The sequence below is a fragment of the Anabrus simplex genome, chromosome 12 (assembly GCF_040414725.1).
Source record: "Anabrus simplex isolate iqAnaSimp1 chromosome 12, ASM4041472v1, whole genome shotgun sequence".
Taxonomy (NCBI): Eukaryota; Metazoa; Arthropoda; class Insecta; order Orthoptera; family Tettigoniidae; genus Anabrus; species Anabrus simplex.
The window spans coordinates 46,178,146-46,466,503 of record NC_090276.1 but is presented as its reverse complement, the minus strand read 5'-3'; the positions used below and the strand labels follow the sequence as shown (position 1 = coordinate 46,466,503).

General features: G+C 40.7%; 3 protein-coding genes across 4 annotated transcripts; 2 read left to right on the top strand and 1 right to left on the bottom strand.

The window, feature by feature from the left end:
- The first annotated feature begins 27,248 nt into the window (after window positions 1–27,248).
- LOC136884257 (galactosylceramide sulfotransferase) lies at window positions 27,249–43,131 on the top strand. Its single transcript, XM_067156322.2, has 2 exons — window positions 27,249–27,355; window positions 41,826–43,131. Exons 1-2 carry the CDS (start codon window positions 27,255–27,257, stop codon window positions 42,865–42,867), a joined length of 1,143 nt encoding a protein of 380 aa, XP_067012423.2. The 5' UTR covers window positions 27,249–27,254; the 3' UTR covers window positions 42,868–43,131.
- A 17,873-nt stretch (window positions 43,132–61,004) lies between these two features.
- LOC136884431 (uncharacterized) lies at window positions 61,005–240,685 on the bottom strand. Of its 2 annotated transcripts, none has more exons than XM_067156592.2 (10): window positions 240,638–240,685; window positions 151,671–151,818; window positions 106,284–106,485; window positions 88,458–89,036; window positions 85,709–86,178; window positions 82,156–82,397; window positions 78,050–78,174; window positions 75,157–75,243; window positions 73,016–73,192; window positions 61,005–64,453 (listed from the first exon to the last, which is right to left on the bottom strand). In XM_067156592.2, the coding sequence occupies exons 1-10, from the start codon at window positions 240,650–240,652 to the stop codon at window positions 64,219–64,221; spliced, it is 2,280 nt and encodes a 759-aa protein (XP_067012693.2). In that variant the 5' UTR covers window positions 240,653–240,685; the 3' UTR covers window positions 61,005–64,218. The 2 variants fall into 2 exon arrangements, with proteins under 2 accessions (XP_067012693.2, XP_067012692.2); XM_067156591.2 differs by lacking the exon at window positions 240,638–240,685 and adding an exon at window positions 239,267–239,438.
- Window positions 240,686–241,927: 1,242 nt separating this feature from the next.
- Window positions 241,928–285,968, top strand: LOC136884519 (interleukin enhancer-binding factor 2 homolog). Its single transcript, XM_067156748.2, has 9 exons — window positions 241,928–242,085; window positions 255,647–255,833; window positions 257,685–257,813; window positions 259,937–260,105; window positions 264,987–265,149; window positions 265,234–265,354; window positions 273,005–273,116; window positions 275,074–275,226; window positions 285,570–285,968. Coding segments are annotated over exons 1-9 (1,185 nt in total). The 5' UTR covers window positions 241,928–242,083; the 3' UTR covers window positions 285,719–285,968.
- Window positions 285,969–288,358: the final 2,390 nt, after the last annotated feature.

The following is a 288,358-nucleotide window of genomic DNA, read 5'->3' as shown; positions in this document are numbered from 1 at the left end:
AGCTGAGAATGTTGAAATGCCTTAACTTAGAGTCATTAGTTTCCAGTACGTTAAAGAATTCCTGCAGGACATAATTCTGACCAACAGCATCTTGTTCCTAGTAACTGACGGGCCGTTTACAGCAGGAATGACGCTAATTATACAGTGAGAATATTGATTTACAGCAAATGAAAAGTTAACTGTAATGTTAACAAAGTTATCTGAAGCAGGTAGAAGGTGAAAAGCAAGGATAAAAATTGTATTCCTAGTAATAAATTCCAAGATTAGCAAAATAATTTATAGCAGGTAGAAAATGGAATTACATGGATAACAAATTGATTATAGCAGGTATAAATGAAATTCCGCCTCAGTGGTGTAGTGGTTGCTGTGATTAGTTGCCAACCCCGGAGGCCCGGGTTCGATTCCCAGTTCTACCACAAAATTTCAGAGGTGGTACGAGGGCTGGAAAGGGGTCCACACAGCCTAGGGAGGTCAACTGAGTAGAGGTGGGTTCGATTCCCACCTCATCCGTCCTCGAAGTGGTTTCCTGTGGTTTCCCAATTCTCCTCCAGAAAAATGCCGAGAGGGTACCTAACTTCAGACCACGTCCACTTCCTTCCCTCTTCCTTGTCTATCCCTTCCAATCTTCCCATCCCCATCCCTACAAGGCCCCTGTTCAGCATAGCAGGTGAGGCCGCCTAGGTGAGGTACTGGTCCTCCTTCCTAGTTGTATCCTCGACCCAAAGTCTCTAGCTCCAGTACAATGCCTTTGAGGCGGTACAAGTGGGATCCTTGGAGGGTAAACGGATTAAAAAAGAAAGAAAGAAATAAAGAAAGATGGAATTTCGTGGATAACAAATTGATCTATATCAAGAAGAAGCGCGTTTACAAGGTTAATGAAGTGTTCTCTAGCAGGTATAAATGGAATTAGAAAGCTAACAATGTGACATACAACAGGTATAGTTGGGCCCTCGAGAGATGAAGTCTGACATTTGAGCGGCGAAAGCAGTAACTACGAAGTATGCTGCGTTGTCATAGTTACCTCACTCTGCGGCACATCACCCTTCCATACAGGCTGAATATTTAATTAACTATGTTGGCCAAATGCAATTCAATAAACTATGACCCGTTCCTAAGATCGTGCTAATAATTCCGGCATTGAAGATGGAACACGTCATTCCCGATAACTATGAGATTTCGTATTCACTAAACTGACAATAACCTCAACCAATGCATATGTTAAATAGAGAACAGAACTGTACAACTAGCCACTGATAAAAAAAAATAATTAACTAACAGCGAAAATAATATTCAGGAAACAAGCATTTAAATTATTACATAAACCAGCAACAACTAACACAGTACTACTCCTAATAATATCACAAAAGCGACTGAGAAGATAGCCAACCTACGTGGCGATAGCTTCTTTAAATGTGGCATCTCTGTTGTCGTTGCCATAGCAACAGACTATTTTCGACCAGCGTCAGTCAACTTTTTCTCGCCGGTGGCGCTAAACGTCCGACTTCAACTCTCGTGAGCCCAACTATAAGAAACACACAACAAACTTAATAAGCTCAATCGTATTAGGCAAAACAGATTAGAAGGTTGACGAAATTATTTCCAGAAGGTGAACAGTAAATTGTAAGGTTTATAAAATATTATACTTCAGGTAAAAGCTAATGACAAGGTAAACTAAATTATTTACAGCTGGTAAAAAAATAATAATAATAATAATAAGATCAATAAATTGACTTACAGCGGAAATAAGGCGAATTTTAAGGTTAACAAGTGTATTTACAATAGTTACAAAGCGAATTACAATGAATATTGAATTTTCACGACGTCATTGTAATCGAAACAGACTTTCAACGTATTAGGTCGTGTTGCGTACATGTAGTACGTGTTGAAGAGATGTTAAGTACAGAACAAAAATGGCCAGCCGGACACCAGTGGGATCCGAACCCACAACCTCCCAACGCTAGCAGCAGTGTCACATCTGTAGCTCAGATCCTTTCAAACAGAACAAAGATGGCCTAGACCACCATAGCTCAATTGGGATCCGAACCCACAACCTCCCGACGTGAAATCGGGAGGTTGTGGGTTCGGATCCCACTGGTGTCTGGCTGGCCATTTTTGTTCTGTACTTAACATCTCTTCAACACGTACTACATGTACGCAACACGACCTAATACGTTGAAAGTCTGTTTCGATTACAATGCGGTCGTGAAAATTCAATATTCATTGACATGCTCCCCAACGGGCGACTTAAACGCACTCTACAGTGTGCTAGCAGCAGTGCCAGACCTGTAACTCAGATCCTTTCAAACAGAACAAAGATGGCCTAGGCCACCATAGCTCAATTGGTAGAGCAACCGACGCGAAATCGGGAGGTTGTGGGTTCGGATCCCACTGGTGTCCGGCTGGCCATTTTTGTTCTGTACTTAACATCTCTTCAACACGTACTACATGTACGCAACACGACCTAATACGTTGAAAGTCTGTTTCGAATTACAATGGTTAACGAATTAATTGATGCAAGTAAAAGCTAATTATAAGATTGACAAAATAATTTACAGTATGTACGATTTGAATATCAGACAATGCATGTATGATTTAAGTTAATTTTTTCCTTGAATTTCAGTCTCTACGAAACACATGAGTTTAGAAGGGTAGAAAATCGAATTACAGTTTAGTGAACCGTATTAGAAGGAGTCCGCCTCTGTAGTGTAGTGGTTAGTGTGATTAGCTGCCACCCCCGGAGGTCCGGGTTCGATTCCCGGCTCTGCCACGAAATTTGAAAAGTGGTACGAGGGCTGGAACGGGGTCCACTCAGCCTCGGGAGGTTAACTGAGTAGCGGTGGGTTCGATTCCCACCTCACCCATCCTAGAAGTGGTTTTCCGTGGTTTCCCACTTCTCCTCCAGACAAATGCCAGGATGGTACCTAACTTAAGACCACGGCCACTTCCTTCCCTCTTCCTCGTCTATCCCTTCCAATGTTCCCATCCCCCGCAAGGCCCCTGTTCAGCATAGCAGGTGAGGCCGCCTGGGCGCGGTACTGGTCCTCCTCCCCACTTGTATCCCCCGGCCCAGAGTCTGAGGCTCCGGGACACTGCCCTTGAGGCGGTAGAGGTGGGATCCCTCGCTGAGTCCGAGGGAAAAACCAACCCTGGAGGGTAAGCAGTTTAAGAAAGCAAGACTAGAAGGAAATCAAAGTAAATTTAAAAATTCGCTCTTGTTCTGAATAGCAAGATACGCAGAAAAATAGCCTATTTGTTAGAGAGGACATAGCAGCGCCTGAGAACCAGAGAAGATTGATGGAGTGGTCATATGACAAGCCGCTAAGCTTGACCTGTTGCCGACCAGACGTGAAGATAGCGTATCATTTCAGTTAGAGCTCATAGAATCCTAAGGATGCGTGATAAAGTTACTGAGCAGATAACAAAAAAATATGAAGAAAATTCTACACTTCCAAACACTGTTCTTATCCAGAATGGCTTAGAATGAATAAAAGTGCCATCATAGACAGAAAATAAAGGACCACGTTTCATCACTCCTTTCTGATGTGCTACAATTCCCTCCTCTTGTACGTCGACGACCTGAAAATCCTACGCCTGATGATTGTGATGGATTACAGACTGTTCTCACTTCGTATGGTGTTTGATTTAAGAAATGGGATAATTCTCCCAATGTTAAGAAGTGCAATACAATCTCCTTTACATTGCTAAAGCAAGGAATGAACACTGCCTATACTATCCAGGGAAATACATTGCAATCGGCTTCTCAGGTACGAGACCTAGGTGTTATAATAGACTGTAAACTAACCTTGTCTGCTCATATTGTCTATAAAATCCCTTGCTATGTGTACCCTAGGCATTTTTTACAGGTTCACTGAAATTAATGATCTTAACGCCTTAAAATTATACTTTGTCTCGTATGTTCTCCCCATTATTGACTTTTGTTCCCCTATTTGGTCCTCATCTGCTATCACAAACATATCTCAACTAAATATTATTTTTAGCTTTTTTTGTTTTGACTCGCAATCCTGTTTTTAAGAACAAAACTAAATCTGACATTTTGAACTATCTTGGTATACTTAACCTGAGTAGCCGTATACAGTTCTTCGATCTATGTTACCTGCATAAAATAACCAATGGCTACACCAAATGTAATACTCTTCCGACGTGCTTCCCTATTCACGTTCCTCCGCGCTCTACACGCAACCGGCGCACTCATATGCGTCCCGTCCCCGCCTAACGTTACAACGACGCACTCTCTATCTTCCACCGTCTCCCTACTCTTGGTAACTCACTACTTGATATCGACATGTTCACACCTTTCGCATCCTTCAAACAAAAAAAAATTAAAAGATTCCTTCGAAGTCCTCTCCAAGTTTCCATTTTCTTCCGTCCATCCAACCCTCGACCTTTCTTCTTCCTAATTAGAGATGGCTGGAAAATAACGTAGCAGTTACTTTATCACAGTTACATGACTGTCACTGTTACAAATGTAACGAGGACCAAAAATAACAGGTTACCGAGTAACGACAACAGAATAACGTACTAGTGAAGACAGTAACTGGGAAGTGGGAACTGTCACTTGTAGCAGCTTACAGACACAGAATGTGACCTTCAGCGTTCAGATAGTCTTCCAAGTGAGAGCGCTTTCGTAGGAGATTGCTTTAAGTCAAATACCCTATAGTGCATTTGTTTAAGTTTCTGCTGTCATCTGATAACTGAAGTGTAAACTGTTATGACATATTCAACTGATCAGGGATAATCGTTGACTCAGACATCGCGCAGGGCTACCTACATTATAATATTATTATAAGTTTAACCTGTATAATTTTTTTGTACCACAAATAAATTAGTATGCTAACTTTCCATATTGACATTACAGATAACATAACATTACTTCATTTTACTTAGTCGATCCTCTTGTACCGGTTTGTGTCGAGGTTTGGCAGACAGATCATCATTTTTTCTTGTGTTCTATCCTTGATCGGGACATTGTCAAACTCACTCTTCTAGATTTCAAAAAAGATGCTGTGTTGTCTTTTCATTTTATCCGTTGTCTGCATCTCGTTAACTTTATAGCAAATAGGAATGCGTGTTTGCACAGTGTAGTGCTGCGTGTGCGCATGTGCGAGTGAATGAATGGGACTTCGCAACACAGCTGTAAGGAGACAAGCTTGAAGCCGTGACCAGGCTGTGACCAATAGAACGTGTGTAATGTTGGACGTTATTTTTAACCGTTACTTTACACAGTTACTTTACTGTAGCAGTGACAGATATAGCAGTGACACAAAAATAACCGTTAGTCACACCTCTATTCCTAATTCTGTAACCGACACTTGCAGTTATCGTTGCCATTGGTATAACATTGTTATTGTTAATAATTGTTAATTTATAGTTGATATTTAATATTGTTGTTTATACTTTTTTATCTTTCATACTTATTTAAACTTATTACTATTAGCGTAAAATGGCCCTCAGTAAGCTGTATCTAATGATTTTAATTTTAATTTTAATTTTAATTTTAATTTTAATTTTAATTAATTAACCCAAGATGACAACCACAAATGCATGGACGGAGGAACGGAAGAAAAAACACAGCGAGACGATGAAGAGATTCTGGGAAAAGAAGAAAGCAAATTCATCTGCTAAATAAGTTCAATCGCGCTCCTTGGTAGGGCATAACGTTGTGAAGTAATAATAATAATAATAATAATAATAATAATAATAATAATAATAATAATAATAATAATAATAATAATAATAATATAAGAAGAAAGGAAATAGAACTGGCAGAGTCAGCACAGAGGATGCATTCTGGATGTGCAAGGAGTAAATTATATTCGGAAGACATAGATTATAAAGTGTACTTGACGGGTGTTAAAAAAAAAGAAAAAAGGGGAAGGGCCGGGCTGAGTGGCTCAGACGGTTAAGGCGCTGGCCTTCTGACCCCAACTTGGCAGGTTCGATCCTGGCTCAGTCCGGTGGTATTTGAAGGTGCTCAAATACGTCAGCCTCGTGTCGGTAGATTTACTGGCACGTAAAAGAACTCCTGCGGGACTGAATTCCGGCACCTCGGCGTCTCCGAAAACCGTAAAAGAGTAGTTAGTGGGACGTAAAACAAATAACATTATAAAAAGGGAAGGGCAGAGTGCGGGGTTGGACTGTTCATCAGGAATACTATATCACGCAGCATAGTTTCTGTTAGGCACGTAAATGAGCGAATGATGTGGGTAGATTTGGCAGTTGGATGAATTAGGACGAGAATTGTCTCGGTGTATTCACCATGTGAGGCTGCAGATGAGAAAGTTGACAAGTTTTATGAAGCATTGAGTGACATCGAGGGTCAACAGCAAGGATATAATAGTGCTAATGGGTGATTTCAATGCGAGAGTTGGAAATAGAACTGAAGGATACGAAAGGGTGATTGGTAAATGTAGGGAAGATATGGAAGCTAATGGAAATGGGAAGCGTTCGTTGGACTTCAGTGCTAGTATGGGTTTAGCAGTTACGAATAAATTCTTCAAGCATAAGGCTAGTCACCACTACACATAGAAGAGTAGGGGTACCAGATTCATAACGTACTATATCTTAACCGACTTCAAATTCAGGAAATCTGTTAGGAATGTACGGGTTTCTCGGTGATTTTTCGATGAAACAGACCACTATCTGATCTGTAGTGAACTATCTCTAGACCTGCGATAGAGAAAGTGAAATCTGTCTGCAGACGAATAAGGGTAGAAAATCTCCAGGACGAGGAAATTCGACAGAAGTACATGGATATGATTAGTGAGAAGTTTAGAACAGTGGGCAGTAAGCAGGTTCAGAATATAGAAAGAGAATGGGTGGCATACAGGGATGCTGTAGTAGAAACAGCAAGTGGATGTCTAGGAACAACTACGTGTAAAGATGGGAAAAAGCGAAAACATCTTGGTGGAACGATGAAGTGAGAGCAGCTTGTAAACGTAAAAAGAAGGCTTATCAAAAATGGCTCCAAACAAGGACCGAGACAGACAGGAAATTGTACGTAGATGAAAGAAAGAGAGCGAAACAAATAGTTGTTGAATCCAAAAAAGAAGTCGTGGGAAAATTTTGGTAATAACTTGGAAAGGCAAGGTTAAACAGCAGGGGAACCTTTCTGGACCGTAATAAAGAATCTTAGGAAGGGAGGGAAAAAGGATTTTTTATTTATTTTTTATTACAGGTTGCTTTACCTCACACCGACACTGACAGGTCTTATGGCGACAATTGGACAGGAAGGGACTAGGACTGGGAAGGAAGCGCCCGTGGCCTTAATTAAGGTACAACCCCAGCATTTGCCTGGTGTGAAAATGGGAAACCAAGGAAAATCGTATTTAGGGCTGCCGACAGGGGGAGGGGGGGGGGGTTGAACCCACTATCTCCCGAATACTGGATATTGGCCGCACTTAAGCGATTGCAGCTATCGAACTCGGTAAAGAAAAGGAAATGAACAGTGTTTTGGGTAATTCAGATGAACTCATAATAGATCCTAGGGAATCACTCGAGAGGAGGAGGGAATATTTTGAACATCTTCTTAACGTAAAGGAAAAACTTCCTGGTGGTGTTGCGAACAGCCAAGCTCATGGGGAGGAGGAAAATGATGTTGGTGAAATTACGCTTGAGGAAGTGGAAAGGGTGGTAAATAAACTCCATTGTCATAAAGCAGCGGGAATAGATGAAATTAGACCTGAAATGGTGAAGCATAGTGGGAAGGCAGAATGAAATGGCTTCATAAAGCAGTAAGATTAGTATGGAGTGTTGGTAAGGTACCTTCATATTGGACAAAAGCAGTAACTGCACCTATCTATAAGCAAGGGAACAGGAAGGATTGCAACAACTATCGAATCTTATGGATTAGTATACCAGGCAAAGTATTCACAGGCATCTTGGAAGGGAGGGTGCGATCAGTGGTTGAGAGGAAGTTGGATGAAAACCAGTGTGGTTTCAGACCACAGAGGGGCTGTCAGGATCAGATTTTCAGTATGCGCCAGGTAATTAAAAAATGTTACGAGAGGAGTAGACAGTTGTGTTCATGTTTCGTAGATCTAGAGAAAGCATATGACAGGGTACCGAAGGAAAAGATGTTCGCCATACTGGCGGACTATGGAATTAAGGACAGATTATTAAAATCAATCAAAGGCATTTATGTTGACAATTGGGCTGCAGTGAGAATTGATAGTAGAATGAGTTCTTGGTTTAAGGTAGTTCGCAGTTTACATGGAACACATACTGAAAGGTATAAAGTGGTAGGGAGGGATTCAGTTAGGTTGAAATATAGTAATCAGTCTGGTATATGCTGACTACGTGGTCTTAATAGCAGATTGTGCCGAAAGCCCGCAGTCTAATAGCTTGGAACGTGAAAATAGGTGCAATGAGTATGGTATTAAATTAGCCTTTCGAAGATTAAATTGATCTCAGTAGGTAATACATTCAACAGAAGTGAATGTCAGATTGGTGATACAAAGCTGGAACACGTAGATAATTTTAAGCATTTAGGTTGTGTCATCTTGTGTACAACTTTGAAGGTCTCCAACTCCTGTTCAATAATATTAGTGCAGTAAGTGAGGACATGGGACTAACTTCTGCAGCAACTTCTCCGCTATTTCGTATAGATATCCGTTCAAACTGTCGCGAAGGTAATAATTTACTACATAAAAAAAAAACACGATACGCCTGTAAACCTCCATTTAAAAAGAAGTTAAAGAGATTACACGGTAATAGTTAACAGTCGTTGTATTGTTATTGATTATTGTCGGTCCTCATATTCAAATATTGCATTGTTGGCTAAGTTGTGAACAAAGGGTGTAGTGTAGTCAAGTAAATATAAATAAAAATCAGCTGATCTTGTATTCCATTCATTGGTACTTCTAAGTAGGTAGTTAAAGTATCCGTAATTTATATTTCGCTCCCTCGATCTTTCAATATTTATGAGCGGTTAGCTAATAATAATAAAGTTCATATATCCCAGTAATTGCAGTTCAAGTCCCTGGAGTAGTAGTAGTAGTAGTAGTTTTTATAGAAATATTTGAGAAATTACTGTAGACAACCTCGTATTTTTCAGTAGGCCTAATTAAGGACACTTTTATTTTCCGTCCCGTGGAGTAGGGAAAATAATAGTAATCCACCAGCTGTAATAATCACATAACCACATTTCAGTAGAATTGTAGTGAAGATAAGGTATAATATATTAGATAGTATCTTGCCAGTTATATTCGTGTTTTTCTTCGTGTACGGCAATCTTTTCGATACTTAAGCATTTAACCAAACGCAGGGTAGTGTAGTGTAGATACATTGTAGTATAGATACAGTACATTTAGATAGTGCCGTATCTTGCCTGCTATATTCGTGTGTTATTTTTCGTGTGTATCTATTAGACCGTAATACTACTAATAATTTGTCTAAGCATTTAGCTTCGTTGGTAATCTTTGAGTACAGTAGTTCTTGCAAATTTCATTTCTGTTGTGCTTAGTTTAGTGACATACGGTACGGTTCCGTAATTAGGATACGTCTGAAAGTAGTTTAACATTACTGTAGTGTACTGTACAGTAGTATACGAGTAATATCCTATTAGAATTTAGTGTGATTATTTTATTATTGTAAAATATTTGTGTAGTACTGGTGTAGTAGAGGTATCCGTAGAAACTCGTACTAAAATACTGTTGTTGCAATTAGAATAGGCTTAATTGCAGTTTGGAATTGTGTAGTTCTTGTGTAGGCTATTACTTTCGATATTCAGTAATTAACAGCAGTTTTTATCCTCTCAGGGTTTGTAGGATAAAAAAAATAGAGCACGACTAAGTAGTATTGTAGTGTAGTCGTATATTAATTACCTTATTGTTGTGTACTATCCCAGACAATATATCCCTCCGTTCATTTATTTTTTGCAAATAAGTTATTTTATTTTTAATTTCATTTTCCCCCCGTAAAGAATGGCTAAGGAGCGCGAGTGTAGTTTCTGTGGGTGTGGCGAGGCATTGAGGGGTATGAGGGAGGAGTTGGAAAGTTTGAGGGAGATAATTAGGATTCTCACAGAAGACAGGAGGGAAGATAGGACTCCCTCAAACAATGTACAGGTTACAGTAGGTGTACAAGAGGGAGGAGAAGGAAAGGGAGGAGTTGTAGAAGACAGGTGGTCTAATGTTCTAAGGGGAAGGAGATTGCAGGCTAAGAGCTCTATTCAGGATCAGAATTCAGGACAGGTGTCTGTGCAAAATCGGTACGAGTCACTACAGGTAGAACAACAGAGGGAAGATGAGGGACAGGGAACTGTTGCTGAGATGTGTGGGAGTAGGAGGAAGGGAAAAGGTAGGAAAGGAAAATGTAGAGTAGATGATAGGAAAAGACAGGTGGAACAGGGTCATGGGAAGGAGAAAAGGGAGGAGGAAATAGCTTCTGCAGTTATCAGGAAAGATAGGGCTGATCAGGAGGGGAGGGGATCAAACGAGGTGGGTAGGGTTGAGGCTCTGGTCATGGGAGATTCCATCGTTAGACACGTGGGGAAAGTGTGTGGAGGAAAGGGTACCAGGGTAGAGTGTTATCCAGGAATTAGGTTGAGGCAGATGTTGAGGAAAGTAGAAGAGAGGGAGGAGGGGAAGGAGAAGGTGGTAGTGTTTCACGTTGGTACCAACAACGTAAGGCAAGCTGATATAAGTACCAACATAGTTGGGGATGTGTGGGATCTGGTAAATGCAGCACGGGTGAAGTTTAAGAAAGCGGAGATTGTTATTAGTGGAATACTGTGTAGAAGGGATACTGACTGGAGGGTGATTGGGGATTTAAATGAGACTATGGAGTGGGTATGTGGGAAACTGGGAGTGAAATTTCTAGATCCAAATGGGTGGGTAGGAGATAGGGATCTGCGCTCAGATGGCCTTCATTTAAACCGCAGTTGTACGTATAAGTTAGGAAATTTGTTTGGAAGGGTAATAGGGAGGTACATTCAGGGAAACGGGATGGCCTAGGGAGCGGTGATAAGGGAACAGGGAACTGGAAATCAAGTAGGGATGACATAAAATTGTTAGTGTTGAACTGTAGAAGTATTGTAAGGAAAGGAATAGAATTAAGTAATTTAATAGATATATATTCACCAGATATTGTAATAGGTGTTGAATCATGGCTGAGAAATGATATAATGGATGCAGAAATTTTCCCACGGCACTAGAGTGTGTATCGTAGAGATAGGATAGGAAGGGTGGGAGGCGGAGTGTTCATTCTGGTGAAAGAAGAATTTGTAAGCTACGAAAAAGTTAAAGATGAGACACATGAAATTCTAGGTGTAAGGCTCATTTCTAAAGATAATAGGCAACTTGATATATTTGGAGCGTACAGATCGGGAAAGGGTAGCACTGACGCGGATTCGGAATTATTTGATAAAATAGTCAGCTATGTGGGAAACGACATGGAAAGAAATGTGATTGTAGCGGGAGATCTGAATTTGCCAGATGTCAATTGGGAAGGAAATGCGAACGACAGAAAGCATGACCAACAAATGGCAAATAAGTTAATATGGGAAGGACAGCTGATTCAGAAAGTGATGGAACCAACCAGAGGGAAAAATATCCTGGATGTGGTGCTGATAAAACCAGATGAGCTCTATAGGGAAACTGAAATAATAGATGGTATTAGTGATCATGAAGCTGTTTTTGTGGTAGTTAAAAATAAATGTGATAGAAAGGAAGGTCTTAAAAGTAGGACTGTTAGGCAGTACCACATGGCTGATAAAGCAGGCATGAGGCAGTTTCTAAAAAGTAGCTATGATCGGTGGAAAACGGTAAATATAAATGTAAACAGACTCTGGGATGGGTTTAAAGAAATTGTTGAGGAATGCGAAAACAGGTTTGTACCATTAAGGGTGGTAAGGAATCGTAAAGACCCACCTTATTATAATAGAGAAGTGAAGAGAATAAGAAGGAGGTGCAGACTGGAAAGAAATAGAGTTAGAAATGGCTGTGGAAGTAAGGAGAAATTGAAGGAACTTACTAGAAAATTGAATCAAGCAAAGAAGGCAGCTAAGGATAATATGATGGCAAGCATAATTGGCAGTCATACGAATTTTAGTAAAAAATGGAAGGGTATGTATAGGTATTTTAAGGCAGAAACAGGTTCCAAGAAGGACATTCCAGGAATAATTAATGAACAAGGGGAGTGTGTATGTGAGGATCTTCAAAAGGCAGAAGTATTCAGTCAGCAGTATGTAAAGATTGTTGGTTACAAGGATAATGTCGAGATAGAGGAGGAGACTAAGGCCGAGGAAGAAATAAAATTTACATATGATAGCAATGACATTTACAATAAGATACAAAAGTTAAAAACTAGAAAAGCGACTGGAATTGACCAGATTTCTGGGGATATACTAAAGACAATGGGTTGGGATATAGTACCATATCTGAAGTACTTATTTGATTATTGTTTGGTCGGAGGAGCTATACCAGATGAATGGAGAGTTGCTATAGTAGCCCCTGTGTATAAAGGAAAGGGTGATAGACATAAAGCTGAAAATTACAGGCCAGTAAGTTTGACATGCATTGTATGTAAGCTTTGGGAAGGCATTCTTTCTGATTATATTAGACATGTTTGTGAAATTAATAACTGGTTCGATAGAAGGCAATTCGGTTTTAGGAAAGGTTATTCCACTGAAGCTCAACTTGTAGGATTCCAGCAAGATATAGCAGATATCTTGGATTCAGGAGGTCAAATGGACTGTATCGCGACTGACCTGTCTAAAGCATTTGATAGGGTGGATCATGGGAGACTACTGGCAAAAATGAGTGCAATTGGACTAGACAAAAGAGTGACTGAATGGGTTGCTATATTTCTAGAAAATAGATCTCAGAGAATTAGAGTAGGTGAAGCTTTATCTGACCCTGTAATAATTAAGAGGGGAATTCCTCAAGGCAGTATTATCGGACCTTTATGTTTTCTTATATATATAAATGATATGAGTAAAGGAGTGGAATCGGAGGTAAGGCTTTTTGCGGATGATGTTATTCTCTATAGAGTGATAAATAAGTTACAAGATTGTGAGCAACTGCAACATGACCTCGAAAATGTTGTGAGATGGACAGCAGGCAATGGTATGTTGATAAACGGGGTTAAAAGTCAGGTTGTGAGTTTTACAAGTAGGAAAAGTCCTCTCAGTTTTAATTACTGCGTTGATGGGGTGAAAGTTCCTTTTGGGGATCATTGTAAGTATCTAGGTGTTAATATAAGGAAAGATCTTCATTGGGGTAATCACATAAATGGGATTGTAAATAAAGGGTACAGATCTCTGCACATGGTTATGAGGGTGTTTAGGGGTTGTAGTAAGGATGTTAAGGAGAGGGCATATAAGTCTCTGGTAAGACCCCAACTAGAGTATGGTTCCAGTGTATGGGACCCTCACCAGGATTACCTGATTCAAGAACTGGAAAAAATCCAAAGAAAAGCAGCTCGATTTGTTCTGGGCGATTTCCGACAAAAGAGTAGCGTTACCAAAATGTTGCAATGTTTGGGTTGGGAAGAATTGAGAGAAAGAAGAAGAGCTGCTCGACTAAGTGGTATGTTCCGGGCTGTCAGCGGAGAGATGGCGTGGAATGACATTAGTAGACGAATAAGTTTGAATGGCGTTTATAAAAGTAGGAAAGATCACAATATGAAGATAAAGTTGGAATTCAAGAGGACAAACTGGGGCAAATATTCATTTATAGGAAGGGGAGTTAGGGATTGGAATAACTTACCAAGGGGGATGTTCAATAAATTTCCAGTTTCTTTGAAATCATTTAGGAAAAGGCTAGGAAAACAACAAATAGGGAATCTGCCACCTGGGCGACTGCCCTAAATGCAGATCAGTACTGATTGATTGATTGATTGATTGAAAAATATATGTAAACAAGACCTAGTTCATGACCTTCAGCAGACGTGCCAATGCTGAGGCAATCTTACAACTAAACAACCGACAGATTGAGAGAGTAACCACTTTTAAATATCTGGGTGCCATTGCCACTGAACAACTTGATCCTGAGAAAGAAGTGAAACAGAGGATAACAATAGCACGAAAAATGTTTACAAATATTAAATCTTTCTTTTGCAACGACTACTTAAATTTAAAACTTAGACGGAGGATGGTCAAGTGCTATATATGGTCAGCCTTGCTGTATGGTGTGGAAACATGGACTCTCAAGAACTTATCAGTGAAACGCTTGGAAGCCTTGGAAATGTGGATCCACCGTAGGATGCTCAGGATTTCATGGGTTGCACGACTAACGAACCAAGAAGTACTCAGAAGGGAAAGAGCAAGGCGGGAACTCGTTCAAACAATAAAACTCCGGAAGATCTCTTACCTTGGCCACATCCTTAGAAATGACCGTTACCTCATCTTACAGCAGATTGTACAAGGCAAAATACAGGGTCGAAGAGGTGTCGGGAGGAGGCGAACATCATGGCTTGGAAACATCAAAGAATGGACTGGAATTCACAGTGTTGAAAGACTTTTCCACCTAGCAAGAGATCGTACTGCATTCGCCACAGTGATCGCCAACGTCAGGGGGACCTGATACGGTACTGTGAAGAAGAAGAAGAAGAAGTTCTCCCAGGATGGTAATATAGTAAGTGAGATTGAATTGTGTAGTAAAGCTAATGCAGTGACCTCGCAGTTGCGATCAACAGTGTTCTGTAAGAAGGAAGTCAGCTCCCGGACGAAACTATCCTTACCTCGATCTGTTTTCAGACCAACTTAGCTTTACGGGAGCGAAAGCTGGGTGAACTCAGGATATCTTATTTATAAGTTAGAAGTAACGGACATGAAAACAGCGAGAATGATTACTGGTACAAACAGGTGGGAACAATGGCAGGCGTGTAATCGGAATGAGGAGGTAAAGGCTAATTTAGGAATGAACTCGATGGATGAAGCTGTACGCATAAACCGGCTTCGGTAGAGGGGTCATGTGAGGCGAATGGAGGAGGATAGGTTACCTAGGAGAATAATTTTCTGTTGTGGAGGGTAAGAGAAGTAGAGAGAGACCAAAACTACGATGGTTAGACTCTGTTTCTAACGATTTAAAGATAAAAGCTATAGAACTAAATGTGGCCACAGTACTAGTTGCAAATAGAGGATTGTGGCGACGTATAGTAAATTCACAGAGGCTTGCAGACTGAACGCTGAAAGTCATAACGTTGTATAATGATAATGTATGTATGTACATGTGTAATAACAATAATAATAATAACCTATGGCGTCAACTACCCTGCGCGGGTACTTTGATTTGATACTATCCTGGCAGACTCCGTGTCAATTTCAAGGTTACGTTTTGCTCTACCAGATGGCAGGAAAAAGGAGCGATGTATTGGGCGATCTGTCATTGAGTTTTAATTAATTTCGTCTGGAAACCACCAAACCTCTGACCAGAGATATTTTACGTACGCCAAATGAGCTTCTCTCTGATGTTCAAAAATCCGACTACCCTTGCCTGATTCGAACACACGATCTTAGGATACAGAGTCTGACAGGTGGTGGTGGTGGTGATTATTGTTTTAAGAGGAAGTACAACTGGGCAACCATCCTCTATATAACACTAATCAGAGAGAAAAAATGGAAGGGATTCGACACTTCGAAAAATGAAGGTATCGGGCAAAGAAAGACAAGGGCCACGAAGGGCGTGAAAATGAAAGACTCCCCAGGCCTCTCTACTTAATACCGCCGGGGTTGGAAAAGAACAAGATTTGACATGGGGAGGTCGGATAGGGTAGATGAAAGCGAGGAGCCTGGCACAAGTAAGTGGAAGCAATGCCAGGACTCAGCTAAAGGCCCCTTGGTCGCCAACCCAGACTCCAAAGTTAAGAACCCCTGGGGCCCCTTTTAGTCGCCTCTTACGACAGGCAGGGGGTTACCATTGGTTAGGTCTCGTAACCTAATACCGCCGGGGTCAGAAAGGAAGAATTAACCAAGGCAGGTTGGATAGTAAAGATGAATGTGAGGAGCGTGACAGAAGTAAGTGTATGCAATGTCAGACTCATCTGGGGGGCCCCGCGGTTACTGATCCACGCTCCCAAGTTGAAACTCCCAGCTCCGCCCTTTTAGTCGCCTCTTACTAAAGGCAGGGAAAACCGTGGGCGTTATTCTTCCGCTCCCACCCACAGGACAGTGGCCGAGATAAAATTAAGCTCACCTGAAAATACAAACTTCCTCTAATCTAAAACTCTACTGTAGTTCCAGCAGGATTAGCACACTCATTAAATCAAAGGGATATCCTCCACAGTATGCAAAGGCGGAAACCAAATACATCCTTTAGTTAAACTAAGCTTAGTCGGATGTGGTTAGTCAAAATATGTTTAAGTTCTACATTTCAGTGTTCTGTGGCAGGAAATGAGATGTGTGGTCTATTCTCCACACAGAGCAAAACATTGTTAATCAGCTTCGTTGTAGGGCGCGAGACAATCATAAACATTATTCATGATGTATAATGCCGTCTAATGAACTATACAAACATACTTAGGAGAAAGGTGAGAGAGGAAATAAGACACACCTTCTTGCGTCTTCTTTCATTACACGGCATAAACCCAAAATATACATCATGAATAGTTACAGGACCGTGAAAGTCTAAATAGAAACCTCTATGGGGAAGGTTACTTTTCGATCAATGCCTAAATTTAGTAAACGACGAAATCATAAACATTGTAATGTATAATGTTATTTATTTAGTGCATGATGCTTACAAGACAACGTTCAGAATTACAAAATAACAATAACTAAAATACTGTCTCTGTCTGTTAGGTCATCAGCCCAGAGGCTGGTTGGATCCTCAAATAGCACCACCAAAGGTTATGCGGTTATAAGGAAACCGCGAAAACCAATGTCAGCACCGAAATGAGGCGTACTAGGCAAGACCAGGAGTGAGGTAGTTTTCCATTGCTTTCCTCACTGGGTCAGAAAGTGTTATTGCAGCACGACTGACCCTATGAGCAGCACCTTTCATAACACTCGGATGCACTAGTCGTGCTCTGAATGTCATTACTCAGCACCACCCATACCCAAGCAGCTTCCATATTGTCACAGCCATGGATGAGACTGGGACTTCGGTGGAAGCTACACTTTACTCTGGCCTATGCCAAGAGAGGGATACAAAAGCACTGTATCCACCATGAAATGGCAGCAGGCAAACTTAAATACTAGTAGACTATAAATATAATTGACTAACCAAAGTAATAGAAAGTAACTAATTATGAAGAAAAATGAAGAAATTGTTACAGTAAATGCTGCACTTAGAGGGGAAAAATCGTAACACTTTTAGATTAACTGTATAGGCTATGTATACACAGCAACAGAAGATACGAATAACTTCTCATTACTGTCAACATTTACATCATTTAGTTTATTTTCCGGGTTGAACCGTGTTGTTGTTTTCTGTACATTAAGTACAGTTTGCCGACGTTTCAAATACATTGCAGTATTCTTTGTCAATCACGGTGTACTGCCTGGGAGTAGAGGCGGAAAACTATCGATAGTGCTATCGATAGTTATCGATGGTGACCAGTATCGTCATACATCGACAGTCAGTTGCCCATTATCGATAGTCAACGATAGTATTTTTTCCCTCATTGGCTTATTTTTCACGCTAACAGAAATTGTTCAGCTGTTTGCAGTTAAATGGTGAGGAGTTTGTTTCGATTCATAGGTATGCATTTAAGTATCTCTGCGTACCTGTGACTTCTGTGCCAGCCGAAAGACTATTTAGCATTATGGAAGGTGGAATTCTCCATTCAACCTAACCTTAGTTCAGTTGATGCCAATACGGGACAAACGAGATTTATATGTTGTCAGTGACTGTATGTAGGCGAGAGAAGATAAGGCACATTTTAGGTCAAAGACTTCATGAACGCAACTGAAAATTCTCCTGTCGTCTGTTGAGAATGCTGTATTATTATACCCGAGAAAATGTCGGGCGATCGCAAAATGAACACTGCAGCTGGACAAGTATTTCTCGGGCGGTCACGTTATGGGCAAGCGCGTGCAGCCCGAGAATGTCTCGGACGTGCCACTGAAGAGATTTATGAGTGGTTCCGATTTGAATAGTATGAAATAGTTGTGCTTTCTACCGATTTTTGTGAATTGTGTTCGATAAATGTTCTATTTTCGGGCATAATGATATGATTCGTTCCACTTTTTGAAAACTATCGATTACTATCGATAGTAGAGCTCATAATATCGGAAAATATCGATGGCGATTACCTTGGATCGAGTAGGGGTACTTCAGACGCCTTGACAAAGAATACTGCAATGTATTCGAAACGTCGGCAAACTGTACGGAATATACAGAAAACAACAACACGGTTCAACCCGAAAAATAAACTAAATAATTCTACACACCGTGGAAGCCTAACCTCTAAGATACGCTAGCATTTACATCACTTCGGACTGGACTATAGAAGGAGAACTGCACTTCTTCAGACGTTGCTGAATGAAGGTCTTCCGCGCTTCCAGGGAAGGAACGAAGTGGAAAATCGAGAACAATGTGTTTTATTGTTTGCTGGACTTCTTCGCAGTCACAGAAAGAGGAAGTTGACCATCCCAGCTGTATAGAGTAGCAGTAGTTCTTCCCAACTCTACAGCTTTAAACTACACCAGGTTCGGCGCGACAGATTGAATCCTGCAGATTTTAAGGGGGGATTATTAATTCCCACTATGCCACGAGGAGGACAAGATGTCCATTCTGTTAACCAGCTGACGTTGGGGTAGCAATTGCTAGTTTTTAACTTCACAGCAGTTTTTCAGGCATGTTGGCGAGACTTAAGGCGTGTGATTCTTCGTTGTACAACATCCTCATGAATAGGGAGTGCCTCATTCAACAGCATCCCAGACCAAAGATTGTAGAGGGCCTTCTAATGTGTGAAGGTTGTATGTATAATTAGTGTCAGTTAACGTCGTTTCCCAAGAGGGAAAGTTTACCATTTCTAAGCTATTCCTAATGGCACTATACTTGAGCCCATGAGAACTGGTCTCCTGTGGGTGGAGGCGGTAGAATAACACACACGGTATCCCCTGCCTGTCTTAAGAGGCGAGCAATAGGGGCCCCAGCGGCTCTCAAGTTGGGAGCGTGGGTTGGCGAACACGAGGCCCTTAGCAGGGTCCTAGCATTGCATCCATTTATTTGTGCCAGGATCTTCACTTTCATTTATCCTACCGACCTCCCTTAGTCAACTCTTGTTCTTTTCCGACCCCGACGCTATTAGGTTAAGGAGTATTATTTTCATTTTCACGTCCTTCGTTGCCCTGGTATTTCTTTGGCCGATACCTTCATTTTTCGAAGTGGCGGAACCTCTTCCATATTTTTCACTGTGATTAGTGTTAATAGAGGATGGTTACCCGGTTGTAGTTCCTGTTAGAACAATAATCACCACCACTTCTTAGAACAGTAATTACCACCACTATTTACCTCCATAATTGTTCGTATATTAGCTCTCTTTTTGTGGATCGGCCAGCTTCTGAATCCCGAGACCGCGTGTTCAACGCAGGCAAAGGTAGTCGGCATTCTTATGGTCGGAAGGAAGTCCATTTGGCGCATGTAAAAGATCTTTGGTGATAGGTTTGGTGTTTCGGGAAATAGTTGAGTTATTCATATAACTAAGAATAAACTACGAGCCACTTGCTTCAGTGTTCTATGTGCTCAACATCTTGCTTAGAGGATGATCTCCTACAATCACTCCAAGTGCATTGGACATTGCGAAATACTGGGCATGTGTGATATGATCTCACATGTTATGTTTTGTGAACTTCAAACTGACTTTAACATACATTAACTGTAAATTTATATGTTTTCGCCTCGATAATAATAATAATAATAATCCATAAAATACGTTCACTCGAATGGCAGGTGGTGGTAGGGGGCGGTCTTACAAGACTGTGACCAAAGTGTACCACAATTCGTGGCGGCGGGGGGTCTGTTCGAAAATACTCAGGTTTTTTTTTACCCGATTTCCCAAATCCACATAAACTTTCTTTTTGGTACTTTCCATATACGATTTTATTTCGGCTAAACATAAACAAGTCTGCCTTCTTCTTTTTCTTTTACTTCTTCTTTAGTTGTTCGTGTACCACTCTCTTAAACAAAACATTACGACCAGTTTTGACAGAAGTCTGCCAAATACAAATTCTAATATTAATAAATTATGAGGAATAAAATAGATGTACATTTATCCGAAAAATTTCGTTACTAGGAAATTTGCATTATGTTTAGTTATACATTGTATATAATGCCTGTATGAAAGTTCACAGTTACAAGTAACTTCATAACTTCGCAGTTCGGTAAGAAGTTTTCCGAACGCATTAAACTTACGTGCCTAGAATTTCCTCATTAGTTTTCGTTGTGAAGTGGGTACATTAACCACTGATCATTTTGCTGAAATTTGCAAGACGACGTTGTTTATATATATATATATATATATATATATATATATATATACATACACAAGTTTCTTTTACGTCGTACCGACGCAGATATGTCTTATGGCGACAATGGGAGAGGAACGGGCTAGGAATGGGAAGGAAGCAGCCGTGGCCTTAATTAAGGTACAGCCCCAGCATGTGCCTGTTTTGAAAATGGGAAATCACGGAAAACCATCTTCAGGGCTGCCGACAGTGGGGTTCAAACCCACTATCTCACGAATACTGGATCCTGGCCGCACCTAACCCACTCCATCTATCGAGCTCGGTCAAGACGATTTTTACAGAGATGTTCAGATGCATTGAACGAAGTGTACTGTAATCATTAAAAACAAACTTGGCCCTCACTTCATAAATGAGTTGAAAAATGTATATGTGACAGACTTTATAGCATCATCATTGACGAATCAACAGATGTTGGGGTCTTAAAATTCCGCGGAGCATTTAATAGCATCCTAATGACTGGTGATTGCAATACCATATTTATTTTGCATTGATTAAGAGGGTAGGGCTTTTCAGTAAGCGGTAAGCAGTTAAAAACTAGATTATATTAAATTTAATAAACCAAATTCTCTTTTAACTAAGTGATGCTACTGCAACCATTCCCTACTATATGCCCTATTAAGCTTCGTTCCAACTCGGGAAACAAATATGCAAGATTGCAGTTCTTTTGCATGCATTTATTTATTATTAAATGAAAATTAATGTTGAGTAATCTAGCGAATTTGTAGCGGAATTGCTACTGTCAGTTCGCGGATTTCACTCTCACAGTGTTGGCAACACTGCCAACAACCTATATTATACCGGTAGGTCGTTTGATATTACGGACTGAGATATTGTAGTGTGTTCGATTGTAGTCGGTCTTGACTCTGCCTATCTATGGGTGATAGTATAGACATATCATTCCTTGCAAAAGCATTACTGAAATTGGACCAGATCAAATATCTAGAGATGTGTGTTATCTCTTGTCAAGACAAATCATGGCTAATACTAATGTTATTGTTGAATAAATATTATGTCTCTCATGACGTATTTCCCCACGTTTTATTATTCTCTTTGTAAGAAAAATATCATTCAAGATGGCGTTGAAAATGAAAATAAGTCTTGCGGCTATATTAATTCTCGCAATTAATATTTTCCTGTATATAACATGCAGTAAGAATTTACCAAAAGTTGGGTGAGTTGTCTTCATAAGATACGTTACCTTTCTTACAAATGTACAGTTAGCTGCATTATCTAAATGTATGAATAGAGATGACGATACACTTCTTGTTGTCCAGATGTTCGTTAAACTTACGAATATGTCTTGAGTTTCATTCAAATTTTGGACCGAAATTAATATAATGAAAGTATGAATCGTTAATAATAATAATAATAATAATAATAATAATAATAATAATAATAATCGTATGGCCTCAGCTACCGTGTGCAGACATTTCAATTTGACGCCATCTGGCTGTCTGCTCGTCAATTTAGACGTTCCGTTTTACTCTAGGCCCCCACTAGATGGCAGACCGAGTAAACCGAAACTCTCTTGGGCGTCTATGGCTGAGATTTAATGAATTTTGTCGGGTAAACACATGCCGACATCGTACGACATGGAGTGTCGAATGGACTTTTTTCCGCCCTTCAAAAATCCGACTACCTCTGCCGGGTTTGAACCCGCTATCTTGGGATCCGGAGGCCGACACTCTACCGCTGATCCACAGAGGCAGCTTATGAATCGTTTATCTTCACAAAACATGTCATCTTCTGTCGTCTCCCCACAGAAGGTTAAGTTCGTTTGTTTCACATATTAGATTTATCTTCTATGATCACTTGTGTTTTTCATTTCTGAAAATGTGACCGAAATACTCTGTTTCCCTGCGTTTTGTGAGGATTAAGCCCTTCCGCATGTCACCCGGTGGCCCCGGGTTCGATTCCCGGCTGGGTCAGGGGATTTTAATTGTAAATGATCAATATCCCTGGCCTGGGGACTGGGTGTGTGTATCGTCCCCAACGTTCCTTTCCTCACATTCAACACTCTTCACTTCCTCCATTTCAAGTACACGCAGGTTCAAATCACATGGTGCAAGTAGGGGCAAAAGATCTCTATAAATAAATAAGGGCCTTCCGCATACGGAGCTTCACGCAACGGAGCTTCACGCAAACTGCGCGACACGGGAGCGAACTGCTAGTTGTATGAAGGTAGGCTACAGACGAGTTACTTCTACGGCGGGCATCTGCCAACGGAGTAACACTACCTGGGAAGACATCGGTGAATTTGTGTATTTCCGTGTTGTCTTTTGTGTAACTTCTACAGTGTTGCTCCGGATTCTTGATCATGTCCCGTACATCAAGTGATGAAGAAGATAAATATGTTTTTCCTACTATAATTATATTATTACGCTGCACAACGACGGAGGCAAATCAAGAAAATACTGGATTGACACCTACCTGTGCTTAGAATTGAATGTACATCGTAGGCTATTCGCAGCAGCAAAAGAACTGCCATTAGTAAGCATGATACTTTTTTTTTTTAATTTGCTATACGTCGCACTAGGCCTTTGCTATCCCATCGTTGCCATAAGACCTATGTGTCGGTGCGACGTAAAGCCACTAGCAAAAAAATAAAAAAATAATAATAACTTATTAATAATACAACTCTCACTAATCCACCATAAACAACTGCCCCTCTAGTTATGTTATACAATTAAAAAAAGATAATCTTCTAAATGGTAAGATTACCTCAAACTAAATTATTAAACATTTTCAATAAGAAAAATATTTTTTAAAATATGGTTAGGTTATCTAAAACATCCCAATGTACCAGTTAGTGTTAATACTCATCATCATCATCATCATCTGTTTACCCTCCAGGTTCGGTTTTTCCCTCGGACGCAGCGAGGGATCCCACCTCTACCACCTCAAGGGCAGTGTCCTGGAGCTTCAGACTCTTGGTCGTGGGATACAACTGGGGAGTATGACCAGTACCTCGCCCAGGTGGCCTCACCTGCTATGGTGAACAGGGGCCTTGTAGGGGGATGGGAAGATTGGAAGGGATAGGCAAGGATGAGGGAAGGAAGCGGCCGTGGCCTTAAGTTAGGGACCATCCCGGCATTCGCCTGGAGGTGAAGTGGGAAACCACGGAAAACCACTTCCAGGATGGCTGAGGTGGGAATCGAACCCACCTCTACTCAGTTGACCTCCCGAGGCTGAGTGGACCCCGTTCCAGCCCTCGTACCACTTTTCAAATTTCGTGGCAGAGCCGGGAATCGAACCCGGACCTCCAGGGGTGGCAGCTAATCACGCTAACCACTACACCACAGAGGCGGACTAATGTTAATACTACTAGAACAAAAATTACATACGAGACTGTTTTGAAAATTGTATCTGTTTTATGTTCTCACGTCAACACTAATCTCTTGTTCGCAATCAAGACACAGCCGAATATACTACTCGCTCTCGGCAACCTCCTCCCAAGCATCAAGGGCTGAATCCAAAAGGTCATCTTGAGATCTGGGGAAGGTGGGGTCAGGCGAGTTCTCCCCCCGTGACGCGCTTTGTCTTATGGTTATATGAATATATATGAATATGGATATATAAACAAAGCTAAAGAATCGATTCATACAATCGAACATAATAAATCAATTTTACTATCTTACTAATTACATATCCTTTCCTCTTTCAGCTTTAACGTGAGCCACACAGTAAGCTGAATTACATGTCAGTCTCGAGACCTTATTCAGCTGCCAACCACAGAGAACACCACTGGTTTAACCAATTCGGTAAGTTTTGTTACATAATTGTCAATACAGTAGGTATTCCAGGTACAAATAATGATGTTCCCTGAGTATTGAGAAAAGTAGGCCTAGTTTTGTTGGACTTGTTTGCAAGCAGAGTGTAACATATTCTAAACCAGAGCAGGTTAATCATTGTAATCACTTCCGTGTTTTAAGAACTCATCAAACATAAACAATGTCATTGAAAAAATAGTAGATATTAAACTAAATCAAGGAAATTGACGTTCACAGCTGATAACAGTACAATCAGTATGTCGTCACTGAAAGAGATATTATACATGGTCAAGTGAGAAAACAAGTGATGCAATATGGATATTCCCCGATATTAACAATATATTTGAAACTGTCAGAAACAATGACATCACTTCGACAATCAAAGCTACTGATCTTCTTTATGAACCTCCTAGTGGTGAAACCCTACCCACAGTTGCAGTCTCCGTTTCGGTAGCATGAACGTAAATACGTACCGTACTCTACAAAATCCACGGGTGAAGGCAACGAGCTAGAAAGAAGACTAGGCTACAAAGGCTACAAAAGTTGAAAACTAGAAAAGCGGCTGGAATTGATCAGATTTCTGGGGATATACTAAAGACAATGGGTTGGGATATAGTACCATATCTGAAGTACTTATTTGATTATTGTTTGACCGAAGGAGCTATACCAGATGAATGGAGAGTTGCTATAGTAGCTCCTGTGTATAAAGGAAAGGGTGATAGACATAAAGCTGAAAATTACAGGCCAGTAAGTTTGACATGCATTGTATGTAAGCTTTTGGAAGGCATTCTTTCTGATTATATTAGACATGTTTGTGAAATTAATAACTGGTTCGATAGAAGGCAATTCGGTTTTAGGAAAGGTTATTCCAGTAGCGTAGCCAGGATCGGCCAATGGGGGGGGTTGCAGTTACAAAATTAAGATATAACATAATGAAAGTGCTTGTGCGTGTCTGGTACGCGCATGCATGACTGTCATAAGGATACTGATACAAGAGTGAATTACTGTATGTGATATTCAGATTGCAATACACTACAAAATTCTTACTTTAAAATACAGAACAAGAACAATATGATCGAGGTCAGCAGTTTTATCTCAAACGGTATGTTCAGTTTACAATCTAAAATCTAATTTTCGAGGCTTCCTAGAAAATAAATTTAACACATCTGTTGGTTTTACAACTATGTCTCTGTGAATGTTCAAGGGAGCCAACCCGTTGAGTCGACTTTCACTTGTGGTATTTCTGAGGTAGGTTTTAAGGCGTTTTAATGTTGAAAATGATCTCTCACTGGCTGCAGTGGTGACAGGTAGGGTGGCAAACACTCTCAACAAGCAGTAGATTGCAGGGAGTTTATCTTGATCACATAAAAGAAGTTTATTGTTTACTGTCAGTTTCTATTTATTTTCTTTTTGTGAAAGTTCAATGGGGGGGGTTCTAACCCCCAGTAACCCCCCCCTGGCTACGCCCCTGGGTTATTCCACTGAAGCTCAACTTGTAGGATTCCAGCAAGATATAGCAGATATCTTGGATTCTGGAGGTCAAATGGACTGTATCGCGATTGACATGTCTAAAGCATTTGATAGGGTGGATCATGGGAGACTACTGGCAAAAATGAGTGCAATTGGACTAGACAAAAGAGTGACTGAATGGGTTGCTATATTTCTAGAAAATAGATCTCAGAGAGTTAGAGTAGGTGAAGCTTTGTCTGACCCTGTAATAGTTGAGAGGGGAGTTCCTCAGGGCAGTGTTATCGGACCTTTATGTTTTCTTATATATATAAATGATATGAGTAAAGGAGTGGAATCGGAGGTAAGGGTTTTTGCGGATGATGTTATTCTCTATAGAGTGATAAATAAGTTACAAGATTGTGAGCAACTGCAACGTGACCTCGAAAATGTAGTGAGATGGACAGCAGGCAATGGTATGTTGATAAACGGGGCTAAAAGTCAGGTTGTGAGTTTCACAAATAGGAAAAGTCCTCTCAGTTTTAATTACTGCGTTGATGGGGTGAAAGTTCCTTTTGGGGATCATTGTAAGTATCTAGGTGTTAATATAAGGAAAGATCTTCACTGGGGTAATCACATAAATGGGATTGTAAATAAAGGGTACCGATCTCTGCACATGGTTATGAGGGTGTTTAGGGGTTGTAGTAAGGATGTAAAGGAGAGTGCATATAAGTCTCTGGTAAGACCCCAACTAGAGTATGGTTCCAGTGTATGGGACCCTCACCAGGATTACCTGATTCAAGAACTGGAAAAAATCCAAAGAAAAGCAGCTCGATTTGTTCTGGGTGATTTCCGACAAAAGAGTAGCGTTACAAAAATGTTGCAATGTTTGGGTTGGGAAGAATTGAGAGAAAGAAGAAGAGCTGCTAGACTAAGTGGTATATTCCGAGCTGTCAGCGGAGAGATGGCGTGGAATGACATTAGTAGACGAATAGGTTTGAATGGCGTCTATAAAAGTAGGAAAGATCACAATATGAAGATAAAGTTGGAATTCAAGAGGACAAACTGGGGCAAATATTCATTTATAGGAAGGGGAGTTAGGGATTGGAATAACTTACCAAGGGAGATGTTCAATAAATTTCCAATTTCTTTGAAATCATTTCGGATAAGGCTAGGAAAGCAACAGATAGGGAATCTGTCACCTGGGCGACTGCCCTAAATGCAGATCAGCATTGATTGAAAAAAAAAAAATTTAGCGCTCTCTTCAGAAGACTTAACCTACCAGAATTGTTGACGAAGAATGTGGTCCTCAAAGTCTCGAAAGATTCGCTATCAATAATGAGACATCATCTATAGTATATAGTCATGAATGTAACCTATTGTGCATACTTTATTTTCATGGGAGAAGTGAATGAATTTATAAACATTTGTGTATTACACCAGAACCAGCTCGAATATCCAGAGTTGTGTGTTATCTCTTGTCAAAACAACCATAAATATAACTGGATGGCGTAATGTTAATGTTATTGTTGAGTAAATATTATGTCTCTCATGACGTACTTCCACAAGTCTTTATTATTCTCCTTGAAAGAAAACTCTCATTCAAGATGGTGTGGTTGAAAGTTAAAGTATGTCTCGTGCTTGCATTATTTCTAACTTTTAATACTTTGGTGTATATAGTGTGCAATAAGCATGTACCAGAAGAGAGGTGAGTTATCTTCATAAGATTCTTTAATTTACACTGACTGACAGAGCAAATGCAACACCAAGAAGGAGTGGTTCGAAAGGGATGAAAGTTGGGGAAAAAACAGAGACGGCACGGACGAATAATTGATGTTTATTTCAAACCGATATGCAGGTTACACAATGCGCACGGCATCGACTCAGTAGGATGTAGGACCACCGCGAGCGGCGATGCACGCAGAAACACGTCGAGGTACAGAGTCAATAAGAGTGCGGATGGTGTCCTGAGTGATGGTTCTTCATTCTCTGTCAACCATTTGCCACAGTTGGTCGTCCGTACGAGGCTGGGGCAGAGTTTGCAAACGGCGTCCAATGAGATCCCACACGTGTTCGATTGCTGAGAGATCCGGAGAGTACGCTGGCCACGGAAGCATCTGTACACCTCGTAGAGCCTGTTGGGAGATGCGAGCAGTGTGTGGGCGGGCATTATCCTGCTGAAACAGAGCATTGGGCAGCCCCTGAAGGTACGGGAGTGCCACCGGCCGCAGCACATGCTGCACGTAGCGGTGGGCATTTAACGTGCCTTGAATACGCACTAGAGGTGACGTGGAATTATACGCAATAGCGCCCCAAACCATGATGCCGCGTTGTCTAGCGGTAGGGCGCTCCACAGTTACTGCCGGATTTGACCTTTCTCCACGCCGACGCCACACTCGTCTGCGGTGACTATCACTGACAGAACAGAAGCGTGACTCATCGGAGAACACGACGTTCCGCCATTCCCTCATCCAAGTCGCTCTAGCCCGGCACCATGCCAGGCGTGCACGTCTATGCTGTGGAGTCAATGGTAGTCTTCTGAGCGGACGCCGGGAGTGCAGGCCTCCTTCAACCAATCGACGGGAAATTGTTCTGGTCGATATTGGAACAGCCAGGGTGTCTTGCACATGCTGAAGAATGGCGGTTGACGTGGCGTGCGGGGCTGCCACCGCTTGGGGGCGGATGCGCCGATCCTCGCGTGCTGACGTCACTTGGGCTGCGCCTGGACCCCTCGCACGTGCTACATGTCCCTGCGCCAACCATCTTCGCCACAGGCGCTGCACCGTGGACACATTCCTATGGGTATCGGCTGCGATTTGACGAAGCGACCAACCTGCCCTTCTCAGCCCGATCACCATACCCCTCGTAACGTCGTCTGTCTGCTGGAAATGCCTCCGTTGACGGCGGCCTGGCATTCTTAGCTATACACGTGTCCTGTGGCACACGACAACACGTTCTACAATGACTGTCGGCTGAGAAATCACGGTACGAAGTGGGCCATTCGCCAACGCCGTGTCCCATTTATCGTTCGCTACGTGCGCAGCACAGCGGCGCATTTCACATCATGAGCATACCTCAGTGACGTCAGTCTACCCTGCAATTGGCATAAAGTTCTGACCACTCCTTCTTGGTGTTGCATTTGCTCTGTCAGTCAGTGTATTTAAAGTGTGTAGTTCGCTGCATTATCCAAATGTTTGAATGGAGATGACGATGTACTTCTTCTTGTCCAGATTTTTATCTAAAACTTCCAAAGATGTCATGAGTTGTGTTGAAATTTTGGATCATAATTAATATTTTTTTAATGTGATTCGTTTATTTTCACGTATCATGTAATCTGCTGCCGTGAGTCTACTCACTGAAGTTACGCGACCATTAAGGATTAAGTTTTCTTTGTTGTGTTAATCCATATCGGAGTTGGCGTATCTACTTTTCCTTTCTAGTTTGTCTTATATGATCAGTTGTATCAGACTGCATTTTGAATTTCTGAAGACGTGTCTGAAATAAGCTGTTTTCCTGCGTTTTGGACGAGTTCTCGCTCGCCTCGACGGAGTTCCTCCTTGATGGCGACATGGTCTACCCATCGAATCTTCAACATTCTGAAATACATCCAGGGCTGTAGTCGAGGCTACACGCTGTTTTAAGCCCTATGGCCTCTGGTTAACTCCACTAATTAGAGTACCGGTATGCCTTTTGATTTCTTGCGTGTACATTTTACTTTGGTCCTTTCCTTTTTAATTTCGCCATTCTCTCCAAGAGTTTTAACTCTCCAGCTACGCTCGTAATCGTGAACATCGAAGGTTCAGATTAATGAACATTATCACTTATTTAAGGTCACCACAGTAGCGATGGGTCGAACCAGTTCATTCATATGAACTACTTGACTCATCCACACTCTTTACTGTGAATAGTTCAAATGAAGTAGTTCGTTCGTGAAGAAATGAAACTGACGAAGCTGCTCACTACGTCAATCAATCAATCAATCAATCAATCAATCAATCAATCAATCAATCAATCAATCAATCAATCAATCAATCAATCAATCAATCAATCAATCAATCATTATTGATCTGCATTTAGGGCAGTCACCCAGGTGGCAGATTCCCTATCTGTTGTTTTCCTAGCCTTTTCTTAAATGATTGTAAATAAATTGGAAATTTATTGAACGTCTCCCTTGGTAAGTTATTCCAGTCCCTAACTCCCCTTCCTATAAATTAATATTTGCCCAAATTCTCTTGAATTCCAGCTTTATCTTCATATTATGATATTTCCTACTTTTAAAGACACCACTCAAACTTATTTGTCTACTGATATCATTCCACACCATCTCTCCACTGACAGCTTGGAACATCACTTAGTCGAGCAGCTCGTCTCCTTTCTCCCAAGTCTTCCCAGCCCAAACTTTGCAACATTTTTGTAACGCTACTCTTTTGTCGGAAATCACCCAGAACAAATCGAGCTGCTTTTCTTTGGACTTTTTCCAGTTCTTGAATCAAGCAATCATGGTGAGGGTCCCATACGCTGGAACCATACTCTAGTTGGGTCTTACCAGAGACATATATGCCCTCTCCTTTACATCCTTACTACAACCTCTAAATACCCTCAGCCATGTGCAGAGATCTGTACCCTTTATTTACAATCACATTTATGTGATTACCCCAATGAAGATCTCTCCTGATATTGAGACCTAGGTACTTACAATGATCCCCAAAGTGTACGCACTTTCACACCATCAATGCAGTAATTAAAACTGAGAGGACTTTTCCTATTTGTGAAACTCACAACCTGACTTTTAACCCCATTTATCATCACACCATTGCCTACTGTCCATCTCACAACATTATCAAGGTCATTTTGCAGTTGCTCACAATCATGTACCGCATCTTATTTATTACTCTGTACAGAATAACATCATCTGCGCACAGCCTTATCTCTGATTCCACTTCTTTACACATATCACTGATATATAAAAGAAAACATAAAGGTCCAATAATACTGCTTTGAGGAATTCCCCCTCTTAATTATTACAGGGACAGATAAAGCTTCGCCTACTCTAATTCTCTGAGTTCTATTTTCTAGAAACATAGCCACCCATTCAGTCACTCTTTTTTCTAGTCCAATTGCACTCATTTTTGCCAGTAGTCTCTCATGATGTACCCTATCAAATGCCTTAGATAGGTCAGTTGGGATACAGTCCATTCGACCTCTTGAATCCAGGATATCTGCTATATCTTGCTAGAATCCTACAAGATGAGCTTCAGTGGAATAACCTTTCCTAAACCCGAACTGGTTTTTATCGAACCAGTTATTCATTTTGCAAAGATGTCTAATATAATCAGAAAGAATGCTTTCCAAAAGCTACATGCTATGCATGTCAAACTGACTGGCCTGTAATATTCATCTTTACATCTACCAACCTTTCCTACCATCATTCAGCAGCGACTTCTTTCACAGAAAGAAAAGAAATTAAAACAAATGATACACATGGAAACAAATAAATGCACATAGCGAGGTCGCGGACCTTTTAGTCTACAAAATTTTGGTTTTATAACAATATGCAATCTCATCCTGTTTTGAATTTTTTTTCTTTTTTTGAATTTTTTGAATTTCTTTTCTTCTTAGGTTAACACAGTTTTTAGATTCAATTAGGTTTTGTATTAACCCCTGTTTTAATTGAATTTTATTGCAGTGAGTTATTTATTCCTCCATATGATGATGTAAATATTATATATTGTGCTGTTTTTATTTCCGTCTCCGTCATGTCTCTCTTTTGCTTTTTCATTTGTTCCTTCATTATGTTTTTTGGCACATTTTTAGCTTGTATTATGTTATTACTTCAACCCCCCACCCTTTTTCACTGAAGATGGGTCAAACAAGTCGAAACATGTTTGAATTTGATTACTCCATCTAATGATGAAATTATAATGTATTGAATTAGGAGGATACACTTTACCTTTGTAAAGTGAAGTAGCTGAATGTATACAGGGTCCAATATTTTGCAGAGGCAGCACATAACAAATAACAAATGATGGCATAAAGGTCCTATAAACATTGGTCACAAACCCAATATCTTCGGAGTTACGGTCCGCTACTTCTACCATCAATGATCACCGTGTCTTTGATCTACTCTTCACAACATGTGTGACCGCCATCCATTGCAAAGCAGCCTTTCATCCACCATCGCATGGAACCATGCATTTGTTGGAACACCCCCGGCTGTTGCCGGATTGTATCACAGACATGGAACACATGTTCTCACAGTGAATCCTCACCATTTATGGGAACCGTGTACACCATGGTCTTTACATGTCCCCGAGGCCAGAAATCTAAAGGGTTAAGGTCAGGCAAATGGGCTGGCCAAGGTATTAGCCTTCTCTGACCAATCCATCGCTCATAGAAGACGTGTTAGGTGCTGCCTAACCCTTTGATGAAAATGGGCAGGTGCCCCATCATGCATGTACCACATTTGTAGTCATACCTGTAGTGGCACATTCTCCAAAAACACAGGTAATTGGTGCCAAAAGAAAATACGATATGTAGGACCATTCAATCTGGTGTGCCGAACAAAGGGATCTATCAGTCTGTCCCCGTGAATGCCTGCCCATACATTGACACTACATTTGTGCTGGTGTTGTCTCTCTACTACTGCGTGCAGATTTGAATCGGCCCATACATGGGTATTACAAAAATTTATGAAACCGTCTCTCATAAAACCCACCTTATCTGTACACATAACCTTTACTGTGGAATACAGATCATGGGCACATGTTTGGAGAAACCACTGGCAGAAATTCAATCTGGTGACCTGATTGTGTGGCATCATAGCTTCAAGATATGCTGCACATGGTACAGATAGAGCTACTGTTCATGGACAACTGTCCAGATAACACTTTTACTAATACCTTCAGTTGCAGCTATTCTTTGGACATTCATTCCAGAATTGGCCTCCATATGTTCTAATACCCATTGCTCCATATCAGCTGTGGGAATTGTTCAAGTTCTGTCACGATTGCTTGTTCATGGTGCAAAGAATCCTGTTTCCAAACGGCGCTGGAACAGGGTATCAAACATATTTACAGATGGTGTACAGAGTGCTGGATATTTGTCAGCATACAGATTACGTGCCTGTAGGTTGCTTCCATTTACTTGCCCATAACAGAAGATCATATTGGCCATTTCCCCTGTTGAGTAACAGGCCTCAGTTATGTGCTGTAAGGCCAGAGAAGAAAGACAAGAAAGCAAATTACAGTAACTCAGTGTCACAACAAATCATGCGCCATTTGAGCACTCCTGTAAACATGACGAAATCAACCTATCTGACTGCAAGAGCAATAATGTAATGTGTTTCATTCTTGCTTGACACATGCACACACGCACGCACACACACACATAATGTACTGCATCAATTGTCTACGAACAATGGTTTCGCATTTGTTTTGTGACAAAGTGCTTAGAGTGCAAGATATGCCTCTCCTACATAATAAGACCATAACAGAACACTCTGGTAGGTTTATGGCAAGACCGACTACAATAATATCAGACCTTAATGTTACTATCGATTAGGAGGAAAATGGCGACTTCGTGGGCGAGCGTTTGAGACATGTGGTTGGTTCATATCTGTGTTTACATTCTGTTAAAGAGTGTTATTTTGATCGAGTTATTGAAGTATAAAGTATATGTTTGGTAAAATAGTAATCTATAACGGTTTATCACTATGGTGTTTTGTTAGAAATTTATATGATGGTATTTTTGATGTATAATAGTGTTTATATTGTCGTCCTGTAACATAGCACAAAATGGGTCGTTCCTGCTGCGTTCGTGGTTGTAGATCTAATTATACCGTTGCTGAAGCTTTTAAATTCCCTGAAGATAGATCTCTACAGGAGAAATGGATAAGGAATATTCACCGGGAAAATTTGGAAGTCAAAGACCAAACTATCGTACTAGGCTATGTGTGTAACCAAAATTTGTGGTTAGGGAAGATCTCTTTCCAACCGATAACGGTGAGCCTATTCGTTTTAGTTTTCTCATTCAATCGGAGTAATTTCATGTAAGTTGACGATAAGTATTAGTTTGTATGTAGAATATAAGTGTGTGAGTGTATTTATATGGGTCACTGGTCACTAGGATCAGGAATTATACGCAGTCATGTGAGAATATATTAGTTTCGATCGTGTTGTGAACCGGATTTAAATCGAACTATGGCAATGCCTCTCATACATCTATTCATAAGTTCTCTAAGGAATAAAACATTAAGAGAGAAGTGGATTAGGAACATACATCGTGAATATTTCTACAAAACAGTAGTATGCATATGTCATCTGAGAGTAAGTCTGAGATTAGGAAAGACTATTTTTTTCTAATTCTAAATGGTTGACCTATTCGTATTCCTCGAAAAAACAATTCATTTAGATAATGATAATTGATATGGTGATGTTCCTTCAGTGTCTATGTGCTTCAAAGTGTCGTGTGATTTAGATGCAATTGTATTTTGAAAGAAACAGGGCTTGCCTGCGGGAACATTTGGCTAGATCTTGGTGTATGACAAAACTTATAGTGTGATAGATGGGGCAATCTGAACACTGTTACACAGAAGAAATAGTGACTTGCAGGGATGGTGGTGGTGGTGATTATTGTTTTAAGAGGAAATACAACTAGGCAACCATACTCTATATAACATTAATCACAGAGAAAGAATGGAAGGGGTCCGACACTTCGAAAAATGAAGGTATCGGCCGAAGGAAGACAAGGGTCACGAAGGGCATGGAAATGAAAGACTCCCTAGGCAGCCATACGTAATACCATCGGGGTCAGAAAAGAACAAGTGTTGACCAAGGGATGCCGGATATGATAGACGAAAGTGAGGAGCCTGGCACAAGTAAGTGGAAGCAATGACAGGACTCAGCTGAGGGGCCCGTGGTCGCTCCAGAGTTCAGAGCCCCTGGGGCCCCTTTTAGTCACCTCTTACGACAGGCAGGGGATATCGTGGGTGTTATTCTACCGCCCCTACTCACAGGGGGTATTTGCAGGGATTAGCTTTGTTTGTAACTCAGGTGTTTTATTGTACCAATACCTTCCGATTCATGCTGTGGATATCTGTTATCAAGCAGTCTACACAAAATTGTAGCTCGTCCAGAGTTGTTTTACTCATGTTCTTCAATGGGGAAAATCCTATTATATATTTCGTGTCTGAACGCTTCATTGCCAAGTTTACCACCATAGTTGGAAGTGCTACTCTCAAGAGTTTCCAGTAAGGAAGGCTTAACATCACCGGAGCTGTTCATTGGGCTGGCACAATCATTTCGGATGTACATCATTTTCATCATTTTCATTTTCTTCATTTTCATCGAGTACTGAACATTAGAAATTGTCCACCACTGCGAAACTAAAACAACACGTTATGTTTCATAGTTCTTATGAGAGTGAATAAATCGAGGAATTTCGCACCTTAAATTCTTTTTAAACATTCAAAATGATGTTATAAATATCATTTTAACAGTTTTATAATGTATTTCCATCTATCCAGCGAAGTGTAATCTAAGAGAAAACGTTATTTGACTAAGTGACATTTCGAAATAATCAGCTTGTTGTTCTCTTTTGCTGTGGGGCTGTCCATCTATTCTAGCAGAATATGCGTGATTCTAGTTGATCATATGTGATGAGTACTTGTTCGCGAAGTGTTTTCATAGGTGCAACAGTGATTTTCCTTATGATGTTACATTTATCATGTTAAATTACTTACCACCGTTTGCAAAATATGTACGCGATCTTTTCTTAGTTTCTGGCGGATTGAACCAGATATTGTGTAGCTCTTTCAGTGGTATCAACACAAGTAATTTAATGTGACGCCGGGCTGAGTGGCTCAGGAGGTTGAAGCTCTGGCCTTCTGACCCCAACTTAGCGTGTTTGATCCCGGCTCAGTCCGGTAGTATTTGAAAGTGCTCAAATACGTCAGCCTCGTGTCGGTAAATTTACTGGCAGGTAAAAGAACTTATTTGGGACGAAATTCCGACATCTCCGAAAATCGTGAGTTGGTTTATCGTCGAAATGAAGTTATTGCGTGCTACCCTAACCTTCATCAGTCGGCAGCTACTGCGCCCACGACGTCCACCATCTTGGTTTTGATATTACGGTCTGATATATTGTATAGTAGGGCCCACGAGAGTTGAAGTCTGACAGGTGAGCGGCGAAAGCTGTAACTACGAAGTACGCTGCGTTGTCATAGTTACCTCCATTTGCAGCCTACCACCCTTTCAGACAGGCTGAGTGTTTAATAAAACATGTAGGCCTAGGCCTAATATAATTCGTTTACCTTAACCGGTTCCTAAGCTCGTGTTAATAATTCCAGCATTTAAGACAGAACACGACATTATCGATATATATCAAAGATTTCATAATCACTAACAAAATCATCAGTTTCTTACAATAACCACAACAAATGCACATGTTAATCACAGAATAGAACAACACTACCCACATTGATAGTTTTTTATTATTTAACTCCGATTGTTAACGGTACCTGTAAAATTCAAAAATAATCTACGGCATAATAAACACAATAGGAAGACGATACTTCATCGAGAAAAGAAATCAGTCAGAATATGAATGACAAAAGTGACTGAGAGCAAGCCAACCCACGTGGTGATGGCGTCCTAAAATGTTGCAACTCTGTTATCGTTGCCATAGCAACAGGCCATTTTCGAGCAGCGTTAGTCAACCTTTTTTCGCCGGTGGCGCTAAACGTCAGACTTCAACTCTCGTGGGCCCTACTTTAGTCGGTCTTGTTTATGGCCAATGTTTAGGTAGGAAAGTTTTTAATGTTAAACATTGCAGTTAATTGTAAAGTTGGCAGTCTCCATGTTGGCCAATCACAAATGAGCTAGATGTCACATGATTGATTTAATGTTAGCAAGCATTTTGTTATAACAAGAGCAAAAACAAATCTAATGAACAATGTGCTAGTGCGAGGAGAGTCTCATTATCGAAGTGACATAGGGGTGGCTAAAAGTGTTTGTAAAACTGGCAAAAATATAAGAATGATTAATTCCACTGTAATTGAAAGAGGCGTTAAAAGTGAATGCTTTGTTGAGACTGACGAATTGTTGACTAAACATTATGGCAATCAGTGGAAAACGTTTGGCAGCCTCCAGTTTTACACAAATTTGCTGGAAGCAGTGAGGAATGATGTGCAAGAGAATGAGGAAAAAGTCATTGAGGGAGGAGTTTTTTAGAAACAGATGATTTTTGGTTTGGATATTCCATTTATATGGTTAAACACTGTTAATATGCACTGAATTCTTATTTGATAATGATTTTCTGTTATTTCACTTGCAATTATGGCAATCTCTTAAGAATATTGGATGCAGAAGTGGAAATCTCCACCTGTTAGTTGCAAATCTGTCAATCATCATCTTCTTCTTAGCGTTTGTCCCGCTGCTGTTTTGCAAGCCAATCTCCACTTGGTTCTAGTAAGGGCATCATTTGAAACAAGATGCACATAGCACATGTCTTCTTGAAGGCAATCAAGCCAGAGTTTCTTGGGCCGACCACGAGGCCTATTTCCAGATGACATGATACAAAGTGCTGGAACCTTCTCTGCGCATAACGTGGCCACACCACCAAAGTCGGGTCTCACGCATCTTGTCTACGATCGGTGCAACTCCCATGATTTCCCGCATATCTAAGTTGGTTATTATTATTATCGTATGGCATTTACAAGCATAATGTGTAAAAATATACAATGAACATATAAATTAAAATATAGAATTAAACTAGAATGCCCAGCTTTGACAACCAGTCCACTGCACTTGGTATCAATTTCTTGCGGAGCCCATAAACCATCCTTAAATGCTGACAGTGGACAGCTCTCAACAACATGAAGCAATGTCTGCTTCTCAGCACCACTCTCACACGCAGCACTTTCATAATATCCCCAATTTTCCATCATATATCGGCACCTGCCGTGGCCTGTTCTGAAACGGTTCAGTTTTGACCACTCATGTCGAGGAAAATCGAAACCTGGCACTTTCTTCGTTGGGTCTTTAATCAGAAAGGCCTTGGTGGGTGGACATTGTTCCCATCGCTGTCTCCATTCTGCTGTTACACTGAATTTTTCACAGGAGTCCAGAGTGGATTCCGGGATTTTAACCTCATCACAGGTGGATCTTGTAAGGCATTGAACAAGAGTGAGTTCCTGTGCACAAGGGTCTTCTTGAGCAACTGTACTTTCACTGTTTTTCTCCTCAGACCTAGAGGAGCAATATTTGCTAAAACAGGCAGCCACTGAGTAGGAGTGGACCTCACTGTACCAGTAACAACTCTCATGGTTTCTTTGAGCTGTACGTCAACCTTGCTCAAATGTATGCTGTTTGCCCACACAAGAGCGCAGTACTCACCAGTCGAGTATGCTAGAGAAAGTGAAGCAGTGCGATGAGTGTTTGCATCTGCACCCCAGTTGCTGCCCGCTAATTTATGCAGCAGATTTACTCTTGTACTCAGCTTCTTTGACAGATTCAAGCAATGCTGTTTGAACAACAAGGATCGATCCAGTGTGACACCCAGATATTTTGGAAAGAAGTTGTGGGAGACTTCTGTTTTGTTAAAAACCACATGTAGCTTCTGATTAGCTTCCATGTTATGCAAGTGGAATGCTGTTACTTCTGTTTTACTAGGATTTGGCTGGAGTCTCCATTTGCAGAAATAGTCACACATGGTAGCTAGGTCCTCTGTAAGTACATCCTCACAGGTTGGTGACATGATCTCGCCGGGTCAGTCCAAGTGACCAGCGAAGCATGCACATCTCCATGACATGAAGCGCTTGCTCATGCTTGACTGTTGCTGGCCAGCATTCACAGCCATACAAAGCGATTGGGCGAACAACAGTCCTGTAAACCTTAAACTTCAGGTGGATTGGTATCGGACGATCGCAGAGAACACCAGTAGTTTGCCGCCACTTTATCCAGGGCGCATTTACTCGTGCACGGGTGTCTGAAATAGTGTCACACTCAGCGTTGACCAAAGAACTAAGGTACTTACAGGGTTCTAATTTATTGAGATCTTGGCCGTCTATCTGAATGGTTCCATTTGTCTGCAAACCGCACTCCATTTACTCAGTTTTCTTGGTATTGACTGGAAGTCCATGTGCTCTTAGTTTTTTGTTCCACTTCTTAACCTGCTCTTGAATCTGTTGACCCTCCTCAGCAGTTAGTAGGACATCGTCAGCATACAGGAGTGACCATCGGGGTGATGACTGGATATCAGAGGTGACTGTGTCCATACACAAAATGAAGAGAAGCGCAAACTTGTCAATCTCCATTTTTTATAACATCAGTGCTCAAAGTTTATCATAGATATTATGTTACGCTGCATTTTAAAATGTTTAAGAGTAGAAGGGTCATATTCTGTAAAAAAATTCATGCATGTATCTCCTCTAGTTACAGAGTTCTAATAAATCAGTCTCTCCTGTAAACTTGGATCGATTGGACATTGCCTGTTAAAAAAAAACACACACACGCACGCACGCACACACACACACACACACAGAGTGGGACCTCGATATTTCGAATCACCGTGGGAGCTAAATTTTAATTCGAGTTATCAAAATTTGGAGAGAGAGAGAGAGAGAACACCGTTTTTTAGCATGTATAGCACATAATTGAATCATATGTACTGCATACATTATTTTTAACAGTATTTAAAAATATACAAACAAACTCTATTTTTATGGCATCACTTTCATTATAATACCCTTATTATAGTAACTTTTTAGAAGACAGGATACAGTACATACCATAGTGAAACAAGAAACATACCTCAGTTAACACCTTTGGAAAAAATCTGTCTCTTCTGTTTGTTACTGATAACCTTTCCTCCCTTCATGTTGAAACTTCTCGTCAATTTTTCACAGCCAAGATTCCTAAATGGAGCTTGTCATCCATAATTCTGGAGTTTGCTTTCGTATGTGACCGGTAATTAATTCACACCCAAGATACAACGAGGTTTTGCCAATTTCCCTACCATTATAAGTTCCCGTCATATTAGCTCCCAGCATCACTGTAAACCTTTCTTTACTTGTTAACTGTTCCTCACAATCCACAAATGCCATATTGCACAGTTAATGTTGTACAAAATTCAAGTTACAGAGTATTTTTTGTTTCAAGGGAGGAAATGTTTGCTTTGGGAAATCACAAAATTCGTGTAAGCAAATTTTGAGAAATAGAGAAATAAATACACATGAAGAATATGGCAAACGCCCGGGAAATTTCAGTTACTTCAAGATACTGAAAATTTGAGTAATGGAGGTTCAAGATATCAAGGTTCAACTGTACATACATATATGCCGTTATGCCTTTCAGCGTTCAGTCTGCAAGCCTCTATGAATTTACTAAACATCGCCACAATCCTCTATTTGCAATTAGTGCTGTGGCCTCATTTAGTTTTATACCACTTATCAGTAAATCATTAGAAACTGAGTCTAACCATCGTCTCCCTCTACTTCTCAATCGCAGAGTCCATTATTCTCCTAGGTAACCTATCCTCTTCCATTTGCCTCACATGACTCCACCACCAAAGCCAGTTTATGCCTACAGCTTCATCCATCGAGTTCATTCCTAACTTAGCCTTTATCTCCTCATTCTGAGTACCCTCCTGCTATTGTTCCCACCTGTTTGTACCAGCAATTATTCTCGCTACTTTCTTGTCTGTTACTTATGAATAAGGTATCCAGCCAGCTTTCACTCCCTTAAGCAAAGTTGATTTGAAAACAGACCAATGTAAAGATAGTTTTGTCCGGGGGCTGACTTCCTCCTTACAGAATTCTGTTGATCACAACTACGAGCTCACTGCATTAACTTTACTGTACCTTGATTCCATCTCACTTAGAATACTGGAATCCTAGAAGAATAAACATTGTAAATACTTGAAATTACAGTGGAACCTCGGATTGCGAGTAACTTGGTCTACGAGTGTTTTGCAAGACAAGCAAATATTTTAAATAAATTGTGACTTGATAAGCGAGTGAGGTTTTGCAATACGAGCGTCATGATTACGTACGTTTCCACCTCCCCTGTGCCTTTGTTTCCCCTTCCCCCTGCCACTCTTTTTCCTGGGAAAGTGTGTGTAATCATTTCCCGCGCTGGTCTTCAGTTGGCGTGCCTCGCTCGCATAGTCAACACCGTACGAGTGTACATGTTTTGTTTCTGTCATCTGTGATATAACTGTTCTGCAATGATGGGCCCTGTGAATGAAAAGAAGGCTAAACAGGAATTCGGTTGGAAGAAGGAGATGATTACAGTGGATGAATTTGTTCAATGACAATGCAATGTCACTTTTTCGTGAAATCCTCAAAAAGAGGCAAAAGCAACAGTCATTGGACAGGTTCTTCGTTAAAATTGCACGAAAAGAAAATACTTCCAATGAGCCAACCGATAGCATTGATTCCGTTAGTGAAATTCGTGCTACACAGTAACTCTTCTCATGTCATCTCTTGTCTCCCTCACACCAACAATGATTCTATTGTGAGGTAAAGTGCAGTTTAATTGTTTTACATTATATTTTGTTTTAGAAATTTTATGCCAATAAATGTTTTTGTGTTGTGGACGAATCATCCGAGTTTCAATAGTTTCTTATGGGAAAATTTGCTTTGATATACGAGTGATTTGGATTACGAGCATGTTGCCGGAACGAATTTTGCTCGCAATCCAAGGTTCCACTGTATCTACCTGTTCCAGCTTTGTATCACCAATCTGACATTCAATTCTCTTGGATTTCTTACCTATTGACATCAATTTAGTCTTCATACCATACTCATTTCACCTATTTTCAAGTTCCAAGATATTAGACTGCAGACTTTTGGCACAATCTACTATTATGACCAAGATCTATGTAAATACTGAAATGTTTTTCAAGGACATCTTGTATAGAATTAGATGAAGTTGCCCAAAAATATTCAGTAGTTTTTATTTTATGACAAAATAATAGCCCTTGCACTTCTGTTATTTTTATTGTCTTCCTATATTATCCTGTCATCTGCAAACAATCCCACTATAAATGCATAATGTTTGGTGGTACATTTTAAGGATCCAAACAGCCTCTGGGCTGAAGACTTTTCTATATGACTTGCTTTGCCACTTGTTTCTTCTCCCTTGCAGTACTCAAATTTAATGATAATGTTTACATTTCAGGTTTGGAGATTATGATGAAGAGAAAAGAGAAACATGCATTGCCCGAGAATCCATTGTATTTCGCAAGACTCACCAGTGTGCAGGTGAAGCCGTGCAGAACATTCTTCTGCGCTATGGCTTAAACCACCATCTGGACTTTCTACTTCCAAACCGGGAGAACTATCTTGGCATGCCAGAACTCGCCTTTTCGCAGCAGATTTCACATAACCTTCAAAACACGACTGGACTGTATCACATATTGGCTCATTATACACGTTTAGATACTGATACTATACGGCCTGTTATGAGATATGATGCAGCTTTCATAACAATTCTTCGAGATCCTGTCTCCCTTTACAAAACTCTATATGATTATTATGACCTGGAGAAGGAATATAATCAAACATTATCTGAATACATCAAAAGACCTACTGCTGAATTATACGGACAAGGAAGATTTGCCTCTGTGGTAGGCTTCAACCAAATGTCCTGGGATTTAGGGCTAGACCCTAAATATTTTGACAGTGACTCAGACATTTACAACTTCATTCGTGATACTGAAGCAGAATTTGATTTGGTGTTGTTTGCAGAATATTTAGAGGCATCATTAGTTTTACTTTCAATCACAATGTGTTGGCCTCTGGAAGAAGTGGCTTCCATACCATTCAATATTCACTATTTTTCAAAGGAAATAACACTTCAGAAGCCAGAAATAAATAGGATCTCTTTATTGAATAAGGCAGATAGTGCCTTATATTCCTTTTTCTTACGGCGTTTTAAAGCGTTAATTAGAGACGTTGGTGAAGCGTTAGTCATGGACAAAGTTTCACAATTAATTGATATAAACCTAAATCTGTACATGAGGTGCATTATGAAGGTGACAGTTCCACGGAAAGGTGAACGAAAGTATGCTCACATAAAATATGTGTTAAATCCAGGAGCTGAGAATGACATTTTTTGTAAATATGCAACCATGGAAGAAAGTGAATTTACAGACAAAGTAAGACACATTCAAACAATACGCTGGAAGACACTGCATAAATTACAAAAACTGCTTGCATAAATACTATAGAAAAACATGTGATATTATTTATGTGGAGTGATTCAAAATAACACCCATCAACAACTCTTAGTATGTTGTGTGGGATGGCTGTCAAGCAGGGAGCCCAAGGTTTGGGCGCCATGGGGCGTCAATATTTAACAATATTTTGGATATCATGAAGGACATGCATTCCATATTTTGTTGTGAAACCTCCATGAACCCAAAAAGAACATCATGTAGTGTATTAGGCTACAAAAGGGATTCAAAATGCCCACCTCCAACATTATCACAGACGTTACATCGATGTTTTCACGGCCCGTACTTGTAGACACAAAATGGGCTTTTGGGCTTATGGCATGTCAAGAAAACAAGGTCAAACTCTTTACGTTTCGTAGAGAACTTTGCTCAGATGTAAGGCTTTTCAGGCGTTTTGCTCTATTAACCAGCGTTTCGTCTTAGGTCTGACACTAGACTCATCAGAGTGTGACATGTCAGACCCTACCCACTGACGCTGGGGTGTATGCAGGTGAACTTATCAGAAGCCCTTATAAGAGGCACTGTCTGATAACTGCATACGGGAGATAAATCTCCACAATGGAATTATTGCCTGCCTAGCAATTCCGAACGGAAAATTCTAAATTCCCATGGAGGGAATTAGAGAATTATCCGTTGAGAACTTTGCTCTGAGTCTTCAGAAGAAAATCTCTTTGTTGTCACCGATAGCATGAATGGATACCAGATGTGACTATTTAGCAGGCTAGAGTCTCGTTCGTTATCGGAATTAACCAGACAAATCGCTCCACCAACTAAGAACGGCCATTCACCACCGCCCACCAAATAAAGAAAGAGCTCTCCATCTGTCAATACTTCCGGTGTCCAGGCCTGATGAGGTTTCCCACATTACTAAATAGTTGCATCCGGTATTCGTTCGTGCTACCGGCGACAACACAGAGATTTTCTTCTGAAAACGCAGAGCAAACTTCTCTGCAAAACTTAAAGAGTTTTACCTTGTTTTCCATTTCATTATCACAGATCCTACATCAACTAAGGTTGAAACAAGAATCCCACCTTCCAATACTTCATGTTTTTATAGCTAGTTCATGAAAATACAAACATAATCCCCTCCGCTTGCCTTCTTACCCCTCTCATAGATCAACCGCACGACAGAAACATTCAGTCAGCTGACGGCACAAGGAAAGTAAGCACAGTGGAATCTGCGGGGAGGTAAGTGGTTTGAATTTCTTTTTCGATATTCATCATGCATTGCAAGAGACTATCCTCATTTTATTTTTTCCATCTATTAAAAGGAGAATAATAAAATTTAGATTTCCACCTATTCAATACTTTAAAAGCAAATACAAATTTAGGATCTCATCCTTATTTTATTGCTGGATTGTTAAAACATAGAACATGTTTTCTGAACATCTTCAGCCATAAATATTTTTACAAGGTTGACTGGTAACATTGTTCCAGAACTTACATATATGGTTTGCCGTTAACAAACTTATCAATAACAAACTTTAAGAAGGCCTATTAAATAAAAATCGTTTATACATTATGTCGTCTAATTAAGAATGATATGACAATTTGTTGAGTTTGAAATTAAAACTTTTCTAATACTCAAAATACAATGCCTATTAGTTGGTCTCAGTATAACTACATTTACAATCTATTAAACTGCTGAATGTCTTAAAATTTTTGTTGTTTGAACATAAAAACATTTTGTTAAAATCTGCCGTAAACTTTTTCACATGTTATACCATATAGAAATGAAATCTTAATACCAAACCAAACCAAACCCCATGGCACTACAGCCCTTGAAAGGCCTTGGCCTACCAAGCGACCACTGCTCAGCCCGAAGGCCTGCAGATTACGAGGTGTCATGTGGTCAGCAGGACGAATCCTCTCGGCCGTTATTTTTGGCTTTCTAACCGGGGCCGCTATCTCACCGTCAGATAGCTCCTCAGTTCTAATCACGTAAGCTGAGTGGATCTCGAACCAGCCCTCAGGTCCAGGTAAAAATCCCTGACCTGGCCGGGAATCGAACCCGGGGCCTCCGGGTAAGAGGCAGGCACGCTACCCCTACACCACGGGGGCCGGCTCAATGAAATCTTAATACACTCTCAAAACAGCTGAGTTTAGGTGTATTATTCTGTTCATCCACAAAACGTCTAAACTGATGCGCCATGTTGATTATAGGTTATGAATATTGTAACACTTTAAAATATTTAACATCAGAACTTGTTGAATTCACAATTTCCCTGTAGTCTTAACCAGTGTATGACAATCTTATGAACGTAAGCAGGGTCTAAGTCAGATGGGGACACTCAAGCTTTGGTGACAGATGAGCAGTGATTTCTTCCAAGCTATGTAAGTAAGCCTGTTGACATTTCTGTAACAGGGAATACGTAAGAATTTATGCTAAATGGTGTGATGTCGGAAAACTAACGTTGAAGGATCAGCACTTACCCTTTCTACTCCTGCCTGTGTTTACGCTAGTTCTCTCAGCTGTTTGATGAATGCTTGTCGTTCTACTTGCACTCCTTGCGTTGTAGATGTGTCTTATGTAATTGCAGGGCATTGGGAGGGGAGGTAGCAGAGGGCGGCGTCCTCATGAATGGCGTGATTCGTGGAGGGGAATGTTCAGAAGTAGTGTAGGAGACCCGTAGAATGACTCTTATTATTCTCTGGAATAAAAATGTTTGCAAATTTTGTGCTATCGAGTTTGAATGTTTGTATTAACTTTGGTATTTGTTGAATTAATGGATTTTTTATTTCTATTCCGTCATTCAAGTTTTTATCTCTGTTGAAGTGTTTGTCTAGGTGGATATATAAGATCTCCAGTTCATTCATCAAGATTCCTTTATTGATCTTTCTGATTATTTTTAAATCGTTTTCTGTAGTAGTAAAATGGTGTCCTTTTTCTTGCACCATAGTGGAAGAAAGGCTCCGATCATCTTCCTCAGAAGCACATCCTCTCTATGGATACCTCCCAGCCCCATAGAGGCTAAAATCTAGAAAGAGTTTTCTCTGCACATCAGTTAACCTTAAGGGGAAAGCAGAGAATGCTCAGGTCAAAATGTGGAAAGAAAGAATCAACCACCTTTCCAATTGGATAGAGCCAAAGGAAAGTCTTCCGTGTGGACACAAGGAAAAGTGGACAGTATGGAAAGCCCTTAACAGACTCGCTACAGAAGTCGGCAGAACAAAAGTAAATTTGCAGAAGTGGGGTTTCTCACGTGATTCATCACTTGAGATTGCGGAGAGCAGCAGACGATCCAGCATCTATGTCAGTGTGTTTTATGTCCTTCAATGTGCACTATGAAGACTTAATACCAGTCTCCCCCAACGCTATTGACATCGCCCAACACTGGCTAGCTCTCAAATTGTTGTTTAATAGACCTGTATATTTGTATAGTACGAAAGTAATTATCATGTTTTTTTAAATTTATTTTTAATATCTGTAAGTAAAGTTGATACTTCTGACATGAATAAAGAATAAAGAAAGCTCATACTCTATCAAGCATATCCCTGATTCTTCTTTTTTTCTTCAGCGTTTGTCCCTCCTGGTGGCAGGGTCCACTATATGGATTCGTTGTCTCCATTTAGTTCTGTCCTGGGCCATGTCAGAGTGGAGACTGATACTCTTCAGATCTTTGTGAAGGGTATCGGTCCACTGCTGTTTTGGTAATCCTTTTGGTCTCCTACCAGCGACTTCTAACATGTAATCTGTATTTGTGATAGTGTTGCCTTTGCCCTTAGTACATGTCCAAACCATCGTAGACAACTGTCACGCATTTTTTCTTGAATCTTTACAACGCCAAATCTCTTCCTGATCGATTCATTGGAGATGCGATCCAGTTTAGTGATGCCAGCTGTCCATATCAGCATCTTAGTCTCAATGACAACCAGTCTGTCTCAGTTGTAGTCGGCCAACATTTGCAACCATACAGTGCAACAGGTTGGATGACAGTTCGATAGATTTTTGATTTAAGATTATCTTTCATTCTCCGGTTGCAAGTGACACTGGTTGTTGTTCTCCATTTCATCCATGCTGCAGATATCCTTGCATTTACCTCTCCAACAAGTCGGCCATCATCAGAGATCATGGAGCCAAGATACTTGAATCTTGCCACTCACGACAGGTCCTCACCGTCTACCCGAATGGTTCCGATTGCTTATGGATCTGACGTCATACATTCAGTCTTCTTTTTATTTAGGTGCAGGCTGTACTGTGCTAGCTGATCGCTCCATTCTTGAGTTTGGAATTGCAGATCAACCTCGGTCTCAGAGGCCAACGTGACATCGTCTGCGTAGGGAAGCGTTCATGGCAAAGCAAAGTGCAGGTCTGCTGTTACAGAGTCCATCACCAGAATGATCAAGAAAGCTTTTCTCCAATTGAGAGAAATAAACCAGTGATTGCACCTAATCAATACTATTTATTTGCCTTAGGCAAACTAAAAATATAACCTCATAACTAACACAAACAAGTTAGAACACACTACTTCTCAGCCAGAATCTCCCTCCTCTCAAGAAACAGCGAACAACGAAAGAGCTGAAGACACACCTTCTTCCCCTACTTCCCTGCCACACTTCAACAACGAGCATGTTCCCACATGTACATACCAGTACAACACCAGATGAAGGCCAAGGCAACAACCAGGAGACTACTGCCCAGAAATGTAAAGGAAAATAACAATTTGGATGTTGAGGAGTAAACTTTCTCACAGCAGTTAAAATTAGCAAACTTTCTCACAATAGTTTCTCACACACACAATTTATTTTAATCCTCACATTTTCTTCCCAATTACAGATTGAGTTGCAAGCCACCAGCTGACTAATAAATGCAGTCAAATGCAAAAAGAACCCTTAAGATTCTCCTATGGAATGCTGACTCCAATGTTGTTATAATTTTTGTCAACACATGCATAATATAACTGAAAACTTTTTAAAAAAATTTCAAACAAGATCCATTGTCATAAGAAGATAACAACTCATCACATTCCCAGAACATCTGAGACACAATTTTGACCTTCCTCATAATACACACAACAAAGAGTTAACAAGCAAATCATCCAGAAAAAACAAATATGGGCTGTCATCTAGATATATGGTACTATACAGTGGATACTAAAAGATTTACCTGATATAATTTTTTTTTTTGCTAGGGGCTTTACGTCGCGCCGACACATATAGGTCTTATGGCGACGATGGGATAGGAAAGGCCTAGGAGTTGGAAGGAAGCGGCCGTGGCCTTAATTAAGGTACAGCCCCAGCATTTGCCTGGTGTGAAAATGGAAAACCACGGAAAACCATTTTCAGGGCTGCCGATAGTGGGATTCGAACCTACTATCTCCCGGATGCAAGCTCACAGCCGCGCGCCTCTACGCGCACGGCCAACTCGCCCGGTACCTGATATAAAAAATGTTAATGAACCAGAAAAAGATTTTCCACAAAAAAAACCCTGATAATTCTGAGATAAGTTTAGAAAACAGAGTGAAGATCTGGACAAGAATTGGCAGGAAAATAAGTCAGTTTTAACAGCAGTATCAGTGCAGCCCACTTGTGAAAAGATAAACAAAATTACTACTATATTTACACTCTGATGCATAAAAATAACAAATAGTAGAAAATCATTCCTATTCAACCCCGCATTCCTATTAACCCATTCTACGGTACCTCACTTTTATTCAAATTGCAGCATGCCACACTTCTGTGCCACATGATATTGTATCTCAAAGTGAAAATTAAAAGCTAAAAAAGGTTCCACCTATTCAATACTTTATTAGTAATGTACAAGCTAAAACATTCTGGGACAAGTTTCAACCTCCGCTGAGTTAAACTTCAACCAAGAAAACTAAAATTGGCAGGTTAAGACATGAATATATACAATGAAGGAGTGTTAAAATAAAGTTCTGTTATACAACATGAAGATTAAAATTCACAGTCTTGGTTGCTACACATAGTCAAGTTTAAAATCACGTCAAGGTTCTGTTCTAAAATGTTAGATAAAGTTTCAATACTAATAAAGTACTAGCTTTTTTAATTGTAATTATCTTTCAATATGGGTCACCATGAAAATTATTGCTTATGATCTCAAAATGACAGTGAGGCAAGTAATTATGATTTGTAAGAAGTTTCAAGGTGTTGAAAGAATTATAGGAACCCTCACCAGATGATGTCAACACGCATATCAGTAACAAGATGGTATTTTATAGCATCAATCTTCATAAGGAAATGCTATGTAGTGTTACATACACCCGCTATAATGCTATTGAAATTTAAGTCTATATGCTCTCAAGCGGAAAGAGGTCGGACTATTTCAAACTCTTAAAAAGAAACTCTGATTTTGGCTAATTCATATATACAAAGAAGGGAGAGACCTTCGCCTTCAAAGATATACCATTTCCATATCGATAATTTTAAAACTTTACCAGCCTGAACAAAATGAAGTTAGGCCTACAGGGGTATATACCATTCATGGAGATCGGGAACAAGTGAAGAGGAGGAGGAGGACTATATGACGTTTGGAGGTCAGCATCAAGGAGTTAATGTTATTTCTGGTCTATTGTGTGGAATTGTTTTACCTGTTTGTATTGTTCGATCCCAGTAGAGTTTAAAATTGTTAGTCTCCTAGTAAGGCACCCTGTTGTAGAACAGGACAATTTCTTTATGTATAACTTTGGTTACATCATTAAGTCTGCCAGTGAATGATGTTGGCACTAGGAATCTGCAGTTCCTGAAGATGTGCTCAATGGTTTCCGGACTGCTGTTGCACTCTTCAGTTTTAGTATAGAGGGATCTTTAAGGATATGTTTCCTCTAGTGCTTTTCTCGAGATAGAGGAACATGGAATGAAAATAAGTGTGGGTGGGGAGGCGGTTAAATAACACCCACGGTATCCCCTGTCTGTCATAAGAGGCAACTAAATGGGGCCCCAGGGACTTGCTCTCAACTTGGGAGCGTGGGTTGGTCACCACAGGACCCTAACCTGAGTCCTAACATCGCTTCCACTTTCTTGTGCCAGGCTCCTCACTTTCTTCTATCCTATCTGACCTCCCTTGGTCAACTCTCGTCCTTTTCCAACCCCGATGGTAGTATGTATGGAGGCCTAGGGAGTCTTTCATTTTCACGCCCTTCATGGCCTTTGTCTTTCTTTGCCTGATATCTTCATTTTTTGAAGTGTCAAACCCCTTCCATTTTTCTCTCTGATTAGTGTTATATAGAGGATGGTTGCCTAGTTGTACTTCCTCTTAATACAGTAATCAACAGGCAAGTTGGCCATGCGGTTAGGGGCACACAGCTGTGAGGTTGCATCCGGAAGATAGTGGGTTTGAACCCCACTGTCGGCAGCCCTGAAGATGATTTTCTGTGGTTTCCCATTTTTACACAAGGCAAATGCTGAGGCTGTACCTTAATTAAAGCCATGGCTGCTTCCTTCATACTCCTAGGCCTTTCCTATCACATTGTCGCCATAAGACCCAGCGTCAGTGGGTAGGGCCTGACGCATCCCACTCTCATGAGTCTAGTGTCAGACGTAAGACGAAATGCTGGTTAATAGAGCAAACGCCTGAAAAGCCTTACACCGATCTGTTTTAAGACCTATCTGTGTCGGTGCGGCGTAAAGCACATTGTAAAAAAAAAATGATCACTAAGGTTAGGAAGTTTATGACCTAAAAAGTACAAAATATGCAAGCAAATATGCCCTAAAAACTAGCTGAATATGACCAAAGAAAGGTAAAATATGACTTAAGCATTTTAGGGATGGTTAGCAAGAATTAGAATATTAACAACATTAAACGTGTCAATAATAAGCGATAATACAGCAGACACATTCAATGATGCAGACTGACAGAGCTATAATAGGTAAATTAAAAAATACTTCACTCAGTATCATAACCCTGAGGTGCAGCTCTCACTCTGTTTTCCTAAGAAATAACCAAAAATGAAGCATTAGCATTCCTTTTGGTATCTGTCTGGTGTACACTCTATTTCTCAGAATCATATCTTCTAAACCTGCCACCTATCTCTTTTGATTAAAGAAAAAAAATACATCTACTATGGCACAGTATTTTGAAATCCTGTGTTTGAAAATTGATGCAGACACCAGGTATATGCATTAGTGTTTGCCAGATTTTGTGATAAAGAAAACACATAATTTTCATGGGAAATTCATTCTTTGCTTATTCAAAATATTAGCCATCGCATCTACACACTTCACCCATCTTTCAGGTAAGTTATGAATACCATACCAGAAAAACTGCTTGTCTTTCGTGGCAAACCATTCGTCGAGCCATTTTCCAACTTCCTCGAAATTGCTGAAGTGCTGCTCTGCAAGCGCGTGCCCCATTGATGCGAAGAGGTGATAGATGGCGCCAGGTCGGGGCAGTACGGCAGGTGCGGAAGGATGTCCCATCCAAGCGATTTCAAGGTGTCTTTCACTGGTTTTGCTGTGTGAGACGGAGCATTGTCATGTAACAAGATCACTTTGCCATGTCTTCTGGCCCATTCCGGTCATCTTTTGATCAATACATGATTTAAATTAACCATTTGTTGGTGATAGCATTGAGTTTGAATTGGGTCATCATCGAGTAATGCCTGCAATTGCTTGTCTTTGCACTTTTGTAGTCTACCAGAGGGCGCACTGTCTTTCACATTGAAATAACCGCAGTTAAACTGTTGAAACCATGTGTCACATGTCTAATCGATGAAGCATGTTCAGCATATGTTTCTACCAGCAAACGATGACTTTCCGCAGCCTTTTTTCTTTTGAATAAATAAGAAAAGCAATGCACGCCACAAATGTTCTTTTTCAGGCACAAACGTCGACATGATCACTGAACAATACAACACAAATGCTAGTGTTTGGTGGACTCAACTTGAGTGTGTTAACTTTACAAATAAAAGTATTTATAAAATCCTCCTTATCAATACAAATCAACTCATCTGTTAGACAGAACAAAGTATATACAAGTTTCACCCTATTCTCAAGGCCACCTTCAATAGCAGAACAATTATTACATATTTGACAGACTGCCTGGCCAACATAACGTAGGTATGTGCAAATTACATCATACTAAATTTGAGTCATTGGGTGTTCTAAATTGAAACGTAAATACTGTAAATGATAAATCTTCATTATTGTCACCATAATTGTGTCTATTACATCAAAGTTTAAATGTTTAGCCTGACTATCATGCAGTGTCGCATGCGAGCGGTGTCTGTGTTCGCGTGGAATCATGTGTGAGCATTCGATTCCGTATAACGTCGCAAACCAGTGAAGCACTGTACAGCAACCGAATGGTTCCTGGTGTTGCATGATTATGAACAAGCAGCAGAACTTTGGAAGTTCAAATTACTCCGTTATGTCTTATTCCTGATAATAACATTAAAATAGTTCAATTTTGCTGTAAATGTTTACCTGTCTGATATTTTTAATGCCCTGAAGGGAATACATCGACATTTTGTCATACTCAGTTTTTACATAGTATTCCCCACCCAGCTGACGAAAATTTCTGGGGAGAACACTGAATAAGACAAAGACAATGGGGAAGATCCAGAAAGAGGTGGATAGACATGATGAAGGAGAGTATAGAGAAGAGAGGAGGAGAAATGAAAGAAGTATTGGAGGAAAGAAGGGAGTGTTGGAGAGATAGAAAACTGTGGAGGTCCTTGATTCACAACCTGACCGAGAAGAATGGAAATAGGATATCAAGAATACTATTGCATTCGTATTGTCCAATATGAATGATGCAGAGGGTCAGCGGGAACAAGTTGAATCCCAGCTATCAAAGAAATCCAAAGCCGTAGATATACATAGTTTTTTAATAAACCTTAATAGTAACAATGCATGTTAGGTAAAGAAGATTTTTGTGCTTTTACAATTGGCTTTAAATTCCACCAACACAGATAGGTCTTATGGTGACGATGGGACAGGAAAGGGCTAGGAGAGGGAAGGATGCTCCCGTGGCCTTAATTAAAGTACAGCCTGAGCATTTACCTGGTATGAAAATGGGAAATCACAGAAAACCATCTTCAAGGCTGTTGACAGCAGGGTTTGAACCCACTATCTCCCGAATGCAAACTAACAGCTGCACGCCCCTAACCGCATGGCCAACTAGCTCGGTCGGTAATGAAGACTTTGTTTTACAATCAACATGGAGAAAGGAACTCAGTGCTATATCAATATACTCAGGCAACTGTGATGGACGATCAAAGCAAAACACCTGGACTACTCTCAGAATGTTCAGCTCCCCTCCACAATAATACCTGATTGCCAATGCTATCCAAGATACAATGCAGTAAATCACAGATCATCCCCATAGTTCTTAAAACAAAGAGCAAAAATGCTAACTGATCTACTCGTAAGTTCTCTTGGTTGAAGTGATCTATGTGGCAGCACCAATGCAATGCCATATGATCTACATTCCAGTTCTTTCCCTGGTAGTTCTAATAAGCATCAAAAAAATGGCTGAACCTGTATGACCAGAGCTCCAGTTGTGCTACTTGATTTGAATGCCAGCATTGTGTCTGTTGCAAACGATAAACATGGGGCTACTCATAACTTACAAAAGGAATTTATTTTTTATGGAGTGACAATTGTGCAGGACAGATAAAAAATATGATGCTTCTGTTTTTATACATTTTTCTTGTAGCTTTAGGGATCTTCACCACAGTTGAACACAAATTCCTTTCGTCTGCCCACAGCTTTTCTTTGTCAGAGAGATTTAGCTCTCATTGGAAAACGTGCAAAACGTTTGAAAATACAGACGCTAAATGATGCTAAGAGTTACATAATATAAACTTCATTATAAAGCCCGTATTGCCGTAAGTATACGTTGAAGGTTGAGTCAAATGTTCCACCTTTACAATACCAAGATTCTTTATTAACTAATTATTTACATAAATTTTTAAATATATCAGGACATGTTTCGTCTAACTTGTAGACATCATCAGCCATAAAAACCTTTGAGAAAAAGCTACAATGACAAGGACAAAGTAACACATTAAAATAATTCGGATGACCGAATATGTCATTTTAAATGGTTTTTATGGCTGATGATGTCTACAAGTTAGACGAAACATGTCCCGATATATTTAAAAATTTATGTAAATAATTAGTTAATAAAGAATCTTGGTATTGTAAAGGTGGAACATTTGACTCAACCTTCAACGTGATGCTAAGAGGGTTATATCTACAGCAAGACCTACCAGACCATACCAGGTATTAGATATGAATGAAATTTTTTTAGATATTGACAAAGCATCAACTACATATATCAACACAGCAAAGTTACGTATTACTTCAAGTGTCGTGCTTGCTAGTGACCAAAGATAATCCTTGTTTGGTTATGTACAAGAACACCTTCAGTTACCTAGTGGAATGGGAGAAATGCTGTGTGTTAAAATGAGGATGATGTGTCAGCTCAACTTGACAGCTTACCTGAAAACAAAAAGTAAGACATTTGCGCTATGCTTGAATTCATGAATGAGGAAAATAGGGGTCTTCACAAAGATATTTTGAATGATTAATGATCAGCACCCCCTGCTTTGCCAGAAAATAATTGAATGGACTTAGATCAATTCCATTTTTTTTGTTTTTATAATTTATTTTCCTGTTTTGTTTATTGAATTGGAACTATAATGCTTTGGATAATATCAATGCACAGGTGTTACAATCCTATTAATCCTCTTTTTACTCAAAATGTGCTTTTTCGCACTTAGATCAATTAGCACTGTTGCATCACAAAGAAAGAGGAGAATCAAACCAATGACACAAGAAAATATTAAGAAATGAAAATCTTTATGTATTGTCTATACATATATTTTTATGTTACACTTATAAATGTAATACAAAATAGATTAGTTACAATATAAACATTAAATGTGATTTTTTTTTTGTACACATCACGAAGGTGTTAGTAAATCTTATGCTGAGACCAGACTGCATAATGCTGACAGAGCACTAAACCTAAATGTAGTGATTGATATATACAGAACTTAACATATACAACAAAGCCTGAAGAAACCCATTAATATAGCATCCTGCAATTCTGTGAAAAACAGGAAACAAATTTGTACATGTCAGATTTTACCCCGATAGTGGAATATGAAAATTACTAGATATGATAATCTTTTAGGATTTTCAAATAAATAAACAGGAGAAATTCTTTTTAGTTTTTCTAACATTTTGCTCTCTGTCTTCAAAAGAGAAACACATCCCACTCTTGACTGTGACTTCTCTAATAGTGACAGTTTGAATCACTTGGTTGGTTGTCGGTATATCGTAAATGATACTCTCGTTTGTCACTAAATGCTTCACTATGCACTATAGTATTCCAAGTAGGGAGCGGGCCTTGAAAGTATAAAAAATACTGTATACAGTCACAGTAACTCATACCTTATTTCCAAAAATTCAAGTTTAAAAATCAAAATGTGAGATAAGTGGGGAATTAGGAAAATGAACTTGATTAAAATTTACATGCTTTTTAACCCATTCTGGTCTGGGGATAAAGATCCCTAACAAACTTTCTGGACTGGACATTTTTAAGGATTGAAAAAGAATTATATCTCTGCACCTACAGGAGATTCCTGGCTGAGGCGGTAAAGGCGTGCTCGGTTCACCCGGAAGGACGTGGGTTCAATTCCCCATCAAGAAGTCGACAAATTTAAGAAACGAGATTTCCACTTTTGGAGGTGCATAGGGTCCTGAGGATCACTCAGCCTACACCAAAAACGAATACCAGGATAATTCCTGGGGGCAAAGGTGGTCAGGTGTAAAGCAAATCACATTACCCCACCAAGTGCTGACGTTAGGGTTAGTGGAAGCTTTTACCTTCCACCCCTCCAAGGGCCTTCATGGCCTGTACGGAGATGACTTCACTTTGCTTTGCTTTTACCCATAGGAGATATTTAGATGATTTCATTTTTGTGCTTGTTTGAGCATCCAGTTTTAAAAAAATGTTGTTTGTTTTACGTCAGCTGTCACCTGACATTTAAAACTTGTTTATATACTACACCAAGTTTTGCAAACGGGAAAAAGAAAAAAAGTGACGGATTATTGATTAATTGATTAATACCACTTCCCTCATGAGGAGCTGCCACAAGGATAAACTATGTCAACTACACTGTACAGTTTTCTGAAATACTGTTATATTTAACCTATTTTGATAATGTAAAATGTGCATTGCAATTACAAAAACAACAACAGTAGGGTAATGTAAATTATATAAAATCATAATTGTTCAATAATTAAAAAAATGCCTCTTATGAAATTTTATTTATATATTTTTATCCGACGATAATGGCTCAGAAGATGACGTTAGTGAAGATACTCAGACTGAAGATGATATTTTGTATGACATCTACCACTTTGTAAATAATGTCCACTTTAGATTCTACCTTTTCTTCCTCCACCCTGTAAATAAATATGGATTTCTTCTTACGCGCCTGTCTGCAGATTGCTATTTCTTTCTTCAGGTTTACCACCTCCTCTTCTATATTTTTTATTTTCTCCCTTAGTGACACCAGTTCTTTCTCGCTGTCTTCCATCATTGCCTTTGTATTTTTCATGTAATCCTGGATCCACTATCTTGTCTTTTCGTGCTCCTGGACATGCTCCTGAAGCATCTTTTTTAATTGCTCAAACAGACATAACTCCTGTACTACCTCTTTTACCACTTTCCTCATAACTTCTATGTCTACCCAGCTCATCCTATCTATCTCCTTGCCATTCACTTGACCCTACCGCTTCTCCACTCCTACTCCACTCCACTGAACAGGCGCACGCCACACGACACATCTGTCCTCCTTACTGGAAGATGATATTGAAGGTATGTAATTATAATTTTGTGCACAAATAGAAATGATTGACATCCAAATATGAATTCAAACGAACATCTTGCATTTCATTATACCGGAATTCATTTCACAGCCTACCACATGTTCTCACACGTTTCATAATTGTGTGAACATGCAAGAATATCTACATATTAGTTAAGGTTTTTTTTCTAGATATGAGGAAATATGATTACATAAAAGATAAAAAATATAATTTTCATCAAGAATTTGTTTGCCGTGAGAATCCATGACATATACTAATGACATATACTAATGCACACTCACCAACAATATTGTAAGTTCTCTGACTTAGACAGATAACATTGCCATCTGTTGAAATACTCTCGTAACTAGTACATGAAGAAACACAATGTAGCCGCCAGAATATGTGCACAGCTCGTTCTCGATTTTTGGTGAATTGTCAAACCTTACTACAAGCTATGCTTGCAGTGCAGCATGAACGTAAGTTTATCCACTGTTAACATTGCAACTTCATTTTTAGTGGTTTTGAGGGGCAATGATTAATGACTGACAAATGACATGAAATGATATTGGAAAGTGTGCTGGAATTAAAGATGAGAGGAAAAACCGGAGTACCTGGAGGAAAACCTGACCTGCCTCCACTTTGTCCAGCACAAAAAAGGAGGAATAAAGAGGTAAATATAAAAAATATTCTATGCTCTAGTAATAAGAGTCCTTTGAAATGTTTTTCTCCTCTCCTGAAATGTATGAGAATTGTCAGTTATGTCTCTTGACTCCTTACATTTGTTACAGTCTGTCCTTTAAAAATGTATAAAACTAGGCAGGTTTCCTTTCTCAGTTGAATATGTTCCCCTGCCCTTCCATTTACACCCCCTGTGGGTGGAGGCAGTAGAATAACACCTTCGGTATCTCCTGCTAGTCCCACAGGAGTTCTTTTACATGCCAATAAATCTACAGACACAGGGCTGACGTATTTGAGCACCTTCAAATACCACCGGACTGAGCCAGGATCAAACTTGCCAAATCTGAGCCACTCAGCCCAGCGAAAAAAGTTTTCAAGTTCACTTAAGCATCACAAAACATTGACTGTATTTACTTTGCCCAGATTTCAGTCTTAAAATGTTCGATATGGCAGTTGGTGCCGCACACGCCGTAGGGATAAGCAGTGTACGGTACTTGATCAGAACTCCTAACAAAGAAATCCAGTAGACCCTCGCTAATCCAGACCCCATTAATCTGGATCTCGCTTAATCCAGACAGCTCAGTCCGGTGGTATTTGAAGGTGCTCAAATATGTCAGCCTCGTGTCGGTAGATTTACTGGCACGTAAAAGAACTCCTGTGGGACAAAATTCCGGCACCTCAGAGTCTCCGAAAACCGTAAAAGAGTAGTTAGTGGGACGTAAAACAAATAACATTATTATTATTATTATTATTATTATTATTATTATTATTATACATAAATGCAATTACAGTATAAAGCTGAGTTAAGAGCGCAATGTTTTAAACTACACAGGAGGAGACCGTTGAAAGTGTGATCACTGCAGAAAGCTCTGAAGCGGATGGCCAGGATGAAACAGGTGATATTATTAACCTTAAGCCAAAACTTAGTGAAATTACAGACCATCTGAAAGTTGTCATTAAATACATTGAAGATAACAACAATGAAAACATATCTGCATGTTACAAACATTTCAGGTATCTGCATGAGTTAATTATTAAAGAAATTATGGCAAAGGAAGACAATAAAAGATCAACAGTTTCTTCGAACCAATAAGCGTGTCAAGTGTGGTCAATGAAGGTGTGCCTTGATTACCATGTTCTAATTCTGTACTGCACTAGTTATTCTGTATTTTGTACGGCCTAATACTGTATTGCATTATATCTTGTATACTAGATAACATTTGCATTTCTTGAATTAAAATACTGTACTGTACTTGTTCGTTTTTACTAAACAGAGTGTTTAAATATGTACCTTGGCTCATTTCGTAAGTTATTTTGTTTAATCCGCACTTTCAGTAATTTGGTCAACCTAGAGCCCCAATTCATCTGGATTAATGCTGTATGTCAATGTTACGTTGTCATCAGTCAGAGGAAGAAGGGCAATGGTGGTTGTTATTGTTTTGGAGATAACAACATAGTAATCAATTCAATCAATCTACATTTAGCCCAGACACCCAGGTGGCAGAGTCTCTATCTGTTGTTTACCTTGTCTTTTCTCAAATAATTGCTACGAAGTCAAAAATTTAATGAACATCTCCCTTGATAAATTATTACACTCCCCTTCCTTTTAAGGCAGTAATGAGTTACACTAGATATACAGGGTGCACACAAATGATTTGAGCAGTTTTATCAATTATTTCTAGCCATATTATTAGACATATGGTGATGGTGTTTGATGTTGTAAGGCAAGTATCCCTCAAAGTCTTGTTTTGTTTTGTTTGAATAGCCCTCCATACATTGTGCTTCCCCCAACGCCTGCGAGAGCGCAACGGTTGTAACATCTGGCAGACATGATGCGTCCTCTATGTAAGGACTGACTCCAACAGCTGCAAAGATGGCGACTAACAGTGAAAAAGCATATGCTGTTCTGGAATTTCATTCGAGCCAATCTGTAACAACTGTGCAACGTAGCTTTAGAACAAAGTATTGGAAAGATCCACCCAGTGCCAACTCCATTTGCCGATGGTATGAACAGTTCAAAACCACGGGATGTCTGTGCAAGGAAAAATCAACAGGCCGGTGTAGTGTGCCTGAAGAAACAGTTGAGCGCGTGCAACACAGTTTTGAACGTAGCCTGCAAAAGTCAACTTGTCGAGCGAGCAGGGAAATGAACATGCCTCGTTCTACCGTTTGGAAAGTCGTAAGGAAAAGATTGCTGTTGCACCCTTACTATTTGCATCTGCTCCAAGCATTGTTGCCGGCTGACAAAGTCAACCATTTTGAGTTTTGTACAAATTTTCAGGAGCATATGGAAGAGATGAATTTTGTGACAACCTTGTCTTCGATGATGAGGCAGGATTTTTTCTGAGTGGTTAAGTTAAAAGGCATAATGTACGAATTTGGAGGACTGAAAATCCCCATAGCTGTGTGCAGCACGTCCGTGACTCTCCCAAGCTCAATGTTTTCTATGCCATCTCAAAATTTAAAGTTTACGATGCCTTCTTCTTTACTGAAAAAATCCATTACAGGGCACATCTACCTGGATATGCTGGAGAATTGGCTCATGCCACAATTGGAGACCAATAGCATGAAGAACCTCATCTACCAACAGGATGGTGCTCCACCTCATTTCCATGTTGATGTTCGTGACTTTCTGAACAGCAGACTTCCAGAAAGATGGATCGGTCATATCAGGAATGAAGATCACACACTCATGTCATGGCCTCCATGCTCTCCTCTCCTCAACCCTTGTGACTTCTTCGTATGGGGTTATGTGAAAGATGCAGTTTTTATGCCACCATTACTGGCTGATCTAACAGAACTGCGGGCCCGCATCATGCCTTTGGTCAAATTGACAGCGACATGCTACATCGGGTGTGGAACGAACTTGACTATAGAGTTGATCTGTGTAGAGTCACTCATGAAGCATATATCAAGCACTTATAGGCTCATAAAAAACTTTGTGAGTTTTTCTGCCTGTCTATATAATTTTGTAATGTTACAACAAATAATAAACAAACAGGAATTTTTTGAAACCGCTCAAATCAATTGTGTGCACCCTGTAGGAGAGAGCAATGAAAAATAGGAAAAATGAAACAACTCCAAGGACTTGCCAACCTAATATTGTTACAGTCTGTTGAGAACAAGAGAGTTGATCACGGAGGGTTAGACAGGAAATAGAAATGGACCAGTCAGAGATAACTGAGGTGCAATGTGAGCTGATACTAATGACTCGCAAGTACCCTACACGGAAGAAGTGGTAGTGAAAAACGGAGTGGTATAAAGAAGTTGTAGTGAAAAACAGAGTGGTATAAAGAAGTGGCAGAAAACACCCTAAACACAGTATTCATCCTCTCTAAAATTTTCTTATCCAATCAGATTTATTACCTGTATGATGATTGACAAGATATGAATGAAATTGAAAGAAAGAAAGAAGTAATAGGACATACTGTAGTATAAATTACTGAATCTAATAAACAGAGAGAAGGGATAAAATGGATTCCTTTGCTTTTTTTTTTGTTGCTATTTTGCTTTACGTTGCACCGACACAGATATGTCTTATGGCGACTATGGGATAGGAAAGGCCTAGGAAGTGGAAGGAAGCGGCCGTGGCCTTAATTAAGGTACAGCCCCAGCATTTGCCTGGTGTGAAAATGTGAAATCACGGAAAACTACCTTCAGTGGGGCTCGAACCCACTATCTCCCGATTACTGGATACTGGCCGCACTTAAGTGACTGCAGCTATCGAGCTCGGTAGGAAGAATGGATTCAGAGAAATAACTTTCCTTAATACTTGCTCTTCAAAATGCTATAATGCTTTGTGAATTTGAGTATGGTATCTTTTGAACCATTTTGAATAAATTCCTGAATTATTCCACATCCATTCGAACCCTTTTCTACATTATTCACAATTCTACGTGTATGCACTTCAACAAGAATTTCAATGCTCTAATTTGTGATTTCTAATTCACTGCAAGTTTTATATTGAATCCTGTGCCTGACAGAGCCTGTGTCTTTCAGTGCAGCCACTCATGTTCCATTCTTTCCTATTCTAATGCGTATCTGGGATATTTCTTCCCAATCTGATGATCTAAACCCTCTTTAAACTACTGTCTTATACTTTTTCTGGTGTCATCTCTTTGCAGAAGGTTCGCAACCATCGCAAAGTATTTTCCCGTATCAGAGTTGCAGTATCGTGGATATTGAAAAACTCTCCGAAATTTGTGCCCAGAATAACCATCTCTGTCCAAGATTCCCTTGATCAGTTGATTCAGGCTGTTCCTGTCATTTCGGAAGATGTGACCAAAATAGGATGTTTTACCGATTTTCCAAGCATTACGACTCTGCACTATATTCTGGCATGACAGAGTATCTCCTCATTGGTGACTATGTTACTATTTAACACCCCAATGCAGGTGTGCTTTATTGATGATTTAAAAAAAAGTTAGTTTGCATCCAATGGAGTAATCTTTGGAAAGTGCTGATTGAGATGGAAGTCCCTAAGCATCCCTTGTACACCTGGTTCAAAAACTTTATAGTGCAGAAAGGGGAATCGGGTAGAAAGTAACATATCAGAACCCTTCACCATCAAAACGGGCATACAAGGCTGCACTCTGCTGCTAAGGTAGTTCAATGCCTATGGTAAATTTATATTAAGATGAGCTTTGGAGAACTTCACAGGGGAGATGTGCTGATAAATCAGAAGTAAACTAATCCATGATATCCTGATGATACCACCAGTGGCGGTTCGTGACATTTTACTCTGGCAGGGCTGTGCCGTCATCTCTTTCCCCTCCCCAATCAATCGAATTTTCACTGACCAGCACCATGATACTTTTTAGATTAATAATAATAATAATAATAATAATAATAATAATAATAATAATAATAATAATAATCCAATGGCAGTAGCTGAATAGAAATATGCTTGCATTACAACATTACTTAATTAATTAACTATACTACAATGGTATTTATGCACACACATGAATAAGCTAATAGCTAATTGCAATCCCGACTATTATGGAACTGCACTGTTTCACTGATCACAATCACACGTGATAATAACAACATTCATGAAAACAAATAAGCAGTACACTCCCGAATTTCTCTTTCCTTCCTCAAATTTCAAAGCATGACAACGTATTTAACAATTTGATCACACTACAAATAGTGCCATCACGTTATAGTTACATTTTGAATCTTTATTTTAGTTTCTTTATAGAACTGAATTGTTTAAATAGTCACTATAATGGAATTCATTGTTTTGTAAAATGTTTTGGAATTAATCTTTAACAAAAGTTAATATAAGACGTGGGGGAAAAGCCTAGGTACACTGCAAAGTGTTGGCGATGTGCTGAGGGCTCCGCAGTTCAGCACTTACACCCACCTGCGCTCTTCCTTCCCCTGACAAGCCTACATCATTCTTCCAGGCTCCTCCCACACCCTACACACTTGCAAAGTGTGGGACCTGCTCAGGGCTCCACTGCCACAGTCCGAACGCCTCACGACTAAAGAGAAAACATCGAGCGTGCTGGACAGCAGCCAAGGTCTGAAAGCCGTTGCCATTTTCTTGAAAATAGAAAAGCACAATGTTTACAGCCAAAATAATAAAGATAACATTGTATAACTGAACAGCACACCACACAAGTTCGACTTCACTACATTTGTCCATCTCTTTATGTAATCAATTACAGAGTGAGGTAACATTAAATGTTTTCGAAAAGGCGGTAGGGCGGCGCCCAAAAGCCCTTCATGCACGAACCGCCACTGGATACCACTGTATTCACCAAGGATGCTGCTGAACTTCGAGAAAATCTCTAGCTGATCAGTGCTGAAACTGATAATTTTGGACTGGAGATAAATATGAAAAGAAAACAACACAAAGCTAATGATTGTCCTTCCAGTGTGAACATAACTGTCCATTACTGTCTTGTAAGACATGCGTTCATCACCTATTGCTTAGCAACATTGCCAAACACAGGACTAATTGCAGAAAACTTAATGAAATACACCTGACCCGGTCAAGATGGATATTTATCTGACTGCAAGTGGTCATAGTTAGTGCCATAATACCAAAGCCAAGGGCAACAGCAACTTTGTTTGCCATTGCCATGATACGTTTCCAAGAGGTTCCTTTGTTGTCATTGGGTTTGATTATGCAGAGAAGCAACTGACACGTAAGGTGGGGAAAAAATGTGAAGGTGAATGCTGCCTATTTTCAAGCATATATTATGACCCCCATCTATCCTACAGATATCCCTTCTCTAAATGGGGAGACCAATCTACAAGAATGCATTCACATGGATAAGGTGTCGATCCATATGCCAGAACATCTCTCCCCTCACTATCAGCAGAAAAAGTAGCAAACAGAGATCCACGTTAGTCCATTTCAGGACATTCTAGTTAAAAGTCCTGACGCCAGTCCTATGGATTCGTGTTTATTCAGATTCTTAGAAGATCATCTGAAACATTACCATATTGGCCTTTGGAAATCCTGTTGTGAGAGTGGGATAGGATACCCAGGCCTGTTTTTAAACACATTTTACTAGAAACTATAGTGCTGGCTGATAGTCCATAGTGTTGGCGGCCCAAAAGAACACAACCGGTGGTGGTGACGTGACACTTCACGAGATAAGAACACTTTTCAAATTGTTTGCATGTATCCCAAACAACCTTGTGTACTGTAAATCACTAAAAAATCAGCTAAAACAACTGTAATATCTTAAAGAAATTCTGTTCCAATTATAAATGTCTTAAGTACAACACAATGTGAGTGACAATGAACGAAATTAATGATGCGGTGGTATTCTATTGAACAAAAGTTCAAGTTCCTCTATAAAACATCTAGGAATATAAATGCATGCCATACTGCACAACTTATTTCTACTGCTATGGGTCTTCAGGTATGTCCAGAGGATCCACATCCTCCGTAGAACTGTGCTCCTCAAAGCCTGGGTCCGTCCTCCCGGATGGAGATGCTACGTGGAGTTCCCTCGGCCTGATCTTCATCTGCGTAGATTTGAGAGAACTGTCTCCCAGCCAGTACTGCCATATTAGTCCTCTGAAATCTTCACGCGGTTGTCCATCTCGGAAAAATACACCATTAAGATTCGCCTCAAAGCAACTGTAACAGGATACAGTAAGGCAGAAAGATATAAATCATTCAATAAAGATCTGTTTCCAAATGCATGTACATTTTTTATTTTTTACACAAGATTGTCAATTCAATTTCTTATAATTGGCTTTACTCTGACACAGATAAGTCTTATGGTAACAATGTGATAGAAAATGGCTAGGAATGGGAAGGAAGCTGCCATGGCCTTAGTTACGGTACAGCCCCAGCATTTTCATGGTTCAAAAATGGGAAATGATGGAAAACCATCTTCTGGGTTGCTGACAGTGGGGTTTGAACCCACTGACACCCGAATGCAAGCTGACAGGTATGCAACCCAAACTGCGCAGCCACTTGTTTGGTAATTAAATTTCTGATCTCAGGTAAGAAAGCTAGCAGGAGTAAAATACAACCTGTGACAATAAAGTTTGGTGAATGAAGTCAGAACGGTCGATCCAGCAACACTGGTGATGCACAATGCTGCAAATGTGTAGCAGCAAGTTTTGACCACCTGCTCCCAACGTTGTTCAGCTGAGCATTGTGTGTGTGTGCCGTGTAAGACGTGTTTGACACAGTGCGTGTTTAGTGTGTTGGTTCTGAACTGCAAACAGGAACATAAACGACCAAAAGATCAATGTACAGTTTTGTTTTAAGCTTGGCAAGACACCGAAAGAAACACATGTGATGCTGGTACGTGTTTATGAAGATTAAGCACTGTCATTGAAGTGTGTGTATGAGTGGTTCACCTGTTTTCGAGGAGGCTGGGAAAGTGTTTCTGACAATCCCTGTAGCAGAAGACCGGCGACCGCCTTCAGTGACAAAAACACAAACGATCGGCGATTAACTGTGTGTATGATAACGGATGAACTGCCAATTAACCATGAATCCGTGTGACAAATCATTACCCAGAAGTTAGGGAAGAGGAAAACAGTTCATGGCAAAAAACGGGGTGGAGCAACTTGAACATCCCCCATACTCGCCAGATCTCAATCCTTCAGACTTCTTCCTATTCCCACGACTCAAACTCGCTTTGAAAGGAAAGAGATTTGATGATATTCCTGACATCTAACAAAATGTGACGGGGCTTTTGAACACCATCCCAAAGGAAGCCTTCTTGCAAAATTTCTAGGACATGTATCGCCGATCTCAGCAGTGCATAGTTATGGGAGGGGATTATTTCGAAGGACAGTAAGGTCACTGTCATGCATTGCTCATCTATGTTGATAGTACAGGACTATTCACCAAACTTTACTGTCACAAGTTGTGTATGTATGTCTAGGAAACCGATGAAGAGCAGTGACTTACCTTGTAAGACCGTGTGGAGGGAGTACACATAAAAGAAAACTATGGGTACAAAATTTTCAGCTGCAGCCTTTATCAGTGGAAGATAGAATGATAATGGTCACTGTTGGCAAGTAGATGCTGTGTGAAGTATGGGGCAGAGGGGAACAGACAGGCAAGAGAAAGGAACAAAATGAGCAGCTGTCTAAATTCTGTCTAATGTTACGGCACCTGTTGATGTCCAACTTCAGAATCTATAAGGGCAAGAGGGTGGGTAGTTGAGGATAAATATTTTAACTTTCACCTCCACATTTTTTCCCACCTTATGTATCAGTTACTTCTCTGCATAATCAAACCCAACGACAACAAAGAAACCCCTGATCTCATCATTTGCTTTATGTCTGAGGGTGAATGAATCAAGGGTATGTAAATTTGAAGTGTTCTGTAACTCAGGGAACTTGAATTCCCTTTAAATGTGTTCATAACCTTTTTGGCTTAATATAATAATTTTTTTATTTTTAAATTCCCCCGTTGAATTTTTTTTTTTTTTGTTTTATTCCAAATTCCTTTTCCACTTTGTTGGAACCGTGAAGGCAGATTTGTGGCTTGTTGTGGTGTGGTTTGAATGCCGCATACTGTGTGCAGTTATTCCAGAACATCTCAGCCAGATCCAGCCAGCCAGCCAGCTCAGTACGTGAGTCAGCAGACACGTCACTGCTTCGCTTGGGTGTATAAGAAAGCTCTCGCCGAAAGAGGATCAGAGTGCCACAAGCTGGCGAACGCTGCAACCTGGGCATGCAATGGACAATAAGAGCACCGGGGGATTTAAAGGTTACTTAGGACACCGTGACTTCATCAGTTCTTTCATGATGTCATATTAGGTGTGTGTAAAGTTAGGATCTAAATTAGATTCCCTCACACAAGTCGGCTAGTGTTCATATGGATTTATACATTTTTGCTGATATTTTCAAGTCTCCTTGTACATATTGTGAATAAGTAGTGTTCTTATAGACTTGTATTTTATTGTGGTTATCTTTCACGTGGTACATACTGTGAATAGTTTTGTTCAGACGGACTTGTAATTTATCACTGCAATCTTCAAGTTTTCATATTGTAAATATCCAAAGTTCTATTGTAATGTATTTCCTTCAGTTTACATGTCTGTCATTCTATGAAAGTCATCAACATTATTTTTGTAACGTAAGTGTGGACAGACTTGCTTTCTGTAATAAAGTTATGTGTCGTCTAGTTCTGAAAACTGATTCTTTAGGATACAACATGGCTTCATGAACCAGTTCTTGAAGTTCAGTGATATTTTTAACCTTTAATACCACATTCTTGATCTAAGTGTGAGAATAGCCCACTACAGCAGAAATTATGTTCCAGTTGTGCTGTGACCATACCACACAGTTGGCTTGGACAAGATATTAAAAATCGAGAACGAACTTCGCACACCATCAGAGTGTTGCTTATGATACCATGAAGATTCACTTAGGTTTATATGTTGCTAGATCAGGCTTGCTCACGCTGGGCTTTTTGTCCCGTGCGCACATTCCATATAAGTGGAAAGACGGGTGACCAGGGTGTGTGCGTACTTGCGGTTATGTTTCAGGCCATGAAGGTCAACGCTGGGCGAAGGACTGCCAATCAGACTGTCATTACAGCAATACCCAAGTTTGAAATAGAGGCAGAAACTACCGTATAATCTCAAATACCACCTCCCACCCTTATTTTGAAAGAACAAAATTTTTAAAAAATGTGAAGTCAAAATTATTTACAATCTTTACAAACACACACCAAATGATTAGAAAATACAAATAAAAGTGAACAAACATTTCCAGAATGATATCCAACAAGTTCATTCATCATCATTAGTACCAACTTCGGAACTTTCATCATCACCTTCCCACAAAATGTCGTCATCGCTGCCATCCATAGCAATAAAAATGCTACATTTTCTGAAGCTCTTCCATATGAGGTCTCCAGCGATCGCGATTACATGACACGTCAATATCATATTTCCTACCGGCGGCACGATTTCCAATAATTCAGCTTCCCGACCTACTTTCAGTTTCTCACTCACAGTAAAAGATTGCGAACGTTTTGTGGAATTCATGTTGATACTCCGAGAACGTGCTTGAGACTGATGCCAAGTGCGGAAGTAGCATATACGGAGAGCAGAGAGAGCATTGTTACCAAGCCGCGCTGGTGGTGATGCCCGATTCACGCGCATTCGGAAAGATAAATTTCCAAACATTTTAAATAAGACCCGCACCCAATTTTGGAAGCGATATTTTCGAAAACACAGTATGGGTGGTATTCGATTTTATACGGTAATTAAAAAGAAAGGGCCTCACCGAATCTAACTACAGAAAGCCAGTGGGAAGAAGAATAGTTTTCTTGTACCAGCAGTGGATCGTGAACAATGCTTACTATGTGGTCAGTCTAACATTTCGAAAAGGTATACTGTAGAATGTTACTACAAAATGAACATACTTATTTGCATTATACTGTTGTAAGGGATGACCTAATAAAAATGGTTGAAGACAGGTGACAAATACAATTTTTGGAAACTCAATAAACAGAGAAAGTCATAAAACACTAGAACTGTGAAAAATCAAGCGTAGAACTTTTTGAATTATGCATTACTGAATGGATTTCAGGAATTTTACTTTCCTTAGTTGAAATTCTGCCATTCCCATCCAAGAAATTGTAAATCACAGCTTGCACGCTTCAACCATGTATCTTTATACAGTCACTCAAAAAAAGAGAATGTGCTTATAGTAGTTCCGTAGTGAACGGAGTGAAATGGGAATTTCTGAAAATAAAAACCACATAATTTTTCTACCATGATCATGTAAAAGTATTCCATCACCAATAAGTTTCCGTATTTTTTTTAAAAGTATGGAATATGCAGTTGTGTCAACAGCTGCTCATCACTTTGGAGGTGGCGACTGAGAGCAAACTGTTGACACTACAGTAATGGGACAATTCGGCAAGCTACACATAGTGCTGGTCTATGCACGCATTGCTGTAGTATGTTGCACATTATAAATTTCATATTTGAGCCCGTATTCTCAAAGTATCAACTTGTGAAAATTTAAATTTATATTCCACCTTTACAATACTGTAATTGTCTTTATTGAAAAGACTATATTAGACTATATTCATGATACATGTTTCGTCCTCTTATGAGACATCTTCAGTCACACATACAAACATTGAAAATAAGGTGGAGACATGCTGAAATAAGTACAGTAAATGAAAAGTCTTTGAATCTTGTGACGCAGCGTGTTGGCGTCTTGTCAATCTGAATGATAAAATAGTGCAGCATTAACATAATTTAAATTTTCACAAGTTGCTAGTATGTTGTAATAACCACTTGCAAGGTGTGCCCTTGGTTTGTAATATACACTTGTCTCTGTGAAAAGTATTTTTACAAACATAAGAGAACAGTGGCTAGCAATAGATAAGAAAGAGTTATAATCTACAATTGAAATTAACTGTGACCATGTTTGCAGCAGGAATCATGCCACTGTACATGAGTTTTGCATAGGGCCATCACCTTTATGCTGCTGGCATAAACAAAAAGAATAGCTGTGGTCTGCTAAGTGCCAGACAGACAGTCTTATCCCTTTGGGAACAAAAATCAGGCCAGTATTCAGAAACCGAAAAACAATGGTCAAAATGTGTAACTGGATTAAGAAATGATGACTCTTCAGTTTTGCATGAAATGCAGTAGTTAAAGGAGATTGCAAAGAAAAGTAATATAGAAACGCACGCTAGTACAAGGTAGCTGTGTAGACTGATGAAGAGGAACACTCTTCGCAGGAGGACATCTTTATGCCAGTGATTTCTGGAGGACCATACTGACTAGATGGTAGAATTACACCAGTAATTTAAAGTCAAATTTGCATTATTCTCGTTCCTCCCCATTACTTGAGGTCAAATAAAGCTAAAAGAGCTGAAAAATGATGAGAAAAAGTAGCGGCGATTGGAGGGAGCAGTTGCCCCCACCCCACCCCCCACTTTGTGGATGATGATGATGATGATGCTTGGTGTTCAAAGGGGGGAAAACATCGAGGTCATCAGTCCCTAATGGTATGAAATGAGATGAAATGTAAGGACAATTAAAAATCTGTAATCCTCCATTGACCAGAATTCAAAACATGAGGATGAAGAATGAATGGATGGATATGAAGTTAAAACAATCAGTGGATCCGACCCGCAATGCCCCACATTCCCAGAAACTAGCGTTAAACAATAGTATTAATGACCAAAGAACTACTTCTAAAGCACAATACTGAATCAATGATGCTGGTAGTCTGAAGGGGTCCAAAATCTAGGTCATCAGCCCCTCATAATGGTATTTATCGCTAGGAAGTAGAACCATAGTATATGTCATGTTGCGGTACTAATCAAAAGTAGCGTAGACTCGCGGTATTCCACATATTATGGCACTACTCACAGGTACTGTAACGCGCATGTGTAACATAGACCTATGGTGTTTCTTACATTGCGGCACCATTTACAGGGAACGCAAACCTATGGTGTTCATCACAGAAGTGCACTAACCACAGGGACTCATACTATCCCGTGGTGTTCCTCACATAGTGGGTACTAATTATAGGCAAGGCCAAACTATGGTGTTGCTCATATAGTGGTACTAATCACAGGTACTGTAAAAGCCGAAAGCACACTCTGTTGCTACTAATCACAAACCTATTTTGTACCTAACATAGTGGTACTACGTGCAAGTAAAAGCGACCCATGGTGTTCCCCGCATGGTGGTAATAATTAAAAGTGATCTCATGGTTTTAATTCGATCATCCCTTGGTCGCCCCTTTTACTCGCATCTTACGACAAGCAGGGGATACCATGGGTGTATTCTTCATCTGCGTCCCCCACCCACAAGGGGTAGACAGGGAGAAAGAAGAAAAAAAAGAATGGAGCCATCACTTCAAAAAATGAAGTAACGGACGAAGAAAGGCAAGGGCCACGAAGGGCATTAAAATGAAAGACTCCCTAGCCCTCGGAAACCTAATAGCGTCGGGGTCAGAAAAGAACAAGATTTGACCAAGGGAGGTCGGATAGGATAGATGAAAGTGAGGAGCCTGGCACAAGTAAGTGGAAGCAATGCCAGGACTCAGCTAAGGGCCCCGTGTTCGCCAAACCACACTCCCAAGTTGAGAGCTCCTGGGGCCCCTTTTAGTCGCCTCTTATGACAGACAGGGGATACTATGGGTGTATTCTTCATTTGCGTCCCCCAACCACAGGGGGTTGTGTGTTTGGTCTGCAAGAGGTATTTTATTTCCCTCAAGTCTGCCGGCAAGCTGGTTAGGACCCCCCTATCCGCCACCTGGGACACGCCACGTGGGAGTATCACCTCTCCCACTGCTATGCCTACTACTACTACCAGCGTAGTAGGTTCGTGGCCACTTTGTGGAGAAAACATTGTATTTTTATTCTATTTTAACCGGTTGAAACTAGGAATTAAAAAAGTAATTTGTAATTAGCTAATTCTTTACTTTATTTTCTTTAATTATTAACAAAATTGTTAGTGGAAATACTCACAAAATGCCGTTCATCACAGCTAACTGATTTATACAGCGCCACATCAAGTAGTGGAGACTTTGCATGTGCTGTGAGGAAGGGTAGCAGAGGTATATCTCTTAGCCATGGTCACGGACGCTTGAGGTATGATTCACCCGCTTGCTGGACGCACTGTCAACTTTTACCTCTCTGTCAAAATTCGCTCAGTGACCATCATAAAACTTCCCACTTAGTAGCTATTTTTCAGTTTTGATGTGTATATCCCACAACCCCAGGTACTTTTGCCCTCCCCCCCAAACATTTATAATTTCCAATCGCCCCTGCTGTGAGGAAATATAGTAAAACAATTTCCAGAGAAGATGGTTACACTACCTTGTGATAGGATGACATCGGTAATCTTACCAATCTAAAAGAAAGGGCTACAAACACTAATACTGATGGAAAGAGAAATATTAGTTTCAAATTACACTATGTGATCAAAAGTATCTGGACACCTCCAAAAACATACCTTTTTCATCTTAGATGCGTTGTGCTGCCACCTACTGCCAGGTAATCCATAGCAGCGACCTCAGTAGTCATTCGACATCATGAGAGAGCAGAATGGGGCGCTCCACGGAACTCACGGACTTCAAACGTGGTCTGGTGATTGGGTGTCACTTGTGTCAGAAGTTTGTACGCGAGATTTCCACACTCCTAAACATCCCTAGGTCCACTGTTTCTGATGTGATAGTGAAGTGGAAACATGAAGGGACATGAACAGCATGAAAGCGTACAGACCAACGTTGTCTGTTGACTGACAGAGACCGCCAACAGTTGAAGAGGGTCGTCAAGTGTAATAAGCAAGCATCTATCCAGACCGTCACACAGGAATTCAAAACTGCAACAGGATCTACTCCAAGTACTATGATAGTTCGGCAGGAGGTGAGAAAACTTGGATTTCATGGTCGAGCAGATGCCCATAAGCCACACATCACGCAGGTCAATGACAAACGATGCCTCGCTTGGTGTAAGGAGCATAAACATTGGATGACTGAACAGTGGAAAAATGTTGTGTGGAGTGACGAATCACAGTACACAATGTGGCGATCTGATGGCAGGGTGTGGATTTGGCGAATGCCCGGTGAGCGTCATCTGCCAGCGTGTGTAGTGCCAACAGTAAAATTCGGAGGCAGTAGTATTATTGTATGGTTGTGCTTTTCATGGAGGGGGTAGGCACAGGCCTACATTGATGTTTTAAACACCTTCTTGCTTCCCAGTGTTGAAGAGCACTTCGGGGATGGCGATTGCATCTTTCAACACGATCAAGCACCTGTTCATAATGTACGGCCTGTGGCACAGTGGTTACACGACAATAACATCCCTGTAATGGACTGGCCTGCACAGAGTCCCAACTGAATCCTATAGAACACCTTTGGGATGTTTTGAAACCCCGACTTCATCCCAGGCCTCGCCGACCAAGACCACTACCTTTCCTCAGTGCAGCACTCCATGAAGAATGGACTGCCATTCCCCAACATCACTCCAGCACCTGAGTGAACGTATGCCTGCAAGAGTGGAAGCTGTCATCAAGGCTACGGATGGGCCAACACCATATTGAATTCCTGCATTACCTATGGAGGGCACCACAAACGTGTACGTCATGTTCAGTCAGGTGTCCAGATACTTTTGATCACATAGTGTATCTAGCTTCTCCAAACTAACACCATTTTACTGTTTACACAACATATTAAACATATTTACCTGTAGAACCACCATCCACCACCATAAGACTGTGCACAGGGACAGCACGAGGGAGCATCATCATTGTTCCTGTCCACGGTGCTAAAGTAGACACCATTGTGGGCAGAAAAGGAGTCGCTGGCATTACCAGAGTATCCCCCCACCGTCAGCCGATAGAGATTGTCACCAGAGGCTACCCTGAAGAACCATGTACCACATGCAAATAGAGCGAAAATGTGAAAGGACGTCATACTCTACAGTGCAAACATACAGAAAAGAAATAGGCAGAAATAGTGTAGCATGCACTAGAAGTAAGACTGACTAATCAAATTATAAAGACATTAGCATTAACATGATTACTTTTAAATGATAATAACAACCCTGGAGATTTTATGGTGCTTTATGAGGGGAAGAAAATGCACCTACCATCTGAACCACTAACTGTTTTTTTTTTAATTTTTTAAATAATAATAATAATAATAATAATAATAATAATAATAATAATAATAATAATAATAATAATAATACGGGAGATGGGCTGTCACCTCTTTTAATGTTGAATATCAAAGAAGATACGGCACAACTAAACACCAAATATGGAACGATAAACCATGTTAGTAAATTTAAATACCTTGGAAAATGGATTCAGAAAAATGGACTTGACAAAGAGGCCATAGCAGCAAGAATCAAGAAAATGGAAGTCATTTACCAAACCACCCGCAACATACACAACATTAAGTGCTTTTTCCTGAACACAAACATTCGTCACTACAACACTGCCATCAAACCAGTATTGATGTATGCATCTACATGCCTTATCCTGTCCGAGAAATGTTTGCTTGCGGATTTAGATAGGAAAGAAAGAAAGATTGTACACACCATACTTGGCCCAAACTACAAAAATGGCATCTACATTAGAAAATCCAGGCAAGAAGTATAGTCTAAGACAGAGGAGATCACAGACACAATGCTTAAAGGCAGAGTTCGCTTCTACAGTCATATACGATGGATGATCGACTCTCGATGGACGAAACGTATCTTTAATATATTTGACTCAAAACCAAAAATGGCCGTGCCATGGTACGTTAATGTCAAGAAAGAGAAAGATCTTAAAGAACTGGGCCTACAAGGAGGAGATGCACATGACCAAAATCTTTTCAGAGCAGCCATCAAGACTTTTGGGACTTTCCAGGACGAAAAACAGGCAACTGGTGCTAAATGGGCAGAAGAACGTCGTGCTAAACGCAGTGAGCTAATAAGACGATGTGGATCAAGCGAAAAATGAACAAATGTCAGAATGTAAAGTGAGGCTTATCGTGGTCCCTAGCTGGCCGATTAGCGAAGTTGAATGAATGGATAATAATAATAGGAGAAATTATAACATACAACTTGGACGAAAAACTTACCTGGCAAGAAAGAACTAATAAAATGATAAAAGCTCAAAAATTAACATGGTCTATATAAAAAAAAAATGTCTATCGATTAAAACACTACAAGGTGGTGGTTAATGATGCTTGTTGTTTAAAGGGGCCTAACATCGTAGGTCATCGGCCCAGGTGGTGGTTAAACCAGAGGTGACATACAGAAGCGAAACTCTTTTTTAAAGGCACTTGGAGAAACAGAATCAACAAAATCCTAAAAGTAGAGAGAAGAATAGCTAGAACATGCATAAATAAAAATTATTAAGGATGGACAATGGTGGATAGTGCCAAATGAAGTGGTGTACAGAGAACTGGAACCCATCACAGATACTATACAGAAGAAGTGGATTTTTTTTTTTTTTTTGTCACATTACAAGGACACCAGAAACCAGATTACCAAGAAAAAATATAAAGAAACTCTGGAATCAGAAAAACAAGTAGGATGGATTAAAGAAATTAGAGAGGATATGGAAGAACTAGAAATAACTCTGGATGATTTGGCAAAACAAAACAGAACATTTAAAGAAAGTGAAAAAACTTTAAAATTAAATTTAAACCAAAAATGGACAAATGGCATGCAATGAAAAGGATATTTATAGATGAGGAACAGTACAAAAGATTAGAACAAATGAAAAGCTACTGGACAATTTGGAAACGAAAATTATCGAAGAAGATGACCAGAAAATGAGGCTGTAAAACCAGCAGCAGAAGAAGAACCAATAGGTAATGACTAAGCCTCACCTGAAGTTTGAATACTCTGCCCAAGCCATCTTGCCATCAAATGACTCCAACTCTATCCTCAGAATCATGTCCTTCTGAGTTGTTAACCTGTAACCAAGAAACATACATGAGAATGTTACATTCCAGTTTAGAGACAATCATTTATTACTTAATGTTCATGGCAAGTAAAGTTACATAATATCGTACTCATATGTTGTGGTATTTTGAAAAAAATATCCCTAAATATATTTGTTTTACAATTGTGGTCATCATAGTGAAAAATATTGACATTTTGAGCCTCTACGAAGAGTTTGTGCTTACTCTTCTGCCTACTAGTAGTGAGCTTGCCTTCTACCCAGAAGTGCTAGTTCAATTCCCAGCTGGGTTACATTGGGATTGTAGGAAATGAACTTGTGGATGAAGCTACAAAAGAAGCAGTACTTTTACCACCTCAACCTACGAACGTACCTGCTACAGATATTTGTTCTCAGCTACATCGAATCATCTTGGCGTCCTGGGAATTGGAATGGCTAGTTATCCAAACTCCCAACAAGCTGAGAGCAATTACGAAGACAACTGCCGTGTGGCGGTCCTCTTTCTGGCCTTCACAGAGAGTAGCTATAGTTTTGTGTAGACTGAGGAAAGGTCATGGAAGATCTACGCAATCTTATCTCCTGGAGAGGGAAGACCCCCGAGTGTGTTCTTGTGGTGCTGAATTCATCCTCACAGATTGTGCTATCTCTCTGGCCTAAGACGGAATCTCGGTCTGCAGGAGACACTTGAACTCATACTAGCCAATGACGCAACTACCGCTGATCTCATTCGCTTTATAGGTGAGAGTGAATTAATCAAGGATTTCTAAATTATTTTCAGTGTCCTTTTTGGCTTAATAAAATCATATTCTAAAATGATTATTTTTTAAACTCATCTTCAAATTCCTCCATTTAACCCCTCAGCGCCAACCTCTATACGTGGTATAGACCCATACATGGTTTCGCATTCACAGCTATAGAGTGAAGAGTTTTGCTCTTATGGATATGCAAATTGTTTTGTTTCCAAGAAGACATTTTCTGGTTTATCAGTGCTGTAAAAAAGAATTGAAAATCGTTAAAATGTAATTGATTTTACAATAATAAATATTTGTCAAGTACGGTAAGTCTGATCACTAATCTCTGCTTCTTTTAAAGTCAGTTTGCTTCATCCTTTCCCACGTAATAAAATAAAGAAATGATGATCTGAGAAGTTTTTCCTTTTCAAGTGATGTTCTTTGCTCTATTTGTGCATTGAGAGTGCGAATTATTTATTATATCTGTCTTTATTTCTTGGCTTGTAATATTTTCGTAAGTCTCCACGAGCGCTCCATGTAGACATGAGTTAGTGCTGCTTTCTGTCGTATGATACAAGAGCCAGTTGTTCATGGTATATATCTCGTTTGAAAAAAGATGTCTCGACCTTTTATCTGAAATACGTATAGAGTTGATTTATTTCGTCATAAATGTTATTCCCCTCATTCAGTTTCGTCCTGCTGCTTTCGGTCTCACTGCAGCTTCATGAGTCCGTGTGACGCGCCGCGCTCAGCCGTGGTTTGACTGACAGTAACATGCTTGAAATATTGTATAATTCAGATGAGAGTTTAGTCGGAAGTAGTAGTGACAGTACTAGCAGCAATGATAATGAAATAAATGATGTGGCTGTAGCGGATGCAGTGGTAAATGATGAGAGTGACGATGAGGAGGATCTAGTACTTGGAAATTTTGTGTGGGAGACTATTGATAATTATACAGGTCAAAGGGACGGTTTCAACAGTGAGTTCGGATTCCTAAATTCTATAATAATATTCAGACAAGTCACAGGGACAAACACTGAGCCGTTATCTTATCGGGTTTAGCTGATGGAAGGTTTGTTTACAAAATACGCTCGCTCGAGCGGGGAACAATATATTCAAGGCCGGCGCGCATCAGATAATACAGTTCCAAGGTCGCACGAAACACATTTTATCAGGAAATTAGCACCCAAGAGTGAGAAACCAAACCTCAGAGACGTTGTATCGTGTGTTCAAAACACGGCAAAAAAAGACGTCGGTGTACTGCTGCCAGGAGTGTGACTTGGGTCTCTATCTCGAAGAGTGCTTCGAACTCTGTCACACGAAACTAAATTACTAAGGAAATGTGAAACAATTATGTAATTATAAAAGTACATAGTTCTATCATAATGAATTCCACATTTCGTGAATATTGGGCTACTCTTATACTTGTAGTAACGCTTTAAGTGAATCAACGTATTTCAGTCGCGCGTAGTTGAAATCTCATCCGGCCGCTGGGTAGGAAGCTATTTAAATGGCTGCGATGCTGAGGGGTTAATAAATAAAATTTATTTTCATTTTTGTTTCCACTTAATTTGTTCAGAGTGGATGGTTACCTAGTTGTACTTCCTTGTAAAACAACAATACCACCACTTCCCAGGCAGGTCAAGGATTTTTACTTAGATTTTCGGGCTGGTTCGAGATCCACTCAGTCAATGTGACAACAATTATTGAGCAGGTCCCTGACAGTGAGATAGTGGCCCTGGTCTAGAAAGCCAAGAAGAACAGACAAGGTGATTCACCATGCCGACCATGTATGACCTTGTAATCTGCAGGCCTTCCAGCTGAACAGCAGTTAGTTGGTTGGCCAATCCCTATTTGGGCACTAGGACCATGGGATAGGGGATAAAAGTTCATGAAGATGACGATAATGATTGTCATGGTTCCTCTCCATTTCTATGCTTATTCTATTCTAAACTCATCTATCACTTGATTCCGCAAATTTACCTTCTTTTTTATACTTCCATTTCATTTTCTCCCCATATCATTCATGTCTCCATAGAATAGCATTGTAAATATTCTAAGTACACAAAGAAATAATTTGTTTGTTACCTGTGGATGAAGTCATTGCCAAACCAGAACTCCTTGTCTAGATCTCCAAAGCCATGTTTATAATTATTCCATGAAAGTGTGAAGTTCTGCTGTGACCCAGGGAACTGGCCTCTCCTCTGTATTACCTGCAACTCACACATACAATATTATAAAACTATTATTATTACAAAATAAAATACAATAAACATATTAAAATCAATACATCCAAAATTAGTTCACAAAAACTAAACGAGCATGGAATTAGGAATCTGCCTAATTCATGGATAAATTCATAATTGTGGGACTGGAAACAAGTTGCCGAGTTAATATTTATGCAATAGTCACAAAAAGTGATCTTTTATATAATAAAAGTCTTCCAGGCTATTCTGTGGTGATCTACTTCTCTCATTCCTACCAGACTTTTCGACTACTGCTGCGGTAGTCATCTTCTGTGGCATTGTCGAAGTACTCTCTGCATGGCATGACCCAATTGGATGCTGCACACTCAGATATAAACACAGCCACTTCCCCCAGCAACCATCACAGTCGCCAGCGGGACACAGCAGAGAATACTTCGACAACGCCACAGAAGCTGACTACCTCAGCAGGAGTCAAAATGTCTGGCAGAAATGAGAGAAGTGGACCACGGCAGAATAGCCCGTAAAACTTTTATTATATTGATCCTGGCCATTAAAGCCTTTATACTTCGATGATCTTTTATGTTATAAGTGAGATGTTGACATCCAAGCCAGAATTTTGAAACGAGTAACGTAAACTAATTATCAATTTAGTGGCTGTTGTGTAAAATATTTTATTTCATATCATGGTGAAATTACTTATTTTAAAGTAAATATTAATTATAAATAATTTTCATAATTCAACATTCAAATCATCCATGCACTGAATGATGCAGTGAAGTGTTTTCTTGTGGGTATGTTGTTAAGGAAGATATAAGAGATGTACACAAGAAGCTATGTGGTGTCAAAACATTCAAAATTAGTTTTAATTGAAGCACTGAACAGTCCACTAAATTCCAGAGTCGTAAACATGGTCCACCAGTCCTGGATTAATTAAGATAATAGGAACTTCAAGATATAGAGTGATATTAACTGATACACTAGAGGAGGAGAATAGGTATGAGGTTATGCACCTTTCAATACACTAAAAGTAAACTGACTAAGAGATTTTTAGACCATATTACAATTTAAGGAACTGGTTTCAATCCAACCAGGGGTCATCCTCAGCCTTATAATTCTAAACATCGACAAGTTATACAATGTACATACAATCATTAAAATCCCTTACAGTATGCATTATTACAAGATATAAAGCACATACATAACAACAATATAAAAGACACTTAAAACACCGGATGTTGAATTCAAATAAAAGTTTTGGTAAATTGACCACTTGTAAACAAGTTCTGTTGGACTGGAAGTCTGAAGTGTGACACTCAGTTCACATTTGTTCCTAGTGTGTGTCCCATTTGTTGATAGTACCAGTTTACACAATGTTAACATTTTATCTTCTTAAACTATATTAAGAATTGTTGGCCGAAGTTATATGGTTGATTAGAAGTCATCAGCAGTTATAAATGAAGACCATATTATAATATTTTGACACGGTCAGGAGGATACTTTTGAGCTTAATCCACCGGTTGGCCTACAATTTACATTTTTAAGAAGCTTTGTCACAGGACAATACCTATCAATCGAAAAAACAAAACCGTTGCCAGGGGAGGAATTTGAACATGAAGCTCTGAGCTGACACGACTGCACCGTAGCAAGTATGCTACAGTGACACCATCTAAAACTCACGGTGTGTTTGTGTTTGATGCTGATTTCTCGGCATGGCTCTCAAGCTGGTCTTGAGCTGAGAGCAGATTTAGTAACATCACCTTACATAGCTCATTTTAATTTGCCCACAAACTGATCTCATTGGCTAATTTCTGCAGCTGGTGAAATAACGACGACACGAGATTTTGAATTAATTTTTTGAAATTCTTTATCAGTACAACCAACCCTCTAACAATTGTGTACCCAGTTCACATATACCAATTTTCATTCCATGATGTTGCTCGTATACAACAGAGAAAGTTCATTTCATTTGGAGGGCGCTAAAACAGTAACATGTGAAATGACAGAGACAATTTTGGATTGTAAAATCAGTGGAAATCAGAAATGAGCTGATCGAGGACCGACAGGAAATGGATGTAGAAGATAGTGGTGGTGGTGATTCTTGTTTTAAAAGAAAGTACAACTAGGTAACCATCCTTATAGATGTAGAATAAGTAGAGAGCCTGTCTATTTGAAGATGTGGAGATCATCCTCGTCTCTTCTTTCCGATGCTGCCTCTTTCCACACTGAAATGTCAATGTGTTTGTGCTCCATCAGATGAGTATCACAATGGAGCGAGACAGAAAATGTGGCAGTGACTGATGACTGGCAGTGCTATTTCAACAAAAGTACAGACTGCACAGTGCACCCCAAATATCCCTGACTTAGCAGATCCAATCACACTCAGGCTTAATTATTGTATTGATGAGGTATTGAGGAGGGCATCATTGTTAATGGAATCACAATAAATAATCTTATTCAGCCTCCATCCTTGCAATATGTAGATGATACCGTTCTGCCTGCAACAAGTGCTGAAGATCTTCAGACATTACTAAACTGTGTGGTCGAACACAGTGCTGCAGGAGGTCTGCTTTTTAACACGAAAAAGACCAAAGTAATAAGTCATAAGCAAACATGTCCTTCATCCTGTTAAACTGACAGTAGCTGGCTCATCACTGGAGCAAGTCCAATGCTTTAAGTGTCTTGGCAGCATTCTTGATCACATCTGGAAAAATGCTGTTGAAATTAAATCCCAGATTTTTTAATTCGTGTGGCTCTTTCTAGCCGGGTGCAGCCCTTGTAAGGCAGACCCTCCGATGAGGGTGGGCGGCATCTGCCATGTGTAGGTAACAGCGTGCTATTGTGGTGGAGGATAGTGTTATGCGTGGTGTGTGAGTTGCAGGGATGTTGGGGGACAGTACTAACACCCAGCCCCCGAGCCAATGGAATTAACCAATGAAGGTTAAAATCCCCGACCCGGCTGGGAATCGAACCTGGGACCCTCTGAACCGAAGGCCAGTACGCTGACCATTCAGCCAACGAGTCGGATAATTTCAGATTGAACAGGCAAGGACTGTATACAAGAGAATGAGCAAACTTCTCTGTAACAGGCAGTTTAAGATCAATCTTTGTCTCCGTTTGTTTCGGTGTTATATATTTTCTATCTTACTTTATGGTGCCGAGACTTGGACCCCAACACAGAACACCACCAAAACACTTTGATCCTTTGAGATGTGGTGCTACCTGCTCAGAATATCATGGGTCGACAGAATATCTAACACTGAAGTACACATTTAAGTATTTATTTATTTTCCACCTAGTCGATACAATGATTGCTTAAGGCAATTTTTGGTCAAAAGTGGTACATGTTTCATATATTATCAACATCTTCAGCCACATAACACTGTTTTAATTTTAAGGACACTTCCTCTAAAGCCTTACTTTGTCAATTTATATATATATAATTATATTATTTTTATATATTATTTATATATTATTTTATATTTATATATTTTTCATCTAAATAGTGTTATGTGGCTGAAGATGCTGATAATATACGAAACATGTACCACTTTTGACCATTAAAAATTGCCTTAAGCAATCATTGTATCGAGGCTAGGTGGAAAATAAATAAATACTTAATTGTGAATTTATTGAAGTGCGATACGGACCATGAAGCTGATTCTATGTAACACTGAAGTACTCGAACACCTGAGCAAAACGCTACAGGCCATACACAACATCAAAAAAGAAGAAACTTAAAAGGTAAAATTGAAGAAAGGAGAAGTAGGGGAAAGAAGGAGAATATCTTGGCTACGGAATCTACGAGAATAGTATGGGTTCAGTACTCCCACTCTTCTGAGAACAAGAACCATATTGTCCTGATGACAGCCGACATCCAATGAGGATACTGTACAATCAGAAGAATAAGAATAGGTGTTGTAGGGTGTAATAAGGTATAGTAGAGTAGAGTGAGAAAACACATCATATATTACAGCACATTGAATATACCGTCCAACCTCCGCCGGCAGTGTGCATGTCGCAAAAGCGCTTGTAGAAATCTCGTCCAGCAGCGTTCAGTTCACTCGGACCCAGTCTGTAGACTCTACTTTCATGGGCGTGCCTTGTGTCTAGGAGTTCCTCACAGCTGTGAGCGCTCGATACCACAGGGATGAACGGAGGTTCCACTGTCTCACTGCTATTTCCATCTTGATCCTCATCACCACTGCCTTCTCGATCATGATCACCAGCGACTGCCATGGAACACAATAAAAATTACAAAAAAAATAATCTATCTTAACAAGAGCAGAAGAAGACAAAAATTGGTATCTTTCAAATAAACTCATCCTAACATACATACAGGATAAAAGATGTTCAAATAATCAAGCAGAACAGTTGGCAATTCTGAAAGCACTTGAAACAACTGAAATATTGGTATTATAGGGAAATATCTCATGGAAAGCCAAGGTATTCTCTGACAGTAAAACAACAATAGACTCATTAAAATGTAACAATTACAACTACCTTATTTACAAAATCAAAATGAAAGTGAAATTTTTTGAAAGGAACAAGTGGAAAATCGAGTTCACCTGGATTAAGGCCCACGTTGGGAACTGCAGTAATGAACTCACTGATCATCTGGCCAAGGAAGCAGCACGACAATGAAATTAGCGAGTGTTACAGCAAAGTTTCTAAGAGTGTTTTGATGAAGGGATTGAGAGTTTATGAAAATGGCAAAGTAACAAATTATTTTTTCCCAGCGTAACAGACAGACAAGGATGTTCTTCTAAGGGAATTCAACAAAATATTGAACAATCCAGAACTGCCGATACGTGATGATATCAGTGATGCAAATACTAATCGCCTGCGTACAAGAAAACCACCAACAAGAGATGCCATGAACTTGAGGAATGACAAATACCAAAGTTCTATTGAATGGCAGAAGAGACTCGACGACAAATATTACCCAATAATGCCTCCTGTGAAGGAGACACCACCACTTTCAACCTCCCTCATAGACTATGGTCCACACCGAACAGGATTCGAACTAACCACGGGAACTGTGCGGCCTTCTACTACAAGTGGAACAGAATTTCAATGCCTGAATGTGACTGTGATAATACATAACAGTCGATCCAGCACATCATCACCAATAGTAAGACAAGAAAATATAATGGCAGTACTTTGCTCTTGTGACCCCAGAAATTATGGACTACATCCAAATTTTACATATACATATATAAAAGTGTAGATCCTACATAAGACACACCCTGTATCTCTAGGCATACTCTAAATAAATAACCCAGGTTTGATTCTCGATACTGCCAGAAATTTAAGTATGGCAGGAGGACTGGCATGTGGTTCAAAAGTTATAACTTGATAAAAAATAACTACACCATGCACAGAAACCAAAAATGATACTTCTCCATCGACAGGCAAACTTTACAGATGTCCCCAGTTGCAAAACTCTTAGTTACAATATTTCATTCTCATGCTGGCAGGCGCAATGTCAACATGTCCTTGAAGTAGCGGGTGAGGTTGAGCTTTCTCCAGGGCTTGACACACGTCCAGCACCCTTGCTGGACAGGGAAGGAACAAGTGACAAAAGAAATTGCAGCTGCGTGAAGCACCATTATCAATTCCCTACTACCGATTACAAGAGACCATTTCACCTATTTTGTTAGTGTTGTAAAGGTCTGAAGTAGACTGAAAAATATAGCAAGATTTTCTCAAGCACCTCCCCAGTTTAGGAGAATTTTCCCAATAAACCAAAAACTTCAAAGCTCAAATCGTTCAGTTTGGGATGCTGGATGTTACGAGTGAAGGGATGTTTCTGGAAACTATAGTACAAGCAAGAGTAGACTTACCCTCCTGCGCACTGCTCAATGCATTTATTTGGAGTAAGGTTTACGTGAAGTTTCTTACCATCGGGGTGTGTTGCTGAAAGAAGCTGTACCACCTTGGAAAATGTGACGACATGAGTTAGTTTACTTTACCATCACCTCTGTGACATAGGATGTCCACTCTGTGGCAGTTCAACAGTTGCTACACACCTACGTTTGGAGAGCTCTACAAACTGATATGGCTCTATCACCCATCCTTTTTTCCTCTCTGATAGATGCTAAGAGAGTATGGTTGGTTAGTTGTACTTCTTCTTGAAGCAATAATCACCACCACCACCACTATCATCCATCACATTCCTTACCTCTGCATGACACTGACATGAATTTTAGCCATGGAGAACTGCAATTTTCATGTATGACTGCTGTTCAGCTTCACTTACATCCATCTTGGAGCACGGTGGATAGAACACTAACTTAATCGTGCATTGTTGACAATACAGAGAAATGCCATCGTTCAGTGGCATTCAGTAAAATGGGACACATATTTTCAAATGTATCTACTAAACTTGCTGTGTTTCCATATGTTTGGAAGTATAACAAAGTTGCCATGACTTACAAAGTTACCTCAGTGTATATAAGAAACATTTCTCCCTGTGGATGAGGGCAGTAGAATACCACCCACAGCATCCATCCCCTGCTTGTCGTAAGAGGCAACTAAAAGGGACCCCAGTGGCTCTCGGCTTGGGTGCGTGGGTTAGTAACCACAGGTCCTGAGCTGAGTCCTGGCATTGCTTCCGATTACTTCTATCAGGCTCCCAAATTTCATTCATCCTATCTGACCACCCTTGGTCAACACTTGTCCTTTTCTGACCCTAACAGTATTACTGGGTTTCTTTTTTCACAATTTGCTTTATGTCACATCGACACAGCTAGGTCTTATGGTAATGATGGGATAGGAAAGGCCTAGGAAAGACTTGGGAGTGGTAAGGAAGCGGCCGTGGCCTTAATTAAGGTGCAGCCCAAGCATTTGCCTGGAATGAAAATGGGGAAACTATGGAAAACCACTTTTTTTTGTTGTTGCTAGTGGCTTTATGTCGCACCGACACAGATAGGTCTTATGGCGACGATGGGATAGGAAAGGCCTAGGAGTTGGAAAGAAGCAGCCGTGGCCTTAATTAAGGTACTGCCCCAGCATTTGCCTGGTGTGAAAATGGGAAACTACGGAAAACCATCTTCAGGGCTGCCAACAATGGGGTTTGGACCAACTATCTCCCGAATACAAGCTCACAGCCGCACGCCCCTAACCACACGGCCACTTGCTCAGCTCAGTATTACATTTGGAAGCCTAGGGAGTTTTTCAATTTTCAAGCCCTTTGTGGCATTTTGTCTTTCATTGGCCGGTACCTTCATGTTTTGAAGTGTAGGACCCCTTCGAATTTTTCTCTCTGATTAGTGTTAATGGAGGATGATTGCTCCATTGTCACATTGTAATTCCTCTTAAAACAATAATCATCACCATCACTATAAGAAACATTCTTGGTTGGAAATCAGGTGGTAGACCCAGAAAGAGAAATTTGGATGATATGATCAGTTATTATTCAACACTGAAACTAGGAAGATTTTAAAAGAACAGCACCCTGTGACAAGACATGGACTTTAAATAGACATAGACTGGAGAATTTTACAACCAATAGTAATCTAAAAACGGTAAATCAACTTACCACCTCCTCCTCTGGCACCAGAACTATCAATTCCACTGCTGGTCCAAATCTCTTCATCGACAGTTCCACTTCCTCTCCTAGTCCCAGGACCGAAGACACCGTCATCTGGAGGAGGTCCATTCCACCTGGTTGTCTCAAACTGTACACGTCTTGTGCCTTCACCTTTAACAGTAGCATTGGAAGAGCATGCTGCATGGAGCTGTCGGAAATGTTCCTCCATCTTACTATCACAAGTGCTTGCATCATCTATCACAGCTTTCTCGATCTTCAACAGTCGTTCCTTGTTTTCCGTCGTGAATTCACGGACATGTTTGCTCGTGTCCATGCAGCAGGACAAGAGCTGATCCGACATTGCCACTTGGTCGTCCCACAGGGCTGAAGAAGCATTGACGGCCGAGCGGATTGTAGCTTCCAGAGCCTCTAGTGCTCGGGCTGTCTTCTTGTATGGAGAAGTCATCCTCTTCCACAGTCTGCACATGATACATATCATCTATAAGAGGAATTATCAAGTACTGGCTCAATATTTTCATTAGACAAATGAATGGATTTAATCCTTTAAAGGATAGTGGTCACAAGGTGTAACCACCATTTTAGTGTCAGTTTTTTGGCAACCTGCATAGTGATTTCACTTCATTGCCATTTTGCTGCATTCACTGATCATTGGCAATAGTAGGAAAACTTTTTGTTCTTTTTTTCTTTAAGAAATATGTTATTGGCAGCCTGCACAAACTAATAAGGCAGTTAAGCTCTTGAAGTCTTTAGGTTTTTCAATCGTGAAATTACCAGCGTTTCACCCCAGTGTAGCAATGGTCTCGTCAGTTGGAATGCTACACCTTTCCAAGACGCTGGCGCTAGTGCGCCGTTGAGACACCACTGCAGGCCTCCTATGCAGGACAATGCAGTGATGGTGCAGTACTGGAAGCATGTGCCTCCACTTGTATAAATGCCTGTAAGCTCTTTAGGGGAACCAGGTAGTGTAGTTTAGCCAACAATGCAACTGTTTAATAAAAGCTTTGTTATTAGATAACCATGACAACTAGAAACTTGAGATTTTTACAAGTTATCAACAACATCCATGGCAGTGTTTTGATACAGAATTATAGAAATTGAAAAAATATTTAAAAAATAATGAACATTTGAAAATTCTGAAAATTTTAGAAGAGTATTTGTATTTTGGTACCTTTTTCTCTGGCGTTAAAATAGATAATTGGGTGAAATCTATAATTCTTAATCTAATATTATTGATACAGCTTGTGAAGCAAAGTTATTGTTGTCAGTTATTTGGTTTCGATTTTATGAATTTTTGATTTTGACAATAACTTTTAAACTTTATTTGAACTCTTTTTTTAATTTTTTTTTTTTCAATTACTTCCATTTTGCTTCGCAGCTTTTGGTTTGTAAGCATCTATAACTTCAGAAATTTTCAACTTGATCAGGCACGTGGTTCCTGAGAAAAGGGTCCAAAATGTCGAAAATTTTAAATCTTGAGAAAAATAAGGTTAGAGATTCAGTCAAAATTTATAAATGTTTACCTAGCACTCTAAAACTTTCCAGGGCCATATTCGTCATCCTCCACTTCTTTTCTACATTTTTCTTGTCTTCGTTTGGTCCTTTCTTCTTTTGTTCCTACTTCAACTGCTTTATTTGCAAATAATATGCGCTCCTTGTCAATGCGTTGAAGATTCGCCTGGCAGTTTCTTCCCGGACTGAAACCCATTTCCCATAACACCAGTGTCCTAGCCAAAGCTCTGTCACTGAAAGTAATTACAGCATCCTTTACTCCGATATTCAGTAGCCTACCTGCTGACCCACAAAAACAGATTTTGAAACTCTCTCCCAGATGCAGTTGTTGAGACTTTCACTGGGGTTTTCAGTCTTCCCGTGCAAACATTTCTTCAGGAGTTCAGGTTTGCTCAAGTCCCTGTAAATAGGTTTCATGACTTCCATTACTGCATAGGGGAGAGTGTGTTTATGGCTGTACGATTCCCCAGTAATTTGAGATCGCTGGTACTAACATCAAGAGTCTGGACCTTTAGGGCAGAGAGCATGCTGTGGCGTTTCGTCAGTGGAGCACTTGTGTAGAAATGACGCCCACACAACCTCACACAAGGCCTTCAAGTTGTTGGTCTTTCTTCTTATTGCTAAACTAAAGTAAGTCTCCAGTAAGTCTATTTCACAGTCTCTCAGTCGACCAGGACCTCCAAATGCCTTACCATCAGTAAGCTTCTCTCCCTTCATCTCCCTCTTCAACTTTCGCAGACAAATAAAACAAAGCACACTGAGAGGCGGGAAAGCAAATGAAAATCGTAAATGCGTACACAGGCTAGTCAACGTGACAAACAGAAGAATCTCCCAAGATAACAAACTTTCCCGCTTTCAGTTACACGAAGTAGAACAAGAAATAAATATTGCCGGAATACAAAAAAGAGGACGTGTCGTTTCATGTAATTGACGTATGCATGGTTACATTCCATTATCAATATAGACCCCAAATATGTTTTCTATACCCATGTTTTATAATATATTGGTGTAATCGGGAAAGAATAGATAATTTTTTGAACCTAAAAAATATTATATTTTCGGTCATTCCACACTACCTGTTTCCCTTTAGTCTTATAGAGCTTAAAGGTTTCTAACATTTGCAAACAATGAAATTAAATTACGGTTTCCTTCTAGGAACGTTATTTTTTATATAGGCCAAAGGCAGGCAATGAATTAAAATGTCTAGTACACTTGTATAAACACTAACCTATCTAGAAGTTTGTTCTCTGACAGCTCCCGCAGTTCGTTGGTGTGTTGGCCTCCATGGTGGTCCTCCAGATGTTCGGCACCTTCCTTATCCTGCCCAGCCACCATCTTGTCAAACATTACATCCACCTTAGACGCCACATCCCTCAGCAGTTCTTCTATCACCACGGGGGCGTTACATCTGATGATCAGCTTCCCTCTGCCAGCAGAGTGGATACTTGAAGTGCTCTCGTCTCCCTCTGGAGTCAGGATGTCTTCTCTTCGGATACCCGGTTTCCAGTGAGAGCCCCTGCCTCCCGATGGAATCCTTGAGTGACTGTTTATGTGATTATTAAACTGATTAAAGCCTAGATGAAGTCTATCTAATTTGCGCTCAATAATTCTAAGTGTACTCACAACACCTCTAGTGGCAACATCGCCAAACAGCGGACTGCCCTCACGATGATTCTCCATGGACTTTCCAAGATTAGCTAGCTTGTTATCAGATTCTATGATCTTATTAACAATGCGCTCAATTTTGTAGTCCAAGTTGAGCAACGAATTCAACTTTCCATCCATTAGTTCCATCTTTTCGTGACCCCTGAAAAAGAAAAAAAGAGATCAGTTTAAAGTTTGATAGCAGTCTCATCAACTAAAAGGTACAACTCTCTTATACAGGGGATTTAATGATGACACATTCTATAGTGAAAATGAAAACCTACAACCTGTTTTCCAGTCAATGACCGGGTCAGGGATGTAATGAATGAAACACATATAGGCTGTTATTACAATGGGGTTGCCACTTCTTCTTGAGACGCCTTCTCCTAGCGGAGGTTGGCGGTCCACATAGCCAGCTCTGGACGTGATGTTGCAGCATGGAAAGCATCTTCTGAAGTGCAGTTGTGCCATCTTCGGATGCCCTTCAGCCATGAGGTCGCCACTCCCAAAGTGATTTATTAATGAGTGATAAATGCTATGAAATGATAATGGAGAGTGTTGCTGGAATGAAAGATGACAGGGAAAACCGGAATACCCGGAGAAAAACCTGTCCCGCCTCTGCTTTGTCCAGCACAAATCTCACATGGAGTCACCAGGATTTGAACCACGGTATCTAGCGGTGAGAGGCCGACGCACTGCCGTCTGAGCCACGGAGGATCTACATTCTATAGTATGGTTCTTAAATATTTGATGTTCCAGATTCCGCGTAAAAATTCCAACGTCAATTGGGAATGTATAGTAGGGGCCTACTGGGGTTCATGTTGAATAGTTTCTGAGAAATGTCACTGAGAGTGAAGGATGTTTGTTTCAGTATTTGTTTTAAATTCTTTTGAATATTATTAGTGGATCTTTTGTAACCAATTTGAATAAACAAATTTTCCAAAAAAAAAGTTTTTTTGCAATAGGTCTCTTTGTTCATAATTACTGTAGCACCTAATGATGACATTTAAAATGGTTAATATACAGTTAAAAAGGTGAAGGACGAAATATTCTCCTTTCTGTGTGGGTGGGGATGATAGAATAACATCCACAGGATCCCCTGCCTGTCGTAAGAGGCGACTGAAAGGGGCCCAAGGGCTCTTAAATTTAAGTTGACGACCACGGGGCCCTTCACTGAGCCGTGGCATTGCTTCCACTTACTTGGGCTAGGCTTCTCACTTTCATCTACCCCATCGGACTTACCTTGGTCAACTCTTGTTCTTTTCCTACCCCGATGGTATTAGAGCATACGAGGCCTAGGGAGTCTTTCATTTCCAGCCCTTCCTTGCCCTTTATTTGGCCGATACCTTCATTTTTCGAAGTGTCGGATACCTTCCATTTTCTTTCTCTCGGATTAGTGTTATATAGAAGATGGTTACCTAGTTGCACTTCCTGTTAAAACATTAATCACCACCACCATCGAAATATTCTTTGAAATTAATTTCAATTACCGGTGACTCTTGGCGAGCGGTGGGAGCGTCCGCCATTTTCTGTTACAATCGAAATTGTAGGCGGCGGGCAATAGAACACACCCGCGGCACCGCTGCCTGTCGTAAGAGGCGACTAAAACTCGCCCCAAGGGTTCTCAGCTTGACCCCCTGTTGGTGGAGGCGATAGAATAACACCTAAGGTATCCCCTGCCTGCCGTAAGAGGCGACTAAAAGGGGCCCCAGAGCCCTGAAACTCGGAGCGTGGGTTGGCGACCATGGGGCCCTTAGCTGAGTCCTGGCATTGCTTCCACTTACTTGTGCCGGGCTCCTCACGTTCATCTATCCTGCCCGGCCTCTCTTGGTCAACTCTTGTTCTTTTCCGACCCCAACGCTATTAGGTTTGCGAGGGCTAGGGAGTCTTTCATTTTCACGCCCTTCGTGGCCCTTGTCTTTCTTCGGCCGATATCTTCGTTTTTCGAAGTGTCGGATCCTTTACGTTTTTTTTAGTGTTATATAGAGGATGGTTGCCTAGTTGTGCTTTGTCTTAAAAACAATAATCACCACCACCACCTGTGAAAATGGGAAACCACAGAAAACCATCTTCGGGGCTGCCGACAGTACGGTTTCGAACCCATCTCCCGACTGCAAGCTGGCAGCTATGTACCCCAAACCATGCGGCTGCTCGCTCGGTAAACGCGTTAAGGATGGAGTGTAATCTAAGGAATCTAGTAAGCCCAAGAGGAGTACAGCAGAACGTGTGAGATAATACCGATGGTGCAAAGAATAATTGCAGGCTTCTGCGCAGCGGGACGTATAGTCCAGCACCGCTACCGCACCTGCGGAGCCTGTAGCCTGGGAGTCGGCTGTAGATGACAAAACAGTCGCTGGGAACATCTCACAGACCACCAGCAGCTCGTGAGGAATGACCAGGTCCGAGTGGAGGAGCCGCATCTGGCGGTCGAGTTTGACAGGACTTAGCAAGCAGCCAATACACACTTGGGTGTTCTGTTTGGTTACGGTTGTGATATGTGCGGTAGGCTGTGGTACAGGAAGCAAGAAGCCTGAGTTTGTATTCGAAGATGTAGTACCTATAAACACCTCGCGAAAGGGAAATTAACTCTGTCTTGTAGATCCACTTCATCGTTTGCCAACCTCTGTGGGTGGGGGCGGTAGAATAATACCCACGGTATCCCCTGCCTGTCGTAAGAGGTGACTAAAAGGGATCCCAGGGGCTCTCAAATTGGGAGTGTAGATTGGAGACCACGGGGTCCTCAGCTGAGTCCTGACATTGTTTCCACTTACTTGTGCCAGGCTCCTCGCTTTCATCTATCCTATCCGATCTCCCTTCGTCATCACTTTTTCTTTTCTACCCCGAAGGTATTGGAGTACTCGAGGCCTAGGGAGTCTTTAATTTCCACGCCCTTCGTGGACCTTGTCTTTCTTTGGCCGATACCTTCATTTTTCGAAGTGTCGCATCCCTTCCATATTTTGTCTCCGACTAGTGTTAATAGAGAATGGTTGCCCAGTTGTAGTTCCTCTTAGAACAATAATCACCATCACCACCACTACCTTCTACGTCCAAAGAACGGTGTATTTTTTTAAACATATTGCCTACTTATTTTCTTGAGACTTGTTTAACTTGGAAGCCTACGGGTAATACGCAAATATAAATTAGAGTTCAATTCATTCTTTACTGCATTTCAGGGAGTTGATTGAATGCCCGTTTTTCGATTTCAAAAGGCATAAATATTCAAGGTTCTCTCCATCTGATCCCCCGGTGGGTGGGGGTGGTAGAATAACACCCACGGTACCCCCTGCCTGTCGTAAAAGGCGACTAAAAGGGGCCCCAGGGGCTCTTTACATGGGAGTTTGGGTTGGCAACCACGGGGCCTTTAGCTCAGTCCTGGCATTGTTTCCACTTACTTGTACCAGGCTCCTCACTTTCATCTATCCTGTCCGACCTCCCTTGGGCAATTGTTGTTCTTTTCCGACCCCGACAGTATTGGGTTGCGAATCCCTGGGAGTCTTCCATTTTCACACCCCAGGGGTTCTGTACTTTGGAGCGTGGGTTGGCGACCACGGGGCCCTTAGCTGAGTCCTGGCATTGCTTCCACTTACTTGTACCAGGCTCCTCACATATTCATCTATCTATCTATCCGACCTCCCTTGGTCAACTCTTGTTCTTTTTCGACCCCGACGCTATTAGGTTTGCGAGGACTAGGGAGTCTTTCATTTTCACGCCCTTCGTGGCCCTTGTCTTCCTTTGGCCGATATCTTCATTTTTCGAAGTGTCGGATCCCTTCCATATTTTCACTCTGATTAGTGTTATATAGAGGATGGTTGCCTAGTTGTACTTCCTCTTAAAACAATAATCACCACCACCATCACGCCCTTCGTGGCCCTTGTCTTTCTTTGACCGATATCTTCATTCTTCGAAGTGTCAGGTTCCTTCCATATTTTCTCTCTGATTACTGTTATATAGAGGATGGTTGCCCAGTTGTACTTTCTCTTAAAACAATAATCACCACTACCACCACCTACGTCCAAAGAACAATAAATTTTTGAAAATATTCGCCTACTTATTTTCTTCGGACTTGTTTAACTTGGGAGCCTACAGATAATACGAAAATATATATTAGAATTCAATTATCTTTTTACTGCATTTCAAGATAAATCCCTTACACTGTACTTACATATCAACATTGCGATGAATTTTAGTTTATATGCCTATACTTTATTTCAAGGAGTAGATTGAATGACCGATTTTCAATTTTTAAGGGCATAAACATTCAAGGCTCCCTCCATCTAAGAAATATCCAATACTGTGATACTGATAGGTACGATAATAAATGTACTTGCGTAATTATTACATTGCATTTCACCGTATTATTACATAAACTAGAATGGTTAGTACACATAATCACGACATTTCTAGCCGCAAAATGATAGCTTAATTTACAATAACAGTCATTGCTATCAGCAACATACAGTTTCTTTGTCAGCTGTTTGTTTCAGGAAGACCTCCATCAAGATTTGACCTCACCATTACCACCAAGGCCACCTGGAGTATTTCTAGGAGGCCATGAACTGTAAGAATATAGCTAAGGCCTCTGCGCGCCCTGGATAACCGTTTTTGGAGTGAACTGGTAAAAGGTATGCAAGGACATTTCTAAGTGTCTTCCTTTGTCTTAACCTGCAAATAAATATTACAAGATTGATAACCGGGAAATAACTGGTCCATTCTGCTGTTGTACACATACTTAGGACTAATATGGAAACTCAAAAGATTTCAGATATGCCGATGACATAGATGTTAGGCCCCTTTAACCAATAAGCAAGCAAGCGGGATCGGAAAAGGACAAGAGTAATCTTGGGCCCCACCCGGCGGCCCCGGGTTCGATTCTCGGCCGGATCAGGGTTTTTTGATTGTAAATGATTAATATCCCTGGCCTAGGGACTGGGTGTTTGTGTCGTCCTTAACGTTCCTTTCCTCACATTCAACATCCTACACTTCCGCAATTCCATTTACACCCAGGTTCATATCATAAAGTTAAAGTTGTGGCAAAAGACTTATAGAGGTCGACGCCACGAACAAATATAATTTAAAAAACAATATTGGGCCGATCCACATCAATTACCGATACTAATAAATTGGGTATGGGCCGGGAAGAAGAAGAAGAAGAAGAAGAAGAAGAAGAAGAAGAAGAAGAAGAGTTTTAACTATCGAAATATACAATCATGGGAAAAAGTATACGTACACCTTAAACACTAAGCAATATTGTCGTTTGTAGTTGACGCATTGTCCATAGGCCGCTAGAAATGTCACTACTTTTCTATATTTCGGTATTTAGCGAAATATGAATATGAATACGAACGGGAAATAAGAATAGTACTTTAGAAATGTTTGTTTCAACAAGCGTATCATCCAGTAAGTTCGAAATATAGATGCATAAAATGTATTCGTACAGGTGGTTTATCTTCACATCAAAGTCCTTGATGACATCCCTTGCAACGCAGGTAACCAGTAAAGGTTACGTCTTTTACCAAGTCAGTTGTGCTTCAGTCGATCTAAACAACAAAGATACAGTCAACCAGTAAGATAGACCACGAAATGAAAGAAACAACAGAAGAAGAGAGAATAAATATAATCCGGGCTCATAATTCCTGTAAATCGCTCTCGGAAATATCGAAACTTGTGAAGACACTAAGAACTACAATTCAGGGAATTAGTGACAAGCATGGTGAGTGAAAATCTTTCAAACATGTACGTAGAAGTGGACGACCATGCAAACTAAACGATGGGACTAAACGACTAATCCTCAGGAAAGTTAAGAAAAAATCCTAGAATCAGTACTGCAAACTTGAGATCTGAACTAGAAAATGATTTAAAACATATCTGTTTTTCCACAATTCAAAAGTTTTTTATATACGTTTATAGACGAATGAGTGTCATTGTAGAAATGCCAGGCGAAAACCTTTAATTACCTCAGCAAATAGGAAGAAAAGACTACAATATTTTACAGACTATACACATGCTTCTCTAGAATTCTTGTATCGAGTTATATTTACGGATGAAAGAAAAATTCACTATTTTTCAAGAACATGACAAAAAGGCGTGGAGGAAAAAGAACACAGAACTCGAAGAAGAAACATCTGTCTTCTTCAATGAAGCATGGTGGAGGTTCTTTAATGGTTTAGGGGTGCATGAGCTCAGCTGGAGTTGGTTCCTTAGAATTCATAGATGGAAAGATGGACCGTAAATACTATATATTCAAATTTATAAGAAACATCAGCACCTAGCGCCGAAAAATGGGACTTCTGGATAATTATGTATTCATGCAGGATAATGATCTAAAACATACATTCGCTGGGGCTGTACCTTAATTAAGGCCACGGCCGCTTCCTTCCAACTCCTAGGCCTTTCCCATCCCATCGTCGCCATAATACCTATCTGTGTCGGTGCGACGTAAAGCAAGTAGCAAAAAAATAAAAAAAATAAAAAAATAAAGCATACATTCCTTGATACACAATTGTGGATTTCATACAACACACCCAAATATACGGTAACACCCTCCCGAAACCCCTGATCTGAATCCGATTGAATATGTGTGGGCTTATCTTAAAGAGAGACTGAGCACAAGAAATAGTTCATCAAAGCCAGCTTTGAAAATGGCTCTTTTGGAAGAATGGGGTAAGACTGAGCCCGCCTTTACCCTCAAGCTAGTTCATGGGTATAGTGCGCATTGGTATCACCCAAATATCACTATAAAATTTGTCACAAATGGAACATAATAATTGCTTTTACACATATCAAGTGAAAAATCCCTGGCAAATTAAGAAATATTTGATGTTTGATGTATACGTACTTAACAACTTTACAAGTACATTTGGTGGTGCGCTCTCAGTGACACACGTGTGTCTTTTGTCTTACACTTTCAACGATTTCGTGTGTGATATCTGTGTTTACTGAAGTTCTTTGCTTTCGTTTCATTGCTTCACTTGTCAAACATCATCATTTCATGAATTGTATCGCGATATGCAATATTTAATAGGCGACAAAATGGTATGGCCAATGTACATAAGAAAAATTCAGTGGACTAGTGATTTATTGGTCCAGGGGTAGAGCTACTTTCGTTCGAACAGAAATAAAAATAATTATAGGTCCAGGGATCATGCTATTTTTCTGTTGACCTCCATTTTGCTGTTTTAACTGGCCGCTCTAGTCATATGGACAAAGATAATGAGAATCCACAGACATAGCCCTCCCATTCCACGGTGCTAGCCCTGGACCTGAGGAAAGTAACAAAAGACGGCACCAGCAGCGAATGGACAAAGATAATGAGAATCCACAGACATAGCACTCGCATTCCACGGTGCTAGCCCTGGACCTGAAGAAAGTAACAAAAGACGGCACCAGCAGCGCAGTACGTCATAAACCAGTCCTGTCTACAAGCCTTAAGTATGTTTTCATATTTCTCAAATAACGACGGTATTTCTTAATTTGCCAGGGATTTTTCACTTGATATGTGTAAAAGCAATTATTATGTTCCATTTGTGACAAATTTTACAGTGATATTTGGGTGATACCAATGCGCATCGTACCCCTAGTTCATTCAATGCCTAGGCGGCTTGAGGCCATTGTAAAATCAAAAGAATTGCCAACAAAATACTAACCGTGCACTAACATAAGTGGGGAATGGAAGTAAAACTGGACTGTACGAATGCATTTTATGAGTATGAAATCATGGTATTTTCATTTATTTGTGCATTAATGATAGAGACGTCTATCAATTTTATGTTTTATGATGTATAAGTTATATCTTCACATAGTGTACATAAAGTTAACCTATTTATGTTATACAACGTACATGATAATAAGTGTACTAAATAAAGTTTTTTTTTTGTTTTAGTATTAAGTGTATGAATACTGTAGGCTAATTCACAACCGCCCTCCGGCCCCCTATGTAGATACATCCCCCTGTGGGTGGGGGCGGTAGAATAACACCCACGGTATCCGCTGCCTGTCGTAAGAGGCTACTAAAAGGGGTCCAGGTGCTCTAAACTTTGGAGCGTGGGTTGGCGACCACGGGCACTTAGCTGAGTCCTGACATTGCTTCCACTTGTACCAGGCTCCTCACTTTCATGTATCCTATTGGACCTCTCTTGGTCAACTCTTGTTCTTTTCCGACCGCGACGCTATTAGGTTTGCGAGGGCTAGGGAGTCTTTCATTTTCACGCCCTTCGTGGCCCTTGTCTTCCTTTGGCCGATATCTTCATTTTTCGAAGTGTCGGATCCCTTCCATTTTTCCCTCTGATTAGTGTTATATAGAGGATGGTTGCTTAGTTGTACTTCCTCTTAAAACAATAATCACCACCACCACCACCACCACCACCACCACCACCACCACCACCACCATCTTTCCTCAACTGTGCCGAAAGTTGAAGGGCTAAAAGAGCCCGGAAAGGTTTCAAATTGTGAGTCTTGAATAGCTCTATCAAACTAAAGAGGGAAAAAAACGAGCTCGATAGCTGCAGTCGCTTAAGTTCGGCCAGTATCCAGTATACGGCAGATAGTGAGTTCAAACCCCCACTGTTGGCAGCCTTGAAGATGTTTTTCCGTGGTTTCCCATTTTCACACCAAGTAAATTCTGGGGCCACTGCCACTTCCTGTCCCATCGTCGGCATAAGATCTATCTGTGTCGGTGCGACGTAAAATAACTTCTAAAAAACTAAAAAATACATTTCGAAAAATCACCTGCGGCCTAAATGCAATTCCGGAAAAATAGCCTAAAATAGCGTCTTCCTTTACTCGTTTTTTAAAAATTCAAATTCTAGTCAAATTAACTTATTTACATAATTATTTCCGTAATGTACTCCTTGGTGCAATACTCTCAGGAGATTTTTGATTTCTTGAAAAATGTCCACACAGAATGTAGCTTTAAGAGCTTAAATGAATCTCTGCATTCGCTCACATTAGCGCTCGTAGTGGCAAGAAAAGGCAAACTGCTAATCTAATCGACCGGATAACGATGATTAAGAAAAGGATCGTAATTTTTAGGAATAAATAAAGAATATATTCCCATACTGTATTATATTTTATTTACCTAAAATTCGTAGCTATCCCTAGTATGTTTTCAACATTGCGTTGCTTACCTGGAGGGCTAGAACTGTGGAATTTTGGGTATGTTGGTTATTTTGACTTGCGCTTGTGATGACCTTCCAATCAGTGAATACTTATTCCCTTTATTTCAGTGCGACAGAAAGCAGAAAATATAAAGAAAATCTAATGAAAGCCTCCAAAATAAAAATCTTGTTCCACAAGTGAAACATTGAGGTGGGAATGCTCTTGTCTGGGTTTGTATATCTGGTGCTGATGTAGACAATTTATTGTTTATTGAACAAAAAATGGATATATTAGAAGGAAATCTCTGTTGAAAAACTGGGACTAAGAAAAGACAGGGTCATGCAACAAGACAACGATCTTAAACATACCCTTGCAATAGTGAGAAAATGGCTGCTTTAAAATATTCCCAGGCAACTTCATTCACCTCCCGACATCCGACATTAACCCTATTGAAAACCTTTTGGAAGAACTCCGTAGGTGGATTAGGAACTATTCCATCGAGAAGAAGGACAATTTGAAACTTGTCTTAAGAACATAATGGAACAAAATTTCACCAGAAATCACCAAAAGACCCAGTGGAACCGGTACGAGTGCATTTGGAAGCTGTGATAACTGCAAAATATAGAAACAAAATGAGAGTGAAAATATTGTGAGAGTATGCTGATATTTGTTCCTGATTTCGTTTCAGAAATGAAAGATATATTGCCTTAGTTATTAATGCCATAAAATATCTACAAGTCTATCATTTCATTCTGTAAGTGCAGATAAGTAAGACGTCTGGTTTTGATTACAATCACAAATTGTTGAAGTATTTATCAGTATTTACCAGCGTTAACCTACGGGCTTGAGATCACAGGAGAATTTCTGAGTGTGAAGCAATTATAAGTTCTGGAAAAGATAAAATCTAGATACCTGGAGCGAGTCCTGAGTGTGTCAAAGACGCCAAGATCTCGACTTGTGTATGAGCTAGTGAGATAAATTTTCCTCATTAAGGACCTGATACACAATCTCATTTTACCAGGAGGTGCAGCATATAATAAACTGATGCATAAACTAAGAGAGGAAAAAAAAGGGACATTTGGGACGACTTCTACGCAACGAAGGCCGATCGGAAATGGATGGAAACGGGCTACCAACTGAGACATATAGTCACGAGATTGGCTGTTCGCGGATTATATTTCAAGATGTGTAAAAACAAAATGTTTCATGAACCAAACATAAAATGTGTGTGTAGACTATGTAACCAAGTATGTGAACGATACCGTATCCAGAAGTGTTCCTCGAGGTCCTGTTCAATTATTGAGTTTATAAAGGACTAACAATTACGCAGAGCGCATTAGTCGTCACGATATTATAAATAATGTGTGAAGTTAGACACCATATGGAACCACTTGCAGAATTTTGTACTGGTGACTAACGATAGGCTTCCTCTATGCACATTGTGCGCAATAAAAATGATTATTATAATAAAATTTTGAAGTGTACGTACACTTGTCTGAGCCTCCGTGGCTCAGAGGGCAGCGCGCCGGCCTCTCACCAATGGCTTCCGTGGTTCAAATCTCGGTCACTCCATGTGAGATTTGTGCTGGACAAAGCGTAGGCGGGACAGGTTTTTCTCCGGATACTCCGGTTTTCTCTGTCATAGTTCATTCCAACAACACTCTCCAATATCATTTCATTTCATCTGTCATTCATTAATCATTGCCCCAAAGGAGTGCGACAGGCTTTGGCAGCCGGTACAATTCCTATCCTCGCCGCTAGATGAGGGCTTCATTCATTCGTTTCCTGACCCGGTCAGATGAATGGAAACAGACTGTGGATTTTCATGTACACTTTTATTTCCGACGTATGTACCACAGGCTCGATTTTTTCTGAAAAAACTGAACCACCGAAGAACTTATACACCACCAATCTTTAATTGAGCGATGTATGATTCCCGGCTCACGAATATGACAGCTTGTTATTAATATTTTTCATGGTTTTGAGCTTTATAAAGCTGCGGTCCTAGCGCTGAGTCGAGCGACCACTCAGTATTTATTTTCATTCCACAAGAAGCCCTGTCATTTGGTGTATCCTTGAGCGTTGCTGTTCTCTTCAGCGAACATTACTTCATCATTGTTTTTGCTGTCCTCCCCCGCCCATTTCAATCTGGCTGCTGTCTGTAACCATCCTCGCTCGACTGCCAGCCTCATTCAAACCAGCACTAATGTGCTTTACACCGGCCGGCCACTGACACGCAAATCTTCAAGTGTTATAAATTCTGATTGCTTCGGAACATGACGTACTGGTAGCGTAATCCTGTCCATGTTATTCCAGAACTAAGATACATACGGAAGACCGTGTAATTTGTATCATCTAACTTTGAAACTTCCATAACTCTACTGACCGTAATAAAAATTTCTCAACATTTATACACGATAATTAGTACAAATACTTCAAATTACTAGATGAAAAATGTTAATAATGCCTTTAGAATTTGTTTAAAAGTAATATTTATTCTAAAACTTGTTGTCGTGGAATTTGGACTGGTAAATATAAACACTAGTCCGCCTCTGTGGTGTAGTGGTTAGCGTGATTAGCTGCCACTCCCGGAGGCCCAGGTTCGATTCCCGTCCCCCTGTGGGTCGGGGTGGTAGAATAACACCCACGGTATCCCCTGCCTGTCGTAAGAGGCGACTAAAAGGGGCCCCAGGGGCTCTGAACTTTGGAGGGTGGGTTGGCGACCACGGGGCCCTTAGCTGAGTCCTGGTATTGTTTCCACTTACTTGTGCCATGCTCCTCACTTTCATCTGTCCTATCCGACCTCTCTTGGTCAACTCTTGTTCTTTTCCGACCCCGACGGTATTAGAGCCCTCGAGGCCTAGGAAGTCTTTCATGTTCACGCCCTTCATGGCCCTTGCCTTTCTTTGTCCGATATCTTCATTTTTCGAAGTGTCGGTTCCCTTCCATTTTCCCCTCTGATTAGTGTTATATAGAGGATGGTTGCCTAGTTGTACTTCCTCTTAAAACAATAATCATCACCACCACCGTTCGATTCCCGGTTCTACCACAAAATTAGAAAAGTGGTACGAGAGCTGGAACGGGGTCCAGTCAGCCTCGTGAGGTCAACTGAGTAGAAGGGGTTCGATCCCCCCACTCAATAATCCTAGAAGTGGTTTTCCGTGGTTTCCCCCTTCTCCTCCAGGCAAATGCCGCGATGGTACCTAAATTAAGGCCACGGCCGCTTCCTTCCATCTTCCTTGTCTATCCCTTCAAATCTTCCCATCCCCATACAAGGCCTCTGTTCAGCATAGCAGGTGAGCCCACTTGGGCGAGGCACTGGTCCTTCTTCCCAGTTGTATCCCCGACCCAAAGGCTCACGCTCCAAGACACTGCCCTTGAGGCGGTAGAGGTGGGGTCCCTGGCTGAGTCCGAGGGAGAAACCAACCCTGGAGGGTAAACAGATTAAGAAGGAAAAGAAAGAAAGAAAGAAAGAAAGAAAGAAAGGAAGGAAGGAAGGAAGGAAGGAAGGAAGGAAGGAAGGAAGGAAGGAAGGAAGGAAGACTTAGATATTTAATGAATTTATTATGTATTACTAGCCTAAGCAATAAAGTACGACACTGTGAATTGTGGTCGTCACTTTTCGAAGGTACGACATCCTGAATATTGGCGGTTTTCATGAGCCCGCTTTTTGCAACTATTGCACTGAATATCATCATAATACTTTTCAGTTTTTCACACACAATGCCGTCATATAGCTCCTCAGTTGTAATCACGTAGGCTGAGTGGACCTCGAACCAGCCCTCAGATCCAGCCCCCTTGTGGGTGGGGATGGTAGAATAACACCCACGGTATCCCCTGCCTGTCGTAAGAGGCGACTAAAAGGGGCCCCAGGGGCTCTGAACTTTGGAGCGTGGGTTGGCGACAACGGGGCCCTTAGCTGAGTCCTGGCATTGCTTCCACTTACTTGTACCTGGTTTCTCACTTTCATCTATCCTTATCGACCTCCCTTGGTCAACTCTTGTTCTTTTCCGACCCCTAGAATACGCCCTTCGTGGCCTTTGTCTTCCTTTGGCCGATACCTTCAATTTTCGAAGTGTTTGATCCCTTCCATTTTTTCTCTCTGATTAGTGTTATATAGAGGAAGGTTGCCCTGTTGTACTTCCTCTTAAAACAATAAACACCACCGCCACCTTCGATCCAGGCAAATATCACTGACCTGGCCGAGAATCGAACCCGGAGCTTTCGGGTAAAAGAGAGGCATGCTACCCCTACACCGCGGCCCCAGCTTCAAATCATAAAAAAAGTTCTTTTAGAATCACCAGTAAAACTAGGAAGAAATGTAATTATTACAATTGTTGCAACGGTCCAAATTACACGACATGCAAAGATTTAATCAAAAACTAAATAATATGCATTGTACAGTATTAATTTTAAATAAAACTGTGTCAACACTTACCTAGATATTTCATCAGTACTTTTAAAAGCTAAACACCCTCTTGGCTGAAATAACTACTTCACAGTACACTCAATTGTCACCGTATAAGCTTACAAGGAATGTATTAAGATTGCTTTCCTCTTCCCCCTTCAACCTTAAGTCCATTAGCAACACAACTTCCAGGAAGGAAGCTGGTGAGCGCCTGCATTCCACCTGCCTGCGGCGTCAACACACTGGACCTACACCGGCAGTTGTGGTCAGGGGAGCAATTTCCTATGACAGCAGGAGCACTCTCATGGTTATCCCACGCACTCTGACTGCAGATATGTACGTCCGTCTGGTGATTAAACCTGTTGTGCTGCCATTCATGAACAGCATTCCCGGGGGTGTTTTCCAACAGGATAATGCACGCCCCCATGTCGCTGTTGTAACCCATCGTGCTCTACAGAGTGTGGACATGTTCCCTTGGCCTGCTCGATCCCCCGATCTGTCCCCAGTTTTGCACGTATGGGATATCATTGGACGACAGCTCCAGCGCATCCACAACCGGCATTAACTATTCCTGTATTGACCGACCAAGTGCAACAGGCATGGGACTCTATCCCACAAGCTGACATCCGGCACCTGTACGATACAATGCATGCACGTTTGCATGCCTGCATTCAACAGTCAGGCGTTCATGCACACACAGAGACTAAAGTCTTTTTTACTGTTCTGTGAACTGCGTTAGAGGTAAGGCTTTTATTTTAGGCCGTACCTCAATCCAGAGATGTGCTGGGCGGAATGGTAAGAAGTAGTACAGGAAAATGGATGGATAAGATTTACGCGGACAGAGCGAAAGGATAGGGATAGGCGGAGAAACGGGTCATGGTTAATGGAGCCGACGAGGGATTTTCGAAGGAACGTCAAGTCGGTTCTTTTGAGAATGGTTTGTATTGAGGATAGGGTAGCCGAATGAAGATGGGAGCGGTAAGTAATTAGTCTCTCCGCCCGACTCTGTATTTTCTAAAGCTTATTTATATTTAGGACTGCGGTGGGACTCCTGGCAGGAAAACCATAGGTTAGAATAGATCTTAATAGACAGACTGTTCGTAGGACCCCGGCTTTGAAGCCTTTTAAGTTCCTACTAAGAAACCCCATGATTTTCTCGCTTTTCGCCCCCGTCACCAGGTTCCATTTCAAATCCTTAGGAACAATTATACCGAGCTCGATAGCTGCAGTCGCTTAAGTGCGGCCAGTATCCAGTATTCGGGAGATACTGTAGTAGGGTCGAACCCCACTGTCGGTAGCCCTGAAAATGGTTTTCCGTGGTTTCCCATTTTTACACCAGGCAAATGCCGGGGCTGTACCTTAATTAAGGCCACGGCCGCTTCCTTCCCACTCCTAGCCTTTTCCTGTCCCATCGTCGCCATAAGAGCTATCTGTGTCGGTGCGACGTAAAGCAATGAGCGAAAAAAAAGAACAATTATTTCTAAAAGTTTAATATTAGCACACTGCGGTGTTAAATTCTTATTTAATTCACCACCTGTTTTCTAGGCCTTTCTTGATCTCCTTATCCTAATATATTTACGTTTATTTACATTCATGTTTAGTCAATTCATACCGAGTTCGATAGCTGCCGACGCTTAAGTGCGGGCCAGTGTCCAGTACTCGGGAGATAATGGGTTCGAACCCCACCGTCGGCAGCCCTGAAGATGATTTTTCGTGGTTTCCAATTTTCACACCAGGTAAATGCCGGGGCTGTACCTTAATTAAGGCCACGGCCGCTTCCTTCCCACTCCTAGCCCTTTCCTGTCCTCCCCCTGTGGGTGGGGGCGGTAGAATAACACCAACGGTATCCCCTGCCTGTCGTAAGAGGCGACTAAAAGGGGCCCTAGGGACTCTGAACTTTGGAGCGTGGGTTGGCGACCACGGGGCCCTTAGCTGAGTCCTGGCATTGCTTCCACTTACTTGTGCCAGGCTCCTAACTTTCAACTATCCTATCCGACCTCTCTTGGTCAACTCTTGTTCTTTTCCGACCCCGAAGCTATTAGGTTTGCGAGGGCTAGGTAGTCTCATTTTTACGGCCCCAGGGGCTCCGAACTTTGGAGCGTGGGTTGGCGTCCACGGGGCACTTAGCTGAGTCCTGGCATTGCTTCCACTTACTTGTGCCAGGCTCCTAACTTTCAACTATCCTATCCGACCTCTCTTGGTCAACTCTTGTTCTTTTCCGACCCCGACTCTATTAGGTTTGCGAGGGCTAGGGAGTCCTTCATTTTCACGCCCTTCGTGGCCCTTGTCTTCCTTTGGCCGATATCTTCATTTTTCGAAGTGTCGGATCCCTTCCATTTTTCCCTCTGATTAGTGTTATATAGAGGATGGTTGCCTAGTTGTACTTTCTCTCAAAACAATAATCACCACCACCAGTCTCATTTTTACGCCCTTCGTGGCCCTTGTCTTTCTTTGGCCGATATCTTCATTTTTCGAAGTGTCGGACCCCTTCCATTTTTCCCTCTGATTAGTGTTATATAGAGGATGGTTGCCTAGTTGTACTTCCTCTTAAAACAATAATCACCACCACCACCACCTGACTGAGAGGGATCAGAGACGCGTTTCAGGGCTTGTGAATCAAAATCCCTTCCAAACCCGAAATGCTGCAGTCAGTGAATGAAGATGAATGCCAACCTGTTAGCGAGAGAACGTTGCGACGGGAATCGCATGCAATGAACATTTGAAGCCGACCACCTCGCAAGAGGCCATTGCTCACACACACAAAGCTGCGCATCTTCAATGGGCTAGAAATAATCGAACGTGGACAGTAGCTGACTGGTGGAACGTAATGTGGTCTGATTAATCACGTTTTTGCCTGTAATTCTAATGACGCACGTCGTCGAGTCCACTGGAAGCCAAATGAAGCATTTCATCCTGGATGTGTGTAAGGTCAGGTTCCAGAGGTGGGTCTGTGATGTTTTAGGGGTGTTTTTCGTATCATGGATTAGGCTTGCTCACTGAGGTCACCACTAACACGAACCAGCATGTGCTAGTGGCTTTACGTCGCACCGACACAATGGGATAGGAAAGGCCTAGGAATTGGAAGAAAGCGACCGTGACGTTAATTAAGGTACAGCCCCAGCATGTGCCTGGTGTGAAAATAGGAAACCACAGAAAACCATCTTCAGGGCTGCCGACAGTAGGATTCCAACCCATTATCTCCCGGATGCAAGCTCACAGCCGTGCGCCTCTAAACTCACGGTCAACTCGCCCGGTGGTGTTGCCTTTAAGTCAACATCTGCATGATGAATATGTTATTGATACCCCGATTTTCCAAGATGACAACAGCAAAGTTCATCGGGCTGAACGCATATGTGACTAGTTTTATGAACGCTCCCCCACCCTCTTACATCTCGATTGGCCTGCAAAATCACCTGACTTGAACCCTACTGAACATGTGTGCAACATGTTGAAACAGTGGGTAAAACGCTGACATCAGCATCTCCACAATTTGGTGGAATTGCGCTATCAGTTCCTCAGCGAGTGGCTTCAACTGGATGCGACGTATCTGCACAACCTTGTGGACTCGCTTCCTAACCAAATCCAGGATGTTATCAAGTGCATAGGCGGAGTTACAAGGTATTAAATGATGCTTGGAATGATTTCTCCAGGGGTGACTCATTTTTTGCCCGGTGATCTTACTTTTAGCCTGAAAACATACTGAATCGAGAAACAAGTATTCTCTAGCCTACCCAAAGGTTATGCTATGAGTTTTGCATAAACATTAGGGGCACAGCCCATCAGAAACCCTATGACGTTTCTCTCGCTACGTTACGGAACAACGGGCTAGACTGCATTTCCTAATAACCAATTAGTTTGCATTCTAACCAATTACTCCCTAAAAATACGGAGTGTAGACATCAGTCTCACCTGCTAAGAATGTCCACTTTCTTGTCCAGTGTCTTGATCTGGTCGTTCCAGGCGGCCACATGTAACTGGAAGGTATCCCACACGTGAGCCCTCTCCTGCAGGTTCTTCACGTTACTGTCCACACTACTGAGGGCTGTCGCTATGGATACCATCCTGTGCTCCAGTTTGCCCAGGTATAGAGTGTTGAACCTGCCAAGCTCATCTGAAATGTAAACCAAACAATAATTACAAGAGGACGTCCATGTGGTTCCTCGGGAGATAATTTTTACAGCATAAAATCACGAGGAACGTTCGCGAAGAGCCTGACAGATATTGATATTGCTCAATGGTTTGGTTAAGAAGTACAAGATGTAAATAAATAAATAAACTAGCAGTTTCCCGCTGGCTCCGCCCGCAATGTACAAAGTATGGTGTTGTTCGTTACTATCCTCACGGATGTATTTGCAAAGTTTCGAATTAATGAAATAAAAGCACATGATCTGCTGTGGTAATATAATGTAATATTATGTCAACACAACTCCTTGAAAATACATCACACAAAGAAATTGAATTAAACGTTCCTTGGAACAACACTACGCGCCGAACTGTTAAAAAGTCCTTCAAAGATCTTCGTCATGGAGACAAATGTACTCATAACTTTTCTCAGAATCTACCAATTTACGTAGTTATTACCTCAAAAGAAAGCGCTTGATCCAATGAGAGTTTTTAGACCAAAACAAACTGCGTACCTCAATCATAACGAAAGATATGGTTGCTTCAATGAGAAAAAATGTTGAAGAAATGAGACGTCAAATTGAATGTGCACTCATAACTTTCCTCAGAATCAACCAATTTGAACAGTTAAAAGCTGAAATGAAAAAGATTGATCCACTGAGTGTTCTTAGGCCAAAACGAACTCCGTACCTCAATTATAACTAAAGATATGATTGCTTCAAAGATACAAAAAAATTGAAAAATATAAAATAATTTGAGGAAGGCGGAAGTTAAGTGATTTATAGTACCTGATGACAAATCTGTGCATGAATACCTTTCAGTTAAAAGAAGAATGAAGGAAATCGACTGGATAGAATGGCCGGACTGATTGAATTTAGTTTTCATAATTTTAAAATATATAGATAAATAAATAAATAAATAAATAAATAAATGCTAATAAGTTATTTGCTATTTTACTTTTACGTCGCACCGACACAGATAGGTCTTATGGCAACGATGGAACGGGAAAGGCCTAGGAATAGGAAGAAAGCGACCGTGGCCTTAATTAAGGTACAGCCCCAGCATTTGCCTGGTGTGAAAATGGGAAACCATGGAAAACCATCTTCAAGGCTGCCGACAGTGTGATTCGAACCCACTCTATCCCGGATGCGAGCTCACAGCTGCGCGCTCCTAACCGCACGGTCTACTCACCCGGTAATGCTAGAAAGTAATGCAATGCAGTCCAATAGTCATGTGGTGCAGGAAATCATACCGTCGCTGGCTGTGTCAAAACCGCGAATGTGACAATCCTCGTATCCATTATTTCCCTTAAGACTGGTCACGGCTTCCCAACCACATATTCATATGCACTCCATCAGAACAATTTTCGTTAAGTATACAGGATGTATCATAACTATACCGACCACTCTTCGTCTTATGTCAAGAACGAAGGCGCAATCGGATTGACGGAGAACATGTTTATTTTCGAGAAAATGAGGCTACTTTTTTCACTTCAGCCACGGTATCCCCTGCCTGTTGTAAGAGGCGACTAAAAGGGGCCCCAGGGGCTCTGAACTTTGGAGCGTGGGTTGGCAACCATGGGGCCCTCAGCTGAGTCCTGGCATTGCTTCCACTTACTTGTGCCAGGCTCCTCACTTTCATCTATCCTATCCGACCTCCCTTGGTCAACTCTTGTTCTTTTCCGACCCCGACGCTATTAGGTTTGCGAGGGCTAGGGAGTCTTTCATTTTCACGCCCTTCGTGGCCCTTGTCTTTCTTTGACCGATATCTTCATTTTTCGAAGTGTCGGATCCCTTCCCTTTTATTCCTCTGATTAGTGTTATATAGAGGATGGTTGCCTAGTTGTACTTCCTCTTAAAACAATAATCACCACCACCACGCCCCAGGGGCTCTGAACTATGGAGCGTGGGTTGGCGACCACGGGGCCCTCAGCTGAGTCCTGGCATTTCTTCCACTTACTTGTGCCAGGTTCCTCACTTTCATCTATCCTATCCGACCTCCCTTGGTCAACTCTTGTTCTTTTCCGACCCCGACGCTATTAGGTTTGCGAGGGCTAGGGAGTCTTTCATTTTCACGCCCTTCGTGGCCCTTGTCTTCCTTTGGCCGATACCTTCATTTTTCGAAGTGTCGGACCCCTTCCATTTTTCTCTCTGATTAGTGTTATATAGAGGATGGTTGCCTAGTTGTACTTCCTCTTAAAACAATAATCACCACCACCACCACCACCGTTTTCACTTCCGGACGCGCGGTTCAAATTGACAAATTGGCCGTGTTGGTTGTGCCAGAGCACAAGAGAGTGTCTGGAATGATGTGTCACATGTAGGTATTGAGGACCTGAATTCCAGATCTTGCTAACTCCAAAGTTTAACAAATTCAGGAGGGGATAGACATTGATGCAAGTGCGATAACAGGTGGAACTTGAAAACAATATTCTCTCACCCATGGGTAACTAATGTAGATATCGAGCTCGAATATTATGATTATGTATAACTATGAAGTGTTTACATCCATTTAGTATTAGTATTATTTACGTAGTTAAGTTATATCTACGGACGGATATAGTCGCGCTATTTTTGAGGTTATGTCATGAAAGAGGCACTGTATAGTTTGTAGACATTCATATCAGTTAATGTAAATACCTGTAAATTAATATTGCAATTTATTCTTACCTGTATATATAAATTGTAATCCGTAATTGTGAAACACACTGTAACTTCCAGAATGGTAATAAGGCACTAGAACGTTTGAGAATATTCTATACATAGTACTCTATGTGTTACGTACTCTAGAATATTCAAGAGGGTAGTTTTTTTTGTAATGTATCTTTCTGGAAACCTGGCCAGGATAGATGTAAATAGGCGATCTTGACAGTGAGGTCAGTTATTGTTTGGAAGTTATTGGTTGACGAGTTATGGTGTAGCAAGGTGATACTTGTAATTGCGTGACATGCGGTAAACGCAGTCTCCATATTGAAGTGACATGCTGGTACGCAGTCAACTGTTTTATTTGTGTTCCAAGGTTGTAACCTCTATGTGCTGCATTATTCAGTTGTTTTTAACAATTGTTGATATCCTCGAAGTAAAGTGTTTGTTGTGATACTGTGATTAAGGGGTGTGTGTGTGTGTGTTAATTTGTGTATATTATGCGAATAAAATTAATCGTACCAACTGACAGCATCTCGTGTGCGTCTGTGTGGATACGTTAACATAATATTTATGTTTAATTTATTTATTTTTTATTGAGTTTTATTTTACATAAGGTATCAACAATACATTAATTTAAGGTAAAATACTTTTTGTATCAATTATTTCATCCCTAAAAAGATAAAGAATAGAGTTAGCATGGTTTAGTAGCAGACGCTTACAAAAACAAGTAAGTTATGTTACAGGTATTATCATTAAAAAAAACCTCTTGGGAAAGAAAAAAAATATATGAGCTGTGTATTTGTTATATATACTTATTTATTGTATATTTACTATAATCCAAAGTACTTGTCTCTGTTGGTCTCTACAAAAACAATACTACCTTCTCACTTCATGAAAATCTGTCAAACTCCTGTTCAGATCATGCAACTTATATAGTGAGACATAATGTCTTTCTATACCTTTGTTAGTGAGATGTAGTGTTTACATTCCACTATGCCTTCTGGTATGGGCTAGAAGAGATTTGTTACTTTCACTGACCTGACTCACTCAGTATCATCCCTGGCTTTGACAGTATGAAAGTGACTGAGGTACGAATGACGCTGGTGGTACTTTTCCTTATGCAGCCAGTCCCTGTTATGAATGGTGTGAAAATGTATCACGCAGGGTCGGTTGGTGTATGCATTTCAGACCTAGACTATCTATGACAGCTGTTGGCAGAGCTGTGGAGGATCAAACCAGCCTTCGGGATGAATATCCAACATTCATACAATGTTCTTTTACTCATAATAATTTCCTTACTTTGATTCATTACCACCACCATCATTAGCTGGTTTCGATTTTAGGGATTCGTAGAACTTTCTGTCCTCTTCTGGAATTTACTTAATGAGATTTTTAATATCATCATGATTTGCTGATTGCCCCTGCCTGGAATATATATATATACACACATATGCATTTATTGTTCAGTTTCTCAATCGTAAAGGAGGTGAAGACACCTGCACTTCATTCTTATGTCTTCTGCTGTACTTCATTATTTTGTAATTTGAAATAATGAATTTTTCCACTTCCTTGTAACAAGAAACCTTGAAGTACCTATTTAATCTATCTATGTTTCTATCTACTTATAGCCATGCTAACTCTGAATTCCAAATCATGCTACTCCTTGGACATGGCATAGTTTAGAAATCAGATGAAGTTTCAAGATTACATTTTACGTAGTACTGAGCAGGAGTAGGACTGTTTTCATGGTAAAGTATCATGTCTTATCACGTGTCTATTCCGAAGTTGTTCATTACTCAATTTAGACTTTTTGGAGTTAGCATGTTTTAGAATTCAGGTCCCCAATTGCTCAGTGCATAGACGTGGACACAAGGTGGACATTGCATGAGTTACAATTTAGGGGACTACTTTGAGGGTTTACCGTAAGATTACTCTACTCTCCGAGAATAAATATTATGAAGCACCAGGATTTTATGGCTGGCAGTTTTCTAGCATTATATCCAGCGGCGTTTTCTCAGGGTATGTAAGTTGTGTGTCAACGTCCAAATAAAATCTCAGATCCCTTTGAGATTAAGACAGGAGTCAGGCAAGGTGACGGATTGTCACCTATTATTGTCTTGGAAAAGGTAATGAGAACTTGAAGGAAAACTACAAAAGTAGAAGGGATAGAAAGAATCTGTTTAGTTACAAAGAAACAAAATGTGAAGGTGGATTGCTTAGCATTCGCTGATGACATGGTATTGCTAGCAGGAGATAAAGAAGCAGCCTAAATAATGCTTGAAAAATCACATGAAATCGAAGAGAAAGCAGGACTCCAGATCTCATATGAAAAGACAGAGTACATAAAATACAAACATAATAAAGAAAAGAATCTGAAATTGTGAATGGAGCAAGCCGAATGGACTTGATAAAGAGACAAACATGGGAAGGGCCGTAAAGATGGAGTTAGCCTATAAATATAGTACAGAATAAATACAATAAAAGAACGATGTCTTACAGAGCAAAGATCAGACATTATACAACGGTTATCAAAAGAGAGGGACTTTAGAGTTTAGAATGTCTGATAATGAATAAGAAAGGGAAAATGGATGAGCTAGAGAAGAACGAAAGAAAAATCTTCTGAAAGATCTTAGGGCCCGAAAATGGAAATTATGGCACATGGAGGAATAGGAGAAATGAAGATCTATACAGACAAACAGAGAAGATCACAGACACCATAGGTAAGAGGAAACTGAAGTTTTATGGGAACCTCATAAGAATGAACGAGAGTCGACAAACAAAGAAACTCTTTAACTACATCATCAAATTAAAAACAACTACTGAACGGGTAGAAGAAACAAGAAAAGACATGAAGGAAGTTATTATCAACCCAGAATAAATCTTTAGTAGAGATATGTTTCGAGCTAAAATAGATACAACAAGGGGTTCCAGGAAAAACAAAATGAAAAGTCCAAGAACACGTGGTCAGAGAAGAGGAACCACAGCGAGATGATGAAGATCTGGGAGATGAAAAAAGAACTAACCAACAAGTGAACTGTTTACCGTGGGCCAAAGTAGGCCAAAATCGAAAAAAGACTAAGAAGAAATTATTTTATTCGCTTAATTATAATGTTCACTAATCACTAATCAATCACTACTGATCTGCATTTAGAGCAGTCGCCCAGGTGGCAGATTCCCCATCTGTTATTTTCCTAGCCTTTTCTTAAGTGATTGCAAAGAAATTGGAAATTTATTGAACATCTCACTCGGTAAGTTACTTCAATCCCTAACTTCCCTTCTTATAAACGAATATTTGGCCCAATTCGTCCTCTTGAATTCCAACTTTATGTTCATATTGTGATCTTTCCTACGTCTACTGATGTCCTCCCACGCCATCTCTCCACTGACAGCTCGGAACATACCACTTAGTCAAGGAGCTCGTCTCCTTTCGCCCAAGTGTTCCCAGCCCAAACTTTGCAACATTTTTCTAACGCTACTCTTTTGTCGGAAATAGCTCAGAACAAATCGAGGTGCTTTTCTTTGGTTTTTCTCCAGTTCCTGAATCAAGTAATCCTGGTGAGGGTCCCATACACTGAAACCATTTTCTAGTTGGGGTCTCACCAGAGAAAAATATGCTCTCTCCTTTACATCGTTACTACAACCCATAAATACCCTCATAACTATGTGCCCTTTATTTACAATCATATTTATGTGATTACCCCAATGAAGATCTTTCCTTATATTAATACCTAGGTATTTACAATGATCCCCAAAGGGAACTTTTACCCCATCAACGCAGTGATTAAAACTGAGAGGACTTTTCCTATTTGTGAAACTCATAACCTGACTTTTATCCCCGTTTATCATCATACCATTGCCTAGTGTCCATCTCACAGCATTGTCGAGGTCACTTTGCAGTTGCTCACAATCTTGTAACTTATTTATTACTCTGTACAGAATAACATCATCTACAAAAAACCTTATCTCTGATTCCACTTCTTTCCACATATCATTTATATATATAAGAAAACATAAAGGTCCAATAATAGTGCCTTGAGGAATTCCCCTCTTAATTATTACAGGGACAGATAAAGCTTTGCCTACACTAATTCTCTGAGTTCTATTTTCTAGAAACAGAGCCAGCCATTCAGTCACTCTTTTGTCAAGTCCAATTGCACTCATTACATTACAGTGTGTTTTTCTTTCGTTACCGTGCGTTGCTCCGCTCCATATACAGAGTGCGCACAAAGTCCGTATGCCCCCAACTAATTATTTATCTATTTCTATTGTCAGATACCCATTGTTATCGGCTCCGATTGTTGGCAGCGGTTGGTGGCAAGATATTGAAAGAATGGCTGATACAAGTGATCATACGATTGAGGAATATTTGCTGGCCGCTGTGTGGATTCACGAGCGTAAAAGTAGTGACAAATCAACTAAAAATGCGAGGGACGATTTCATTGCGCGGTTTGTGAAAGCAACGCCGAAAAAGACGTTATTAGCGTGGGGGAAAGAAAGCCTCTTTAACGGCTAGTGTTCGCGACGCGCCGAGAAGTGGAAAACCATCCACCAGACTTGAACTTCGAGCTGACGTAGAAAAATCTATCGAACAATCTCCGGTCAAATCCGTACGGAAACTTGCGTCAGAGATGGGATACCGGAATCAACCATGAGGAAACACATCAAAGTGGATCTGAAAATGAGGTGTTGGTTTGAATTATCAGATGATGATTTGAAGAGATGTGTTTATGCTTGTGGTCGGATGCTGCAACAATTCCAAGTCATGTTCACTGACGAATGTGCGTAGTCACGTATTCAGCTATGCAGAGACCACGGAGGGGCACATACGGATGTTTTAGATTCCTAAGATGTAAGGTAAGGTAAGGTAAGGGTGTACAGTATTCTGCCCGAAGGCAGGCCCGAACCTCCGCAGGGGTGTGCATGAGCCGGAGTTTACGTACGGTAGGGTGACCAGCTCCTAACGCTCCTCCATTCCATTAACCTCCACCAACAGCGCGTGGCAGCCATCCAAATCCTGACCACGCCCAATGTTGCTTAACTTCGGAGATCTCACGGGATCCGGTGTTTCAACACGGCCACGATCGTTGGCCCTAAGATGTAAGTAGAAATAAATAAATAATGAGTAGGCCTATATGCACTTTTATATCAGGTCAGTTTGAGTTTAATTTAATACAGGGGCATACGAACTTTGTACGCACCCTGTACTATAGTTACTCTCAGTACCATCCGGAACCGTCTACCAATCTGCCACGTCGCCAAAGTAGCTTGACTCCCTGGAATCGCGCATGCGTATATACACTCTCAGTACACTTGCCTCATGGTTGCTAAACCTGACCAAGGCGTTGTTTCACTTTACAACGCTTTGTGTTGAATGTTGTTTCCGAGTTCCTCGCGAACAATCAAGTCGGAGGTTTAAATGTTGTAATATGGGTAGTCAAAGCATAGTAAAACAATTAGTAAACACTAGTTTTTCAACACTTGTGAAACGAAAAAGTGATTGACGGTGGCGGACCATGCCCAGCCATTTTCAGGGCTGCCTACCGTGGTTTGTTAATTTTCTGTACTTTTGTTTTGCAATATTATATTGTTACAATATATACAATGTTACAATAATGAAGTGATTGAAATGTCCAAAGTACATACTTCACATTTGAAGGAAAAACGTAATTCTCTGCAGACTTTCTCTTTTCTCTATGCCTTTCTATTACATTAATTCATTTCGTGATCTGAATAATCTGATAAAAAATGGTGAGGGGGGTCGAAGTGTGCGGGCTTATATTATCTAATACATTAAATTCATCTACAACAACGCCTGGACTTCTGGCCCAGGAAACGCCACTGATGATTATGATGCTTTCTTTAAGGAGCCTAACAGCTAGGTCAACGGGCCCTAATGGTACGAGGTGCAATGATATGAAACGATAATTAAAACTTCAAAATGTATCCACTGGCTAAAATATAAAATGAATGATGATCAAGAAATGACCACGAATCCAAAGCAATCAGTGGTTCAAATTCATAATGCCTTCTTTCCTGAGATGATGCTTGTTACAAAAAGGGGTCGAAAATCCAAGTCACCGGCGTCTCATAATAGCACTAATCGCTGGTAAAGCAGATCCATGGTGTTCCTCCTATAGTGGTACTAATCAAGGGTAATGTAGACCCATGGTATGTCATACATAATGGGACCACTCGCAGACAACACAGACCCATGGTGTTCCTCACATAAGGGCACCACTCGCAAGCAACACAGACCCATGGTGTTCCTCACATAAGGCCACCACTCGCAAGCAACAAAGACCCATGGTGTTCCTCACATAAGGCCACCACTCGCAAGCAACAAAGACCCATGGTGTTCCTCACATACGGGCACCACTCGCAAGCAACACAGACCCATGGTGTTCCTCACATAAGGGCACCACTCGCAGGCAACACGGACCCATGGTGTTCCTCATATAAGAACACCACCCGCAGGCAACACAGACCCATGGTGCTCTTCACATAGGGCATCACTCGCCAGCAACGCACCACATAGTGTTCCTCACATAAGGACACCACTCGCAGGCAACACAGACCCATGGTGTTCCTCACATAAGGGCACCATTCGCAAGCAACACAGACCCATGGTGTTCCTCACATAAGGGCACCACTCGCAGGCAACACAGACCCATGGTGTTCCTCACATAAGGACACCACCCGCAGGCAACACAGACCCATGGTGTTCCTCACATAAGGGCACCATTCGCAAGCAACACAGACCCATGGTGTTCCTCACATAAGGGCACCACTCGCAGGCAACACAGACCCATGGTGTTCCTCACATAAGGACACCACCCGCAGGCAACACAGACCCATGGTGTTCCTCACATAGGGCATCACTCGCCAGCAACACACCACATGGTGTTCCTCACATAGTGGGACTAATCTCGGGCGCCGGTATTCCCGTGGTGGAACAAATCACAGGCCACGTATATTCTTGGAACCGCTTTCGAGTTCTGGTGGTACTAATCATAGGCAATGCAAACTCACGCCGTATCACACATCATGTTACTACTCGCAGACAACACAGACCCTATGGTGTTCCTCAGTTAGTGGTACTAATTATGGTCAACAGCCAAACCCATGGTGTTTCTCACGTAGAGGTAGAGGTACTAATCAGAGACCACGTAGACTGGTGGTGTTCTTCAAATATTGGTACTACTTATAGGTAACGCAGACCCATTCTGAACCCAGGTGAACCGATACATTCCGGCGCAACGTGCGGCACCTCTTCTCGCTTGGACATTAGCCCCCGCAGCCAGCGTGCCCCCACCCCCCAACCCCCGCCTTGATGGAATGCACGTGATGGTACTATCTAGACACGTGGTGTTCCTCACATAAGGGTTCTACTCCTGGGTAACGTAGATCCATGATATTCCTCACATGGTGATACTAATCACAAATAGTCTCACGGTTCTAATTTCATCATCCCTTGGTCGCCCCTTTTAATCGCCTCTTACGACAGGCAGGGGATACCGTGGGTGTATTCTTCGTCTGCGTCCCCCTTGAGGTAAAACTAATCGGCATCATTCTAACATTCCACCGAGCCTTATGGTCCCCACTCCCATCACCCATCAGTATATTAGCATTAGTCTGGCAGAACCCGCGTTCATCTAATTCATTCAATCTAGTTGCCATGACTAATGCCACAATCCTCGTATGTAAACTGCTATAAAATTATCGAGGCTACTGCAGTTCCCTCTAACAATATATTGGATAATGTCAACAACAACGACATGAGTTGATATGCTGCTACGTCAAGCTGACTAATGCCGAACAATACTAGCAGTATATAGGTCGACATACCTCCATTATTCTTAAAACACAAACGTTCCACGCCGTGCCTGAGCTAAACTACAATGATAATAATTGCTGTCTATCTTCGAATGTCAGTCAACTCCCCGATTGATGAACGGTATTAGACAGGATGTACGCCAGAAACTGTTGGTCCGTGAATATTAAAGAAAAGAAGAATACTCCAGCCATTTAGTGCAATCAACTACTCCCACAGCAAAAATATGATAGGATACGGGCCTAATAGATACACGGGATGTTTCTTCGTAATTTTCTGGTGGGGTAGAGAACATGTAGAGGATGATTGTCCAGTTGTACTTCCTGTTAAAACAATAATCACCGAGCTCGATAGCTGCAGTCGCTTAAGTGCGGCCAGTATCCAGTATTCGGGAGATAGTAGGTTCGAGCCCCACTGTCGGCAGCCCTGAAAAATGGTTTTCCGTGGTTTCACATTTTCACACCAGGCAAATGCTGGGGCTGTACCTTAATTAAGGCTACGGCCGCTTCCTTCCCACTCCTAGTCCTTCCCTGTCCCATCGTCGCCATAAGACCTATCTGTGCCGGTGCGATGTTAAGCAATTAGCAAAAAAAAAAAAAAAAAAAATTCATCATCACCACCACCAGAGGTCACGCAAATAAACAATGTGTTTCTTAATGAAGTTGCTTTGTTCTTTGCTGAGTTCTTGCAGATGTTTCTTGCTTCTTATACATCCTAATAGAACTCTATACGTAAGTACTGGACGAAATAAGACCGTAATTAAGAGCTTGCTGCGTTCGTCATTTAACACCAACGACGTTATTAAATACATTATTCTAAAATGCCACATTTCTATTTACCTAGTATTACCCAAACAGATTTACAATCCCATATAGAAAAGGAAAATATGCTTTAATTATACCGGCAAATATAACACTAGTGATTTTAACAATATGGCAGTGTCAGTCCGTAATTCTCGCATATCACGAAATAAACCATGATTGTATAGTGCCAACGTGCCAGATTAACAGTAACTGTAAGACGGCGTACCGGCAAGTAGGATCCCTCAACTGTATGGTTAGCAACACTGAAGCGAACCCAACAGATAGAAAATAACTAAAATTCTCTACCTTCAGTATTAACAGGAGAGAAAGACTAAGATTGTACCCTTAGTGTATAGGTTTACAATAGTCCGGCCCCGCGATGTAGGAGGCAACGCGTCCGCCTGTCACCCGGCGGCCCCGAGTTCGATTCCCGGCTGGATCAGGGATTTTAAATTGTAATTATTAATATCCCTAGCCTGGGATTTTACTTTCCTCACACACAACATTCCACACTACCGCCATTCCAATTACACGCAGGTTCATACAGTATGGTGCCAGTAGGGGCAAAAGATATGTCTTACGGCGACGATGGGATAGGAAAGGCCTAGGAATTGGAAGGAAGCGGCCGTGGCCTTAGTTAAGGTGCAGCCCCGGCATTTGCCTGGTGTGAAAATGGGAAACCACGGAAAACCATCTTCAGGGCTGCCGACAGTGGGGCTCGAACCCACGATCTCCCGATTACTGGATACTGGCCGCACTTAAGCGACTGCAGCTATCGAGCTCGGTGTATAGCATTTTTAAAAACGTTTTAATTGTATTTCGTTGTTATATAACTTACTGTAAATAAGCATTACCACCAGAATATCTCCCTATTAAAATGTATTTGTTCATAATAAGAATGAATAAAACTTTCGAAATAGAAAGGTTCCCCTTGCCGCTTAGTATGTACGTTTTAGAAAGAATCCCGTCACACTTGCTTCAGCGAGAGTAAAAGAGAGAGAAGTAATACACCTCGCAGTAACCGCAGGAATCTGCAACGAGTTTCGGTTCAAATTACTTTCGGCAAAAGACTTCTCCACGCTATACAGCAAACGATGCTGACGTAAGCCCCGTTCAAACAAAAAGGAAAATCTTTTTATGACGGTTGTTGACTCTCCAGAGATAACTACAGACGTGTGCAATTAGGTCCTCCCAAATCAAAGACCTCCATTACATCCAGTCAGGGCTGAGAGATACAATGTTCAAGGTTCTAAGCATAGGCTTCCCATGGTATCACCATATAAGAGCAGTTCAATCATTCATGTTCTAAAGGCCGTTTTGTCACTGCAATCACGGTTCTGTCTTGAACAGTTCCTTCGATCTCTCCAGTTTATAAGAGCTGCAGGGTAGTCAAATTTTTAAAACAGGACTCGCCTGATCATCATCTCCTCCACCTTTCTAACAACTTTACCTTAACTGATGTGCCCGATGGCCGCTTCTTTCTCAGTTCAAGCCCTGCCTATTTTTTTTTTTTTTTTTTGCTAGGGGCTTTACGTCGCACCGACACAGATAGGTCTTATGGCGACGATGTCGGAATTTAACGTTACCGAAAACCTACCTGCCTTTAAACTACTATCGAATAATAATAATAATATTATTATTGATGATGATGATGCTTGTAGTTTAAAGGGGCCTAACATCGAGGTCATCGGCCCCTAATGGTACGAAATGCAATAACAAAAAATTCAAATTAATCCACTGACTAAAATAAAATAAAAAATGTCATGAAGAATGAATGGATGGACATGAACCCTACAAAAAAAAACAGTGGATCAGTCTCAAAAAGAAGGTAGTTAATTCAAGCACAATGATGCTTGATGTCTGAAAGGGTGCTAAATTCACGTCTAAGAACCCACAGAATGGTACATGTCGCGAGTAAAGTCGAACCATGGTATTTGTCATTTTGGGGTACTGATCAAAAGTAGCGAAGACTTACGGTGGTCCACACAAGATGGTACTACTCACAAGTATTGCAATTCGTACAGGGAACGCAGACCTATGGTGTTTCTCACACAATGGCGCCACTCATAGCCAACGCAAACCGGCAAGGGTCCTCACCTAGGTGTACTAGTCACAGGCGCCGGTATTCCCGTGGTGTTCCTCACATAGTGGGTACCAATCACAGGCAACGCTGACCAACGGTGCCGCTCATATAGCGGTACAACTCACAGGCTACGCCCAGACCCGCGGTGTTGCTCACATGGGTATAACGCACGGGTACTGGAATCCACCAGGCCAGGCTTTTTACTGCAACTAATCACAAACCTATTTCGTACAAATTTAGTGATACTACTCGCAAGTACATGCAACCCATGGTGTTCCTTGCATGATGGTACGAATCAAGAGTAATTTCATGGTTCTAATTCAATCATCCCTTGGTCGCCCCTTGTAGTCGCCTCTTACGACAGGCATGGGATACCGCGGGTGTATTCTACATGTGCGTCCCCCACCCGCAGGGGGTAGTGTGTTTGGTCCGCGAGAGGTATTTTATTTCCCTCAAGTCCGCCGACAAGCCGGCTAGGACCCCTCTATCCGCCACCTGGGACGCGCCACGTGGGAGTATCACTTCTCCCCCTGCTACGCCTGCGTAGCAGGTCCGTGGAATATTATTATTAATAATAAGAATAGTAATAACTAGAGGATCCGTTCTGATCCGCTTATAAATAGGTCAGATAACTCGTCTTGATATGCCTATCGTACTCACATTGTTTTGCCTGCCCTCTTCAATGGTTTTATGAACATTTAATAGCAGCATTTCGTAGTCAAAATTCATCCATTCTGACGTAATCATGCCATCTACTTGGTAAAAATCTATCCATATATTTGCTTTCTTTAATTCTGCAGTTCTTGATGTAAAGCTTGGTATTGTGTCGCAGAAAGCAATGGTATTTTTATTCACAGTTCTTCTATATAGAACGGTTGACTTGTTAGCTCATAGGTTACTCTCGAAGGAGCGTATTTTGCTAGGCAGAAAACATTTTTACGACACACGACCTTCACTCTTTCTAGTGTAGCTAGGTTATCCTTCGGTAGGTGTTACCAGATAATGTCTAAGGTGTATGTCATGATGGGGTCTGTTTGTACGTAGACTTTTTCTCTTAGCAGCATGTAAGTTATTAGGAACGCTCTGCCATCTGTTGAATATATTTGGAAGCTGGGAAAGGTAAGATAATCAAAGAGTATCTACAAATACAGTAGAGACAATACGCGACACTGAGCGAGATATCGAGGGACAGCTATTGGGGCTCTCTCTAGCGAGTAGACCTGAAAACTACTGATTCTGTCATAAGAGCACGTGTATTTTTGTGTGAAGTTTTTGGTGTTATTTATGCGTTTTCAGTGAGTTGACATAATTAAATAGTAGCGTGTGTCATTCCTTGATATCTCCTCTAAACATGAGGGGAAAGGTATTTGCTGTGTTTGGCTGCAGTAACTATGAAGTAGAGAAGAATGCGCGGTCGTTCTTCAGGTTCCCTCGTGACAAGAAAATGTAAGTAATATTGTGTTTGCATATATATTCTTCCAGTGACAGAGATCTTTATAGTACTTCATAATTTTCTGACTTACTCGACCCATATTTTAACTGGATTAAAATGTAATACGCATATTTTATTGTATAGTGCAGCAGTTAACCTTCAATACCGATGTGTTGTTGTAGGTGTGATCTGTTGTGGGTTTTGAAATGTCGCAGAAGTGATTTGGATAAGGTGTACAAGAAAGAAGGAACGTTAAGCTTATATAAGAATTATAAGATCTGTTCAGATCATTTCCAGGCCTGCGACGTTAAAAATCCTCGACTATAAAGCCAAGGGTATGTTACATTTTTTACTCTAATTGTACGTAAATATTCCTCAAAGCATCACTATCGACAACATTTTCATACTTTTCTTTCTTTTATCCCTCTTCTTAGATTAAAGCCGGGATTTTACAGATTTTCTTTCTGTTTGTAGGCTTCATGTTAAGAGGAAAATTGTCCAGCTATCAAATGTTAATTAATTTCATCATATGTGTAAGAAATGTGCCGATATTTTTATTGACGAGTGTCTTAATGTGATGATACAATGTTTTAAATGAGAAAAAGACAAATCCAACCATAAGAGTTCAAGCAGGAATGCTAAAGCAAAAAAAAGTAATGCATAAATGAAAGATCAAACCATTTCACAACAGTCCATTTTACATCGTGTTTATATGTCTAATTTCCGTCTTTGAATAACAATCTTTTAAATAATTCTTCATTAATTTATCCAGAATTGCTTTAGCAACTTCGAAGTTAATATCTCAATAACACTTTCTTTCTAGACGTAATTTATTTATCCATTTCCGTATATACTTTTCCATTGATATTTGAATTTAGCGCGATTTTTCAGGTCAAGTCACTAGGAGCGCCACCGTCGAATTGTCTCCCATTTTAACAAGGCTAAATTCGTAAGTGTCGCGTATTGTCCCTACTGTATTTGGTATCTAGCAGGGAATAGTATTCTTCCATAATCAGAGTACAGGTAGAGGCTTGACAGGTAGTAATCCAACATGGCTGCATGCAATGGCATTACTAAGGATGAAAATCATGCATCAGAATATGAATGAAAGTTTTAGTCGCTTGGCAACGCACTAAAGTACAGAATGTATTGCGGGTTAGAGTAAGCATTCGCCTGCAATTATTGGAGTGATCATTTAATGATTTGATTTTATGATTACTCAAAGTTGGCAGAACTTAGAGACCTATCAGTGTCTCATGATTCATCGGCAGGTAATCCCGGAGAGAATAAAGCAAAAACGAAGCAAATCCGTCCAGTAGAACGGAGGGGCGGATTTGTCAAATCTGTTTTTAGTAAACTCTTTGAAGCTGAGTACTGATGGCAGATCACAATGTAACACATAATAGTTTAGTTTAGTAGCGGTGTTTATGATACGCATTTAAGGGGGAACTTAGCCTATAAGGATACAAATTTGTCAATTTTCAATTTATTTTTTTCTACCTTTATTGATCCTTCCTCTTCGAATCACTGCAACAATTTCTTTGATATGGATCATACTTTTGAAGTTATGACCAAAAACGTGCAGGATTGTCAGCGACGTTTTCCTACACATTGGTAACTTCGTTGCTCCTTTCCCGAAACTTTGGATTTTCAAATCCGTTTCCTTAGTAACTGCCAGAGTTTTCAAGATAATGAAGTGAAATTTAGTATACCTGTGTATCTTATAGGGAAGAACAATATGACCTAGAACTGTTGCTGTACATGTCATAGTTTCGGTTTAAAAAATTAATCTGTGAAAAAACTTGCAAAAAAGTTACACTTTAATGTAAGCCTTTAAAAAAATTTCTTTATAGATTCCAATTATTCTAGGTCAATCTCTAGCTACTGCATTAGTAAATACAATGAAAAAAAGAATTTTAGAAACACATTGGTATTTGTGTAAAATATTACGGAAACGGTGGAACAGTGTACAATTTGCAGCCGCCATTTTAAGTGCCTAATTTCATGACATGCATTCGCCATATGACTTGTAAATACACGAACATATTGGCAAAGCGTAGTAGCGTGATTGGCAAACCAAATTACAATTCTTTAGTACTTTCTGTTGCTGAGGAATAAAAAAGTGAAATATACATGAGTTTTTGTTGTTATAGGTGTAGGTCCCCCTTAAGGATTTCTCTTAACCAATTGTTAAATTGTTAAATTACCCCATAAGATAGGCACTATATTTGGTCGATGTAACAGAGTTGGAACGAACAGGCGCGTCTTTCGACAAGGTTCCTTCTGGAGCTATTTAGTGGTCTAAAATCTTTACCGTTAATGACCAAATTGTTTCACTTACAATTTCCCAAAGTTTACTACGGCGGTTTCGTTACCAACTCTTCTTAAATTATACTTTTTATTAGAAAAAGTAGTCCGACACATCCATGCACCTTCTACACGTGCGGGTGACGTAATATTTTTAGCGTGAGAATGAGAACCACCACCTGTTCCTCCGCCCCAGGGTCTCTGAACTTTGGAGCATGGGTTGGCGACCACTGTGCCCTCAGCTGAGTCCTGGCATTGCTTCCACTTACTTGTGCCAGGCTCCTTACTTTCATCTATCCTATCCGACCTCTCTTGGTCAACTCTTATTCTTTTCCGACCCCGACGCTGTTAGATTTGCGAGGGCTAGGGAGTCTTTCACGCCCTTCGTGGCCCTTGTCTTTCTTTGACCGATATCTTCATTTTTCGAAGTGTCCGATCCCTTCCATTTTTCCCTCTGATTAGTGTTATATAGAGGATGGTTGCCTAGTTGTACTTCCTCTTAAAACAATAATCACCACCACCTGTTCCTCCACATGCCGTCTCTGGTCAGAGATAAAAAATGTAGCTAGAGCTCATGGCTTGTAATTCATATGGGATCTCATGTAATGATTTTAGGATTCTGGCTCCTTATGACACAAATGTCATGGGTTCAATACAACTTTTTCACTTTTAATATTGGTTCTTTTCTATCTTTTTAATATTTCACCCCCCTTATTTTCCAAACAGTAAGTCATATGAGTATCATGTTTGGTTGAGAGCTATGCTGGAATATGCACACGAACATCCATGATCTCGGTATGAAATGTCGTATGGCTTTTAGCGCCGGGATATCCCAGGATGGGTTCGGCTCGCCGGGTGCAGGTCTTTCTATATGACTCCTGTAGGTGACCTGCGCGTCGTGATGAGGATGAAATGATGATGAAGACAACACACACACCCAGCCTCCGGGCCATTGGAATTAACCAATTAAGGTTAAAATCCCCGACCCGGCCGGGAATCGAACCCGGGACCCTCTGAATCGAAGGCCAGTACGCTGACCGTTCAGCCAACGAATCGGACCATGATCTCGGTCATTTTGGACATTCCTTTCACCCCTTCTAACCCCCATTCCGATTGCGAATGAACTTTGGCTCAAACTGCATCCAGAATGTCACGGTTCATATCAGCTACCTCAAAAGTCTATGAAGTCACCACTGATATCGGTCATTTTTCGGATTTTTACATTTCACCCCTTCCTTTAGGGGTGCTAGGGGTTTCTTTCCCCTACAGTAATTTCTCCAGATATTAAGTTATGTGCATCTAGTTTGGTTTAGAGCTATGCTGAAACATACACACACATTCACCCATAATCTCTGTTATTTTCGACACATTATTTCTTCACTCCTTCTCACCCCTTTTCGCGTGGGGACTGAACGTGGATTTTTCATTTTTACATACCGTTTATAGAAGATAAAGGAGAAGAAGAAGAAAAGTTTTAAGAAACACACCATAATCTTTACATACTGTTGGTTAGGCAACCCGCAGATCAGACTTGTCATGCGGTTTACTTACCTTCCCCTATTTTTCCCCCCCTTCTCACCCCCTATGTCGAACTACCCATCAGATTTCGTTCAAACCACTTCCTAAACCCTCCCAGGGGTAATAACAACAATTTGTGAAATTTTCAGCTAAATCGGTCCAATAGTTTCTGAGTTCATTCAAGACATACATAGAATGAAACATTCAGAAAATGGAATTTGCTTATCAATTAACAAAGACGTTTACAATAAACATCACTCTCAATTAAACTAAAATCCAACATTACGACACTATCGTACAACTGGAATGTCCTTATGTAGCAGAATGATAAGTCCTCGGCCTGTTTCCAGTAATTCAACCGGATCAGGAAAGGAATGAATGAAGCCCCCAGCTAGCGGCGAGGATAGGAATTGTGTCGGCTGCCGAAGCCTGTCGCACTCCTCTAGGGCAATGTTTAATGACTGACAGAGTTGCGCCGAGTAAAAGTTGCGCCATGTTAAAATCAGTAAAACTTGCGCCGTGGTCGTTAATCATTCTAGGAACTAGAGGTCTTGTTTGGGAATTCCACAGGGAAGTTTCGTGTTTCAGAATGTGACAGTTTGTTAAATAATGTCAAATCATTCAAGTAATACTTAAGCGGCTGTTTTAAGTTCAATGGAGATCGTCTCAATAAGACATAATGAAACAACGCTGATAGAATGAACATTTGCGACGGAAAACTGTAAATTTCAGTTATTGTTAAGATTATAAACGCTTCTTCATGACGCTGATGGAACGTAGGCTTCCCATCACTGCTCCAGGGGTTAAATCTACGATCACTTTAGATAGCGTTTGTGCTGGACAAAGCTGGCGTTCAAAATATTATTTCTGATTTCTTCATATTTATATCAGCATCACTGTTTGAAACAATTTCATTTGTCATTTATTAATCTGTTATACCCAGGGGAATGCGACAGGCCTCGCCAGGGCACACAATTTCCTTTCTTTGGCAGTAGCTAAGGTTTATTCTTGAGCCCTATCACTTCATAAGAGGTGCATGTCGGGGAAACGTAGGGTGAGAAAGTTTTTTTTTTCTGTTTTCACTGGTCATTCTTTATTCAACAAATTCGCTACATTTCATTTGCCATCCATTAATCTTTGTCCGTAAAAGCACGTCAGATCTCGTATTCGGCAGCATTTTCTTCCTTTAGCGGTATTTCATTCTTCATTCATTCTATTCCTGACCCTGTCAGCCAGCTACAAACAGGCTGTGGATATTCTTCATAAGACTGAAAGGCTGATTCCATGTTCCACACTTGGTTTGTAAATTAAGTCAAACTACGTAGTTATACACATTTCACCCACTGATATAAATACGATGCAGGTTTTCTAAATGTGCAAGAAACCAACATTGATAGAGTGAATACCGAGCTCGATAGCTGCAGTGGAGGCGGTAGAATAACACCCACGATATCCCCTGCCTGTCGTAAGAGGCGATAAAAGAGTCCCCAGGGGTTCTGAACATTGGAGCGCGGACTGCTGACCACGGGGCCCATAGCTGCGTCCTGGCATTGCCCCTATGTACTTGTGCCAGGATCCTCACTTCATCTATCTAACCAACCTCCTTTGGTCAACTCTTGTTCTTTTTCCGACCTCGACGGTATTAAAGCAGTCGAAACCTAGGGAGTCATTTTCACGCCCTTCGTGGCTCTTGTCTTTCTTTGATCGATACCTTCATTTTTGAATTGTCGGATCCCTTCCATTTTTTCCTTCTGATTAATGATAATACAGGATGGTGGCCTAATTGTACTTCCTCTTAAAACAATAATCACCGGGCGAGTTGGCCGTGCGGTTAGGAGCACGCAGCTGTGAGCTCGCATCCGGGAGATAGTGGATTCGATTCGAGCCCCACTGTCGGCAGCCCTGAAGATGGTTTTCTGCGGTTTCCCATTTTCGCATCAGGCAAATGCTGGGGCTGTACCTTAATCTAGGCCACGGCTGCTTCCTTCCCATTCCTAGGCCTTTCCTGTCCCATCGTCGCCATAAGACAAATCTGTGTCGGTGCGACGTAAAGCAACTAGCAAATATATCGTCGTTGCCGGGACGAAACCTCCTATGTGTTAATATTTTTGGAGATATACTGACCCGCAGCACATACATTATGAAGAGCGAGAATGCCTTGACAACTGTCACACAATATTGCACCTTAGATGAGAGAACCTTACCGGCCTAAGTTCTAAGCTAAAATATTTCACATAGGAGGTTTTGTCCCGGCAAGGACGATATATATATATAATTAATAACCACCACCACCACCAATCACCCATCCTTGAAGTGGTTTCATGTGGTTGCCAAATTCTCCTCCAGGTAAATGCCGGGGTGGTACGTAACTGAAGGCCACGGCCGCTTTCTTCTGTCTTCCTTGTCTATCCCTTCCAATCTTACCATGCCCCCACAAGACCCCTGTTCAGCAAAACCGGCGAGGCCGCCTGGACGAGGTACTAGTCCTCCTTCCCAGCCGTATCCCCCCGACCTAAAGTCTCACGCTCCAGGACACTGCCCTTCAGGCGATAGAGGTGGGATCCCACGCTGAGCCCGAGGGAAAAACGAGCCATGCACGGTAAATGGATCAAGAAAGAAAGAGAACAACGTAGACGTTTAACATCTTGCCGGAAAAACAAGCAAACAAACAAATAAAAAAACAGAAAATTTGCAAGGATCTAACAAGTATAACAAGAGAAGATCCAGACTGTTATAAGGAAAAAGGGAGCACACACACTAATACCAAAAGGTATCAATGTAGTATAATTATAAAAAATAAATTTCAAAACCAAATGAATATCAAGTAATCTTCCTTATTCTAACAATTGGCACAGGTCTAAAGGCTAGCGAACATACCCGTTCACTGACGGGTTGGACTAATGAGATGTGGAATCAGTTATGTCCCAAGAATGATGCAAAAATAAGAACAGTAACTTATAAATCGATCTGTTTGAGTGACTGGTTCCCTCGTCGGCACTGTACTTGATCAAGGAGCTGTAATAAATTGACCAGGTGAACGATGTCATTTTCTCCCACCCGAAGATCAGAGGTGGAATGTGCGACAGATGTTTTGGTGGAGAGACGGTCCATTTCACATTCGAATTACACGAACAGTCGTATACATCGGTGTTATTATGTCTTGAGTAGGTAAAGACCGTCGCCGATTGGTGAGTATATTTTAGAGGCTACTGAGCTCTCACGCGGGTGCTGGTTAGTGTATAATTGAACAGGAGGAGCTCAGTGTTTCGACTGAAGACCAAAGGTGGCATGGATATGGATTTATTCATGGTTTTGCCCCTCATGATGAAGATACCTCACCACTGGATAGCCAAATAAAACATGTTTATTTGATGTGAGTCTCGCGTATCGACAACCAGTTGGGAAGTGTCACTGGTTGCGTGTTGCAGTCACTTTGGCAGATGATCGTCGATTCATGAGGAAGAAGGTTCAGTCGTAGCTGAAGTCAGTATCATCTGAGGATGTTGAAATACGACATCTCCGAAACGTTGGCTACCGGCATGTTTGAACACAAAACTCCTATGGGACAAAATTCTGACACTCTGTAGTATCTTAACAATTCCGATAATTGAAGTGATGTTAAATAAGACAATTGAAAGGGGTTGTATCTGGGTTAAGCCACAAGTTTTGACGCAGAATATGTGATACACGATACCTTTTGTCAAAATTAAATATCTATTCAGTATTCTTCTTCTTCAGCTTTATTATTCTTACACTAAGTGTGGCCGCTGGTGCAGATTAACTTCCTCCAATTGATACAGTCATTTTTCAATGGTCCTGTCTTCGAGCAGCTTTTAATGTAGGTTCATCTTTATCCTACGCTCGTTTATACAGTCCAACGATCTTCTTTTTGGTCTTCCCTTTCTCCTCCTATCGGCCAGAACCATCTCCATTACGCTCCTTCCTTTCTACATAATCATCCGTGCTCCTCTTAACATGGTCAAAACACCTCACTCTTGCTTCCCTTACTTTTGCGCTTAATTCCTCCACACCTAATGTTCCTTTAATTGTCTCATTACTTATTCCATCCATACGAATATCTCAGCCCCTTCATCTCTGGAACACGTATATTTTACGGTATAATTTAATAACAGGCCAGGTTTCCGTTCCATACACGAATGCTAGTCTCACAACTACCTTCTGTATTTCCCCCTTGAATTTAGCTAGAATCCTGTCATCACACGAGACGCTGGAAACTCTTCTCCAAGCATACCACCCAGACGTCGTACTTATCTGTTCCTAAGTCTTTCGTTTGAAATAAAACATGTCTTACAAAAAGGGCACTAGGAAAGTTTTGCAATACGCAAAAACGGTTGGCTGGCCGCCCCAGTTATGGTGAGGGATGAAAAGAGGGGTGAAAACCGATCTAGCAGACAGCAAGATGCGACCTTCACACCAGTTGTTACCAAGCAGTGGGATTGAAAGCAAGTTAAGATGTCAATGTGGTCTCAAGGTGAATATCGCGCAATTATGCGCTACAATTTTGCTCGTGGATAAACTGTTGACCAGTGCCTGGAGGAAATGACTCCTGTGCTGGGGAAAGACTGTCCACATCGGACAACAATTTTCCGCTGGTACAAAGAGTTCCAGAGGGGAAATGTTGGGGTTGAAGACGATCCTCGTTCTGGGCGACCGTCTGAATCAGTGACTGAGGAAAACATTGAAGCTGTGAGGAACATGTTGCAGCAAGAGAGGCGGTTGACATATCGGTGTGTAGAAGAGACCCTCCACATTCCTGCGCCAGCTATCCATTCAATTCTACACGGCCATCTCCATGTTAGAAAGGTTTGTTCCCTTCGGGTGCCCCATTCACTTTCAAAGGAACGAAGGGCACATCGAGTGAAGTGGTGCCGAAAATGCTAAAACAGTTTGAAAATGGGACTTCGCGTAACGTCAATAGCATCGTTACAGGTGACGAAATTTGGCTTTATTATTACGATGTCCCAACAAAATCCCAGAACAAGGTGTGGCTGTTTGAAGATGAGGGTACTCCTGTGACTGTGCAAAAGTCAAGGTCAGTGAAGAAAACGATGATTGCAGTATTCTTCACTAAACGGGCCATCCTGACTCGGGTTGTGCTAGAAACACAAAGGACAGTTACTGCAAAGTGGTACAGTGAGACTTGTCTGCCTCAGGTCATCCAGGCCCCCAAGCAGCTCCGTCCAAGGTCACGGCTCAACACTTGGCTCTTGCATCACGACACTGCTCCAGCACATCGTGCTAATGTAACAATGCATTTTCTTGCCAGATCAGGGTTGACTGTGCATGATCACCCTCTATACAGTCCTGATGTTGCCCTCATGTGACTTCGCACTCTTCCCAGAAGTGAATATGAAGCTGAAGCTAAAAGGGCGGCGTTTTGCATCCGACGAGGAGCTTCTGGCAGCATGGGATCAAGAGTGTGAAAATGTAACCGAAGAAAAGTGGCAGAGTTGGTTCAGTAATTGGTTTCGACGTATGGAGAAGTGTATTGAGTGTGGTGGAAATTATTTTGAAAAAGACTAAAGCGTTCACTCACATTGCAAAACTTTCCTAATGCCCTTTGTATATGAGGGTCATCCGAAAAGTTTCTGTAACGTGACGCGACAAAATGTGTGACGGTAGTGTAACCATAGCAACCGTACAGGCTGTGATGTAAATTATGGATGGATTGTCCATACAATGTTACCTAGCAACCGTGCTAAATTCAATATTACCCTCCCGTTTCCTCTCTTTAATATTAACCGAGGTTTATTACCTTTTCAGCTATCTGCTTGCATACTTTCACATAGAACTCAAACTCCACTATTAGTTGTACATTCTGGTAGCCCCATTAATATTTTTCAGAACTTGACTACCAAATTTCTGATTAAATGTCACTATTTCTCAAAACAAAATAAAAGAAAGCTTTATATAGCAAACGAAATCCGTTTATTGCAGCATCATCTAAGTCGGACAATACGTGTAATCACAGTGTTTTTGTTTTTTTGAAGTTCACTGTACAGCTAGGTATCCGCCACTCTCAGCCCTGTGCGCGACACCGCTCCCAATCAGCACACCTACTAGAGTGGAGGCTATACCGCGCACGTCATACCTAAATGAACGAAGTCCATCTGTAACCTACGAAGACTTTAAACTCCTACCGAATGTTGTTATGCCAATATTTCAAGTCTGCACTCCTAAAGGCATTTCTGATTTTAACAAGGTGAGCTCACAGAAGTAGTTTAACCATGGTCTCCCGCAAGGAGCTGCTCTCGGCCCAGTCCTTTTCCTGTGTAACCTCTACATAGCATATACGAGGGCAAATCAGTAAGTAACTGCAATTTTGCTCTAATTATCTTTAAGTTGGCACTATGGCGTTGCGTTTTCACCAGCCGCTAGACGGCACCGCTGTCTACGTCTGTAGTAGATCTCAGCGTTATCAGATCATTGCAGTTTGCCCTGTAGCGACGTCAATGTGGACGTGCCACTCTCTGTTTGCACCAAGGAAGAACAGCGTTGTGGTCTGAGGGTGTACCAGGAGCGGAAATTCATAGAAGACTTTGAGCACAATACGGGGACAATGTTTTGCCACAGCGAAGTGTTTACCAGTGGATTGAACAATTCAAAAGGGGAAATGTGAAAATGGAAAACCACCGAAAACCATCTTCAGAGCTGCCGACAGTGGGATTCGAAACCACTATCTCCCGAATACTGGATACTGGCCGCACTTAAGCGACTGCAGCTATCAAGTTCAGTATTATTATTATTATTATTATTATTATTATTATTATTATTATTATTATTATTATTATTAGACTGGCACAACATAGCAGATATGTCCGAAACCATTCTTCGGAAGAGTTGGATATGCTGATCACTGGGTATTTGCTGTAAATCACGGAGATCAAGAGGTTTCTGAGTCAATATTGATTAACAAGTACTTCCGCAAACGGAATGGAGATTGCAGGTTAATGCTAGTAAAGAACTCAGGATCTACCTTGAGGTGGTGGTGATTATTGTTTCAAGAGGAAGTACAACTGGGCTACCATCAGCTCTTAATGCTAATCAGAGGAAAATACCGAAAAGGTCCGATCCTTACAAATGATATAATATAAATGATATCAATAAAGAACAGGAATTGCAGATGGTGTTATACTGTATGGAGTAATGAATAAGTTACAGTACCTATGGTGAGCGATTACAAAAAGACCTCGACAATGTTGTGAGCTGGATAGCGGACGATGGCATGATAGTAAACGGGGTGAAAAGTCAGGTTGTTAAGTTTCACAACGATGAAATGTCCTCTCCGTTTTAATTACTGTGTTGATGGGGTGATAGTATCTCATGGGAAACACCATGTACCTAGGTGTTATTATAAGTAATGATCTTCATTGTGGTCATCACATTAATGGGATTACAAGCCTCTGCACATAGTTATGAGGGTATTTAAAGGTTGTAGTAAGGATGTAGAAGCCTCCGTGGCTCAGGCGGCAGCGCGTCGGCCTCTCAATGCTGGGTTCCGCGGTTCAAATCCCGGTCACTCTACGTGAGATTTGTGCTGGACAAAACGGAGGCGGGACAGATTATTCTCCGGGTACTCCGGTTTTCCCTGTCATTATTCATTCCAGCAACACTCTCCAATATCATTTCATTTCATCTGTCAGTCATTAATCATTGCCCTAGAGGAATGCGACAGACCTCGGCAGCCGGCACAATTCCTATCCTCACCGCAAGTTGGGGGCTTCATTCATTCCATCCCTGACCCGGTCATGGACTGGAAAACAGTTTGTAGGTTTTCATTTCATCCAATAAAGTAAAGTTAAAACATAACAACATAGCAACAACACCAACAAAACAAGAGTACAACAAGCAATTCCATAGGAAGAAAATATTACAAGCAATACTACTAGTTAAACATTCTAAATCCAGCATCATCATATACAATTTCACACACAACTTAAGTACTAGTGTATATTTTGTAAACGAAACTCATCAGGGTGGTTGGGGTCACGTGTTCCTGTAGTAACATCCCAGTTTGTGAACCATGGGCAACCGCTTATTGGTCGTGAGTGTGTATATAAATAAATAAATAAATAAATAAATAAATAAATAAATAAATAAATAAATAAATAAATAAATAAATAAATAAATAAATAAATCAATCAATCAATCATCCTTTAATTCCCAGAAGAACGCAGGGCCTCCATCGGTCTCAATTCAGGGCTAACTCTTTTGCCTCCTGCCATGTCATGCTGACTGCTACCAGTTCTTTGGTCCGTGCTTCTCTTCCAGGTCAATCGCCGTCTATTGCGCTTCCTCCAGCCCTGCGCATTCCATTCAAGAACCTGCTTCGCAATTGATCCTGCGTCTTGCCTCAGGATGTGCCCAGTTCACTCCCATTTCCTCATCTTCGTCTGTTCTCCCTATTGGTCTTTGGTTGACTAATTTGCAGAGCTGTATTTTTGTATGTTCCTGAAATATCTGTTCAAGAACGTATGGAGTTTTTGGTCAACCCTTTGGTCACTATCCCCGATCCATTCCCATAGGCAGCACTAATTTAACATTTGTGTTAAAGATATATATTTTGGTGCTTCGGCGAAGTTCTTTAGATCTCAAGACGGGCCTTAATTGCGCTGTTCTGAATGTCCAATGCGGCCCGACCATCTGCGTCATCAATCATTTAACACAACTGATCTACATTTAGGACAGTCGGCCAGTAGGCAGATAACCTACTCTTTTCTTAAATGATTTCAAACAAGTTGGAAATTTACTGAACATCTCTCTTGGTAAACTATTCCAATCCCTAACTCCCCTTCCTATAAACGAATATTTGCTCCAATTTGTCCTCTTGAATTCCAACTCCATCTCCATATTGTGATCTTTCCTACCTTTAAAGACACCACTGAAACTTATTCGTCTACTTATGCCAATCCATGCCATCTCTACACTGACAGCTCGGAACATACCACTTAATCGAGCAGCTCGTCTCCTTTCCCCCAAGTCTTCCTAGCCCAAACTTTGCAACATTTTCGTAACGCTATTCTTTTGTCTCACCCAGAACAAATCAATCTGCTTTTCTCTGGATTTTTTCCAGTTCTCGAATCAAGTAATCCTGCTGAGGGTTCTGCACACTGGAACCATACTCTAGCTGGCTTCTTACCAGAGACTTATATGCCCTCACCCCCTAAATACCCTCATATCAATGTGCAGAAAGGTGTACCCTCCTTTTACAATCCCATTTATGTGATTAATCCAATTCTTTCCTCATAGTAACACTTAGGCAATTATAGTGATTCCCATAAGGAAATTACAGCCAATGAACACAGTAATGAAAACTGAGAGGACTTTTCCTATTAGTGAAACTCACAACCTGACTTTTAACTCCGTTTATCACCTTACCATTCCCTACTGCCCATCTCACAACATTATCGAGGTCTTTTTGCAGTTGCTCACAATCTTGTAACTTATTTATTACTCTGTACAGTATGACATCATCCGCAAAAAGCCTTATCTCTGATTCAGGTTCTTTATTCATATCATTTATATAAATTAGAAAATGTATAGGTCGAATAATACTGCCTTGAGGAATTCCCCTCTTAATGATTGCAAGATCAGATAATGCTTCTCGTACTTTAACTTCTCTGAGGTCTATTTTCTAGAAATATAGCCACCCATTCAGTCAATATTTTGTCTAGTCCAATTGCACTCATTTTTGTCTGTAATCTCCCATGATCTACTCTATCAAACGATTTAGATTGGTCAATCGTGACACAATCCATTTGTCCTCCCGAATCTAGGACATCTGTTATATCTTGCTGGAATCCTACAAGTTGAGCTTCAGTGGAATAACCTTCCTAAACCCGAACTGCCGTTACTAATTTCGCGAACATGCCAAATATTATCAGAAATAATGGTTTCCCAAAGCTTAGATGTAACACAAACTGACTGGTTTGAAATGTTTGCTTTATATTTATCACCCTTTCCTTATACACAGGGGCTACTATAGTAACTCTTCTTTCACTGGGTATAGCTCCTTCATGCAAACAATAATCAAATAAGTACTTCAGATTTGTTACTATATCCCAACCAATTGTATTTAGTATATCCCCCGAAACCTTATCAATTCCAACTGCTTTTCTAGTTTTCAACTTTTGTATCTTGCTGTAAATGTCCTCGTTGTTGTAGGTAAATTTTAATACTTCTTTAGTATTAGTCACCTCCTCTATCTGGACATTATCCTTGTAACCAACAATCTTTACATACTGCTACTGAATACTTCTACCTTTTGAACATCCTCGCATACACCATTCCCCTTGTTCATTAATTTATTCCTGGAATGTCCTTCTTGGAACTGTTTCTGTCTTAAAGTACCTATACATACCCTTCCATTTTTCACTAAAATTTGTATGACCGCCAATTATGCTTGCCATCATGTTATCCTTAGCTGACTTCCTTGCTAGATGCAATTTCCTAGTAAGTTCCTTCAATTTCTCCGTACTTCCACAGCCAATTCTATCTCTCTATCTCTCCAATCTGGACCTCCTTAGTCTCTTTATTTCTCTCTTATAATAATGTGGGTCTTTGCTATTCCTTGCCACCTTTAAAGGTATAAAGCTCGGAAATTGAGGAAAATTGCTTTTTTTTTCTTCTCAAGTGTCCGAAGATGAGCCCAACATAATAAATGTTCATCCTGGGTCATTGTAGGCCAGAAATTGGTGGGTTTTATTTGTAATTTTTTTGCCTTTTTCGGCGTCATTTGCCTTATTGCTCCTTTCTTAGGTCTTAAAGGTTTTTCTTTGCAACTTTACTTATCTTCGACTACATTTTTACTGCCAATTCTCAATTCCTATCATCATTAATTCACCCATTACCTCTTAAACATCTTTTCTTTAGTAAATACATATATTTAAACCATATCTGAGGGAGAGAATGAAATAAAAAAACAGGGGATCAAATTGTCTGCAACATAAGTGAAATACTGAAAGTAGAAAAATTTGACGTGAGTGGTTTTGAAGAGGAAGATCTCACTTGATTCAAGTATGAACCTTTAACGTCTGTTGATCTGGAGAGAAGTTTTGCAACGTGCTGTCTGACAATCGAGCACCAGGGGCTCTGAACTTTGGAGCGTCCTGGCATTGCTTCCACTTACTTGTGACAGGCTCCTCACTTTCATCTATCCTATCCGACCTACCTTGGTCAACTCTTGTTATTTTCCGACCCCGACGGAATTAGAGCGCTCGAGGCCTAGGGAGTCTTATTATCGCGCCCTTTGTGGCCCTTGTCTTTCACTGGCCGATACCTTCATTTTTGAAGTATCGGACCCTTCCAGTTTTTATCTCTGATTGGTATTATATAGAGGATGGTTGCCTAGATGTACTTCCTTTTAAAACAATAATCACCTCTGACAATCGACGATTATTTACATCTAAGAACCTGGAGATGACTACTCCGATATTCTGCAAAGCCAACGGAGGTAAGGTTTCCGAATTCCAATTCCCGTAACCTTAGTGTGGTTAAACCACAAATATGATTCGATTTATACTAATCTCAATTTATTTCTCCACGATGTCCATTGCGGGTTCGCTGAATTTATTCTAGGTGGAATAAATTATTTCACTCTAAATTCTGCAAGTAATCTTTGTTTTATTTTTGCAAAGACTTTACAGTACGTCGCGCCGATACGGATAGGTCTTATGGCGACGATGGGATAGGAAAGGGCTAGGAGTGGGAAGGAAGCGGCCCTGGTCGTAATTCAGGTACAACCCCAGCATTTGCCATGTGTGAAAATGGGAAAACACGGAAAACCATCTCCAGGGCTGCCGGAAGTGGAATCTGAACCCACTATCTCCCGGATGCAAGCTCAGAGCCGCGCGCCTCCTCTAACCGCACGACCAACTCGCCCGGTGGGAAGGAAGCGGCCCTAGCTGTAATTAAGGTACAGCCCCAGCATTTGCCTGGTGTGAAAATAGGAAACCATGAAAAACCATCATCAGGGTTGCCGACTGTGGAGTACTTTATTTTAACAAACACAAATTTTAAAAAATAGATGTTAAACTAAACATATACAGTATACTGTCCGAAAGGAGAAGTATTTAATTCGCATATTTTTGCACTCTATGTTGCATACCACCAGAACTGTCCAAACATTATATTTCTTCATTAAATCTTTCTTGATTCTTTCTTAATCTGCTTAACATCCAGGGTTGGTTTTTTCCTCGGACTCAGCGAGGGTTCCCATATCTAACGCCTCAAGGGCAGTGTCTTGGAGCGTGAGACTTGGGACCAGGGGATACAATTGGGTGCAGGACCATTACCTCACCCAAGTGGCTTCACCTGCTATGCTGAACAGGGGCCTTTGTGGGGAGGAGGGATGGGAAGAATTGAAGGGATAGACAAGGAAGAGGGAAGTAAGCGGCCGTGGCCTTCATCCCGGCACTGGCGTGGAGGAGAAGTGGGAAACCACGGAAAACCACTTCGAAGATGGCTTAGGTCTGTTTTTTTGCCAGTTTGATGTCATTTTTGTTATTATAATTCTTTTGGCGAATTTATAGTTCTTCATCTTCCGAGCCCTAGTAATCAGTATTCAAAATCGTCGGTGGTGGAGGGACCCTCAGCCCCCCCCCCCACTTCCCGCGATTTTACACCCTGCTTCCCCCTCTACCCCAATAACACAACACTGTATTACGGAATGGCTCACCTTGACTACAGTGACCTGTTTGAAGTATACAGTGCTAACGACACGCCTATTTACTTAAACATCTGCAGCTTGTTATCGCTACAGTGAGAAGTATATATTCTGTGTGTGTTTTGTTGGTGGCGTATATTTAGCCCGCGATCTTGACAGGAAACGAGCGAAGGAACTGATTCTTAAGCTTCCCTTTGATGTGGAACATACAACACACCCACACATGCTAGCACATGGTGATCCGGTCCGCTTTGGGCAGCTCTGTCGGAGGTCTTCGGCTTCATGGCTTGCCAAAGATTACACTTAAGACCCGAGTGAATCACAACAGGGGACCAAGTCACAAGATCGAATTTCGTCATGACTTTTTTTTTCTTCCTTTCATCCTTCCCTTGCCTCTGATTTCAACTCACGAAGAGGACGGGATAAAACATACTGGACCGATCTAAGTGAGCGCTAGCCTTCTGCTTCCAAGTTAGTGGACTCTCAATGATGACCTTCCAATAATAATAATAATAATAATAATAATAATAATAATAATAATAATAATAATAATAATAATAATAATAATAACCTTCTTCTTTATCCGTTTACCCTTCAGGGTTGGCTTTTCCCTCGGACTCAGAGAGGGATCCCATCTTTACCAGCTCAAGTGTCGGGGATACAACTGTGGAGGAGAACCAGTACCTCTCCCAGGCTGCCCAGCTAATAATAATAATAATAATAATAATAATAATAATAATAATAATAATAATAATAATAAGGATTTACAAGACTTGGGGATCTTACGTGATGACTTCTTGCAACGAGACCTTTTAAAGAAGAAATTTGAAGATCTACAACCCAAGACTGCCCTGTAAAATACCTTGCCTGGCCAGGCTTCCAGAAAAGTATGACACAACATGCATTCTCGTATCTTCTCGAGTATCCCATAACGTATGTACAAATGAATAGAACATTCTGTAAAACTCAAGTGACATCAGGACAAAGGTGCAGTCGCTTAAGTGCGGCCAGTATCCAGTATTCGGGAGATAGTGGGTTCGAACCCCACTGTCGGCAGCCTGAAGATGGTTTTCCGTGGTTTCCCATTTTCCCACCAGGAAAATATTGGGGCTGTACTTTAATTAAGGTCACGGTCACTTCCTTCCCACTCCTGGGCCTTTCCTATCCCATCGTCGCCATAATATGTGTCGGTGCGACGTAAGGCAAGGTGCAAAAAGTAAAAACCATAAAAAACGAACAGTCGAAATTTACGAAAACAGGAATAAGGACAAAACAGACAAAGCGAAATCGATTGCCAAAATGAAAACGGATTTGAAACAGGCAGGTATAAGAGCAGCAAATGTTCAAAATCGGGTAATCTTCAGATCCAAAATTACAAATTATGGCAAGTTGACCAAGGGAGAGAGGAAAGACCAAAGAAGGTAACCGTTCCCGATCATCCTACCCTTTGTTGTTATCATCATTATTAAAGAAGGGCTATCCCTCAACAACGTGGTCAAGTTTTCTCAGAGAGAGAGAGAATTTTTTTTTTTTTTTCATGTAGGCTACGGCTGTATGATGCAGTCACCAGAACGAAAAAGAACTATAAACTTTTTTTTTAATAGAAGACATTATATACACTCATTCTCAGGGCCTCTCATGCTGTTCTACAAATCGGGTGACGAAATCTCTCCATTGCAAGCGCTTCAGTCTCGTTCCAGGTTAAGCCAACAAGCTTCTGGTCGACGGTGAAAGTTCGCCGCCAGGTGTTCCAGAGGTGGCCTCTTGTCCGTCTTGCTTCTGGATGGGTCCAGTCCACAGCCTCTCGAGGTATCAGATGTCGACAAAAGTGTAGCGACTAAGTGGTATGTTCCGAGCTATCAGTGGAGAGATGCCGTGGGAGGACATCCGTCGACGAATAAGTTTGAGTGGTATCTTTAAAAGTAGGAAAGATCACAACATGAAGATAAAGTTGGAATTCAAGAGGACAAATCTGGGCAAATATTCGTTTATAGGAAGGGGGGTTAGGGAGTGGAATAACTTACCAAGGGAGATGTTCAATAAATTTCCAATTTCTTTGCAATAATTTAAGAAAAGGCTAGGAGAATAACAGACAGGAAATCTGCCATCTGGGCGACTGCCCTAAATGCAGATCAGTATTGATTGATTGATTGATTGATTGATTAATTGATCGTGGCTTACCCGAAACATGACCAGCTAACTGGGGTCTATTGTGACATGGAGGCTAGGCAAGCCACTGCACCGCAGCACATCACTAGTACTCTATGATGGAAAACATTTACCTTTCCAGGGGCGTAAAGTTAGGGCCTGCAATGCGATCCGGCCCGGACCTTCAGCGGGCCCGGGGACTCATAGTAAAAATATGTATATTCCCTTTTGCGAAAGTCAAAAGATTATAAGATCTAAATATGTCTCCCGGTCATGGCCATCCATCAACGGCTGCTAATTTCAGATGACCACCAGCCATAAGACACAGCCTGCACGGTTGCTAGGTAACACTGTCTGACCATCCATCCATACCTTACATCACAGCCTGTACGGTTGCTAGGTAACACTGTCTCACCATCCATCCATACCTTACATCACAGCCTGCACGGCTGTTAGGTAACACTGTCTGACCATCTATCCATACCTTACATCACAGTCTGCAAGGCTGCTAGGCAACACTGTCTGACCATCTATCCATACCTTACATCACAGCCTGCACGGCTGCTAGGCAACACTTCCGTCACACATTTGTCGCGTCACGTTACACAAATTTTTGGACGATCCCAGCCATAAAACATATAGGGCCGATTGCAGAAACGATGGCTAGTTTTAAGCATTAGACATCATCTACCTAAACAACGTCTAAATCATTCACGATCTTCCATTGCATAAACAATGTTCAGTCGATGTTTAACTAGACATCCCTTAAACTTTCAATTTTGGTTTGAAAATGGAGACAGAAGTATCTTTCATGCAACTCTTTGCTTGTCGCAGCCAATGAAATTCGTCGGTGCGCGCGTCGAACGCCAGTCGGCTGTTTGTCTTCCTACACATTACTCAAATATGGCTGAGCATGACTTGCCCACAGATAAGAGTATCGCTTTGGGTGCAAATTAAATCTCATAATATTATCGACACAAAAGCGACACGGCACCGTACGGGGAAATGTAGCTTACGCTTTCATTATAGCGTTGTTTCAGTGAGTGTAATTTACTCATAAATACAGTAGCTTCAACGAAGAGAAGATGAAGCAATAGTAATGTGTAACCGAGTGTGTTGTAGGGGCCATATAGATGTAGCTTGCATTCTGGAGATCGTAGATTCGAAACGCATCATCGGCAGCCGTGAAGATTGTTTTCCATGGTTTCCCTATTTTTTCACCAGGCAAATACTAGGGCTTTTATTATGGCCACGGCTCTTCTTCCCCAGTCCTCTTTAAACGATAATCACCACCACTTGCCTTTTCCTATCTGATAGTTGCCGAAAACTTATGCGATTATATATATAAAAATCCCATACAACCTACATTTTAGTTTTTACCATTATGTGTGTTTACTTGGCAGTAAAAATAAGTGAATCTCTCCCGGTTGATGTATGTGACAGCCCTTGGACAATCGGGATACGTAATTGTGATATGAATGTTGTCGAAGTGACCTATAATTCCATGGAAATTACCCCATGTATATAATAAAATACGGTATATCGATTGCCAAGAATTTATTCAAGTTGACAGTTACTGGACTGTCACTTAGTCAGTCTCAAGAAACAAGTCTCTCGTAAAGCGAAACCTTATTTTATGATTATCTCCCCGTGCCTGTCAAACGAATTGCTGTGATTTAGCAGCGGGCGACCCACAGAGAGGCCGTCGGACTAACCTTTCTTCCCGGAATCGTCTCAATATGATAATACAAATAACATATTTCACGGTACATAACCTCTGATTGTGAATTCACTCCTGTCATTTGAGGTTAAACAGTGCTCTCGGCAGTGTTTAAACATGACCGGTTGAACATCGGTTTTAGACAGTGTCTAAGTGATAAATAACGTCTCTGCAATGCGGCAGCCATACTTAGGCATTGTTTAACCGTAGACATCGTCTAAATGCCGTTTCTGCAATCGGCCCATACTGTATATGTTAAAACTAAGGAAATAATGAACATTTGAGGAAATTATGGTCCGAAAAGATGCAATATATGTCTTTCTTTCGTACAATGTCAGGACACATGGACAAACCATGGCTTCAACATGATCGAAAACGCATCTAAGAGGATAGACTGGCTTGTTTGTCAGAATTACAATTAAATTTATCAGTGTCGAGAATCATGAGACTTATCGAGAGCGTCTCAAATTTAAGGCGGCCTAACGCCTTGAGGTGCGTTCCCCAGAACTGGAAACCCCTCTGAGCACCATCTACTGCCCCAGTGGTAAAATGATTCGGAATTCAAGGATGTGAATACTGATCATCTGGTTTGATGGACTCTTTCATCAATATGTGCATATCTGCTTACAATTAAGAAATAACATGTCCAAAATAAAATTTCAAACTCAGTACATTTATAGGCCTACATGGTGTTTGGGAGATGTACACATAACTTTACGGAAGGTAGGGATGAATGTCCGTAGTTCGTTAAGTATGATGTTTTTATAATTGAGCTAGTTGTTCGTTCTAGAGAGGATCTTGAAGTAGTGTGTGATGTTTGTGAGGTAGTAGCTTCGTTTGCCTCCGGGCTTATACCACCCGCCGTACCATGCTTCAGGCAGTGAAAATCCACAGCCTGTTCCCAGTCATTCTACCGGATCAGGAATGGAATGAATGAAGCCCTATCTAGCGGCGAGGATAGGATTTGTGCCGGCTGCCGAAGCCTGTCGCACTCCTCTAAGGCAGTTATTGATGAAAGATATTGGAGAGTGTTGCTGAAATGAATTATGACAGGGAAAACCGGAGTAGCCGGAGAAAAACTTGTGTAGCCTCCGCTTTATCCAGCACAAATCATACATGGAGTGACCGGGATTTGAACCACGGAACCCAGCGGTGAGAGGCAGACGCGCTGCCGCCTAAGCCACGGAGGCTCGCTTCAGGCAGTATCTATGCGCAATGTGTAAGAAGCAATTCTAAAGTACATCACGCACTGCAGTTATGTAGATCTCTTCACGACGGCTTCAGGACGTATTCTTCATGCGTAACACGCTCATGTTCATAAAAAAATAGAACACCTTTAACGACTACAGATAGGAAGTTCATATTCACAGCATATGTTCATTAGTATGTTCTGCAGAAACGATTAGCATTTCAGACACCAGCATGTGTCATGTTGCCTAGTAGGCACTGGGTCCTCCATGGGCACTGATGACTGGTTCCATGCGAGATGGCGTCGACGCGTATAAGGCGCGATACCGTCCTGGGTTATCGCCACCCATGCTGCATTCACCTGGTTCCACAGTTCATCTTTGGTGGTTGGCATTGGGTCACAGCGCCGCACTCGTCGTTTCACCATATCCCACACATATTCGATTGGAGACAAGTCCGGTGATCGGGCGGACCAGGGCAACATCCTGATATCCTGTGACAACAAGAAGGTACGTGTTCGTGCAGCAACATTGTCCTGCTGAAATATGGCGTCTGGGGTGTCGTGCAGAAAGTGTATGGCTACGGGTCGCAGGATGGCATTCGCGTAGGTCAAACTGGCCACAGTGCCCTGCACATACACCAAATGTAATTTGTGGTTGTACCCAATAGCACTCCACGCCAAGGCCTTGAGTTGGCGCTGTATGTCTTGTGCGAATGCAGTCAGTATGATGCCTCTCCCCCTGTCTGCGGCGAACCAAAATGTGGCCATCATTTTCAAACAAAAAAAAAAAACAGAACCTGGATTCGTCCGAAAACACTATCGGCTGACATTCCTGTCCCCAGTGACGTCGCTACATACCCTATTGCAGTCTAGCATGTTTACCTATGCACATTAGTCAAAGATAGAAGTTGCGACGTTGCGCCAGAGCCGAGGAGGAAGCAGATCTCTCCTGCAATGCCATTCGGATGAGGTGTCGATCTTCTCTGAAGGTGGTCTGGGTGATGCGACCAGGCCCATCTCGTCGTGTTCTACGGCCTTCTGTGAAACATTCTGTACACGCCCGTTGCACTGCCGGCACACTTCGTCCCACACAAGCAGCAATTTCCCGGATGGATGCATCACGTTCTCTCATGTCAATAATGCGCCCTCTTTCAAACTCACTCATTTGACGGTACGGTTCTCGCATACGTCTGCGAGACATCCTGCACGTCTGCTCAAGTCACACTGATCCATTAGCTTCGGTTTATAGCGACGACGAGACCCGCAGGCACATTTTACCAATCGGTGGTGGTGCGCCGAGATATCGATGAAGACCTTGAACCTGAAGGCCAACATGGTTTAAATGCTAATCATTTCTTCAGAACATACTACTGCACATGTCCTGTGAATATGAACATATCTCTAGTCTTTCAAGGTGTTCTGGTTTTCATGAACATGAGTGTATGTAAGAAGCAACTCTAAGTACATCACTTCACAGCAGCTTCAGGTAGTTTGCATAAGTAAATAGTATGAAAGCGCTCAACGTGCAAGAATTGGAAGTTTTGACACAGGAAAATATTGTAATGTCTGTCAGCAAAACCCTAAATCGTTCATCATTACCGAGCGAGTTGGCCGTGCGGTTAGGGTCGCGCAGCTATGAGCTTACATTCGTGCAATAGTGAGTTCGATTGTTTTAAATGGTTGCCCATTTTCAGACCAGACAAATGCTGGGGCTATAACTTAATTAAAGCCACGGGCCCTTCCTTCCCATTCCTAGCCCTTTCCAATACCATTGTTGCCATAAAACCTATCTGTGCCGGTGCTACGAAAAGCAATTTTTTTTAAAAAAATCATCAAATACTACCTGAGCTACAAACATTAAATTTTCACTTTATTTTTTGTTTTTGAAATGAGACATTTATGTGTCGTCATGTGTGCTCAAGACCCTGCCTATAACTAGCAAAATATGCATATTTGCACTTATGTCCGACGTAGCCTCCGTGGCTCAGGTGGCAGCGCATCGGCCTCTCACCGCTGGGTTCCGTGGTTCAAGTCCCGGTCTCTCCATGTGAGATTTATGCTGAACAAAGCGGAGGCGGGACACGTTTTTCTCTGGGTGCTCCGGTTTTCCCTGCCACCTTTCATTCCAGCAACACTCTCCACTATCATTTCATTTCTTCTCCCCCCTGTGGGTGGGGGCGGTAGAATAACACCCACGGTATCCCCTGCCTGTCGTAAGAGGCGACTGAAAGGGGCCCCAGGGGCTCTGAACTTTGGAGCGTGGTTTGGCGAACACGGGGCCCTTAGCTGAGTCCCGGCATTGCTTCCACTTACTTGTGCCTGGCTCCTCACTTTCATCTATCCTATCCGACCTCTCTTGGTCAACTCTTATTCTTTTCCGACCCCGACGCTATTAGGTTTGCGAGGGCTAGGGAGTCTTTCATTTTCACGCCCTTCGTGGCCTTTGTCTTTCTTTGGCCGATATCTTCATTTTTCGAAGTGTCGGATCCCTTCCAATTTTCCGTCTGGTTAGTGTTATATAGAGGATGGTTGCCAAGTTGTACTTCCTCTTAAAACAATAATCACCACCACCACCACTATAATTTCATCTGTCATTCATTAATAATTGTCCCAGAGGAGTGCGACAGGCTTCGGCAGCCGGCACAATTCATATTCTTGCCGCTAGATGGGGACTTCATTCATTTCCATTCCTGACCCGGTCGAATGACTGGAAACAGTCTGTGGATTTTCATTTTTCATTTATCTTCGACACACTATGTCTACTTTATTTCGAAAATACCAATCACGCGATGAGTGTCCGGCTCCATGGCTAAATGGTTAGCGTGCTGGCCTTTGGTCACAGGGGTTCCGGGTTCGATTCCCGGCAGGGTTGGGAATTTTAACCTTAATTGGTTAATTTCGCTGGCACGGGGGCTGGGTGTATGTGTCGTCTTCATCATCATTTCATCCTCATCACGACGCGCAGGTCACCTACGGGTGTCAAATCAAAAGACCTGCACCTGGCGAGCCGAACATGTCCTCGGACACTCCCGGCACTAAAAGCCATACGCCATTTCATTTCACGCGATGAGTGGCTTTTTTCTTCAATTCAAAACGCGCGACTGTCACCCCGACACAACTCTGGTCAACTTCTTGGAGAGGAACGGTTCAATATCAGGAGGAGGTGGGGTGGGAGAGAACTAATATTCTCTTTGACTGATATGTGTGTTGTGATACACTCACGTGCATCTCCGAAGTCTAAATCGAGACCAGCATGGCCTACAAATAGTCCTGGAAATACCCAGTACCATTGGCCGGATACTAAGAACAGTCATAAAGGCATAAAAAAAAGAGAGCTAAAACGGAAATAGAAATGACATCCACATTTAGCTCCAACACACACAAATAATATATTCCCAGCCGCAGAATGCTCTTCTGAAGTAATAAAACTGTCAGAATTTGGAACAGATTGGAGCAGCTCACAGAGAGACGAAAAGGACATTTTAAAATGAACATACAGTATCTTGGGAGAGGGGTTCTTTCTAGAATTATCGTCATCAATTTCCGAACACCATTGTAACCATGGCAACCAGTGTTAGTCCATGTACACGAGGTAAGTAGCGTCATCTTCTCACAGTGCGCTTTCTTCCTGTAACTAAGAGCTTGAGAAAATCTCGTATCAAGTGAACCCTGTTTTCTCCTCAGTTCCTGAATCTAGAATTAAAATCCTTGAACTGGCCGGAAAACGAACCCAGGGCCTTGGAATAGGAGACAGAGTCGTTATATCTACACCACAGAACTGGCTAATACTAATACTAATAATAATAATAATAAAATAATAATAATAATAAAACTATATAAAGTTGACCCGTCAATCATTCACTTCCTGAAGACGGTAATGGCAGACTGGAACATCTCATCCCCTGTGGGTGGGGGCAGTAGAATAACACCCACGGTATCCCCTGCCTGTCGTAAGAGGCGACTAAAAGGGGCCCCAGGGGCTCTGAACTTTCGAGCGTGGGTTGGCGACCACGGGGTCCTCAGCTGAGTCCTGGCATTGCTTCCACTTACTTGTGCCAGGCTCCTCACTTTCATCTATCCTATCCGACCTCCCTAGGTCAATTCTTGTTCTTTTCCGACCCCGACGCCATTAGGTTTGCGAGGGCTAGGGAGTCTTTCATTTTCACGCCCTTCGTGGCCCTTGTCTTTCTTTGGCCGATATCTTCATTTTTTCGAAGTGTCGGATCACTTCCATTTTTCTCTCTGATTAGTGTTATATAGAGGATGGTTGCCTAGTTGTACTTCCTCTCAAAACAATAATCACCACTACCACCTGTAACACCTCACTTCACGTTTCTCTAAGAAACTGCAGTGTTGCAACAAGACCCATACCAATACGACGAGGGATCTTCCAAGGGGACTCACTGAGTCCATTATGGTTCTGCATGGCATTAAATCCACTATCCTACCTACTGAACACAAGCGGATATGGATTTAACATTAAGAATAAGCGAGAAGAGCTATTCAAAATCAGCCACTTACTCTATATGGATGACATTAAGCTGTATGCCTCTGCCAAACCCCATCTCCAACATCTCTTCTCAATTACCAAGACGTTTTCTTCAGATATAGGCATGCGGTTTGGATTGGACAAATGCAGAACCCAAACTGTCATCAGAGGATCCTACTCAGCACAAGGGACACCTTCTTGTTTAAGCGACGAATCCATACAACAGCTGGAGGAAGAAGAAATGTACAAATACCTCGGTTTTCATCAGAGCGCTCGTATGAAACATGCCGACATCAAGAGAAATGTCACGCAGCAATATATAACACGCCTCAACAAGGTACTATAATCAAAACTGACATCTAAACATCTTACCAAAGCAGTCAATACGTACGCCGTACCACTGCTCACATACTCCTTTGGCATCATAAAATGGACTCAAACAGAACTTCAGCAGTTACAAACGAAAACAGCAGTTTCACTCACCCGGTACCATATGCACCATCTCAAATCTGCAACCGAACGTCTTACACTCCCGAGATCAGAAGGTGGTAGGGGCTTCTTATCCATTGTCAATTTACACAGCAATCTGATATCAAGTCTAAGAGAATATTTCCACTCGAAAGCTGATACATCGTGTCTTCATCATGCTGTTTGCAGAGCTGATATAAACTATACACCTCTCAATCTGTCGTCGCCAGAAATGCTTGTTTCTACCCCACCTACAAAAGAGATGAATATGGCCACGTGGAAGCAAAAACCTCTTCACGGGAAATACCCCCAAGAACTGGATCAGCTTCATATCGACAAACCTGCGTCGCACGCTTGGCTGACTTACTCCGGTCTTTTTCCAGAAACAGAAGGATTTGTTCTGGCCATCTAGATCAAGTAATTGCTACACGGAACTACCGTAGATTCATCTTGAATGATCCAACAGTTGTCACAGTCAACTGCCGCCGCTATTCCAGAACTACAGAGAGCATACAGCAAGTCATCTCTGGTTGCCCACACTTGGCCAACACTGATTATAAGCACCGACATGATCAGGTAGCTAAAATCATTCACCTGAAACTTTCTGTAAAATGTGGATTTCTTCAGTCATCAACTGCATATTGGAAATATACACCTCCACCCATTCTCGAAAACTCTTCATACAAACTACTATGGGACCGAGAAGTCATAACCGATGTCACGCTCAGCAACAATAGGCCAGATATTATTCTAATCGATAAATCAAAAAAGATCCGCATCCCTTATAGAAATTGCTTGTCCAAATACCTCCAATCTGCAAACAACAATAGCCACAAACATATCAAAATACACAGAACTGGCAATAGAAATACAACGCCTGTGGAAACTAGAATCAGTCACCACAGTTCCAATAGTAATATCATGTACTGGTGTTATTCCAAAAAGCTTGCACAGCTCTCTGGCAGCATTAAACCTGCATCATCACACATACGTAGAACTACAGAAAGCCACCCTCCTGGGCACTTGCCACATTGTGAGAAAATTCCTAGGAACGACTTTTCCTCTGACTCACGCCATACAGCATGAAGTTCCAGGCCGCAGTTCCAGTAATACTGAAGAACAGATTCCCAAAACGGGGACATAAGAAGTTGTCTGAAGTTGTTTGTATTTATTGTATAAATGTACAGTATATGTTGTAATTATTTCTGTTGTAAATATTTGTAGATATATGTACCTGTAGTTTCATAATCAAGAGGGTGACTCCTTGCTTAGGCCGAGTCAGCCCATTATGTTACCGGCACAAGCCGAGCCTTCCTAAATTGATACTAATAATAATAATAATAATAATAATAATAATAATAATAATAATAATAATAATAATAATAATAATAATAATAATTTGACTCTGTTGATAGGGAAACTCTAGATAAAGTAAACCGAGAGCTCGGAGTTAAAACCAAATTGGCAAACCTAATTCGTGAAACCCTCACAGGCACCATGTCAAAAGTAATATTTATGGGTGAAACATCTAAACCATTGAGAACAAATACAGGTGTAAGGCAAGGTGATGGTTTATCTCCACTCCTTTTGAGTTGCTTCCTGCAGAAAATAGTAAGAATTTGGAATGAAAAACTGAAAGAACACAAGATATCACCAACAACACTGGGAAAAAGGAACGGAAGTGTTTAAATAAACAGTCTAGCATTTGCAGATGATTTCTCCATACTTTCAGAAAACCTAAAAATAAAAATAAAAACTGCTTTACAAGTCAATCTCTTAGAAAAAATAGCCAACAGAACAGGTTTAAAAATTTCCGCAGAAAAAAACCAATTTATGACAAACATAACAAAAGTCCTCCAGAATTTATAATAACAGAAATTGGTCGAATAAGGAAGGTAAAGAAATTCAGATATTTGGGAGAAAAATTGAAGAAAATGGTTTCTAAAAGTCCGCTGTCGAAGAAAAGATACACAAGATGGAATGATCATTCGCTATACCTAGGATCTTCTTCTTCTTCTTTTTCCAAACGCTTTTCCCACACCTGTGTGGTCGCTCGTGCGAACTGTGTCGCACATGTGGATTTGGCTCTGTTTTACTGCCGGATGCCCTTCCTGACGGCAACCCTATATGGAGGGATTTAATCACTATTGCATGTATCGTCGCCATAAGACCTATCTGTGTCGGTGCGACGTAGAACCAACTGTAGAAAAAAAACTATTGCGTGTTTCTGTGGTGGTTGGTAGTGTAGTACGTTGTATGAATCTGAAGAGGAAAGTGTTGTTAAAAACACAAACACCCAGCCCCCGAGCCCGAAGAATTAACCAGACGCGATTAAAATCCTCGACCCGGCTGGGAATCGAACCCGGGACTCTCTGAACCGAAGGTCTTAACGCTAACCATTCAGCCAAGAAGGCGGACTCGGTATAACTAGGAATATCTACAACAGTGTTTATTTTAAAAACTCAAAATACAACACTACAACACAGTAGTCAAACCGGAATGCTTATACGCCGGGGTGTATGTCTAGTACTGAATAAATTAGAAGAACTGGAAAGAAAAATTATACGGAAAATACTCGGCCCGCTAAGAGCAACAGAACTCTTGATATCAAGAAGTAATGATGAAATACACCGGAACATAGAAAACAAAGTCAAGATTGCTCCACGTGTTCCTACATTTTTTCTAAAACCAAATTGATCTTGAAAATTTTGAAAAATTGAAAGTAAAAGTGATTAACAAAATACTGACGGGTTCGACTGAAATCCAGCAAAGAAGTATACAGCAAGACGGAACCGATAGAAAGAGAAGATTGCTGTTTTATGGGCATATCTCCCGCATGAATAATGACCGGCTCACAAAGAAAATTTGGAATTTTCTAAAACCAAAGGCATCTAAGTTGAGATGGTTCCAAGAGTGTAAGAAAGCTCTGACAAGGGATCATCGGCAATGGGCAAGTCGCCGATCGCGATGAAACTTGGAAAACACATTGAGGTACACGTAAAAACGATGTCGGCATCAATTTTGGGTGCCAACATTCATTAGGGCTTTAACTACGGGGCCTAAAAGTTGCGACATTTCAAATTCCGCGCTATCAGCGATGAATACCTGCTGGCCAATGCTAAGCTGGCACACTGCGTACTTGGAGACACGCCTCTGTACCTCCTCCTCTCCACGCTCCAATTGGTTCCCCACAGCAAGTTTCCCTTCACCCCGCAATAGCTGGCTACGGTGGCGAACCAATTGGAGCGGGGAGGGGAGGAGGTGCAGAGGCGTGTCTCCAAGTACGTAGTGTGCCAGCTTAGCATTGGCCAGCAGGTATTCATCGCTGATAGCGCGGAATTTGAAATGTCGCAAATTTTAGGCCCTGTAGTTAACGCTCTAATGAATATTGGCACCCAAAATTGATGCCGACATCATTTTTTACGTGTACCTCAATGTGTTTTCCAAGTTTCATCGCGATCGGCGACTAGCCCGTTGCCGATGTTTCCTTGTGAGAGAAGTGGGCACTACGGATGATGAAATCAATTACAGGGTTAGTCTCAGAAGGATAGTGAATAGCTATCAGGATTTTGGTGGAGACAGATGGAGAGGCCCTTTATCAGAGGAGCAGAAGAGACCGTTGATCGATAGCCTCGAGAGATACTGACAGGATGTCAAAGCCGGCAGACGAACAAGACATAAGACACTGAAAATGAGATTGGTTGTTAACACGCAGTCCATAGAGGTTCAGTTCGAAAAACAACACACTGACGGCAAAATGTAGTCAGTTTTTGATCACTTGCTTTGAAGTACACAACCGAAGTATACTTAAAACTAGGAATTATTAGAGAGTAATTGAGGCTCAGTACGGACCCACCTGAGATGCCAGCCATCATCGTCTTGACACTCCCAATCTCCTCCCACAGGCGCTCCAGCGAACTTGAGGACGGTAATCCCTCGTGTGCTGCACTGACTGTAGAACAGCATGTTGCCAAGAGCAAGAGGAACACGAGCGGCAACATTGGCTGCAACACAACAAAGAGAAAACACCGATGAGCACAACACTTTCGTATTTAACTTCAATCAATCAATGATCTGCACTTAGGGCGGTCGCCCTGGTAGCAGATTCCCTATCAATTGTTTACCTAGCTTTTTCTTAAATATTTTCAACGAACTTGAACATTTATCGAACATTTCCCTTGATAATTTATTCCAATCCCTTATTCCTCGTCCTACAAATGAATATTTGCCCCAATCTGTCCTCTTCAATTCAAACTTTATGTTCACAACATCATTCTTCCTGCTTTTAACAGTTCCACTCAATATTATTCTTCTACTCATGTCATTTCACGCCAGTTCACCACTGTCAGGCCGAAACATACCGCATAATTGAGCGGATCGTCTCCTTACTCCAAAGTCTTCCCTCCCCAAAGTTTGCAACATTTTAGTAACACTACTCCTTTGTCGGAAATCTCCACGAACAAATCATGCTGCTTCCCTTTGAATGTTTTCTACTTCTCGTATCAAATAGTCCTGGTGAGGATCCCATACACTGGATTCATACTCTTACCACAGACTTACACACCCTCTCTTTTACATCCTTACTACAACACCTAAATACTCTCATAACCATGTGAAGAGATCTGTAACCTTTCTTAATAACCTCGTTAATATGGTTACTTCATTCCTTATATTAACACCTAGGTACTTATATTCTTCCCCACGATATACTATCATCCCATCAATACAATAATTACAACTGAGAGGATTTTTCCTTTGTTGAAACTCACAACTTGAGTTTTCATCCCATTTATAATCATACTATTGTCTGCTGTCCATCTCAGTACATTGTTTAAGCCTCCTGCAGTCGCTCACAATACTGCAACTCATTTACTACTCTGTACAGTATAACATCAATCCGCAAATATCCTTATCTGTAATTCCAGTTCTTTACTCACATCATTTATAAACGGTATATAAGAAAATATAATGGTCCAATGACAGTGCCCTGCGGGACCCCCTCTTAATCATTACAGGATCAAATAACGCTTCACCCACTCTAATTCTCTGAGTTTTAATTTCTAGAAATATAGCCACCCATTCAGTCACTCGTTTTTTCTTTTTTGTCAGTAATCTGCCATGATGTACCCTATCAAAAGCCTTGGATAGATCAATAGCGATACTGTTCATTTGATCTCCTGAATCTCCCTGCTATATCTTGCTGGAATCCTACAAATTGACCTTTTCTAAAAGCGTGTCACAATATCCTTGAGAAAATTCACTACTCTAAACATTGTCTCTTGACGATGCTATGGTTACAATCTTCTAATGTACACTCTTTGCCATGTAAGTGCATAAACTAAGGGTACAACCTTATGCTAGGCAATCGCATGCGCGATTTCACCCTGCGTAATTGCGTGAAATCTCGCGTTAAAAATACACAACAGAAATTTGGACGGGACTGGTCACACACACAGCGTGATTTCCCGCCGCGAGACACGAGACAAGGCTCGTCTTCAAGGTCGCCCGCTGGAGTCCATTTAGTTTGCGTGTATTCCCGTTCAGTGCCTAGCCAATGAGGACGCTGTGGTTTAGTGAATATTGCACGTGGTCGACCTACGTCCGTTTTGTACTTTCACTTTACAAAATGGAATTAGACATTGAATTAATCATTTTGGAGGTACAAAAGTATCTGTGCCTATACGATACAAAGGACCAAGAATTAAAAAACAGACACATGAAGAGAGATTCGTGGTTATCAGTAACGGGCGCAGTGTTGCGGGAGACGTTGTGTTTCTTTTGCTGATAGCATTTTCCAACAAACAGAAAACCATTTCAAATGAGTTCACAGACATTCTTTAATACTAAATAATTTCCCTTTGTTGGCGTTTAGTTTATTTTGTCGAAGCACAAATTGTTCACTTGGTGACCTATCATCTGAATCCAATATTTTCCTTGAATATGGCGATGACGACGACGACAAACAAACAACGCAGCACATTACGCAAATATGGTGCTATTATTTAATGGAATTCCTTTCATTTGTAGAGCAATGACGATGCTTTGCTACTTTACAAATTACAACACACTAATACAATCACGCCGTGCAAACACTCAAATGTGGCCCCAGCCTTGCTCTTTCTCCCCTGTTAATAGTGAAGGTACTGATTTATACTTATTTTCTAACTGTAGAGTTCGATTCAGTGTCGCTAACCATACAGTTTAGGGACCCTACTTGCCGATACAGTTATTAATCGTGATTTTATCGTGACTTGTGAGATTATGCGCACTTCCACTGCTGTATTATGCTTTTTGCTTTACGTCTCGGTGGTGGTGGTGATTATTGTTTTAAGAGGAAGTACAACTGGGCAACCATCCTCTATTTAACACTAATCAGAGGGAAAAATGGGGGAGGGGTCCGACACTTCGAAAAATGAAGATATCGGCCAAAGGAAGACAAGGGCCACGAAGGGCGTGAAAATGAAAGACTCCCTAGCCCTCGCAAACCTAATAGCGTCGGGGTCGGAAAAGAACAAGAGTTGACCAAGGGAGGTCGGAGAGGATAGATGAAAGTGAGGAGCCTGGCACAACTAAGTGGAAGCAATGCTAGGACTCAGCTAAGGGCCCCGTGGTCACCAACCCACGCTCTAAAGTTCAGAGCCCCTGGGGCCTTTACGTCTCACCGACACAAATATGTCTTATGGCGACGATGGGAGAGGAAAGGCCTAGGAAGTGGAAGGAAGCGGCCGTGGCCTTAATTAAGGCACAGCCCCGGAATTTGCCTGGTGTGGAAATGGGAAACCACGGAAAACCATCTTCAGAGCTGCCGAGAGTGGGGCTCGAACCCACTATCTCCCGATTACTGGATACTGGCCGCACTTAAGCGACTGCAGCTATCGAGCCGTATTGTGAAAATCACTAGTGTTACATTTGTGGGTATAAATAAAGCATATTTTCTTTTTCTGTAGGATTATAAATCTGTTTGGATAATACCAGGTAAGTAAGTAACTAATTTATTGAACATTCCTTGCATTTAGACCAGATACATGTTCACAATGTCATTACATAAAACAAAGAACCATTAAACCCCGTGAAAGTGAACAATTATAGACACAACTAAAAACAGACCAATTAATTTACTAAGCGGGCCCTTACACAGGCGGATGACCAGTCCACATGTAAGGCCAACCCTACAACCCTCTAATCTTACAACTAATTTTGTGGCCCTCCACACGGGCGGGATACCAGACACCATGCAAGGCGCCACCCCTAACTAAATCTACTAAGCTGACTCCAACATGGGCGGATGGCCAGTCCACATATTAGAGCACCCCCTACATCTAAACTGACCCTATAACTAACTACTTAACTATATTAAATCTATACTAATTCCATCCTAAATCTGTCTGGCAGCGACATATCCCTGGTGAGGGACACCAGGTAAGTAGAATTGTGGCATGTTCGAATAATGCATTTAATAACGTAGTTGGTGTTAAATGACGAACGCAGCATTTTCTTAATACGGTCTTACTTCGTCCAATTCGTATGTACAGAGTTCGGTTAGGATGTATAAGCAGCAAGAAAAATTTGCAAGAACTCCTCCGAAAAGGTAAGCAACGTTACCTCCTCTATAAAGATCAGTTCAGTTGAAATGGAAGGAAATTTCGTTGTCAACCTAACCTAACCTAACCTAACTTAACATAACCTAACCTAACCTAACCTAACCTAACCTTGTCCTGTCACGACTTTGGTACGGTTTGCAGACTTAGCCTTTGTGTAATCTTATTGACTTACGACATACGTACATGTAATATATGTGCTTGTGTCTATTATTACAGCGTGGTTTCACTTCAGTCCGACAAACTTTCGGTATCGACACGAGGTTGACGTATCTGAGCATCTTCAAATACCACCGGACTGAGCCAGGATTTTTTTTTTTGCTATGGGTTTTACGTCGCACCGACACAGATAGGTCTTATGGCGACGATGGGATAGGAAAGGCCTAGGAGTTGGAAGGAAGCGGCCGTGGCCTTAATTAAAGTACAGCTCCAGCATTTGCCTGGTGTGAAAATGGGAAACCACGGAAAACCATTTTCGGGGCTGCCGATAGTGGGATTTGAACCTACTATCTCCCGGATGCAAGCTCACAGCCGCGCGCCTCTACGCGCACGGCCAACTCGCCCGGTGAGCCAGGATTGAACCTGCCAAGTTGGGGTCAGAAGGCAAGCGCCTCAACCGTCTGAGCCACTCAGCCCGGCATTTTTATTATTATTATTATTATTATTATTATTATTATTATTATTATTATTATTATTATTATTATTATTATTATTATTATTATCTATATATTAAATTTTTTATGAAAAATAAAGTCAGTCGGTCCGACCATTCTATCCGGTCGATTTCCTTCATTTTTTAAAACTGAAAGGTATTCATGCACATATTTGTCATCGGGTACTATAAATCACTTAACTTCCGCCTTCCTCACAATTTTTTTCAATTTTTTGTCTCTTTCAAGCAATCATATCTTTGGTTATAATTGAGGTACGAAGTTCGTTTTGGCCTAAGAACACTCAGTGGATCAAGCTCTTTCATTTCAGGCCTTAACTATTCAAATTGGTTGTTTCTGAGGAAAGTTATGAGTGCACATTCAATTTGACGTCTCATTTCTTCAACATTTTTTCTTATTGAAGCAATCATATATTTCGTTCTAATTAAGGTAGGCAGTTCGTTTTGGTCTAAAAACACTCAGAGGATCAAACGCTTTCTTTTGAGGTAATTACTACTTAAATTGATAGATTTTGAGAAAAGTTATGAGTACATTTGTCTCCGTGATGAAGTTCTTTGAAGGACTTTTTAACAGTTCAGCGCGTAATGTTGTTCCAAGGAACGTTTAATTCAATTTCTTTGTGTGATGTATTTTCAAGTGTTTTGTTGACATAATATTACATTCTATTACCACAGCAGATCATGTGCTTTATTTCATTAACTCAAAACTTTGTAAATACATCCGTGAGGATAGTAGCGAACAACAACATACTTTGTACATTGCGGGCGGGGCCAACGGGAAACTGCTAGTTGTTATTATTGTTATTATTATTATTATTATTATTATTATTATTATTATTATTATTATTATTATTATTTGGGAACGAAGTGGAAACAATACCCCACTCATGTTTGCTAACATGTTATTAACACTTGCGTGTTGAATTATAATTGCTATAAATAAACCGTTCCTTGGACTGATTTCTCTTTTCGCACACGGGATATTGACACCACTTCACGCGACCACCTCACATCGCCCCTCCACATGCTACAGTGAACTGATAACCCAGAGACCAAATGATAAATGAAGTGCGCGAACCGCACGCTGCTATCTCTTCATGCTTGGAAGCAGAAGACAGGCGACCCTATAAATCACTTCCTCGTGTATGCGCTGTACAGCACTCCGGCTGTGTACTAGCTTCCACTGGAGCGCAATTAGTCCTCCCAGAACTCGTGTCTGGGGGAACTGGAAAGAAACATTAGATATAGTGGACGTATGCCATCTTACTGTCAACGTTGTGGTGGTGATAGTAGATTTTAAGCTGAAAAAATTATGGATTTTATGAGGTCCTCTTAACGTAAATCACGCCATAAAGAAGAAGAAGAAGAAGAAGAAGAAGAATAAGAAGACAGCCTTGTAGCGTAGGGGTAGCGTACCTACCTCTTATCAAAGGATTTATTTACGGGGTATGAATTGTGTAGCTGTAAGCTTACAATCGGAAGAAAGTGAGTTCGATGTTGTCTAGATTTACAAAGCTTGCATAAAATTAGGGAAGGATCTGAAATTATATATAGGTATTTATTTTTACCATTTGCTTCATGTCGTACCAACACAGATAGGTCTTATGGCAACGATGGGAGAGGAAAGGCTTAGGAATGGGAAGGAAGCGGCCGCGGCCTTAATTAAGGTACAGCCAGTAGCGGCGATTGGGAAATAGAAGTAGGGGGGCAAAAATGTAAAGACAACAAAGTACCCGAGTTTGTGGGATATAACGGGGGGGGGTATATATACGTTAAAACTGGAAAAGAAAGCTTCTAAATGGATTTTCGACAGAGAGGTAGAGATTCTCAGCCTAACTGAACGGTCAGCGTACTGGCCTTCGGTTCAGAGGGTCCCGGGTTCGATTCCCGGCCGGGTCGGGGATTTTAACCTTAATTGGTTAATTCCAATGGCACGGGGGCTGGGTGTATGTGCTGTCTTCATCATCATTTCATCCTCATCACGACGCGCAGGTCACCTACGGGTGTCGAATAGAAAGACCTGCACCTGGCGAGCCGAACTTGTCTTCGGACACTCCCGGCACTAAAAGCCATACGCCATTTCCATTTCATTTCTCAGCCTAACAACTTAACTGTGTTGATAATATTTATTTGAGATTTTGATTCAGTACTATACAATAAAACTTTCACGAGAGGAACAATATTGCACATGTATTACAATTAAATAGACGTACCGGTACGGCGTGATTATATAATTAAAAATCATTTAGTATTTGACTAAAAACTAAAAAAACTAACAGACACTAAAGAGACTACGCGCTTACCCTTCCTCACAGCACATAAAAAGTCTCCACTGGCGCTATACAAATCGGTTAACCGCGTGAACGACTTTGTTGCATATTTCCGCTAATAATTTCGTTAATAATAAATTAAAGCAAATAATTAGCTGATAAAACAACAGGGCTTGTTCAAATTGCTTGGTTTAATAATTCCTATAATTCCTTGTTTCATCCAGCAACAATGGAATACAAATGCAAAGTTTTCTCCACAAAGTAGGGGGACGACTGCCCCCCTTGCCCCCCTAATCGCCGCTACTGGGTACAGCCCCACCATTTGCCTAGTGTGATAATAAGAAACCACGGAAAACCATCTTAAGGGCTGCCGACAGTGGGACTCGAACCCACTATCTCCCGGATGCAAGCTCATAGATGCGCGCCCCTAACCGCACATCCCCCTGTGGGTGGGGGCGGTAGAATAACACCCACGGTTTCCCCTGCCTGTCGTAAGAGGCGACTAGTAGGGGCCCCAGGGGCTCTGAACTTTGGAGCGTGGGTTGGCGACCACAGGGCCCTTAGCTGAGTCCTGGCATTGCTTCCACTTACTTGTGGCTGACTCCTCACTTTCATCTATCCTTATCGACCTCTCTTGGTCAACTCTTGTTCTTTTCAGACCCCGACGATATTACATATGGAGGCCTAGGGAGTCTTTCATTTTCGCGCCGTTCGTGGCCCTTGTCTTTCTCAGGCCGAATTCCTTCATTTTTCGAAGATTCGTGTCCCTTCCATTTTTTCTCTCTCATTAGTGTTATATAGAGGATGGTTGCCTAGTTGTACTTCCTCTTAAAACAACAATCACCACCACCAACACTAACCGCACAATCAACTCACCCGGTGAAATTGTATTTTACAAGCAACTAAAAATAATGAGCTTAAAACATAATTAATTTATTCAGATAGTAACAAAATTACTACAATAAATTCATTTAAATTGCATTTGTAGACTAAGATCCCCAGGAATTATTTTGTACCCTATGTTTGAGAGTATGGCTCCAACAAACAAAGCAAAACTTGCTGCTTTAGCTGCACTTATATGTTGTACAGTGGTAAAAATGAAGAAATGAAATGCCAGGAAATGCTGGACTCATGATTGGATCAAAAGAAGAGAAGAAGGTAGATGATTGCTGTCCTTGGTCGAAAATTAGTTGAGGTTAGAAGACCAGCATTCATATAGGGATTCGGCGATTGTGTTTTCTGCCTCTCTTCTTGCATTTCTGTTGTGGTAAAGTGGTGTTTTAACTTCGTGCAAACAAGGATATTTCTGGTATTCGTCAGTAAAACACTAACAGCTTCCTTAGTCCACCCGGATCCTACCATTTTATAAAGAAGTGTTTGTTTACAATCGAGCTTCACAATCTTCTCACGACGTAGCGCCAACATCATCGTGATGCCAGCTTCGCTGATTGGTTCGTTTCGTAAAATTAATTTTACGGAATAGAACATGTCCTATTTTATGAAAAGTTTTATCAAATGTTTTATAAAACTTGTTTTTGACCGTGAGCAACAGAAATTTTATAAAATTAAATTATTGTACAATATGTTTGACACAAAATTTACCTTGAGCAACAGGCATTTTTATTTTTATTATTATTATTATTATTATTATTATTATTATTATTATTATTATTATTATTATTATTATTATTACCGTATATGTTACCTTAGTAAGGAGCATATTGGAATATTCTGTAATAATTTGGAGCCCGTATACAAAGCAACAAGTGAATGCTATTCCAATTGTGCAAAACAAGTTCCTACGTTATCTTTATTTCAAAACGTTCAATAATTTTTGGCCTTTCTACACATCGACCCAGTTATTGAGGAATATATTTCAATTTCCTTCATTGAAAACTAGACGGTATTTAATTACTATACAAATACTAAGAAAAATTATAATAGGACGATTTGATTATTTGGACCAGTTAAACCGCATTTCATTTCATGTTCCGCAAATAAAATCCCGTCAGTACCAATTATTTCACGTTCAAAGGTCAAAAACATTGCATCAGCCAATTTATAAAACTGTAACAAAAGAAGTCGATATATTCACCGAATCGGATAATGAATTCCGTAAGAAACTAGAAACTTGCCGTTACAATTTGTAATGTTTCGATAATTCTTTCTTTCTGGTATTCGTCATATTTCCCAGTGTACTCATTTGTGTTTTTAAGTTTGTTTGTTTTGTATTACCGTATGATTTCTTAGTGCATTGTTCGTTTCATTAAAATTGTAAGTGGCGTCATATTTAATGCTAATTTTCATTTTGTTTTATTTTGGTTTCTGTTGATTTAAACTGTGTTTTTTCGTTAAATTTTAACTTCATAGACATAGCGTGATAATGAATTATAAGAAGGTACTTAATTGGGTGTAAAACCTGTGTACTTTCAAATAATAATAAAAATATTATTCACTCTCACTAAATGTGTGGTATTTCTGATCATAATGTCCCAGACCTCATCCATGAAGCTCCCAAACTCAGGTATTACGTAGCATCACAAATATTTTGCAAGCAATTAATTAATACCTATGAATCTTCGCTATAGACTGCATACGGTTATCAATGAGTTCCCAAGATTTAACCACGTTCTGTTCCTTGCCGTTCTGTCGTTGTTTCACGGTAGCCGCCTGAAAATGCATCATGATTACCACAAAAAGCGAGGAGACTTGAAATACAGTTGTATGTTCTCGTTTGCTGTGTCGCTTGTAATTGCCTAATATATCGCACAATGCCAGGTTTGGCTCCATCAACGGAACGGGAATGTGGCCTTCCAGGACATAAAAGGACTGATCCACGGCTTGGAAACGAACAATAAGACAAAACAGAAAATAAAAGGCCTCCTGTCGAAAATAACTGACGTACTGGAATCCGCAACATATATGGATGACAGGAGTATGAATAACACTCCGCCAGATGTCAGGATTTATCGTCGTGCACGTCAGAAACTGAATTATTACCAGGAAGCGGTAATATTTCCTTTTGTTCTCTTATATATATTAAACAGTTTATATTTGAGAATGGCTCGGTGGGCCTAATAATTGCAAACATGTTGGCTTTTCTGGTAATAATTTAGATAGGCTACTGCTTTATACAATTGGCCTAATGTGCATACGCCCAGTGCCGTATTAAACCATATAAGGCAACTACTCACAGAAAGCTAAAATAAGCTACGCTAAGCTAAGCAATGCCAAGCTACGTTGTGCTATGTCACGAATAAAAACCTAAGCTAAACTAAGCTAGGCAACAGTTTAAAGATGGCGAATTAGATGAAGAGGAGGCTTTTTCATTGGCCACTGTCGTGGAAGATGAACGAAGAGGAAAAGATTCTATATACGTGAAAATGGAAGGAGAATAATGCTTGGTGAATTCCAACATTTGATGTAACATTCAAAGCTTCTCCAACTACTGCGGTCATGCCATTATTAACAATACACAATGCCTTCAGGCAAGCAACTCAATGTTGCAAACATCCTAGGGATCTGTCTGTCTGTTAGGTCATCATCCCAGAGGCTGGTTGGATCCTCAAATAGCACCACCAAAGGTTATGCGGTTATAAGGAAACCCCAAAGACCAATGGCAGCACCAAAATGAGGCGTACTAGGCAAGATGAGGAGTGAGGTAGTTTGCCATTGCTTTCCTCACTGGGTCAGAAAGTACTATTGCAGCACGACTGACCCTATGAGCAGCACCTTTCATAACACTCAGAGGCACTAGTCATGCTCTGAATGTCATTACTCAGCACTACCCATACCCCAGCAACTTCCATATTGTCACAGCCATGGATGTTGACTGGGACTTCGGTGGAAGCTACACTTTACTCTGGCCTGTGCCAAGAGATGGATGCAAAAGTACTGTATCCGTCAAGAAATGACAGCAAACAGATCCTCTTCTTAATTATCATTATCCGGTCGATTAGATTATCAGTTTGCCTTGCCCTATCACTGCGAGTGCTAATGTGAGTCAATGTAGACTTTCACTTAAGCTTTTATAACTATATTCGGTGTGGATATTTTTCAAAAAATCGAAGAAACGCCTGAGGGTAATGAACCAAGGAATACATTACAGAAAGAATTAGGTAAATAAGTTAATTCGGGTAGGATTTGATTAAAAAAGAACACATGGGCGCCCGCAGGATCTTTTCCAGGGGGGGGGCACATTAACAATTTTCTTGAATATAAAAACCAATATAACGTCAGCAACATTAAATTGTTTACAGAAACTTCCAGTTATAACATATGCTAGATGACTGTCAGTAATTTCAGTTTATGATATTAAACAATTGAACATCAACATCTTTAGAATTCCAGGGGGGGCAAGTGCCCCCCTTGCCCCCCCCCTTGCCCCCCCCTTGCGGGCGCCCATGATAAGAACACGAGTAAAGAAACAAGCGATTTTAAGCAGTTTTTTTCCGGAACTGCATTTAAGCGTAAGTGATTTTCGAATTTTTTTTTTTTTTTGATAGAGCTATTCAAGACTCACAACTTGAAACCTTTCTGGGCCCTTTAGCCCTTCAACTTTCGGCACAAATTTAGGGAAATGCTTAATTTTACGTTTTTCGTAGTATGGGGACCGCCACTTTGTTTGCTAATAAATGTTTTTAACGTTAAAAGTGTCAACAAGGGACCAGAATGAGTAAAGAAAGAAGGAAAATTTAGCGTCTCATTTGCGTTTCATGTGGACAAAGGGACGACAGTCGAAGAAAAAAGAGACATTCCCGTTAAAAACGGCACGTCTGGTACCCTACCTAATTTTAAGAACATCTATAGCAGGGCCTCTCAGGGTGCATGCGCGTGGTGCATGCACTGTGCACGGTGCAAAAGACGACTTGGCTTGGTTGACCAGAGTGCAGACCCCCCACTCCTCGATTTGGAGCAATAGCGCTAACTCTCTCTTTCCTCACGCCTCTCTCGCTCGCTCCGCCTGTCTCCCTCTTCCCCACTTGCGCCGTAGCGCTCCAAATCCGGGCTGAGTTGAGCCGAGTATAGCCGAGTAGAGCCGAGTAGCCCAGAGACGAAGCGTTGATCCGAGCCATACCGAGCGGCACCGAGCGGCACCGATGCACAGTGCACGGAGCTCTTGCGCCTCGCTCTGCACGCGTGAGATTTTGGGCGTTTGAGAGGCCCTGATCTATAGCAATGGTGCATAATTCCGGATAAGTTTCAAGTCTTTGGAAGGAGTGGAGAGGTATGAAATGGCGTATGCCTTTTAGTGCCGGGAGTGGCCGAGGACAAGTTCGGCTCGCCAGATGCAGATCTTTTGATTTGACCCCCTTTAGGCGACCTGCGCCTCGTGATGAGGATGAAATGATGATGAAGACGACACATACACCCAGCAGCCTTCGTGCCAGCAAAATTAAGCAATTATGGTTAAAATTCCCGACCCTTCCGGGAACCGAACTCGGGACTCTGTGACCAGCACGCTAACCATTTAGCCATGGAGCCGGACACTGGAGAGGTAAGCTACTGGTTCTGATGTAATAGAACTGTAAACGTTATCTCCATCTAAGTCTTTTCCCGTTTCTTTTGCCATGCGATGTATATCGATTACGACTATTACAATGTAACGATTGCAATTTTATTTCAAGAACTAAATTACAAGTAAAATTAGCTTTAAAATATATTATTTAGAAGTAATTTATTTTTATTAATCTACTTCCCTGTTCTGGCTATGATACACTCAGGAACGTAATGGATGTGATACGGACCCGCCTGCCAAACTAAAAATTCGGGCCCCTCAAAAAAAATTATACATTTAATTAAGTATACGTGTAATTACAGCAGGTAGAAATAATGCAATACATTGTCAATGTATATGATCAAGAATTACGAATTAATTAAGAATTAATCGGATGCGATTAAAATCCCCGACCCGGCCGGGAATTGAAGCCGGGACCCCCTGAACCGAAAGCCTCAATGCTGATCATTCAGCCAATGAGTCGGACAACTAAAAATATTGTATGGTATCAATTATCAATAATAATAATAATAAAATCACATGGAACAGATACAAAACAAAAGATGTATATCAAAAATTACGACACTACAATACAGTCATCAAACCAGAGGCACTTTATGCATCTGAAACACTGATCATTGGCGGCAGGTCACAAATGAAAAGCATTGAGAAAAATCCTAGGACCAAAGTTCGAAAATGGAATTTGGATGAAAAAGAAACCACACAAAATTTTTCAATTCACAGATACCATCAGAAAGAGACGACTAAAATTCTACGGACACCTACACAGAATGGATAACAACAGGCTGACAAAGAAAATTCTAAATCTAGCTGTAACCCTGAAAATCCGCAACAATTGGTTAGCAGAAATTCATCAAGATCTACAAGAAATGGGTATTGAGGACGAAACCATTCAAGATAGAATGAAATTTAGAAGCTTAGTAAACAAACATAAATTTGCAGAGAAACCAACAAGAAAAAATACAGGTTGGACAGAAACACGCAGAAAGGAACACAGTGAAAAAAATGAAAAGATATTGGGAAGAAAAGAAGAAGAAACATTGTGCAAAATAAGTTCAAACGCGCTCCACAGTTGGGCACAACGAATCATAAAAAATATATAATAATAATAATAATAATAATAATAATAATAATAATAATAATAATAATAATAATAATACACACCTATTTTGACTGATTCTGCAAAATCGCCCTGTTCATTACCGTGCAGTTTTTTTTTTTTTTTTTTTTTGCGAGGAGTCTGTGGGGCCCCTTAGAGACCCGGGCCCGCATACATTGTAGGCCATGCAGGCCCTAACGTTACGGCCATGTACATTAATTAAATTATCACATGTCAACCCTCCTCCTTTATCCGGGCTTGGGACCGGCAACAACAGTTAATGAGATACTGGATCTGCGTTCCGCTAAATTAACTGCTGCATTAATGAAGACACCATTCAAGTAAGAATACAATTCAGAATCTTGCTATTTGCTTTACGTCGCACGAACACAGATAGGTTTTATGGCGACGATGGGATAGGAAAGGCCTAGGAATGGGAAGGAAGCGGCCGTGGCTTTAATGAAGGTACAGCTCCAGCATTTGCCTGGTGTGAAAATGGGAAATCGCGGAAAACCATCTTCAGGGCTGCCGACGGTGGGGTTCGAACCCACTATCTCCATGATGCAAGCTCACAGACACGCGCCCCTAACCGCACGGCCAACTCGCCAGATTTTCTCAATGTTGAAAGCACACGGGTCCGCCTCTGTGGTGTAGTGGTTAGTGTGATTAGCTGCCACCCCCAGAGGCCCGGGTTCCATTCCCACCTCAGCCATCCTGGAAGTGGTTTACCGTGGTTTCCCACTTCTCCAGGCAAATGCCGGGATGGTAACTAAAGGCCACGGCCGCTTCCTTCCCTCATCCTTGTTTATCCATTCCAATCTTCCCATCCCCCCGCAAGGCCCCTGTTCAGCATAGCAGGTAAGGCTCCCTGGGCGAGGTACTGGTCATCCTCCCAAGTTGTATCCTCCAACCCAGAGTCTGAAGCTCCAGGACACTACCCTTGAGGCGGTAGAGGTGGGATCCCTCGCTGAGTCCGAGGGAAAAACCGACCCTGGAGGATAAACAGATAAAGAAGAAGTAGAAAAAAGCACAAGTAGTTATAGAGCATGATGTCCTTAACATCCAAGTTAAAAGCACCAACTCGATAAAATGATAAAATGCACGCCGTAATAATTCAGTCGAGTTATTTCTCGCAATCAACTTCATTAGTACGTACCATTGTACGCTATAAACTGTCTGCACACACAATCACGCGATAAGTAAATATATATATATAGGTTCATTAAACACAACTAGACTGTCACGATATTTGCAAGCTATTTCTCGAGCAGTAACCGCATTCAGCTTTTTTGTCGACTTAGGAGGTAAAAGTGAGGTCGCTAAATTTGAAGATCATCGTCTCTTAAATTTCCAGGAAAAATTCAAATTAAGCCTCAGTGACTTAAGTAATTGACCCCAGAAATTACAGCTCTAAGCTCAAGATAGATTAAGAGGAGTGTATGTTCAAAATCTGCTATTTCCACTTCAGAAAAAAAATTGCGGTACGTTGTCACTATTGTACAATTACACATTTTTTCTTACATCGCACCGACAAAGATAGGTCTTATATTGACGATAGGATAGGAAAGGGCTAGGAGTAGGAAGAAAGCAGCTGTGGCCTTAATTAAGGTACAGCCCCAGCATTTACCTGCTGTGAAAATTGGAAACCACGGAAAACCATCTTCAGGGCTCCCGAAAGTGGGGCTCGAACCCACTATCCCCCGGATGCAATGTCACTATTATAACTGCCGCAGGGCATTGAGAGTTTCGTAGAATTGCTTATTAAACTGTTTTCTCTGTTTCTGTTTCTCAAAGTAGCTTACATATGTTGCTCTCTTTTCGTTTTATTTATTTTATTCCTCCACCATTCTCTTTTCTCGTTTCAACTCTTACAAGTTTTTGCAGAATCCTAATCAAATCTTTCTTTTCCATTAATAAATGTGTTATTTTATACAACAGATCACGATGTGTCCGACTCGTTGGCTGAATGGTCAGCGTACTGACCTTCGGTTCAGAGGGTCCCGGGTTCGATTCCCGGCCGGGTCGGGGATTTTAATCGCGTCCGATTAATTCTGTTGGCTCGGGGACTGGGTGTATGTGTCCAACACTCTCCTCACCATATTCAGACAACATACCACACTACCAACCACCACAGAAACATGCAATAGTGATTACACCCCTCCATATAGGGTTGGCGTCAGGAAGGGCATTCGGCTGGAAAACAGGGCCAAATCCACACGTGCGACGCAGTTCGCACCCGTGACCCCACAGCTGTGGGAAAAAGTGGTAGCAAAAGAAGAATAAGAATACTTTCCTTTTTTGCTATTTGCTTTACGTCGCACCGACATAGGTCTTATGGCGACGATGGGATAGGAAAGGCTTAGGAATGGAAAAGACGCGGTCGTGGCCTTAATTATGGTACAGCCCCAGCATTTGCCTGGTGTGAAAATGAGAAACCACGGAAAACAATCTTCAGGGCTGCCGACAGTGGGGTTCGAACCCACTTTCTCCCGGATGCAAGCTCACAGCCGCGCGCCCCCTAACCGCACGGCCAACTCGCCCGGTGTTGAAGAAGACAACAGATCACGATGTATTCACGACAGCTAACCTCCAACTGAGCGCGCGAACCTGAACCTCGCCGACTCCTTAAACTTGAAGAGTGAAAGCGATTGAAACGCTTGGAATTGCTGACTGAACGAGTCCTTCATTCCATTTTAACATGTAGCTCTTAGAGCGTGCAACATATGGCAATTTTCGTACAATATCCATAATGAATTCTAATAGGTTATGTGCTTTCCTGGAGACCAGGAGTGTCGTGTTTCTTATCTTCTATATGTACAAGCTAACCCCCCCCCCCCCCATGGCACTACAGCCCTTGAAGGGCCTTGGCCTACCAAGCGACCGCTCCTCAGCCCGAAGGCTTGCAGATTGCGAGGTGCTGTGTGGTCAGCACGACGAATCCTCTCGACCGTTATTCTTGACTTTCGAGACTGGGGCCGCTATCTCACCGTCAGATAGCTCCTCAATTCTAATCACGTAGGCTGAGTGGACCTCGAACCAGCCCTCAGGTCCAGGAATCGAACATGGGGTCTCCGGGTAAGAGGCAGGCATGCTACCCCTACACCACGGGGCCAGCACAGTACAAGCTAATACTAATCGATTTATATACATAATCTTATTTACAGTGTATATACAGGTCTGTTCCACTCGCTGATGTTTTCGGGTGCTTGTATGTGTAGTCCACATCGTGGATTTGTCGTATTGTCGTGGTAGCATGATCATGTCCCGGTCTATAGAAGTGGTTTACTGCCCTCACAAACTCCTCTTTAATTGTGAGGATTCCGAGCTGTTTGTGGACTTTTCGGTTACCCAGGTGGTAAGGTGTGTTAACGACTGTCTGGAGGACATTACTCTGGTATTTTTGGAGCTTCTTTATATAGCACTCCTTACCTGTGCCCCACACTGTTGAGGCGTATAGGGTGACGGATCTAAGGAGTGTCTTACTTATCAGATGCTTATTCCTTGTATCGAATTGTGATTTTCTGTTTATCAGGCATTCTATTGCCTTGAGCGCGCGAGTCAACACAGCGCCATATTATAACAGAGTATGCTGTATTAGAGCAAATACAGTGGAACCTCGGATTGCGAGTAACTTTGTCCACGAGTGTTTTGCAAGACGAGCAAACATTTTAAATAAATTGTGACTTGATAAGCGAGTGAGGTTTCGCAATACGAGCGTCACGATTACGTACGTTTTCACCTCCCCTGTGCCTTTGTTTTCCCCTTCCCCTGCCACTCTCTTTCCTGGGAAAGTGTGTGTAATCATTTCCCGCGCTGGACTTCAGTTGGCGTGCCTCGCTCGCATAGTCAACACCGTACGATTGTACATGTTTTGTTTCCGTCATATGTGATATAACTGTTCTGCAACGATGGGCCCTGTGAACGAAAAGAAGGCTAAAAAAGGAATTCGGTCGGAAGAAGGAGAGAATTACAGTGGATGAATCTGTTCAATGACAATGCAATGTCACTTTTTCGTGAAATCCCCAAAAGAGGCAAAAGCAACAGTCATCGGACAAGTTCTTCGTTAAAGTCGCACGAAAAGAAAACACTTCCAATGAGCCAATCGATAGCAGTGATTCCGTTAGTGAAATTCGTGCTACACAGTAACTCTTCTCATGTCATCTCTCGTCTCCCTCACACCAACAATGATTCTATTGTAGGATAAAGCGCAGTTTAATTGTTTTACGTTATATTTTGTTTTAGAAATGTTATGCGAATAAATGTGTTTGTCTTGTGGACGAATCCTCCGAGTTTCAATAGTTTCTTATGGGAAAATTTGCTTTGATATACGAACGATTTGGATTACGAGCATGTTGCCGGAACGAATTATGCTCGCAATCCAAGGTTCCTCTGAATTCGTTTATAGGAAGGGGAGTTAGGGAGTGGAATAATTTACCAAGGAACATGTTCAATGAATATCCAAATTCTTTGCAAGCATTTAAGTAAAGGCTAGGAAAACAACAGATAGGGAATCTGCCGCTTGGGCGACTGCCTTAAATGCATATCAGTAGTGATTGATGGTTGATATGAACTAAGAAATAAAATTCTAAATTCACGAATATATTATCATAAATATATAATATACAATATGATGGTATAATAAAATGTATCAGAAATAAATGATCGAAAATGATATTTTCTATAACTTGTGTTATGTAGTGTTTATCGATAGGACCATTAATAACATAGATACTTGAGAACTAAATTTTAGGTCTTCCCCTAAGCTACCATTTCAGCCATTGTAAATATGCGCGTGACGTCACATATTTAGCACAAATTTTGCCTTGGTTTCAATTTCTATTTCATGAAAACTACGTTTCCGATTTTTATATAATTATTTGCAACTGGTAACCTCCTTTCGCATCTGTCACTTGAGACATTAAAAATCGTAAATTAAATATACTCGGTGACATTCGCGTTCTACCCACAAATCAAAAGCGTCTGAAAGTTTTTATTTTCATGTGCCAGTTGCCGAGGAAGGTAAGTCTACGTTAATAATAATAAGTAGAAGAAGAAGAAGAAGAAGGAGGAGGAGATGGACTCCGCCCTTACTTTTCAACTGCCTCCTGAAAAAAGTGATACAAAAACGGCGCAAACAGAAATTGGTCCTAAAAATTCACCAACCAATCATTTTAGGCAGAGGAAAACAAGCGATAGATTTCTTAACATGTGCGGACGACCTAGCAATACTAACCCGATACATTTCAACAGCCCAAAATCAGATTGAACTCCTGAAAGAAATTGCGGAAAAAGTCGGCCGTCAGATATTTTTTGAAAAGACAGAATACATGACCTATAACAAACATGCGCCAAAATTCATGGGAACAAAATATGGGAACATTAAACGAGTATCACAATTTAAGTACCTTGGTGAAACAATTCAGGAAAATGGACTCGAAACAAAAGCCAATGAAATTAGATGGCAAAAGATGGAAACTGCACATCGACTAACCCAAAATATCTATAACAAAAATGTATCTCCAAGCACACAAAACTGAGACACTACAATACAGTCATTAAACCAGAATGTCTTTATATATCAGAGACTCTAATTTTGAACAGGAAAGCAGACATTGAAAACGTTAAGAAAAAGGAACGCAATACCATAAGAAAAATTCCAGGCTTGAAACTCACCTACGGACAATACTAACTTAGAGGCAGACAGGAAAAGAAACAATACACAAATATTCACTGTAATATTAGAAATCTCAAGCTAAGATTCTATGGTCATATTAAAAGAATGCATCCAGACAGACTTACCAAACAAATAGTAGAATTGTATGAAAATAGTAGTAAGGCTAAAACAGACACAATGAAATGGATTGGCGAAATTAAAACCGATTTGAAACAGGCAGGAATTACACCAACAGATGTCCAAAACAAGGTAATCTTCAGATCCAAATTTCTTATATGGCAAGTTGACCAAGAGGAAAGACCGAAACAGCCTGGTCTGAAGACAGAAAGGAAGCCCACAGTAAAAGAATGAAAGAAATATGGGCATGGAGGAAGGCAAATGCACGCCTATAAGTACTTTGCGTAGTCTTAATGGGCTTACATTCGCATATATAATGTAATGTCTCCACAAAGACGCACACGAAATGCTGTCATTTGGTAAAGTTATTTGTTCATATCTATTTACAAATTAAATGCACACATAACCTTAATCAAAATATCACAAAGCCGCTATCTTGACAATTGCCTATCACAGCCCACTGAGATTACAACCTTGAAACACAGTTGAAACAGTTGGCTACCGACTGCCTACTTCGGCACGCCAGTTAACCACAACAGGTGTTCACCAGTGAAATTTCTACTTAACAACAACTCTTCTTTCCGTCAAGATCGCTTCCTTATGTGTGTGCCTGGCCAGGTTTCTAGAAAGCTACATTACAAAAAAAAAAATACCTTCTCGAAAATTCTGGAGTGCCTAATACATAGATTATAATGTACAGAATATTCTACGATTATTACAGTGTGTTTCAAAATATCGTAGTGGATTACACATTGCATATACTGGTAAGAATAAATGATATAATATTAATTTACAGGTATTTACATTAAATGAACTCATATAAATGTTTATGTTCAGCACATGTTTCATGACATAACCTCACACACAATACGATCATTCGACTACACAAATAATAATAATACTAAATGGATGTATATCACAAGTCATAATAATAATATAATCATAATCGTAAAATAATAATAATTCGAGCTCGATACTTGTATTATTTACCCATGGGTGAGATAATTGTTTCCAAGTTATATCTGTTTATCACACTTGCGTCAAATGTAATAATATTTATAATTTATTGTTTTACGTCCCACTAACTACTTTTTGATTTTTTCGGAGACGCCGAGGTGCCAGAATTTTGTCCCTCAGTCAGGAGTTGTTTTGCGTGCCCGTAAATCTACCGACAGGAGGCTGACGTATTTGAGCACCTTCAAATACCACTGGACTGAGCCAGGATCGAACCTGCCAAGCCTCAGCCTCAATCGTCTGAGTCACTCAGACAGGCAAGAAACAAGTCATTATTTCGTCCCCATGCATTACAGTAGTTGAATATTATCGACTGCCACGAGCAACCCAGACCAGGAAGATAGAACTCCTTAAAAATTTTGCCGAACCCAATTATGGGTACGTTTCATGCGTCTTTTATTTTACGTTTTTTGAGCTTTTTGCACAACTTTCTTAAGGTGGAAATAGCACCTTTTGAACAGACAATCCTCATGTACATGATGTTACAAACTTTCAAGGATGATGAAGGACGACAAATGGATCAATTTGAGATAAGAAACCGTAGTCCGGAAACGTTCGATTTGTTAATAATCCAAGTTGTTTAACGTTCGTCCGTTCTTATACACGCCGGGGTGCCGGAATTTCGTCGCGCAGTAATTATTTAACGACATGGCGTTGTGTATGAGACACCTGTCGAGACTGAAGAGGATCTCTTGACAAGATCCCCCTATGGGTGGGGGCGGTAGAATAACACCCACGGTATACCCTGCCTGTCGTAAGAGGCGACTAAAAGGGGCCTCAGGGGCTCTGAACTTTGGAGCGTGGGTTGGCAACCACGGAGCCCTCAGCTGAGTCCTGGCATTGCTTCCACTTACTTGTGCCAGGCTCCTCACTTTCATCTATCCTATCCGACCTCCCATGGTCAACTCTTGTTCTTTTCCGACCCCGACGGTATTACGTATGAAGGCCTAGGGAGTTTTTCGTTTTCATGCCCTTCGTGGCCATTGTCTTCCTTTGGCCGATACCTTCATTTTTCGAAGTGTCGGACCCCTTCCATTTTTTCTCTCTGATTAGTGTTATATAGAAGATGGTTGCCTAGTTGTAATCCCTCTTAAAACGATAATCACCACCACCACCACTCTTGACAAGAGTTCCCGCAGCCTGCGACACTGTTCAGACGACACCGGGGATATTCCAACGGGTACAAACAGAACCTTATACGACGATGCCATGCCTGCATTAACGAAGGGGAACGCCATTTCGAACATTTGTTGTAAATGCAGCAGCTTGGGAAACTTGTTTCATACAATATTCAACGGGTGATTGTTTGGTCCGCCCTGTCAATATACTATGAGTATCAGATTTTATATAATGATTCACACGTACATGTTTCGGGAGCCCTAATGCCTATTGCTCACGGTAAAATGTTTCGTAAAATATTTGTTGTACAATTAATTTTATAAACACTGGGTGAAAACAAGTTGTGTTGCTCACGGTAAAATTATTCTATAAAATCCGTGGAAGCATCAGGGTGGCCATCTATGAACTCACTTCTGAACTAAGATGTGTATGTGTTGCCATCTGTCGATAAACTTTTAAACCAAGAATCAACTGTTCAACTTACAGTGTGTTTGAGAGTATGGCTCCAACAAACAAAGCAAATCTTGCTGCTTTAGCTGCAATTATGTGTTGTACAGTGGTAAAAAGGAAGAAAAGAAATGCCAGGAAATGCTGGACTCGGGATTGGATCAAAAGAAGAGAAGAAGGTAGAGGATTGCTGTCCTTGGTCGAAAATTAGTTGAGGTTAGAAGACCAGCATTCATATAGGAATTCGGCGATTGTGTTTTCTGCCTCTCTTCTTGCATTTCTGTTACGGTAAAGTGGGGTTTTAACTTCATACAAACAAGGATATTTCTGGTATCCGTCCAATAAAACACTAACAGCTTCCTTAGTCCACCCGGATCCTGCCATTTCAGAAAGAAGTGTTTGTTTACAATCGAGCTTCACAATCTTCTCACGAAGTAGCGCCAGAATCATCGTGATGTCAGCTTCGCTGATTGGTTCGTTTCGTAAAAATAATTTTACGGAATAGAACATGTCCTATTTTATGAAAAGTTTTAGCAAAGGTTTTATAAAACCTGAATTTGACCGTGAGCAACAGAAATTTTATAAAATTAAATTATTGTACAATAAATTTGACAGAAAATTTTACCGTAAGCAACAGGCATAACTCCCTTCATCAGCGATTTCTACATCAATATCAACATCCCCCATATTTAAAGATCTAACATTATTCTATTTTACATAAAACATCATCATATATAACACTATCTTTAACCCATATACACACACACTGTCCATTTCTTGATAATGTTTGTTGTAACGGAACACATTAAAAAACACTTTAAAACACTGTGTTTTCTCATATTGTACAACACTTTAAAATACGTATTAAAACTTCAGATGGATTTCTTGATGATGATGATGATGATGATGATGATGATGATGATGATGATGATTGTTGTTTAAAGGGGCCTAACATCGAAAGTCATCGGTCCGATGGATTTCTTATAATGTTCGGCCAATTTCTTCTTATTATTATTGTTATTTCATTCTCCAACTATGGGAGCGGGCCACCAGTCCAACTAGGGACTCTTTGGCCGGTGATTGCGGAAGTTTTTGTGTTTTACTTATTTAATGTTGTGAGTGTGCCATGGCACACTTATTTTTAGGTTTTGGTGTGATATGGGTACTGGCGTGTGGGTTGTCACAACAAGGCGTCACCCAGCGTGAGTCCCGCATCGCACCCACCTGGCTTTAACCCTGCTATCCCCCGTTTATTGAAATATTTGAATATATACATTATATTTATTTGGTCTTCTTTTAGAGTTTTTGATCATTGTAAATTCATCATTATTCGTACTTTAAATTCACATAATTAATTTCACATTTTCACATATGAATTTCACTTTTAATTTCATTCAATGCACTTTGCATTGTGAGTCTATCTTGATGTTATTATTACATTTTTAATATTTGTTCGTGTAGTTGTTACATTTTGAAGGGGTGTAATGTGTTGTATTGTGTGTATCATATATATACCAATGAGAATCACTGTAATATTATCATTCATTTTCAGTTTTTGAGTTCTTTTGCTGTTGTTTTGGTATAGTACAATTTTGTAGTTGTGTTTTGTGCTGTTGTTACATTTTTATTCGTGTAATGTGTTGTTTGTGTGTATGTATAGGGATATCATTTTTGGACTTTTTTGTGGACTGTATGTTTGAGTGTTCAGATTAATTGGTGTATTTGTATTTGGTTGATGGCGGTGGTATCGCCTTCAAGTCAGTACTGTGTTTGCCAATGGTGGAATTATTTGTGAGGCCTTTGCACTATTTTTGCGCCATCTGCAGTGGTTTATTGTAATATTTAATCATTGATTATTTTCGGGCAGTGGCTGGAGTTGGGAATAGGTAGGTGGTAGCGGGTATTGGCTGTTGGTTTAGGATCGACTGAGCAAGCCGGGATAGGTTGATGGCTTCTAAAGGTTGTGGTAGGTTGCGGGAATTAGCAGTTTTGAGGTATTGTAATCTAAGAGAGTGGAGGTAGGGGCGGATGGTAGGGAATGTGTATAAATAATGAATTCTAGTTTTAGGATCGAGTCTGTATGTGAATCTAACAGCGTGTCGGTTTAATTTTAGAATGTCTAAGTAGTGGATGGGATGGGCTGAGATCCAGGTTAGGAGGCATAGGTAATAATAGGTGTTTATTATTTGGGTGGCTTTTAATCCCCAGGTTTGACATTTTAACCAGCGTAAGAGGTTAAACCTGCTGTATGCCTTTTTATAAATATTGTTAAAGTGTACATTCCATTTTAGGTTGTTCTATAAAATGTTTCTTGTTATTGTTTGTTCTGTTGTATTCCACTTAAGCGTAGACCCATTTAAAAATCAACTGTCATACTACCATATTTAAAATCTTCGTCTTGTTATTGTTAAAAACCCTTTCTAGGATAAACCGATTTATCATTAAATTATATGACACCTTAGGATTTAATTGTGAAATTGATAAGGCTAGATGAAGTCGTGCTTTGATGGACTGGATTTTAAAGCATTCCGAAACATGTACGCGTGAAACATTGTATAAAATCAGATATTGATACTATATTGACAGAGCGGAGCAAACAATCACCCGTTGTATATTATATGAAACCAGTCAAGGGACTAAGGGACCGAAAATGCTTAAATTTGTCGAACTGTGAAACGCTCAGGTAAACGGAATTAAATGAGTAGAATTTTGCTTAACTTTTGACTCGATCGTTTCCGGAATATGATTTCTTATCTCAAAGTGATCCATTTGCCGTCCTTCACAATCCCTGAAAGTTTGTAACATAATCACGGATACAGCCTGTATAATGGATATTCTAATGTGTAATTACATCATCATTTTCAGAACAGTGGCCGTTCATGACTGCGACTACTGAACTGAATGTATTGTATGGCGTGTGACCTCCCAAGAGGCCTGGTTCAGGTCTTTCGAGCTGACAGCGTATAGGCGACCTGCACGTCAGTGAGGATGCCCCCCACCCGACCTGTGATTAATTCTAATGTTAAAAACGGCACACACACCAAGCCCTCGGCCATCGAAATTAATCAATTAATCAGTAAGTCTGACAATTAATAAAAAGGGAGAGCTTCAAGATCTCAAAAAAATAAAAGTAGAGGAGTGTCTTAAGGAAAATTTTAGGACCACAGAAAAGTGCTGATGGGGAGTGGAGGAATAGAAAAAATTATCTCTACAAATACACCGAAAAAATCACCGTCACCGTGCGAAAGCGAAGGCTAAAATTCTATGGGCGTCTAGAAAGAATGGATGAGAAGCGGCTAAGAAAATATTCAAGCACATCATTGGACTGAAAGCTTCGACGAAGTGGGTCGAAGAGGTAAAAAGAGATGCAATAGAAAGTGGACTTACAATGATCATGATTCACAAGAGAAAAGAATTTAGAAGCCGAGTGGACAGCATCAAAACATTCCAGGAGAAACCAACAAAATATAGACCCAAATTAGTCATATCTGAGAAAGAAAGGAAGATCAGAAGTGAAAGGATGAAGAGGTTCTTGAAGAAGAAGAAGAGAAAGCCTTAGGTTCAATGCGGTCCATAGGTAGCCAAATTCCGAAACAAGAGGAAAGTTTAAAATCCCGACCCGGCCAAGAATTGAACCCGAGAAGCCCTGGACCAAGAGCCAGCACGCTAACCATTTTAGCCATCGAGCCGGACAACAACTAGGATGAGAGAAGGTATTGCTATTATCCAACACAGAGAGTGTGGATCTCCAGCCAAGACAGTAAAGGAGTGCTCGGTTTACACGGAATAACAGGGTTCGATTCCTCGTTAGGAGGTCAAAACTTAGAAATGAGGTTTCCACTTCTGAAAAGAGCAATTGCTGCAAGTATTAGCAGTGACAACATCTACTGTATGTGCCGAATCTAGTGAATATGGTGGTATTGGTGAAAACATGTCAGCGTAGAACATACTGAATGTTTTTGATGTGTATGCTGATTATTCATTTCATTGTCTTCCTATCGAGGAATTCAACATATACTGGCAATTATCAGTCAAGTTATAATATTTATATTGGGGCTGCCCTTTTCGCGCAGAAGGATGTGGGTTCGATTCCACGTCAAGATGTCGAAAAATTTAAGAAAATATGTTTCACTTTCGGAGGAGCACATGGTCCTGAGGTTCAAAAATGAGTCGCAGGTTATTTCCTGCAAAATGGTAAAAATGACAAAAATTACCTAATAAATTAGCATTCCTATAATGTGGCAACTATGGTCAGGATTTCTGTACAAATTAGCAATATCTGTTGTGAACCAATTAAAAGATGGCATGTCATCAAAATCCTAGCTCTGCTACTCATTTAATGTAATGATTATATCGCATTGCCTTTGCATTTGACATTATTAACTGTTAGATTCACTTTCAACTTTTTCTCTTATCTTTGGTTACTTGTTTTGTTAATCCTGTTTCAATTGTAAACAGTGTGTTATAATGCAATGGTCCATCTATTGTAATTGGAGCTAGTCTCTGTTATAGACCTACGAATAAATAAATAAATAAAATACTTAGTAAATAAATAAATTTCGTTGTTAAATACAGGCAAATGTTCAACAGCAACATTGCATTGTTCTACGGGTAGATTTTGCTAAAATAATAACCCAACTGACAACACTGCGTCTGTACTGAGTAGTTCCAAGAATAGAAAACTGTGCTGCAAAGAGATAGAAAAACACAACGTTCAATGCGTTGCAAAAAGCCTGTAATATGCCTCATCTCTGTCATTCAAATCTCTCGCAGACGTTCCAGCCTATCCTTAATTTTTCCTGGTTTATAATTTCTTCTCCAATGCACAGATTTTGTTACTCTTTGATTTGCCGCTCTCTCTCTGTCTATCTCGCGCGCGCGTGTTCCGTCATGGTTCTAAAATAAAAAACAAAACAGAAAAAAAGGAACAACTGTTTGGGGGCCATGAGTGATGCTCTTGACCTGACTGGGACGAGCAACAGATGGCTTAGCATCTCGGGATTCAAGGATTATCTTTCCCATTACCAAGGTCTTTGTTATTTAGGTCTTGTATAAACCAGGTGACGGCGTATCTCATATTTCAATAGACCCAGCTAAGCTAGCCCAGTATGGATCATATTAAGAGGCACTAACTTTCGCATTAACTAATGTACGAGCTGTTGTTGTCCCCATCGTGAGCTATAACAGTAATACCATATAAGGGAGATGAGTGGCAACAGAAGAATAGAATAGAATACTCCCGTCCCCTAGTTCAGGATAGCCAGAAACTGCAGAGAGAGTAATCATCTACTGCAATACAAATTATTTTTGAGACATGTATGATTTTCTTGTTACAATTAATTTATCGAATACTACATTTGCCCTCTCTGCTTTTCAATGTGGAACAGGTTATAAAGGAAATCAAAGAGGAATTTAGAAAAGGAATCACAATCCTAGGAGAGAAAATCACAGTTTTGAGATATGCCGATGATATTGTTATTCTATATTAGTCTGCAGATCTGGAGAAATTGCTGGAAGGGGTACTAATCGAACCAAGTCTGGTGATGCAGGAAATATCTACATATTAAAAGAGTTTGCTAAAAATAGCTTTGGCAAATCCGTACGTCCGTTCTCCTTAGCCGATTTCTTCATGTCTGTTTTATTCTCTCCGAAATTACCTGGGAGTGAATCATGAGACATTGATAGGTCTATAAATTCGTCCAACTTTGAGTAATCATAAAATCAAATCATTAAATCACTCCAATAACTGCAGGCGAAGGCTTACCCTAACCCGCAATACATTCGGTACTTATAATAGCAGGTTGTTAAGCGACTAACACTTTCATTAATATTCTGATATATGCGATTTTCATCCTTAGTAATAGCATTGCATGCAGCCCTGCAGCCTGTAAAGCCAGAGAATATGCATTTCATCTGATGATGGACGATTACTCTTCTCTGGAGATACGCTTTGATTCTCTGACCTTCCCCAGCTTCTGAATATAATCAACAGATTGTGGAACGTTCCTATTATTACTTACATGATGCTAAGAGAAAACAATTACTTACTTACAGACGGGAAGGTATCAAATTGACAAGCCTTCTGTATGACCATTAATAAAGCGCACGGATAAACTCTTGAAAAAGCGGGTAGTCTATTTATCCGAACCAGTATTCAGCCATGGCTAATTGTATATTGCATTATCTCGGGCAAGATCGTTTAAAAATGTTAAGATCCAGATACGGCAGAATGGTTGAAGAAAGAAAAGAAGAAAAGAAAGAAAGAAATGGCGTATGGCTTTTAGTACCCGGAGAGTCCGAGGATATGTTCGGCTCGCCAGGTGTAGGTCTTTCGATTTGAAACCCGTAGGCGACCTGCGCGTCACGATGACGATGAAATGATGATGCAGACGACATATACAGCCAGCCGCCGTGCCAGAGAAATTAGCCAATAGCGGTTAAAATCCCCGACACTACCAGGAATCGATCCCGGGACCTCTGTGACCAAATCAATCAACCACTACTGATCTGCATTTAGGGCAGTCGCCCAGATGGCAGATTCCCTATCTGTTGTTTTCCTAGCCTTTTCTTAAATGATTTCAAAGAAATTGGAAATTTATTGAACATCTCCCTTGGTAAGTTATTCCAATCCCTAACTCCCCTACCTATAAACGAATATTTGCCCCAATTTGTCCTCTTGTATTCCAGCTTTATCTTCATATTGTGATCTTTCCTACTTTTAAAGACATCACTCAAACATATTCGTCTACTGATGTCACTCCACGCCATCTCTCCACTGACAGCTCGGAACATACCACTTAATCGAGCAGCTCGTCTCCTTTCTCCCAAGTCTTCCCAGCCCAAACTTTGCAACATTTTTGTAACGCTACTCTTTTGTCGAAAATCACCCAGAACAAATCGAGCTCCTTTTCTTAGTCTTTTAGCCATGGAGCCGGACGTCGAAGCACGGAGAAAATTGTATGGAAAGAAGTGTTATAAACTACGTAAGCTGTATTAAATATTTATAAAACTACTCTTATTAAAAAAGGGCGTGCAAAACAATATAACTGCGACAGGCAGGAATGCTGTGGAGCAGAACGGGCCCACTAGTTCAATTATACATTTGTCTTAAAGGAAGTAGATAAATATTTTTACTTGTGTAGTAGAAGAACTAACGATGGCAGAAGTAAGGAGGACACAAAAAGCAGACTAGCACGAGCAAGGAAGGCCTTTCTTAAGAAAGGAAATTTGCTTACCTCGGGCATTGACATAGGAATTAGGAGGATGTTTTTGAAGACTTTCGTCTAGAGCGTGGCATTATATGGAAGTGAAACATGGATGATAACTAGGTTAATTCAAAAAGAAAGAGAATATAACCTTTTGAAATGTGGTGCTATACAAGAATGCTGAAGGTGAGTTGGGTAGATCGAATCACAAATGAAGAGATGCTGAATCAAACTGGCGAGAGGAGAATGATAGAACACATTGTAAGACATACAGGACTTGTTAAGTTAGTTTGTAAGGGAAGTGTAGGGGGTAAAAACGATACGGGTAGATCAATGTATTAATATGACAGGCAGAATAGAGTAGATGTACCTAGCATGTAGTAGTTACGTAGAAACAAAAGATTAACACGGGATAGGGTGGCTTGGACAGCTGAATCAAACCAGTCTATGGACTGATGACAGACTAGGTAGAGAACTGTTAGTAAATATGCCGCCTGGCTGCCAACCCTGAATGCAGGTAGGCCCGGGGCTTTAAGGGGACATGCATAATCAACATAAATATACGTACATAGCATGATGTCACTCAGCGGTTTTGTGGAATCAGTCGAAATAGATTTTCTTCTTCTTCTTATTTATCTGTTTACCCTCCAGGGCCTGGATTTCCCTCGGACTCAGCGAGGGATCCCACCTCTACCGCCTCAAGGGCAGTGTCCTGGAGCTTCAGACTCCGGGTCGTGGGATACAACTGGGGAGAATGACCAGTACCTCTCCCAGGGGGCCTTGGTGGGGGATGGGAGGATGGAAACGGATAGACAAGGAGGAGGGAAGGAAGCGTCCGTGGCCTTAAGTTAGGTACCATGCCGGCATTTGGCTGGAGGAGAAGTGGGGAACCACGGAAAACCATTTCCAGAATGGCTGAGGCGGGAATCGAGCCCCCCTCTACTCAGTTGACCTCCCGAGGCTGAGTGGATCCCGTTCCAGCCCTCGTACCCCTCCGTGGGTCGCAGCTAATCACACTAACCACTACACCACAGAGGCGGACGACACGCAGAATCATCACAAATATACGCATATAGCCTGGTGTCACTCTGCACGGAAATGATCAGAGCGATTTTGCAGAATCAATCGAAATAGTTTGATTTTTTTATTTATTCGTAGATGAATTGCCCATTGCCACTTAGTGGCATCTAGCAGCAGTGATAAGCACGCTCCTCACAAAATACCTGCACCAAATTATTGAAAAATTAACACAGCAATGAAAATTGATACCAAAAGATAGTTTAATTAGAATGTTATACTTTGTTGACGTATAGTGCACTTGATATCTTATTATGCACAAATGTTGCCGAACATTTCACCAGGACGAATTGAAACGTATAATGTGACTTGTGCTGGTTGATATGTTCCTTCTCTACGCGACCCTGGTATACCCGTAGATAGATGGGGATATGCTGTCTCTGAACATGTGTTTGCAAATGGGAATTGACGTCATTTACTTCGGAATTTATAACTTAAATAAATTATTTGAAACCGTATATTCATTACTGTGGTGCTTCAGAATTGTGGATTGTGTTCACTGGCTGATGACTATGTTTATGTGCTGTATATGTTTGATGCAAATTAAGATATAGTGTTTCATGTTTTAAAAGGGCATTACTTCAGAAATTCGTTCGTCAGTAACGTAATCAATATCTCAAACGTTTGTGCTTACTTGCGCTAAGTGTTCTTTCACTAATTCGCCACGAAAATGACTGCATACCAAACTCTGTAGCAATTATCATTTATAACCTTAAAAATAAAATATATTAACTGTTAAGTGTTTATGCTGTGGAATATATCTCAGTAACATATTAAAACACCTCTGCAGGCTTGCCAGAGTATTCTTATAGTAATAATAATAATAATAATAATAATAATAATAATAATAATAATAATAATAATAATAATAATAGTTATTTTGCTTTACGTCCCTGTAACTACTATTTAAGATTTTCGGAGTGCCAGAATGTAGTCTCGCAGGAGTTCGTTTACATGCCACTAAATCTACTGACACGAGGCTGACGTATTTGAACACCTTTAAACGACCGAGCTCGATAGCTGCAGTCGCTTAAGTGCGGCCAGTATCCAGTAATCGGGAGATAGTAGGTTCAAACCCCACCGTCGGCAGTCCTGAAGATGGTTTTCCGTGGTTTCCCATTTTCACACTAGGCAAATGCCGGAGCTGTACCTTAATTAAGGCCACGGCCGCTCCCTTCCCAGTCCTAGCTCTTTCCTGTCCCATCGTCGCCGTAAGACATATCTGTGTCGGTGCGACGTAAAGCTAATAGCAAATAAATAAATAAATAAATAAATAAATAAATAAATAAATAAATAAATAAATAAATACCATCGGACTGAGCCAGAATCGAACCTGCCAAGTTCGGGCCAAAAGGCCAGCGCCCATCCGTCTGAGCCACTCAGACCGGCATTATTCTTATAAATACGTATGACATACAAATGTAATTCTTACATAACTACTTTAATGTATATGTTAACATGCTCAGCTTAATCATCTGTCTTACTAGTAATTTCCTTTGGAGATGATTAATTCTCTTCTTTACGATGAATTCCTGCTGATTATCAGCACTAACTGTGTTATCACCAGCACTAGAGCTAATACCAGAGGAGTCCAGTATGGAATAATCATGAGTGGAAGGACCATCTGATTTAGTAGATTGGCGTTGATATAGACATGCTTTTACTTTGATGTCTCAGTATAAATATAATGAACATTTGGAAGAATGGGTGGGACTGCTGTGGGATCCAGTTTGGGTCTCGGTGTTGGAATTTCCACCTTTTAACCATTAAAAATGGAACTGTCACACTTTGGATAAGTTCGGCGGTAAAATGCAGATCACAGACAGGACGTTTATCACTCAAAGGTAGATCTTGTCGAAAAATAAACACCAGATATTTTGCGCGTATAAAAAAATAAAAAAAATAAAAAACACGGAAAAAGACCAGAAACTGTTTACACACTTCCGCGCCGCCAAAAAGCGCGCCTACTTGGCCTTTACATCGACAACAGCGCTGTTAACATGTGATTCATAAGGAGTCATCACAGGATTCATTTCTATTCGTCATGATTTAACTTTGTTCACGCATTTATTTCACAACAATGCAAAATGCCAATAAGAAGTTGGTGTAGTAACAATCACTCAATTCAGTTTCGAATGAGCTGTCAGTGAGCGAAGTTAATATTAGACTACGCTTATCAGATGTACGGTTTGATATTTTTCAAACTTTATTGTGAAAGCATCAATCTGAATTTATTTTAACAGTCTTGGATTGAAATGTTTGGTATTGTAATCGAATAAATTATTATAACCGACACAAGTTCGGTTACAGAGTATAATATTCTGTAGTTACTGAAAAATGAAACCAATTAAAGTACGAACATCTAATCTAAGTGGTGCACAGTTGTCAGTTGCTCAGCCGTTACCACAGAGGCAGTCAAATAACACCTATTAAAATTATTATTCTTCTAGCGTTTTTTCCACACCTGTGGGGTCGCGGGTTCGAATTGTTCCACACGTGTGGATCTGGCCTTGTTTTACCCGCCGGATGCTCTCCCTGACGCCTCCTATATCGAGGGATGCAATCACTATTGCGTGTTTCTGTACTGGTTGATACTGTGGTGTGTTGTCTGAATGTAAAGACGAAAGTGTTGAAACAAACACGAACACCCAGCCCCCGAGCCAGAAGAATTAACCATACGCAATTAATATCCCCGACCCGGTCTGGAATCGAACCCGGAGCCCTCTGAATCGAAGGCCTCAATGCTATTAAAATTATTGTTTTTAATAATCGTACAAATAGCTGCCACCCCCGGAGGCCCGGGTTCGATTCCCGGCTCTGCCACGAAATTTGAAAAGTGGTATGAGGGCTGGAACGGGGTCCACTCAGCCTCGGGAGGTCAACTGAGTAGAGGTGGGTTCGATTCCCACCTCAGCCATCCTGGAAGTTGTTTTCCGTGGTTTCCCACTTCTCCTCCAGGCGAATGCCGGGATGGTACCTAACATAAGGCCACGGCCGCTTCCTTCCCTCTTCCTTGCCTATCCCTTCCAATCTTCCCATCCCTCCACAAGGCCCCTGTTCAGCATAGCAGGTGAGGCCGCCTGGGCGAGGTACTGGTCATTCTCCCCAGTTGTATCCCCGACCAAGAGTCTGAAGCTCCAGGACACTGCCCTTGAGGCGGTAGAGGTGGGATCCCTTGCTGTGTCTGAGGGAAAAGCCGACCCTGGAGGGTAAACAGATGATGATGATGATGATGATGAATAATCGTACAAAAACGAATAATTCCTTTTTTGTATAACTTGAGAATGTTTTGCATTAGTTCTACTGCTGTAATTAAATATGTATTAGTTATTCATATGTTTTTACATTTTATTTGAGGGGGTACATTTTTTATTTTAGTCCCTAGTTGAATAAAATTAATCAATTCATAATTTTTTAACAATGCGTGATTTGATAGCATCTGATGATCTTTCAAGAAGGAAACATGTCATTTTATTATTAATTAAGTTTCTTATTTATTTGTTGAGGTATAATCTGTTGCTAAATGCATTTTTCAGGTACTTTCTAAATTGTATTTAATCATAAATCAGTTCTCACAAACTGAAGATCATAATAGTGATAGATTAGAATAAAAGATTATGATCATAGTCTAACTTAAACACAGCCGCCTCCTCGCCTGGAAACGTTAAAACATCAGTCTGTTACGAACACTAGCACAATCAAAGAACTAACATGTCGGGGTATACGCATCAGCGCTCACACTACTGAACGCAGTGATATCATAAACTCCCACTTCTTCAGAGAGGACGTTATAAATAAAGCTCTGATCTGGCATTAAAGCAAGAAAAATGTCTTGTTTATAAAAATCGAAGTAGACAAGCTAAAAGTTTACTGACAACACTTTGCAACTTACAACGGGCTTATCGGATAAAAACACAAGTACATGCAAGATAAAGTATGTGGAAATCATGGTAATTCCTGGGTCGCAGATTATGAGAACTATCAAAACATTGCTGATCTGGAATAACACAGCGCATTGATTTAACACATGAAGCCTAGAACGCAAAACCTCATCGTTTAGCTGACGACAACGCAGTTGCCAACTGCAAATTTCATTTGTCACTGCATACACTCAAAAGACCTACCAAACTTCAGTTAAAACATATTTTCAATAACTGGTCAGAAATATTATTATTATTATTATTATTATTATTATTATTATTATTATGATTGTTGTTTAAAAAGGCTTAACACAGGCAAGAAAAGAAGTCAGTAACCTGATCCAAGACACTATTGGAGACTTTAGAAACAATCACATCAGTGGACTTGAAAGCTAACTGCATACGGAACTGTCATAATCCAATCCCCCTGTGAGTGGGGGCGGTAGAATGACACCCACTGTATCCCCTGCCTGTCATAAGAGGCGACTAAAATGGGCCCCAGGGGCTTCCAACTTGGGAGCGTGGGTTGGCGACCACGAGGCCCTCAGATGAGTCCTGGCATTGCTTCCACTTACTTGTGCCAGGCTACTCACTTTCATCTATCCTATCCGACCTTCATTGGTCAACTCTTGTTTTATCCGACCCCGACGCTATTAGGTTTCCGAGGGCTAGGGAGACTTTCATTTTCACGCCCTTCGTGGCCCTTGTCTTTCTTTGGCCTATACCTTCATTTTTCGAAGTGTCGGATCCCTTCCATTTTTCTCTCTGATTTGTTTTATATAGAGGATGGTTGTCTAGTTGCACTTCCTCTTAAAAACAATAATCACCACCACTGTCATAATCCAATGGAGCTCGTGTCTGCCACCTATGAGTCTGGTTTTAATTCTGTCTGTATAAGTTCATAAACGCACAATATAAATTGTAGGCTATTTAATACAAATAATGAATAAAAACAAACTTATAATTAATAATTATATCATTTGTATGCTTAAATATATAAATTAATCTATAAAGGCAAACGAGAATGACGGATAGATTATGAAAGTTCAAACTAACGCGGCACATTTTATTCATACAACAACGGATAGACGTAGTTGCACCAAATTATGTTAACGTGAAACATACACTCTATAATATTCGCACTCTGTTAAAGCATACTAAATTGTACTTGATAATAAACTGTCAGTTGTCTGAAAATGATACAAAAATAATAATCGTACATGTTTTGAAATCATAAACAAACATTAAAATCTCATGTACTGAAGTCGTCTCTGTCAGAAATTTTTCTTATTTAGAAGAAAAGGGCACAAATTGTGCACAACCTAAGATTAAGCAGTAGTAGGAGATACATCAGTCTATGATTGACTTCACACGTATCCCGGATCTCAATGCATGGTATCGGTCACAAGTTTGTTTACAAAGTCACTGATGTGCCAAAACCGCGAAGGTGACAATGCACTTCCTATCAAATATTTCCTTTGAGACTTCTTGTGTACAGTAGGAATGAATGTTTGCGTGACATACTTACCCATTCCTAGAGTATGATGTATTTGAGGTTCATTATCCTTTACACAAGCGCAGAGGAAAATGAACACAACGAAAATTGTTCTAATAGACTGCGTATCAATATGTGGCTGGGAGGCGTGACAAGTCTTAGGGAATATAATGAATATGAAGAGCACTGCCACATTCGCGTTTTTGGCTCAACAGCGACGATATATTATGCAGTCTGTTCCTGGGTCATGGTAAAATTTCAATTTGCACAGCATTTGGTGGTAGCCGCACACCGCTATTGAGTTCACAAAATGACGGAGCACCTAATTAGTACCAGTCTAAGATATGTTCACCATTGCTTCTGTGGTGTAAAATTCAGTCTGCCTGAATCATTAAAAAAAAAACCTGTATAAATCGCCAGCTGCAGGCGATAAAATGTAGTTAAGCCAAATACAACCGCAAGCGGATAGGTACGCGCTCTGTCTTACGGGGTAAATATCCGTGACGTACTTGTGCACATCCGTTACCGCATTAGAGTATTGGAAAAGCGGTGGAGAAAGGAATACAACAATGGCTGAGGGTTTACTCGGTCTAATACGGCTCCTATTTATATTCTTTTATTCTTTTCCCTACTCTTCTTTCCTTCTTCTTCTGTTTTAGGAAAAACAGAGGAGAAAGAAAGAAATAGAGCAGTTACTGAGGGCTTACTGGATCGAATATGGCTTCTCATCTTCTTTTCTCATCCTTTTCTTCTTTCTCTTCTTTTCTTATTCTCCTGCATTAGGAAAAGCAGTAGAAAAAGAAGGTAAAATAGCAGTTGCTGAGGACTTACTTGATCAAATCTGCCTCATTCTTTTTCTTCTTTCCTTCTTATTTTCTTCCTCTTCTTTCCTTCTCCTTGAGGAAAAGCAGTGGAAAAATAAAGAAAAATAACAGTTACTGAGGGCTTACTCGGTCCTTCTTCCCTCCTTCTTCTTCTATTTTAAGAAAAGCGAGGGGAAAAGAAAAGAATAATGGCCGAGGACTTTCTTCTTCTTGTTCTTCTTCTCCTTTAAGAAAAGCGATGTAAGACAGAAGAAAAGAACAGTTGACGTAGTTGATGAGGGCTTACTCGGTATTATTTCTTCTGTCCGACTCGTTGGCTGAATGGTCAGCGTGCTGGCCTTCGGTTCAGAGGGTCCCGGGTTCGATTCCCGGTCGGGTCGGGGATTTTAACCTTCGTTGGTTAATTCCAGTGGCCCGGGGGCTGGGTCTGGGTGTTTGTACTGTCCCCAACATCCCTGCAACTCACACACCACACATAGCACTATCCTCCACCACAATAACACGCAGTTACCTACACATGACAGATGCCGCCCACCCTCGTCGGAGGGCCTGCCTTACAGGGGCTGCACTCGGCTAGAAATAGCCACACGAAATTATTATATTATTTCTTCTTTAAGAAAAGAAGTGTAGAAACAAAGAAAAAAGAAGAGTGGTTGAGGGTTAATTCGATCAAATATGGCTTATTATTATTATTATTATTATTATTATTATTATTATTAGTATTATTATTATTATTATTATTATTATACCGTATTGGTTGCAGATGAGACAATTCCAGACTTGTCTGTGGCATTTTGGAACAGCCCTGCTGAAGGCATTTTGAGTTCCAGTCTTTGACGCCAAAACTGCACACTACAAAGTTGGCGGATGCCTATCAGTGTCAGTGAACATAGCAACTGGGTGCATTTGGGTTAACAATGGTCCTGAACCGTCAGATTCAGCTACAAAACAGCTGACTTGGCAACATTCGACGGCGATTTGAGAACAATGCATTATTTATACTCACTTCGCGCTCTTTCTCGTAATCTGTTCGTTTACAAGTGAATTTTACGATCTTTTGTGTTAACATACTGCAGTTATAGAAAGGCACGCTTTGTTTTTTTTAAGAATAGTATGCTACTTATGTTTGTGACGTATGATAATGATCCACAGAGTTCTAGAGTTAAAAGCGGACCTTCTCCAGTGGAAGCTGGACCCAGTGGCATATTTAGGGAACAACTGAATACCTGTCGGCAAAAACGTTGTAACCCTCACTTTTCTAGAATGCTGGGTTTCTGTGCATAAACGATGTATGCGGTCAGAGTGAGGCATGTAGGAAGTTATGTTGGCAAACATGTACGTTAAGCGCCTTTTTTTTCTTTTGTTTAAATTTCGCCACGGGTCGTGCGAGTGCAGAAACGTTGTATCAGTGGAGGAAAGGCGTGTGTCGCTAAGTCCGAGTGTGTGCAACGATATAAATAGGGGACGAAAACGCAAAATTAAATCCAGTAAATGGAAGAGGAATGAAAAGAAATACAAGCGGAATTCGGGGCAACCATATTTGGCCCACAATAACAAATCAGTGCCTGGAAAAATCCTTGCTGAACAGGCGAGTACAGTCAACGTGTTTAATGGGAGATTCATATGTCTTATATTTTAATGCATAATCAGAGTTTTTATTCTCGACTGTATTATGTACGTATATTCATATCTGATGAAGAAAGGGCAGCCAGGTCAGCCAGAATGAAGTTTTGGGAAAGGAAGAAGATGATGCAAGCTAAATCTTCAGTTAATTCTTTGTTAACGTAAATGTATTTGGGTTTGATTTAAGTGCTCCAATGTGGGCGTAAACTATGTAAATAAATAAATATACGTATATAACGTATTATATATACTGTATATGCATATAAATATGTCTTGCTCTTTTTACAGATTACTCATTAAACGAGGTATTGCCTGTATCTGCGGAAAAGAAAGCTAATCTGCTAGACATGTGCCGATACATTCGTTAAAAAATAGAGGTTTTTATGAGAACCTAAAGACAAAGTGAAGTGACAATGTAATGTTTATCCATCATTGCAAAACATTCTCGCAACAATACTGCTGATGTTCGGTGAATTCTGTTAAACAATGGGAAGCTCTAACAATGGGTACTGCAAATTAGAAGCGTGGTTTATGTTTCATTATTTTTATACAGAATAAAAACAATAAATAATATTAAAAACTATAAATATTTTCAATAGTATGAACGTTGTGACCCGCAAAAATGTGCTACTTCCGTTACAGTTTTGCACGGACGTCGAACGATCATCTCTTATATCTTGATATTGAAATAGCACATTGTCAAAATTATGATGCATTAATAACTACTGAACTCATTTAAACCGAGCTCGATAGCTGCAGTCGCTTAAGTGCGGCCAGTATCCAGTATTCGGGAGATAGTAGGTTCGAATCCCACTGTCGGCAGCCCTGAAAATGGTTTTCCGTGGTTTCCCATTTTCACACCAGGCAAATGCTGGGGCTGTACCTTAATTAAGGCCACGGCCGCTTCCTTCCAACTCCTAGGCCTTTCCTGTCCCATCGTCGCCAAAAGACCTATCTGAGTCGGTGCGACGTAAAGCCCCTAGCAAAAAAAAAAAAAACTCATTTAAATTAATTGTCAATGGCAGAATAAGCATTCACAAACAATTCGCTTGTTTGTTCGTTTCTCTTCTCTCCTGAAAAATTGCTTTTGAGGGTTACAACGTTTTTGCCGGCAGGTATTCAATTGGCCACATTAGTCCTTCTAAGAAGAGGGGAATGACTACGTCATACGAGGGCTGAAAGTAAAGTAATGGTAACGCCCTCCAGATACTGGCAGATCAGGCATGCGCAAATTGGATATAGGAGCGGTCAGGTAGCGCTGTTCTCAATGTGTACTGTACATCTGACGGGCATCCAGTTGGGAATGTTGTTGCTGTGTGGCGTTGAAGTGAAGAAGGTTCGATTCCACCGCTCTGAAGCATGTTTTCAAAAGGTGATCAGAGTTCGTGGATTAAAAACGAGACTACCCGTGGCAAAAATGCATCAGAATGTCATCAAGGATTACGTGCAACCTATTACGGACTACGTAGCCGTGTTGAAACACTGGATCCCGTGAGATCCCCGGAGTTAAGCAACATTGGGCGTGGTCAACATTTGGATAGGTTGCCACGCGCTGTTGATGGAAGGCAAGGGAATGGAGGAGCGGAAATGAACTGACCACCCTACCGTACGTAAGCTCCGGCTCAGGCACACCTCTGCGGAGGTTCGGACCTGCTTTCAGGCAGAATACATCCTTACCTTACTACAGACTACGATTCCTTATCTCAAACTGATCCATTTGTCGTCCTCCATCACCCCTGAAAGTTTGTAACCGCATCACGGACACACCCTGTATGGAGCGTGGCGTTATAAACGAAGCTGAGACATGGACACTGAGGAAAGAGGAAGAAAGAAGACTGGAAGCATTTGAGATGTGGAGATGAAGGAGGATGGAGGGGATAACATGGACAGAGAAAGTGAGAAATGAGGAGGTGCTGACATGAGTGGAGGAAGAGAGAGAAATATTAAAGGTAATCAGAAAGAGGAAACGCAATTGGCTTGCACACTGGATGAGAAGAGATTGTTTACTGCTATAGAAGGAACGGCGAATGGAAGAAGAAGAAGAGGAAGAGGTGGACGCAATGTATAAGATAGTTGATAGTATAAGGATAGATGCCAATTATGAGAAAACGAAGAGGGTAGCAGGTACAAGATTGCATGGAGAGCTGCCATATGAAGACCTGCCCGAGTGCAGAACACTAATGATGATGATGATGATGTTCGTACTGTAGCTATTGTATAACTTTATGTTATGCATTAACATTTTGAATTCGATTATCCGGGATTTTACTTATCTGTCTCGATAGTGTAGACTGACTGAGCAAATGTCATGAGATAGCGGAGCACTGAGGCGCAGGTGTGTTGTCTGCGCACCACACGCCCCCTGTGTCAGTTGTATAGGAGACCTTGTGAGCAGTGGCTGTGCATGTGACAGGTGTAACATGGAACGTCGTCGTGAGCTGACACCGTTCGAACGGGGTATTGTAGTCGGTGCCCGACGGATGGGAAGTGCGATTTCGGAAGTGGTGCGGGAATTCGGCTCCATACGATCAACCGTGTCCAGGGTGTATCGTGGATGGTTGAATGCGGGTGTCACCGTCCACAACAGACGAACGACCGGCCGTCAAGCCACCCTCGATGACCGTGACCGGCGACATCTGAGACGGATTCTCAATAGTGACAGACGGGCAACCGTGCAACAAATCTCGGCTCAATTCAACATAGGCCGTGTTAGACACTTCTTCCAGTGGACAATCCATAGGAACATGGGTTCTATGGGGTATGGGAGCCGGCACGGCACACGGGTGCCATTGTTAACCCAACGTCATCGGGCACAACGAGGCGCATTTGTCGCCAGTCACCAGGGCTGGACACTGGAACAATGACGTGACGTGATATGGTCGGACGAATCACGATTTCAACTGCACCATGGCGATGGGAGGCACGGTGTATGGCGCAGACCACATGAAGCGATGGATCCCGCCTGCCTCGAAGGTGCGGTCTAGGGCGCTGGTGTCTCTGTTATGGTCTGGGGTGCAATTTTCTGGTATGGAATGGGCCCCCTAGTTGTTCTGGAAGAGACTTTGAATGGTACGCGGTATGTTGAGCTGCTCGGAGACCATCTCCATCCATTTTTGGCCTTCCAGCGCCCAGACGGTTCTGCGGTGTTCCAAGATGATAACGCGCCGCCACATCGCTCCTACGTCGCCCGAGAATGGTTCCAGGAACATGTAGCGGAGGTCCAACGACTGCCATAGCCACCCAGGAGCCCCGATATGAACCCTATCGAGCATATCTGGGACGTTCTGGAACGCAGACTCCGTGCCATGGATCCTGCACTACGAACAGACCAGCATTGGCGGCCGATCTGCAAACGATTTGGTGTCAGCTGCGTCCAGAGGACTACCAGGGACTTGTCGACTCACTTCCACGGCGTCTCACTGCAGTTCGCAGGGCCAGAGGAAGCCCCACACGCTATTAGGTGACTATCCCATGACATTTGCTAAGTCAGTGTATATCTTTCGAAAATCACTTTAAGAGAGATGATCGTATTTGTAGCGTGGGCATGGCACAGCAGGTACAGTATAACCTCATAAATCCGGATCCCCATTAGTCCGGACCTCGCTCAACCCGGACAGCCGTTTAATAATAATAATAATAATAATAATCACCACCATCATCATCAGGTAATTCTGTCATTTCGTGATGTGGCCTTTTTAAGTCGTGAACTCAGGTAAGTCTTTAGGAGAACTCTGCAGGTAGAACGGCCTCGAGCAGTTCTCTGCCAGGTGCACCAGCTATTCTCTTGATGTCTGTGTCCCATCTGTCTGGCGGTCTTCCTCAAGCCATTTGATGATCTCTTGGACTCCTTTCTAGCACTAGCTTAATACATAAACGCAATTACAGTATAAAGCTGAGTTACGAGCGCAATGTTGTAAACTACGCAGAGGAGAACGTTGAATGTGTGATCGCTGCAGGAAGCTCTGGAAATGAATGAATATTACCAGGATGAAGCAGGTGATATTATTAACCCTACGCCAAAACTGAGAGAAATTAAAGACCATCTAAACATTGTCATTAAATATGTTGAAGATAACAACGATGAAAACATATCTGCATATTACGAACATTTGAGGAATCTGCGAGAGTTAATTATTAAAGAAATTAATGTCAAAGGAAGGCAGCAAAAGATCAGCAGTAAGCGTGTCTAGTATGGTCAATGAGGGTGTGTTGTTGTTGTTTTGTCTTTGTTTTTTGTTTTTTTGCAAGTTGCTTTACGTCGCACAGAACAGGAAAGGGCTAGGAATGGGAAGGAAGCGGCCGTGGTCGTAGTTAAGGTACAAGCACAGCATTTGCCTGGTGTGAAAATATGAAACCACGCAAAACCAACTTCAGGGCTGCCGACTGTGGGGTTCGAACCCATTACCTCCTGAATCTGCTCGCACTTAAGCTACTGCAGCTATCGAGCTCGGTGTGTTCTAATTCTGTACTGAACTAGTTATTCTGTATTGTGTAGGGCCTAATATTGTATTGCATTATATCTTCTATACTAAATAACATTTGTATTCCTTAAATTTAAAATACTGTACTGTACTCGTCTTTTTTGTTTTTTTTTTTTTGCTAGGGGCTTTACGTCGCACCGACACAGATAGGTCTTATGGCGACGATGGGATAGGAAAGGCCTAGGAGTTGGAAGGAAGCGGCCGTGGCCTTAATTAAGGTACAGCCCCAGCATTTGCCTGGTGTGAAAATGGGAAACCACGGAAAACCATCTTCAGGGCTGCCGATAGTGGGATTCGAACCTACTATCTCCCGGATGCAAACTCGTCTTTTTACTGAATAGTGTGTTTAAATAGCCTATGTACCTTGGCTCATTTCATAAGTTATTTTCATTAATTCGGACAATCTAGAGTCTCAATTAGTCCGGAATAATGAGGTTCTACTATATTAATAAAAATGAGCGATATTTATTTCGGTCTGCCTCTCTGGTGCAGTGGTTAGTGTGATTATCTGTCACCCCCGGAGGCCCGGGTTCGATTCCCAACTCTGCCAGGAAATTTGAAAAGTGCTATGAGGGCTTGAACGGGGTCCACTCAGCCTCGGGAGATCATCTGAGTACGGGTGGGTTCGATTCCCACCTCAGCCATCCTCGAAGTGGTTTTACGTGTGTTTCCCACTTCTCCTCCAAGCAAATGCCGGGATGGTACCTAACTTAAGGCTACGGCCGCTTTCTTCCCTCTTCCTTGCTTATCCCTTCCAATCTTCCCATCCCCCACCAAGGCCTCTGTTCAGCATAGCAGGTGAGGCCGCCTGGGCTAGGTGCTGATCATTCTTCCCAGTTGTATCAGCGAGCCAGAGTCTGAAGCTCCAGGACACTGCTCTTGAGCCGGTTGAGGTGGGATCCCTCGCTGAGTCCGAGGGGAAAACCAACTCTGAAGGGTAAGCAGATTAAGAAAGAAAGAAAGAAAGAAAGAAAGAAAGAAAGACATGTCTTTCGTGGTGATTGTATATCCTGGATATACTCTTTACAATACCGTGCAAATATTTATTATCAGACGTCCCAGAATCCTTAAAAAGACAAAAAGAAAACTGCTAGCTGCAAAATAACCTTACGTAAGAATGAAATATACAGTAGCTCTGTTTACAAAGCGTGCTAAGGTTATATTTGAATGCAGCGAATAGCGGTCTAATTTTAAACTCAGACATCTTTCACGCCGAGATGAATGCACGATACACATCCGCTGCCTTATTCTTATCTACAAAGGAGCAAAAAATAAAATAAAAAATAGTGTAAACGGAACAAGTACTGTAGAACCGAGATTTAATATTACACAATGTTATCTTATCTCATGCGATGGGTGGGAAAAATTGTCATAATTGACACGTTAGGTGAGAAATGAACTTGTACGACACCTTGGCTGAATGGTCAGCGTTGAGTCAGTTGAGATCATCCGTTCAAAGGATCTCGGGTTCGATTCCCGATCGGGTCGGGGATTTTCATCTCGTCTCATGAATTCTTCTGGCTCGGAGACTGGCTATATGTGTTTGTCCCAGCCCCTTCATCTTCACATTCAGACAACACGCCGCATTACCAACCACCACAGAAACACGCAATACATCTCTCCACACAGGGTTGGCATCAGGAAGGTTGTGGTGATTATCATTCACAAGTTGCTTCATGTCGCACCGACACAGCCAGGTCTCATGGCGACGATGGAACAGCAAATGGTTAGGAGTGGGAAGGAAGCAGCCGTGGTCCTAATTAAAGTACAACACCAGCATTTGCCTGGTGAGAAAATGGGAACCCACAGGAAACAAACGTCAGGACTGCCTCCACATCTAATACAGTCGGGTTGGAAAAGAACAAGAGTTGACCAAAGGAGGTCAGATAGGATAGATGAATGTAAGGGGCCTTGCACAGTTGAGTGGAAGTAATGCCAGGACTCAGCTACTGTAATGGTCCCGTGGCCGCCAACCCACGCTCCCAAGTTAAGAGACCCTGGGGAACCATTTAGTCGCTTCTTTCTACAGGCAGGTGATGCCGAGGGTGTTATATTACCTCCCCCACCCACAGACGGGGGGCGCGTCAGAAAGTCATCCGGCCATAAATCTGGGCCAAATCCACAAGTGCGACACAGTTCGCACCCGCGACGCCACAGGCGTGGTGGTGGTGGTGATTGTTGGTGTAAGAGGAACTACAGCCAGGCAACCATCCTCTATATAACACTAATCAGAGAGAAAATTGGAAAGGCTCCAACACTTCGCAAAATGAAGATATCGACCAAAGGAAGACAAGGGCCACAAAGGGCGTGAAAATGAAAGACTCCCTAGCCTTCGGAAACCTAATAGCTTCGGGGTCGGAAAAGAACAAGATTTGACCAAGGGAGGTCGGATAGGATAGATGAAAGTGAGGAACCTGGCATAAGTAAGTGTAAGCAATGCCAGGACTCAGCTGAATGCCCCATGGTCGCCAACCTTCGCTCCAAAGTTTACAGCCCCTGGGGTCCCTTTTAGTCGCCTCTTAAGATAGGCAGGTAATACCGTGGGCGTATACTTTATCTGCGTCCCCCACCCACAGCGGGTGTTAATCTACGATCAGAAATTCGACGTGTTGAAAAGCGCCGACGATATTACTCGACAGCAACAGAAGCGCTACGATGGCAGAAGCCATAAATGTACACCATATCTGCATATTCGTAATTAGTGTAGATGTGTGGCATTTTAGCCAGCGCGTGTACAAACACAGCTAACTGATACTTCTCTCACCCTCTGTGGATGGGGGACGCATACGAAGAATACACCCACGGTATCTCCTGCCTGTCGTAAGATGCGACTAAAAGGGGCGACCAAGGGATGATTGAATTAGAACCATGAAACTACTTTTGATTAGTACCATCACGCGGGGAATACCATGGCTTGTTTGTACTTGCGTGTAGTACCAATATATTAGGTACGAAATAGGTTTGTGATTAGTAGCAGCAGAGAGTGTGTCACTGTGGGTTTCCAGTACCCGTGAGTCGTACCCTTGTGAGGAACACCACGGGATTACCCTCGCCCGTGATTAGGACACCTAGGTGAGGAAAACCATCGGTTTGAATTGCCTATGTGTGGCGCCATTATGTGAGAAACACCATAGGTCTGCGTTACCTGTACAACGTCCAATACTTGTGACTAGTACCATCATATGTGGAACAACGTGAGTCTACGCTACTTTTGATTAGTACCTCAACATGACAAATACCATGGTTCTACCTTACTAGCGATAAGTACTATTATGATGGGCCGTTGACCTGTATTTTGTACCCCTTTAGACAACAAGCATCCTTTATTCAGGATTTTGCTTTAGAAGTAGTCCCTTGGTCAGTACTACTATTATTTATGATCGTTTTTTGAGTCGGATTCACTGATTGTTTTGGGTTCATGTCCATCCATTCATTCTTCATGACATTTTTTATTTTGGCCAGTGGATGATATTGAACTTTTTGTTTGTCATTTCATTTCGTACCATTAGGGGCCGATGACCTCGATGTTAGGCCCCTTTAAACAACAAGCATCATCATCATCATCATCATCATCATCGATACTTCTCACTATCCCTCGCACTACTTCACTCACAACACACCATGGACAACTACGCGCTCAACGGGCTAGTTTAATGGCAGAAAGACATCCCGAGCAAAGAGGTTGAAAGCAACGTGGTAGGTTGGGCTAGATTAAAACGTCAGTCGCCCAGGTGGCAGATTCCCTATCTGTTGTTTTCCTACCCTTTCCTTAAATGATTGCAAAGAAATTGGAAATTTATTGAACATCTTCCTTGGTACATTATAGTATTCCAATCCCTGATTCCCTTTCCTACAAATGAATAATTGCCCCAACTTTATCTTCATATTGCGATCTTTCCTACTTTTAAAGACACCACTCAAAATTATTCGTCTACTAATGTCATTCCACGCCATCTCTCCGCTGACAGCTCCGAACATACCACTTATTCGAGGAGCTCGTCTCCTTTCTCCCAAGTCTTCCCAGCCCAAACTTTGCAACATTTTGTAACGCTACTCTTTAGTCGGAAATCACCCAGAGCAAATCGAGCTGCTTTTCTTTGGATTTTTTTCAGTTCTTGAATCAAGTAATCCTGGTGAGGATCCCATTCACTGGAACCATATTCTAGTTGGGGACTTACTAGAGACTTCTATGCCCTCTCCTTTGCCTATGCTTACCAGAACCCCTAAATACCCTCGTAACCATGTGCAGAGATCTGTACTTTTTATTTACAATCACATTTATGTGATAACCCTAATGAAGATCTTTCCTTATACAGTACTAACACCTAGGTACTTGCAATGATTCCCATCAAGAACTTTCACCGAGCTCGATAGCTGCAGTCGCTTAAGTGCGGCCAGTATCCAGTATTCGGGAGATAGTAGGTTCGGACCTCACTGTCGGCAGTCCTGAAAATGGTTTTCCGTGGTTTTCCATTTTCACACCAGGCAAATGCTGGGGCTGTACCTTAATTAAGGCCACGGCCGCTTCCTTCCCACTCCTAGCTCTTCCCTGTCCCATCGTCGCCATAAGACCTACCTGTGTCGGTGCGACGTAAAGCAAAAAAAAAAAAAAAAAAACTTTCACTCCATCAAGGCAGTAATCAAAGAGTCTGGGTGGGTGAGAGACATATGTTAGCGCCACTCGCCCAAAAACAGATGCACCTTAAATTTGTTCTATCTTGGAAAACATTCGGAATAGGCCCTATGTCCATACGGAGTTTCTTGCTTCAAATGATCGATCCTGTCATATCTCTAAATATTGAGCATTCTTCCTAGGACATCCTGTATTAAAATATCCATGGAATGTTACAGGATGATGATTGACTTTAGGAGCAAACATCGAGGTCATCGGCCCCAAAATGTAAGACTTCGGTGGTGAAAATATGCACCGCGGCAAACAAACCAGTGTTGCTATTGTCGGCTAGCTTACAATCAGGTAGTGTGAGAACAGGTGTACTGTACTTCCACTTCCTGGAAACTGTAGCCTTGAGTTTATTGATAGAGATTGTGAAGGTCGTTACAATAGGATATTGTGTTTGATTCAAGGATAGTTGTTGCGTCGAACTCTAGCGGTGCCTCTTCTAGGGTTACCTAGGATAAACTAGACGCGTGCATTTTCAAAGAAAACTGATCAATCTATTATTCAGGGTGTCTCCGTGATGATGTTACATTCAGAGATAATGGAGGATGACAAATTGATCAATTTGGGATAAGGAACCATATTCCGGAAACGATCCAGTCAAAAGTTAAGCAAAAAGTCCGTTTACCTGCACAAGTTTCACAAGCTGCTCCATTTACAAAAAAATGTTCGAAATGGCGTCCCTCAGCGTCAATGCAAGCATGCTGGCCGCAGTGGTGTAGTGGATACGGCATTGGTCTACTTATCCCAAGTTAACGGGTTCAAACCCGACTGAGGTCGGTGGCTTTTAATGGTGTTTAAAGGTGAGAACTCCATGTGTTAGTTTCCGGCACGTTAAAGAACTATAATAAGGAGCCGTGTATAGTCGCCATCTTGCGCAAGCACCCTTAAGCCGTCTTATAAGGAGCCATGTATAGCCGCCATCTTGTGTTCGCCATCTTGCGCAAGCATCCCAAGGGAGTCTCATAAGAGCCAATGTATAGCAGCCATCTTGCAGTCACCATCTTGCGCAAGCACCCTTAAGGCGTCTCTTAAGGAGCCATATATAGCCGCTATTTTGTGTAATTAGCGTCGGGAAGGGCATTCGGCCGTAAAACTGAGGTTAGGGCCCTCCATGAGGTTAGGCTTGCTGTCTTGTGCGTTAAAAGTTAGGTTAAGCCCCTCCAAGATAGTGAATGTGAGGTTAGGGACGCGCTTATAGTGCGGGACGAAGTTCCGACACGCCGGCGTCTGTTAAGAACGGACGTACTTCGAACAACTTGGATTATTAATAATTTTTGACTTGAACGTTTCCAGACTACGGTTCCTTAAAAAAGTGGCGTATGGTTTTTAGTGCCAGTAGTGTCCGAGGACAAGTTCGGCTCGCCAGGTGAAGGTCTGTTGATTTGACTTCCGTAGGCGACCTGCGCGTCATGTTGAGGATGAAATGATGATGAAGACGACACATACAGCCAGCCCCCGTGCCAGAGAAATTAACCAATGATGGTTAAAATTCCCGACCCTGCCGGGAATCGAACCCGGGACCCCTGTGACTAAAGGCCAGCACGCTAACCAGTTACCCATGGAGCCGGGCTACGGTTCCTTATCTCAAATTGATCCATTTTTCGTCCTCCATCATTCCTCAAAGTTTGTAACATCATCACAGACCCCCCCTGTATTGACTCCCTAGTATATCTGCATATTTTGTCATCTGCCATAACTTCTCTTTGCTAGCGGTATTTTTAATGTTATTGATTGTTATGTCCCAGTAACTACTTTTACGGATTACGGATCTCGCCACTGTGCCGGAATTTTACCCCGCAGGAGTTCTTTTGCGTGCCAGTAAATCTACCGACTCGAGGCTGACGTATTTGAACATCTTCAAGTACCACCGGACTGAGCCAGGATCGAACCTGCCAAGTTGGGCCCAGAAGACCAGCGCTCAACCGTCTGAGCCACTCACTCCGACTAGAGCTAACCACTCTACCCCATACGTGCCACGGTTAACAATGGTGAAAGCCTTTACCTTCCACTCCTCCAAGGGCCTTCATGGCCTGTACGGAGGTGACTTTGCTTTGTTTATTAGTATGTAACACATCCCATTACATCGTTCAACGTTTTCCTTAAAACTTTGCAATGTGAATGTTTGGCAAAAGCCAAGGGAACAGCCAGTATGCTGCTGAAAAGAAGTATTCGATTGCTCGAATTCCACTCATTATGACAATGGCTTCCACATCATACATCAGCATAGGGGGCCGTGGACGAAACGTTCTTTGTCGCGCCAGCCAACGTTCTGCTTGGAGGACGCATTAATAGTTTGCTCTGCTACACACCATTAAACAAGCGAAGAAGTCTACTCCATTCGCTGCTTAAAAATAAACCTCTTCATTCACTCCGCTGACTCAGACAACAGTTTGCGACGGTACCTGTGCCAATAGCGTAAGTTTGCAGCTGTTGATATTATGATTATAGTCACAGGACCTCGAGTTTTCTGAACGGAGACGTAAACTATAGGTTTATGCTCTTATTTATCCGAGGGTGACATTTATATGACAAACTAGGTAGCAGTAAATCTTGTGACCACCCACTTCGACACGAACATTGTGCCTGATCTCTCAGTACACTCACTCACTGTAGAGCAGACATGTGCAGCCTTGGCTCGCTAGAACAGCCCGCGAGCAGCCGCTTGCCAGTGCGCCAGCGGTGACGTGCGGGTTGGCAATAACAACAACCCGTACTTTTAAGATCTTAAGTTTGTTGATTCACAGTCCATCTTGATAGGTTTACTGATTCATATGGTTTTATCAGATTTGGACTAAATTCTTCCACCCCCATTTTTAAACAATCTTTGATCAAATCTCCATCTGATGAACTTCATAATAGTTTTGCCAATTATTGAAGATAAATTCTGTAGGAAGAGCCTCCGTGGCTCAGACGACAGCGGGTCGACCTCTCACCGCTGGATACCGTGGTTCAAATCCCGGTCACTCCATGTGAGATTTGTGCTGGACAAAGCGGAGGCGGAACAGGTTTTTCTCCGGGTACTCCGGGTTTCCCTGTCATCTTTCATTCCAGCAACACTCTCCATTCTCATTTCATAGCATCTATCAGTCATTAATATATCACTTTGGGAGTGGCGACCCCATCGTACTAACAGCCTATATATGCTTCTTGGGTTCCGGCCTTCTAAGGACCACGTTACAATTTCAATTGTTCCTCCTTAGTTGTTCTTTCCTTTTCTTCCAGTATTCTTTCATTGTTTCACTGTGTTTCTTTTTCCTGTCTTCAGTCCACTTTGTGCCTGTTTTCTTTTCCTTCCTCCCTTGGAATCCTTCCATTTGTAAGACTTTCTTCCTAAAAATCTTTCTTTCCAATAATTCTTCTTCTCGTATATTGTTCCTTTCCAGGTCTTTCTTGACTTCTTGAATCCAGGTGGTAGTTGATTTCTTTTCCCAAAGGTACTGTACTTGAAGATTCGTTTAGTTAGTCTATTGTCATCCATTCTGTAAATGTGTCCAAGAAATAGCAATCTCCTTTTTCTTATTGTTTCTGATATGTTTTCTACATTCTGGTAAATTTTATTGTTACTTCTTAATTTCCAAAACTCTGCAATTTTTAGAGGACCTAATATTTTCCTTATAATTCTTCTTTCTAATATTTCTAATTTATCAAGCTTGTAGTTCAGTGCTAGACATTCACTGGCATAAAGGCATTCTGGTTTCACTACTGTGTTGTAGTGCTTTATTTTAAGTTTTCTTGATAAACACTTTTTGTTGCAAGTATTCTTAGTTATACCGTACGCTCTTTCCATCTTTTGTATCCTCTCCTCTATAGCAGATTTTTCTAAACCATTTTCTTGAATTGTCTCACCCAAATATTTGAATTTCTTTACCTTTTCTATTTAACCAATATCCGTTACTAAAAACTTTGGGGCACTTTTTATATTCATCAAAAATGTTGTTTTCTCGGCAGAGATTCTCAAGCCTGTCATGTTGGCTGTCTTTTCAAGGAGATTGACTTGCATTGCTGCATCTGTAAGGCTTTCTGAAAGTATGGCAAAGTCATCTGCAAATGCTAGGCAATTTATTGCAACACCTTTGTTCTTCTTCCCCAGCATGAGTGGCAATATTTTAGATTCTTTCAGTTTTTCATTCCAAATTCTTACAATTTTCTCCATGACACAATTCAAAAGGAGTGGAGATACATCATCGCCCTGCCTGACACCTGTATTTATTTTGAAAGGTCGAGATACTTCACCCATAAATTTTACTTTCGAGATAGTGTCTGTAAGTGTTTCACGAATTAGGTTTGCCAATTTAGTTTTATATATGCTTCATTCATTACATCCCTGACCCGGTCAATGACTGGAAAACAGGTTGCAGGTTTTCAAATTCTGTAGGAATGGCGGACGACTAGCTCATTGTTTACACAGGATGTATCAGAACTATAGCGGGAAAAAAAAATCAGGAATGCTCTTCATGTTGTGTTAAGAATGATGGTGCAATCGGATTGGCGGAGAAAATTGTTCTTATTGAGAAAATGAGGTTACAGGTAAACCTCGTTATACGCGATAGTTACGTTCCGCGGAATTGCCGCGCATACCGAATTCGCGTAAATCGACAGTCATTTTATATGTAAAATATAGGGTTAGGTTTCCGTTCAGTCACACATTAAGTTTTAAATAGCAGAGATTCTTAGTATTTTAAAAAAATGACCATTATCGTGGTTCTGAAAGGCATTTTAAGGCAAAACTTCATACACTTAAACATGTAACACTAAAACACACAATAATTAACTATACTCTGTATACAAGCTCTTGGCTTCAGCTTGAATAGCTGATCCAGGGGGTGGCATGTGTTGTTGGTTGTGATGCTCAATCCAATCCATTCTTTCCATCGCTTCCGAGCGAGATTCGGTCACTCTAGTCACACTTAAGTTATGAGAAGTGGGGTCATAAAATTCCAAAACACGCAGAATGTCAACAATACGCCCACCTTTCTCAAGGCGATCCAAAACTTCTAACGTTGTTGTAACGAATACGATTTTGGTAAACGCTTCTTTCCTTCGACAAGCACACTTTTTTCCCTTTTACCCGGCGTTTTAAATACGAAACTTGTCAAGTGCAACTTCACAGCTCTACTTACCGAAACTGACCATTCACTTCTCGACCGATCTCTGCACATGGTTATGAGGGTGTTTAGGGGTTGTAGTAAGGATGTAAAGGAGAGTGCATATAAGTCTCTGGTAAGACCCCAACTAGAGTATGGTTCCAGTGTATGGGACCCTCACCAGGATTACCTGATTCAAGAACTGGAAAAAATCCAAAGAAAAGCAGCTCGATTTGTTCTGGGTGATTTCCGACAAAAGAGTAGCGTTACAAAAATGTTGCAATGTTTGGGTTGGGAAGAATTGAGAGAAAGAAGAAGAGCTGCTCGACTAAGTGGTATGTTCCGAGCTGTCAGCGGAGAGATGGCGTGGAATGACATTAGTAGACGAATAGGTTTGAATGGCGTCTATAAAAGTAGGAAAGATCACAATATGAAGATAAAGTTGGAATTCAAGAGGACAAACTGGGGCAAATATTCATTTATAGGAAGGGGAGTTAGGGATTGGAATAACTTACCAAGGGAGATGTTCAATAAATTTCCAATTTCTTTGAAATCATTTCGGAAAAGGCTAGGAAAGCAACAGATAGGGAATCTGCCACCTGGGCGACTGCCCTAAATGCAGATCAGTAGTGATTGATTGATTGATTGAACACGACAGAAGATGCGCGGAGAGATGCGTTTGCCCCGTCTAACCGTGGCGCGCGACGAAGTGTACGTTACAGAGCTCGGCACGCATGTCTGTACCCGGCTTAAGGCTTTACAGCTTCCACGTACTGTTAACAGATGGCAGCACTAGACTTGAAACCACAATCGCGAATATGCGAAATCGCGGGTTAATGAATCCGCGTATAACGGGGTTTACCTGTACTTTGTTACTTCCGGGCGCGCGATTCAAATTGAAGAATTCGGCGTTATTTGCTATGTCAGAGCACAAGCCACTGCCATGCTTCAAGGAAGAGAAGGGGCGGGAGGGGAAGTGGAGTGTATGATGGAGACAGAGATAATGTTCCGCGGATATGCACAAGTGACCTTGATGTTACTTGTTGTTTAAAGGGGCCTAATACCTAGGTCATCGACCCCATATGCACAAGTTTCCTCGTTCGATTCGCACAGGATTGTTCTCGTCTCTTACAGGCAATATCCACAGTTCGTTTATTAAACAACCGTAACTGCACACACAGAACAAGAACACACTGTAATTGTCAGTCAAGGAATGCACCAGATCGTTTCTCCTCTCGTCTGTTGGTTCCAGTAACGTTCTTTATTGTTTAACATGCTCCAAGTTGCAACGCTGTCGCCCCACAGTTGTGTATTCCTTCACTCGCAACATTGTAAATGGAATAAAATGCTGAACGAAGAAAACAATACAACCAATGGTTTGATTGCAGTAGATGTTCAATATCCCCTCCTCCTACGTCGATGCACAGTTCAAAACGGTGTAGTAGTGACTGAATATTGAATTTTCACGATCGCATTGTAATCGAAACCGACTTTTAAACTATTAGGTCGTGTTACGTACATTTAGTACGTGTTGAAGAGATGTTAAGTACAGAACAAAAATGGCCAACCAGACACCAGTGGGATCCGAACCCACAACCTCCCGATTTCGCGATTTCGTCGGTAGGTTGTGGGTTCGGATCCCACTGGTGTCTGGTTGGCCATTTTTGTTCTGTACTTAACATCTCTTCAACACGTACTAAATGTACGTAACACGACCTAATAGGTTGAAAGTCGGTTTCGATTAGTGTAGTAGTGACCTTTGAACTCTGTTCGGGATGCATGGTTGTCGCGAATGACCTAGAAAGCTACCTGAAATCTTCATACAAGTTCATCTTCTCTTTCTACGTGGTTCGCATAGTAGTCAATTTGTGCAGAACAGACTGTACACTCCCAACTGGGGTTGGGAAGCGACTATACAAAACGACCGAGACACTGTATATTCACACCGAGCATTACCTCTGTCTCCCACTTCCCCTACCTTCCCTTCCCTCCTCCAACGCAGAGCAACAGGCAAAATCAAAAGATAAAAATCCTCAAATATTCAAGGGATTTAATGAAGTTTTAAAAAGGTAAAGGCACTTCATAGCTTCAATCGACGAGCAACACGCTTGCGTCTAGAAACACATTATTTCATTTCAATGAGCTGGTGGTGCAAACACGAGCACGCACGCACAGTGTAAACACCCCCCCCCCCCCGGCGGGATTCCACTTCTTTACGTTTTGATCAAATTAGTTTGTTTCTTCGTGCAAGCTTGTAGAAGTCGCATCACCAGTTTACTCGCCTAAGCGAGAAAGATCACAATATGAAGATAAAGTTGGAATTCAAGGGGACAAATTGGGGCAAATTTTCGTTTATAGAAAGAGGAGTAAGGGATTGGAATAATTTACCAAGGGAAATGTTCAATAAATTTTCAGTTGCTTTGCGATCATTTAAGAAAAGGCTAGTACAAGAACAGATAGGGAAACTGCCACCTGGGCGACTGCCCTAAATGCAGATCAGTAGTGATTGATTGCGTGCATCCATTGTAAACAAATCCTAACGCATTGCTGCAGGTAGACAGCTCGCTACAAGACTTGTGATTGAAATGGGCACAGTGGCGGATGTGTAGCAATACACACAATGTGTCTTCAGCAGTATTGTACCCGTTCAATCCCTTCCCCACCTCTTCGGAAGTGGAGTGGCCTTCAACACTACCCATTCACACCCTCCCCTCCTTTTCAGTACCAGTACTGGAGTGGGGGCAGTATTGATTGTTTATGCCGGTACACCATTTCTGTGCATGCGTATACCAGGGATCCCATTTGATCCCACGTTAACAGTACTCACAACCGGCCTAAACTGTGCCCTTCTGGCAAGAGGAATCCATTGCTCCACATGGTTGACGACGCACTCGTACCAGGCAACGGCATGTACCAACTGGTACCTCGACACATCTGGCCAGGTGTCAGAAAGAGCTGCACCACCGCGGGACGAGGACATAGTTTAGTAATTATAGTATTACCTTTCAGAAATGTTCTACAGTTGAAAACAAAAGTCTACACACACTTCAAAATTACATGTTAAATGTAAATGAAACAGAACCTTTTACTTATCTGCACTTACAGAATAAAATGATAGATAGTAGATAATTTATGGCATTAAGTGTAGAAAATGAAAGGAAAATCCACAGCCTGTTTCCAGCCATTTCACCGGGTCAGGAATGGAATGAATGAAGTCCCCCATTTAGCGGAAAGGATAACAATTGTGCAGGCAGCCGAAGCCTGTCGCATTCCTCTGGGGCAATGATTAACGACTGACAGATGAAATGAAATGATATTGGAGAGTGTTGCTGGAATGAAAGATGACAGGGAAAACCGAAGTACTCAGAGGAAAACCTGTCCCGCCTCTGCTTTGTCCAGCACAAATCTCACATGTAGTGACCAGGATTTGAACCACGGAACCCAGCGGTGAGAGGCCGGTGCGCTGCCGTCTGAACCACGGAGGCTTAGTAAGTGTAGAACTAAAGGCTACCATTTCTCGAACGAAACAAATGTGCAGAAACAAAAGTGAACATACACTCACTTCTTTTTTTTCTTCTTTTTACTCTCATTTAGGTTCAGTACACTTTGTTTCCATCTTTTGCAGCTACCACAGTTCCCAAACTCATCGATTCCACTGGGTTTTTGGTGACATCTGGTGAAATTTTGTTCCATTCTGTTCTTATGGCAAGTTTCAAATCGTCCTCCTCCTTGATGGAATATTTCCTAATCCAGCTATGGAGTTCTTCCCAAAGGTGTTCAATAGGGTTAATGTCGGGGATCGGGAGGTGAATGAAATTATTTGGGAACATTTTAAAGCAGCCATTCTTTCACTATTGCAACGGTATGTTTAGGGTTGCTGTCTTGTTGAATGACACTGTCGTTTCTTAGTCCCCGTTTTTCAACAGAGATTTTCAACTAATACAGGGTCTTTATTTATGCTTGGAAGGGACTTTGTCGCTCAAACTTGGCCGCCGATCGCCGATAACAGGTCGCTACCGGCCGCTGGCGCGCGGTTTCCGGCACTCTGCAGTTATTGAGAGCTGAACTCCGAGATAGTAGGGTGTTCAATGAAGCTACTGCGTACTGTATGTCGTATTGTATAGTGTTTTATTGTGATTGTGTATAGTGCTGTAATGTATGTGAAATATTCGTTACCTGAACGTGTATATCTGCATAATACTTATATTAAGTGCAGAAAATCGTGCGCTAGAACAAGACCAAATTTTCGAGCGAAATTTCCAGGGAGACCCATTCCTGTCAATCGAACAATAAAACAACTGGCCAAGAGATTCAAACCTACAGGTTCAGTAAACAATAAAAATAGACGTAAAGGTCGTTATCTCCTTACTGAAGCGTGTTTGGTGTGAGGATCATAAGTAAAAATCTGTGGCCCCCTCGAAGCCCAGATTTAACGGCATGTGATTTTTATTCATGGGGAATGTTAAAAAATGTAGTTTATTGGAACAACCCTCACACACTAGCCCTTTCAAGGTCGGGTTTTCTAAACGCTCACATACCCCACAATTTAGGTTTTTACAGGCACATAAATAAATCTCTCTATAAATAGCAAAACACACTCATTGGACATTATATTCACAAAAATGGATAAAATACAGATGAACGAAATGAAAAACAACAATATCACACAATTTACCTGCTTAAAAGTTTTTTTGTATGATATTCCTCAAAGCACGGGGCTGAGCACAAACCAATATTCTTCCAAGGTATGTTTGTTTACATGACCCATTAATACTTATTGCTAAAACAAATACATTTCTTCGACAGTAACATCAGTCCATTTTGACGCTCAGGATGTGGGAGAAATGACCTAATTATTCTCTACATATTGCGAGTGATACAAGTTCGTTCCTATGACTATTTTTTCCACTAAGGTATGCGGAAAAATTATTTTGAAAATGTCTAGTTCTGGAGAGTTTTCATTCAAATATTGATCCTGGATTCCGGCAAGATCAGGCTTATAGCCGAAATCAGTAGGTAAAAATTTATTAATACCCGTTTCTTTTTCCCAGACCCGATGATCAGTTGATATATTTCGTTTCTGCCTCTTCGCGGTAGCTGGTTATAATTCTTCATCATTGTCACTTACACCTTCATCGTCACAAGTTGAAACTTCGGGCACAATATCGTCAACACTTTCTAAGTCAATTTCACACAAATCTGAACCCTCACTTTCATCATTCATTAATATTTCAAACATTTTTTCATCACTTTTCAAAAACTTCCGCTTGCCTGCGAGCAGCCATGTTTATCAGATCACATTGACTCGCAAGTGCGGTAGACATTCACATAAAAAATTTAAGTTAACAGCGTTCCCAAAGAGAATACAAATTAGCGCAAGCTTCCGTAATATAGCCGATAGATGGCAGATACGACAAATTCTTCAATCACTGCTGAAAGTCAAAGAGAAGCGAAGATATGATGCTTGGAAGTTCGACACGCAATATATTGCGCCTCGCGGGAAGTGCCCCAGCAGTTACGGCGCAATATATTGCGCCGTGACCCGGAAAGGGCTAGATGAACTTAAAGACAATATACGAGTTGCAATTGCATCCATCAATGCTGAAGAACTTGGTAGAGTAACCGAAAACTTCATTAGGAGATGCCGATTATTTTGGCAGCGCATGGGGAACATTTTCAGCATAAACTGTAAAAATAGTGAGTAAAATGAATGATAATGATTTTGAGCACCGTATTCTGTCGTACATACGCACGCGCGGTAGCCGGCAACTGAACCGTCACTGGCGGCCAAGGTCAAGCGAGAAAGTCCGTTCCAAGCATAAATAAAGACCCTGTATATATAGATACTTCCATTTATCAATTTTATTTTCAATAAACACTAAATGATCTGCCCCAGCACCAGACATGCAACTCCAAACAAGAATGTTCCCACCTCAATGCTTCACTAATAGAACAAGATTTTTCTTTTCGAGGCTTTCATTAGATTTTCTTCATATTTTCTGCTTTCTATCACACTGAAATAAAGGAAAGAAGTATTCACTGTTTCGGAGGACGTCACAAGCGCAAGTCAAACAATCAACATACAGCAAGGGTTGTAACGTATGAACAATACGAGTGGAAAAACATTTGTAATCACTGTGGACCAAAAATTCATTTCGTCAAATTTTTATGGACATGGCATACACCTTCGTTTGTGTAAAGGTCATCGCCGGCGATAGTGTTTTATCTGTTAAGCATTTATCGAATATATTGTATATATCACTGATGAAAACAGGTGCACTCTGGAAATAAAAATAAGAATTTCCCTGTGTAAGAAAGCCTTTGAAGAGAAGAAGCAGCTGTTAATTAATAAATCCTTAGATACTGAACAAAATAAATTGTTTATCAAAACATTCATTTGGAGTGTGCTGCTATATGGCTGTGAAGGATGGACACTCTTGAAGGAGGACGTGAAACGACTAGAGGCAGTGGGTATGTGGCTATGGAGGAAAATGACAAGAATTAGCTAGATTGAGAAGAAAACTAATGAAGCAGTGCTTAGAGAAATAAACATGCAGGGACATTTAATAACAACGATAAAAAGGAGAAAAGCGCCAGTTTTTTTGTCACATTCTACGGCATAGTGACTTCATAAAGAACTTGTTCGAAGGCAAGGTGACGGGAAAGAAAGGCAGAGGGAAATCACGGAAGAAGATCTTTGAAGAGGTAGTTGAGACGATGGGATGCCAAGGTTATGGAGAGATGAAAAAGATCGCACAGAGAAGAGATCAATGGTTGCAGCGACAAGGCAAAGCCTTTAGATAATGCTGATTGTAAAGAAAAGGGAAAAATAAGTTTGTCATAAAAATGTGCAAGTATATTTGAACAAATTGGGTTAATATTTTTTTCAAAACATAGCCCGTGAACGCTGTGAAACGTCGCGTACTAAAGCAAAAAGAGAAATGCCTATAAACAATGCAGTCGTTCAAGCAAGTCAAGACGACAATAAAAGAGTGAAAGAGGTGCCAATGGACAAAGATGTCTTGTGCTCAAATGATCATTGACGTCAGTGGCAAAGAATTGCTAGGTCAACATGCTAAGCATAGCAGATATTTTCTTAACCATAAAAATAATCCTTCGTAACACTTACAGAATAGTCAGAATCTTTTTTTAGCGTATATATAAAATCATATGTGGGACCTTGACACAGTTTTATAAATATTGGGTATATACGGACTAATATTTTAGAAACTATAAGACATACAAAAATGTTTAAATGTATTATACTATATAAAACATAAAAACTGCTAAGGTACAGATTGAAACGCTTCAAGAGATTGCTGTAAAGACAGGACTTCAGATATCGTTTGAAAAAATAGAACTACTGAGTCAGAGCAAAAATGACCCGACAAGACTATTGTCATTAAGTATGGAACAGTTAAAAGAGTGCAGAAGTTTAAATACCTAGGAGAGTGGATAACCTCCAACAGGACTACCAGGAATAGCGTTACTGAACAGGCAAGAAAGATGGAAACAGCATACCATTTATGACGAAATGTCTATAACAAAAAAATCAATCTCAATCACTGCGAAACTTAGACATTACAACATTGTGACAAAGCCAGAAAATTTGTATGCAATCGGATGCACTGCATTGCAGGAAAGGATTACTAGAAAACATTGAGAAAAACAGAGAGAAGATACTTGAGGGAGATACTAGGGCCTAGGAACAAGAATTTACACTGCGACCAAATGAAGAACTATACAAAAGGACCGAGAAAATCACAATATCCTTTAAAAAGAGAAGACTTTGCTTCTATGGACACATTAAAAGATGCCAACAGAGAGAACAGCCAAGAGAATTCTGGAGTACATGGAGAGCAGGAAGATGCAAACTAACTGGCTTATAGGAGTCAAGTAGGACCTGAAAGAAAATAACATAACACAGGAGGCAGTATGCAATAGACAAGAATACAGGATGGTCATCAACAAAATTAAGGGATTCCAAGATGGAATGCGCAGAAAACGGACCGGCAACACCTGTTCGCTAGAAAGCAAAGCAGCCCGTTCTGAAAGGATGAAGAAGTACTGGGCTGATCGGAGGATGCTTAACGTGCTCCATAGTAGACCTATTCGAAGACAAGAAGAACATAAAAATAACAAAATACATGAAAATATTTATTTACAAAATTGTAGAGCTAATCATCGACTTCCTCCTTGTTTTCAGATGGGCAAATTTATTTATCATATCGTAAATTTGATTTTCTATAATCATCAGTGCGGGAGAATTTAGCTTTTCCATGTGAATTTTACGTCGAAGTTATTATTTTCCAAAATTGGAAAAGCGAAAATTATCGACCCTGATATCGGCTTCAATTCTCGAGTAAGTGGGAAGAAAGCTTTTTTTTTTTTTTTTTTTTTTTTTTTGCTAGTTGCTTTACGTCGCACCGACAGACATGTCTTATGACGACGATGGGACAGGGAAGGGCTAGGAGTGGGAAGGAAGCGACCGTGGCCTTAATTAAGGTACAGCCCCAGCATTTGCCTGGTGTGAAAATGGCAAACCACGGAAAACCATTTTCAGGGCTGCCGACAGTGGGGTTCGGACCTACTATCTCCCGAATACTGGATACTGGCCTCACTTAAGCGACTGCAGCTATCGAGCTCGGTAGGGAAGGAAGCGACAGTGGTCTTAATTAAGGTATGGCCCCAGCATTTTCATGGTGTGAAAATAAGAAACCACGGGAAAGAGATTTCGGAACCTACATTTTGGACAAAAAATGAAATGGCGTATGACTTCTAGTGCCGGGAGTGTCCGAGGGCATGATCGGTGCGCCAGGTGCAGGTCTTTTGACCTGCGCGTCTGAGGGTCTTGATGAGGACGACACATACACCCAGCCCCCGTGCCAGCGAAATTAACCATTGATGGTTAAAATTCCCGACCCAGCACGCTAACCGTTTAACCATGGAGCCGGAGATTTTGGACAAATATCATCTGAATGTGTGGGTGTGTGTTCTAATATAGCTCTAGAACGCATGGAGGTATTTCAACCAAACATGACTTCCTTCTTCTTCCACCGCTTTTTCCCCAAATCTGTGGGGTCTCGTGTGCGAACTGCGTCGCACATGTGGATTTGGTCATGTTTTAGGCCGGATGCCCTTCCTGACATCAACCCTATATGGAGGGATGTAATTACTATTGCGTGTTTCTGTGGTGACTGGTAGTGTAGTGTGTTGTCTGAATATGGGGTCAGAAGAATTAATCGGACGCGATTAAAATCCCCGACCCGGCCGGGAATCGAACCCGGGACCCTTTGAAACGAAGGCCTCAACGCTGACTATTCAACCAATGAGTCGGACCAAACATGACTTCCTATCTGGAAACAAATACTGTGAGGGCAAGACAGTCGTAAGCACCCTAAGGGGTGGAGATAGGAAAGAGATGGCATTAAAAATAACCGAAAACAGTGTCGAATCCATAGTTTTCGGGCTCGCTAAGATGAATAGTGAAACTCCGGATGTCATTTAAGTTCAAGTTCATTCCCCATCGGCATAGGGGTGAGAAGGGGTGAGAAAGGTAATGTCCAAAAATACATAGATTATGGATGTATGTGTGTATGTTCCAGCATAGCTCTCAACCAAACTTCGAACACATATGACTTCCTATCTGGAATTAGACACCCCTAAGGGAGGGGAGTGACGTAAAAATAATTAAAAACTGAGCAATATTAGTGTCGAATCCATAGCTTTCGGGGTCGCTGAAATAAATAGTGACACTCCAGATTCGTTTTAAGTCAAAGTTCAGGCCCATTGCATGGGAGTTGAGAAGTAGGGGGAAATAGTGATCCAAATGCCCGAGAATATGGTTGTGCTGTATGTTCCAGCATAGTTCTCAACCAGACATGGTACACATAAGGTGTATGTATGTTCAGTCTGTCAGCGATGCCGCTGGTGGGATCCTCAACAGCTCTGCCATCAGCTGTCATAGATGGCCTAGGCATCACTGAAGAGGCGTAGGGCCTACTAGTGAAATGAGGAGTGAGGTAGTTTCCCGTTGCTTTCCTCACCGAGCCAGAGTTGCTATTACATATCAGTCTGCCAAGCCCACTGCAATGAATACACCAACGACCCTATGAGCAACATGTTCACACAATTCATAGCAGGGACTGGCTGCATAAGGATTGGTATTACTAGCATCACTCATACCTCAGTCACTTTCATATTGTCAAAGCCAAGGATAAAACAGAGACAGATCTATGAAAGTAACAAAATTGCTCTAGCCTATACCAGAAGACATAGTGCACTGTAAACACTAAGTCCTGCCAGCAAAGGCACACACATAAGTTATGACTTGCTATCTGAAAAGAAAAAAAAAATGTGGGGAATTAGACATCCCTGCTTGGCACTTCTATGGGAGGGATGTGACATGCAAAAATAAATAAAAAATTGACGGTAGGTCTCACTGTTGTAACACCTTGAGGGTTTTGAGTGTTTTGTAGACTACTTCTTCTTATTCTCCTTCTTAATCTGTTTACCCTCTAGGGTTGTTTTTTCCCTCGGACTCAGCGAGGGACCCCACCTCTCCCACCTCAAGGGCAGTGTCCTAGAGCGTGAGACATTGGGTCAGGGGATACAACTGGGAGAATGACCAGTACCTCGCCCAGGCAGCCTCACCTTCTATGCTGAACAGGGGAAGATTGGAAGGGATGGACAAGGAAGAGGGAAGGAAGCGTCCATGGCCTTAAATTAGGTACTATCCTGGCATTTGCCTGGAAGAGAAGTGGGAAACCACGGAAAATCACTTTCAGGATGGCTAAGGTGGGAATCGGACCCACCTCTACTCATTTGACTTCCCGAGGCTGAGTGGACCCCGTTCCAGCCCTCGTGCCACTTTTCAAATTTCGTGGCAGAGCCGAGAATCGAACCCGGGCCTCTGGGTGTGACAGCTAATCACACTAACCACTCCACCACAGTTGCGCACTTTTGTGGACTTACTTATTACAAATAAGAGACAAATATTATGTGGATAATAAATGTTATTCAACAGCACGTGGTACGCTTGAAATGTGGATAATAACTCGGTGTAGTATGGGTCTGTGATACGAGAAATAAGAGACAAAATTTAAGAGTAATATTACGAGTAAAAGTAAGATCAATAAATGAATTGCCTACTGTGCTGTGATAGTTGCTCGGCACAACATTCAAATTAAGGTGATGTTTGAGAAAATCAAATGCACATATTCCATTATTAAATTTGTTATTCTATACAACCAGTGCTGGATGAAGGTGTTTGGGGGCCCTGGGCTATTTAAAAATGTGGGGCCCCTTCTTCGTAACATCACGTAAGACTAGCATACTGAAGTCTTTATAGAACTACTTGCACTTAAATTAATGAATAGGGAAGTATTGAAATAGACTACAATTTTTTCTCTATTTTTCATGTTAATATTTCATAATGCCAAAACATATTTTACATTTGTCTCATCATCACTATCAAATCGACATACAAAACAGAACTTACGTTTTTTGGCACCACTAGGATACTTTCTATCCATTTTACAAAACCATTACAGTTGTAACTTAAGAATGGTTCAATAATCAGAGGTGAACTGGAAGTTCTCTTCCTGATGCAAGGATATAGTATAGCATGCGCATTCCACCGTGCTTCCCCTCTCCGCTCCCGCTCACTTCCTAGACCTCTTCACCCCCTTCCCCCTCTGCCCGTACTCGCAAGCTGCCAGATTTAAATTTTCGTCAACAATAACCTTTACAATAATTACATTGCGTAAGTAGCGAGGATTCGTGTCTCCGGACGGTAATTGATTCTAGCAGTGATGAAATACTGACGCGGTCATCTGATAAGAAGGAAGGAAGAGTGCGTGTTTGATATTTTGCGAGCGTAAATATTCATAAACATGCACGGAGGTGCAGCAGCAGGCCTTGTTATACAATTTTAGGTTCGGCCAAGAGTCGGGGCCACTTGGCACGTGGGGCCCGGGGCTGCAGCCCCTTTAGCCCCCCCTCTTAATCCGGCCCTGTATACAACTGACCACAATGTATTCACAACGACAGCTAACCTCCAGCTAAGCGGATGAGTCATCACAGCGTCATCTTATAACAGAGTATGAGGATACTCTCGGCGATATACGCGTTCTATCCAAACACAAAAGTGTCTTAATATTTTTCTTTCCATGTACCAGTTATCGAGTAACGTGAGTCTACGTTAAAACGATCGATATCAATGTCGAATACATAATTTTCTGGCTCGCTGAGTTTAACTGTGACTCTCTGGATATTTCTTGTTTCGTTGAGGCTCCTTGGACCACGAGGTTCCTAACTCTAGTGAGCTTCCTTCTTACCCCAGTATTCCTTCATCTTTGCGCTGTGGGCGGCTTTGCTTTCCTTAAGTGCACTTCACTTCCATTGCAGGATGCAATGTTTTAACTGTCAGGTGGTGGTGGTGGTGATTATTGTTTTAAGAGGAAGTACAACTGGGCAACCATCCTCTGCATAACACTAATCAGAGAGAAAAATGGAAGGGACCCAACACTTCGAAAAATGAAGGTGTCGGCCAAAGAAAGACAAGGGCCACGAAGGGCATGAAAATTAAAGACTCCCTATCCCTCGCAAACCTAATAGCGTCGGGGTCTGAAAAGAACAAGAGTTGACCAAGGGAGGTCGGATAGGATAGATGAAAGTGAGGAGCCTGTCATAAGTAAGTGAAAGCAATGCCAGGACTCAGCTAAGGGCCCCGTGGTCGCCACCCACGCTCCAAAGTTCAGAACCCTGGGGCCCCTTTTAGTCGCCTCTTACGACAGGCAAGAGATACCGTGGGTGTTATTATTCTGGAGAGTGTCGGATGCTCTGATCAGCATTCTCAATTTATCCCTGTTGAATACATCCTTGGGATCAATTTTTAAAAAATCGGTCTTTTCGAGCTAGTTTCGTCCATTTAGCATTTGTCCTCTTCACTCTAGAAAGGGTGTTGAAGATTCTTGAGGTCAGTCTATTGTTTTCCATTCTGACTATGCGACCGTAGAAGATAAGTCTCCTCTTTCTCATGGCTGATGTTACGATCTCTAAATGTTGGTAAAGCTCGTTGTTATGCCTGATTCTATTTTCACCTTCCTCTTTAATGGAGCCCATGATTTTTCTCAGGATCTTTCCTTCTTTCGGTTCTAAATTCCTGAATTTTCCCTTTCTGACCATTGTTCAAGCATTCTGTCAGCACCGAAGGTCTTACTACGGTTTCATAGTGTCGAAGTTTGAGGTGAAGGGAAAGGGATTTGGACTTGTAAATGTTCTTACAGAGATGAAAAGCTCTCTCCAGTTTGGTACATCTGGCTTTCATGGCTAGATTCTCACTAAAGTTCGATGTTATCAATTCTCCGAGGGGTTTGTCTTCTTTGTTAATATATCCTCGTGTGGGATTGAGTTGGGTGCCCCTATGATGTTGGATACTATTTATAAGAATTTTATATATCTTTCCTTTCGAGAGCCTCCGTGGCTCAGGCCTCTCACCGCTGGGTTTCATGGTTCAAATCCCGGTCACTCCATCTGAGATTTGTGCTGGACAAAGCGGAGGTGGGATACGTTTATCTTCGGGTACTCCGGATTTCCCTGTCATATTTCATTCCAGCAACACTCTCTAATATCATTTCATTTCATCTGTCATTCATTAATCATTGCCCCAGAGGAGTGCGACAGGCTTCGGCAGTCAGCACAACTCCTATCCTCGTCGCAAGATGGGGCTTCATTCATTCCATTCCTGGTCCGGTCGAATGACTGGAAACAGGCTGTGAATTTTTCATTTCCTTTCGACATTTTGAATGCGGCTATCCTTCCTTGATGTACACCACTTAGTCCTACTGTGGGAGAAGAGGTTTGACCTGGCCATGATCTTCCATTACAATTGGTACGGGCGCTGCTCCTTAAATGTACCTCCTGGTTACTCGTTTGATGTGCTCATTATTCCGCTGTAATAACTTTCTTTCCTGCTCTTCTCTTTGCCGCGCACGCTAATGAAAACGGTGAGACATCATGTATGTGTGTGTGGAGGTAGGACATGAATTCACGACTTCTCCTCAACTTTTGATGAATGAATGCATTACCTTCTTTCCTCCTGCCCATTTGTTATGAGAATTAGTGTCATTAACTAGTACAGTGTGGTTCGAAAATCAAATGCTAATTTCAGCTTAGGTTACTTCATATGCAAATAGTTTTACAAACCTACACAGTATGTAATCATACCCCGCCGAGATTAACAATGAAACAGAAAAAGGAACAAGTATATTTCTGGCCCCTTTTCGCTGCTGGAAGTAAGAGGTGTGGATTTTAAGAAGGATCCTAATGCGCTTCTGGCGTGACATTAAATTACAGGTAAACTTATCGCTTCGTGGGCAAGGACAATCTTGAAGAAGTATGACGATGTTAGAGTGCTCAAAAGATACAACGCACCTCCGCAAGAATACTGACAACTAAAAAAAGAACGTTTCTGTGAAAACAAGTTTAGAACACCATATCAAATCAAGAATAATATTTTATAAGACTATTTCTGCATGATAAAATTTAGCATATATTACATCGTATTTTCACGGAGATTCAATTAATTAAACCACAACTAGGAAGTGCCAATATTCTAGAGCGGGGATGGCAATCCTTTAGCGACTAGCATGTCAATTATGAATACGACTACTAAAATTTTTTCATTCCTCGCCTGAAGGGGGTGACGCCGTCTCTCCGGCCGGGAGATTTGTTACGGTGAAGGAGATGCTCGGAGAAAGTGAGGGGGTTGGCAGACGTGGCCTATACACAAGAACCTCGTTTATACGGATTAAGTGGGACCGGATCTGATCCAGATTATCGAAAATCCGGATAATCCGGGAAAACAAATACTGTACATGTTATACTGTATAATTGATTAACATAAGTTGTACGGTAATACCTTTCTTCAATTGTACAAAAAATATAAGAATACTTTTCTTACATTTACGACTCTGTTTTATGCACTAAAATAATATGTACTTTTTTTTTTCTGTTTTACATTTGTATAGCGTTTGCGCGCAGCACTAATATCAATTCTGCCGGTGTGGTTTCAGTCTAGGATTCTAAATAGGCCATCAGTTTGTCCAGCTGTACTGTTGCCTCTCCATGAGTCATTGTTTCTTCTGATATAGCGCCGGTTTCATTTTCGAATTCACCATCAGTGAATTAGTTGTGCGTTGCATTCAGAAGAGCGTGGATTCGAATCCCACCTCGGCTGTCCTGAGAATGGTTTCCCACGGTTTCTCATTCTCAATTCTAGGCGAATGTCGGGGCGGTACCTTTGATAGACCGTGGCCGAATTACTTCCAATTCCTGTCCTTAACTATCCTTGGCGGAAAAGACATTCAGGAAGAGTCGAGCCCGTAAAAGAAATACTGTACAAGTAATTTTTTTTTAAATTTTTGATCCGGATAAACCGGAAATCCGGATTAATGAGGGTCAGATAAACGAGGTTCTTGTGTACTAGGAACTGTCCCGGCATTCGCCTTAGTGCAGGAGAATGGAAAACCACGGAAAACCATTCTCAGGACAGGCCAGCCGTGAGGTCCAGCCCTGTCCCGTCTGCCATAACTAAAAAATGAGATTTTTGAGTCACAGCTATGTGCAAACCAGGCGGCCCATTGCACTTCCTCTTAAAACAATATCACCACTACCACCATCCTACACTATTCGATGAACCGAAATCTGATTCTGATTTTTGTATTTTTAATTTTTTTTTCTTTCTAGTAATTGAACTTCGGGCGGACACTATAGATTTTAGGTGACGATGGGATGGGAAACAGGTAGGACTACAAAACAAGCGGCTACGGCCTCAATTTGTGTGGTTTGAGCAGGGATGGTTAGCTCAAGTGGTAGAGCGCTGGCCTTCTGACCCCAACTTGGCAGCTTCGATCCTGGCTCAATCCAGTGGTATTTGAAGCAAATACAGTAGAGACAATACGCAACAATCTGCGAGATATCGAGGTACAGTGATTAGAGCTCTATCTAGCGGAGTGACCTGGAGTTACTGATTCTGTCATAAGAGCACGTGTATTTGTTTGTGAAGTTTTTGGCGATATTTATGCGTTTCCAGTAAGTTGTAAATAGTAGCGTGTGTTATTCCTTTATATCTCCTCTCAGCATGAGTGGAAAGATATGTGCTGTGTTTGGCCGCAATAACGGTTAAGTGCAGAAGGATTAGCGGTCTTTCTTCCATTTCCCTCGTGACAACAAAATGTAAGTAAATATTGTGTTTGCATATATACTCTTCAAGTGACACGAGATTTTTATAGTACTTCTTAAACTTATGACATGCACGACCCATATTTTAACTGACTTAAAATATAATGTGCTTATTTTATTGTATAGTGCAGCAGTTAACCTTCAATACCGATGTGTTGTTGTAGGTGCGACCTGTGGGTTTTTATTTAATTCAGGAAAATGCATATGTATATGTGTGTGCCTGCTTGTGTTCCAAGTTACCCCATTTGGAATGTCGTAATGCGTTATCAAGCACTGAAGAAAATATGGGCGACTTAAGAAATGTACGTATTTTGTTGAAACAAAATGATGCAGATTTGCCTTACCTTAATCTAATGGCAAGTATTGATTATAGGGAAATTTTGAACGTTTTTGATCGCCATAAGACCTGTCTGTGTCGGTGCGACGTAAAGCCCCTAGCAAAAAAAAAAAAAAAGGCTAAATTTATAGATTACTTTCCTGTTAGTACGCTTCAAGTTAAGGGGAAAATTGTCTAGCTCTTAAATGTCAATTCCTTGAATCATGTGTGTAAGGAATGCGCCGATATTTTTATTGACGAGTGTCTTAATGTGATACATTTTTTTAAAATGAGAAAAAAGACAAATCTAGCCGTAAACGTTCAGGCAGGAATGCTAAAGCTAAGAAAGTAATGCATAAATGAAAGATCAATCCCTTTCACAGCAGTCCATTTCACATCTTGATTATATATAATTTCAGTCTTTAAATAATAATCTGTTAAATCACTCTTCATTCGTTTATCCAGAATTGCTTTACCAACTTAAGTTAATATCTTAATAACACTTTCTTTCTAGACGTAATTTATTTATCCATTTCCGTATACATTTCAATTGATATTTGAATTTAGCGCGAATTTCCAGGTCACGCCACTAGGAGCGCTACTTGCGAATTGTCTCCCGTTTTAACAAGGCTAAATCCGGAAGTGTCGCGTATTGTATCTACTGTATTTGTTTGAAGGTACTAAGTTACGTCAGCCCCGTGTTGATAAATGTTGTAAGCCCTACCGGGCGAGATGGCCGAGCGGTTAGGGACGCGCAGCTGTGAGCTTGCATGCGGGAGATAGTGGGTTCGAACCCCATTGTTGGCTGTCCTGAAGATGGTTTTTTGAGGTTTTCCATGTTTACACTACGCAAATGTTGGGCCACGGCCACTTCCTTCCCCACTCCTTGGCCATTCCTATCCCATCGTCGCTATAAGACCTATCTGTGTCGGTGCGACGTAAAACAAAACAAAAACAGTTTTTGTTTGGGTCATAAACTGGTCTGGTGCAACTCTCCTCCATGCCACCCTATCGTGCGCTAACGTTTTCATTTCTACGTAATACTACATCCTGCATCTACTCTAAGCTGCTTGTCATATTCAGACCTTGTAAATCCCTGCCGTTTCTTACCGCCTACAGTCCCTTAAAAAATTAATTGAACAAGTCCTGGGTGTCTTAAGATGTCTCCTATCATTCTGTCTCTTCTTCTGGTCGAATTTCGCCAAATCGATCTCCTCTCACCAAATCGATTTCATGTCTCTTCATTCGTGATTTGATCTGTTCATCTCACCTTCAGCATTATCCTTTAACACCACATGTTAAAAGCTTCTATTCTCTTTCTTTCTAAGTAAGCTATTATAATTGTTCGTGTTTCACTTCCGTACAATACCACGCTCCAGATATAAGTCTTCCAAAACATCTTTCTAATTCCCATATCAATATTCGAAGTGAGCAAATTTATTTTCTTAAGAAAGGCCTCCCTTTCTTGTGCTAATCTGCATTTTATGTCCTCCCAGTTATTTTACTACCCAAGTTACAATATTTATCCACTTCCTTTAAGATTTCCTGCATCACCTGACTTCCTTCGACCGCACTCTATTACTTTTGTTTTATATTTATTTATTTTCATTCTCCACTCCTTCTCCAATAATGTGTCCACACCATTCAGCAATTTCTCCAGATCATTTGCATATTCAGATAAAATAACAATATAATCGGCAAATCTCAGAGTTTTAATTTCCTTTCCTTGGAAAGTGACTCCTTTTCCAAATTCCTCTTTGATTTCCTTTACCACCCGTTCTATATAAAGATTGAAAAGGAGAAGGGATTTACTGGCACGCAGAAAATTTCCTTCGGGACTAAATTCTGGCACCTCGGCGTCTCAGAAAAATCATAAAAATGTAATTAGTGGGACTTAAAACCAATAAAACAAAACTGGAACAGGACTTGGTTCGCCTCTGTGGTGTAGTGGTTAGTGTGATTAGCTGCCACTCCCGGAGGCCCGGGTTCGATTCCCGGCTCTGCCACGAAATTTTAAAAGTGGTACGAAGGCTGGGAAGGGGTCCACTCAGCCTCGGGAGGTCAACTGAGTACAGGTGGGTTCGATTCCCACCTCAGCCATCCTAGAAGTGGTTTTCCGTGGTTTCCCACTTCTTTTCCAGGCAAATGCCGGGATGATACCTAACTTAAGGCCACGGCAACTTCCTTCCCTCTTCCTTGTCTGTCCCTTCCAATCTTCCCATCCCCCCCGCAAGCCCCCTGTTCAGCATAGCAGGTGAGGCCGCCTGGGCGAGGTACTGATCATCCTCTCCAGTTGTATCCCCCGACCCATAGTCTGAAGCTCCAGGACACTGCCCTTGAGGCGGTAGAGATGAGATCCCTCACTGAGTCTAAGGCGAAAACCAAACCTGGAGGGTAAACAGATACAGAAGAAGAAGAAGAAGAAGACTTCCAGGTTTACGCGAAATGCGATTCACAGGAACGTGAATTTTACTATTTTTAAATCCGCGGTGGCAGTGACAATGCAGGTCTGTTACCTAGTCTCCTTACACACGGGGTGTGTTGGCCGTGCGGTTAGGGCCGCGCAGCTGTGAGCTTGCATCCGGGAGATAGTGGGTTCGAACCCCACTGCCCGCAGCACTGAAGATGGTTTTCCGTGGTTTCCCATTTTCAAACCGTAATTTTATACCACGGGCGCTTCCTTCCCACTCCAAGGCCTATCTTATCGTCGCCATAAGAACTATCTGTGTCGGTGCGGCGTAAAGCCAGTTGTAAAAAACAATCTCCTTACACTAATGCCAGGCTCAGCTAGTGAACCTATAGTGACTAACTCTCTGGCAGTGTATGCCGTGGATGTATTCTACCCCTCACCCACCCGCAATAGTGTAACTTCGTAGTCCTAATGTGGAGAGTAGCTTATTGAGTTCGGTTTCAAAGTTAGGTATCAGGTGTATTTATTTGCAGATTTGGGAATAACCTGCATGGTTGACTTTAAACCCTTAAAAGGCAACACAAGCAAACGCAGCGATGCCCTCGGCGATTAAAATCTGGCCACAAACTTGCAACAAAAGTAATTTCAATTACACTTACGTCATACCGTAATTTAAAAGCATTACGTTACACAAGTGTCAGATAGTCGGCTTTCCATAAAAGGTAGTACGCTGGCTTACTACAAAGCTATCCTTCCTAGGCCCGCACTCAAGGAGAGTAATGGAGTGGAAGATCAAGGTCCCCTAGAACTCTTCAGACAGCGCGTTCAATTGGGGAATGTTCCTAACAAATCTGTCAGCGTATTACACTGCTGCTTTCGTGAATGGGGTTTTGACTACCAAGCAGTCAGGCCCATTATACAGCAAGATACACTAGGTCATCATCATCATCATCATCATCATCATCATCTGTTTACCCTCCAGGTTCGGTTTTTCCCTCGGACTTAGCGAGGGATCCCACCTCTACCACCTCAAGGGCAGTGTCCTGGAGCTTCAGACTCTTGGTCGGGGGATACAACTATGGAGAATGACCAGTACCTCGCCCAGGCGGCCTCACCTGCTATGCTGAACAGGGGCCTTGTGGAGGGATGGGAAGATTGGAAGGGATAGGCAAGGAAGAGGGAAGGAAGCGGCCGTGGCCTTAAGTTAGGTACCATCCCGGCATTCGCCTGGAGGAGAAGTGGGAAACCACGGAAAACCACTTCCCACTGAGGTGGGAATCGAACCCACCTCTACTCAGTTGACCTCCCGAGGCTGAGTGGACCCCGTCCCAGCCTTCGTACCACTTTTCAAATTTCGTGGCAGAGCCGGGAATCGAACCCGGGCCTCCGGGGGTGGCAGCTAATCACACTAACCACTACACCACAGAGGCGGCAAGATACAGTAGGTTCATTCCTAAATAGTCCCTGTATCAGCACATCGCTCGCGGGCTATAATAGTGGCACAACAAAAAAAAAAAAAAGTTCTGAGGTAAATGAGCTTAAAGTTTCTGACGGACCGCAGACAAGAATTAAATTATTCTACAATACTGGCAGCCAACGGCCGTAGCCGTGTTGAAACATCGGATCCCGTGAGATCTCCGAAGTTAAGCAACATTGGGCGTGGTCAAGATTTGGATGGGTTGCCACGAGCTGTTGGTGGGGGGTAAGGGAATGGAGGAGTGGAAAGGAACTGGCCACCCTATCGTACGTAAACTCCGGCTCAGGCACACCTCTCGCGGAGGTTCGAACCTGCCTTCGGGCAGTTGCAATACTGGCACAACTTACAATGTGTCACTATTGATGAATAGAATGCCCTACGCGACTGCCGAGCTCCAGCGACATGGTCCCACTGATTTGCATTTAGGGCAACCGCTCAGATGGTAGATTCCCTATCTGTTGTTTCCTAGTCGTTTCTTAAATAATTGCAAAGAATTTGGAAATTTATTGAACATCTCCCTTGGTAAATTAAACCAATTGCTAACTCCTCTTCCTATAAACGAATATTTGCCCCCGTTTGTCCTCTTGAATTCCAACCTTATCTTTATATTGTGATCTTTCCTACTTTTAAAAACACCACTCAAACTTATTCGGCAACTAATGTCATTCCACGCCATCTCTCCACTGACAGCTCGGAACATATCACTTAGTCGAGTGGCTCGTCTACTTTCTTCCAGTCTTCCCAGCTCAAACTATGCAATATTTTCGTAACGCTTCTGTTTTGTCGGGAATCACCCAGAGCAAATCGAGCTGCTTTTCTTTGGAGTTTTCCAGTTCTCGAATCAAGTAATCCCGACGAGGGCCCGATACACTCGAACCACACTCTAATTGTGGTCCTACCATAGAATTATGTGCCCTTTCCTTTACACCCTTATTACACCCCTAAATACCCTCATAACCATGTGCAGAGATCTGTACCCTTTATTTACAGTCCCTTTATGTGATTATCCCAATGAAGATCGTTCCTATTATTGACACCCAAGAACTTACATAAGGAACTTTCACCCCATCAACGCAGTAATTAAAACTGTGAGGACTGTGTCTATTAGTGAAACTCACAACCTGACTTTTAACCCCGTTTATCATCATACCATTATCTGCTGTCCATCTGACAATGCTATCGAGGTCTTTTTGCAGTTGTTCACGATCTTCTAACTTATTTTTTACTCTGTACAGTATAACATCGTCCACAAAAAGCCTTATCCCTGATTCCATTTCTTAACTCATATCATTGATATATATATATGTGTGAAAACATAAAGGTCCAATAATACTGCCTTGAAGAATTCCCCTCTTAATTATTACAAGGACAGATAAAGATTCGCCTACTCTAATTCTCTGAGATATATTTTCTAGAAATATAGCAACCCATTCAGTCATTCTTTTGTCTAGCCACCACAGTAATAAACGCAGTCATGTATTCGTTCGTGTCCTACAGTTCGGCTTTCCAACTAACCCTTGACATCGTTCGCTAATAGACGGAAGTAGTTCACGGTTTAAAGCATATACTGAGTCGTCGATATCAGTCACTGAATCTGCCTCCTGGAGTTTGTTTATTTCTTGTGTGCAATGCATTTTTTAGGATAAGTGATGACATATTATGGGAAATGACAATGAATTTTTACAACCTTCATCCCTTGAAGAAAAAAGGCAATTGTTATTTTTCGCAAAAAAAGATTTTCGTTATTAATTGTGTTACTCCAGTTTCATGGAGTAGTTTCCCAAACTTTTTGTCTATGAGCCCCCCTGAGCATATCGCATGCCACAGAGCATAATAACTGCATTCAGCAAACAAAAAACAGATTTTTGTAATGATACCATGTATGATTTTATTCGTATAATTGAGGACTAATATTTATTGTACTTTCTTTGGAAGTTTGATTTAACTTCATTTACATAATTATACTTAATACATGCACAGAAAAAGCCTCCGTGGTTCAGACGGCAGCGCGTCGGCCTCTCACCGCTGGATACCGTGGTTCAAATCCCGGTCACTCCATGTGAGATTTGTGCTGGACAAAGCGGAGGTGGGACAGGTTTTTCTCCGGGTACTCCGGTTTTCCCTGTCATCTTTCATTCCAGCAACACTCTTCATTCTCATTTCATAACATCTATCAGTCATTAACAAATCACTTTGGGAGTGGCGACCCCATCGTACTAATAGCCTATATCTGCTTCATTCATTACATCCCTGACCCGGTCAATGACTGGAAAGCAGGTTGTAGGTTTTCATTTTCACATGCACAGAAATTATAAAACAATGTGACACTTGGCTAATAATTACTACAGTCTGGATCTGGAAATTTACTTGAAAAAAATAACTTGTTATGGTTGTTGGATTAGTAGGCCAAATGATGCTGTTTTCCAAAGACTAAGCGTTTTTCAAGCGTAGTCACTCGAACCGAAATCCGCCTCTACATTAGCTCTATTTCTGTACTTCGTTTTCATTTGTGTGAGAGTAGAAAAAAGTACACTCAGGGTATCATGTCATGAAAGGCAGTAAACGCAGTATTTACTTTCTAGAAGTTGTAGGGCATCGGGAATGTCATGGACACAAAAGCTGATCAGAGACGTGGAGTTGTGATACCTTCATGGAACTTCCTGGAGCTAAACATGCCATTCCATCTGATTCTCCACCCACATCACACTTCAATTTATTTTTCACTTTGTCTCTGCCAAGATACTTCGCCTAGCTGATCTTCCTCAAGTTCATGTTCAGTTTCAAAGAAGGGATTTCTGAACCACGAGATTTTCTCAACCAGAGGCGGAGTATATGGTCTGAGTGTGGATACTAACAATTCCAAGTGTCTCACAATCACATCACTTACACTGACTTGTAGTATTTCTTCTTTCTCCGCTGCCAACTTGTAAAATCTATCGACCAAGTTAACAGTTACAATACCGTATGCTAACAGTGAAGACATAATTATTAAATTTAGTATAATTGTCTATGAATTGTGGCTGTACAATAAAATGTTGCTCTTTTAAGTGTCATATGGAGCTGAAACATGGACATTAAGAAAGAAAGAAAGAAAGAAAGAATTTGGAAAGTTTTGAAATATGGTTGTGGAGAAAGTAAAATGGACAGATAAAGTGAGAAATGGTGAAGTGCTAAGAAAAGTACAGTACTAGAGAAGAGACACCTGACGTAAACGATACGGAAGAGGAAAATATCCTGGTTGGGTCACATACTACGAAGAAATTGTCTTCAACAGAGGGTGATGGAGAGGAAAATAGACGGAAGAAAAGGAAGAGGAAGGTTTGGAATGTTAACAGATGTCAAACAAGGGAGAAGCTATTAACAACTGAAGCAAGATGCTCAGGATAGAGAATCATGGAGGCTGTCCAGTTGATACCTGTCCCAAGACTGATTCACAGAAGACGGACCTCTTGGATATTGTCAGCCGGTCCCGTGGTGTAGGGGTAACGTGCCTGCCTCTTACCCGGAGGCCCCGAGTTCGATTCCCAGCCAGGTCAGGGATTTTTACCTGGACCTGAGGGCTGGTTCGAGGTCCACTCAGCCTACGTGATTAGAACTGAGGAGCTATCTGACGGTGAGATGGCGGCCCCGGTCTAGAAAGCCAAGAATAACGGCCGAGAGGATTCGTCGTGTTGACCACGAGACACATCGTAATCTGCAAACCTCCGGGCTGAGCAGCGGTCGCTTGGTAGGCCAAGGCCCTTCAAGGGCTGTAGTGGCATGGGGTTTGGTTTGGTTCTTGGATTATCGTCGCGGCTCCCCAGGGTTGCGCGGACCACATTTTCGAAATTGCTGCCATCGAGAAAAATGCTACAGCTCATTCCACGGCAAGAAAACAGTATTGCTCTTATGGACCTACAAGGAGTGGACACACCCCTCTGAATCTGTACTTTATTTTGTAATGTATTATGAAAGACAGATAAAAGGGATGAGGCAATTTTGTCCGTGAGTTATTAAAATAAATACATATCATTTTCTTTTTCATAAATGAATTCGTATGCCTTTGCTGGCGAGATGTAGTGTTTACAGTGCACTATGTTTTCTGGTATGGGCTAGAATAAATTTATTACTTTCATTGATCTGTCTCAGTCTCATCCTTGGCTTTGACAATATGAAAGTGACTGAGGTATGAGTGATGCTAGTAATACCATTTTCCTTATGCAGCCAGTCGCTGTTATGAATGGTGTGAAAATATCGGTTGATGCATGCATTTCAGTGCGCTTGGCAGACTGATATGTAATAGCAACTTCTGGCTCGGTGACGAAAGCAACGGGAAACTACCTCACTCCTCATTTCCCTAGTACGCCTCTTCAGTGACGCCTAGGCTATTATGACAGCCTTTGGCGGACTGTGGAGGATCAAATCAGCCTTCGACCTGAATACCCAACATACACAACACTAATACATTCGTAAGGAGGAAGCAAAGTGGCAGAAACAGCCATCGCTTCATTGCCTTCCTTTATTTACTTTCTTCTGTGTTACTCTGGTGTAGTCCCTCATTCTGTGAACAGCCGGCAGCTCACTTCTGCAGTGAAGTCATCTATTTATTTATTTGTTGCGTTCGTGTTTTTAGGCTTTAAACCAGTGCGTACTTTTCTTGTGTTGATTGAGAGTTTGTTGTATATTGCATAGTATTTATGAGTTTTCTATTATTTTCGTACTGTACAGAAGTTTGCCACTGAAGATACTGTGCAGCGATACGTCATGGCATAACTGTCCGACTCCATGGCTAAATGGTTCGCGTGCTGGCCTTTGGTCACAGGGGTCCCGGGTTCAATTCTGGGCAGGATCGGGAATTTTAACCATCATTGGTTAATTTCCCTGACACGGAGGCTGGGTGTATGTGTTGTCTTCATCATCATCATCATCATCATCTCATCCTCATCACGACGTGCAGGTCGCCTCCGGGTGTCAAATCAAAAGACCTGCACCTGGCGAGCCGAACCCGTCCTAGGATCTCCCGGCGGCACTAAAAGCCATTTCATTTCACGGCCGCATTTAGTTTTTACTATTGTTTTAGTAAGTGATACAACAGCACAGTAGTAGCCTGCGTTGCCTGGGGAAATTTATTAAATGCATCCCTTACTCCTCGGCCCCATAAAAAAATATTTTTTTCCTATTTTCTTCCCCAGTTTGTCTTACACTTCAATGCTAAGGTCTTTTATGTGTCTTATTTTACCTCTGATTTTCTACACACTAAAAATATCCCCTGTAAACCCCCGTCCCCTTTAGTTGATAAAAATCAATTGCAGCTTAGTTTCTTCCGCTTTTTATCTTGAACTTAAGTACTGAATTTCACAAATTTATGTGCCGCCGTTTACCCGTAATGCTGCTGAGCAGAGCCGTTCGATATGGCAACCCTGTTATCATAAGAACAAAGCTGTTTTCTTAACATGGAATGAACTATAGGTTCTTTATATTTTGAAAGTGTTTACAGTTATTTACATCTAATGTAAATTTATTATAGACGTTTAGCGATGGTTTGTTTGGCGGGTAATGTTACATGACAGTGCGCGTGTGTGTTATCGATGCATTTTTGATAAGATTATTTGTGTTTGAACTATGTTTACATACCTAACCCACGGTTGCCATGCCCATGGGCAGCTTACTTAAGTTGATTGATTGATTGATGATTGATGCTTAAAGGGGCCTAACATCTAGGTCATCGGCCCCTAATGATACGAAATTAGACGAAATGAAACGACAAATTAAAAACCCAAAATCCTCCCGACTCACAGTGCCTTACATGCACTGAAGCTGGCGTAGAACAGTTATTGACCAAGGGACTGCCTCTATAGCACAATACTGAAACGATGATGCTTATATTCGAAAGGAGTCCAAAACCAAAGTCATCGGCCTCTCGTAATGGTACTTATCGCTAGAAAAATAGAACCATGGTATTTGTCATGTTGCGGTACTAATCAAGAGTAGCGTAGACTCACGGGTATTCCACACATTATGGTACTACTCACAGGTAATGAAATTCGCACATGTATTACGGAACTAATGTGTTTCGCACATTGCGTCGCCCTTGACAGGCAACGCAAACCTATGGTGTTCATCACCTAAGTGTACTAACCACAGGGACTCGTACTATCCCGTGGTGTTCCTCATATAGTGGGTACTAATCACAGGCAAACCAGCACCATGGGTTCCTTCACCCCATGGTGTCGCTCATAGAGTGCTACTAATCACAGGTACTGTAAAAGTCGTCGAGCCCTCGTTTGCTACTAATCACAAACCTATTTGGTACCCAACATAGTGGTACTACGTACAAGTAAAAGCGACCCATGGTGTTCTCCGTGTGGTGGTACTAATCACAAGTAGTATCATGGTTCTAATTTGATCATCTCTTGGTCGCCCCTTTTAGTCGTCTCTTACGACAGGCAGAGGATACCATGGGCGAATTCTTCGCCTGCGTCCCCCACCCACAGGGGGTAGACAAAGAGAAAAAAGAAGAAAGAAGTAGGGATACGTCACTTCGAAAAATGAAGTAACGGACAAAGAAAGACAAGGACCACAAAGGGCGTGAAAATGAAAGACTCCCTAGGCCTCGAATGCTCTAATACCGTCGGGGTCGGAAAAGAACAACAGTTGACCAAGGGAGGTCGGACAGGACAAATGAAAATGAGGAACCTGGCACAAGTAAGTGAAAGCAATGCCAAATCTCAGCTAAGGGCCCTGTGGTCGCCAACCCACGCTCCCAAGTTGAGAGCTCCTTGGGTCCCTTTTAGTCACCTCTTACGACAGGCAGGGGATACCGTGGGTGTATTCTTCATCTGCGACCCCGACCCACAGGGGCTGCTTACTAAAGTTCGTACTATAAGTTTTCATTTACGATATGTTTTGGCGAGTCTAGCATGTTTATCGTCAATGTATTTTTGAAATCCCTTATTGTCTGCATCATAAGAGCTCAGCTCTTTTTAACTGACTGATTCCACAATTCATTCGGTTTCTTCGTACAGTTCACCGTTAATAGTATTTTATAATGATTGTTATTGCCATTACTTTGTGCCTGCTGTATTTTATTATATCTTCCACTACACCCATACTACCTCCACAAAGTATTTACCCTACTATTTACAGAACTCTTTTTAAAACCTACGGGCCCTTTGTTTTCTCCGCTAACCACCATGCAATTATCTCCCACTCCCACGGTCTCGTTCTATACAAGCCTGCTTTATCTTACGGACCATAGCAGTGATACAGCAACAGAATGGAACTTGCATTCACGGTCACTGCGAGGTGACTGCTACTGAATAAGGGATTGTACAAATCAGGAATGCCAACAGATAGGTAGTGATTGTTTTAAGAGGCAGAATATGTAATTATCAACTTTTCTACTAATCATAAGAAAAACATGCGTTGCCCTTTGAAGAATCTACTAAAGAATGAAAAGGGCAAGAAAAGGCGTGAAGTTGAGTGACGCCTTATGCCACGTTCCCAAGTTGAGATACCCAATGGTTAATCATCTTTATTTATTCGATACCACATGAAAAACTAAAATGTAATTTTTAAATACCTATGTTATTGGTGCTACAGAAAAGTACTACATAGCAAGTTATAGAGAATACGATTTCCGATCGTTTATGTTTTAACCCAACAAGGACCAAGGGGGCCCTCCAAGGCCCACAGTCAGAATAAATTGCTTATTGTAAGGAGGTATACCCTTTGCAATGGTTGTAAAGAAATTATATTGTTATTTGAGTCATCAGTTAACTACCATAATAAATTTAAATGATTATGACGCTTTTTTATTACATTAAAATGGTAATCAAAACCGCAATTAGCATGCAAGGCTCCCTCCTTGGTCCAAGTGAAGACCAACTTGAATGTTAGTGCATATTTCCAGCGTTAGTGCATATATAGATATATTTTTCCTCTTGTGTGTTATCGATTATCTGAGATTTATGAACGAAATAAAAATGAAAAATCTAATGAACTCTAGATATGTTGCACGTCCCTTGGCAACACGAGAAGCCTTCCCTGATCAAGGGAAGCGCTTTCACTGTTGCAGGCGGATAATGGCCCTTTCCACAACAGCTATTCCCTTCTTTCTGACATTCAGTCCATAAGCAAATACATAAGGGAAATCAAGCAGTCTTTGCCAGAAGAATGTTCTAAGCAGTCAGTGCCAGGGTACAAGTATTGCCCGGTTACGTCTGTCGACGTAGAACGATCATTATTTTTCAGCGTATAAATTAATTCTGTACGATAACAGAAAGTCATTGGCCCCGGAAAACATTGAAAAACTGTTAATAACCTACTGTTATGAATCATTTTGCAAAGAATGAAACACTTATTAATTAATCACCGAGTTAAAATTAAATAATGCGTTTCGTAAGTGTATTTTATTTTATTTTAGTGCATATTTTCGTGCATAATTTCAACATTTTAGTGCATATGTGCATGCATATATTTGGAGTTTTTAGTGCATATGAATCCGGACACTTAAATAACTTCTATTTTATTATTTTAATAGACAGGATACTGTATATGTCTATAAGTGATGAAAACACAGATAGCACATTCTAAAACGCGAGATTATCAGCTGCAGCAGTGTTATGTATCCCAAAGGGGAACACGCTGATCCGTTCATCAGAGGTACCCAGAAAATAATCAACAATGACGGAGAAAGACAAAATTTACAAATCAAATCAAATCAAATCAAATCAAATCAAATCAAATCAAATCAAATCAAATCAAATCAAATCAAATCAAATCAAATCAAATCAAATCAAATCAAATCAAATCAAATCACGGAGAATCAGAGCAACTGAACAACAACATAAGAGGAAAAATACCCAACATTTCAGAAGGAGGATTACGATTTAAACTTAGTTTAGAGATGCTGTACAACATCTGTCTAGAAGTTAATGGTGACCACTTTTCAGGATCTTCTTTGAAAAGGTAAGTAGTGTGTAGGCGTAATTATTGTATTCTCAACTGTCGGCCGCGCGCTGTCCCGAAACACAATGCACACTCGTCTCCAGCTTCTAATTTTGCCGAAAATAAATAAATGAATACATAAATAAATAACATTAAATGAAGCGCCTGTTGCCGGTCCCGTGGTGTAGGGGTAGCGTACTTGCCTCTTGCCCGGAGGCGCCGGGTTCGATTCCCGCCCAGGTTAGGGATTTTTACCTGGGCCTGAGGGCTGGTCCGAGATCCACTCAGCCTACGTGATTGGAAATGAGGAGCTATCTGACGGTGAGATAGTGACCCCGGTCTAGAAAGCTAAGAATAACGGCAGAGGGGACTCGTCGTGCTGACCACACGACACCTCGTAATCTGCAGGCCTTCGGGATGAGAAGCGGTCGCTTGGTAGGCCAAGGCCCTTAAAGGGCTGTAGTACCATGTTTGTTTGGAAGCGTCTGTTAAATACTTGATCATCAGTATTTAATATTAAGCTATATATTGGTATTTTTTTCTGTCAAACGAAAGTTGTAAATATCTGGTTCGTACTTAGTGTTGTATTTTTTTCCAACTCATTTCCACATTTCATCTATTTTACGTTATTTAGAAGCTTTTAAGTCTGTTTAACACTAAATATAACACTCAGAACACTACAAATACATGTAAAAAGGGTTAAAACTGATCATTTTTATATCACGCAATTGTGAGCTTCCATTCGAGAGATAGCTCTGAAGATGCTTTCCCATTTTCACACCAGGCAAATGGCCTGTACCTGAATTAAGGCCACGGCCGCTTCCTTCCTACTCTTAGCCCTTTCCTATCCCATGGTCACCAGTAAGACCTATCTGTGTCGGTGCGTCGTAAAACATATTATGTGTTATCATCTATGTATATAAAATAACATGTCCTGACTGACTAACTGATTCATCATCGCCGAGCCAAAACTACTAGGCAGAAAGAAATGAAATTTTGTGGACACATTTATATTACTGTGTAGGTGCTCACTAAGGGAGGATTTTTGGATATTCCGGCGTTAAGGGGGTAAAGGGGGGGGGTGAATTTATTAAAAGAGGATATCTGTATCTCAGAAACTGAAACGTTTACAGACGTATAAATTGGTACAGTATTTGGAATCTCCTTTCAAAATAAAGAAACACGTATTTTTTTGTTTTCGGAAAATCTCATTAAGGGGGGTGAAAATTGGGAAAAATTGGTTGAACACCTTTTATGAGGAGACTTATATCTCAAAAACTGAAGATGTTACAGACATGAAAATTGGTATTTGGAATCTCCTTTGAAAATAAAGAAACACGTATTTTTGTGTTTTTGGATAATCCGATGAATAGGGGGGTGAACAGGAGTGACAAAAGGGGTGAATTTTTAAAAAGATTATATTTGCAAATTACCTCAGACAGGGAACATATTACAGATTTGAAAACTGGAATTTGGAATTTGGAATTTCCTGTGAAAGTAAAGAAATATAAAGATTTTTTTTTGGAAAATCCACTTAAGGGGAACAGAAAAAGGGGATGAATTTTTAAAATGAGCGTATCTATAGTATATCTCAAAAACTTAACATGTTGCAGAGATGAAAATTGATATTTGGAATCTCCTTTAAAAATAAGGAAACGCGTATTCTTTGGTTTTCGGAAAAAAACCTTAACGGTGGGGGTGAAAAAATAGAAAAATAAGTTGAACTATTTGTATGAATATATATATAAACAATCTAAAGATGTTACAAATGTGAAAACTGGTATTTGAAATCTCTCTTCAAAAAAAAAAAAAAAAAAAAACACGCATTTTGGGGGGGAATCAAATTGGTAGCGGAGGATGAAAACGGAGACGAATTCCTTTTACTAGGATACATATATCTCAAAAACTGAAGATGTTACAGTCGTGATATTCGTATTTGGAAGCTCTTTTAAAGAAACGGGTACTGTTCACTTTTGGAAAATTCACTAAATTGGGGTGTGTGAAAGGAAGGGGGGAAAATGAATTCTTTTCTTGAGAAACTTACATCTCAGAACTGAAGGTTACAGACGTGGAAATTGGTATTTTGAATCTCCTTGAAAAATAAAGAAACACGCATTTTTTTGGGTGGGTAGAAACCAACTTAACGAACGGGGGTGGAGTGAAAAAAGAGTTGAATACTTTTCATGAGGATACTTGTATCTCAAAAACTGAAGATGTTACAGACATGAAAGTTTGTATTTGGAATTTTCTTTCATTGTAAAGAAACAAGCAATCTTTCGTCTTTGGAAAATCCACTTGAGAGGGGGGTGAATTAATTGAAGAATTAGTTGAATTCATTGTATGAGGATACTTATATCTCAAAAACTAAAGATATTACAGACGTGAAAATTCAATCAATCAATCAATCAATCAATCAATCAATCAATCAATCAATCAATCAATCAATCAATCACTACTGATCTGCATTTAGGGCAGTCGCCCAGGTGGCAGATTCCCTATCTGTTGTTTTCCTAGCCTTTTCTTAAATGATCGCAAAGAAATTGGAATATTATTGAACATTTCCCTTGGTAAGTTATTCCAATCCCTAACTCCCCTTCCTATAAACGAATATTTGCCCCAATTTGTCCTTGGAATCTCCTTTAAAAATGTCAGAGGCATGGACATTTGTATTTGGAATCTTCTTTCAAAGTAAAGAAACACGCCTTTTTTTGTCTTCGGAAAATCCACTTAAAGGGGTGGGGTGAATGAATTGAAAAATTAGTTGAATTCTTTGTATGAGGATACTTATTTCTCAAAATGTAAAGATGTTAAAAACGTGAGAATTTGTATTTGGAATCTCCTTTAAAAATAAAGAAACACGCACTTTTGGGAAGGGGAATCAACTTAACGGGTAGGAAGGGAGAGTGAATAAGGAGTTGAATTACGTTTATGAGGATAATTATATCTTCATAAATGAAGATGTTACAGACGTGAATATTGGTATTTGGAATCTCCTTTAAAAATAAAATTACACGCATTTGTATTTTTCGGAAAATCGACGTAAGGGGTACTTACTTGAAGATAAGTAAGTAAGGAGTTGAAATATGTTTATGAGGATACTTTATTTTAAACACTGAAGCTGTTACAGACGTGAAAGTTGGTATTTTGAATTTAATACATATATATAGAACTAGCAATTTACTTTCAAAATAAAGAAACATGTATTTTTTTTTTGTTTTTGGAAAGTCAACTTAGGGCAGGAGAGGGGTGGAAAGAAGTGAAGAAGAACAAGTGAATTATTTTTATGAGTATACATTTATTTAAGAAACTGAAGGTGTTTGAATTATTTTTATGGGGATACTTATGTATATCTCAAAAACTGAAGATGTTACAGATGTGGAAATTGGTATTTGGAATCTCCTTTAAAAATACAGAAACATGTATTTATTTTTTCGACTTGAGAGAAGACTGTTTCTCACACGTACAGTTCTATGTTGCTTGGTCGTCTTAACCCCAAAAGGTAATACCTCAAACATGGTTTAAAAAGACTTTCTGCGGTAAATGAAATTCAATTTTTGGGCGAGTTTTTATACTTAGTACTTAGTACAATGCCGAGGAATGATTACTTTGATCAAATTACGAAATCCACGCGAGCGAAGCCGCGGGTAATTGCTAGTTCTATATATATGTATTAAAATCCAGCTGTCATTTTAAAAACAAGAGATATAGTTTATCGAAATATGTTTGAAAGGTCCCCCTGTGGGTGGGGGCGGTAGAATAGCACCCACGGTAACCCCTGCCTGTCGTAAGACGCGACTAAACATAGACAAACTTAAATCGGATTAGAACAAAGCATAGCACATGAAGGGACTCGCTATTTCAGTAGGGAAAGCTAGCTAAACTGGAGTGCGATTGTGAAGTCGCTCACCCGGGCTATCAAGCAAATCACACGTGAATGCAATCTGTGGGCCTGAACTAATGACTTCATAGTTATCATGGCCTTGCCTTAGGCAATCAAATGGATCTGTGAACTAGATTTCCGGCTCTGAACATGTTTCACATGGTTGTGCTATCCGTATTTTTAATATTACTTAATTTGATTGGATTTTCTATTATGTATACCTTTTGTCATGTAAATGTAAGTAATAATAATAACCAACAAGGCAACCCCCAACCCTCACGCCTTAGCTCTAATAAGAAGAGAAAACAAGGGATTCTGTCCTTTGAAGGTACCTATCCAAACCAAACCACACCGCATGGCACTACAGCCCTTGAAGGGCCTTGGTCTACCAAGCGACCGCTGCTCAGCCCGAAGGCCTGCAGATTACGAGGTGTCGCCTGGTCAGCACGACGAATCCTCTCGGCCGTTATTCTTGGCTTTCTAGACCGGGGCCGCCAGATAGCTCCGCAAATCTAATCACGTAGGCTGAGTGGACCTCGAACCAGCCCTCAGGTCTAGGTAAAAAGCCCTGACCTGGCCGAGAATCGAACCCGGAGCCTCCGGGTAAGAGGCAGGCACGCTACCCCTACACCACGGGGCCGGCGAAGGTACCTATCGTCAAATGAAAAAGAAGGGCCATGTAGGGCGCGATAATGAAAGACTCCCTAGTGTCACAAACCTAACACCGTTAGGAGGGCAAGAAAGCAAGTGTTGAACAAGAGAGGTCGAATAAGAAAGTTGAAAGGTAGGAGCTTGATACAAGTAAATAGAAACAATCCTAGTCTCAGTTACCCATTTTAGTCACCTCTTACGACGGGCAGGGGATACCATGGCTGTATTCTACCGAACCAATTCACAAGGGAAGACCAAGAAAGATCGGACAGGAAAGATGGAAGTGAAAACAAGCAGTTCATGTCTTTCATGACCTTTCCCTTATTTTCATTCTTCGAGGAGTTTGAAATCCTCTCCCTTATAGTGATGATGATGACTTGTTTAAACGACTAAATGGTGGGATAACCAGTTCTTAAACTCTTTCTCGTCCCCACTAATTTGTGTTACGATGGTCTGAATGGCGGGCTGAGTGACTCAGGCGCGAAAGTGCTGGCTTTCTGAGTGCAAGCTGGCAGGTTCGATTCTGACTCAGTCCTTTGGTATTTGAATGTGCTCAAATACTCCAACCTCCCGTTGGTAAATCAGCACGTGAAAGAACTCCTACGGGACAAAATTATTTACAAAAACCGTAAAAGTAATTAGTGGGATTTTAAACCAATAATAATATTATTATTATTTAAGTTCAGATGTAGAGAGTCTGCCTCTTACCCGGAGATCCCGGATTTGATTTGCGGCCAAGTCTGGGACTTTTTTTTTTTTTTTTTACCTGGACCTGAGGATTGATTCGAGTTCCACTGAGCCCAGACAAATTGAGGAACTATCTGACAATGATTTAGCGAAACCGATCTAGAAAGCCAAGAATGACAGCAAAGAGGATTCGTCGTACTGACAACATCACCTCGTAATCTGCAGACCTTCGGGCTGAGCAGCGTTTGCTTGGTAGGCCAATGCCCATCAAGGCTGTAACATCATGGGATTTGGTTGGGTCTTTTGAGAATCTCACTGCATTGCCTCTGAAAATAAGTTTGGTCCTATAATCCTGATACAAGGTTCCTTAAGACATTAACCTGCTGGGCTGAGTGGCTCAGACGATTAACGCTCAGGCTTTCTGTGCCCAAGTTGGTAGGCTCGATCCTGGCACACTTCGGTGATTTTGAAGGTGCTGAAATACGTCAAGCCTGTACCGGTAGATTTAAAGACACGAAAAAAAGAACTCCTTCGAGACAAAATTCCGGCACCTCGGCGTCTCCGAAAATCGTAAAAATGAGTTAGTGGGACGTAAAATCAATGAAGACATTATCATCTAAACAAAGATAACCACACGGTGGAGGTAGTGACTGCTGATTTAAGAAAAGTCCTTACCACCGTCATCAAAATACGAACAGCTCTGGAATTTAATTATGATAGGACAAACGTACATTTGACAAGATGCACTTTCGAAGAGGGAAGATGCGTCATTTCGGTATCCGATCTTTACACGACAGTAGCAAGTACAATTGGTCGCCGTTATAATATGAAAATCTCTTGACATTCATGTCCAAAGAGACAGGTAGTTCACTCCTTTCATCAAAACAGAAAATATCTACAAATAACATTTCAAAATAAATGCAGTAAAGACAGCAAACCAACCTGGTTGATGTTATTCTTTAAGGATATTTTCCTTTCTTCAGAGCTTAAAGGAATCCACCAATTCACCCTATGCCAATTCATGACTGCTTCTAACATGAACAAACACTACTACACCTCATGAAGATCCCCGCACACTTGCAGTGGAGGGCTGACCGGGCCAGACGATCAGGCCTTGGCGGAATTCGGTTCACTACTGCACAGCGGCTATCGCCTTGGGAGCAGAGTGAAGCCGGCCCAACCAATACATGTGACTCAGATTTAACCTCAATGCACAAAACAACATCTCTAGCACTATGTTACCCAACCGTATCCACACAAAAATCATATTTACGGCAGTGGTATCTCATATTATTTAATAAAACGCGCGTATACAGTGTCTAAGGATGGCGGTCAATTCAAATATAGCCATTTGGTGCAAATTGTACCTGTCTGGCACGCTGGCACTTTTGTTTGACCCAGAAAGTCATTCGGAGATGAAAAAGTGATTATTATTAATACTTAACCTTGTGCCCTTAACCTTCACTTTGACAAACAGCTGCTCATGTTATTGAATCGTTCTTTCTAATCTCTAGAGAAGGGGGAATAAAAATGACAACTGAAAATATAATAAATAATAAAAACGTAAATATATCATCATATTGAACGGATATTATGGCTAGGTGAACTACACCTTTCAAAGAACTTGCATCAGAAGATGGATATGCAAATACTATCAACAGACTTTAGCAACATAAAAGTAATTTAATTAAACATTTAGCTGAAAATAACAATTTTCGTCTATATATTTCACTCGAAAAATAAATACAGTACCTAGCAGATTTTCAAATAAAAATATTTTTAAAAAATGACATCGCTGTCACTGGAACGTAAACCGCAACAATGTTTTTCGCGCGAGTGGACTGTCATTTGTCCGTATATGTTTAAAGACGGTAAAAAGTGCAACATAATATTTTGGTGTACTTTGTTTTGTTACGTGGATGCTTTATACAGAATACAATTTATTAAATAAAATCACTGCCCATGCTGTGAGCATCTCACTCCTATGTATTAACAAAACAGATGTTTTATACGAATACAAGTGGAATTACAATAATGATGCACTCTCAGCTGTCTTGTTTTTATAGTTATACCAACAGCGCACCGTCAATGTGTAATAGTTATTTTAAGGTGTTTTTAACGTGGAAAACAACAAATAAAACGTTAGAACATATAAAGCGCGAACATGATTTTTTCAGTAAAGGAAAGGACGACAATATTTCCGCGCTCAGTCAAAATATATCTAAATCCCAACACATCTACTTTTATTCATCTTCCTATAAAAGAACGAAAATAATAAAATTATTGTTATTCTTATGCAAGGCATTCTCTCACCTGGGAAGTCTTCATGTTTCGCCTGCGAAGATTACAGCACTACAGGCATCAAGGGCAAGTTTGTTACTACTGGCGGCATCTTACTGCATCATCGCAACTGCTTGCAGGGCAAAAAGAAGACATCTTCGTACTAACGCTGTCATCTAACGAGTGAACAACAAATCATAGATGTAAATCCTTTAATACTCGCAGTAGTAAAAAATTTACATTTCATGTGAGGTAAGACCAAAAAGGAAAGCAAAAAGATCATCTTGAAAGGTAACAGACTATAAGTCTTGTGGAGCGATAATGGAGCCGGTTTAAGAACTAGTCACTGACCTATGACGTAATCGCGAATGAAGGAAGGCATGCTTCCCCAGACCATTCCAAAGAAAAACAAATAGGTGAAAGGAACAAAAGGCGTTCCGTCAAGATTGGACAGCTCAGGTACCGTTACAATAAAAGGTTAATGCTTCAGTAACGTTGGTTATCGTTTTATTGGCAAAATTCCGAGCCATCATTTCGTTTCGCTATAGTAACAGGCTGCAAACCAGACGTCTCGCTCGATTAAATTTCGAAAGACTGGACATATATGATCAAAGTCGTATTTTCGCGATAATGCGTGGCGTAATAAACAATTTAGTTGAGTCACGTATTATAAGACTAGCACAAGAAAACTGTACCAGTGAACACTGAAATTAACGTGAAATAAGATTCGTGAAGGAAATGGAATTAGTGCAAGTTTAATTGATTAAGTATTTGTGAAGATAGACAAAACCAACGCTAAAAAGAAGAGATGCCAAAATTGAGAAAATTACTGAAAAAAAAATACAAAGCATCTGCTTTATACTCAAAGCGTTCTTTCTTATCTTAAATAATTCAGTTATTATTATTATTACATGAGCCAAAATGTTGACTGAAGTATTTTTGTTTCATAAATGAACATTCGAAAATTTTTCTTTTTCATTTTGATATCGTGAATGCATTCCAATTTTACTCAGAATGATTCCGAAATGCAATTTCCCCAAGCATGGTGTTATTTGTCCACGTAAAGCAAATGAAATCTATAACATTACTTTATGTTAACAGCGTTTGACAAATTAACGTTTGTCCATCCACTTGTGAGTTTAAACAATACCCCTATAATCAGTTATATTCTGATTTCATTGAATTTAAACCAACCCGCAAAGTTTTCACTAGATTGTTTGTCATTTGTCACCAGCAGTGCGGCAACACTTATAGATTATTGGACAGAAGGTACGAAAGGAACAATCAGCAAGGCTGTGGAAGTTTGGAGCTGTGTCGGAAGTTAACTTTGCACGCCATCTATCGTATCCTTCGCCGCCATTAGCTTGTGCTGTGGATATTTTTGTGAAATAACGCCGGTGTGTTCTTGGAGCATTTCTGTATATAGTGAAAATAAAACCATTTTAAGGATTACGCTGAGTATAACGAACCGTATTCGAAATGTAAGGCTAATTTATATTGTAGATATTAGAAAACAATTCTTGGGAGGGCCATTGATTAAGACGTGTAAGACTCCTCAAGCCAGCATTTTCATTTGATGCAGGAAAAGCTTGTCCTGAAATATTCTTAATGAAAAATAAATCATGTAGTATTGCAGTGGGTTATTACAACTATTTATAGCGTTTAAAGTGCACAGTTATTAGTTTAAGTAGCAAGTCTATACTTGTCTTCACTCTCATAAATGTAACATTTTCTAAGCTCTTCATATTAAAGTCCTCCCCACAATTTTCGCCTCTAATCCCGTTTATTGGTGGTCTGTTCTCTTGGTTTGAAGGCTCCGAGATCAGTATGGCTTTAATTCTGACATTGGTGTGTGTGATTATTATTAGGCTATTATTATTGTCATTACTTCTTGCAAAAATTACTCATATTGTTTGAATTGCATGATAATTGTGTTAGGGATATAGTCCTACTTAACTTTGAAATGGTAATTCTAAGCCTCGAAGGGTTTCTGTGAAGTAATGCCCTTCCACCGAGCCAGTAACTGCACACCTGCAGTAGATTTTTTTTCTTCATTGATATTTAAGTGCACTGATTACTGTGACATTTCACGTTTGACATTGACGTAGGCCTACGGAAAATTTAAGAGTATGCAGCGTGTTACAAATTATACAAATAGTTATACTTGCCAATAGGAGCTCCAGGAGGGCCTATTTTGGATTTTTTAAAAGTCCTTACATTGAGAGTGCTCGTACATGCTATTAAATGGCATTGCCAATACAGTAGTTGGAGACGGTGAAGTGTTACAGTGGTATTAATCACCAGTGATTGTCTGGTGGCAGGAGTAAATCCATGCAATAATTTTTTGTACATGTTATGCAAATGATGGAAATGCACGTGTGTTCACTATTTATTTTAATGTGACCATTGGGGTATAGTGCGCATTGGTATCACCCAAATATCACTATAAAATTTGTCACAAATGGAACATAATAATTGCTTTTACACATATCAAGTGAAAAATCCCTGGCAAATTAAGAAATATTTGATTTTTGGAGAATATTATGTATACGTACTTTACCACTTTACAAGTACATTTGGTGGTGCGCTCACAGTGACACACGTATGTCTTTTGTGTTACACTTTCAACGATTTTGTGTGTGATATCTGTATTCACTGAAATTCTTTGCTTTTTCTTTGCTTTCGTTTCATTGCTTCACTTGTCAAACATCATTTTATGAATTGTATCGCGATATGCAATATTTAATAGGCGACAAAATGGTATGGCCAATGTACATAAGAAAAATTCAGTGGACTAGTGATTTATTGGTCCAGGGATCGATTTACTTTCGTTCGAACAGAAATAAAAATATTTATAGGTCCAGGGATCTTGCTATTTTTCTGTTGACCTCCATTTTGCTGTTTGAACTTGCCGCTCTAGTCATATGGACAAAGATAATGAGAATCTACAGACATAGCACTCCCATTCCACGGTGCTAGCCCTGGACCTGAAGAAAGTAACAAGAGACGGGACCAGCAGCACAGTACGTCATAAACCAGTCCTGTCTACAAGCCTTAAGTATAATATGTTTTCATATTTCTCAAGTAACGACGGTATTTCTTAATTTGCCAGGGATTTTTCACTTGATATGCATAAAAGCAATTATTATGTTCCATTTGTGACAAATTTTACAGTGATATTTGGGTGATACCAATGCGCATCGTACCCTGACCATTGTTAGATCAATTTATTTGGCTAGAATACAGGTTTATTGTCCAATCTCTTTAATTATGTGTGTATTCAGTGTGGATTGCTGGGTAAATTATGAAAAACCTTGTGGTATTATGTTCTGGCAAGAACGAATGTAGCCTATAGGTCTACAGTTTTTGGTAGAACTTTTCAAAGTGATCTTTATCATAAAGTCATTGGCCTTGTAGCAAAGAAATAGTAGTCCCGTTTCTTGATACGTACATGTTACAAATTTCATATTTGGTCTGTATTGAAATGAACTCTTTATAACTCCTTCAACAAAATTACGGAGACCGCGAACCCACAATGTAAATAACAAGATTAATGGATTAGTTGGATACAACTTTATAATCTAAATAGCGCCATACTACAGTTAAATATTACGACAAGAAAGTTTCAATGTCATCACAAGCGGCTGCTAAGTTCCATTAACCTTCTCTTCAACATGTAAATCAAGTTGCTTCCAGCCAAATTTCACTCTAACTTTGATATGGCAACTTTAGCCATAGACCTTCTTGTTATTATGTGGTTAAGGCCTAGTTTGTCTAATTTATAAAATCGTTTTAAAATTACTAGTGTAATATCATACCAACTTTAACTTTTTCTTTGCAAACATTTTAAATGAAGTTTTTAATTGTAAATTATTATTGAAGAACTCTTAACAATTTCTCACATTGTATAATTTCACTAATCTTATATTCTCATGTTATATTTTTTACCATGACAATCAGGATCCTGATTTTTATCTTTGAGTATGAGTGTAAAAAGGCTGATGATGCCCTTTTAAAGGGCAAAACATGTCCCTTCAAATTTTAGTTTAATAGTATGTAAGTCCTAACTTTGTAAATTTTATTGTATTGAATAGGTTGATCCTAATAACTTTTGATATCTTATCTTGATATGTAGTCGGGGATGAGGCGAGATGAAATTATATAAGCATGATTTTATGGCCAGATGCTCTTCCTGTTGTCAACCTCAGTTCAGGAGCTAATAAAATGAATGAAATTAGGTGAGAAGGTGGAAGAAATTGGCTCTTGCCTGCAAATAGGAACTGTATGAGCATTTGCCTCGAAACAAAAATGGGAAACCATAGAAATAATAATAATAATAATAATTTTGTATGGCTGTTTCTAGCCAGGTTTAGCCCTTGTAAGGCAGACCCTGTGATGAGGGTGGGCAGCATCTGCCATCTGTAGGTAACTGCGTGTTATTGTGTTGGAGGATAGTGTTATGTGTGGTGTGTGGGTTGCAGGGATGTTGGTGATAGCACAAACACCCAGTCCCAAGCCATTGGAATTAACCAAAGAAGGTTAAAATCCTTGACCCAGCTGAGAATGAAACTCAGGACCCTCTGAACCGAAGGCCAGTACGCTGACCATTCAGCCAACGAGTCGGACACCATTGAAATCATTTCCTAGGACAGCCGATAGTGCGACTTGAACCCTCTTGTCTCCCGATTAACATGCGCAGTCACTCTGCTAAGTAGGTACATTGTAGCTATAGGTAAATGATGCAGCCCATTATTACTTTTGCAAGAGAGATGTGTTCATGACAAATGCCGGAGAACTCCTATAAAATGTATTTACTTCCGTAACCAAACATTTTTCTCGGAGTTTTCCATACCTACTACGGCTAGTATCACTGCAATTGGATGAAATAAATGGAATATGTGGTACTCCCAGAATTCAACACAGACTTTATTACTAATTACTGCACAATAAAAATTCCTAAATTGTATTATTGTTGGTGGGCCAATGGTCTGGTTTGAAACAACGTACCCACTCTGCGGAGTCACATTCTGTTTATGAGGGTCGTTGTTATGCATCAATGGGTTTTGTCAGAACATAGGTACATTGTCAAAAGGGCCCAGGCCTCTCCTCCATGGGGTTTGAGTTTGCAGTTGGCAACAGTTCATCTGAATTATTACTGAGCGAGTGACTGTGCACTTGGGCCATGTAGCTGTCAGCTTGCATTCGGGAGACAGTGGGTTCATACTCTCATGCCACTGTTAAGTCACGTGCAGATTTTGTAGCACCACCTTGCAATGCCTATTTTAATTTGTCCATGAAACAATCTGATCGGCAAACTTCAGCAGTCGATAAAAAGAGAATGGAAAATTGAGAAGTTTCCACCTTATCAATACATTATTTACTCTAAAGTGGTAAAATTATTCAATACCGGTTTTGATCCCTATAGGATCATCCTCAGTTGACACACGTTGAAATATTTACAAAAAACATCACATGTAAAAGATTGTATCTGGTAAGACTAGTTCAATTAAATAAAATATGGAGGTGGTTAGTGAGAAAGTATTTGTATGTGTGTGGCACGTGACCACACTATGTCTAAGCTAATGTACGTTGAGATCTTACATTTGTTCTCAATCATTGTTTAGGATATTACATTCAGTATAGTTGTTTCATATTGATTAAAACATTAAAAATTTCTTGTAAAAGAATGTCTATCTTTGGTTTGAATAGCACTAATTGGTTTGAACCTTAACGTCACATGACACCTATATTACAGAACATAAAGTAAAATTTTTGATATACACATTATTGATTGTGAGTCTATTATGAAGTCCTAAAAATATTTTATTGCTTGAGGTATCTCACTTCAATGTATCTGTTTTTATAAAATGTCAGTAGGACTGTTTGCACTTTTTAGATGTTTGAGGTATTTCACTTTTATGAGTAAGTCCAATTGGAAACAAACATGAAAAAGCTTGTTAAAATGATACCTTTTTGACTAGAAACACTTGTTATATGGTACCTTATGTGTCCATTTTTTGTGCTTTAGATCTACATTTGTTGACACCAGTACAATAAAATTATTATTATCTATGATATATGTATAAAATATGATCTGACATGACAGGCCGTTAAAATATATAAAATATTAATCTAATAGGATAGGACCAAATTTCTTATTGGTATTGTTGTATTTTACCACTTGCGCTAGTAAAGTACGTGAGGTTAGAGCTTATGTTGTTTTTTATCCGTTATAATTTATAAATTGCTACTCGTAATGAAGATAATAGATTATGAAAAAGAGAATGGTGCGAGATATCAAATTATTTTTTCAAATTATTTATCAATATGACCAATCCTCTAATGCTGATACATACCCTGATCCTTTTGTTTTGGACTACACTGTATGGAAACAATAAAGGAAAGTTTAGCAATGTCCACCTATTAAAAGTGCAACTGAAACAACTGCTAAGGCTGTTATGTTCAGAATTCTATTTAATATATTGTAGTAATATCAATTTGTGAAACAGTACCTATAACTCCAATGAAGCAGATGATTATTTGAAATATTGGTACCTTATATTCAGCTGTAACTTTTGAGATTCTCAGCAACCACATAATTTGAAAAGCATAAACCTTGAATATAATTGAAATTGACATTGTGTGGAATAGACTGTTCCTAAGTCTTCACAATGTAGATATTTGATTTTGTAATTTGCATTTAATTTGCATTCCATTTTGACAGTAGGTGGCAGCCTGGTGAAAGCTAACTATTTTTCTCTGTGGTATAGAGCATGCTGTATTTCAGAAGTCAGTATAAGCTGGATGTCCTTTATCAGAGTTTTATGCATCTGTTTGGCTAACATTTTACTGTAGAAATTGAGCGACCTATCCCAGCTTTCCATGGCAGCATTTTTTAATTTATGGTGATTAGGCCTTGTAACAATTTCTTGTGGGGTCTAGTTGTTTTCTTGCTGATATGTATGTACACTCAACTCTCGATATACTGTAATCGGATCAACTGCGTTGGGCTCAACCACAATATCAGAAACTCTAAAAATGCACGAGTGTTAGGAGTTACAGTAATACAGAATTACAAAGGGTCGGGATAATATTGCCGAGTCGTAATAGTAGGAGGGGTGGCGCGACCTTGAAGTTATTTGTAGCTGGTATGTCACCGGCCGCGAGCACCTGCTCTACTCCACACCGCCCCACTTTGTCATTGCCTTGTTTTTGTTCGGTGCAGTTCAGTTCACAAACAGAGCCTCCGTGGCTCAGGCCGCAGCGTGCCGGCCTTTCATCTCTGGGTTCCGTGTTTCAAATCCAGTCACTCCACGTGAGATTTATGCTGGACGAAGCGGAGGCGGGACAGGTTTTTCTCCGGATACTCAGATTTTTCCTATCATATTTCATTCCAGTAACACACTCCAATATCATTTAATTTCATCTGTCATTCATTAATCATTGCCCCAAAGAAGTGCGGCAGGCTTCGGCAGCTGGCACAATTCCTATCCTCGCCGCTAGATGGGGGCTCCATTGATTCATTCCATTCCTGACCCTGTCGAATGACTAGAAACAGGCTTGGATTTTCAGGTCAGTTCGCAGACAATGGCAACCAAACAGAAGCGTGTCGTTTTGACGATTCAACAGAAGTTTGATATTGTACAAAATATAGTGTTACAAATATAAACTCCATCTGTTTAATTACTCTTAATTTATTTCAGGGTGGCCTAATAAATGTGCACACACACACACACGCGCGCGCGCGCGCGCAATTAAACATAAACAATTCTAACCAGTTATGAATGGCCACACACTAATTACCAGTCTATTTACAAATCTCTCTTCTGTACACACACCTGGGAGTCCCGGCAGGTTGGTACCTGGGAGCGTCATAATCCTTACTTTCACTTTCCCTCAAGTCGAGTCACGTCCTAGAGCCACTGTGCGTAGATAGCTAGATTTGACCACAGTGTCCCTGGCTATACAACACACGATGACTGTTCATCACTTCGACTCCAGTGATAGTCCGGTACTTCACACAGTCACCGAGCTTGATAGCTGCAGTCGCTTAAGAGCGGGCAGTATCCAGTATTCGGAAGATAGGTTGTTCGAACCCCACTGTCGGCAGCCCTAAAGATGGTTTTCCGTGGTTTCCCATTTTCTTACCAGGCAAATGCTGGGGCTGTACCTTAATTAAGGCCACGGCTGCTTCCTTCCCAGTCCTAGCCCTTTCCTGTCCCATCGTCGCCATAAGACCTATCGGTGTCGGTGCTACGTAAAGCCAATAGCAAAAAAAAAAAAACAACAAAAAAACAAAAAACAAAAAAAACTTCACACAGTCAACATGAAGCGAACAACAATCAGCAACAGCTCAACAGTATCCATCAGCAGGATGATATTCACGACAACGAATATTAACCCACGTCCAATTATCCTCACACTCACGATAACTGCTTCAATTGTTGATTCACGGTGGTCCTCCATCCACAGAAGTACACACACACAGTACTCTAAGGCAGTACACAGTCTTCTGTCCCGTGTGCCGTCTCCCATGCAGCTACTCACTGGACACTCCGACACCACAACAACAGCTCCTGGTTCAGACCTCGGTGGGACACTAGCGACAGCCAACACCTCTGTTGCCCTCAGCGCAGCCACCGAACCCCAACTCACTGAGTGTCACACTGGCTCCACCTCGGAGCCCAACTGTCGCTCACTCTAACACTCCCACACGGAGCCCAACTCTGACTGACTCTCCGGGGAGTCACCAGCCCCTTCCTGGAAATACCTAAAGGAGCCACACGGGGCTGACACGTAACAATAGAATGAGGTTCTACCGTTAAACAGGTGTGTGTCCACGTGCGGGATATTTTATGCAACAGAGACAAACTTCTATCATTTGCTTGTTCATCTGATGCAAACAATGGTACGGCAAACTTAAAAACTATGAAAAAATCTACGTTTGACAAGCTCGACCAATGCATGTTTGAGTGGTTTTCACAGCAGCGAGCTCAAGGGATTCCAGTATCGGGACCAATCTGTATGACTAAAGCAAAGTTTTTCTTCGAAGCTCTTGGGATGAAGGGTGATTTTGATGCGTCATCCGGATTGTTTACAACCGCGACATGGCATCTTTGATGTCAGTGTAAAAGGCGAGTTGTTAAGTGGAAATACAGAAGCTGCTCAACAGTTCAATTTGGATTTTGAAAAATTTGTTCTGGATGGGGGTTTGGTCTCAGAACAAATTTACAATGCAGGTGAGCCTGGCCTCTATTGGAAATCTCTATCAACCCATACTCTTGCTTTCAAACAAGAGCGTTGTGCACCAGGCTATAAAGCATCTAAAGAAAGGATGACGATTATGACCTGCACGAATGCAACGGGCACTCATAAATTACCTTTACTCGACATTGGACATTTTTCAAAGGTACAGAGGCCAAAAATTTGCCTGTTGTGTACAAGAACCAAAAAACTTGCCTGGATGAATAGTGAGATTTTTGAACTGTGGTTTGACAATAACTTCGTCCTCGAAGTTCGTAAATATTTTAGTCAAATGGACTCTCGGAAAAAGCTGTTCTTTTGATAGATAATGCGTCCTTGCCCCAAATGAAACTGTTTTAAAATCAGCAGGTGGCAACATTTGTACGAAATTTTTGCCTGCCAATGTCACTGCAATAATCCAGTCTCTGGACCAGGGCGTAATATCTGCACTTAAAAGAAATTATCGGTCATCTCTTCAAAAGAGGATTGAAGAGGGCAATGATCTCGAAACTTTTTGGAAAGAATTTATAATTTTCGACGCTATTCATGAGATTCATTCGGCCTGGGAAAAACAAACCATTGAGAGTTATGTGGTCTTGGAAAAAAATCGTCCCTGATAATTCTGAAGACGATGGATTTCTCGGATTTGATGAAGCCGATACAGTTGGTATTCTTGATTATTAGACCAAATTTAATTAAATTTTATTAGGATGAGATGGATTGGGGCTTGGAGAGGAAGTTGACGAAGACAATATTTGTCAGTGGTTCGATTGTGCAGAACGACCAAGGCTACGAAGAGCTGACAGATGAACAGATTGTTGGTAAAGTAAATAGCAGGGAGGGAGTGGGAAGTGGAAGTGTTGAGGCGGCGGAAACGGCTGCTCGCGCCGCACAAGCACAACAGTTATGCCTTGGCAAATATCGAGTCATTGCTGGAGTACTTATCACCGACAAACTTGTTTTGATGAACAAACAAACAAATAAACAAAAAGTGTTTCTTGGCACAAAAGCAGAAAACCATGACTGATCATTATCAGAAACAGTAAAGTTAGGTAGTCTGAATATTTTTCTTTGCCTTATTAGTTTCAATGAAAAGTGCTGTTTATTTTTCCATTTATTAATTGTGCTAAGTTCTACTTTTAATGCAACATATTAGGTAAGTTAATAGAAAAATACAGTAGTATCATTTATTATTGTCTTAACTACATTTATAGTATGCCTGTTCTATTTTTAACTTTTTGCGGGGTGCAGTTAATCAAGAGTTAAAACCACAGGCGGTAGGATTCCAGTTATCATCCCTTCCGCCACCAGCTATCCAGAGTACGAATATCCTCCTGTTTTGAGAATATATAAAATTAAATATTTCTTTGCCGATCATTTTTTGTGCAAGTGTATGTAGCTCAGTACGATGGTTGGCCAAGGCCTTTCTGGCCCCCTGTCTGTTAGCCACCTTCTTTCTCCGCGTGTGATGTTTAAATTATTCCCATGTTTTCACTAAAACTACAACAACTCTTAACCCTTTGTGGTCCAATTTTCTGTCACATGTTCCAACAGTCTGGTCCAAATTAATTTTGCACATTTGTACCTAGTCAGATTTTTATTAGTAATTATATTATTACCATACATTCTATTGCATAGGAATTAGTTTCCATAATAATTATTGTCGTCAGTGCAGGCGTAAAAAAACAACATACAACATAATAAACTGAAGTGGAGTGATGCAGCTAGGCAGCACCTGTGGTCCTCTAGTTTTCTGACCTGATGAGTAACTTAGTCTAGGTGGCTCACTATCATGAAATGTTACATTCCGGTAAAAAATATTGCCCTTTGCATTGCCATTTGTATGTGCGGAAATATGTTCAGCATCACTTTTACTGAAATTATCAACCCTGACCTGAGAAGTGTCGTCATTGCCATTTGCCGTATCCCCTCCTCCACCCCGGCCCATTAGCGTGTCTTCTTGCTTAGGTACCAGTCACTGGAACTTCCTCTTCTGAATCTTCGGAAACAGCATATGATGGTCCGGGATTATTCTGCGCTTTTTTACACACAGATCCAGTCGCTACTTGCAATGCTGGAATTCACTACACCATCTTCACTTGACAGTTCTCTAAACTCTTCGTTCTAATTCAAATAAATAATCATGATCACTGCTGTGTAAATAAACTTGCATATGTATTTCTTCTTCATTCATATTTGCCGATTTTATATCGCATTTTCAACCGAGACAATTTGCTTTCACAGATAAACATGCCCAGTACAACACTTGTGCAGCACTACTCACTGTAAACACAGCTGACAGGCCACGGTAACCATGACGACACACGGCTACATATATCTCGTATGATATCCATGGAGATAACAGAACGGCTTCTTTTGTTCACAAAAATTTGCTCTAGAAACTAGCACACCTACCAAGACGCGTGGCTAGTACAAACCAAGGAGGACACTGCGTAGGTTACCTGGAGCCATTGGCAGTGCCAATGCTGTATGAGAGACCTTGTCTAATTTTTGGTATTATAAATTTACTCATTTGGAACAAATATTTCAGGTTTCCTTTGGGAATTATCATCTGATAGCCAGGCAGGCATAAATTTTTGAAAATGAGAGCTTGCATCCGGGAGATCGTGGGTTCAAATCCCACTGTCGGCAGCCCTGAAGATGGTTTTCTGTTGTTTCCCATTTTCACACCAGGCAAATGGTGGGGCTGTGCCTTAATTAAGGCCACGGCCGCTTCCTTCCACTCCTAGACCTTTCCTATCCCACCGTCGCCATAAGACCTATCTGTGTCGGTGCAACGTAAAGCCCCTAGAAAAAAAAAATTCGTAAGTTGTTAAAAATTATTTCGGTACTTGCACTAAGACATTATCTGAAAATCCCTCAAGTATAAAAACTTACCCCAGAACCTCTTTGAAAACCACGTTTGTGGCATTGCCTTTTGGGGCTAAGATGACGATGAAGCTATTGACAGAGCTAAATCTGAAACATGCGACATGGAATGCTACATGCGAGAAAACCGTCCTCCTTTAAGTTGAAAAAAAAGAAAGGGTTTCTCTATTTCTAAAGGAGATTCAAATACCAATTTTCACGTCTGTAACACGTTAAGTTTTTAAAAACTGCCCCACTCCTTGGCTGAGTGGTCAGCCTTGAGGCCTTTGGTTGTGGAATTAAATTGCGTGTGATTAATTCTTCTGGCTCGGGGACAGGTTGTTTGTGTTTGTCCCAACACTCTCCTCTGCATATTCACTCAACACACCACTTTACCAACCTCAACAGGAACACACAATAGTAATTACATCCCTACGCATAAGGTTGACATCAGGAAGGCCATCCAGCCATAAAACAGGGTCAAATCCACATTTGCGACACAGTTCGCACCCACAACCCCACAGGTGTGGGAAAAGCGATAGAAGAAGAAGATACTCATTTTAAAAATTCACCTGCTTTTCTTTTTATTATTTCACCCCCTTAAGTGGATTTTCCAAAAAGAGTGTTCATTTATTTTTAAAGGAGATTCCAAGTACCAATTTTAATGTCTGTAACATCTTCAGTTTCTGAGATATATGTATCCTCGTATAAATAATTCAAATACTTTCTCACTTCTTTTCACCCCCCCATCACCCCTTAAGTGGATTTTCTGAAAACAAAATTTGTGTTCTTTTATTTTTAAAGGGCCGGGCTGAGTGGCTCAGACGGTTAAGGCGCTGGCCTTCTAACCCCAACCTGGCAGGTTCGATCCTGGCTCAGTCCGGTGGTATTTGAAGGTGCTCAAATACGACAGCCTCGTGTCGGTAGATTTACTGGCACGTAAAAGAACTCCTGCGGGACTAAATTCCGGCACCTCGGCGTCTCCGAAGACCGTAAAAGTAGTTAGTGGGACGTAAAGCAAATAACATTATTATTATTATTTTTAAAGGAGATTCTTAATACCAGTTTTCATGTCTATAACAGGTTTTTGTGATATATTGTAGATAACCTCGCTGCTGTAGAATCTTGGAGTTGACGTTGCCATGGTTACAGCAGTTCATTTCTTTATCCGATTCCTAGAGCAGGGGTATAGTGTGTTGCCAATATCTCCATAACAGTTGGTTTTAGGGCCTTGGAACATGGTTTTTGGGCCCATAGGGCTTACCGAGTTTTGTTCTTTGCGTCAAGGGGCTTAAATTGAGCTTTGTCTCGTCCTTGTACGATAAATTTGATATTTTGCCTATATTAGCCTAGTATTTTTATATTTCCCCATGCCCCTCCCCCCTCAAATTGTTTTGAAAATAAAATACAGCCCATGTCCCTCAGGGATAATGAATATTTACATTAGTAAAATAAATTTTAGAATTGGTCCAGTAGTTCCTGAGATTAACTATTACATGCAAACAAACTTTACCTCTTTATATATTAGTGTAATTAAAACTTAAAGGTCCAATAATGCTGCCTTGAGGAATTCCCCTCTTTATTACAGTGTTACATAATATTTCGCCTACTCTAATTCTCTTTAAAAAATGAAACCTCCTTAAAAATGAGGAAGTATAATGTTTAAGATTTATCTTTGATCATCATCTTATTCATTTAGAAACTCCCAGATTACTTTATTTTCATTGTTGACACCTAATAAAAATTATAAAGAACATACCCCATTTAAACAGTTAATCAGTAGTCTTGTTTTCAGATGACAAATAACAGACGATATATCTGTACAGATACTGGCAACAATGACCACCATAAGGTACAGGTTACAGCCGTCTAAAACTCTATTATGTTAAAAACTTGCTTGAAAAGAACACAGCTGGGCTGAGTGGCTCAGGCGGTTGAGGCACTAGCTTTCTGACCCCAACATGGCAAGTTCGATCCTGGCGCAGTCCGGTGGTATTTGAAGGTGCTCAAATATGTCAGCCTCATGTCGGTAGATTTACTGGCACATAAAAAAAACTCGTGCATGACTAAATTCTGGCAGTTCGGCATCTCCAAAAACCATAAAACTAGTTTGTGGGACGTAAAGCAAATAGCATTATTATTATGAAAAGAACAAAGTTATTGTCTTGAAATAGATTTTAGAACAATGATAATACTGACAACTGTGCACTTATGCAAATTCATTACTGCTCTTGAAAACTACTGATAAGTACATGAGCAGCAAAAGGGTTTAGAACTAAAAAGCAGAGTGCTAATAATCTATGCTTACACTTGTTTCTACATTGTCATTTCATTTTCCAGTAATGAAATGGTGTATGGCTTTTAGTGGCAGGAGTGTTTGAGGACAGTTTTCCAGTGTTTGTATGTTATCTGGCTGTGGATACCAGTGGCGGTATTGCATACTGTCTCACTTCCCACAGTTACCATTGTGTTGTTTTGTTTGTAAAACTGTTATTGATCAACAGTTATTTCACTTATATTTGGGGTCTGTTTTTTATTGTTTAGACAACATAAGGCAATGAAGTGTTATGATAGCCATTTTTTCTTTCACTTCCTTCTGTAAAATCGCTACTGCTCGGCTCCCTTTTGTTGTACAATGTAAAGCTGTGGACACTGCATCAAAATCCACAAACTACAGACACACACAGAGATCTTTATAGATGAGTTGTAATCTGTAATTGAAATCAACCAGCTTTCCTTTTATGAAAGGTTCCTGTGTCTTACTGTATTAAATATCTTTTGTTTATACTGCACTGTATGTTTGTTCTTACTTCTCTTTGAACTCCTACTTTAAACACACACACACAAATTGATGTGATGAGCCTGTATCTACTGACGATTAAGCTTTGCTAAATTTTGACAGTCTTTATTTAAGTTTAAATCTATTTGCAGGATTAACGCACCAATAAGGATGAAAATGATGCGAGGAAGAGGTCGTGGTGGGATGGGACGAGGAATGGGTCGTCCAGGTCCGTTCAAGGTCAAGCAGTTCGTACCACGTCATCCATTTGACCTTGCTCTCTGTGAATCTGCATTTCCCCGGGTGAAACCTCTGGCTGATGAAAATTCCTTCACTCAGGTAGTTTATGGTGAAAGTGATTAGGCCTACCTTTTTAAGCAGGAAATCTGTTAGTTTTATTTATTTCATATTTTGTTTTAGGGTATTTCGCAACATTTGGACTGACTAAATATGGTATGAATTCTAGTTTGTATAACAAAAATGACTGTATTTAATAAGAAGCCAAATTGCCCTTTTTAATTCTTATTCTCCCACTTTACCTCCTTTCCAGAAACCACCCTCTTTTTTTTTTTCCCCACAAAAGACACTGTTAATATATTTCAGAATTGTAATAATGATGATTATTTTTGTACTGTAACTTCTAGTTATGAGTATACTCCAAATTACAGGTGCCCAGAAATAATTTTCCTTGTTTTTTTTTTTTTTTTATCCAAGTATTTATAGAGTTAACAATTTCCTTCAGGATGCTGTTAGGGAAAAATTAACTCCCAATATTCCAGTATAACGATGGCATGTCGAGCTTGGCCTATCGGTCTTGACAGATGCATTACAATGTTCCTCCTTCTAGCCCTTCCCCTACCAGCACTAGTATTTGGAAAGTAATTCTATCTTGTTTCACCATTTCCATCAATGTACTCTAGTTAAGTTTGATCTTATTTGGAGTTTACTTGAGAAACTTCATCCTCAGATCCTACGGACTCTTCAGAAGCATTATCATGATCACCGATTCCTCTGTTCAGTCTCATCATCTGCTTCTGGTAAATTAACATCTTCCTCAAATCCCTCTTTACAAAAGAGTTGTCTTCTAACTGAATCCCATTCAGTTTGGAAACGTTCATTCTCCTGCAGCTCTTTTTCAACATCCCCCTGTGGGTGGGGGCGGTAGAATAACACCCACGGTATCCCCTGCCTGTCGTAAGAGGCGACTAAAAGGGGCCTCAGGGGCTCTGAACTTTGGAGCATGGGTTGGCGACCACGGGGCCCTAGGCTGAGTCCTGGCATTGCTTCCACTTACTTGTGCCTGGCTCCTCACTTTCATCTATCCTATCTGACCTCTCTTGGTCAACTCCTGTTCTTTTCTGACCCCGACGCTATTAGGCTTGTGAGGGCTAGGGAGTCTTTCATTTTCACGCCCTTCGTGGCCCTTGTCTTCCTTTGGCCGATACCTTCATTTTTCGAAGTGTCGGACCCCTTCCATTATTTCTATCTGATTAGTGTTACATAGAGGATGGTTGCCTAGTTGTACTTCCTCTTAAAACAATAATCACCAACCACCATCTTTTTCAACACAACACTGTCCAACAATTTTCTTATGCTATCTTAATTTCTGTCAGTAAAATCCGTTGCTTTGGAAGTCGCACACGGTGGACATGACCGCACAGAACAAATACAAATTTTCAGGAACTTGCATGCGGCCGAAAGCACCCCATCCATAGAATACCGGCTGCTATGACTCACTAGATGGCACTGTCAGCTATTTACCCTTATGAGAGTTCCACCCACATCCCCACCCACTATATGATAGGTGATCATCATCTGTCACCTACTGTATACGCAAAGGGATACCAACTTTAACATGACTGCTATCTTTTCCCCGCCATGCTACTTCTCCTGGATTAAGAACTCCTGATGGACAAAAATCTGATGCCCCAGCATTTCTTAAAATATATGGCAATTAGGGGTATGTTAAAACACACACACAACATGATTATTATGTGGAGTGTCTGACTCCACCCATTTTTACAGTATTCAAGTGGTTATAGGCCAGTCCATTATGCACTTTTGTTTTGTAAAATATTTGCTACCAAATATTATTTTAATACACTGATTCCCAGGAATTAATTTCCTAATTTCCTCCTAACATATTGTTACTGTTGTGCTTGTTAATTTGATCTATTTTTACTCTTTCAGGCTTTGTTGAAGAGAAATGCAGATTTATCTCCATCGCCTCAAGAGCAGACTTCAGTTTTAAATCTCGTCACAAAAATTCAGGCGGTCATGGACAATTTGGTCGTAGCTCCTGGAACATTCGATGCTTGTGTAAGTAGTGGTTGTGTGGAATGTGGTGATCCAATGTATAATTTTTGTTTTCTGTTTTAGAATTTAGTAATATGCTCTCTAAAAGGAAATTTGATATTGCTGTGTTATTGGGAGTTATGAAAACCATGTTATTAGTAAAATAGCAAAGAGCAAGAACACACAGCATGAACACACAGCATTTTACTAGTACATTGTTGAATATCTATATTGTTAAATGTATATAGTGCCAACTGAAATTGTGTACCGGTAGTTGTATGCTAAATCCATTTTTCTAAAAATGTAGAGACTTGTATAATTTTTTTTTTTTTTTTTTTAGCTGCCTAACATTTCATTCTCACATTTCACATTCAAACCTTACTCTTCTTTATCTTCCCTCATAATTGTTATTGTGTATTATTCTGTGTCTTATGGCAAATCTAGGGTGTCCTGGATCAGACTAAATAAATAAAAATCTCATTTTTTTCAGCATTTCATTGGAAGTTAATTTTTTTGTTTCATAGTTCAAACAAAGGTTACTAAATGGCATATTTGAAAACTATAATCCAATTAAAATGGAGAATATTTAATAATTGACAAAAATACAATATTCCACTTATCTAGCTGTGCTATTTTGGATTCCTTAAAAAAATTATCCCAATTACTACATTTTATGAAAGAAAAATGACATGGCTATGATGGACACCTTACCGGTGAGTGAAACGAAGTTTTATGTTACATTTCAGCATTTATACCTTACAAAATATTTCAAAATTCACATATGACGCCAGTACAGTAGTGACTTGAGCAACATTTTTGAATGAATTGCAAAATTGGCATATAATAGCACTTCATAGTGTGTCCAACTTTGGGTCACATGAAATTCCATTATTTAGTCAGTATAATTGTTCACACCTCTTTGTGATCCGAATCCTTTCTATGCACTGGTTTTAGATTCATAAAAATAAATAACAGGCAAATAATCACAAGATTGTGGTTTAAAATTGAGGTTATGTCACTTATCCTATGATGGAACAAAATGGAAAGCATAGGGTTACATTATTGACATTTCATTAATAACATAGGTAAAAACATAACTTGCTTACCATTGAATAATTAGTTGTTTAAATACTCTGTAGTATTGCAGACATTCAGTTGAGACAACAGCCATAGCGCAAAAATGTTTGCACAAAGGTTTAGAGTAAACAAAGGTCGACATCTGGCTGGCTTAGTTCAGCACGCTTGTACCATCTAATGAGGAATTGTAGTACATATTGAAGATTTCAGTGGGAGCCGATGTGGTGCTGATATATCATTTCGCGTGCTGTCTTTGCTGTGGATATGGGTAGTGATATATCGTTACCTTAAGAGTGAGAGTGTTGCTGATTTCTTACCTCACAGTAGTATAGTACAGCTAGTCTGAGTGGTTCAGACGTAAATATTCCATTTAAAATGCTTGTCTAGCCGTAGCTTTATGGAACTTCTAACTCCTGTGCCATCTCCAATCTTCAGTGCCTTCATTCTTATAACTTTGTGACCGATTGAATAACTGGTTTTGTTTCTCCTGCATGAATCCAGTAACAAGCCAATCAGTGTCATGAAATTTTGCTATCTTTGATCCTCTGAATGCTTCTCTTGATGGCCGGCATTCCTAAACTTTTCTTCATTTTCCTGCCAATGTCATATGTTACACTCAGAAACACCAAATGTTCTTGCAGTCTGTACAGTATTAGGATGTATACAAAGCTGAAAAAAAAAAAAAAAAAAATTGAATTATGACTTTGAGCTCAGCTATGATATACGGATACTTTAGACACACAAGCTAGTAGAGTTGGGGAATGATACAAATAGAACTTCACAAAAACGAGTCCTTAAATGTTAGACTGCGCATAAAAGGCTACAGTTTTTATTAGTGGATTTTAACATAAAAACCGTTGTTTTACTTTCTGGCCAGTATGGTATTTTCGGTAGTATTTCATTCATAATGCTTCTTGTTCTGAATTGTATTTTGTTCATGTATTAGGGTTTCACCTATGGGTTACTTTGAGTACTCAGTTATCCCATATTCTCTATTTGTGCATATTGGTATGTTCACTCAGAGAAATGGACATTTGGTTACTGTTTTCAAGGTTTTTTCACATTTTCAGCAATTGGAAGAAGTTCGACAAGTAGGCTCCTTCAAGAAAGGCACCATGATGACTGGTCACAATGTTGCTGATATTGTAGTCATCCTGAAGACACTCCCAACTAGGGAAGCTGTAGAAGCCTTGGGTATCAAAGTGCAGGAGGACCTAAAACATCAGGATCCCAATGAAGGTAACAGCATTACTTCTCACATTTGTTCGGTCCTATTATAAACCTGTCACTAACTAGAATCGTACTGTTACAGACAGTAGTGATGAGTTAGAGTGCACAAACTTATTTTGTAAATGAAGCATGTCACCTTCACTATCCCCTCTATCCGATCATTTAACTGAAAAATTGTGCTCTTTTTTTTCCCCCCATTTTGCAGCTACCATGGGAATTTACCGCCATGAATTTATTCTGCATTTTTCATAACTTTGCCAGTGAAATGAACACTGTAACTCAACTCTTCCACTAGAACTGTGCAAATAACCAATATAAATTAACCTAAATTAATATGTGACCCAGATGTCAAGTATGATGACTGTCAAAGTTGTCTTCTTAGCTTGTATCCTGCATTGAAGCAGGGTCCACTTGTTTGGTTGCTGATCTCCCCTTCTTCTTGTAGAGAGCATCTTCAGACTTACGGCTTGTCACTTGCATGTCCTCCCTGATTTTGTCCATCTGCAGTTTCTTCGGGCAGCCGCAGGGTGTATTTCCTCCTGGATCATAGCGGAGAGCTGCTTATGAAATCATATTTTCCTTGCTTCTAGTGATATGTCCATACCACCTGAGCCGTGTTTCTCGTGTTTTTTTCTTAATTGTTATCACTTCCATCTGCTTTCTTCCGTAATCATTCTTGACCGGGTCAAGCCTGTAACGCTCAAGAACCAACACAACATTTTCATCTTCATTCAGTGGAGGCCTTACTCGTACATTGTTGAATCTGCGCAGCAAACTGAGCCATAAAGTCACTGGGCATATCATGGACTTGTAAATTTTCCGTTTCAGATGATTAGGTATTTTCTTGTTACTTAGGACTCCAGTGACTTGATACCATTTTAGCCATGCAGCATTAACTCTTACTAGAGCCTGCAAAAATGTCTCACCATCTAAAGTTATTGGTGAACCAAGGTATTTAAACTATAGTTTTTGCAAGATTATGACCTATATTGACAGTACCATCAGTCTGTGTGTTACGTTGCAAATGCTCCATTTTCTAGGTGTTCAGTCAGAGACCATTTATACTCAAACGATCTTTCCAGCTCACTGTCTGGTTCTCTGTAGCCTGAAGTTTTCGATCGGCAAGAAACATATTATCAGCATATAAAATTGTCCATGGATGATGTTTCTGGATGTCAGCTGTTACCGTGTCTATGCACAAGATAAACAGAAGAGGTGAGAGTGCAGATCCTTGGTGGACTGCAACTGTAATTGGAAAAGGCAGTGAAGTTCCAATTGGACAACACACTACCCTTATGATGTTGCATTAGAGGATCTGAATACACCGCACTTAGGCTTCTGGGGCAACATGTAACGAAGTTCCTTCCAGATGAGTTTATGCAGTACCCTGTCGAACACTTCATGGGTCCAGAAATGCCAGATGCAGGGTTTGGTTCTTTTTTTCTATGTTTCTCTAAAAGCAGGCAGGCTGCATGTTGCGCTGAGTACTTTGATAAATCCAGGGTAAACTCTGATGATGCTGTGTAGTCTGTCAAGAACACACTCAAAGATTTTTCATTATATGGCAGAGCAGGCAGATTGGACTATTGTTGGAACATTTGCCAATGTCTCTTTTACCCTTCCAAGTAGAGGTGATGGTACTGGTCTGCCAAGTTTCGGGTAAGCAGCCCTTGGCAATAACATTGAAGAGTGCCAAAAGGATTTCATCTCTTCCTTGTCTGAACATCTTTCAAGGCTGCTATCTCACCATCAGAAAGCTCCTCGATTGTAATTGTGTAGGTTGAGTGGACCTCAAACCAGCCCTCAGAGCCAGGTAAAATTTGCTGGCCTGGCCTGTAATATAACCCGGGGCCTTCAGGTAGGAGACAGGGATGTTGCCCCTAGACTGCTGGGCTGGCAGAGTTTAACTACTAATAATCACAATAATATCAATACTAAATTTATTCAGAAGTACACATCTATATCATCTGATGGCCAGGCAGGCATCAATTTTTGGTAATGAGACAAAGTCTCTCATAGTGCATTGGTACTGCCGGTGGCTCCAAGTAGCCTACGCAGTAGCCTCCATGGTACGCACTAGCCATGTGTCTTGGTAGGTGTGCTATTTACCAACTGATGAGCCCAACTTAGCACACTGGGGTGAAATGCTGGCAACCAGGGATGAGTTAGCTGGAAAATTTATAATGTCCCTTATTTTGAAAGAACAATATTTAAAAAAAAAAGTGAAGTGAAAATTATATACAATCTTACACACATCAAATGATTAGAAAATACAAATAAAAGTAAACAAACATTTCCAAAATGACACCCAATGGGTTCATTTATCATCATCAGTACCAACTTCGGAACTTTCATCACCATCACCTTCCCACAAAATGTCATCGCTGCCACCCATAGCATTAGAAATGCTACATTTCCTGAAGCTCTTCCGTATGAGGTCTTCAGCGATACGATTCCATGCCGTCAAAATACACAAACACAGCAGCTGAACTTCCGGGCACTGAATGCAACCGGTTGGCGTCAGTGTGTGATTATCAGCCGCCATCCATTCTGTATGGAGCTGTTTCAAGGCTGCTTTAAATGGACAGTTCACGCAGACATCCAGCGGCTGTAGCATATATGTCATCCCTCCTGGAAAGGCTGCTAGGTCAGTTTTCCCTTCCTTAATATGTTTCTTCACAGCGTCTGTTGTGGGGCTACGGTAACTGTCGAGAACAAGCAACCTCTTTTGTCCCAATAATGCACCAGGGCGTCGTTGCCAGACATACTTTACCCAGTCTTACACAAATGAACTGTCCATCCAACCGGAATTCTGAGATCTGACGATAACACCAGCGGGTAGATTTTTAGGAAGCGTCTTTCGCTTGAGAACAATGTACGGTGGCAATTTGGTTCCATCAGCGAGAATACACAACATTACTGTTCACCGTTGTTTTTCATTACCACCTCTTCTAATAGTAACACTTTTTGCACCCTTAACATTCACAGTCCTGTCCACTGGCATTTAAGAATAGACTGGCGTCTGATCTGCATTGCCAGCAAATATACGTTTTCCTTCTTCCGCAACCGAATTATGAGGTGCTGAAACGACAATAACTTCTCATCGTAGGCACCAGGAAGACGGTGTGAAATTGAGGTACGCCTTTGTACGCTCAACCCATTTACTGTATAAAAATTACAAACCCATCCTTGGATTGCGTTAAACCCTTCCGTTGAAAGCTCCTTTGCGATCTCTAATGCCTTTAGCTGACACATTTCAGTTGACACACCATATCCCAATTCCCGCCTTTCTGTCGCGTATTTATAAAGTTTTTTTTCAATTTCTGGAAACTGTATACTCGCTCCATGAAAAGCTCTACGATCACCACTGCATGTTAATAGCACATTTTTCTTCTTTCTCCAATCGCAAATACACGACTCCTCAATATCGTATTTCCTACCAGCGGCACGATTTCCGATAATTTCGGCTTCCCGAACTACTTTCAGTTTCTCACTCGCAGTAAAAGATCGCAAACGCTTTGTGGAATTCATGTTGATACTCCGAGAACGTGCGTGAGACTGACGCCAAGAGCGGAAGTAGCGTATACTGAGAGCGGGGAGAGCATTGTTGCCAACTGCACCGGCGGTGATACTCGATTTACGCGCATTCAGAAAGATAAATTTCCCAAAATTTTAAATAAGACCCGCACCCAATTTTGGGAGCGATATTTTTGAAAAATCAGTGCGGGTGTTACTCGAGATTATACGGTATATTGGTATTATAAACCTAGGTTAGGTGACACCGTTTGAAATAAGAAAATGGAAATGTTTGCGACAATCCTGGATTGATGCTATTACAATTCTTAAGAATGAAACAGAATATGCTTGTTCAGACTATTGTAATTAGAAAATACTTGCTAATGAGTAAGCCGTTGCTTGAAAAACTTCCGTGAAAATGTTTAAACAAACAGATTGCTGTTTCATATAGATTTTAATGTGCTTTTGTGCGAGTTTGGTAGCTTTCCCGACTTTAATGGAAAATCATTTATAACATTATAAGAACAACCTTAAACTAAGAAAATTTGTCAAAATGAAGCACAAACTGTAATTACAGTACAATGTGTAGGGGAAATATCTCCTTGTTTTATTGCTGTCACTGTGTAAGTAATGTATGATGGTACAATTTATGTTACTACAGGCAAAGATCTCTGGAAAAGGTGTGCTTCCTACTGAAACTTCGATTTAAGGTAAACCCCCATTTAAGGTTAAAAAAAATCAGGTCCCTGTAAAAACATTAAAAGCGATTCTACTGTATCATCTTTGTATTCAAATTTGCGGAAGTAGATTTATCTTCCACCACTGGGAATCTCTTCTTCACACATGAAAAGATGAATAATTTTTCTTCTCGGCTCTAGTTTCCCCGATTTTTCGTTTCGCCGTCCATTATCATTCCTTCCAAATCATATGTGAATAGGAAACGAACCTGAGTTGTTACGGACATGTTGGAACACTTTGCTAGCACTCTGTGTGATTGTTTGTATTAATGGGTCTTAGAATATTTTGTGATGCAGCAAGGGTTGGCATTTCTGAATTAATAGTTGGTTGCTGTTAATTCAACATTTTGTCATTCAAAGTACAAATTTTGTGTCCCAAAACTTTGGATTAACAAGGTTTTACTGTACCTATTTCACATTGCATAATTAATACTGTCTGAAGAGAATATAAGTAATAAAGATAGAACAAACCAGAGCTGTGCTGGAGGAGATGCAGCATTTATAGAGCTAGGGGTGACTGAATAGATTAGACAGCAAGAGCAAACTTAAGGATGAATCCACTTATTAATAATAATTTCTGTGAAATGTTAAATTAATTGATGATGTGTATGCACTTGACAGTATATCCTTTTTGCAGTTCTTTCCATGTTGACCAATGATCGTGGATTTGAAGTCAGCAGCTCTGATGCTACTGTCAGGGTACTGATGACAACAGTTCATCACAACCTTCGTAAGCTGGATCCAGATCTGCATTTAGATCAGAAGATCTTGCAGAGTCATCTAGCTGCCATCAGACATAGGTAACTGTTATGCATAAATCGAAACTTAATATCACAAGCTACTGTGATGCTGCTTTAGTAACAGATTGTCTTTATTGTTTACAGTCGATGGTTTGAAGAAAATGCCCATCATTCATCCATCAAGGTCTTGATCAGACTTCTACGTGATCTCAGAAATAGATTTGAAGGTTTTGAACCTCTTTCACCATGGATGTTGGATCTTTTGGTAAGAAATGATGTATTATCAATAGAGTTTATGATTTTTAGCATTTGCGATAATTGCGAAATATGCCGAAACTTTGTCATTGTATGTGCCTTCATCTTATATGACCCGTACGGGTGGTTTTTAGCGATTTCGAAATCGTGATAAAATGCGAAATTGGTTCAAAATGCGAAATTATACAATTTATGCGAAATAGATGCGAAACTCTCAGCTTTATACGAAATAAACATATATTTTTAAAAAGTATGCATTTTTCTTAAAAATAAGATATAAATGTTGTTATTTATTTCAGGAGAAATAATTATTACGGCGCCCACTGCGATCGTAAAGCGGTAACATGCTTTGACGGACACTTCCGTCTTGGTGCACGGAACATCTATAAGTTCATTATCGCAGTTAGCTGGTCGGAGAGATTTATTCTCTTTGTTTCGCAGCCTAACCGATTGATGTCAGACGACGACATGAAACATATAGACTGCTAAACATACTCGTTACAGCGCCCCTGGTTGAAGCACAGCGAACTAACTTTTCCTACAACTGTCATGGCGGCTGCCACATCTTGGTCTTGACAGTTAGCCCTTATCAGTTCAATGAATTGATGAGATTATACATTATTGCAAATTAAAGATATGTTTAAGAATAAACACGACATTTTCAAACATGTTTAATGTTGCATTGATGTTATAATGAAATAAGCGCAGTGAATATGGTGAGCATTTGCTTGGTTAAAACGAGAATTACGTATGTAGAAGAATGGATAATTTGACGTCATGCACTAACAATAAAGTCATTCACTACAGAAAGACATGTTATACGTACAGCAGTTCATTGAGGAATTCGCACGCGTAGAGAAAGATACCCTGCCTTTTCATAACATACCTTCAGTGTCATTCTGGTATAATTTTTGAATTTTGTTTCTTTGTCTGGTTTGTTACGTTTTATGCTTTTTGCTACTTATGGCTGCTTTCTAAGAACTGCTGTGCGACATGTAGCACAGACGTCCGTTGGTTGCGGTGTACAATATCTCTACGGCATCCTCTGCCTGTCGTAAGGGGCCACTAAATGGGGTAACCCCAGATTCTAAAGTTGAGAACACCTGACACCTGGTTGAGTGTAGCATTCCTTCCACATACGGTATCCTACCATCTTTACCACTTGAATATTTCTACCGGACCTCTCTTGGTCAAACCTCGCCTGACTTCATTCGACTGACTCCATAGCCTACATTTATTTATGTATTTATTTATTTATTTTAACCTTGCACACCTTCTCAAAGACCGTACTCCATCACACAACAACTTCTACAGAGCCTTTCTATGGTAGATTCAGAGGAAATAAGCATATGTTTTGCCTACAAGTGTCATGGCTGCCAGTGGTTCAAGCAGATTCAAAGATGGCCATCAGATTAGCAGTCTATATTTTTAATGTCGTTGATGTCAGATGATACCTGAAGCTATTTTCTCTGTGTAAAAAGTAACTCTGAGCTGAAATACGGAAAATAAAAAGCACCTCATTTTGCCGCTCGTTTTAAACAATCATGGCGGCATCCATGCGCGGCATGGATGAGTTTATTCGTAACTGGCTTGAAAATAGTGATGTTGAAAGTGGAAAAGATTCTCTGGAGAGTGAAAATTCTTCATCTTCAAATGACAGTGATGAAAGTGATTCCGAGATGATAGTGCCAATTGAAACTACGTGACAAAACCAGAATGCAACAAGAGCGAGTCAGAAGTCTACTTTTTTATTTATTTATTTATTTATTTTTATTTTTTTATTTTTTTTGCTAGTTGCTTTACACGTCGCACCGACACAGATAGATCTTACGGCGACGATGGGACAGGAAAGGCCTAGGAATGGGAAGGAAGCGGCCGTGGCCTTAATTACGGTACAGTCGCAGCACTTGCCTAGTGTGAAAATGGGAAACCACGGAAAATCATCTTCAGGGCTGCCGACAGTAGGGTTCGAACCCACTATCTCCTGGATGAGCTCATAGCTGCGCGCTCCTAACCGCACGGCCAACTCACCCGTTGAGAAGTCTAGTAAAATGATACTTGGAATTATGATCTTGTTGACAATAATGTAACATCTAAACCAGTTTTTGAAATTCACTCTATAGTGAGGAGGGGGTTGGGTAATACAGTGGAACCTCGATTCTCCGTTTTTGGAGGGACCACCGTAAAAAAAACGTACAACACGGGAAAACAGAAAATCCGGGAATGAATGAACCATGAACAATTTGGCTAAACATCACTAAAAAGAAATATGTATACTTAAAATCTTACAAACACCCCTAAACCAAACCAAGCTACAGCCCCAATGGGCCTTCCGCCTACCAAGAGACCGCTGCTCGGTCCGAACGCCTGCAGATTACGAGGTGACGCATGGTCAGTGTGACAAATCCCCTCGGCCGTTATTCCTGGCTGTCTAGACCGGGGTCGCCATCTCACCATTAAATAGCGCCTCAATTAAAGGTAATCGTAGAATGAGTGAACCTGGAACCAGCCCTCATATCCAGGTAAAAATGCCTGACCTGGCCGGGAATCGAACCTGGGTCCTCCGGGTGAGAGGCAGGCAAGTTCGACCGCGGGGCCGGCTTCAAACATTAATTACCGGTACGCGGCTTAAAAGTCTCGCAACTTTACATTCAGTTTTACCGGGGAAACTTCGTCGGTTTCGTCTGCAAACTTCTTTCAGATCAGCAACTTTGATCGGTCAAACTGTTCGAAAAACCTAATAATATCAAGCCAAACAATCGACCACAAGTATTTTTTAATTCTCGAATCTAATAAAATAAAGCACAGTGGATACAAAAGCGCTCAACATGATGGCGAAATCCCTTTTTCTTTAAATCTTCCATTGTAATTTGGTCACCGGTACCTAGGTAACTGTTCGTAGTCAGTTGGTGGAAATCTTGTACCGCGCAAATTAGGCCTACGGCCTATATCGACTTTTAAAGGTTATGTTCAACTCGAGAATATTGTTTCGAATGTAAGTATCGATTCTCAAATTTTCGAGTACATTATGTTCAATTATGTCCGTCACTAATCACGATTACATTGGAAAGAGAAAAAGTATCCTCAAAACTTCCGAATTTACGGTTATTTGCGACCTTGAGCTCAGCTAGAAAACGTGCTCGCTGTCCAAGTCGGTACGAGTGCGAAATGATGCAAAGGTTTTTACATGTAATGTGCGCAAATAAAACGACTGCGGTTTTAACATTTTAACACAATAACGTGAAATTCCTAGTCTTACATTAGGACCAAAACAGTAAAAGGCAATCCCAAAACCACCCATGCCTGTCTCGATAACGTAATCGTATAGGCTACGATAATATTAAGATACTCAATTTGTGTTACTGTACTTACGAAGGAGCAGTTTAGATTCCTACCTGAAAGTTCAGTGACTATACAGTGCCCTCAGGGAAGTGCCGTAAACCTGTTCGGCGATACACTCAGAAAAAAAAAAGTAAACATCTAACCATAGACATAATGTACACGCTTTGCAAGTACGAACATTTGACGAAACTCGTTCCGTCTTCAAGCAGAGCTGTCGAAATGCGTTCTGTCTCCTTCCAATTGTTGTGGACACTCTCTGCTTTATGATTTTGATTCTCTACACAATACCACTCGAATGCGATGCTAAGATGGTCCCTTATGCAACTTCACCGCCGATCACTTTTCCTCTTCCTCAAATTACCGCAACGACTGGACGTTAACACCAAGATCCGCAAGTATGCCGTAGCCGTCCTTTCGTGAGATACAGTTTCTTGAAAAACGCATGATCGAGGATTTAGCGTTGATGGGACTGACATTTCTGAACGGTTGATGCGGGAAATCGTTTCTTCGAGAAACGGATGATGCGGGATTTTTACAACGTGATTTAATTAGGATGCTCGCGGGACCACGTAATTTGAACGGATAATCCGGGAAAACGTAGTTTCGGGGAACGTATAATCGAGGTTCTTCCGAAAGAAATGGACTTAGGGAATGAATATCTAAACCCACAGTTCTGGGATCACGTTACTAAGGAAACCAATACCTATGCCTCTACATTTCTTGCTAATTTATCTGCTTCCCTTGAAACCAGTAATACTTACGAACAAAAACATTGGTTTCCTGTTACTATAGACGAGCTAAAAGCTCACTTTGCTTTGTGTATTCTTATGTAGCCTATGTGATTAATCAAATTTATGTTAAAGTGACGAAAAAATAAATAGTATGTAAGGGAATATTTCCTTTCACAAGTAATGGCAGGCCAAAGGGTTAAATCATTCAATGTGTGGAATTCCTTTCACTGGCTAAAGAGCACTGCAAAGACCAGTCAATCAAACAGCAAATACACTTTCAAGCACCACGTTCATTCTCTTTGTGTGTTGACCCTTGATCTTAGTCGGTTATTCTTGACATTGGTGTTGAGTAGTAGTTCCGTTTAAATGTACGGTAGCGATTTATTTTATTGTCTGTTAGTCATGGGTCGAAGAGAAGTGACGATCAAACAGCATGCCGAAAGTCACAAATCGGGACATATTTATGTAAGGATACAGATGGCCTATATTGATGTGCCGACTCTGCAACCAAAACCTTGAAGAAGAAAAAATGTTTTGCAGGCTTTCCTTTGCCTTGGCAGCACTTCTGTGCATTTGGGCCTCTACGAACAGTTTCGATGTAGAGTTTTTTTAGCAAGTACAACATAATTGTAACTGATAGGCGGTCTCAAATGAAGGAGGACACCTTTTAAATAATTGGCATGTTGTACTTAAATCATCATTGAAATTCCTCTTCCTTGTAGGTGTGTTGTACTGTGATAAATGAATACGTTCAGAATTGTATTTTTCACTTTGAAATTGTGTTTGTAAATTTGAAAATAAGCATATTCCTGTGTGTTCGTTAATACTTCTTGCATTCTTATGTTGATGTTTGTCTTATTTTCCATAGTGAATTCAAAACTGCATGACGAGCAATGTGTGATTAAACAGCATGATTTTACTCCCAACTGTTGTGCGTGCAATTTAGCAAATTTTGCCCATTTTTAACCAATTTGCTACAAAATGCTAAATTTGAGAAGTTTAGATGCTACAAAACGCTAAATCACTGATTTTTAAATGCTATAAACCACGAACTCTAATTATCAATCATAAAAAGACCCTTTGATGTTTCTGTTTTTTCTATGACTTGATTTGTTGCTTGTTTCCATAACTTGTGTTAGCTTCTCATGTTCCTTGTTCTTTATCTCCTTTGTGTTTGTCCTATGTTCCTAGTCTTTTACCACCTGTATGCCTCTTCATCCATTTTTCCTTGTTCACTTCGCTTTCTTCTTATCAGACACTTCCCACATAAGGACTGAAGGTCTCTGAAGATGGCAACCGCAATGAGTGTTAATGCCTGACCTGATAAAACTGGGGAACGTAATGAGAAGTGAGATGAGGGGAGAACCTATCTGTTCAAATATGGCAGTGTATATAGATCTGGAAATTGTCTCTATCCTTTCTTGTTTGTTTGTCTCCATCTCTTTTTTGTTGTTCCCTCTTCCAGTGCTGATCTGTCATCTGCATTTTTAGTTTTTTGTTGTTGAAATTCAGGGTTATTTTTGAAGAATTTTGTGTTATTTTTAATCATGTTATTATATTTTGGAATATAAAAGGTACTTTTTCAAGGAAATGAATTATTGAAGAACAAAATGTTGTTTAATTTAAAGACGCATATTTTTATCATTCAATTATCACTGAAGAAGGCATAACATGAAAGAAAAGTACGTATTATATTTCTAACTGTCGAAGGAGAACATTGTCACTTTCCTGTTGCAACCCAAGTCGGTCAAAACTTGTGAGTAGCAAGAAGAGAAACTTTCACAGTGAACATTAGCACATGGTTAACACACTGATTGGAGAGTACTGCCACTAAACTCGGGGCGACTGTCAAGCAAATTAATCAGAATTTTCACAATATTTATTTTTCCAAATTGCATTTGATTGGTTTGTTCTTGAAGTTCACTGTTCCCGTTCGTGATAACTGAATCATTCTCATTTTTAAAGAATGGAATAGACTTCACTTTTTCCACTAGTGCTGAATCAACATCTATGTTAATGATGAATACTGACTAAACACTTAGGCATATAAAATTTATAAAGTTGACATATTCACATTATTGTTTTATTTCATTTTATTTTGTGAATTGTAACGTTATGTATAGGTAACTGTTTCCCAAGCATTTTGGAGAATATTTTTTAAAAGTCAGTGTTATCGCAAACGCGTAAAATGCAGGACCCTAGACATTGTTTGTGTGTTCTTATTCATGTTCCAATCTTTTTATGACATGAGTTGTCTTGTTTGTTCCTTTCTATTAATTATATATTACCTGCGTTTAGATTTCTGCTTTCACTCGCCTCTGGAAGCATGGTATGGGGCCTTATTTGTGTGTCTTATTTGAAACTTGGGCTCGTATCAAACTATGACAAAAGTTTTCTCATGGCATTCTGTCTTGAAAAGAGTTCATTTATTCAGTAAACCACCTTCTTGAAAGATTATTCTTACCAAAGATGAAAGAAGTCGCTCTATTTGACCTTAAAATATTATCTGTAGCATTATAATTACAAGGAGCTACCAGATTTACCTGGTAGCTTTACCTGCATTAATCAATATATTTATGTGATCCTGGCAAACTTACTGTAATAATGTTAATTGTGCATTACAACATCAGACCAATTTCAGAAACACCCTGTTACAATATCTATCTTGACTGTCAGTGATTCTTGTAAAGCAATGAATTAATCCCAGAGGATAATAGCTAATATACTAATGACCTGAGAATGGTGATTTATACGAATTGATGGAAGCCCTTTAAAAATAGTCAATTACCCCATTGTTTTCTATTGAATGGGTGTAACTTAGCCTCTGTTCAACTAAGTCAATAAGTTCTGAAACAAAATAAGCAGCATTTAAATATATAGATATTGGATTGAATCAGACAGCAGTTGCAAAGAATATTTTGCAATCTGAAATGGCAACATGTAGAATTACTGGGATAAACGGAAAAAGTTCAGTGTGCTCCAAGATACCTTCAGAGTGTTATAAAGGAGCAGTTAGAATCTTTAATATAAGCATTTACTAAAAAAAGTAATTAAAATCAAAGAGCAGACAAAAATTACTGAATACTTTACAAAATAGATCAGTGCAGTAACAATTTACCTTGGTGCTGTTGTGTGATGAATTGCAATTTTTTAATAGACACGCTACAGTATGAATAAAGTTTTGCAATTACTTTTAGTCTATTTGCTTATTACCTTGCATTAATTTGTATTTGCTGTGCAATTTCTTACTATCTCAGTATCACAACACTGATCTAACAATTCCATCTGCTTGGACCTGAAAATAGTGTTTTACATAGGTTCGAAATAGGTGAGAAAAATTGGTGCACTTTCTGTAAAAGTATTGTGTTGAAGAAGAAATGCTATATTTACTTAAATAATTCACACACTTCCTTACCCAAAATGTATTAAGTAATGATGTTTAGATAATCTAAAATGAAGCTGACTAGGCACAAACTTGCTTTCTATCAAACTCTTTGTGATATGTTGCATTGTCATTTCACGATATTCATTTTGTAAAAATATTTAAACCAATAACTTGTAGATTACTTTTCTTACTCCTTTTTTAGGCCCACAGTTCTATAATGAATAACCCTAGCAGGCAGGCACTTCCCATCAACCAGGCGTATCGGAGAGTACTTCAGTTATTGGCCGCTGGCCTTTTCCTGCCAGGATCTGCAGGTATGACATATTTCATATTTCTTGTGATTTATTTTGTTATCGGTTACTTTTCGTAAACTGGAGGAAATCTTTGGTTATTACAATTTAGTTACTGATATGATTTGTTGAAGCCAGTGCTGAAACTTTTTTTAAAAATTTCAGTGATCTGGGTACTAAACTGTATGTACACTAATACCTTCCTGGATATTTCTTCCAAAATATGTCTTGGTAAAGAAAGTTTGTACTGTTTGTCTCAGGGTTGATATGTTTGGTACTTGCAGCAGAATCTGTGTAATTTCTGTATTTGACCACATAAAGGATAGTTTGGCAGAGAAATATACCTTTGAGGGGTGAGAGTTGAGTTACAGGATTTTTCTAACATGCTCGGCAGAAATCTGTACTCTTCTTACATCATCTGTACAAGGAAGAAAAATTTAGTTGCGTCCTTCATGGCGACTATAACAACTAGGTAACAGTTTTGAGTTGGCATTTCTCTCATATTTTCATATCATTCTCGAAAATATGGTTATTTCAGGACTAAGGTGTTTGATGATGATGATTATTATTATTATTATTATTATTATTATTATTATTATTATTATTATTATTATTATTATTATTATTATTACTATTACTACTACTACTACTACTACTACTACTACTACTACTACTACTACACAATTGCCTTTGTTCAAAGGATAGAACAACTACCTGTAGGCTGTTGACAGAGTTTACTAATTGTATTATTTGAAGTTGCCAGGAAATTTAAAATGATTCATTTTGATAAAAATAGGCCTATGAATGATTGTCTGGTGATGTCGATGTATTAAAAATATACACAGAAGATAGAAGCGCTAATCTTTGAGCCCAACTTGTTGTGTTTGATCCCCGTGTGGTCTGGTGGAATTTGAAGGTGCTCAAATACATCAGCTTCATGTTGGCAGATTCACCATGGTCTTCTGACCCCAACTTGGCAGGTTCGACCCTAGCTCAGTCCAGTGTTATTTGAAGGTACTCAAATACGTTAGGCTCTGGTCAGTAGATTTACTGGCACGTAAAAGAATTCCTGCAGGATTAAATTCTGGTACCTCAGCATCTGAAAACAGTAAAATAGTACAGTAGAAGTCTGCTATAGCGAGTACGGTATATAACGAGAACCCCGTTATAACTACAATTTTGGTCTGCCGTAGAATGGTGGGGGATACTCGCAAATGAAGCACATAGTCCCTTATTCCTGCCATGTCATATGATTTCACGTTGATATGTTCAACAGGTGGTCTTATCTTGTAAATTTGTTGTGTGGGTTCATAATTCGAGTTGTCATTTAAATGAATACATCTGTGAAATTGTTCCTTGTCATTGCGAAAGAAACGAGAGCATTCTGAGAATCTGTATGGGTTTCCCAATACGTGCATCTGCGCGTAACAGCAATGTAAGCAGAATACCAAGGAATCTGAGGATTTAATCGTGAGAACACTCGATACTATGATGCCGGTGGTGGTGATTTTTGTTTTAAGAGAAAGTACGACCAGGGATCATTCTCTTTGATATTATGACCTCTTTACATACCATAAATAACAGTTTGCTTGCAAATTTTATTGAGAAAATTGTGGCCAAAAAACAGACTGAATATATCAGTGGAGCAGACTTACTGATGCCACTCGTGAATGTGCGACTGTTCTGACACATTTCTCTTTTTAAACTTCAGTTACTTACCAAGCTCCTTGTTTACCCTATTTCTTACTTTCTTTTATGGATTCCTGAATTTATTCTGTTCTGAAGATGGGCCTAAGTGTATTAATATTTTGAATCACCTGGTATACGATTTCAATGAGGGATTGCAATTCTGAAAAGACCTTTCTAATGATAGAATGTGGTACATATGTTTTAAATATTGTTTCTTCACGAAAGTATATAGTTACCAGATTCGTTCTTTATTTTGTTCTTAAAATTACAATGATTGTGTTGTGTTTTGAAGGTATTTCAGACCCTTGTGAGGGAGGCAACATCCGGGTTCATACAGCAATGAGTCTGGAGCAACAGGACATGGTGTGTCTGACAGCACAGACTCTGCTGAGAGTACTTGCTCATGGAGGATACAAGCGAATCTTGGGATTGGAAGGAAATGCAGGTAAGTTTCACACTAGGGATAATCCTAAAGTTACATGTATTCATTCATTACCATAACAATAGTGCTCCAAGAAATAGTGAATAATGATGAAAGCGGGCATATGACTCTCTTAATAGTATAGTAAATACAGCAAAAGTTCAGTTACTGCAGCACTTTTTCAGCAGAGATATCTACGCGCGATTGCACTGTAATTTGTTTCCTTCTCGCTGACTTCTCGCTATGGACATGATCGAGTGGTGCACAAGGGCTGCCAACTTTTGAACTTATGAACTTGTGATTGCTAGTGACAAAGCCATTGTTCTGGATTGGTTAGGTTGCTAGTGTCAAAACCATTGGTCTGGGATCAAGCAAAGGGGATCTGGGGGCTTAAGCTTCTAGCATTCTGTACGGTGAGAGCAGTGCATTAAAAAAGCGGAAATAATTTATCATGCCTGCTAGTGACAAAGCTGTTGGTCTGCATTGTATGTTGTTTCATTACATATAGCATTTAGTTGTGTTTTTATTTTGCGCGGGTTGGTAACGGAATGCATTTCACTTGATTGCTAGGAATGACGTCATATCCGATTATATAATTACACTTACTAGTACTATTAATCATGGCTAATTATGTAGGAGGCAGATGCTATCTACGAAGGCGGATCAAATATAAGCGGAAATTGTTTTTAAAAATTTATTGTATCAACCAAAAAATTACACATATAGAGATCACTTTTCAACATAGTGTCCTGCTTTTAATATACATTTTCTCCATCAGATTGGTAAGTTTTTGATGCCATCTGATAGAAAGAAGAGGGATGATGCGAAGTCAGTTGTGCACAAACTCTTGTACGATTGCCTCATCATCGAACCGCTGTCCTCGTAGGTCTTGTTTGAGTGGTCCAAACAAACGGTAGTCGCAGGGCAATAAATCTGGACTCTATGGAGGGCGTTCCAGAGGTGTCCAGGTCAGTTTTTCCCGCGTTAAAAACAGCAGTATGCAGCCTTGTATTGTCATGGGGAAGAATAACAGTTTCGGATCGGTTGCCAGCGTTCCTTGTTGCGATACACAGCTGCTTTTGCTTCATCCAAAAGGTGACAGTAATAGGCTGTATTAATTATCCTTTGTTCGTGAAGAATATCCACCAGCAAAACACCTGCGGAGTCCCAGAAAACTGTTGCAAGCACCTTTCCAGCAGATGGGCGTGTTTTGGCCTTGACCAGACCAGCTTCGTCTCTTTGCTGCCACTGCATGCTTGCTTGCTTTGACTCTGGGGTGTAATGGTGCACCCAAGTTTCATCACAAGTCACAGTACGACTCAAGAAATACTCTCCTTCTTCCTCGTAGCAACTGTATTTCTCCGAAACCAAGACGAGGTTTTTTCCTTCCGAATCTCATGCAAGAAATCAAGGGTCGTCTTGCATTCGTGGCCTAACAGTAATTAATACCACTGGCAACTCTCGCGGTAACCACGTTGCTTCTTTTCACCCCTGCACGCGCACACAAAATTTGTTGACAATAAACGACCGCCTCTTTATTATACATCGCTAGCCGTGACAACTGGTTGTACAGTGCCTGTGTGTAACGACACTGTATCTCAGGAAATAGTGAAGATAGAATGACATTCTGTTAGCCTCTACAAAAACGATTCTCAAATCTGCAGAATGGCATCAAAACATGCGAGCCTTCAAATTCTTAGAGAAAGGCCGCGGCTACTCGTGGCAGAGTTTTAACGCGTCTACTGTACCTAGCTCTTAGTAAAATTAAGTTTTTTAGACAGCAACAATATTATCATGATGGATAGTCATTAAGATGCGTGGAACAGGTATTGCTGGCAAAATTTCAGCGAAAGCCAATGTTCAGCGTCTAAAGATGTGTACTGTACAACAAAGGCATTCATATGATTTTACAAAGCCCTTTTTGAGCCTGATTTAAATTTTTTGAACGAAAAAGTGGGGTTCATCTTGGATTCGGAGAAATACGGTACTGTAAGCTTTTCAGAATGAAAGGACCTAGTATTGGATTTCGAAAAATAACAAAGAAGTAAGCCGTAGTATGGATATCATCCGTGGAAACGCAAGTTTTGAACAAACTGATTGCCGTTTCTTACCGATTTTAATGTGTATGGGGATGTTCCGACTTTTATACAAAAATCAGGTATAACGACAGTGCGCTATAGTGAGTAAATTTCCCACTGTTGCGAATTCTCGCTCTAACGGTCTTCTACTGTACTGCAAAGTGAATGAACATTTGAGGAGCTAAACACTCAGATTTGGAAGTGGAATAGATTGAGAGGTTTCGGCATGTTTGAGCAATCAATATCCCTGTTGATGGCGAAGTTATGAAGTGGCTTTAAAGATGGGACTGATGTTTGTGTACAAACAGGTAGCTTCATTGTTTTAAGGAGCCCCAGTGTATCACGTAGCAGGCAGTGTGCGAAGAAGCAGAATAGGCAAACACTGGCAATGCCAACAGTTGGTGAGAAAGCGGGGCTTGTATAGATTCATATGGACTGACACTATTGTCATGAATAGTAACACAGTAAGGTTTCCACCTATTCAGTACTAATATGTATTTACAATGTTATAAATTACATGGAACTAGTTTCGACCCGCCTAGGGGTCATCATCAGCCATATTAAAGCATACATAAGTATTTTGTCGACTTCTAAAAACATGTTATTTTTAACTGTAATAATCGTATGGATTTTATAATTTATAAAGTAAAGTTTGGTAATGAGATGAGAAATGTTAGTATGGTACAGGTGAGTCGTAAATAATAATATATATACAAACAAGTTTGGAACAAAGTACTAGTGGGGTGCTTAGAGTTGTAAAATATAACCTCGTGGATGTCAGTAGTCCTCGTACTAAAGAAACAATGTAAAATAACACATATGAACATATATACAAGTATGTACAAAGTCTGGAGAGTAAAGAGTGATACTCTTTTAATGTCGAGTTGGCTTGACGCTGATCACTTAAGCGGAGAAATTAGGTATTTGGTGTATTAAAGCTGTGTTGGTCAGTTGCGTTGTTGATTGTTGGACGTGAAGTTGTTTTTGAATTTCTGGTTGAGAAGAAGGTGGAAACTGCGCGTGGATATATTGATTCTCAGTTCTTAGCGGAAACCAAATTGGACCTGTTTAAATGGAGAAAGTCAGTAAAAACAAAAAATGGAGATGGGAAAAGGTTAACATAAAGTGAAAGGACGCTTACCTCGCGCTGCGGTGTGTGTAGTATAGCTGATGGTGTGCGATTGGTGGCGGGGAGAGAAGTGTGGGCAGAGAGGAGGGCAGGCGCGTGCAGGTTAGGAGGGGGTTAGGAAGAGTGGGGGTGGCTTGGGGTGAGGTGGGGGTGGGGAGCTTTTAAGGCGGGGCTGAAGGGTGCGGGGAAAAGGGTAATTGTCTCGGAAAAGTACCTTTGATTAGATTTAGGATTGAGTTTTGGTTGGCTGCATTATTGTTTCTGAGGAAAGTGATGAATAGATCGAAGAGTATGTTGGGTTTCTCTGAGATTTCATTGAGATTGTGACTGGCGTTGAAGTATTGGTCTAGGTGTATGTGGTAATTTTCCATTATGTTGAGTAAAGGGCCCTTGTTTGCTAATTCGAGGATGTCCATGTCCTGTTCGATATTGGTGAAATTATGGTTATAATCATGCATGTGTTGGCCGATGGCTGAAAACCTGTTGTATTTTATTGCATTAGTGTGTTCGTGGTATCTGGTATTGAAGTTTCTACCGGTTTGTCCGATGTAGGATTTTTGACAGGTGTTGCATTTGATCCTGTAAACTCCTGATTTTACAAAACTGCTGGTCTTGTTGATGTGTGAAGTATTGTGTAAGACGTTCGTGTTCTTATTGTTGGTTTTTTAAGGCTATTTTAACGCCTTGTTTCTTGAAGATATTGAAAAAACAAACAAAAAACTTTTTCACAGACAGCTCATTTTCTATAATCAAAAAGGACCCCACCCAAAAAATTCAAAGACTACTTAAACAAACTCTTAAAAACACTTCATTTTTATTCACTGAACAGGAAAAATCCAAACTCATACATATGAACCCAGGACTCCCCACTGCTAAAGCTCTCCCCAAGATACACAAAGCTGGAGTTCCCATCCGCCCAATTATCAACTATAGACCAAGCCCCTTATACAAATTATCACAATTCATCCAACGTTTCCTAAGAAAAAATTATCAATTTTTATCCAAAAAGTCCATTAAAAACACATCAGAGCTAGTAGAAAAACTTAACAATTTCAATTTGCAACCGGATTACTCCATCCACTCTTTCGATATTGTAAACATGTACCCAAACATACAAGTATCAAAATTAATTCCAATAATTAAAAGCAATTTAAACAAAAACAGCCACTTAAGCAAACTAGAGACACAAGACTTTATCACAGTATTAAAACTAATCATCAACAACAACTTCTTCACTTTCGACAATGTTATATATCAACAAGATGGTTTGGCAATGGGGTCACCGGCCTCAGGCATCTTGGCAGAAATATACCTGGACTTCCTCGAACACACCAAAATTGACAATGAATTTGGAAACATTCTCTTTTGGGCCAGATATGTTGACGATGTCTTCGTAATCATGAATGAGCAATCAATTAATGCCTCCACCACCCTCTTAAAACTCAACACTATTGATTCTCATATCAAATTCACACTAGAATCCGAATCAAATCATAAAATCAACTTCCTAGATTTAACTATCACTAGAAACTCAGATTCCTTCAGTTATAAAATATTCAGAAAACCTACTCAAACAGCCTCCACCATTCGCCAAGATTCAGTGCACCCCCAGTCCCACAAACGAGCCACATACAACAACCTAGTTCACCGAGCCTTCAGCATACCTATGTCCAAGAAAGATCTAAAGAACGAACTTAACACAATTCGCGGAATTGCAAAATACAACGGCTTCAGCAATCATTTTATAGAAAGGATAATCAATAAACACAAACATCGCCCTAAAACTACCCTCAAAAAAGAAGTGACTAAACCTCTAACATTTTCCACCTTCACGTTCAACAATGATATCTACAAGTTAACCAATATCTTCAAGAAACAAGGCGTTAAAATAGCCTTCAAAACCAACAATAAGAACACGAACGTCTTACACAATACTTCACACATCAACAAGACCAGCAGTTTTGTAAAATCAGGAGTTTACAGGATCAAATGCAACACCTGTCAAAAATCCTACATCGGACAAACCGGTAGAAACTTCAATACCAGATACCACGAACACACTAATGCAATAGAATACAACAGGTTTTCAGCCATCGGCCAACACATGCATGATTATAACCATAATTTCACCAATATCGAACAGGACATGGACATCCTCGAATTAGCAAACAAGGGCCCTTTACTCAACATAATGGAAAATTACCACATACACCTAGACCAATACTTCAACGCCAGTCACAATCTCAATGAAATCTCAGAGAAACCCAACATACTCTTCGATCTATTCATCACTTTCCTCAGAAACAATAATGCAGCCAACCAAAACTCAATCCTAAATCTAATCAAAGGTACTTTTCCGAGACAATTACCCTTTTTCCCGCACCCTTCAGCCCCGCCTTAAAAGCTCCCCACCCCCACCTCACCCCAAGCCACCCCCACTCTTCCTAACCCCCTCCTAACCCGCACGCGCCTGCCCTCCTCTCTGCCCACACTTCTCTCCCCGCCACCAATCGCACACCATCAGCTATACTACACACACCGCAGCGCGAGGTAAGCGTCCTTTCACTTTATGTTAACCTTTTCCCATCTCCATTTTTTGTTTTTACTGACTTTCTCCATTTAAACAGGTCCAATTTGGTTTCCGCTAAGAACTAAGAATCAATATATCCACGCGCAGTTTCCACCTTCTTCTCAACCAGAAATTCAAAAACAACTTCACGTCCAACAATCAACAACGCAACTGACCAACACAGCTTTAATACACCAAATACCTAATTTCTCCGCTTAAGTGATCAGCGTCAAGCCAACTCGACATTAAAAGAGTATCACTCTTCACTCTCCAGACTTTGTACATACTTGTATATATGTTCATATGTGTTATTTTACATTGTTTCTTTAGTACGAGGACTACTGACATCCACGAGGTTATATTTTACAACTCTAAGCACCCCACTAGTACTTTGTTCCAAACTTGTTTGTATATATATTATTATTTACGACTCACCTGTACCATACTAACATTTCTCATCTCATTACCAAACTTTACTTTATAAATTATAAAATCCATACGATTATTACAGTTAAAAATAACATGTTTTTAGAAGTCGACAAAATACTTATGTATGCTTTAATATGGCTGATGATGACCCCTAGGCGGGTCGAAACTAGTTCCATGTAATTTATAACATTGTAAATACATATTAGTACTGAATAGGTGGAAACCTTACTGTGTTACTATTCATATATTATTCTCAGTTCAGTACGGACCAACAACATGAAATTCATAACCCTTGACTATTGTCATGCCGATGAAACTGCATTGTTTTATAATGGCGAGCCCAAGCGGACTTAGGGTTTTAAAGGGGAGAAATAGCCTAGCGGGAAATCTTACAAGAGTAGAGCCACTGTCCTGTGTTACAATGTAGATTGCAACGAGACATTCCCTCTCCCCATCATAGGGATGTTCTGATATGCCATGATGTTTTAAGCATATCGGACACTTTCCATGCACGTACAAGGCATCTAAAAATGCATCCAGTACAGTAATCCAATGAAACAAGCACTTGTACAGAGGACCCAGCATTGATTTCTCCTAGTCTTTGAATCAGGTTTTTTTTTTTTTTTTTTTTCCCTGGCGTGAGGTTATGTTTGTCAATAAGTTATCTAATTGCATTATTTGAATAAATGAACCTTGTTTTGGATACAGATCGGAAATAGTTTGTTTTTTTCGTGGCATTTGAAAGGTTTAAACTATGAATCAAGGTGATTACATGCATTAATGGATCTTAGAATATTTGTGACACAGTAAGAGTTGGCATTTGTGAATTATAAGTTGGTGGCAGTTAATTCAAAATCTTGTAATTTGAAGTTCAATTTCTGCATCCCAACAGCTTTGAATTAATAAGGATTTACTCTAATAATTTTATTATGCATCATCTGATCAAAAATATCTACCTGGAACTGACCTCATAAGTGTTCCTTGAATGTGTTACCCAGTAGTAGACTTACATACAGAGTGGGCCCCCACCCACCCATCATTATCCATTATTAGAGCTGAGACTGCATGCCAAGTGTTGCGCCATCTCCAGAGGCATTCTTCCTGCAGTAGTCTATCAAGCCTAGTTATTGGTGTGGGTTGTTAGGGTCTGGAGCGAAGTTCCCTGTCTAGTACTTCCCTGAAGTGTTCAGTAGGATTGAGTTCAGCCCTCTGGGCTGGCCAGTCTGTTTCTGGAATCTTAGTGTCCACAGACCACTTTCAAACAGATCGTAAGTTATACTTAAAATATGCAGCATGATGAACAGAATAAGCAACGAGATCACTCACAGAGCAGCGCTAGTGGAGCCAGTACAGTGAAACCTCGATTCTCTGTTTCTTGAGGATCACCGGGGGGGGGTACAACAGGGTAAAACGGAATATCCGGGAATGAATTAAAACCTTCAACAATTTGGCTAAACATAACAAAAATGAAATTTGTATAATTATAATCTTTCAAACACTCCTAAACCAAACTAAACTACATCCCCAATGGGTCTTTGCCTGCTAAGCGACTGCTGCTCAGCTTGCAGATTACGAGATGACACACGGTCAGTGTGACGAATCCTCTCGGCCATTATTCTGGCTTTCTTGACCGCGGTCGCCATCTCATCATTAAATAGATCCTCGATTAAAGGTAATCACGTAGGCTGAGTGGACCTGGAACCAGCCCTTATATCCAGGTAAAAATGCCTGACCTGGCCGGGAATCGAACCAAGTTGGACCATGGGACTGGCTTAAAACATTAATTACTGGTGCAAAAAATCTTGATACTTCGTATTCAGTTTTACCGGGGAAACTTCGTCAGTTTTCTGTTTTCCATGAAAACGTCTTTCAGTTCAGCAACTTTGATCGGCCAAACTCCCCGAAAAATCTTATAATGCCAAGCCAAACAAAAATTGACCACAAGTAGTTTTTAATTCTCTATTTTAATAAAATAATGCACAGTAGATACAAAAGTGCCCAACATGTCGGCAAAATCCCTTCTTTTCTTAATCTTCCATTGTAATTTGGTCACAGGGTATACTGTTCGTAGTCAGTTTCTGAAAATCATGTACCGCGTAAGTTAGGCCTACATCGACATTTACAGGTTATGTTGAACTCAAGAATATGGTTTCGAATGTATCAATTTTCAAAAGTTTGCGAATGCATTTTATTCATTTCTGCCTGTCACTAATCACAATCAAATATTTTTTCTCTCTCCTATCACAACTTCAGAAATTATGGTTATTTGTGACCTTGATCTCAGCTGGAAAGTGCACGTGAGTGGGAAATGATACGAACTTTATGCGTGCGCAAATAAAATGACTGCAGTTTTTATGACATTTTAACACAAAAACGTAAAATTCCCAGTCTTATATTAGGACCAAAACAGTAATAGGCAATCCCAAGACCTCCCATGGCTTTATGTATGTAAGGTGCAAATTCTATTCTGGTCTCAAAAACATAATTGTATACGATAATATTAAAATACTAGATTTGTGTAAGAAGGAGCAGTTTCGGTTCCTTCCCAAAAGCCCAGTGACTATACAGTGCCCTGAGGGAAGTGCCGAAAACGTGTTTAGCGATACAATCGAAAAAAGTAAAATTATAAACATCTAACCCCGGGCATAATGTGGACGTTTTACAACTACGAACTTTTGACAAAACTCATTCAGTCTTCAATTCGAGCTGTTGAAATGCGCTCTGTCTCCTCCCAATTTTGCGTCCACTCTCTGCTTTATGATTTCCGAGGATTCACTAAACAGTACCACCTCAATGCAATGCTAAGATGGTCCCATAATCAAGTTCACCGCCGATCTTTTTTTCTGGTACAGTACTTGCTCTAATTATTGGAATGACAGGTTGTTAACGCCAAGATCTATAAGTATGCCATAGAAGTCCTTTCGTGAGATACAGTTTCTTGAAAAACGCTTGATCGAGGATTTAGTGTCGATGGGACTGAAATTTCTGGACGGTTGATGTAGGAAATAGTTCCTTCGAGGAACAGATTATGCAGGATTTTTACAACGTGATTTAATTAGGATGCTCGCGGACCACGTAATTTGAACGAATAATCCGAGAAAACGCATTTTCCGGGAACGGATAATCGAGGTTCCACTGTAACCAAATACAACACCCATTGTTTAGACTTACGAATAATACTGGCAGAGAGTTGTGAATAATATTCTCGGTCCCCGCGAAGAAATATCTTTGGACTTTAATAAGAGAACACACGAGATATAATGGAACATTATGAAAAGCGAAAGCAATATTGTGCTTTACATACTTCAAAAAAAATGACCTTTTAAACAGAGCACATAAAACATTAAACATTCTATGTTTTTAATCTTCCCCTGTAGGAAATTAAACCGAGATTTGGCTGTGGAAAGAGACATTTAGCTGCCAGTAAAGTACAAGTTGCGTTCTTTAGTTGCCTCTTGAGACACTATTGGCTTTTTGGCATCAGTAAGACAACTAGATTGGCCATGAATTTGACTACAGCTAGACTGACCTTGAACTTCATAGCTTACTGTTACCATCACTGCTTCATTCACATCGTGATTCTTGGTCGTTATCCGTTTGATACTGTCTTAATTCCATTTCCTACTGCGTGCCTTTCGCAATTTTACCTGAGTGGATATGTATTTCAGTAAATTTGGAAAAATATGAGTTACCGCTCCTGGTTTTAATTTCAACCTCACACGAGGAAGTTCAAAGGTTTCACTGTTCACAACGAAACAGTCTGCCTAAAATTAAATCTGCCGAAAAATGCTGGTCGCACATTCTGCTTTTGGCCCACAATTGCTTACCTTTCCGCGGAACAACTCTCGCCCACTTCTCAAGCAGATTATTTTCTTTTCGTGTTGTAAAAATGTTCTTACTTCCTTCCATGTTAACATGCTCTGTAGTATTGGTCCCTTCGTTGAAAAACTCCCCCATGCACTGTCATCTCACCTCCACTCAATTTGACTGAGCTGCAGTGAGTCCTCAGCTGCCTTTATAGCACCAGCACAACAGCAGCAGCCACAGTGTCATTTAGGCTCTAATTTGTGTGTCTGGATACTTTTGATCAGATATTGGATGTTTGTACCAATCATGATGTCTTAAGTGTATCATTATCTCATACTGTGTTTTTCTTTAATAGGTATTGCTACTGAAATGTCTGTATGGGATGGAGTAGTGGTTTCTCCTCTGGACAAGGCATATGAAAAGATGCCAGAGAAAAAGGAAGGTGAAGAAGATGATATGGAGGCAGAGGGTGGTGATGAAGCGATGGAAACTACAGATAATTAATGTTGTTTCCTTTCTTCCTTATTTCTGTATGTTGTCCTCTGTTCCAAGCGTGTTACTGTGTATGTGTTCTGAAAATAATATATATTACTTGATAATTCCATACTATCACAAAACCTGAAACTGAATTCAGTATTCCATCATCTCGTTTTATAACCTCCAACAACGTGTTTTTGTAGAAACTGGTCATTTTTATATTGATCTGCATTTCTTATCGCATATTTCATCATAATAAAGAGTCATATTCCATCTAAATGTTGTATCTGTTTATTTGTAATCTATATAATAAAATCCCTATGTTTGTCTTTCACAGCAGTACAGTAGAGTCTCGCTCAACCGACCTTCGCTTATCAGACACTCCGTGTTATCCGACACTGGTAGTCTTAATTTGAACTTTAGGTGGATGCAATTCTGGGACACGGGGTGTGGAGGGTGTGACTGTGGGACAAGCACTGGCAGTCATGCGGTAGGATTGTTCAATGTAGTATTGGGTGGGTGCAGATGCTATAGTTTTCATATGTGAGTATGGCGAGTAAACGTAAGAAAGTGATTGTTTCTGTGGAAGACAAGTAGAGTGGGTTAAAGAGACTGGACAAAGGGGAAACTCTCCAAAAAATGGCTTCAGATTATGCTGTTGGATGTGTTACAGTGGGAGACTGGAAACATACGAGGGAATAAATTGAAAAGTGGTGCTCTACCAGAGTAACAAGTGATGCACTGAAAATTAGAAAAAAAAAAACAATGAAAAATGTGAGTACGAAAAAGTAAGTGTAGCACTATTTCTCTGATTCACTAAAAACCAGGAAAAGGGCTTGTCAATATCTGGCCCCATTCTGCAAGAAATGGCGGTGTATATCCAGAAGGAGTTTAATAAAGGGACCCTAATTTTACTGCCAGTGCTGGGTGGCTTGATCGGTGGAAAAAACGGTACGGCATTGGGCAGCTTAATATCTGTGGAGAAAAACCGTCAGCTAAATCCGATGAGGTTGTGAAATTTAAAGGACAATTTCAAGAAATAATTCTTGCTGAAGGATTAACCGGTGATCAGATTTTTAATTGTGATGAGACTGGACTGAATTTTAAGATGATGACATCAAAATTCTTGCAGCCCAAGCCAAGACGTCTGCACCTGGCTACAGGCGTAGTAAGAAAAGAGTACTGCATCTACTGTACAACTGAATTAATAAGTCAATAAATAGAGTCCCGTAAAACATAGTACATAATACAGTATTCCTTTTTGTTTTTGTTCATTTTCAAAGTTATTCCGTATTACCGACATTTTCGGTGATCCGACGTACTCCAGGTCCCGTTTAACTCGGATAATCGAGACTACTGTATTGAGAAAACAAGGGGATTATAAGGTGTACTTGGTGGGTGTTAGAAAGGGACGGGCAGAGTCTAGGGTAGGGCTCTTTATCAGGAATACCATTGCATGCAACATAGTTTCTGTTAGGCACGTAAACAAGCGAATGATGTGGGTAGTGTCTCACTCTGCAGGCCTACATGCACAGAAAGTTGGCATTATGCAAACTATAAGCGATACATTCGACCTTCCAATATTGCTACGTAGTTCAAGCTCTCGGCAACGCTAAATTTAGCGCAGTGACTTCAACCTCTTTCTGTGGGGCCTTTTGTTTTGAACACTTAATTACATGGACTTGGTATGCTTCAGAACGCCATAGCGAGTAATGGGCTGGCCAATTTAAAGTATTCTGGTCTCAGTTTGTTTATAAATAGGCTAACAAATATAGATGACATTATAGCAAATACTGTTTGAACCCTGGGTGGGGGGTACTGTTAGAATGCTCTGTCTGATCCCTAAATAATGGTAACAGTGGTTGCCCTAGTATCCTTAGGGACCAAGTTATGCATGGTTGAGAATGTAAGAATGTTCTTCATTTCTTTCATATTGACTTCTGAATGTAAATTCTGACTTATGATGTGTGTATCATCAAATGGGGAATCTTACACCTGACATAGCAGTGGTTAAAAATATAAAGATGTTGGTGCGAGTCTCCCGGCTGGTCCTGTTATATTCCCCCTTCCCTTATGCCGTCAGCTGACTTACTGCAAGTGTTGTGAGATTCTACCTCATAAACATCTCTATATTTTATCCAGGAATTATAATCTCAGTTAAGGTTCTGATCTTAAGGAGTTTGCCTGGGTTGTTATAGTTTAAAATTAAAAATGGAATGTATATTGCATAATATCAACATTTTTATATTTAGAAGAAAGAAGAACCTCTTCCCTTTAAAGGCTAATGTCGCGACGTGTTCATTGTTTTAATTCTCGATGGAAGAGCATTTTTACTTCATGATCACCTTTAGTGTTCCCATTATTTTATATGTGCCAATATTTGTACTTAATACATGTATTTTGAACTGAAAATGTTACAGAATGGAATGAAACATGTTCTTGTAATGTTTAGCTAGAATTTAAGCTGACACGTTTGTATAGGCATAAAAACTAACTATACAAAAATACAATGAGTATTAGAAGTTGGGAAAAATTCTTTGAGCTTAGTTAATCTCAAGTCTCAAGACCTGAATAAAACATAGGTTCTGTATGCGGTGACTTGTGAATTGAGGTGGTATCATGAAGTTTCAAAGTAGTAGAACAATATTGTTCTTTAGCTACACATTT

Bases quoted from the DNA above. Each gene is read 5' to 3' on its own strand.
- LOC136884431 (XM_067156591.2), bottom strand. From the start codon at position 239,362: ATGTTAGAAGCAGTCATGAATTGGCATAGGGTGAATTGGTGGATTCCT. The intron at 106,486-151,670 runs GTGGGTCCGTAC...TTTACATTTCAG, and splicing joins GATGATGGCTGGCATCTCAG to ATGAGCTTGGCAGGTTCAAC. The intron at 64,454-73,015 runs GTAAATATGTTT...ATCCTGTTACAG, and splicing joins GGTGGATGGTGGTTCTACAG to TTGCTTTGAGGCGAATCTTA.
- LOC136884519 (XM_067156748.2), top strand. The intron at 265,150-265,233 runs GTAACTGTTATG...TATTGTTTACAG, and splicing joins CTAGCTGCCATCAGACATAG to TCGATGGTTTGAAGAAAATG. The intron at 275,227-285,569 runs GTAAGTTTCACA...TTTCTTTAATAG, and splicing joins GGGATTGGAAGGAAATGCAG to GTATTGCTACTGAAATGTCT.
- LOC136884257 (XM_067156322.2), top strand. From the start codon at position 27,255: ATGGTGTGGTTGAAAGTTAAAGTATGTCTCGTGCTTGCATTATTTCTA. The intron at 27,356-41,825 runs GTGAGTTATCTT...TTTACATTTCAG, and splicing joins AAGCATGTACCAGAAGAGAG to GTTTGGAGATTATGATGAAG.